The sequence below is a fragment of the Phoxinus phoxinus genome (genome assembly GCF_949152265.1).
Source record: "Phoxinus phoxinus genome assembly, chromosome: 20".
Lineage (NCBI taxonomy): Eukaryota > Metazoa > Chordata > Actinopteri > Cypriniformes > Leuciscidae > Phoxinus > Phoxinus phoxinus.
The window spans coordinates 13,250,065-13,498,036 of NC_136895.1; the positions used below are offsets into that span (position 1 = coordinate 13,250,065).

Below are 247,972 nucleotides of genomic sequence, written 5' to 3' on the forward strand. Positions count from 1 at the left end.
GAGAGGCACAGAACCCACATTGCTTGAAGTCCAGTGTAAAGTTTTTACAGTCAGTGATGGTTTGGGGTGCCATGTCATCTGCTGGTGTTGGTCCACTGTGTTTTCTGAGGTCCAAGGTCAACGCGGCCGTCTACCAGGAAGTTTTAGAGCACTTCATGCTTCCTGCTGCTGACCAACTTTATGGAGATGCAGATGTCATTTTCCAACAGGACTTGTCACCTGCACACAGTGCCAAAGCTACCAGTACCTGGTTTAAGGACCATGGTATCCCTGCTCTTAATTGGCCAGCAAACTCGCCTGACCTTAACCCTATAGAAAATCAATGGGGTATTGTGAAGAGGAAGATCTAAGGAGAGAGAAGATCTAAGAAGATGGCAAGAGCCAGACCCAACAATTCAGAAGAGCTGAAGGCCACTATCAGAGCACCTGGGCTCTCATAACACCTGAGCAGTGCCACAGACTGACCAACTCCATGCCACGCCGCATTGCTGCTGTAATTCAGGCTAAAGGAGCCGCAACTAAGTATTGAGTGCTGTACATGCTCATACTTTTCATGTTCATACTTTCATACCTTTTTTTTGTATTGGTCTTGAGTAATATTCTAATTTTCTGAGGTACTGAATTTGGGATTTTCATTAGTTTTCAGTTATTATCATCAAAATTAAAAGAAATACACATTTGAAATATATCAGTCTGTGTGTAATGAATGAATATAATATACAGGTTTCACTTTTTGAATGGAATTACTGAATTAAATCAACTTTTTCATGATATTCTAATTATATGACCAGCACCTGTACTGTATATATATATATATATATATATATATATATATATATATATATATATATATATATAAACATTTCAAATGTCATAAGTGGACTTAAAATGTATGTGACCCCTTTAAAGCTAACTCGCTTGTTATGTACTCACTGAGTGGCTCGCCAACATCCAGAAACGGCTCACAGTCACGGAGATTGCCTTTTGTCTGTTAGCTTGTGAAATTATACCTCTGTGATCATCACACCAGGGAAAGGAACATCTAAGACAATGCATCATCCTATTTTAGGCCCTCAAAACAAACACCAATAAAGCGTAGATCCTAGGAGGACTACTGGGTAGGATTTCAAAGCAATATATGCACCTCCTGCTTTTTAAATATTTGCTTAGTGCATTGTACACACACACACCCACACACGCACGCACGCGCGCACACACACACACACACACACACACACACACACTGGAAGATAGTTATCTCAGTCACACATAGTCACACATATCTCAGTAAATAATGATTTGAAGTCCAGTTACAGAAATGTGTTTATACAGAAACATGGGTTTTGCATATTGTGTTCTAAACACACATAAATTATTATTATTTTTTTATTCCAAAGCCAATTAAATATATATAGTTTAGTTTATATCTTTAGTTTGACAACTTTTCAATTACACAAGTACTGGTTCCAGACATGTCTATAATTGCTCTCTGTTAAATTTACACCCTTTAATAAAGCTGTCAAAATGTGCTTTGCTACCTCATTCAATTGACCTTTTCCCACATCTGCGCCATTTACGTCAGACGCAACAAACGACCAACCACCACGTGCCCTTTCAGTCACCCCATTGGTGGTTTATAACCAGTTTTTTTTTTGTCTGGCAGTGAGAATAATAAACCGTTGATAAGTACTCTCTAGTTTCCCTCGGGACATTTGTTAATGCTCAGCGGTCGTGGATTTGAGGGATTCATTTGCTCCATCGTTCTGTCTTGTCTCTCCTCATTAGATGTGTCACCGTTGTTTAGCTTATGTGGATGTGTATGGGAGCGGAAAGCATTTTTTCCTGATATCAAATACAAACAAATTTTCCCATATCAATTACATACAACATCCTGTATATATTCCAGAGAGACCTGAAGGGCCTCAATGTGTGAGTAATAGTAAGTCTGTAAATATAATGGTTTTGTAATTCATTCTGAAAATAATAACAATTCATAAGGCTTACAATGTAATGATAGTCTTGCATATAAGGTCTGGTGCACAGTGCATCTTCTATTCTAGCAAAAACTGCCAGCTTTGACATGAATGTCCACCCGACTGACGCAGTTATTTAAGTGACTCACAGGTAGAGGCCTGTGACAGAACTGTCTGTGCTCATTAGGGACATTGTTTTTCAATTTATAACTTCTGCAATACAGAAATACTAATGCAAACAGCATGCTCCATTACGTTGTTCTGTCTCTACCATTATGTCATATTAAAATCTTAAAAACAACAATTCCCAAAATAAAACATCATGTTTTAAGTAAAATTAGTCTGTATGTTTTGTGCAAACATACTGCAAAGAGTTTTTCATTTCCTGGAAACGTACGACTCCCATTCATTCAACACAACATTCCGAGCCAATCAGACAAGCTTTAAATGTCATGTGACTAAATAAGACAATTTCATTCACACAAAAAGGAAAAGGGGGATTGTTTTGGACCCCATTGACGTCCATATGGACAAAATCAGTTCAAAATGCTCTTTTGTGATCTGCAGAAGAACGAAAGTCATACGGAGACTAAATACGAATTAGTCTCATAAAGACTATTTCCTGGTATTCACGTTTGTCGTGCACTTCCTTGCAACAGCCACCAGTGACACTATAAGGGCCCTTTCACACCTAGCTTGTTTGGTCTTGTTTCGATGAAAAGAGGTAGTTTCGGTCCGGATCAAACTGACCAAAGGTTTGGTTCGTTTCTAGTGTGAAAGCATTTTCTGTATGGTTCGAACTTTCAGACCATTTACAGGAAGTTCCGGTCGTTCCCGCGTAGCCGAAGAAGACAGATTGCAGTAAAAATGAGCCATAATAAGAAGTCAACGATATCCGAAGGCGACGATAAAATGTTTGCACGAGGACGTTCGTTTGGCGAATTTGAACTAGCCTCGCGTATAGTTAGTGCTGCGGGTAGTAATGCCATAATAATAACAAAACTTGCATCTGTTCATTCATTGTTGTCAAAGTTACCGGCCGAATTGACAACACGCCGACGTCAGATGCACGCCCGTTTACAAACCAATCAATGTCAAGATGCAGCCCACATACATGATGACGACAGGAAGCAAGTATATCATGTAAAGTTCTTTAGTGCGCTCGCATAATTGGCCGTTCGCAAAGACCCGCCCTCCTTAGTTACTGTCGCTATGTCCAACAAGCTACGCCGCTCTCACGCCACACCATGTTCTCATGCAGTGAAAAATACATCGCAGAGCAGAGGACACTGGCAAATTTTCCTTTTTGGTCACCTTTCAAATTTGGTCATTTTTTAAAAGAAATTGAAACAATAAATACCTTTTTGTGGCTCTTTAATGTGTCGTGACAGATAGCTGTAGAGCATCAGTTAAAGCTGCTTGTTAACCGATCATCTCTTTCTACTAGTTCATTTATAGCATCAAATAAACATGAATGGACATAAGAAGGAATGTTGTTTTAACCGCGGAAAGGCGTCACTCCGCTTCTCAAGATCAAATCCTCCCATGTTAATCTGCTAACTCTCCTGACTGCTTTGTCGGACAAAATGGCGGATGGCGAAGTATGATTGGTCAGATCACCTGTCAATCAAGCTCCCTGCGAAGGGTCAATTGCAATGTGAAACCAAACCAAAACTTACTGAATGTATAAAATGTATCAAAACAGGAACTTTGGTTCGGACCTTGGTGCAGACTTTCAGGTGTGAAAACGCTCTAAGGCATGATAATATTAATTGTCTGTAAAGCTGCTTTGAAACTATGCGTATTGTGAAAAGTGCTTGACTTGAAATTTGCTTGATACAGGTTTGGAATGGCATGAGGGTGGGTAAATGGCGACTTTAAAAATGAAAATGTTCATCCCGTTAATAGCTCACCAAAAATAAATCGGCTACTGGTAAATCATCTACTATATTAATATGAAATATTAGCGATATACAGTATATATTTTTTTTTATTCTGTCAGAAGCTCCACATTTTTTTAACAGCACAACTAGATAAACCAAATGGTGCAGTTGCAACATCTACCAGCAGGGGTAAACTGATGCATGCAACTAGTCATGCAAACACATGCTGAGCCGTCCACAGAATCCAGATATTTCAGTGAGGAGGAAGGGGTTTTGATGTAGCTGAGAGTAAACTAGAGCGAGAGGGAACGCTGGCCGAAGGCTTGTGAACACCTTGACAAAATTTAAGCTGGCAGTGGTGTGCGAGGGAGAAATTCGATGATACACAGTGTGCGTCACCGTCACTGTCATGCTAGACTCCAGGGATATTTATAGAGAACTGAAAAAAAAATGGTGTGAGACAGAAATTCACTGCACTTCAAGTGATTCGGTTCTGTTATGTTTGTGAGGAACTTCTCAAAGCCACAAACTGAATGGGACACACACACACACACACACACACACACACACACACACAATATATATATATATATATATATATATATATATATATATATATATATATATATATATATATATAATCCAACTAATCTGCAGCAACTGCCCGATGTTATCATGTCAATATGGACCAAAATGTCTGAGGAATGTTTCTAGCACCTAGTTGAATCTGTCACAAGTATTAAAGGGTTAGTTCACCCAAAAATTACAATTACCCCATGATTTACTCACCCTCGAGCCAGGTGTATATGGCTTTCTTCTTTCAGACGAATAAAATCGTTATATTTTATCGAGTTATAATAAAAAATGTCCTGGCTCTTCCAAGCTTTATAATGGCAGTGAATGGAGGATGAGATTTTGGAGCCCAAAAAAGGGCATCCATCCATGATAAAAGTAAATCCGTACGGCTAATCGAATTTTATTTGTCTGAAAGAAGAAAGCCATATACACCTTGGAAGGCTTGGGGGTAAGTAAATCATGGGGTAATTTTAATTTTTGGGTGAACTAAGGCAGTTCTACCAGAAAGACTCGGGAGAATTATTTCAACAATCGTACATTTATTGACAGCTCAGCAGGCTGATAATATACAAAGTCATTTGGCGTAGGCCCCGTCCGTAGTGCATAATCCGAGGGTATCGGATCTGCAATTCCTGCCTGAAGATGAAGGCAGGGGCGCAGCCGACCCCCTGCAAGGTGTGGGAAGGGACCATCCTGGTGGTGGTGGGGAGGATGGAGGTGAATGGAAGCATCAGCATCTGCGAACTCAAACATGTGTAAGTACTGAGCTTTTATACAGTGAGCATGAGAATATGATTGGATAGAAGTGAAGCAAAAGATGACGTAGTAATTGAGTCAGAACTTATGCTAAAGCTTTCATTTCTGAAGGCAAAAGGAGGTCCAACCCAGTATTAGCAAAGCGTACCTAATAAAGTGGCCTTTGAGTTTTTTGGGCTTCTGATTTTCAGATTTTCATCCACAGTGGTCTGCTTTTGCAGTGATCTATACTATAGATCTGTTCTGTTTGTTTTTGTTACGTTCACAACCACGATGCATACTTGAAACGATCTACTGGCCCAGAGTATGTAATAATTTATGACCATAAATTATGAAGCAATCATAGAGGCAGCACAGATCAAAATTCCTATACTAAGCAAAACCAACTAGCATTATGCTGCCAACATGTTGAAATTTTAAAGAGATGAGTGCACATGGACAACACTGCATATCGAAAAAACAACAACAACAGAGGGTGAATTCTTTTAAAAGCAATTTAATATTGTTCATTCAGTAATTTAGATTGAATTGTCAATGTTGGCTGTACAATTGATTTTGTATGTTTTAAACTGTTGTTGAAGAATAAAAACTTGCCATGAAGTACTCAATAGGGGGTGTTTACACAAAAAAAATACATTTTCAACTAAAAACCGAAACGTTTCGTTTACACAACAGCCTGAAAATGCAAACTCTTGAAACCAGAATTTAAACTGCAAGTTTTTGAAAACAATACTGTTATTGTCTCTGTGTAAACTATAAAAACTTGAATATCTGAAAACTGTTGACGTCATTCACATGCATACTACATGTTAGGCGTGTAGTGTTTATTTACAAAGTGACATCGCATCTACTGGCCTGGCAGCAGAATACAGCACTTTAAGTCGTTATCACGGATCTGTGTGAACCGGATCGTTTTGAAAAAGAAATAAACCCCCAAGGAAATAACTTTTCCGTTTTTAGATCATTGTTGTTTGAATGTACCCGTTGCAACTTCAAGGGGTGTTAGGGGCCAGTCACACAGAACGCGTTTTTCCATTCCAATGCGCTACTTTTCCATTGTTTTTCGATGTAATCACAAGATGGGAAATAAAATTAGATTTAAAAAAATTAAATTTTGTCTTTTTCCGCAAAAGTTATGTATTCATTGAGAAGTTTAGAGTTGGATCATTAAACCTTTCCTCCCATTTCATATTCCCCCCCATCACCGTTCCATAGATTTCAGTTATATATACCTAATTTTTATTTTTATTTTTTTACATTTTTGAATAAAACAGTGTAGACAATGTATGGATTACCATATTTTCTGGAATAAAAGTTTTTTATCAATCTGAAACGTCTCTACGCAAAACATGCAAACCGCAAACAAGTTAATTTGTATGCCGTTTATAATAAATTTAGTTTATCATTAATACCACTATAATGTATATTTGTTTCAGACTTTCTAATTTCTGTTCTGAATGCAATTACATGTAATGGATTTATTGTGGATTTAGGGGAACACAAATACTGATTATAGTTTTTATATAATGTATTTTATTGACCTTTATTAACATTATTTCTGAATGTAATAATAAAATTGGACTTATGTGTGTTTTTTTTTCCTCTCAACAATGAATTTTCCCCCCCTCAGGTGCGACTTATTTTCCAGAAAATACAGTACTGGAAACAAGAAAAAAAACATGGTCAAATTGTGTGGCCCTTCACAATAAATAAATAAATAAAGGACTGGAGATGTATGCAGTAACTTTCCCTGAATTTACCTACTCCTCTAACATGGTTTCCACCAGCAGTATATGCCAAATCAATACTCTTCCCCTTTGATGAACCGACCACTCATATACTTAGCCGTATTACGCTTCGATTGCATTCCCTCCATGAAGTCTTCAGACAGAGATGACTTTCATGTCGAAAACAAACGATTTTTTAAAAGAAATGTATACCCCGAGGCAATAATGAAAGGTTGTGCATCTGTGAACCATGTGTGAAGCCTCCAGCAGTCCAGCGCTGGCCGTCCACCTTGTCAACATTAACTTGAAGCGAGACGTGACGCTCTCTGTCATTCTGTATCTCCAAGCGCAGGACCCGTAGAGGAAGACCAGCCGTGAGGATCTGACAGTCTTGCGTCAGTGCTTCAGACACGGGAGTGTCGGGCTTCGATGCGATGCTATTCCTGGAGGACAGGCTGTCTCGCTTTCTTCGTTCAACTCTCTCACGGCAGGCTGCAGACTTGGAGAGATGAGTGGCGGGTGGGCATGGCCACGTTTTAGATGATTGGAGGAGGCCTGACCCCGTGGTCCACTCCCTGCTGTTGTTTTCGGAGATGAAGAGACAAGGAGAAGGAGTGCTGGAGGAGAGAATGCTTACTAACTTGTCAAAGCAAGTCGGGCTGCTGGGCTTGTGTGAACAAACCTCAACTATAGCTGTGCTGGACCTCCCAGTGATTGGCAGGAAGTGCTTCATAGGCAATTAGTGAATACACAGAAGTTCCCATCAAAACTTGACTGTTTAGATTTAATCTAGAGTTATAAGCAACTGAAAACTGGTTGATAAACATAATATTTAAGCTGAAATATTGACATGAATCATTGTACCTACAGCGTTTTTCGATATTTTCTCGACCACTTTGGTTTTGATGATGTTTTTTGTGTGTGCTACAGACTTATATGATTTCTAAAATCATGTTGCTTGTTAAAAAGCCCCTATTATGCTTTTTCGAATTACCTTTCATGCAGTGTGTACCATTACCATTTGTGGAAGTAAACAACACGTTCTCACTCCCAAGTCGTCACATGTTGACGCTTGGCCCCTTTGGTGTTTTTCGGCAATTGGCCAACAAGGAACAGAATATTTTTCTCACCAGCGAAGGGGTTAGATAGGGCTTTATTTAACATCTATATTAATGAATTGGCAGATCAGAGAGTCCAGGACGACAACTATTTGACACAGAAGTCTGTATGCACTGTATTATGCACTTTTTCTCCAGACAAACCTAGACATTTTAAATAATACTGCCATGACTGGACTTTAGAAGTCAACATCCAAAATAAACGTCTCTGTTACGTTTGGTAACCCTCGTTCCCCAAGGAGGAAACGGAGACGTGAGTCAGAAGTGATTCTGATGAATGGGAACTAAGATTATGATATTTCAGAAAAAAAAGAAAATAAATCTGGAACATAAACATTAATGTAAACATCACCACACTTCAATACCTTTTACATTATCTTGGTCTGGTTTTAACACCATTTGGAATTTTAAAAATTAAAAAAAATTTCATTGCCATATGAATTAAATTATTCTAAATAAACATTCTGTTTAGAATTTTGGACTAAGATTTTTGATTGTGTCATGCTGCCTATTGCCTTATATGGCAGTGAGGTCTGGGGCTCAGCGAGAAACTACAGCCATAATATTTGCCACAACCATCATTTAGCAGGACTACATGTAGAGTTCTGTAGAAACTTCATTCATGTCCACAGAAACTGCATATAGCACTGAACTAGGCCTGAACTAGTTCTGGGTTAACTTAAAATCTAGTTCTGAAGACACGCTTCAATTTAAAGCACAAACTCATCTTTGTGTGATGGTGTCCGAACTGACTAACAAAGTGTTCAGTATCACCGCGCCTGAAAAACGTAGCCTGGTTGACACCAGACCCTTCTCAGTTGTAACTGAAAGTGGGTCTGGGGAAGGGGAAGTTTCATTCACAGCACGTTTCCAAAGGGGCGTCCACCAACGGACGTCGCTCAAATGTCTCTGGGCGCAATTGGATAGACAAAACCAATCAGAGCGATTGTCATTGTGTAAAGCCCACCTCAACGTTTGTGATTGGTGCCTCGATTTGGAAAAATTGGAAATGGCTTTGAATGGGCTCTTGGCCAGACGGACTTGCAGAGCAAATCTCAAATTTGCCGGAAGTTCGTCAGGGTTTTCCCAGGCTATGAAAAACCTGCAAGAATTAAAGAAATGATGAATCAAGAGAAAGAGACACACATGCAGCATTGGAAAGAACAAACCAAAGAGCAAAGTCATCTCCAATGTTATCTGAGACTAAACGGAGAGTACAGTTCGGCTGACTATTTCATCTCAGTAAGGAATATAACATAGAGACATTTATTAACTAAGTACAGACTCAGTGACCACCAGCTGACCATAGAAAGAGGACGACATAAGAGGAGGTGGTTACCTAAAGAAGAGCGAATCTGTAATGCATATAGATCAGGAGCAGTTGAGATGGAGGCACACTTTCCTCGTCCACTGACAAATACACATCCTTAAGAGGCTCACTCGTCCCCATGGAATTATAAGGTTCTATCTGACATTTTTGTCAAAATTGAGTTATTCACATATTCTTATTCTGTGACAACTTATTTACATTATGTGATGTTGTTTTTTAAGTTGTGTACATTTTGGAACTTTTTATTTAGAAAATAAAAAGGTTCTTTCTACACAGTCGAATGGAATGCAAAAACTTTAAAGCTCAATATCTCAAAACCAGTCAGAATGCAGATAGAACCTTATAATTCCAAGGTGGCGCACTGTAAAGAAAAATAAAGCAGATTATTCCTTGTATCATATATAAATACACCAGAGTTCCAGTCACTCCATGAAAATGACAAATTTAAGATCTTGGTGAAGGACCTCCTTCCTCTTTAGTAGCACATCATATTTATAAATGCCAGAAACTAAGAGGTACTGAGGGAACACATCCACATTATATTATTATTAATATGTGCATATATAAATGCGTGAGTGAGTGAGTGAGTGAGTGAGTGAAAGGAACTCAATCTCTTCTTGATTTGGTTCCTTAGAAAACCGCAACTGCACAGCAACACCCTGGCAACCACCCACAATACCTTCGAATTTTGTCAAGTTTTACACTGTCGAACACCACTGACATTTTCAGAAGGATTAACTCATACATAATTTGTCACATTTGCTTAGTGTTGATCATGCCAGAAGACAAATCTGTGATGGGATTTCCATGGAGCTTACAGGTTCGTATGACATTAAGAATTCCCCTTCTCCAAAGGAATGGATATGTTTCTATAGAAGGCGTTACAGTGGCCACATTATAAGGCAGTTAGACTCGTTCATTATTACCCTTCCTCCTCCATCCTTTCACTGTCACGACCATGAATAACCAATTGTGCTTTCACAAATGTCAAACAGCATTATATGTAGAATCCTCCGGATGTGATTTCAGATGGGATCATCAGATCAATCCAAAGCCTCAGTCTTTTTCCTCAACTAGTGATACTAATCACAGAGTGCGCATTATGGGAGAATTAGAGCTTTCGAGGTTAAAAAATAATGTAAAATCACCATAAAAATATCCATAAAATCCATACAAATATCCATAAAATCCATAAAAATATCCATAAAATGCATAAAAATAAGTGGTCCATTAGAAATATTCTCTAATGGAAATGCACAATTGCATAGCTAGCATTTTATAAATAAATATAATAACGTTTTTACATTCTCCGCATAATTTGGCAGAATTAGAATTTTATTAAAACGATGCACTATACAATCTTCAGTTCACAAGTGACGTTTACCTTTATCGAATTTCTATTGTTTTCTTCATACATCACGTCTTGTTTATTCTCAAGCTCTTGACTGAAACCTTTGTCTCCTTGGTAAACAAGTATATTATTTTCAGTAAAAAAACAAAAAAATTAAGGGAAAATTGCTGCCCATAGGCCTACTGGAAATGACAAAAAAATCTGCAGAAAAACGATTTCAAGATTTGAAGTGATCTTCAGATAAAATAAAATAAAAACATTGACATAATAGGACTTTTAAGTTGTCGAAACGCTGAAAGAAATAAATGATCTCTTTTAGGTGGCCTTGTCAGTGCCTTTTCAAAAACACCTAATTACTTGGACATGATCCGCACTTGTACAAATACAGTTATCACTTTTGTTGACGCTTTATGACACTGTCATTAGCAGCTGCATTTGTCCCTGTTAGCTTTAATGAAACAAGGAAGAACATAATTTTTTGTGTTACTTTCAAGCAGCAGCTTCAGTGTTGCAGAGCCGCGGTGCATGCTGGGAACAGAATGGTGATCTATATTTTAATAATGTGCATCCAGTATTCAGTCTGGCATAAAAAATTAAACAGCATGTCCTAGGGGAGCCCAGTAATGATGCAAAATATCACCAACCTCTTACCGAGAGTTCACTATAAAAATAGCCTCGAAGCGCGATGTACACTAACCGATCACGGGTTCAAACAGCCGTGGTTGTAAGAATGCTCTCTATTATCATTCATATAATATCAACAACAGTTAATAATGTATGAATCACTGTTAGACTCCCACATGTGGTGGGAATCCATGTTTAGGAAGACTGCGGTTCAAATTAATGAGGATAACTGATTATTTTGTGCCATTTGCTGCTGAGAACGGGTGTGCATATGTAATCGGATTCAAAGGAAGAACATAATTCAGCCTGAAATATCATTGAATAATAATAAAAAAAGATAAAACAGGTGGGAGAATTGTGATATGCAGGAATAAAGAAACCAATCATTTACCCCCAAATTCCAAAATACCACATGAAAGTGTTTTTCTGCCGCTTTTATGCAAGGAAATATGTTCATGCATTCAAGGCCAGAAAATATTAAGTTATTCTTATGAATGCTATTATGTTGCCAGGTAAGGATCCTCCAAAGACAGACAATTTGGCCATTGTCCTGTTACATTTCTAAGATGACTGCTATGTGGGAAAACTTTCTTGGAATTTGCGCTTCCTGTTTGGCTGAATTCCAGGCTTTCAAAGTTGCACAAATGTTGGCTTAATGAATCATTATCATTTGATATTTCTGCAGTGTTTGCTTGCCAGAAATCAAAGCAACAGGCATGTGTAATCACAGATCGACATCTGCCAGCTCAGTGGAAAATGCCAAACAAAAGCTGAGCAACCGTGTGAGAAGACAATACTCCAGAGCTCTGGTAGCATCCATCCATCCATCTGTCCATCTATCAATCTATCCATCTGAATATCCTCTCTCTCTCTCTCTCTCTCTCTCTCTCTCTCTCTCTCTCTCTCTCTCTCTCTCTCTCTCTCTCTCTCTCTATCCATAGATCAATCCATCCATCCGTCCGTCCATCCGTCCGTCTGTCTGTCTATCTATTTGAACATCCATCCATCCATCCATCCATCCATCCATCCATCCATCCATCCATCCATCCATCCATCCATCCATCCATCCATCCATCCATCCATCCATCCGAATATCTACTGTATCTATCCATCCATCCATCCATCTGTCCATCTGTCTATCTATTTATCTGTCCATCCATCTGAATATCTATCCATCTACCCATCCATCTGAATATCCATCCATCCGTCCATCTGTCTATTTATCTATTTATCTATCTATCCATCTACCCATCCATCTGAATATCTATACATCCATCCGTCTATCTGTCTATCTATCTATTTATCTATCTATCCATCGATCTGAATATATATCCATCTATCCATCCATCCATCTGTACGTCTGTCTACAGTATCTATCTATTTATCTATCTATCCATCCATCTGAATATATATCCATCTATCCATCCATCTGTACGGCTGTCTATCTATCTATTTATCTATCTATCCATCCATCTGAATATCCATCCATCCATCCCTGTCTGTCTGTCCGTCCGTCCATCCGTCCGTCTATTTATCTTAATATCAATATATCCATCCTTCCATCTATCTGGCTGTCTATCTTTTTGAACACCCATCCATCTGAATATCCATCCATCCATCCATCCATCTGAATATCCACCCATCCATCTGAATATCCATCCATCCATCTGAATATCCACCCATCCATCTGAATATCCATCTATCTATCTATCTATCCATCTGATTATCCACCCATCCATCTGAATATCCATCCATCCATCAATGCATCTGAATATCCATCCATATATCCATCTATCTATCCATCTGAATATCCACCCATCCATCTGAATATCCATCTATCTATACATCTGAATATCCACCCATCCATCTGAATATCAATCTATCTATACATCTGAATATCCACCCATCCATCCATCCATCCATACATCCATCCATCCATCCATCTGAATATCCATCCATCCATCCATCCATCTGAATATCCATCCATCCATCCATCCATCCATCCATCCATCCATCCATCCATCCATCCATCTGAATATCCACCCATCCATCCATCTGAATATCCATCCATCCATCTGCCCATTCATCTGAATATCCATCCATCCATCCATCCATCTGAATATCCATCCATCCATCCATCCATCCATCCATCCATCCATCTGAATATCCACCCATCCATCCATCTGAATATCCATCCATCCATCCATCCATCCATCCATCCATCCATCCATCCATCCATCCATCCATCCATCCATCCATCCATCCATCCATCCATCCATCCATCCGTCTGTCTATCCACATATAATGGCAATGTAGTCATTTACATGTTCTTTTTATTTCATATTTGCAACAATGCTGCACCATTTTATATCAGGAAACGCAGCTATGTAGTTTCTGCAACATTTCCACAAAACTTTGTTCAGCTTCAGAGTTAAATCGGGGTTAATAATTTTCTCTAATAGCTCTGTTCACCCACATATCTCATGTCACTGAGTAAAAGCCTGTAATGAGTGGTTATAAGCACAATGCATACAGCATGTGCACATATGAGGCCTGTCACTGTGTGCTTTTGACATGGACTATTTTCATGGCCCTGGATTTGTTAGAATGGAATGAAGGGATTATATTTGATCTAGTATTAGAAGTATCGAATGTTACTTTTCAACCACTGAACTATTTTTTTTACAAAGATCACAACATATAGTACAATGCAACATTTTTACTTGTGTAAATTTAAAAAAAACTGTGGCACTAACCTCTCGAGTGGGTGGTCTTTACAGTTAAATGTTCTCATTGGCTAGTGAGTTTACGAGTGACAGCTCTCAACAAATAACAAAATGTTTCCACTTCAATATTTGTTTGGGTTCATTCATAACTCACTAAGTGAAAAGATACTCGATAGTCTATACTGTAAGGGAACAGGTAGGCGCGGTTATTCTCAGAACCGTGAAATTCAGAGCCATTCTCGTGCCCCGCACCCCACTCTCCAGGTTTATTGAGCTCCAGACCTCCTCTGATCTCAACATCTGTAATCTGTCTGGAAGTGATGAATGGCAGCAGGGCCAAAATGCTCACTCCACGGGGCAGATGGCTTATCCTGCAACCCCTCGTTTCCTAATAAATCAATCCTGAAGGGTTCCAGCCCACAAAAAGTTAGCGAGAGATGTCACCGTCAAAGAGAAAAACGGTTATTGATGCAAAGCTCAAAATGAACCCCGTATGATTTCCTTTCTGAATCAAAAAACTTACATTTAGCTGTAGCAACTGGAGAGGAAACAGTTTTCAGATATCAAATCTTGAGTATTAGCAGGACATTAAAGAAATGAGGTGACTTACAACTCTTTCACAAGCCAAATACACGTTTTATTTCAATATCATCCTATATATTGCTTCATCATAGGCCTCATCTCCGTGGAATCACTTGATGCAAACGCATGATATTTCCTCTGCATATTTCGACGTCATGACATGTCTGCCAGTAGTTAGACTTCAGGAGTTATTTTTAGAGGTTACCCTCATTATGCCACGGTCAAAGTGATGCTTTGAGTTTGCAAAATCATGGGGTATTAAATCCTGTCTTCACTGTTTTGAGAAATCTGTGTCTCTGTCTTGTGATGAATTATTCATGCTATGCTGAATAAGGCCTTTGAAAGAGTCTCCACTGACACGAGCCATGATTTTTTAATAGCAAGAGAGTGAGTCTTCTTGCTGCAGAAGTGAAATGTTTCTCCTGAAATGATTTTATGTGGGGTTTTTTTTTTGGGATGAATGCGCAACATTCTCACTTATCAGATATTTTGCATTTTGACTGTGTGATGACACTATAGCAAACAAGTGCTAAGTGAGATGAGAAAGGATTCAAGTGTGTCGCAGGCTTTTTCCCAAGATGCCAGGTGTCTCTTCACATTTGGAAACTGCCAAGTCTGCATGTCTAAATGACCGAATTAATAGGATTGCATAATTTCCTTCTGAAAATGTGTAATTTTTCACTTGCAATATAAAATTGTTAGATGAGAAATACTGTTATTCCAATTAATTGTGATCTTAATTTAAACGATCTCCTATCAATTCTAAAAAAATACTAAAAAGGTTAGAAAAAATACACTATGCCAGTATTTTCCTGCTTCTGGATATACAGCCTCATGCCAAAATAAGTCGAGTTTTATAGTTAGCTGTCCTAATTGAATGTTATTAGTTAAAAACGGTTAAATGACAAAAATAAATAAAAAATCTGTTGAGTTGTCCTCCCACATAATAACGTACAGTACATGTCAAGTCAAGTCACTTTTATATTTATATAGCGCGTTAATGTTTTAAAGCAGCTTTACAGCACTAAAACAAATTATATGATCAATAAGTTACGCCAACATATATTTTTACATTGCTTTAACTCATCAAAATAAGTTGATTATTATATCTGAAATCATTAATGAAATGCATATTTGGACCCGTTTGTTTAATCCTCTAAAGTTAGAAGGTTTCCTGCACAATGTGCTCTATTATAGCTGCAAATATTTTTGTTTAATTATATGTAAGCAAAATGGATATTATAACTGAAATATACCAAAAATGAATCAGAATCTAATCAAAAATAAACTGTACAAAAAAAAGTTGCTGCCAAGTAATCAACTTGGGTATTTCGGTAATATCAACTTAAATGACATTAAACTGACTTTAAAAAATGAGTGGAATCTTGAGTGGAAGTTCAACTTCTAAACTTATTTTGATGGGTTAAAGCGATGTAAAAACATGTTGTCATACGTGACTTATTGATCCAAATTTTTTACAGTGTAACTAAAATATGAATCTAACTGAAAAACCTATTGAGATTTTTCTTTCCTATATTGTATGATTTTCCACATTAGCCTCCGCTATACGACAAGCCAATCAAAAGGCACAAGCAAACATACAGTAGCACTACAGATGATCCATATCCAGAATATAGGCTGACTCGATTTTGCTGGGGTGCAGAACAAAGCTATACATCCATGCTCCCAATCTAGTGCCAGGGTGATTTATTGCGATGTCTATTTTTGAATAATGTCTTCTGACATCTGCTCCAGTCCTGCCATTTAAATGGAGGTATGGATCTGTCCCTCTCTGTGATTAATTATGAGAAAGCCATGGGTTAACACTGACAGGCAGCTCTGAGCCGAGCTTAATTCATACCGACAGGACATATCTACAGTGAGATACTAACCCCAACCCTCAAACCCGCACAGACACACTCGACATATATGCACAGAGCAATAGGGGTGAAACTATAGCTCATAGACATTTTAATTAGAGCTGCTTGCTGAGGCAAGCATCACTATTGCGATTGCTCATACTTAGAGCACTTGAATTAACCCCTATCGCTGAGCATTAAACTTAAGCGCATAACTCACCCCGCTTTGCCGGAGCTTCTGACATCTCAAATTGCCAACAATGTTCAGAAGTGTGCTACTACTTTTCTAAGTGTTTGTGATTTTTTTTGCCTGGCAGGGGGCGAAAAATGGAACAAATCACATAGGCTTACACTAAATGGGCATATCAGAATGTATAAGATCATAAATGAATTAAGCATCTTGTTTGTGAAGCTTCTGATTTTTAATTCATTAAATGGACATCCGAATGCTCTCTGTTTGTTAGCTTGGGAAGAATTCTCTGTAATGTTCTGGGAACATTAGTTAAGGGTTAAAGAAATAAACTCCGGTTTCTCAGACAAGGGTTAAAGGGTTCATTCTCCCAAAATGTTTTATTCTGTCGTCATTTACTCACCCTGTCGTTCCAAACCTGTAAGACCAGGTTCATCTTCAGGACACGAATGAAGATATTTTTGAAGAAATCTGGGAGCTTTCTCTCCCTCCATTGACAACTACTTTAAACTACTACTTTAACGCTTCAAAAAAGTTCATAAGGAGATCGTAAAAACGAATCCATGTGGGTTAGTCCAAATTTTCTGAAGAGACTCAATCGCTTTATATGATGAACAGATTGAATTTAGGCTTTTATTCAATCAAACATAAACAGAAGCTTTTTAAGATTATTTCCGGGCTAAAATATATGTGAGCTGTTTTAACTGAAAGCAACTTGCACTGACACATCTTATGTCAGGGCCATTGTTTTGTCTCAAGATGCAAACCATGCAGTAATGTTTTTTTTTTCTTTTCTTAAGGCACGTTAATAAAAGTAAAATCTGGCTTAATCTAAGCCCTGTCTGTGAAACCAGGCCTATCTCGCACTTTATATCTTGCAATTCGCACTTTATTTCTGACAATTTGCACTCTTTTCTCGCAATTCGGACTTTATATCTCCCAATTCTGACTTTACTTCTCACAATTGCAAGTTTATATCTCACAATTCTGGCTTTATTTCTCGCAATTGAAACTTTATTTCTTGCAATTTTGATTTTATAACCCACAATTCAGTTTTTTTTTTTTTGCAATTCTGACTTTTCACGCAAGTGCAAGTTTATATCTCGTAATTTTTACCTTTTTTCTTGCAATTATGCCTACATATCTCTTAATTATGACTTTATTTCTTGCAATTGCAAATGTAAATCATGCAATACTGAGAAAAAAAAGTCAGAATTGTGAGGTAAAAATACACACTTATCCATTAGTAAATGGTTTTATTCCGTGGCGGAAACAAGCTTCCATACTTGAAGTACCTTGAGTATCAAGACCCAAAATACAAATTAAGCTTTTTACCATTAAAAAACAAACCCTTGAATGGTCTCATAGCAACATATACATTTTCTTTTGTAAAAATCCAGACTGCCAGAAAATGTCCGTAGTTAAATAAAGCGTGACAGTATCTTTCATGTCTTCCATGCCGCATTTACAATAATGATCTGAAAAAAGTCTTTGAAGTAGCCACTTGATCTGAGCAACCTCCATTATTTAAAGGCTTGTTAAACTTAGCTTTCTCCGCAAACATGCCGACTGTAGCAGCGTAATCTGAATATAAAAAGCTCTGACGGACGTGTTTATCTATGAAAAAGGCATCGTTGGAAATGCGCTCTCAGATGACGACCTGTTTTGCGGTTATTTTAATGTAACGAGCTGGAATATGATAGAAACTGTCTTCAATATTTAGCCGTCTCACTCTCTCTGATCTGCTTATTAGAGCACAATTACCACAGACTCAGTGAACTCAGTTTATGAGTAATAATGCATGCTTGTTTTTATCCCTCTGACAGCGTGTGTAATCTCTTCAAAAGCTACACATCATTAGCTTCTTCTCCAGTGACAATGTGTATTTTGTACAATGTGTATCACTGAAACAACTGTTTCAAGCCCAAGGGACAGCTCTAACTTGGGGTTAATCCCCCTCCCCTCCCTTTTTGCAATCCATATATATTAAAAACAACACATAAAAACAAAAAATCATTTGTTATTCTCTTTACTTACAAACTTTATCCTCAGGCAACTTGGTGCAACACATGCTAAATTCAATACTAAATCACTGGCACATGACCTGCAACCATTCCTGGATGACTGCCATTGACTACATGCTGGAATGGAAGCGATAAAAGCATTGAATTGTGGGAAGTAGTACCTGAGCTAGCGAGCTCTGTTTTTTGCACACAGGAAGTTGTTGCGAATAGTATTCCATCAGATGAGAATAACCTTCATACAGACTATGCAAAAATTGCCATTTCAGTCATAGGCCCTTTGCCTTTGACATTCTATTATTACTCACTACTCGTAAAAATACAACAACTTATTGAGGTTGCTCAGATTATATATACATATAGGCCTATATATATTAAATAAATAAATAGATAAACAAAAATGTAAAAAATATTCTCATTAAGTAAAAAAACCTGTTAAAACACACAAAATAAATACATTAATAGATAAGATGATAGAAAATATAGAGATAAATATATATATATATATATATATATATATATATATATATATACTCAAATAGAAAAAAATATATATATATATATTCAAATAAAAAAATACATTTAAAATGAAAATGAAAATAAATAAATAAATAAATATTAGATTACTCCAAAGTGAAATGGATAAATATAATTCTAATTCTAAAGTAAAAATGAAAATAAAATGTAATGTAATAAAAAATTATTAGACAACTCCTGAAAGGTGAAATACATATATAGGTCTACACACACACACACACACGCACACGCACGCACGCACGCACGCACGCACGCACGCACGCACGCACGCACGCACGCACGCACGCACGCACACACACACACACTTTAAAATATGAATCATATTAATTAAATAAGAACTGTTAAAAACACAAAAAAATATTAAAACATAACCAGATGAATTAATAGATAGAAAATAGATAATAAAGTTGTATAAAATAATTTATTAAAAACATTTAAATAAAAATAAATTAAACATCGGAAAAAATTACATTAGAAATTAAAATTAAAAACTAAAATTAGATTAAAGATTAAAACGGACAAACAAACAAACAAACAAACAAGAAAACTAAGTATCTAACTAACTTATGTGTTTGTCATCTTTTGCTATTCTTGTAAGGATTTTTTATTTGCTTCCTACAAGGTTACAAAGCCAAAAAGTAACCTTCTAAAACTGTCACTACACAATAGATTCAGTCAATATAAAGGTCAGAGCAATTGATCGAAGAGAACCAAAGCTTAGGGAATGAGAAGAAATCACTTCTTGTGATAAATATAGAACGAAAGGCCCAATATATTCAATAATATAGTCATATAGTGACACTTTTACAGTATGTTCATGGGTTAGTCTAGCCTCAATTCATTCAGAATTTTCAGTTTTTGAAAACCTGATTCATAATTAAAACCAACCATACTTTGTTAAAAAAAAAAAAAAAAACAGGCTCATTTGCAAATCAAAAAATGTAATTACTTTCAAAGAGGCTTTGAATGGAACATTCCTTTCCCCGAGAAGACACTCTGTTTGGTCCTGATAGGAGCAGAGCTTAATTTGAAACTAAAACACTTTGATCACTGATGCATGCTCTGTCGGCATAAGCTTTAGTCCGTAAAATGGCTTAGTTTCTTTTTATGAAAGAAATTAGGTATTTTACAAATGACAACAATGATAACCAGTGATTAGTGTTGTTTAGGATTAATCTCAATAAATCCAGAGAGCAGTAAATACCAACCTTTAAGGAATAATTAACACATAGCGACAACTACCTTATATATTTTCCGAAGAATACCAGCAGCTTGATGTTTTCGAAAATAAAGTAACAAGCCGTTTTCCCCCCCTGTATATACAGTATGTTGTCATAACTTATTGATATTTTTACAGTGAAGTTTTTACTGCACATGCTCAGTCTGCAAAACTCAAACTTTTCAAAAGCAAACTTTAAAAAAAAAAAAAAAAAATTGTGTTTCTCTCATGGGGACCAAAAAATTTCCATTACCATTCTTGTGGGGACATCACAACAAAATATGAACCACACACACTTTAAAAAATGCCATATTGTTTCAAGCATGTTAAGGTCTAAAATGCATGCACCTCTTGATGGAAATAAGATCACAACATTTATGATTTCCATCAAAAGGTGCATGCATTTTTGGTCAAGATCTTGTATTGTCAATGCAAGAGTCCAGCACTCTGTGAAGTCTCCTCCAGCACATCCCAAACACGTTCAATGAGTTTAATATCTGGACTCAGAGTTGCCATTTCATGTGTGAAAAGGATTCTTCATGCTCCTCACAACCATTCTTTCACAATTTGAGCCTGATGAATCTTGACATTGTCATCCTGGTATGGCCATGATATTTCTTCCAACATAGTAAGAAATGAGAAGCTACACACTTAATCAATTAGGGTTAGAAGAACTGTTGCCAAACATGCTAGTAACATAATCACTGCAACAATGATCTAATCTCTTTAACACTTGCCTATTTAAATCCAAACAGCAACACTTTTAAAGCATAAAGCCCCTATAAAGCCACTATTTACCTCATTTTTTAAGGACAGAGTAAAGCAAAGCGACATCACCAGGTACAGTGCTCTTGAATTATTGCTTGCTTTATCCATTTTCTGTGATGTACTGAAGCACCCAAATAGTACAAAAGCTCTTACATGGATAAGTTAGAGAATAATTTGACTGGAACTAATTTATTTATTGAAATGACAGAATGATATAGCACCGCTCCAGTGGAAGGGGGATGAGGCAGGTACGGATCAGGCAACTGGAACGTTCAAGAATAAATGACGATGAGGAACAAGGGACGGGGAAAAACAGCCTCCACTCACACCCGCAAGTAAAAAAAAGAGTTATTAACAGGTTTGGTGAGTACTGGTGTGTTCACATCATGTCAGAATTACCATAATTATGAGCTTCATCCAGGCACGTCTTTGTCAAATTTGTGATTATATGGTGCAGACTCAAAATTGAATGGAGGTGTTGACTTCTCTAACTCTAACTGCAGCTGCTTCAACTGTTAAAAGAATACCTCTACAAATATCAATGTATGTTTTCCAGTAAAAATATGTACAGTAAATAGTCTTAAAACGGTTTAAATGTACCCGAGAAGACTTTAAATTTGTATCTTAAATATTAGTGCATTTTGTTTATACTCAAAATGAGTGAAACAAGTCTAAGAAATAAGACGAAATACACATTTTAAAGATACATTCTCTTTAAAAAAATTGTTTTATATCTTATGCAGAGTTGCTTCTCAAGTAAATTTATCTTGTTTGAAGAATTTTGCGACATTTTACCTGGGAAACTAGACAAATATACTCGCAAGATTGGATATTTTTTGCAGTGTTGTTATCATCAGCAATAAAGTCTCATTTGGATCCATTCACTGTAGTTTTAAGTGTGACAAAAATGTGTTTAATCTTTACAAATGAATGGTAATTTAACCCAGATAGTTTCAGCATATTGTTTTTAGGCCATACACTATATATAAATGATGGTTAAAGGGATAGTTCACCCAAAAATCAAACAGCTGACTGTCTCCATTGATTCCCATAGTAGGAAAAAAAAGTACTATGGAAGTCAATGGCAACCGTCAACTGTCTGGTTGCAGACATTCTTCAAAATATCTTCTTTTGTGTTCAGCAGAAGACAGAAACTCGTATAGGTTTGGAACAATATTCATTTTTGGGTGAACTATCCCTTTAAAATATTATGCGAAATGCATGTTACAAGAGACCACAGATTCAAATAAAAAGCCTAAAAAAATATGTTGCAGACCAAACTGGTCCGTTAAACTGTTCGAAATTGATTTTGTTAAGACTATTAAGGATTACTAGTATTATATATTCCCTAAGCATTCCAAGAAATGGTCAATGAACCCAATTTTGAGGGTCATTACATCCAGTTAAATAGATTATATGCAGTAGAAAATCGGCTGGGATGACAGTGAATCAGTGGAAAAGGATTATCCCACTTCATTCCATTAGTAAAATAACGTTTTCAAAAAGACATAATCCGAGGCGTCAAACTCATACCATGCAAATCATTGGTGTGAATGAGCAAGGATGGCAATACAAAGAAATTATTTTATTACACACTGTACTATATCAATAAACGCTCTTCTTGAGTGGCTGCAATACTTCGGCACTGCAGATCCAATACATGGCGCGCATCTTTAATGAGGCTGACCTTTAAAGACAGGGAAGGAAGAGCAGACTTCGACAGGGTGCATATAAATAGCTCTAGCACCTCTCTCTCTTTCTCTCTCGGCCCAATATTCCTCCATTTTAAAACATCCAACTGCTGTAAAAGACTTCTTGCAACACTGAACTGTGAGTCACCCATCTCCGACACATCTGTAATTTTTCTGACACAATGACAAGACACCATCGAGCTGCGCGGAGCACCCCGGGACGCCACCTCACAGGAGTTCATGGCCTGCTTTTAGCAGTCCCTGCGCAGGACAGCGCGATTTGACTGCCGTGGTGTCGCCTGATAATCTACAGCATGCAATTCTTTGCCCTAAAACGAGCAAGACAAAATAACATGTTTCCTGTATTTTTTATTTTTTTTTGTAAGCAGCCAGTGCAATCGGCCAATTGCGGCTAAGCGTCGGCTCACTCGGCTGTGATCTGGCAGCGGCTCACCAAAAAAAATTATCCAGCTCTGGCCCAGTAATGGTTGCCAGATTTGGCTAGACTTTGGATGTGTGGATTTGGCCGAATTCGCGCTGAGACACGGCGCATTTACCACATTCGCCCCAATTATGGGCCATAAGGGCTGGTCTGGTTTTGGGTGAGATATCCATATACAGACCTGGACCAGTCTAGGTTGAGCACTGGGGGTGGGTCTCCTTTGACAATGTGGTAAATTGTATGAAGCAGGGACCCTTAACCTTAAAGGGGTGGTAAAGTATGATTTCACTTTTCTAACTTTAGTTAGTGTGTAATGTTGCTGTTTGAGCATAAACAACATCTGCAAAGTTGCAACGCTAAAAGTTCAAAGCAAAGGAAAATATTTGCTTTTAAAAAAAAGGACTACAACAAACGGCTGGAAGGGACTACACGACATTCCTCCCGGGTTAGTGACATCACCAACCCTAAAATGTACATAAGCCCCGGGAACACGCAGTCCATGTTGAGAAGAGGAAAAGTTGTTGTATAAGAGTACATTTGTGAGTCAGCTCCAACTTTAGCATTCATCTTTTCACATGCAATAGAAAGTCACTCTGTGTGCATCTCACAACTGTTCCTAAATGAGCGATTTATAGATTACCATGACAGAATATGCTAAATGAAGATAGTTAACTCCACATCAGCAACATAAATTCATCAACTAACCTTTCAGAGACGTCCTGTTGCATTCTACATGTTGTCACTTCTTCTTGAGTCTCTCCATCTTTGTCTGACTCAGTTTTAACATTACAGGCTTTTTTTAATTTAACAGTTTCTGTCATTTTAGTGTGTGTCTGCGTGAGGTAATCGCAGCTGCTAACACACAAGCTCTTGAAACCCCGCCCTCTGCAGCAGCTCATTTGCATTTAAAGGGCCAGGCACAAAACGGTGCGTTTTTGCAAATCCTCAAAAAGTGACAACTTTAAAGCTACACTGTGTGATTTTTACCCCCATCTAGCGGTGAAAAGGTATATGACCATCCAGTGAATATTAGTTTCTGTTCCTCTCAATTCCGATTTCGTTTTAACTCCTACGGTGGCCAATGTAGTCCAAGATTAACATGGCTTCCAGTTCGACCTCGTCCATGAGTATTCCTTCAAGTGATGAGGTTACTTTAGAAAACTATTATAATTTGCAGTAATTTAATTTGTCAGTTAACATATAGGTTATGACATCTATGTAAAATGAATAATAGTTTTATGTTTTCGTTATTTTTTTACCATTTTATTGCTAACATCAGCTATCAGTCCCAGACGAATGCAAGCTAATCTTAGTAAAGTAACTTTTATCAGTGCTATCGTTATTCTGTATATTGTACGACATCACTAGCGTAAGGCAAAGTTTACATTGTAGGCTATATCATTTTCTCCGTGAGCAGAGATCAGCTGATGTGACGGAGGGAGAGGGAGAGGGAGAGGGAGAGGGAGAGGGAGAGGGAGAGGGAGAGGGAGAGGGAGAGGGAGAGGGAGAGAGAGAGAGAGAGAGAGAGAGGGAGAGGGAGAGGGAAAAATAAAATCAGGGCCGGTGCCAGTGAATTGCGGAGACGCGAAAGGCAAAGCTTGAATTAACGGGTATGTCCCTCTTTGGCTAATGTACTTTCAAGATGGAGGGGCAACATGGCGACCGACATTCGAACCCCTCACCCGTATGTATTTTCAATGGCATATTATACACTCACGAGAATACTTTATTACTTGAACGAAGTAAATATACATTAATGAACACATATATTTTTGAAAGAACTAAGTGTTTTTAGCTAAGAATAAACTAAAAAAGTTACACAGTGTAGCTTTAACATGCTATATAAAAATCTCTGTGGGGTATTTTGTGCTAAAACTTCACACACACACTCTGGGGACATCAGAGATTTAGTTTACATCTTGATCATTTTACCACCCCTTTAAAATATCCTTTCCCTCTCAACGTTATATTATTTATCAGTGTATCTTTTATTTTAATTCCTAGTAATATTTTTTCTTTTTTTCTTTTCTCAACTAACTAATACCAGGGACACACTTAAAGACTAGCTTAAAATTCTGCTAAAAGACCTGTCGTGTCTTACAATTCTACATTGTTACAATGTTGCAAAGACGTAGACAGCGACGTTGCCATAGCAGAAATGCAATGTGCCACAGACGTTGCCACAACGTAAATGTGTTTGCTGAGTTAACGGCTAGCTAAACATTCAAAGACCTAACTGAACACACTTACAGACGGTTTCCAACGACTGCAGGAGATTTTAAACACCGACTGTGAACACCGACTGAACACAACTCAGCGCGTTTGGGCATGATCAGTCGAAGTATCAAATTACATTCATAATCAGCCTTACAGTCGTTAAGTGTGTGTCCGGCTTAAGGGGCTGTTTGTGTTTACACGACACAGTTTTCAACAAAAAATGTAAAACTTTTTGTGCGTTCAAGCCGTTAGTTTACAAGACAACGGCTTATATGGGTGCCTGAAAATGCAAAGTTTTAAAAACGGGTTTCAAATTGCACGTTTTTGAAAACGGTCTCCATGTAAACAACAAAAACGCGAATCTCTGAAGACGATGACATCATGCGTATAATGTGTTCAGTCTATAGTGTTTCATCTCCATATAATAGCCTGGCAGCAGAATACAGGGTTTTTATTCGTTTTCACGGATCCGTTTTAAGCATATCGTTGTCATATAAAGCTACCCTAAATTTGTACATTAATGATTTAATTCATATAATGAAACAAGCTTAAAGTGGTTAAGGGAACTTATTTCTGCTATACGAGTTTCAAGACATGCGCACTAGCTGCGACATGACGACACCTGGATATTTTTATGCCAGAAGACCAGGGGGCTGTTCCATAAACCAAGATTAGAGTATAAGCCAGACTTATTTTGGTTAGTCAGACTTATTGTCGGTTTGATTCTGTTTCATAAAGCAAACTTAAAATAGTTCAAACTCAGTTACCCTGGCAACTTATGCTGGGAAACTAGCCTGGTCCAGGGCAGGCTAACTGTCAGGCTAAGCCTCAGTTGTTACACAGATCCTCTAACACTGACCAATAGGAACACAATTACTGACAATCTCTCATACCATTATTTGACTTTATTAACCACTATAAGTCCAAAAATAAATATACAGTGAAGAAAATCAACTTAAATAAGGCTACAATGATAAATTAGACAATATAGACCTAAAAACATAGGCTATATATGTCGGGGTTTATATATATATCTTACAGGTTTTATTTTCTTACTGGCTGAATGTTTTGTGATTTAATTAGATAGTTTTAAAAATATGAAACACAACATTTAAAAGAAATAATTACAAAAGCACAGTATACATTTAAACTGGTAAGATGAATCTGAGCTTAGTAATTGCTATATTAACCTACACTTGATTTACCCCATTACAATAGTCCCTTTACAGTTATTATCCTAAAAATACACTAAATTGTAGATTTAAAATTCTAAATAAGGCACATCTAATGTCCAACAACCAATATTTTAGCATATATATATTTTATGTACTTTATTATGTCTTTCAATTCAAATACATTTGACACAATTATACAAATGGACAGTTCCTTTAAAGACATAATATTTTCCCCCAATAAATCTTATTTTTCCTTCTACTTTTTTCTTTTGTGATAATACCCACCAACACATAAAAACAATTAGAACAACAACCATTAAGTACATAGTTAGACACTTTTACATATGAAAAAAAGGAAAAAATCAAACATTCACATATTTATATCAAACTCTTATAATGACACATAATTCATAATAAGTTATTAAAGTAATATTATTTAAATATCAAATATTAAATAAGTAAATAAATAAAATAACAAATAACTAGAATTAAGGGAGGGAAGGTTATTTAGTTATAGGCTAATATGTATTCCTTTATTTTATGGAATATTCTTTGATTTTAGAGTTGCACATGTCTTTTCAAAATGTATACTTTTGCTCTTAATTTCATGTTATCCTCTCCATAATGCACTGTATAAACTAAATCTAACCAAACCTTCTTGCTTTCTCCAAAAAAAAAAAAAAAGATTGCTTTAAAAGCTGTAATTCTCAGGATTCTAATTAAATAAGTATTAATTACTTATTACTTATTTCTTACTTTTTTAAAGTAGCTTAGGTCCTAAACCCAAAACTATATTTTGTATCTTTATTATATTATATTTGGTTTCTTAAAAAAAAATTCTTCCCTGAATTGGGCCTACTTTTGTTCAATTGTTTTATTATAAGTATAAAATATATGAGTTTAATGAGATATAAGTTCACTGCAACTGATCCAACATCCTAAAAATAAATTATTATAATTAGAAGATATTTCTGGTGTTATAAAATATCGCATAGCCTATTAATTTTCCAAGCAAAATGTATAGTCAGAATCAGGGCCGTTTGAAGGAATCAAACGCCCCCCCCCCCCCCCCCCCCCATCCCATTATTATATAATGTTTAATAATTATTAATAGTGCTGTAAATTAACAGTTTATTGTAACACACATTATGTCTATCATAAAATATATTGGGTACTGGGTAATGATTAAAAAATGTTTGTAAACCTTTAAGGAACCATTTTTTAAAACATCTATAAACATTACATAGATAGACGGACCAGATATTCCTAACACTTTGTTAAGGGTTACTAGTTGGTTTGTAAACTGTCTATAAACATTATCTGGAAGGTTATTATAAAGTTGCGACAGATGACTATAATACCTTGTTAAATAGTTAATAAACAGTACCAGTAAAACACGTGGGTTGTCCTGATACTGTACTTCAAAATGTAACAGTGTAAAAATTGCCACACAGAATAAAGTAACTGTTCCAGGTCCATTGGTAACTTATAAAAATAATGTCATATTTGCGTAAACTGTTACTACCGTATATCACACGACACTAGCACATTAAGAAATGAAAAAATAATGTTCCTCTGCCTCTTTCTGGTTAAATACTGTTTATAGATGGGTAAAAAGACTGTTTGCTAACTGTTAAATGACAATTAACTAAAGATTAAATAACTAACCATTTACCATCTATTAATGATGGTTATTATAAAGTGTTACCGAAAAGATATGTTAGCATTTCCATATTTTGATATTAGAAGGGAAGGGATGCAGCTGCTTTCACAACTAGCCTACCAATGCTTAAAATCATCCCAAGCTAATGTTTGATGCACAGAATGTATTGTGTGGTTTTCCTAACCCCCATAAATAGATTATCACGGTGGAACAGTTAGTAGGCTAGCATGCTATGCCACTTTCATCAAAACATATTACAAGCTATAGCAATGTCATGTCATTAAATACGATAAACAGTGATTCTGGAACAGATCTGCGTCTTCCTTATCCCGTTAAAAAAACATATTACAACAAAAGAAAAGTTGCACTAACTGTTCGTTACCAGCAGCGTTTCCCGTCAGGCAGGTACTAACATAAACATATTTTTGCTAGCCTACCTGCTGCAAAATTACACCATTTGTACAAGACAAGTAGAGCTATTTTATCCAGTGTAATTTATCACTTACCACTATCTTGTTTTTCTTTTTCTTTTCTGGCTTCCTTGAAGCATAATTCCGCTTCATTATGACTACCGAGGAGGTTTTGTATTTTGCCGGCCGCAGAGATCGCGTGGTTGGCTGGCTGCTGTCAGCGAGAGGGGCCCTCTTGAGGGGTATCCCGATAACAGTGTCATTGCACTTTACTGCATTGACTATCAAAGGGGTGCTCACGCAGTTTGTCGTTGCATTTTATTCTTAACCAGTCGTTGTCTTGGGGCCCCAGGCCAGCTCGGGGCCCCAAGCAATTGCTTGGTTTGCCTGCCTTGTCGCGACGGGCCTGGTCAGAATTATTGCGCTCCTATTTGGCGCGCATGCGCGCAGCAGCGCTCGTTCAATGTGAAGTTCACAGCAAAATTGAACTATTTGCACGACTTTCTAAGATTTTCAGATGGAGAATATTCCTGTGAAATGTAAGTTTTGCAAACACCACGTCTCAAACGCATAAAACAGCACAAAATATATGCAGTTTGATGGTGGATCGATTTGATCTATGATCGACCTCCGGGGCTGCTTAAGAAACGCGTGCACACGCAGTTATCTAGACTAGATAAACCTGGATCAAATTAGTGGGATTGCGTGAACTTGAATTACCTTTTATGAAACCGCTTTAGCCCCAACTTATTTGTTAGGTTTATTCAAGTCGGGTTTTGGACTTTAATCCCCGCTTTTCTAAGCGGCTTTTATGGAACAGCCCCCAGAAGAACTTCTTGCTAGCGTGGTGAGTAAACCTTTGGCAATCCAACATATAATATAATTTTAACAAACCATTCTATGCATATAATATCGAAGTAATGTTTATTTATAATGAAGCTATGATCGTGAGTTGGCTGACATAGTGCTAGAATTGAGCTGCAACCCTAATTAAACACACCTGAATCTGCTAATTAAAGTCTCAAGGATTACTAAAAACTTCCAGGCAGGTGTTCTGGAGCTACACTCTGCAGGACACCAGCTACTAAACTAACCAAAGTGAAGTCTTACATTTCTAAGAAATTTCATAAACTGTTATTGCTTCGTCTGTAGCCATAATATGACTTCTTTGATGTGAATATGACTTGTTTACACCACAGAAACATTTGATTAATCTACAATAATTATCACAGTATTTAACAATGAGTTTGTGATGATGTTGCAGCTTCACCCTCTAATTATTTTTCTTTATTTGCATTATGCATTTTTTTTGTGTAAATAGCCTACATGTAGGCTACAAGTAAATAACCATCAATGCCATGTCAGATACAACTTCTGTTCCACCTTTGCAGTGTAAAGATGTTTTTTTTGTTGATGTTGAAAGAAACTGGATTGGTAACAGTCTATAGCATTGCGATTGATTTATTAAAAAAAAATAAAAAATCCGTGCCAAGAAATGCAAGTAGGCTAGTCCCAACTGCCAGTGCATCAGATGGAGAGATTGAAAAGTTCATCAAACATTTACCAGAGTTATCATTCATATTATCAGTCTGTCTGATATTCCTGAGATCTGACTAAACATGTTCTCCTTTTCGTCTCTTTCTGTCAATAATTTGTCCCTCTTTTAGGGTATGCTTACTGGCTTAAAGGGATACTTCACCGCTGGAAAGATGATTGTGTATTTAAATTGTGTCATTTATGTAGTAGAAATGTGAAATTATTTTAGAAGTTGGTGCCTTCTAGACTGAGAAAAGCCAGAAAATTGATTTTTGGCTCATGTGGATGAAAGACATCAACTCCCAGAATGCACTTGCTTCGCTGCCCGAGGCCACTCCCAAGCCATGCCTACCGGTTACAGAGGGAAGAAATGATACAACTAGGCTATTGTTGAATCGAAACTGAAAAGATGGCGTTTTATCGTAAGTCTCCGTGGCGATTAGTCCGCCTCAGCTCGAGTCTGCCCGGGCTCTTCCTCCTGACCGCTGGGGGGGGTCTCGCTCCTCTGCTACAGCGGCTGCTCCGGGTCATGCATTCTGCTTCACACGGACCCTGACCGAGACGAAAACACAGCAATGCTAAAACGCACATCAACCAATCACTTGTTTAGCGTTCATGTAAACACTACACTAAGAATCATCAATCGGAATAAATTCAGTCCGATTGAAACAAAAGGTGTGCATGTAAACATAATGAATGGTGACTGTAGAAACCAAAAGCCGAATCCCGGACATTTTGGGCAATGTCAAAATCACGGCCGGACATGTCTGGGAAAAGAGGACGTATTGTCACCCCTACTACTCAGCTTTCTCCACAGAGTAAGAGCCTGTTAGCTTAGCTTAAAGGAAATAAGTTATTTTTGTCTTTTTTACAGACAAAAAATACATAAATCTCTCGTCTCAGGGGGACATGGGGGAGGGAAGGGCGGTCATTCGAAAACTTTACCGGGTTTCTACTGATACAAAGCTTAATGCTAATTGGTGAAGTATCCCTTTAATTCTAAATATTTTCATTTTTATTTGCTGAATCATGGCTTTAACAAACTGAAAAACAGTTTTGTATCGTTTGAATATGCAGAATGAAAAAATTAGATTTAGAAGGGAAGGTTGTGGGTTCAATTCCCAGAGAGCACATACACTGACCTTGAACACACTGTAGAAGACATGAAACATGCATGGCACATAATTGTATGGACTGTGAATCGTTTTTGTATGAAACAAATCTGTGTAAATATTTGGACGACAAAAATGACAGCATACAGATTTGGAATTACACGAGAGTGAATAAATAATGACAGATTTTTCTTTTTTAGTGCTTTTGGTCTTTCTCTCCTCGCTGTGTTTGTCGATGGCTACTCCGGCACTCCCTCGGGAAAAAGCTACTGCGTCAAACACGACTGCGTAATCTAAAGAAACAGTCCCACATGTTCAACACACCCTGACAGCTCTTACTTTTCTTCTTTATGGCTGATGAAAATGTGACATTAATGCTATAATATGAGCCTATTGTAGTTTGAATGAGCTGCAAATCTTATACAGGCCGAAACGAAGACATAATGTCTTTGTCTTTGATGCGTGTCGGACAGCAACGTGATTATTCTAGCGATTGTCCTTTCTTTGCATATTTGCACTTGGATTTTCTGTTTCTGTCATGTGGAAAGACCTGTATGCCATAGCCAATCAAACAGTGGTGGCAACAAAAAAATGCTAAATTCCCGAGATCCCCTACCTCAACTGTGCCCTTGAGCAAGACTGCCTAACCACAGGTCGCCCTGAGGGAACCCGACTCTTCGTCGCTCCCAATAAAAATCATCTCGCGCCTGTAACCCGAGCGACATACTGAGGTGATTAAATGCAAAGTGTGACAGGAAGGCAATTTTCAATCAGCTGCGCATGTTTCACTGCTCTGACAGGGTGTCATTTCTGAGAAAAGGCATCTGTCTTTATGATATCCTCAAGGAAGGGGTGATGATTGGCCGACCGGTAACTTCTAACTCCCGTACGAAGTCTGACTAATCCCCACCTCTCATCCCACAGAGTCGCGATCACAGCTGGGACAGATCTACCAACGAAATATCCAAAAGCTTAGCTCAGAGATCTGTCTGTGAAAGGCCTTCGCCCTACATCGTACATCGATCATTTAACACCTCTGTCTCGCATGCAGAGGCTAACCGAGAGGGGGAGGGGGGGTTCAGGCTAAACTTAGCAACGAGATTGACAGTTCGGGGAAATCAAAAATATAGAGTTGCCGGTTTACATCAGACATGTTACCTCTCAAAAGTCAACTTTTGAATTTGTGTTACATCCAACTTTAGAAACGTGCAAATCCTTTGAGGTTTGAGGAACATGTTATTGTATTTATAATGAATTAGATTACAAATGAACACCATCGAGCTATTTAACACATTTAGCGAATTGTTTTTATTATTATATGTATTTTTAATGGTGTGAAATTTGAACCGTCATGACAGCAGAGTCATACTTGTTGAGCTTTGATGATAATTACGTTCATGCAGCGAGTGCAAATGATTATCAAGCCATCTGGATTTCGTTTCTAAATAAAAGTCTTTTGCTGACAGTTTCTCCCATCATTTAACGGCAAACGAGAAACCTGAGACGAGATTCCAATGCTTCCAATGCCCCAGTTTTTTTCATCAGCATATTAGATTGATTTCTGAAGGATCATGTGACACTGAAGACTGGAGTAATGATGCTGAAAATTCAGCTTTGCCATAACAGGAATTAATTACATTTTACAATATATTCAAATACAAATACTTTTTGATAAAGTAAATGCAGTCTTGATGAGCATGAGAGTTTAGAAAAAATTATGCTTGTATGGATCGAACAATAATAAAATTACAAAATGTTCCCCAAAATGATAAACCCTTCAGATTACTGTTGTCCAGCAGTGTCAATGTCACCACTATCCTCATAATACTTGTCACAGCGCTTCTTGAGATAATAACAGTATTAGTACAATAAAGATAAAGCTAGTGGGACTCCTCTCATGTCCAATCCTCCGTTCGTTTCCATGGTACCTATGTCAAGAAGACCAGTGAAAGCGGGCATTCAGTAATTGAGCACATTTGCAGGAAAATCAATGTGCTGCAGTTTGAAGTCAGAACCCGGAGTCCAATCCGCACTCCCTCGTTAGGACTTTCATCCCAGCACCCATTTCATAGTTATTATCACTCTTCTACTCTTCCACTGGCGTGAAGAAAAAAAAAAGCCTTGTCTATTATTGAATCGAGTGTTTGGCATTTCGTGTTGAGAAGTAGTTTTATCTGCACAAAAAGCGGCAGGCTTGTTAAAACACACTTGCCATATGATGAATCTTTAGAGCTCGGTGATTTATATACTGCAATGCAGCTATACGTAACTGACAAATGTCTAGACCTGTTCAGTCCCAGACGTTTGGAATGATATAAAGTATACTTTACTTTGTTATTATTGATGGTGCAATAGTCAAGATATCATTTATCTGCTTTTTCTTTTGATTTATATATTTTAAATTAGTGCTGTTATTGTGTTTAAGCCGTTAACTGTGTTTTTGAACAAATTAGTAATGCTATACAGTAAGTTTGAATTCATTAACATTAGTTAATGCTTTTGGCTAATATAAACTGTAAAAAAGTTGCTGCTTTTGAATTTTTAAGTACAATCAACTTGGGTGTTTAAGTCATTTCAACTTAAATTACATTTAACTGACTTTTTTTTTTTAAATGCTTATTTTGAGGAGTTTAGGCAATGTAAAAACATATGTTGTCCTAACTTATTGCTCATATAATTTGGTACAGTGTATGGCAATGACGTTGCATTGATATGTATACGCCAAAAACAACCACAACATGGAGGCAGACTGAAACAGATTTCCAGAAATGAGAATTGAATTGGATTTTTAAACCACATATGACATTTTTTTGCCAGTCAAACTTGCTACTGTATATCTGATTCCAATTGGATATGCACAAAACTCGGATTTGGACTGATAGGCTGATTGAGGCTATGATGTACCTACACAATCCGATTCTAAATACAGTTAATGGGTTGAATAAATCCCCTCTACTAGCTCATTCCCAACACCTCTGAATCAAAGGAATACGTGGACAGCTATTTTCATAAACGGACATTTCATCCCTCTCCGTTTTAAAAAATAACATCGTGCACACCTGTCAATTTTCAGAAAAAGAGTTCGTTGCACAATCCCGTGTATACAACGTCAAGAGCATGCCAAATCTGTAGGTGGCAGTGTAATGAGAAGCTCAAGCCCACGTTAGCCAATCAGAATCCTGAAAATAGTCACATACTGTGATGTCAGCTGCCTAAAACTCAGTTTTTCCAAGTTTTCCAAAATCTCCACTCTGGCCGGAGTTTTAGAAAGAATCGTTTTCAGAGGCGAATTCTCCGTTTGTGTAACGGTCACCAGCTGGAGTGCTCTTGAGAGCCACCAGAGGGCACTCCACATAAGACTATCACTCACAAACTACATTTCCCATACTCACTCCCCGGACTCATCATCACTTATCATTGATCACATTCACCTGTACCTCATTCACTGATTGCATTCACCTGTCTCATCATCCTGTTAGTCTGTCTATTTATACCATGTTATTTCATTCACTCACCGCGAAGTCTTGTCTAGTGTTAAACTGCATTTCTGAGCGTTTTCCCTGGTTTCTTGTTTCTTGGTTTTCGGATATCTTGCCCTGTTCCCTGGATTACTCTCTTGCCTCTGGTCCCTGCCTGTTTTGTTACTTTGTTTGTTTGTTTGTTTGTTTGTTTGTTTGTTTGTTTGTTTGGACTGCTTGCCTGTGTTTTGACCTTTTTGCCTGTACACTGGATTACGCCTTTGGATTGCCCAATAAAAGCTGCGTTTGGATCTTAACTCTCGTCTCGGAGCAGTTCGTAACAGAAGACTTCGCCGACCATAGATCCAGCAGCCCAGTAAGCTACCACCAAAAAAATGAATCCAGCAGCGAGGATCGTGTGTCTCCGTCAAGAGAATCGGTCAATCGAAGACTACATTGAAGAATTTATTGAACTGGCACATCTCACCACAATGAGCACCGAATGCCTTATGATTTTCTTCAGAGGAGGACTATCTGAACCGCTCAGTTCATTTATGCCCTTACATGATCCTCACTGGACTTTAGAGCACTATATTGACCTGGCCCTTTTGTTGAGCGCCTCATCGTTGACCGTGGGCGTGGTGGAGGAGGAGCTTCGGGAGCCCGCAATATCCCCTCAGCCTGATCTTCACGTCACGGCAACCATAAAGCCTGCCACCGGATCGGTCTATGGGTGTCCAGGACTTATTTCCAGCGTGACAGATCCACCGCTGATGTCCGCACATACTGCCAAGAGGACCACCCGAACAGAGTCTCGTTCCGCCACGACCACCGTTCCAGGGCCATATCCCAAGATGGCCACCGTTCCTGAATATCTCCACGTCAGCCCTGCCGAGCCTACGCTCCACGTCAGCCCTGCCAAGCCTACGCTCCACATCACTTCTGCCGACCCAGAGACTGAGCTTCACGTCACTTCTGCCGACCCAGAGACTGAGCTTCACGTCACTTCTGCCGACCCAGAGACTGAGCTTCACGTCACTTCTGCCGACCCAGAGACTGAGCTTCACGTCACTTCTGCCGACCCAGAGACTGAGCTTCACGTCACTTCTGCCGACCCAGAGACTGAGCTTCACGTCACTTCTGCCGACCCAGAGACTGAGCTTCACGTCACTTCTGCCGACCCAGAGACTGAGCTTCACGTCACTTCTGCCGACCCAGAGACTGAGCTTCACGTCACTTCTGCAGATCCAGAGCCTGTCCACGTCACTTCTGCAGATCCAGAGCCTGTCCACGTCACGTCTGCCGATCCAGAGCCTGTCCACGTCACGTCTGCCGATCCAGAGCCTGTCCACGTCACGTCTGCAGATCCAGAGACTGTCCACGTCACTTCTGCAGATCCAGAGCCTGTCCACGTCACGTCTGCAGATCCAGAGCCTGTCCACGTCACGTCTGCAGATCCAGAGCCTGTCCACGTCACGTCTGCAGATCCAGAGCCTGTCCACGTCACGTCTGCCGATCCAGAGACTGTCCACGTCACGTCTGCAGATCCAGAGACTGTCCACGTCACTTCTGCAGATCCAGAGCCTGTCCACGTCACGTCTGCAGATCCAGAGCCTGTCCACGTCACGTCTGCCGATCCAGAGACTGTCCACGTCACGTCTGCCGATCCAGAGACTGTCCACGTCACGTCTGCAGATCCAGAGACTGTCCACGTCACGTCTGAGGCCCCCACCAAGCCAGTGTCTCCGGACAAGATGGCCGCCGCCGAGCCAGTGTCTCCGGACAAGATGGCCGCCGCCGAGCCAGTGTCTCCGGACAAGATGGCCGCCGCCGAGCCGGTGTCTCCGGACAAGATGGCCGCCGCCGAGCCGGTGTCTCCGGACAAGATGGCCGCCGCCGAGCCGGTGTCTTGGGACAAGATGGCCGCCGCCGAGCCAGAGCCAGAGCTTCACATCAGTCCTGCCGAGCCAGAGCCAGAGGCCGATCCAGAGTCTCGTCCCGCCGAGACTGAATCTGTGCTTGAGCCTGAACCTGAATCTGTTCCTCTTCCTCTTTCTGAGCCTGTGTCTTCGGACAAGATGGCCGACTCCACGCCTGTGTCTTCGGACAAGATGGCCGACTTCACGCCTGTGTCTTCGGACAAGATGGCCGACTCCACGCCTGTGTCTTCGGACAAGATGGCCGACTCCACGCCTGTGTCTTCGGACAAGATGGCCGACTCCACGCCTGTGTCTTCGGACAAGATGGCCACCGCATCCCCGGAGCCTGTTCCTGAGCCGGTGTCTGTCGCTGTTCCTGAGCCGGTGTCTGTCGCTGTTCCTGAGCCGGTGTCTGTCGCTGTTCCTGAGCCGGTGTCTGTCGCTGTTCCTGAGCCGGTGTCTGTCGCTGTTCCTGAGCCGGTGTCTGTCGCTGTTCCTGAGCCGGTGTCTGTCGCTGTTCCTGAGCCGGTGTCTGTCGCTGTTCCTGAGCCGGTGTCTGTCGCTGTTCCTGAGCCGGTGTCTGTCGCTGTTCCTGAGCCGGTGTCTGTCGCTGTTCCTGAGCCGGTGTCTGTCGCTGTTCCTGAGCCGGTGTCTGTCGCTGTTCCTGGTTCTGTTCCTTTGCCGTGGTCGTCTCCGCCATGGCCGCCCAAAGGACCTGCCCTGTCCCGGCCGCCCGAGGGGTCTTCACCGCCGTGGCCGCCCGAGGGGTCTTCACCGCCGTGGCCGCCCGAGGGGTCTTCACCGCCGTGGCCGCCCGAGGGGTCTTCACCGCCGTGGCCGCCCGAGGGGTCTTCACCGCCGTGGCCGCCCGAGGGGTCTTCACCGCCGTGGCCGCCCGAGGGGTCTTCACCGCCGTGGCCGCCCGAGGGGTCTTCACCGCCGTGGCCGCCCGAGGGGTCTTCACCGCCGTGGCCGCCCGAGGGGTCTTCACCGCCGTGGCCGCCCGAGGGGTCTTCACCGCCGTGGCCGCCCGAGGGTCCTGCTCCGCCCTGGCCTCTTGCACAGCCTGCTTCGCTCTGGCCGTCTGTCCAGTCTCAATCTCCAGGCCCTCTTCTGCTCCACGGGCCTGGCCCTCCATCCCGCCCCCGGGTCCGCCTCCGCTACACCACCCTCCTGGACAGTTTTTGGAGCGTCTGGAATCCGCTCCTTAAAGGGGGGGCTATGTAACGGTCACCAGCTGGAGTGCCCTTGAGAGCCACCAGAGGGCACTCCACATAAGACTATCACTCACAAACTACATTTCCCATACTCACTCCCCGGACTCATCATCACTTATCATTGATCACATTCACCTGTACCTCATTCACTGATTGCATTCACCTGTCTCATCATCCTGTTAGTCTGTCTATTTATACCATGTTATTTCATTCACTCACCGCGAAGTCTTGTCTAGTGTTAAACTGCATTTCTGAGCGTTTTCCCTGGTTTCTTGTTTCTTGGTTTTCGGATATCTTGCCCTGTTCCCTGGATTACTCTCTTGCCTCTGGTCCCTGCCTGTTTTGTTACTTTGTTTGTTTGTTTGTTTGTTTGTTTGGACTGCTTGCCTGTGTTTTGACCTTTTTGCCTGTACACTGGATTACGCCTTTGGATTGCCCAATAAAAGCTGCGTTTGGATCTTAACTCTCGTCTCGGAGCAGTTCGTAACAGTTTGCATGTAAACGAAGGGCAGAGACAAAGGGAAATGTCTCCGTTTTTCAAAATAACCATGTAAGCTACGTGTAAAACGGGGCCCTAGCCCTACGAATGTCCTTATAAAAAAAGCACATTCACTAAACAGTTGTTGCACTTTTTTAATATTTTGGAGAAATCATGCATAATTCACTAATTTTGACATTAAATGCACAATTTTCATATTTGTTTTGGAGCATGTTTAGTAGGTTACCTGTTTTGAAGTTCTGTTAGGTGAATAAATCGCAAACAGTGCATGCAAATAAATGCTACCAACAGCGCAATTCATTCTTAGTTAATTCACCCCTAATTTATTTCTGATAAAGAAACAGCAGGTGACTGGAATCTATGAAATCTTACTCAATAGTCTAACATTGTGTTACTACCCTCAAACTAGCCAAACATCTCATCAGATGTCGTAAATAAATTGACTTGGGAGGGGAAAAAAAAGTCCGAGGTGAACGTAGTCGTGATGTGTTTTTCGATGAAAGCTGTTTCTGAGGCCGAGGTAATTAGCATGAGGGTCTGCTTTGAGTGATTTTACACTGTTGGACTGGCTTTTAACATCCAATGTCATTAAAGTTGAGGCCTGGGAAACGATTACTCAGCGATAAACTTTTAATTGCTCGGCCGTCTCCAGGCAGAGACGGTCGCTGCAATTAGCGGATCCAGGGAATACACAAAGCGCCACACAGCCCCGTCATTTTTATCTCCTGGAGAAGTGTCACATACTGTGGAAAAGAAACTCAAATTGAATTCGGCTGTAGCGTCTCCTAATCACCACGATACAATGCGGGAGAGCTCTTTTGAATGGCGTCCATTCAAGTCGTATGTCCTTGATTACGGATGCATTGTTTCACATTACTGACAGACTTCAAAAATACCTCTAGAATCCTAATGGGCAAAAAAAAAAACAGCGAGGGAAAAACTAGCATTCATGTCATTCACGCTGCCTTCACCCTCTGTAGGACTCCAGCTGTAATTGTGAACCGCACTTTCATTACTACCATGGTTTCGGCTTATATTTAGTCATTTTTGAAATGCTTGCATAATGCATTTAAACCCATGAGGAATCATAACACAACATCTTAAATTGTGAATATTATGTTAAAAGAACTGAAATATAATGCTTTGCACAAAAGTTTGGTTGTATATTTAGCTCTTTCCTCCCAGCAAGATGGATAGAGTCCCTCTTTCCTCATCAAAAGCACCAGCCCCAAAAGTACATCTAAAGATGGCTACCCCAAGGCAACTTGGTTTTCTGTTCTAGAACACAGCAAAGCTGCAGGCTGGGCTGACGGATTATCTTTGGTCTTCGTAAAAAAGAAGAAGAAGATATGTATGCAGTGAAACGGTACACATAATTCAGTACCTACCTCGGTTTTGGGGTCACGGTTCGATACGAGTTCGGTACATTTATGCTTCATGATTGTGTTTCAGACATTGCCACCTTGTGGAATAAAGGTGAATTGCACTCATTCAGTCATCAAAGATTCCATTATTGTTGTGCAGAAAATACACTGTTACACACCTCGGTCGTTAGCGACCACATGCATTTTTTTACACAAAAATGAATGGGAAAATGGTAAAACAGGCATTCTTTCATAATTTATTGTGACCCTGGACCACATAACGAGTCACATGGGTCTTTTTATTTTTTATTTTGATTTGTAGATCATAGAAGCGGAATAAATAAACTTTCCATTGATGTGTGGTTTGTTAGGATTGGACAATATTTGGTAGAGATACAACTATTTGAAAATCTGAGGGTGCAAAAAAAATTCAACATTGAGAAAATCGCCTTTAAAGTTTTCCATTTATGTTCATGATTGTGCTGCATTCACTCACAAAAATAAATGTTTTATATATTTACAGTAGGAAATGTACAAAATATCTTCATGGAACATGATCTTTACTTACCGGTACTATCCTAATGATTTTTGGCATAAAAAATAATTTTGACCCATACAATGTATTGTTGGCTATTGCCACAAATATACCCGTGCGACTTATGACTGGTTTTGTGATCCAGGGTCACGTATTGTTTATAATTCATTGATTGAGAAATACTAAGAAGGTGGATGTCTAACTTTAAAAAAAATATATAATAATGAGAAAGGGGGTAGTGAATAATGTCCCGGGACACCAAAGCCCAGAGGTATTCTTTAAGGGTTAAGAAAGCATTGCGTGTGGTTTATTCCAGCGTGACTGATTGGTTGCACCAGCCGAGCAACTGCCATTGACATAAATGCACTGATACTAGACTTTAAGGGGATTAAAAAAAAATCTTAAAAGATTGTCTCTCCAACTATGGTAAATTGTTTGAATTTAATTCAATATGAGTCAGCGAAAGCAATTACAGCTGTTCTGAAAATGCGGTTTCTGCACACAGCAATTACCTGCTGTAGTAAGGCTGGCTTTCAAAGCCAAATGTGACTCAGTCTTTGGAGGGCTGCTTCACCACAAAATTGAAAGTTCTGTGCGACTGTCATTATAGGGGACGAGGTATACGAATGTCACCATCGTGTATACGAATTTCGGGGACTTCAGAATGGTGGCTTTAGTTTGCAGTTCCCAACTAGATGGCTGTAAGGTTTTGGAACAGAGCTCTGATGTTTACAGTAACTGTTTGACTGAATCAGAAAATACCATTTGTATATTGTTAGTAAAAAGATCCAGAACAAATAACAAAAATATGGTAACATTTGAAATGTAATAATGCATCAGCAGTGCTTGAAATATTGTAGGAGACAGGAAGGATTCTCCAAACATTGGCCTGTTTTCCTTCTTTCTTCAAATCAAATCAAACTTGTCTTACAGAAGACACAAATTCTCCACTATAAAATCTGCTCAGGGAAATTACTCGTGCATTCAGCAAGTTTTGTTTGTTTCACTGGCTTTTCTTCGTCCCTGTGGTCTCGGACATTGACAAATGTCACTATTTTATTTAATCTAGACTTTTTTTTTTTTTAATATCTCAAAATCACGATTCATTTATTTGTGTAAAACATCTTAAATTAACAAAAAGTACTGACATTAAAGGACTTTCCAATTAAGGGGATAGTTTCTGCACAGCCATTAGTAAGACTGTTTTTCAAAGCCGAATATAACTATAGTCTTTATTATATTTATCGTTATTAATTTAGTACTCTGCTTCTAGTAGCATTGACTGTATACAGAGACCAATCGTAGGAGATAATTTATGTATAATATACCATCTGCAGGTAAACATTAAAATGATCAACTATAATAAATGACTCTAAGGATTATAGACACTTGAGAAATTATGTAAAACAAGCTGCCAAAAGAAAATGATTCAATTATTTGCGTCAATTTACCTTGATCACAATAAAAGCGATTAAGACCCTTATATTCCAGTCTGTACAAATTAAACAAAGTGTCTTTTCTTCCTGGTAGATTTACTGCATAACATTAGTCACATTAATGAACTAAATTAAGATAATGAGGCAGAAAATAATATGTACTGTATGCTTTAACTGTAGTTAGAAACATCTGAACATATTTATGAATTCATTACATGACTCTCTTCATTTTGGCGATCAAATATTTAACAAGGCCTGCTGACCCGCACGTTTGACCGTCACCTCGGCAACCGGTCTCCAACACTGTCTGTTCTCTAGCACTAATGTCTTTTCTTCTCAAGTAATAATATAATTACAGCTCAAATCAATGTTCCATGGCCACCTTAATGAGTAAATAAAGGGACATGTAATAAGCAAGATAACTTACAATAATCTGGTCATCATCACAAAATAAACCCTTTCAGTATCAAATAAGTTCTGATCTATTACTTGTTCAACTGTACATCATTATTTCCTTTGTGAAAAGGGCACACTTTTAAAAAAGACTATTATTATGGAAATAATATACTTTAAAAGAACATATTTAGTCGCAAACTGAATGTTTTCGGACATCTAATTGCATGCTATTTGCAATTAGATTAAAATGCATTATGGTTGAAATTCATATTAAATGTTATTTTTACTTCTATTTTCTTTGAAATATGGTTAAAGTGTGCAGTTGTATGTACCAATAAGCATTTTTGGTGAACTACAATTTACTTGAATGTCATTTTTATTGAAACTGGTATGTTATAAATATATTCGGAAATAGACATTTGTAATGATGAAGTTGCAATTTAGGACATTTAAAATATATTAACCTTAAATGTAATATTGAATAGCACGCCACACGTGTATAGCTATTTCTTCACATGCTTTAGTCCTTAAAGGTGCATAGCGCACGATTCTGAGTTTTTGCAGAACTATGCCACCTCTGGCGGCAAGTGAAACTGCAGCCAGAGATGTGCACTCACTAGACAAAAGTTTTCTTTTTTTATCTTACGTGGAGTTTGCGTTGGTGTTTGAAATGAACTACAAGCAGGTCTCTTACAATCCATCTTCTACGGAGAATGCCGGCGAATACACAAACCTGCCAGCAGGCCCGGTTCTAGAACCAAATCACTGAGGGTGCTTCTGAAAATAGTGAGGGTGCTTACATAAACGTAGGGTTATCCACATTTTTTTAGCCTAGGGGGAGGGTCACCCAAATTTCATATTGTACCGTTTTTTTGTATTCATGAAAATAGAAAATTTTCAAAGTGGCTTGTTTGGTGCATATTTTTCCATGTGGCGCCATGTAGCCCTCTCAGTCTCGGCCCCCCAGCGCCAGCAGATGGTCTGACCCAACAAAAATCGTTTGATAGTGCGCGCGCGCGTACACGCTCAGAAAAAGAGCATCATGTCAGAACAGAACGCCAATGAAATGTTAACCCGGCAAAGCTTTAAAACATGAGCAAATAATGAACTTTTGTGATTGCGAATAAGTGCAGTGTCCTGTGAGTAACTCTACCGCTGTGAAGTAGGCTATAGTCACTGACAGCAAAGGTTTCACGGTGCCTGCCTAGCAACTAAATATTCTTTTAAAGCTTCAAACCAACAGCAGAAACGCTAGGCATTTTATTTAAAAAATGGTAACACTTTATAATAAGGTTTCATTTTGTTAGCGTAAACTAATTTCCTGAGCGGGACGCACACACGCAAACAAAGTGGGCAATTAAAGAGACCTCTTCACCTATGCGTATCACGATCGCGAAAGGACACAACACAACCAATCAAATGCATTAAACATGAAAGCATAAATAAATCATTTCTGATTTGAAAAATCGTGTTAATGGATTTATTTTGTGTATTAGCCTATATGTATGGGTGTGAATCCGTCTGTGTTTCTATTGTCGGCAAAATCTCGTTTACATGTGTGCTAATAATAATTTCATCTGAGGGTGCTTTCACTTTTGTTTGAGGGTGCTTAGCGGCTAACCGGGCCTGCCTGCCAGCCATAGTGAGCGTGCCGTTTCTATGTGAGCGTGCCGTGAACGCGCATGACGTCACGCCCAGTCTCAAATTCCGGCCCGAATCCCTCTTATTTATTTTACTTTACAGGATTATAGAGACAATCTCAGTGATCAGAGAAGGGCTCCTTCAGCCCATCAGGCAATTGTTTAAGCATGTATGGGTTAGAAAACGGGTATTTTTAACATGAAAAGTTGCTTAATGCACCTTTAAGTCATTAAACATATCAATAAACTTAATTCTCCCACAACAAACATTAGTTTGATCTGATTTTGAGTGTGCCTGACACAAATTATAACATTCCCAATCCCTGGGGAAAATTACTCAGGATTGATCTCCGTATAATTTAGTGACACATTTTCAGAGATAATGCTCACACTTCCCTCCATTGTTCATTGACATCTGAAAAAGATTAGCAAGTGTTCGCAATGTCCCTTTACAGGCCAGAAGCTTAAACTGACCTTGTGTTTGCTGCAGTCCTCTCTGGCACATGCAGAGAATCTGTTCAACGTGCATATTATATTTATATTTATATTCTCAGCATATGCCTTCCTACCAAAGTGACTTACAATAAAGTGCACAAGGCACGTTAAATGCCAAGTACCAGGGCAGGTAGCTGATCATGCACAACGCCTGCAAGCCTTAAAGAGATAGCATTTACTCACCTTCATGTTGTTCAAAGCCCATATGCTGTTATTTTTTTCCCTTAGAACACTAATGGTACATGTGGATTCGAGATGTGGGCCGGATCTGGGCCGACACTATGTTGGTGTCTGGGATATTTGATAAAGATGACAGCTAACAAATAACTAATCAGAATATGATTCCCTAAATAGTAGAACAAGGACAGGACATTTTGTACAACAGGTGTTAAACTTTCATGTCAGTTCAGTTGTCTAATGCAGGGCTTTCCGATGTCTTAAGGAGCATTCGAGCTGACAGCAATCAGCAGGGACGTGGCGTCCTGAAATCATTTATTTTGAATGAGAGTTGGTGACTCAGTCTCCTGTGAGATGCTGTAGTTGAGTGTGGGCAAGACAGAGAAGTTAATGCTACTGTGAGTGATTTCACTGTTCTAAAGGATTTGTCTCTGTCCACATAAAGCAATATAATAAAAAAATGATTTGTGGGGAAACTGTGTAAGAAACTGTCAGCATTCTTTGATTCGTGCATTGATAATCGTTCATCTTGTTCATGATGTGATGCATTGCACACTGCTGTAATTTATATACACATGCATTCCCTGTAGAATGTTAACTCTGGCGAGTAACTTTAAGGCAACACAAATAGTTATTATTATTATTAAGCTCTCTTTTAATACATTTTGGCATTTTATATATATATTTATATATTCAATATTGACTAATACAGACAAATTAAAAAGAATATCTACCGAGAGCCAATATGGTGCATCCCTAATTTTTTATGCAGGATTACTAATCAAACACAGAAGTAGAACACAAAACATAATGTAGTTATACACCGTTAAATATAATTTTTATGATTTGTTATCACAAATGTTTATCTTTTGTCAAATCAACTTAGATAATTAATGTTGTTCAGTTGTAGAGTTTCTGTTGATTAAACCAATCGCTTTAACTGACATTTTTAATTTCAATGAACTCAAAATTGTAAGGCAAACCGACAATTTTTTTTTTTTACAGTGAATTAAGCAAGTGTGGAGTACAAAGTGAACACTCCCTATAGACGTGCATATTTAAAGGCTGAAGATTCCCAGAAAGGAAACAAGATAGTTAATTCAGTCATTGATCTAGATATTGCTTTACCCTTAAGATATCTCAGAAACCAATTTATCAGTGGCTTTAGCAGGTTTGACATGCCTTAAGCCTCGCAGGCAGAAAATCACTGAGCCCAATTAGTGTTATCTGTAATTTTTCGGAGAGATGATGACTCAAATAATAAGAGCCTCTGAGATTAATATCCCAGAGAGTAATACTTAAAGGATTTTTGAGCTAGCGACAGGTAAAACTGCAGTTAAAGAGTACTCCTAATGATACAGCAACAGAACTTCCCACCTTTGTGCCATTTAACCAGTTCAATAGATCTTAAATTTAATTGGCTTTCCTGTTGCCGACACTGACAACAGAATTGTGCATAAATCCCATTGAATTACATCAACATTCATGCGGATAATGTTTTGACTTAGCTTCCAAAAAGCGTAAAAAGCATCTAGATGTTTCAAAGCTACTGATTGTGACTGTGTATCATTTGCACTGCTTCTGAGCTAGCGTGATAATTCTTTATTTAAATGGGTGTTTATGAAGTGCACAAAACCCCCACTCCCAGACTCAAAATGAATGCAACAGCGAAGATTATTACCGCCGAGCTGCAATGTAAATATGCAGGAGGCAGGGGCACGAGTGGGGTAGTGCTTCATTATCTATCTGTCTGGCCTACACGCGGCCCTTCTTCAATCATAAAATATAGCAATTGCTGTCTCATTTCTGACTATCAATCAACAGAGCCACAGTTTGCTCCGCTAATGGACTGCTCTGACTGATTTCTCTCAGTGCAGTCATCTGGGCATGGCAGCATTACGAGTCATGGCAAATTAAATTACTGCAAGCAAAACTTCTCGCACTCTCTCTTGGGGGAAAGTGACACTGTGGGCCCCGGAGAAATGGGGGCTGTGGGAATGTCGCTCGGATCATTCCGAGATATAAATTCATAATGTTCGCATGGCCGTAGTGCAGGGGAGTGTATCGAAGGGATACATTTGTCATGTGATTGTCAGAGGCAGATGGTGATGCATGTAGTGGGGGTGGGACGCGAGGTGCTTCAGGCAGGGGGTGTGCGCTGCGGTTCGCCGTCAGATAAGGAGAGAGGCCTCCCTAATTCCATCCGCTAGTCTAATGTGTTTTTAATGCAGCCTGTGACTTATGTTCCTGTCAGAGCGCACTGCAGCAGAGGGATTCCCAGACAGTAGTGGGCAGCAGGCGAAGACTTGGAAAGGTGGCAAAGATTAATCGACTAGTAGGGGCAAACGCAACTTGATCAAATGTGCATTGATGAGGAAAAAACACAGAGGGGGCAAAACCTATGGAGTGGAGATGAGACACAGGAGTCGTCTCAGCATTTTGCTAAATGGGTCCATTGTTCCACTGTGAATTGGTGCTACAATGCTGATTGACCTCAAATGGTTGCTTTGGGTCCCAACAGTGTTAAAATCCACAACCCAACCCACAGAGGAACTTGCTACCTCAATACACCATTGAGAAGGTACCTTGCTTTCCATATACGCAAAGCATTTTTTATTACAAATGTCTCTGTTACGTATTTAACCCTCTTTCCCTGAAGGTGGGAACGGAGACTTAAGTCGACGTATTGCGATCCAAATACATCGGTACGTCTATGTACGTAGAACGTGACCGACTGAAAGGGAACGTCTCGGTTACGTATGTAACCTTCAGGGAACGGATATGTACGTCGAACGTGAACGACTGAAAGGGAACACCATATCTGAACTTTCGAGACTCACTTTTACACCTTTTTTCAGCAAAATGTTGTTGGTTCTTTTATCATAGCAAGGGGAAGACTGGCGAAACCCCTCTAAGAACCGCTCTAATAAAATTAACAGGAGTTTCCCGTGTTGACTAGGAGCAAATTAGCATCAGTCTTGTCAGATAGTTGGTTTGAAACCTTACTTGGGAAGTACTATCCTGTGACGTTTGCGGTTCGTTGCTTAAGACCAGTAGGGGCCACAGAGGAACAAATATTTTAGGCCTAGTGGTACCAGTGGAAACGTGGAACTTTTAGTACCAGCACCCTGTCAGTGGAAAAAGGGAACAAGTTTGCTGTAAATGGCAACTCCACAATCTTGGTCCTCCACAAGGTAAAGTGTACCTGACATGTTTAAGAGGGACTTTGCTTACCTCTTTGATGTGCCTTCTTATCTCCCCGACCTGATAATACCTTCCCGCTAATCATTCAAGTAGGTGCAGGACTGTGCTTGGTTTCAAGCTGGGTTTTAAAATGCATGTATTCCTCTCTCGAAGGCCCCAGGGATCATCCTTCCCAGGAAGCCGAAAGTCCAATAAAACTACACACAGAGTAATGACATGCATTACTGCCGCCTGCATGCATGTGATAGATCAGCTCCTGAAGGTGAAAGCAAACCAGGAAAGCAGGAATAAAGACTCCGCCACTGCCCTACATCTTCAAGCCTGCAGCAGTAGCGTTCCAAAGGTGAAGGCTTCGTAGTCAGCTGTGGCTGGCCTCAGACTTGAGCCTGCTCATAAATTTGCACCCTTCTCACAGATGACTTCACACTAAGGTGTTGCCAAAGAAAGGTCACTCGCTGGCTGTGGTTTCATGATAGATAGATCCCAAATCTGATACGCGAGGGCCATTGTAGGTGAGCACTGTAAGCTACTCTACATTATCTTTAGTCTATTATCACACTGATGGCCGATTAGTCATGATTAGTCATAGACTGATGTATTAAGCCGATGGTAGAAACGATCAGACACACTTTTACAAAAAGGTTTAGAAAAATGTTTTACAAAAGCATTATAATTTAAGTTACTTACAATTGTTGCAGATCTACAAGTGCTGCAAAGTGCATTGCAAGTCACCAGCAGGACAACAGCAAAATTACATTAAACTTAAAACAATATCAATCATTACGCTTCACCTTCAACTTTAATATCAGAATTATTTTATTGATATGTATGTGGCCTTATGTAAATGAATGGAAAAAAAGATAAATTCTAAAAAAAGGAAATAAACATCATATCAGTCAAACAAAACACGTATTTGTCTTTCCGACAATAATAATTTAGCAAAACATTTGTGGTGTAATTGGCTGATCTAGATTCAAAATAGCATAATCATACAGAGTTACAATGAAACCACATATATGCGTATAATCGTAATATAAATCTAGCATAACAATATCAATTTACCCTTGTTTACTTCTGTGAAATCGACAAATTGCCTCTAATCGTACGGCCATCAGTGCCTGGCAATGGCTCCTTTAATGTTCCAAGGCCAAATACCAGTCGCCTCATTGGGGAGGGTAATTATGCTTCATTTCTGGGCCCAGTCAAATTCAGTCAAGAACCAACGCAACGCCACCCCTTTCACCCGCTCCCCGACTGGCTCATCTCTCCACTTATGGGGCATATGCTTCCAAAACCCATCTGAGGTTCAGACGCTGATGAGCCATGTGGAAAGACTAAGTACAGTCATTCATTTAAAAATGAAATTGCAGAAGCCCAGCGCCCACACTGCCTAGTTCTTGCATATTTTTTTTCTTATGGAGCCAAAATGTTCCTGAGCATTTCCATAATTGGATTATTCCCCCACATATTCACACCCATTTCCCCACTGTGATATTACATTTGATTAAATGGTCACTGCAGAACTGCAGGTTGCATATGGCGGATGGTAAAACAGACAAGCTCACTTTGATGAATTTGTGAACCGTAGACGCTTTTGAAGTGGGATTGCATGTGTGTCCGGGCAACAATGGTGCTGGGAAGGGCTAAAGGTTGCAAATTGGCCGCTTGTGTGTGTTTGTGTGACATAGCTGAAGGCATTTGATCCCAGTGCTGAAATACAAACACTTTTTTTTCTTTCATTGTTTTCCTGCTTTTATATCAGAACATGATATTTGTGTTTTATTGATGTATTTTTTTTCTCTGTATCACTCCTGCTGACCTCCTGGGACAGCACAATAAAACCTGCCTGCATAATTCAGAAATAGCAGCTCTATAAGAAAGGTTTGCTTAAGAGTAAGAGTGAATGTCTTTGAAAAGAAAAGTTGGTATCTTTAGCATAATTGCAGCCATGTGTGCACTTAATGACTGACAATTGAGAATGGTATACATTGAAATGACATCAAAATCCCATAGGCTTATACTGATGGAGGGATCTGAGCCATATCTAGAGACTTGTCACAGAGACTTGGCAGTCCCCCTTTTAGGCCCCTAGAGGCCAATTCACACTGCGCCGACAGACAGCGACCAACGGCAACAATCACCAGATTACAGCACGTCACTTCTCACACATTCCACGACCTGACAAACACCGATTCAACGTGTTCAATTGGTGAAAACAGGTGGACAGCATGTCACTTTGACACATTTTTGATGCAATATATCTTTAGAAAGGCCAACAAATGTGTCTGATTTCTCAACCTCCATGAGAGAAACCCCCAACAAACACGCAGATATGATGGGACAGGGTCGGATCTCAATTAGGTCAGTTCTTGAGAATGTTTTAGATAAGCATTGTGAAAATAAGCAAGTGGATATTCATATATTCTCTTTGATGTGCAACCTCGGGGGAGAATCAAACCCCATGATGGCATATTTTGAGTTCACTGACGGAATGTTGTGCATGTTTTGTGTAACCCTGGAAGTCTATTGCTAATGAGTCACAGGTGAGCTCAGCCCCAAGCCCCCTCGCCGTCGTCACGTTACCATGGATATTTCTGGAGGTCAGGGCACATGGACACGCACACAGTCATTTTTGAACACAATCACATACTCAAAACACACTATTGACGTATTTATAACGACACATCTCAGAGTGACTCACAGCTGTTTACAAATATTTCCCAGCTGTAGCCACCCCATCACCCAGAACAACATGTCCAATGATGTTTAATTACTCTAACATAACTGGACAGTCAAAGGTTCATGCATCATTACAAGGTGACTTTAGTGCCTTCAAAATATTGTTTCACATTTCAAAGCTGGCTAATTGATTTTGTTTAGGTGCAAAAGGAGACATCTCAGATGTCTTTCACAGAATTCTACCCAGAAATCCATATTTCAAGAGCCGTTGGAAAGCTGAAAACTTGCTGTATTGCTTTTCAAATCGACCTCCCTGCTTTGTAACTTTTTTACAAACCTAAAAGGGACTTTGTACAAACCTAATAGGGACTATGTGCATGTGGATAGTGTTGCCTTGCACTTGCAGATCTCACAGAGCAATTGCAGATTTCATGAAGGTCATGTCTGAAAAATAGTAGAGAAACCATTTTTTTTTAACATAGATATATGGAGAGAGAGACAGATGGACTGATGGACAGAAAGACGGACGGACGGATGGATGGATGATTGGATGGATGGACGGACGGACAGATGAGATAGACATACAGATGGATGGATAGAGGGATGGATATATAGACAGACAGACAGACAGACAGACAGACAGACAGACAGATGGACGGATGGATGAAATGGCATACCGATGGATGGATTAATAGATGGAGCGATGTATGAGATAGACATACGGATGGATGGATGGATGGATGGATGGATGGATGAGATAGATAGATAGATAGATAGATAGATAGATAGATAGATAGATAGATAGATAGATAGATAGATAGATAGATAGATAGATAGATAGATAGATAGATAGAAAGATAGAAAGACAGACAGACAGATGGACGGATGGATGGACGATTGGGCAGACGGACAGACGGACAGAAAGATGGATGGATTAATAGATGGATGAGATAGACATACAGATGGATGGATGGATGGATGGATGGATAGAGGCATGGATGGATGATATATACTATATAGATATACAGACAGACAGACAGACAGACAGACAGACAGACAGATGGATGGATGAATGGGAATACAGATGGATGGATAGAGGGATGAATGGATGAGATAAATAGATAGATAGACAGACGGACGGACAGAAAGATGGATGGATAGACATACAGATGGATGGATGGATGGATGGATGGATGGATGGATGGATGGATGGATGGATGGATGGATGGATGGATGGATGGATGGATGGATGGATGGATGGATGGATGAGATAGACAGACAGGCAGATAGATAGATAGATAGATAGATAGATAGATAGATAGATAGATAGATAGATAGATAGATAGATAGATAGATAGATAGATAGATAGATAGATAGATAGATAGATAGATAGATAGACAGACTGATATATAGCAGTACCACTGTAAATAATACAGAACAATTTGTGGTCTTACACAGCTTGTAATATACACATGTCGTCTGTTAGCATGCACGTGATGGTGTATTACAGGAAATGACCTATTAATGAAATTGAATGCTAATGAAGAACAACAAACAAAACATTGGTTTGCATCACTGAACTGTTTGTCCTGTGCTAATGCATTCAACTGCCTGAAGTTATGACTGATGGACCAGTCACCCTTTCTGCCACGAATGGCAATAATGCATTGATTATGCTGAATAATCTAATTATTCATTCAACAATCAACTGCTGTTGGCAGGCATATGCTTTTCCTGTACCACAAGAATCCTGCCTTGGGCAATATTGCATATTTTATGGACTAATCATAAGATTATGGCTCGCATGCATTCGACAACAATAAATAAATGCTTTTTCAAGATATTAAAGGCAAATAAGCTGACAATGCATTTCATATTAGATGTCATTTTCATTCGGCACTAGATGTATTAATCTACTACTTTTGAAAAAAAATTGAGATTTTCCTTATTTGCAAAATCTGTCTGTCATTTTAGCAAGTGATTCGCTTAAGGAATAATGCACATCGGGTAACACCGCAAACACCCCCCAAAATAACTACACACACTTTGCATGTAGCGCATCATATCATTGATATATATTTACTGTCGACACTCGAAAAAATACTCAAATACTCTTTTATATAAAGTTTTGTTTATTGCCTACTTTGTGATTTGTGATTTTCCAATAATCTAATTCATAAATCATAAAATACATAAATTATCTGTAATAATTTAGAAATGAATTCAATAATGCATGTCCAAGCGCTATACCAGCGGTGGTTGGTGTGACGCAACCGTTGCTCACGTTGTAAGCTAAATTTAATTTGCATTTCTCTTCAGTAGTCACTAGTCGTGTCTCCATTCAGTCCTAAGATAAGTCGAGAAATATTTAATTTCACGCCTTTTACGAGGCCAAGAATAGAGTCGAGGACATGTTTCATCATTTTACGGCTTCACGTCTCCGCTTTTGAATTTGTGTCTGAGTTCATTGTAGCATTTCTCAGTTGAGTGTTTGTTCATTTTGAATGCACTCACTTCAGGCAGACGTCTGGATGCTTGAACGGTGCCATCTGTTGAGTCAGCAGCACGGAAACATTCAAAATGCAGAGACTGCAGCACAACGACTCAACTGGAAAGCCGGGGGAGCTCAGCTTCGTTACATCAATATGATTGGTTTAGAATCATTTCCTTTGGTAAATGTGGGACACCCAGAATGATTTACCTTTCGGTTGCTCTATAATGAGAAAACAAGGTCTTCGCTCGCTAAATGACAATTTGAAGAAGACCTCACTGAATCCCTCAGCACCACACAACAATAAAAAAAAAAGATCCGCCTGAAGTGCAATAACTCTCTGAAAACACCCACACGATTAACAGTTAATAGTTCAATATTTTCACATCAATCGTCAGTTACTGATCTGATGATTAATTAGTCATTTCAGGCACAAAGGATTAAATCACAAGTGGAGAGTACATAAAAAACATCCGGATTTCTTGAAAACAAATCCTTCAAAATAGTATCTTATGTCGCATTCTCTTGAAACGGATATAATAATCCACTCTTTTTCTCCTCATCCACTCTCTTCTGCCTTAATCAATCCAACTCCAACAGGTGTCTTTGCACTTTTCTCTCAACAAGATGGCCACCAACTGTGCACAAGAGGACTATTGCACAAAATAAAGGCCATCTAGAGGAAAATAGGGTTACTGCATTTCTTCCCCATCTTTTACTAACTATGTCAAATTCAAAGGGCTTTTGCTTTGAAAACAATCATCAAGAGCACATCAACTGATTTTATGGTGCATGTATGATTAGGAGAATATAGAGAAAGACCAAAAACGTGTTTGCTGCTGTTGGTAAGCCATCTCTGCAATGTTTGACTGCAGGCTATTAATAATGCATTGAATGAGACAACTTTGTTCATTAATTCATATGTTGTTGTCATGGCATGTCTTGTGGGATCGAGATTGTTTTTTTCTTGTTTCCCCCCAAAGGTAGCTCCATACACCATGGACATGTGCAAGTTAAACTGTGATCATTTTAGACATTCAGTTAAATTATTTATATGAAAATCAAAAATGCGTTGCCTTGGAAACAAAATAGGTTGTTCTTATGTCGATTAGAAATACATTTAAATGGTTTTACTTCAAAATATTTAATGTTGTTTCAAGCTCTTGTTCTAAAGCAATTCAATCCATTCCTGCAGGTATATCTCTTAGATTTTAATTTCCCTGCTCCTTTCATTATGGTTTACTTTAAAAAGCAAGCATTAAATAAGTCTTACTGCAATTATTCTTAATTAAAGCATAATCAGACAATTGTTTATTTAAATGAAAATGTACAGAAAAAAAGCAAAAGTCTTCATATAGAGAATGGACCAAAAGGGTTTAAATGGTAAACTGTGCCAACTTTTGTGAATAAAGGACCATCTACTGTATATACTACATGCAAACATGCTGCACTTGTGTAGTGTATTTATTTATCACTGTGTCTCATTGATTTTCATTGATTTCAGTTTGACATTTAACACAACACACACTCGAGCAAAAAAAAAAAATTCCTGGACAAAGAGTCATTGTTCATATAGGACTTGTGCTCTACCATTCTTTGCAATGAGTCCCCCAGGGCTTTGTACTAAGTCCAGTGCTGTTCACCTTCTGACCATAGACTCAACATTAAAGCATAACATCATTAACCTTTTTTATTTCCAGAGGTATTGGACTCATCGCATAGAATGAGATGATCTCTGGTGCAAGAGCATCTTCTGCTATATTAATGACAACAACAACAAAATAAGAGATGATTGTAGAGTGCACTACTTCTGAATTTCAGCAGTATGGCAAAGGAAATGCACATAGTTTCAAAGACATGGAATAAAGAGAAAAACAGGAAGTCCATTTCAAACTTTTATATTCTACAAGAATATAATGACAAAAACAAAAAAGAATATGGATACTTTTTAATAGAGACGCTAAGTAACAGCAAAGGTAATTCCCAACAAACATCACCTATTGCTAAGACAATCACTTGCCCAGCCCCAAAACTAATGACATTGACAAAGCCAATAGGTGTGTTTGACTTCATGTGGTGCTGCTCAGAACGATGGACATCTGACATACTGAAGCAGGGCATGCTGGTTAGAAATTTTGTCTGACGCGCTGATGGCACGTCACTGACGCATGGCATCAAAGTACCGCGAGAGCGTAGACGGCGGACTCAGCCGGCACAGCTTCTCCACGGCTGCTCAAGCTCTGATGACGACACAGCTGTTCATGATTGGCCGGATTCACCGCATGACACTGATCACGTTTTTTTTTCGTGTTTATTTTTTCCGCTAATGCTCACAAATCTGTGTTTTTATAAATTTTCATGTAACCATAATGTTATATTGTGTCCTGTTTATCAAAATAACACTGATAAATAAAAAATATAGAGACCCACTTTGTTGGTATAGGAATAGTATAGGCTTATGTTGAACTTTCTTCATGTACAGATGGCGCTGTGTGAAGTAGTACATGCAAAGTGTTTCTGTTGCTTCATGAAAATGTCTGAAACGTTTGTGTATTTTACAAATATTGCATCTAATCCACTTCGTCCAAGTACGCAAACACAGCGTGAGTGCCATAAGGAAAGCAGAAAGTGTCTGACTTGACGGCTCCATTTTCAATTTCGCCCCCGACTCTAGCCGGCAAATCTCGGCGATTGGTCAGCGCAGTGCAGCATGAAGTTGACCACACCTACAGTGTTAGGTGTTTTCCTCTTAAAGCGACGCTACGCAAACCGATCGATCTATAACATCAATGTACCGAGATATCGATTCAAAAGCATACGAAGCAATCGCTCTAGCGGTACTTTGATGTCATACAAGGATTGGTCTGCGCAGCGCAGCTTCAAGTCGAACACATCTAATGTCACTGAGTTGGGTTGCAGAGCAATGATAGGGCTATGTGCTTAAATACAGCCTACAAATTGCTTACATACTGTTGACTGGATGTTGAATTGGGATACACAAAATTATTTTAAACTCGGAAATGACAGACTTCACACTTAAATGTTGGCATTTAGGGCATTTTGCTCTGGAGGTGGGTTCAACGCGTACCAGATGTGGAACGGATCTATGTTGCTTTCTGGGAATTCGGCAATGTATCATTTTAAAGCGGCAGCATTTTTTATTACAAAAAGGACATAAATGCAGTATCTGAATCAAATAATATAATATATTCCGTATAAATAATATATTGCACTAATTGTATCTTGGGAAATATCATGTTTTTCTTTTTTTGGAGAATTAATATGATTTTTTCACTGACCTTCATTCCTCGTTTCCCTTCGCATGACCTTTGATAATTAACAGCTACACGCAGCCCCCCAGAGACGTACAGATGTACGCAGTTGATTTCGCGTGCTTGTTTTTTGCTTGTTCTATTGGTAGTGTGGAACAGGCTGTAGGCAGCCGGCAAATTAGAAATCCTCTGTAAGCTCAATAATTAGCTGCACACCCTTGAACCTGAGGAAAACTCCTCAGTGACATGAATGAATTGAAGTTATTTCCAGAAATCTTACCCAGAGAGTGCGGTGCGCTGCGATATAGAACCAACAGATGCCAGTCAAAACTGAGCTCACTGAAACATTTCAAGGACATCTGGACACAGCGGTATGTGCTACAGCAGCTTAGAGATGCTATATGCAGTGCGTTGTTTTATTCAAAAGAATAAAAAAAACGGTTGAACAGAAAATTTAACCTGTAGTTGAAGCTTAGCAAAAGTGTTCGAAATGTTCCAATGTTTTACTCTTTCAGAAAGGTAAGGAGGGGATTTACAAAGCCTCTGGTACAATTTAACCAAAAATGTGAAATATAAAGATTACACTTAAGAAAACAACATGCTCTGAGTCGAAATTTAATATAATTCTGAACTGGATCCCAATATAGAATTACATGAGGGAATGTAATGAGGGTAGGCTACTGCAAGCTAATACGCTCAAATCAATATTTCATGTTTAATTTATTTGGTAGTTATCAGAGGGATAATTGATCAGATTGATATATATTTTTTTGTTAATTAATATGGTCAGCAACCCAGCTAAGGTGAATTTGGTGTATAATAATAATCATAATAAAATATATCCCACATATATAGCCTAATTTTAAAAACTCAATTTTCAATTTGATGTCATTTTTAAATAATTGAATTTTAGCCCATATTTTGCTACCCCAGTTGTACCATATAAGCTCCTATAAGGGAATATAAGTTCCCTTAAAGCTTCCTCGACTGTCCTGAGTTTGCGAAGGCCTTGGATGTTAACATACCCAGTGCATTATGGGTGTCGAAGTTTTCCTATACCTATTAGGCAAAAGGAAAGACAACAGCATTGTCTCCAGTCAGGTAGCACCGATAAAAAAAAAGAAGCCTTTCTACTGCATAGTCAGCAAAACCCATTTTGTCAGCGGTGGAATACCCCTTTAATATCTTGTTTAAAAATTCACTCTTATTAAAAAAGTATTGACTCAATTTTAAAGAACCCTTTATGCCAAAGGGTCCTAAATAAGGGGAAATGTCTTAAATGAATAATACTTTCATGTAACAGGTTATTTCAATTTGTTCTAGTGTTAAAGTATGTTAACATGCTGCTTAATTCATATAATGTCATTCAAATGAAAATTTAATCTAAAAATAATTACTTAATTATTAAGCAACCGACCGAAAACATATGAAAAGATTCCATGATGGGAATATATGAAGGTTCTATATGTAATGCATGTACATATACCCCCCCCCCCCCCCCCCCCCCAAGATGTATGCATATTGTACATAAAGATGTTTTGCATGCACTATTTGAAGTATCTGTTAAACTTGTCAAAATATGTTCTGCGGGTGCTTTTTTACTTTTTAAAAGTTTGCTTAAATTGCCCCTATAATGGCATTTGAAAGGTTCCTATTTTTGTTTTGGGAGTCCCCAACAACAGGTTTACATGCATGCAAGGACAAAAAAAACACTTTCATTGTCTCATAAATGCATTTATTTTTACTTTATTTGCTTAACTACTCCCAAAGGATTCGCTCAACGATTCGTTTTTCCATACCCCTCCTTTGCGTGATGCTAATCTGCTGTGATTGGTCAGATGACACAGTCAGTTGTGATTGGTTTTGTCTGAAACGGAACGCCCCTCACCATTATTGGATTACGGCTTGTCAAGTGTTGAACATTTTATACAGTGCATGAACAGACATGGCATCAATTTTGCCTTACCAATTCAAACCAGAGTCCGACAAGGAAACGAGTTGCTGATGAATCAGAAAGTCGATCGCAAACACACGTGGAGCAGGACCTTTCTCAAAGGTAAGTGTCAGTGTAGTTTATGGCACTATGGAACAAGCAGAATCGGAGTAAGAATGTCTGATAAAGTGACGTGCTGTAATCTGATTAATCTTGCTGTCTGTCACCATTTGTTAGTTCAGTGTAACACGTCACAGGCAAGTTAATTACCAAATTAATTTAGATGCACGTGTGGGAACTTTATCAAAATGCCAAGCAAGGCTGAAAATATTTGCCACAAGGAAGTAGACAGGGAGTGTATTGTTTTCTTCAATACTTGTGCTTTTGACACTTAGTACATGTAATGATCCATCCTTCAATAACAACCAGGCTTGTGAATCCACCGTTGAACGCATTTAGGTTGAAGAAGCAGTCGTCAGTAAAACGACGGGAACACAGCACAAGGTTCGGACTACACTGCAGTGGTATCGTTGTAAAGATGAACTTTAACCACTGATTCTCATCCACGGATCACATGCTCGTCCTTGGGCAGTGGGAAAAAATGGCTTTACCATCACATTGTAGAGCACAGCGTCTTCTCGACATGATGCTATCCAGTATCCACAGGAATCAGCTGCAGTGTTTGAGGGGGTTCAAGGTTTCCCTGGTGTCTGCGCGCGCAATAAGCTAATGTTTCGTCTTGACGTCACAACGAAAAGGCTTGAACGTTTGAAAAATTATTCATTTAATTGACTAAGAGTCGACTATTACTTTTGAGAAACAATATTTTTCTATACTGAGCACTTTCAGTAAGTATGTTTAATTCACCAGAGCTATGTTACACACTACATTTCTGTCAGGACCACTATCGTCAAATACGATTGACACTTAGCATATAGTTTGGATTGGCGGTATGGTTCCGTTCTGGTCGAGAACTCCCTGCGCATCCATGCAGCCTAGCATGGATAAGAGCAGGGAGAGCAGCAATAACCCCCCTTGGGGTAAACAGAACAGAACCAACATGAATGTATGCAAATATAACTAATTCAAGATTTTAAAGTACAACATAATTCAAGAATTTATTCTGATTCAAGGGGAGTCAGAATACCAAATCCTGACTGGAGAGGTGGAACTGGGGATGGAGGAGGGTAATTCGCTCCTGAGAAACGCGATAGCTGCTGATAATACTGAATGAGCTTATATATGTATACAGTGATAGGTGTCGTATTCCTATAGGTGGACGTGTATCAGATGAGAGTCAGCTGATGCGAGCTTGACTAACGTGACCTGCCAGAACTAGCGCTACGCTTGATGAAAGCTAATTTTCACAAATCCATAATAGGGGCACTTTAAGAACAATTATGTCAAATTGAAATGGAGTAATGTGTTTCTTAATATGCAAAAGACAAGTAAACTTAAGAATAATACTCTTTATGGGATGTAAAAAGCTGAACATCAGTTTTAGCTGAAGCACAAGAAACTCTTTGGATGATTCTCAAATGATGATGAATATGATCATCACATTTTATGCAAACTGTTCATGCAGCTCGAGTGCTGGTGTCATTAAATAAAAAAGGGGGGCAAAGCAAATACATTCTGAAATGCATGTAAAATTCTCAATTCAACAATATAATTAGCATGAAATCATTTGTATTAAATTAAAAAGGAATGCAAAGCAGCAGCTCTTTCACTTGACTTTTGGACCCCACTGTAAATAAAAACCCATCAATATGCTGAAAATATAAAAGACCCTGACCTCATGAATCTCTATTTTGCTGAGATAGAAGAGCAGCACGGCATCTGCGCCGGATGCTTTAGCTAAATTGCAGTGGCGATAGTGGGAGCGGATACAGTCATTTTCGAATGAACTTGCACTTATTGTTGATGGTTTCGTTTGCAAGGGAAGGAATGTTACGTCTCGCATTGTCATTCACCTCGCGTGTCAGTCTGGTGGGCTTTTGATCGCTCGGCTGTGGGCCAGGTCAGAGTGTGATTTAAGGTTTCTTTCATAGTTTAAGAACTCCCGGTACATTGGATTTTAGAGTGCCGAGAAGTACTGGAGGTCGTCTGTGTGAAGAACGTGCTGTGTGCTGATGTATTTATGCCAACTAACACGTCATTAGAAATGCAATCCACACGGATGAACTTTGATAGATGGTTTTAATAAGCAATAAGCCACTTGGAGCCATGCATTACAATGAATTTTACCACAGTTTGGGGCTGCTAAAACCCCTTAATCATGGTAAAAATCAATTTAACATATGGGTTCAAGTGCCTTATGGCTTTCATTAAACAGAAGCAATGGCAGCATGATAAAAGACATTGAGGTTCAATAAACCATTAAAAGAACTAATAATCCCAATAAACAATTGTTTTTCCAGATCGTTTCTTGGTGTAAGGCTGTTTTCAGTTGCCAAGCAATGTACATGTAGTAACTAACTTCACACATTAATAAACACATCAACTGATGTGCTCAGAGTTGTGTGTACTGAATGTAATAAAGATATACAGGTGAAACTCGAAAAATTAGAACATCATGAATTATTTCAGTAATTCAACATAAAAGGTGAAACTTTTATATTATAAAAGACTACACAAAGCATGCGTGAAAAGACACCACTTAAATAAGCCAGATCAAACAAGATAACAATCCACAGGTGTGATGAATGAAACCATGATGAGTACAAAGGATTGTGGGCAATGAAGTCCATGACTGAATGGCAATGATTAGGGGAGGATTGCCCTCTGGTGGTTGTCCTGGGCACACCAGCTGGTGACTGTGACAACAACATTGATTTGAACAGTATAATCTTGTTCCATATTGATATGCATTAAAGGGGTGGTTAAGTATGATTTCACTTTTCTAACTTTATTTAGTGTGAAATGTTGCTGTTTGAGCATAAACAACATCTGCAAAGTTGCAACGCTCAAAGATCAAAGCAAAGGAAGATATTTGCTTTTAAAGAAAAGGACTACACGACATTCCTCCCTGGTTAGGGACATCAGCAACCCTTAAATGTACATAAACCCCGACCCCCGGGAACACGCTGTCCATGTTGAGAAGAGGAAAAGTTGTTGTATAAGAGTACATTTGTGAGTCAGCTCCAACTTTAGCATTCATCTTTTCACATGCAATAGAAAGTCATTCTGTGTGCATCTCACAACAGTTCCTATACGAGCGATTTATAGATTACCATGACAGAATATGCTAATTGAAGATAGTTAACTCCACATCAGCAACATAAATTCATCAACTAACCATTCAGAGACGTCCTGTTGCTTCTACATCTTGTCACTTCTTCTTGAGTCTCTCCATCTTTGACTGACTCCGTTTTAACATTAGAGGCAGAACAGTTTCTGTCATTTTGGTGTGTCTGCGTGAGGTAATCGCAGCTGCTAACACACATGAGCTCTTGAAACCCCGCCCTCTGCAGCAGCTCATTTGCATTTAAAGGGCCAGGCACAAAACGGCGCCTTTTTGCAAACCCTCAAAAAGTGACAACTTTAACATGCTATATACAAATATCTGTGGGGTATTTTGTGCTAAAACTTCACACACACACACACACACACACTCACACTCTGGGGACATCAGAGATTTATTTTACATCTTGTGAGGGCATTTTACCACCCCTTTAAACATTAAACGGCATGTAGTTCATAAAATGTGGGAAAAGCTAATAATTAATGAAATCATAAAAAGTTGTCTTTATTAAATATTTTACTTGTTTATACTGTGTGGCCTCTGGCCTGTGTAGAACGTATCTTCATTTAAGTCCTTCTGGGAAATCATTAATAATATCATGTGTGATCACCATTTTTGAAAAATGAATACGTTGGGAAATGTTATCTTTATTTCAGGAAGCACAAAGGACACACATTAGACGTTGAACAGATGTTTTGTTTGTGTATTTTATCTTTACAGCCAGAATGACGGGAAGAGTAGTTTAGCTTTTCAGCTAAAATGACCAGCTAATTGATATATTCCAGCAACGTTTATGTCACAACAGTACTCAAACTGCATTCAAAATTAATGTTAATGTATTCAATTAATCAATTAAGATTCACGATTGCAACTTGGTGGCCCGTGTGCTCAATTCGTAAAAGATAATTCCTATGATCAAGGCAGCATGTGACCTGGAGAGATTCACACAATCGTATCAGGTAGAGCTGATAAGTGTGGGCAGACCTCCAAATGGCAAGTCCATGAGGAGAGGGTCCCTTTTAAGACAGCGATAAACAAAAATGTGAAGCAGTCGCTGACAGCTTTGAGTAGTTATATCTCAAGATGAAGTTTTTGTCAAGCTACAGACCATAAAGCTCCAGGGACGGGAAGCCCAATGAACGACTCAGCAGGCTAGTATCACGTTCAAAGAGCAGTTATCTCACTTATGCTCTGTAACATGCTCTAAGCAGACACATAGCTGTCATCTGGTCTGACAGTAATCCCTTATAAGAGCCACTATGTGCGTGTGTATCAGGAGCTATGTCAAATGGTAGAAACTCCCACTGTGTGTTTATGTTGCTGCAGCTCATGGACTCCATCCATGTTGGGAATTAAACCGACACTGCAAACTATTTTAATGACAGCCAAACTTGTACAAACAAAAATTGCGCATTTGAAACATAATCACACTATGTTTGTTCGTTGGCCAGAGGAGAACTGGTCGCCCGACTGAGCTTGGTTACTCCCATGTTTTCTACATTCTATCTCCTGATGGACTTTAGATGGACACTAAATATTCAACAATATTATTGATTTGACTGCACTGACACTGTTTGATAAGAACTGAACTGAGCTGGATGATGACATCCCTGTTTTCTGCAGAACTGTTTTATAGATGAAATGAACTAACTTAATATTTGATGATCTTTACAACAGAACTGAATCAACACAACTTACTTCAGCTGAAAAATGGCACCATTTTCTTTTAGAGCTGCTGCACAAAATGAACTCTGCTTGCATCATTGAATCATTGACTTGACACTTCCATTCGAATCACATTCGAATTCATACAAAATCGCCTCCTCCTACCAAATTAGTTATGTTTTCTCATGAGATTGGGTTTTCTTGGCAGCCATTTTCATATTGGACTGTTTCTGATTTTACTAAGATGTTCTTTGGCTTGTCAAAAAAATAAGAAGCAATGTTTCATTTAAAAGTCCTCTAAGTGCCAACATATCTCTGTGCATTGTTTATAGCATTTTTCACACCCGCTGCTTTTCCCTTGTTATTGGTGTTAAGTTCAGACGTGTTCAGCTGCAACTGGCATGTCATTTTTCCTGAACCTAGAATCAAAGGCTAAAACCATCCACAGAGGCCAATTCAACACAGCATGATGCAACAAGTGGATGTGGAGCGTCTTTTTCAGACTGCAGGTCTGTCAGATGGCCGTCTCTGAAATCTTTTTGAATAAGGCTGCTGGGAAAACAACAGTGGTGGTAATAGTTTTAGCAAAAAATATGCATAAATGATACTGCGAGACTGAAGGATATTTCTCTGCGTAAAGTTGCTGCTGTTCTTATGTTCCTGAATGTCACATCAACATGTAGGCCTGGTTTCACAAACAGGGCTTATATTAAAGGGTTAGTTCACCCAAAAATGAAGATATTGTCATTAATGACTCACCCTCATGTCGTTCTAAGCCCGTAAGACCTCCGTTCATCTTCGGAACACAGTTTAAGATATTTTAGATTTAGTCCGAGAGCTTTCTGTCCGTCCATTGAAACTGTATATACAGTATACTGTCCATGTCCATAAAGGTAATAAAAACATCATCAAAGTAGTCCATGTGACATCAGTGGGTTAGTTAGAAGTTTTTGAAGCATCGAAAATACTTTTTGGTCCAAAAATAACACAAAATAAGACTTTATTCAGCATTGTATTCTCTCCCGGGTCTGTTGTGAATCTGCGTTCACGACTCCGCAGTGACGCTGCTGACGGAAGACGCTGATGACGTGTTATCTGGTGCGCCCGAGCTTCGTTTACAGTCTGAGGGAGACGCACGCTATATTCAAGCTATTCTACATTGTTTGCGTGGATATAATTTTTTTAATGGTGCGTAAATGTGCATGTCGCGGATGAGACACTTTTACAGCGTGCGTTTCCCTCAGTCTATAAATGAAGCTCGGGCGCACCAGAAATACACGTCATCAGCGTCTTACGCCATCAGCGTAACTGTGAAGGATTGACAACAGACCCGGGAGAGAATACAATGCTGAATAAAGTCTTATTTTGTGTTATTTTTGGACCAAAAAGTATTTTCGATGCTTCAAAAACTTCTAACTAACCCACTGATGTCACATGGACTACTTTGATGATCTTTTTATTACCTTTATGGACATGGACAGTATACTGTATATACATTTTCAATGGACGGACAGAAAGCTCTCGGACTAAATCTAAAATATCTTAAACTGTGTTCCGAAGATAAATGGAGGTCTTACGGGCTTAGAACGACATGAGGGTGAGTTATTAATGACATTATTTTCATTTTTGGGTGAACTAACCCTTTAAGCCAGGATTAGGCCTTAGTCCTTTCAATTAGGACATTTAAGTAGCTTAAATGTAAGTAAGTAGCTTTTATTAAATTGTCTTAAAAAACATTACTGGTGTGCATCCTGAGAGAAAACAATGGCTCAGTTACTTGAAGTTAAAACAACTAAAAACATTTTAGTCCCTGTTTATAGCTGGTACTAAATGCGATTTGGTTGATCGGATCACGACTTTCGACCACTTCTGTCCTGATTTCTTTGAAGGCAGGGTCTATGGGCAGGTACAGTAGACGTATTTTTTTTCAGATCCTTTGATCTAATGGACAAAAAAAGCTTGTGTAATTTACATATGAATGCGACCGGAGATGACAGAAAAACATACAGAGAGCAGCAGCTTTCATTTCTGCTCTGACTAACACAGTCTCACCCCAAAACGTCACATACTGACGCGTCTTGACCATTCGGCAACATACGACGAAAAAGGTACCCTTTAACGTCCATATGTGACGATTCGGGAATGGTTGGGTTTAGGTATGCGGTAGGGTACCGCTAGAAGGCGCTGCTGGTGCGCTTATGTCTGCGTCTCATATGGACGTTAAAGGGTACCTTTTTCGTCGTATGTTGCCGAATGGTCAAGACGCGTCAGTATGTGACGTTTTGGGGTGAGACCGGGCTGCTCTGACAGCCGCTAGACCACGCCGAACACTGTGAGCGTGTGTTAGAAATCAGGAATGGTGAGAGAACATTGTACTTGGTGTGTTTTTCATCTTCAAACCAAACTTGGGTCTTCAGCCGACAAAGTTTAAATCTCGTCTGGCTATTGCACTTCCTATAATGTTTAACGTTAGGTCAGTAGGCGGCGAGAAGAAAGTATTTTGTGGCTTTTCGAACGCATTCGACCACATGAGCGTTTACACTAAAGCAATCCGGTCGAATGCGTTTTCAACTTCCTCTGGAAGTGGTCGAAAGTGGACCAGCTCAAAACGTTTTAGACCCTGTTGACACTTGTATTTAGTGTTGTCCACTTGTGATCCGATAGACCAAAACGCATCTTAATACCAAGTGTAAACAGGGTCTTAGGGGAAAAAGTGAAACCACCCTCCAGAGTGGAAATCTTAAAAACGCTCCACCATTGCGTTCCCGTCTAAAGAGTAAAAACGCAAAAGTCTGCTAGACAGTGAAGGCACCGATCTGCTCAAGGTGGCTCTCGTCGCGTACGGGTTTACGTCACAGGCATGCGCCAGAACAGGAAAATAACAAAACATTATCAAACTAAAATATAGCATTAATTTCATTGACAAAAACAATTATAATTCTGTGACATGCGAAGAGCACAGAGGGTTAAAGCAGCAACTTCACCGTATTAAACATGAAAAACAGTGTCAGCGTCTCTTTCACTTTCAGTGCTTCACATTGCCACCTAGCCGCCTGGAGTGCATACTACATCGAATTTCACACACTTTTGCGTCACCATATGCACGCAGATTCCCCCCCCATAACGCTCGTCTAAACGCAGAATAAAAAGTGATAACGCAACGCCACTTTTGCGTTTTCTCTTCAGATCGTTTCCGTGTAAACATAGCCTTAGTCTGGGATTAGGCTTAAGCCTTGTCTGTGAAACCGGGGGTTAATGTTTTAGATAAAGCCAAATACGTTTTCAATGCCCGTCAAACAACCAAACAAACTGGATCATTTTCACAATATTTCTCTTTTCTTTTAACTGTCAAGCACTTTTACCCCAGCGGTGAGAAGTGTGGAATGCAAATTTGCCCAATGGGACAGATTAAAACTTCAAATTGAACTGCTGTTTGGTTGGTTAGAGAAACTCTTTCGGTTGTGGCTAAAAAAGTATGTGTTCAAGCTTTAGATCCGCACCGCTGAGGGAAATGAGAATAGATCCTTTGAACAGCCGATATGTCGCTGACTGTTTATTGCTCCACATCCATGAGAACAATTTGATCACATCAAGCACAATAGGTTGGACTAAGGAATGCCCAAATGAATAAAATTTACATTTAATGTGACCTAATAATTGAGTTTAAAAGCACAGACAGGAAAAGCATATGAGATACTGTGAGGGGGAGAAAAGGAAAGAAAAAAAAACAGATTTTATTGTTACGCATCAGCAATCAAATGTGAATTTGAAAGGAGCCACACACGCAAGTTTGAAGCAATCTTTCATTTTGATTCCACTCTATTTTCAAGACATTTGTTGCATATTTAATGCATGTCCTCATTCTGAATGAGGGGAATGGCTAATCAGGATATGAATATTTAATTCCTTCAGTTTATTCACCTTGAATCCCAATTTACAGGGCATGGAAAGACACTGACATGTGTAATAATTTATATAATTCCTGATTTGTAAAAAGATAAAATAAAATAAAAAAGGGAGGGGGGAGGGGAATCTTTGTTCCACGTTTAGGTTGAGATAAAAAATAAAGAACAATAACAGAAAGCTATCAGAATATGTTTCTGCAAAACTGCCAGGTTACGAGCAGCTTTCCACATGCACCTGCTGTTTCCATGGTGATTGTGATTGGATAGGTAGTGGGTAGTTAGCGCTAGGCCCAATCAGGGTCTATTGGCGGGGAAGGGTGCTGTAAGACAGTTAGCCAACACACGGATGACACTTCGATAAATCAAACGCCGGGCAATCAGAAAACTATCTGGAACTAATTGCTCTTGGTGAGGAAGAGACATGGAGAATCGATGATTTCTAGCAGTGGATGCAAAACAGCCTTGTTAGATCTTAGTGAGGTTAGCTTAGCGTGATTCATATCATAGGACTTCATTATGCATTTTAGGTTAAGTTTATGAGGAAGAGCATGGCAACCATCATAGTTTAAGCAAATAATTAGAAATAAAAATAATACAATCTGCAGAACTAGTAGAAGTAAAAAAAAAAAAAGATATGTTTTCATTTAATTCACAACGCTGTTTCGAAGAAAATTAGGTAAATTATCCAACCCACGCCTTTGCCATTTAGATGACCGTGTTGAAATATCATGGCTGTGACAGACAAAAAAAAGCTAAATTACTCTAAATTTTTGTCCCCTTGTAATTTTTTATCAAAATAACTTCCCCTTCCTCTTGCAGCTCATCTCTTCTCTTCTCCGATGATGCGTTTACTGGCGTGAGGGCGGGGCAATCTGTCGCTCACATGATATCCACCAATAGCAAACCACAACCATCCAATCAAATCCGTTGCAGACATTGACTTCCATAGTTTTTTTTCTTCTTCATACTATGGAAGTCAATGGGGTCCATCAAATGTCTGGTAACTGATATTCTTCAAAATATCTTCCTTTGTGTTCATCAGAAGAAAGAAACTCATTTGGGTTTGAAACAACTCGATGGTGAGTAAATTATGACCGGTTTTTCATTTTTGGGTGAACTATCCCTTTAAACTTGCTTTTCCCATCTATCTCAAGAAAACATTAGCACAAAAAACATTATGTCTAAAGATCCCGCCTGACCATAATTCCGTAAATCCAATGGTAATTTTAGCCCTTTTTCTGTCGTGTCCTCTCTTTTTAATGCATATATTAATTGGCAGCCCCAAATAACTGATCTGTTTTTCTCCATTCTTATTAAACGCAAAACATTCTATTCAAAGTCTGAAAACAAAATGGTCATAAAAAAAACTGCCATGAAAAAGATGGGCTTATCCAATGTGCAAAATCAGATGGTAGAGAGGTGGCTCTCAGCACAGAGAGACCACTGACCCATAGTGGGCTCTGATATCACTTTAATGACAAGCTTCCATGTCAACAGCGCCGGAGAGCACTTGACTGTGAGGGTGACTAAGAGATGGCCTCGAGGCCTGCGCCAACACTCTGTTTCTCATTTATCTAAATGAACGGGGGATGCATCGCGCTCTCTGAATTTGCATTCCTGCCCCTCTCTACTGTTCATTAATGCCTGATGAATGCAGCTGTGTGCAAAAAAAAGAAAAGAAAAGAAAAGTGCGTTAAAGACCTTTAGCGCGGCTCGCTTTCATTTTCTCCCTCCTCCTCCTCTCGTGGCGGCGTCTAATGTAGGTCATCTGTCAACCACCCACCTATTATTCTCTGTTACCTTTGTGGCAGAGAGTAAAGCAGGAGTTTTCAGTTTGCCTCAAGCCAAAGGAAACCTTTAGACCGGGTCCTGACGTCGAGGGCCAAACTGTGCGCAAATACCTCCCATGTCTATACGGCTGTCTGGACGTTGATGGAGCCGATAATCTCGCCGTACATTTAGCATTTGGCCTGACCGTGCATAAGGACAGTGTTTTTAAGTGCAGAAATGTAAAGTCACACAGACAAATAAAATGAAATCTTGGATTTAACTAATTGCAACTCTGAGTAATATTGCATGAGAAAAACAATGTCAGCATGACTTCATTTGATCCATTAGAATTTAAAAGATTGATATTTTTGTAAAGTGCAATATTTGATGACATGCTACTTTCTGTGGCTCAGCTACTGCCAGTTGTTGTGACATCTGGACAGTTCCTGAGGAGTCGATTAAGGGTCTTGTCTGCCTTCTAGTGGCGGATATAAAGCACTACAACAGCAGAATTGTTCGAAGACACAATGTAGCATTCCTCATTGTTAATCAACAACTAATTACCATTTACATTTGGGGCTCTTTGTGCAACATGGAAAATAATAATAATAACGAGAAATAATAATAGGAGTGTGAGTGTGAGTGTGAGTGTGCGTGTGTGCGTGTGTGCGTGTGTGTGTGTGTGTGTGTGTGTGTGTGTGTGTGTGTGTGTGTGTGTCACATGAAACTGCTCCTTAAATTCATTCAAATAAAAATAAAAGTGTATAAATTATTCTTGTCGTGACCAAAGTAGTTTAAAGGGAGAAGGTTAACCTACATTAAAACATATATTCTAACATTAGACATTAACGTTTGATGTTAAATCTATCTACTATTGTTTTATATAGAATTATTCTATAGTGTAAGGGTATTTAATGCAATTACATGAAAAATAACTAATTAAATTACAGAAAAACATAAGAGTAGGCCTAATCCTGTACTTTACCGAGAGAAATGTTACAGAAGCAGACTCAAGAGATGGATAATGAAGTTAACAGGAGTTTATTGAAAACACTAAGCAGAGACCTATGCAGTAAGTGAAATGAACAATGATACTTTGGAGAGAGGTGTGCAGGCGATGAGTGGAATGGTTCTTCTTTACAGGTATGGAGACTGATCGTGAATGAGACGGATGGCTGGAACAAAGAATGTGTCGTTCGCGAACGAGATTCTTTGTTGCGAACGAGAAGAGCCGACTCCCTTCGGGGAGATCCAAATCTTTATTTGGGGCAGGACTTAATTTGGATGGGCACACCATGCGGCCAATCCAATGGCAGGACAGACTAGGATCATACCATTATGTGAAAGGAAGGGGGACACCGGACACATAAGGAAGGGGGAGCGAGTGTACTGGTGGCCTACAGCAGGCCAGGTAGGCTACACAGTGCGACAAAGAAAGGTGGGGGAGCAGGATTTAAATGCTAATGTTATTTGATTCATTTGCTATGGTTCTGTGTTCAATGGACTTTATGCACAGCTGCACTACTTCCTGAACTTTAGCCAGCTCCTTTGTTTCCTGTCTGCCATTATTGGACAAACTGATTAATCCAGGTGTGCCTGATTATTGTTGTTGGTCAGGCACACCTGGATTAACCAGTTTGTCCAATAATGGCAGACAGGAAACAAAGGAGCTGGCTAAAGTTCAGGAAGTGCAGCTGTGCATAAAGTTCATTAAAGTTTGACTAAAATGAAAACTAAAATGAAAACGCTTTTATGAAAACTCTGAATACATTTGCTTACCAACACATATTCACAATTGCTAAATTTGGCAAAAATAGAAAGCTCCGAGTGATACTAAATGGAGAGCCATTTGGGAGCCATAAGAGCCGGCTCTTCTAAGGGAGCCGAGCCAAAAGAGCCGGACTTCCCATCACTACAAAGAACACTGGAGACACTGGAGACGGAGACTGGTCATTTGGAGAATCAATGTTAGCGATAGCAGGGTAAGTAGTCCTCTTCATATGAACGAGACCAGACCATGAACAGAAGTGAAGAGTGAGTCTTTATAGAGGTGATGATGATGAGGTGTATGTGTGATCGGGAGGAATGACGTGCAGGTGGGAACAGAGGAGAGTGATCGGAAGTGTAGTGCAGGTCCTGCCAGACCTGTAACAGGAAAATTAACATAATTACAGTAATTAATTACTTACACCCAACACTGGTCATGTGACACTAAAGACTGGAGTGATGATGCTGAAAAACAATGACATTTGACAAAATCACATTAGATGGGTAGACAGTAGACGGACATTTTAGAATATAAAAAACTTTGTAATTATATTTCACAATATGACTATTTTTTATTATTACTTTATTTTAAAAATATATATAAATTCAGATGCCTTGTTAATGTAGTTCCATAAATGTCTTACTGAAGATTATTATGCTTATTTAAGCAAACCACAATCAAGTCTGACTGCATCTTTAAGCAAGGTGTCAATATTTGAAACCCCCTTATATTTATACTAGCGGGTGATGCAACAAGTTTAATGTTTATTTGGTGTGAGATAAGAAGAAGAAGAATATCTAGGGCATTTGTCAACACAGAATAGGCGAATTTAAGTCCACACCAGCGGACAATATAATTATTTTTATTAAAGCTGCAGTCCGTAACTTTTTGGGGTTAAAAATGATCCAAAATACATTTTTGAGCAAGTACATAACCACCCAGTGTTCAAAACTATCTGATTGCCTTAGCTTGATTCAAAACGGTAAGCTTGTAATCATTTTTTTTTTTTTTTAATTCCAGTGGTACTGGTGGCTACAGAAAAAAGAGACTGCAACCGGGCCCATGCGAAAACAAGGATAATATCGGAAGGGCATTAAATGTAGTCACGCAATGCTGATGTTGTTAACATTAACAATTTGAGAACAAAGTATAATTTGCACGGTTTTACGTGACATGATAAGCGATAGTTAGATTTAACTTGGTAAAGGCCACCCATGCAAGAGAAATTTGATTTTTGTCGTCTTTCTCCATCGATATAATGTAGGATCCAAGATACTTGAATTCGTCGACGATTTCAACGTCCTTTGCGTTGATTAGTAGGTGTTGTTCATTGTCACTGGAAGCATTCATTTGCACTTCGACAGTCTTCTCGTTTAATTCTAGTCCGACTGTGCCAGCTTTTTGTTGTAGTTGGGTGAGCTGTTGTGCCCTGGTGAGATCATTTTCCACGAGTGAAATATAGTCCGCAAATGCTAAATTGTTAAGCTCTAGATTCTAGATTCTCTCTAGGCTCTAGATTCTTTGGCTATTGCTGTACTGCGTTGCGGTCTCAATTTACTCCTAGGCGGAGGACCTTTATGTGATACCTTAAGGTATCTGAAGCTTCCAGCAGATAGACTGGAGACATAATCTATTAATATGATGAATAAGAACAGAGCTAGAACATCGCCTTGTAATACTCCAGTTGTAACATACAAGACTCGGATAGCATCAACGATCTTTTGTGGGATGCCGTAGTGTCGCAGGATTGCAAACATCATAGGTCTGTTTATCGAGTCAAATGCCTCCTTGAAATCGACGAACATGATATACAACGGTAGTAGTTGTGCTCTTGCTCCTTCGATGACTCTTCGCAGGATGTGGATCTGCTGTGCGCAGCTGCGCCTGCTCCTGAACCCGGCCTGGTTGTTTTTTCTAAGCAGCTTGTCGATTGGATTCTGGATGCGGTTGAGGAGAATGCGATTGTATGTTTTTGCTGCGATGGACGTCAAGCTGATTCCTCTGCAGTTGTTCATCAGCTGGTTGCCCTTCTTGGGCAGTGGGATGATCAAGCTCGACGTCCATTGTTTCGGTGCGCAGCAATGCTTAAAAACGAGCTCGCAGAGTTTGTGCAATTCATTTACTATGAATTCGCCGCCATCTTTAGGACTTCTGCCGTCATTGCATAATGGGGTCCGGGCGACTTGTTCCCCGGAGGAGGAGGAGGAGGAGGAGGAGGAGGAGGAGGAGGAGGAGGAGGAGGAGGAGGAGGAGGAGGAGGAGGAAGAGGAAGAGGAAGAGGAAGAGGAAGAGGAAGGGGAAGGGGAAGGGGAGGAGGACGAGGGCAAATAAGAGAAGGAAGGAGAGCCATCTCTGATGAGATTAGGGCAACACTTGTTGATCATGTCATCAACCACGGTTTGACCATGAGAGAGTCGATTAACTTGAGTCGATTTACAGTGGCGTCCATAATTCGAACCTTCAGAAATGAGAACAGGTATGCAACTATCTAATGACTATTTTAGCATTATAGTAATGTACTGTAAAATACGTATGACTGCATAGTTTTGCATAAACATTTGTAACTCTAAGCCATCCATTTACTGCACTGCATTGAATGAATGAGGTTGGTTATCATGCTGTACTACTTTTTTTTTTTTTTGTAAATGGTTTACAGTTCCTATGCTGAACACATACTGTGTTTGAATTCTGTACAGAGTGGAAAGGCAAAGACATCATGGAGGACAGGACGCTTGTTTACAGATGTACAAGAGACTGCAATTATACATATGGTTTTGGCCAACAATGCAATTAGGATTCGAGAGATAAGAGAGCATATCTTGAATAATGACACCATATTCAACAACATCAATGCTGTAAGCCTGTCGACCACACAACGCATCCTCCAACGGCACCAAGTGACGATGAAACAACTTTACAAGGTGCCATTTGAGAGAAACTCTGACAGAGTCAAGAATCTGCGACATGACTTTGTAGAGGTATGTATGCAACACTACTTCCAGTACTTCAGACATACCATATTTACTCATCTGTATATAATTTTGTCTGTTACAGAGAGTATTGGAGATGGATGCCCATGTAATTCGCCACAAATTTATTTATGTGGATGAGGTTGGCTTCAACCTCACCAAAACCAGGCGCAGTGGACGAAATGTAATAGGACAGAGGGCAATTACCAATGTCCCTGGACAGCGTGGGGGTAATATAACCATGTGTGCTGCCATCACTCAAAATGGGGTCCTCTATCACAATGCCACACTGGGTCCATACAACACCGGCCATATACTCACTTTTCAGGATGAAATTCACACAATGCTTGTCCCTGATCCAGATCAGGCGCCTGCTATAGATTTGTGGTTATATGGGACAATGTTAGTTTTCACCGGGCTGTTCTGGTCCAAAACTGGTTTTCCACCCATCCACAATTTGTAGTTTTCTACCTACCCCCATATTCACCTTTTCTAAATCCCATAGAGGAATTCTTCTCAGCCTGGCGCTGGAAAGTGTATGATCGCCAACCCTATGAGAAGTTGCCTCTGTCCAAGGTTGGATACGCCATGCTAGGAGATACTTCCCTCGATGTTTGGCAAGAGAAAACGTATCTTGTGATGTGGACGAAGTATTGTGGCCAGACCCAGCTCGGAGAAGAGATGAAGCTTAGCACTGGGGACTGCACCTCCTCTCCCCTCCCTGCCAATTCCTGGACTGGGACCCCACACACAATTTACTGTATTCTACTGTAAAGAATATACTTTTGGTTTACATGTTTATAGTTTTGTTGTATGCTAATGTATACAACAGTAATGTTTGGCCTAATAAATATTTTCTGTTTCTACATTGCATTGGCCTTTCCGGTGTACTTGTTACCCCTCTCAGAAGATTACTTTCACTGTAGAACATTGTATTGAAATGTATATAAGATTATGAAAGACCAAAGAGCTTTAGATTCAGAACAACAGTGTTTACATGGTATATCCAAAAATGTATTATTATGAAAGAAGTGTTTGCCATTTGATGCTAATCTTCCTGGGGTCCTCCTTAAAATATTCACAACATAAAATTACACAAAGCAATAACAACACAAATTACAATCAAGAGAATTTAAACATTGCAATTACATTAAAAAAATTACCAAGTGAAAGAACATAACAATTTCCAGCTTTCACGAGGTCATTTGCAGCAGTTCCTGGGTTACTGTCCTCCTAAATTTGTATTTGTTCTGAATTCTGCGTGATGAGACAGAGAGTCGATTCCAAATAGATATTGCTCTGTAAAGTGATGTGCGTTTCAGAAAATTTGTCCTGGGAAGCGGAAGTTTTATGTCACCACCTAGTGCCTGCCTGGTGGCATATAGGTGTCTACTTCCTACAAAAACAAGCTGCTCAGAGAGAAACTGTGGCTGTTTCATAAATACTGCATTCCACAATATTAAAGTTAATCGTAGTTTAATTTTGGCGTCAACTGTGAGCCAAGAAAGGCATTAAAGGAGAACTCCGGTGCAAAATGAACCTTTGGTCTAATTACACATTGTTACCTAGTCAACCGTTATCTGAGATTTGTTTTCATGATTATCGAATGTAAATAGTTTTATCTCTAAAAACAGTTTAGCCTATAACGCTAGTATAGCGCTAGTATATGGGGCATAGAGTAATGACAAATAAAAATCGCTTGTTAATACCACTAACAAGGCTCAAAATAGCCCCACACTAACACGGTAGAATAATGAGGGTCCCTACATGCAAACCGAAGCATTGAGGACTTTGACAGTGTCCAGACAGTTTAATAAGAAGATCTTTTATACATACAGTCAACTTCACGTATATAAGCAGAATTCATCTTTGAAAAACAGACTATCAATCGATCTACGAACCACCGATCCAAATGCGCTGGACCATATGAGATTCTACACAGTTCAGCGCATTTGGATCGGTGGTTCGTAGTTCGACTGATAGAGTCTGTTCTCTTTCATCATCTCGTGTTCGAGATCCACCTATGGGAAGGGCATCCGTACCTGACCTCTGCAGAAGCATCCAATTGCACCAAGTCTGGCTAGACAGACAGAAGCGCGCAGCCAATGCCAGGTAAGGCCCCGCCCCCTTACCTAGTGGCATATAATGCCTGCAAGCGCTGCTATTCTCCAGTTGACATTCGCTTCTCGCGATCTCTGCACTGACACAGTTCGGTTGGATTACGCTGCTCACTTTCGTGTCTTCAGGAGGACATATCGCCTGATCAGCCTCCGTCAGACGTGACAGTCGTCTTTTCAGCCTTCTGCTGTGTTCTGCATTCGGAGCCGCCCGCGCTCTCGCCGTTTTTCACCTGCTCCTCCTTCCACGGCTGCCCGCCACGGATTTTTCCGAGTTCTTCTCCGGAATGTCGCTGTCTAAACCTTCCGCTTCTCCGGGGAACAGCCTATCACGGGCCTGCCCGGCCGCGTGTGGTGCGCTCATCGCCGCTAAGGACCTTCACCCGTTCTGCGTGGTCTGCTTGGGCCTTAAACACGCTCAAGAAGCCTTGGAGAACCCGGAAAATTGCAGTCACTGCCTTATGCTGCCCAAGAAGCTTTTACGACGTCGTCTGAAAGTTGCAGCGACCCAGTGCTCCGAGCTCGGCCTCTCTGACTCGGATGGGGGACACGGTGACGACGACGCGCTACCGGGGGACTCCCGGGGCGCCGCCTCTCTCATTTGGGCTGACCAGCCCAATCCCGCATTCCCCGAAGAGGACATCTTCGCGGGCAACCTCACGCTCGTCGACGAACCGGCCGGTTCCGGCGATGAGGATGACGCGGCCCTTCTTGGGGTCTCAGAGGACGAGGAGGCCATCCCGCCCTCTGGCTTTCCCCAGGCTAGCGCCCACACGGCCTTGCCTCAGTCCATCCTCCTGGAAGTTTGTGAGCGAGCGGCCGCTCGCCTCAACATGGAATGGCCGGCTCCACAGAGCGCCACCGACCAGGAGAGGGATATTTACGACGGGAAAGTGCTGGGACCCCCTCCCGGTCCGAGAAAACAACTCTTCCCCGTCCTTCCAGCGTGCGCGAAGCACATGAGGCACAATTGGAGCGACCCCCTCGACTTCAAACACGGTCTCACGGGTCTTGAGGTGAAGGACATGGCAGCTCATGGTATGGGTGACCCCCCCGCTATCGAGCCTTCCATCGCCAGGCACCTTAACCCCGCTCAGGGAGGGCTGCTCGCTCCCCCGAAGCCGGTCTTGCCCAACAAGATGGACCGTTTTTCTGCCTCAGTTCACCAGGCCGCATACAAATCCTCGGCCTTGGCTGTCAGGGCCCTGAACGTCTCTTCACTCCTCTCCGCTTACCAGGCGGAGATTTTGGAAGAATTAGGGCAACAGCTGGAAAAGGGAACTCCTTCTCTAACCTTGTGGAAGGAGATCCTCACGGTGAACGACCTCGTCCTCCGTAACGCTCGGCAGGCCGTCCAAGCCTGCGGGCGCTCTATGGCGCTTTCTGTGGTGGGAGAGCGCGCGCTCTGGCTTAACCTGTCGGGCCTTCCTGACAGTGAGAAGCGGCGCATCGCGGGCGCGTCGGTGGAGCCCGGCCGGGCTCTCTTCGGCCCCGCCGTCGCATTGATGCAACAACGGTGTGACGACAAAAAGAAGGAGGATGAGGCCTTCAAGTTATGTCTTCCTAGGAAGGCGGCCCCACGCCAGGCACCCCCTGCGCGTTTGCCTAACCCACCTGCCATGGGACGACATTTCCACCAGGGCAAGGAAAGGCCCCGCAACAGACCCCCCGCCCCACGGCAGAATAACCCACCGCCTGCTAAGCACTGGGGAAAATCTACTCCCGCCGCGGCCGCGGCTGGAAGACCATCTAACCCTACCCCCACCGACTCGAAACGCAAGCGGCATGCCTGATGTTCGGCCGGTGGGGGCATCGAGTCCACTTTCACGGGCTACGAGCCCTTTGGACTCTCTTCATGTCCAAGAACCCCTGTCCAAAAGACGCAGGGTCTCTCGCGAGGCTGCCCAGCCCATGTGTTTGTTGAACGTGTGTTCCCCCCTCACGTTCGAGGGGTCTGTTGTGAGGAGAAGTCACAAAGCAGTGTCACCACACCGCACACACTCACTTCCCCTCACCAAATTATTAAAGGCTTCGGCCCCAGTGTTCCCCCAACACAAAACACACAAAAACACATTACAACAAACGAATCAAATGAATTCGTTACGGAGAGAGGATCTCTCTCCGCAGAGAGAATTCATCTCCCTGCAGAGAGAGAACATCTTTCTAAACCCCGGCATGTCGCCCCTAGTTCATCCACTAGATGGCGCCATTGCACCACAAATGAGTCAGCTGGGCTTACACAGCTCCGCTGCGGCTCGGGTGGGAACACTCGCGAGTCACGAACGGGCTTGGCAAGCGGTTTCGGCTCCCGAGTGGGTGATGCGTACTATAATGCAGGGCTACAGATTGCAGTTTGCAATGAAACCCCCGCATTTCAACGGCGTTCTCTCTTCACACACGGAAGAGAACGCTTCACACATTCTGAAAGAGGAAATATCCTCCCTCCTAAACAAGGAAGCTATTCAGGTGGTGCCCCCCAGTCTGATGAATCAGGGATTTTATTCTCGTTATTTCCTGGTCCCAAAGAAGGACGGCTCTCTCCGCCCTATCTTGGACCTTCGTGTGTTGAACAAACATTTGAGGAAATACAATTTCAGAATGCTAACTCATGGCTCGCTCGCCCGCGCCATAAAACAGAACGACTGGTTCACATCGGTAGACCTGAAAGATGCTTTCTTCCATATAAGCATTTATCCGCCACACAGGAAGTTTCTTCGTTTCGCCTACCAAGGCACATGTTACGAATTCACAGTTCTGCCATTTGGACTCAGTCTAAGTCCTCGCAGTTTCTGTCTGTGTGCGGAGGCGGGTTTAGCACCCATGAGAATGTCTGGTCTGAGGATTCTGACATACATAGACGATTGGCTCATAATAGCCGAATCGAAGGAGAAAGTGTTGCAGGACACCTGCCGTGTGCTCGCGCACATCACATCTCTCGGGTTCAGAGTGAATGTGAGCAAGAGCAATTTTACACCCAGTCAGAATGTCATTTTCCTGGGCTTGGAGTTGAACTCAGTCTCCATGCGAGCGCGTCTCTCTTAAGAGCGCGTTCTCTCTCTAATGAACTGTCTATCGCAGTTCAGAGAGGGGGCGAGAGTGCAATATCGCACATGCCTCAGGCTGCAGGGTCTTATGGCTTCATCCATCCAAGTTGTGCCACTGGGACTCCTGAGAATGAGAGCGTTCATGAAATGGGTTTTGTCACTACATTTCAGCCCGATTCGCGATCTTTGCCGCTCTGTAATAGTGACGCGCGCCTGCTCGGCAGCCGTGCGACACTGGAAGAACGCAGACTTTTACGCACAGGGAACCCCTCTGGGGACGGTTATGATGCGGAAAGTTGTGACGACAGATGCGTCCTTAACAGGCTGGGGTGCCACCCAGGAGGGCAGAACGGTGAACGGTCTGTGGCCGAGCAGACTACGTTCAGCGCACATAAATTATTTAGAGCTGTTGACCATTTGGAAAGCTCTGAATCATTTTCTGCCTCGCCTGCAGGGACATCATGTTCTCGTACGCTGCGACAATACCACGGCTGTGGCTTATATCAACCGTCAGGGCGGCGTGCGCTCGTCGAAACTTCACGCTCTAGCTTACAAGCTTTTGGTGTGGAGCAGACGGGTTTTCCTGTCGTTACGCGCGACTCATGTTCCGGGCATTCTGAACAGAGGCGCGGATCTTCTATCAAGGGGAAATCCAATCTACGGAGATTGGCGCCTTCACCCCCAGATAGTGGATATGTTATGGATGAGATTCGGACAGGCAACCGTAGATCTATTCGCCTCGCGCGAAAACTACCATTGTCCTATGTTCTTCTCGCTAAAGGACGTGGACGCACCCCTCGGGGTAGATGCACTGGCCCACCCATGGCCCAGAGTGCTGCTGTATGCTTTTCCTCCCCTGTGCTTGATAATTCCAACACTGGCCAGGGTGAGAGAGCAGAGCCTGTCTCTCATTCTGATTGCACCCAGGTGGCCCAAGGCACCGTGGCTGGCGGAGATAATCCCTCTGTTATATGCCGAGCCGTGGCGCCTCCCCCCACGCACGGACCTATTGTCCCAAGCGAACGGGGAGATTTACCACCCACACCCGGACAGGGTGGCTCTCTGGGCCTGGCCCGTGAGAGGACGAACCTAAGCGCACTGGGGCTTTCGCCGCGTGTGATTGCCACTATACAGAATGCCAGGGCCGTTTCTACACGGTCCTTATATGGCTGTAAGTGGCAAGTGTTCGAAGGGTGGTGCGATGGGCGTGGTCTCACATCTTATCAGTGCTCAGTTCCTGATATTTTGTGTTTCCTTCAAGACCTCATGGAAAAAGGGAGGTCTTTTTCCACCATTAAGGTCTACCTGGCTGCGATTTCGGCCTGTCATGTGGGCTTTGAGGGCTCAACAGTCGGGCAGCATCCTCTAATCCGCAGATTTATGAAGGGTGCCCGTCGCTCTTTGCCAGTCGTCAGGAGAACTGTTCCTGAGTGGGACCTCTCCATGGTGCTGGAGGCTCTGTCTCAACATCCTTTTGAGCCTCTGGGAAGTATTTCCCTTAAGCTGCTGTCTTTCAAGACAGTTTTGCTCTTGGCCTTGGCATCAGCTAAACGTGTCAGTGAGCTACATGCACTCTCGGTTCATCCCTCGTGCACTAAATTCTCTCTTAGTGGAGATAAGGTTTCCCTTAAGCCTAATCCGGCCTTCATGCCGAAGTGCTTCCCTGCGTTCACTTCGGAGGTGTTGGAGCTCTCCGCTTTTCACCCTCCACCGTTTTCCTCCCCGGAGGATCAGAGGCTAAATGCTCTGTGTCCTGTCCGTGCTTTACAGACATATATGACCAGGACCAGTGCGTTCCGGAAGAGCGACCAGCTCTTTATTTCATGGGCGCCCCCTCACAAAGGGAGTCCCATATCTAAGCAACGCCTCTCACATTGGCTTGTGAATGCTATAGCTGTGGCTTATGAATCAAAAGGAGTGCAGCCCCCAGGGGGCATCAGAGCTCATTCCACAAGGGGCTTAGCCGCCTCTTGGGCTTTGTTTAGGGGAGTGTCACTGCAGGACATCTGCTCCGCTGCCAGTTGGGCTTCTCCTCATACCTTTGTGCGTTACTACCGGCTGGATGTCACCAGAATTTCGGTAGCACATTCGGTTTTAGGGGTGGGGTCTTCTTAGCCCTTCCCTGTAACCCCGTTGGAAGTAACGAATAAGGAGTGAATGGGCCGGCTGGCCATGCACATTCCTGTCACCAAGCACGTATTTCCAATCCTTCCTGGGTGTATATATACACATTGGTGTTGCTGGGGTTATTACCACATACATGTTTCATGTCCTGCATGTGCACAGCAGTTATGTGTGTGCGTCAGGATTGCAGGTTCATGATTATGGGACGTGTCTGGCACCGCCCCCCTGGGGCGACCGTCCTTCTCTGGCTTTCAGAACCTCACTGTGAGTGTATTGGGCAATCGGGGAGCTGTCCATGTCTCTCCCATAGGTGGATCTCGAACACGAGATGATGAAAGAGAACAATAGGTTACTGTCGTAACCCCGGTTCTCTGAAACATCGAGTGGAGAGATCCACCAGCTTTGCCCCGCTTGCCGCACGAGAAGCGAATATACTTACTGGAGAATAGCAGCGCTTGCAGGCATTATATGCCACTTAGTAAGGGGGCGGGGCCTTACCTGGCATTGGCTGCGCGCTTCTGTCTGTCTAGCCAGACTTGGTGCAATTGGATGCTTCTGCAGAGGTCAGGTACGGATGCCCTTCCCATAGGTGGATCTCTCCACTCGATGTTTCAGAGAACCGGGGTTACGACAGTAACCTATTGTTTTTCAAAGATGGATTCTGCTTATATACGCGAAGTTGACTGTATGTATAAAATATCTTCTTATTAAACTGTCTGGACACTGTCAAAGTTCTCAATGCTTCGGTTTGAAGGTAGGGACCCTCATTATTCTACCGTGTTAGTGTGGGGCTATTTTGAGCCTTGTTAGTGGTATTAACAAGCGATTTTTATTTGTCATTACTCCATGCCCCATATACTAGCGTTATACTAGCGTTATAGGCTAAACTGTTTTTAGAGATAAAACTATTTACATTCGATAATCATGAAAACAAATCTCAGATAACGGTTGACTAGGTAACAATGTGTAATTAGACCAAAGGTTCATTTTGCGCTGGAGTTCTCCTTTAATGCATCAGGACCACGTTGTTGACATTCAGGACCACAGTAGCATACAACAAAACCATAAACATATGTAAGCCAAAAAAATATTCTTTAGAATACAGTAAAGAACACAATTGTTGTGTGTGTGTGTGTGTGTGTGTACCCCACCCCTTGGGGGGTCCAAGGAATCCATTGTTCAAAACAGGTAATCTGACCTTTGACCTATTTATAGGCCTATACTACAGTAAAGCAGTGATTGGTTAGTGTTCAGTTAAGCAATTAGTGTCTGGCTGTCTGCACATGTGAGGAGTGTGTGTGTGACTGGTAAATAAGTGTAGCATTTTGATTGGTTGTGTTTGGAAAAGGAAAGCAATTCACTTCCTGTTAGATTTTTGTGTTTTAGGTTGAGAATTGAGTGTAGTGTTTTGAAAAAAAGAGTCAAAGGCTGATAAATAGCTTATGGTTTTGGAGATTTTGGTGTGTAGTTTTGCACTTTGAGTGCTTTCACTTTGCACTTTCAAAAATCGTGTGACATGAAAATATTTTGTGTGTAAGCAGTTGGAAAAAAACTGTAATAACTCCTGATGTCAGTTCAGGGTGAGCCACTAGATGGAGGTGTTACTCTTCGGACGAGACCACAGAGACAAATCACACTAGAGATTTAAAGACTTTATCGTTGCCTGTTGGAAATGGAGCACCCATATGTTGTTTATGTATTTCACTGTGATCTCAAAGTATATTATAATGTGTCCCAAATCAGTATTTTCTCATGTTAAAGGAGAAGCTGTGTTTGTTTATTATTGTGGATATAAGAACAAAGATAAATTAATGAGCTAATTGTGTAAACATTTTTAAACTTAAAGTTTTAAATAATATTTTAATAAATGTAAATCTTTAAATGTTCCACACTTCTGAAATCTTTAAACTATATATAAAGTCTGTATTACCCCAGGAGGTGCTCGACATAATAAATGTAATAAAACATGGAGATACTCTTGAACCTCAGAGTGAGAAACTTTATTGATAAAGGCAAGCGAATACATGCAGCAAATATACACCAGTAGTAAAGTGAGATCTGTGTGTCTCTTCGTTTATTTTTTTCTATCTGAGAGAAATATAAACAATAAAGACTAACAAATATATATTTTTTTTTTTAAAAATCCCAAAATAATAACCTTTAAAGTTCAGCTTTTTGCTTTAGATTTTAATACTTCCTGAAAAAGATGAACACATCAAGGCACAGATATATCTGACATACATTAATATATGCAGAATCAGTTTGTGAGAAATGACATCATCAATCAAGTACCCGATGTGTGAATATGTGCTTGATCTCATTCAGCTCTTCTGGATCTGATGTCATAAACCAGAAGAATGACAGTAGCCAGAGCAGAGAGGACCAATCGGATCACAGCTTCAGCAGGACCACAACAGTGGACAGAGTCTGAGGAATAAAAACATCAAACTGAGATCAGATCAGTCAATAAACACTAATATGAGCGCTGACATCCAGTAATATTTCCGAAAACACAATCAACAATGTTATATTCGGTTCCAAGTGATCATATTTCCGAAAACACAGAAATATGATCAAATCTAATCAACAATATTATATTCGGTTCCCAGTGAGTTTTTATACGGTCTGTCGACTGTCGTCTCAAACTATAAATTATTCAATAATTCAATATGTAAATAGTAAATAAGAATATTTTGAAGGAGAAAAAATTATCTCTAGTCACCATAGACCGAAACTCTGAATGATTTTGATGAAAATAATTATCTTGAAAACTTCAGTAGTTGATAATCTCCTTCATGTTCAGTTGTGTTTGTGATGGTATGACATCCAGTTTGTTTGTCCAGTTTCAGTCTTTCTCTGAATCTCCCATCAAGAACATCATCATATACAGTGATTCGGTCGGCCCGTTTATTGATTTCAGCTATTAAAGTGTTTCCAAACCTCCACTGAATCTCATCATCCTTTATTTCAGTAAGATCAGAGTTTATAGTGACTGAATCTCCCTCCATCACTGACTTCATTTCATCTGTCAGACACACAGAACAAACAGAAACCGATTTAGACGGTCACTTGATGGTTTATAAAGGTAAATAATTTGACATTTAAATTTGAAATTAATATCATCATTAAACGCCAAAAGCAAAATGAGGTTTGAATTATTACTTGTATATTTGTCCAGATTAAAACATAAAACAGGGGAAACAAGTATTTAACTCACCAAAGACAAAAAGAAAGAAATTCTTGATCTCACTGTTGGTAGTTTATAATCTCCATCATGTTCAGTTCTGGTGTTTGTGATGGTCAGAGATCCAGTTTTATTGTCCAGCTTCAGTCTGTCTCTGAATCTCCCATCAAGAACATCATCATATACAGTGAATCTGTGAAACTGTTTGATTTCAGCTATTAAAGTGTTTTTAATCCAAAACCTCCACTGAATCACATCATCATCCTTCATTTCAGTAAGATCAGAGTTTAGAGAGACTGAATTTCCCTTTATCACAGACTCCACTGTAACACCAGACCCACCTGGAGAACAGTTTCACAGATTAAGCTTTAAAATCACTTGATGTTGGTTTGATGAAGCTTCACTAAAATTATTTTAATCATTTAAATGTGAAGTGAATAATATTCTGCAGCAGTATAAAGACAAAAGATGATGAATGAAAAGAGAAATAGATTTATATATGGAACAATAACTAAAAAAGACACTAGTGTAGCCTAATGTTTAATGTCACACTAAAACTAATGCTGTTGAGTCTGAGCTTCATATATTTATATTATTTTGTAATCGATCCATAATAACATAATACGTTTAGAGCTGAATTCAAACTTGATCTGACAGTAAAATTACAGATTCATTATGTCTGTATGAGAATAACAGTGAATGTTGATCCTCCCGAACTAATTTAACCAGTAATGTATCACATGGTACCGGAACTGAAACAACTGAAGTCATAAAAACACATTTAAAACTTGCCAACCAAACGCCAAAAACTATTTTCAAATAGATATAGAACCGAAGAGAAAAAAGAAAAGAGAGTGTTAGTATTAACTTAATGGACCAAAAGAGTAACAAGCTACACTTCCGCAGAAGTCACACTACCCTGTAACTACATGGAACAAGAGCATATATCACCAGTATTTAAAGGGCACCTATTATGGAATTTTGAAATTTACCTTTCATGTAGTTGTCACGGGGTGACAAATAATCCCCGGAACTGATACCACCAGAGAAGTGTTCCCGCCGGGGCACTTTCAGTGTAACACTGTCCCCGGGCCGGTGTGTGTGTCTGTTGTCATGACAACTAAACGGCAGATTGGCAACAGGTGTGGGGACTTCACTTTGAGTGTCTGATTGAGGCCACGCCAGCATTTTGAGAGGATAAAACACAAGGGGAAGAGAAGGTTGGTGTTGTTGTTTCTTCTCCGTTGATCTGGAGTGTTCTCTCTCCGCGTTGTGTGGTTGTTTCTTTGTCTTCCCCCGGCGATCTGGTGTGGTTCTCTCCCGTTGGGAAATGTTTGTGGAGCGTTGCAGCTGAAGGACCATCGTGAAAGAAGAGGAGTGTTGCTTGTGGGATCCGAGGGCAGTTGTGAAGAGTGGAATTCGTCGTCTGGACTGGGAAAGAGTGAGATGAGTGATTGACAAATTGAATCTCATAAACGCATGTTTTCTACACTAAATTGGATACTGGTTTGAAGTGCTTGGATCACGTTGTATACATCGCACTGAGTGAAATATACTGATTCCTTGTCGATCTCTAGCCTCCCCCTCGGCCATTGAAACCAGCGAAGTGAAGCCGCTTGTAGTGGTGAGGAAATTATTCACCGCATCTGTCCCAACTTTGACTATCATCGGCTCTTCAGATCGAGACCTCTGGGTGAGTGTTGGCCTTACTTTGCACTTGAAGAGTGGATTTGTAGTGCTGAAATTGACGTTTCCCATCACGTTGCATGTTTGGAATTGGACTGTCGTGTGTGTGTGGAAGATTTACCTTTTATCGCCGTGCACTCCCCATGTGTTATGCTGGTCTACCGTCCATCATAAGAGTCTAGCAAGATCGATTGCAGTCACCTGTTGGATGTCAGAAGGAAAAGCCCCCGTGCGCACACTACCCGTGAGAACTGTTTTCCTCTGCTTGAAGTTTATGCTGTCTGTCCCAGTGAGAACCCTGCTCAGCTTATGACTTTGTCTCCTGCCACCCATGTGAGAGCTGTTCACCTCTATTTGAAGTGTTGATTCCGTCTGTTCCAGCGAATGTCGCTCAGCTTGTGACTTTGTCCCCTGCCACACACGTGAGAACTGCTTACCTCTGTTTGAAGTTTGTGTGCTGTCTGCTACAGTGAAAGCCCTGCTCAGCTTATGACTCTGTCTCCTACCACCAACGTGAGAGCTGTTCACCTCTATTTGAAGTGTTGACTCCGTCTGTTCCAGCGAACGTCGCCCAGCTTGTGACTTTGTCCCCTGCAACACACGTGAGAACTGTTTACCTCTGCTTGAAGTTTGAATGCTGTCTGTCCCAGTGAAAGCCCTGTTCAGCTATTGACTCTGTCTCCTGCCACCCATGTGAGAGCTATTCACCTCTATTTGAAGCGTTGATTCTGTCTGGGCCAGCCAAAGCCCCGCTCCGCTTGCGACTTGAGTCTGCTGTAGCCCTGAAACCCACCTGTATGGTGCGAAGTGCCCGCCCTTTACAACTCCTGTGAGCCCTGATCCACCTACTCACCTGCGATACTCACCTGTGATACTCACCTGTTCAGTGAGTTGGCACCAGCGCCAGAAGGAAGTAAGCCTGACCCCCCACTCACCTGTGATACCCACCTGTTCAGTACCTACCACTGCGAGTTGGCACCAGCGCCAGAAGGAAGTGAGCCTGACCCCCCACTTGCCTTGGATTCCTGGGAAGAGGAAGGAAGAGGAATTTTAGATTAGGATTTTCAAATTGTTTTTATATTTAATAAAGCCTGTCATTCTTTTTATTCCTGTCTCCTGCCTCCTCCTTTGACACGCTCCTCAGGGTGATCCTGGTCTAGGGGTGGGTGCAGTCTGGCTTGGCCCACCCCGACCTGTGACATAGTGTGTAACATAGATCTAAGTGAACAAAAACATCCTGCAAAGTTTGAAATATGAAAGTGCACCGTATATAAAGTTATTGTCTTTCAAAAGTGAGAGTCGACTCTGAGTCATTTTTATGAATCGTTAGAAGACCGAAGCTTTTTCTTTGACTAGTTGACGTCAACTTGTCAAGTTATTTGAATATGATACGCCCACTTATTGCGCTCCAAGGTCAGGGAAAATATCATGGCGACGAGACGCTGTGTTCTGAACATACTGTCTATGGTTCTGAAGTGCAACTCAAAAGACAACTTTTTTCATCTGCCCAAGGCGGAGCATTTGAAGACTAAGTGGCTACAATTCACTATACCACAGAAGTATAGTCCGAGCCTTGTGCTTTGTTCGCGTCATTTTGAAGACGATTGCTTTTTTTAAATGCAATCAAACTTGGATTCGCTGATATTGAAGGAAGGTTCAGTTCCAAGTGTATTTGCATCAGCTTCCTCCTCCGTATCACAACCTGTAAGTGCTATTAATAATTTTTGCTTTTATATTTTATGTAGCATGCTTAATAATTATTTTGTTTGTTGTGTAAGCACCGTTTAGCTTCTAGGTCTTCAATGACAATTGTATTGAGATATGTGAAGTGTTTGTCGTTGTTTTCGGAGTTGTCTAAAGAATAAAATAATACCTCGTAGTAACGTAACTGCATTTTTTTTTAAAACGTTATGTTTATGCATCGGGCTAACGCAAACAAAGACTTGATTCTGCTTTTACAATATGAACTCTGGGCTATGCTCGCTAACATAACATTAAATTATTTATCTTATTTTTCGTTTTTTACTACAAACTATAAAGCAGTGGACTATAATCATTATTATAATACAATTTAATTGATAAAAGCATCATTGTACTCCGTTTTAAAAATAAGTATTATCTCTGTAAACACTGCTGGGTCATCTGACCAATTGCAGATTAGCGTCGCGCAAAGGAGGGGTTTGAAAAACGAGTCGTTGAACGATTCATTTGGGAGTCGGTGAGCAAATCAGGTAAAAATAAATGCATATTATACGAAAACAAAAGTGTTTTTTGTCATTGCATGCATGTAAAACTGTTGTTGGGGACTCCCTAAACAACATTAGGAACATTTTAAATGTCATAATAGGTGCCCTTTAAGCAAAAGTGCACTTTTGTTAAAAGAAAGTACTCTATAAATGCAATATGCACCCTATAATTGTTGTAAGCCTTTATACTATTACTACAAAAAGGTTTGCAGTGTATGTTCTCGCTAAATTGCTCCCAAATGTAAGATTGTTGTATCAAAATAGTAGAATAAATACCCCTTAGTTCTAAAATACCCGCAGTATAAATTATTTGTTAATTATTCTGGTTATTACCCCTTTATTCCTAAAACTTTACATGTAGGTACACTATAATAACCGAAAGTTACACTGCTGTTAAATTCTTTTTAAATACGCAGTACTTTGCTTGCTGTAATATAAAGCGTTACCAAGCAAACTCCAGCAGCTCGAACTCTAACTAGAACCAGGAAGTGTGATCATATTCGCCCGGTGTCAACACTGCATTGACTCCCTATCAAACATCGCATACATTTCAAAATCCTGATGATTACTATAACACACTATTACTAAGATCAATGTTTAGAGTGACTGAAAAAAATAAAATATCATAAAACAATGAAAAGAAGAAATGGTAATGTAATTTTGTCTTTAAAAACATGAAACCAATAGGCTATTTAACCCTTTCACACGTGATTCTAACTGGGGAGTTTTTTCAAGGCGATATTTATTTTAGAACGTTTCCCCCTTATTGTTTCTATGGCGAACCGTCATGCTTGTCATGATCTTGATTTAATATGTGAGATGGGCGCCGCCATGTTTGTTTTGCACCGCAGTTCAAATTGTCTGAACAGTTTGAATCTGACAGTTATGTGACGTCACTGAACATTGCAAATCCCAGTATTTACAATCCCAGTGGGACCGTTTCACTCAAAAGGTTTACTCACCGTGGACAGTGGAGACATGGAGATCAAATCTCTTGATCACACTGTTGATCTGTAGTTTATAAACTCCAGTATGATCAGATCTGATGTATGGGATTTTCAGAGATCCAGTTTGTTTGTTCAGCTTCAGTATTTTTCTGAATCTCCCATCAAGAACATCATCATATACAGTGATTCTGTCGGCCATTACATTGACTTCAGCTATTAATGTGTTTTCAGTTTCAAACCACCACTGAATCACATCATCATCCTTTACTTCAGTAAGACCAGAGTTTAGAGTCACTGATTTGGTGATTGGTATTGCTTTACTAAAATACTTTTAATCATGTGAATGTGAAAAACACAGTTAAAACTCACCATCCAGACGCCACAAACACAAACAGAGCAAAACTAATTTGAGAAACATTTTCTTCATCGGTTCACTGAAAAGCCCACGATAGTAACTCTTAATGTCTGAAACACTCAGATTGATCTGAAAGATAACTGAACTGTGATATTTATCTGGTTGTGTGTGAATCCCCCAACCTCAGTTAGTTTCCGCTCACACATCCGTCTCCTTTAACATCACACAAATCAACAAGCTTTTGCTGATCTTACATTTTCAAATGAATTCTGGACCTGAATGAAAACTAACAGCAGAAGAGTGAAATATTGGATTAGATATCTGTATACTGTTGTGTTATTTAGTGCTGTGAGCTGCCAATCATATCTGACCTCTGACTCTTATTTGACTGTTGATGGAGTCACTTTATTTCAGTGTAAAGATGTGTTGTGTGGAGTGGAAGATTGTGAGCTTCTTATAAGCAGGAGAGAAAATAAAGAAACGTTTCAGCCACAAACTACTGACACACACAAGCAAGTCAAGACATGTCACCTTTATTTATATAGCGCTTTTTACAATACCGATTTTAAGCAGCTTCATAGTGATAACATGAAAATAATACAACAAAGTTTGTTTCTAGAAGAGAAACAAACTTTTTGCGCCATCGTCCACCTTAAGTAAGGCAGATCAATAATATTGTTGAATATTAAATGTCTCCAACTAAGCAAGCCAAAAGCCAAGGCGACAGTGGCAAGGAACCAAAACTCCATCAGTGACAGAATGGAGAAAAAAACCTTGGGAGAAATCAGGCCCAGTCGGGGGGGCCAGTTCTCCTCTGGCCTACGAACGCACAATGTATGATTATGATTCGGGCAGCATTACAGGTCAGAAGTCAGATTGGATCAGAACATTCAGAGTATTTATCCATTTCCGTCTGGTTGGAAGTCGGAGTCATCACGCCGGTATGGAGATGAGCTTGTTGAGGATCAGTGCAGATGGCTGTCGTGTCGATGAGGCCTTCAAGGGCTGATGAGGCTGGCACTTCAGGATGCGTTGGGATGGGTCCAGGCGCCACCATAGGAGAGAGACTAGTTGACACTTCAGGATTGCGTTGTCGCAATTGAATTATAAAAGTCTATAATGTGTTATGTGTATGCTAGGCCAAAGAGATGTGTTTTAGTCTAGATTTGAACTGACAGAGTGTGTCTGCTTCCCGGACAATGTTAGGAAGATTATTCCAAAGTTTTGGTGCTAAATAGGAAAAGGATCTACTACCAGCAGTCGATTTTGATATTCTAGGTATTATTAACTGGCCGGAATTTTGAGATAGCTGAGATCGAGATTGAGATGTGTTAAGAGCTCGCTCAAGTACTGGGGAGCTAAACCATTTAGTGCTTTGTAAGTAATCAGCAATATTTTAAAATTTATACTGTACAATATTTAATAGGGAGCCAATGCAGTGTCGACAGAACTGGGCTAATATGGTCATACTTCCTGGTTCTGGTAAGAACTCTAGATCAGGGGCGGACTGGCCATCGGGAGCACCGGGACATTTCCCGGTGGCCTGACGGTCGTTCTGGCCTGCCTGCTGCCAAAAAAAAAAAAAAAAAAAAGGTGCAGACGATCAGCCTGGCATGTGATAGGCTGGTGTGCAACTACGAATTAATTGACGGATCTCTCAATCGACGAATCATAATGGCGGAGTGAAAATGACAATCCCACCCAACGTCACGAAGCACTGCCTAATATCTGACTAAATAGTTCAAAAAATGGAGCGTAAACGCAAAGGAGGAGCAGAGAGGGAGCGTTTAAAAAGGAAAAAAGCCCTGGCCACAGACGCAGCAAGCTGCTGCAAAATCTCAGCCATGTTCGCCAGTAAGGGAACAGGTCGGTCAAGATTACATTTACATTATATTTGTAATAATTTGGCAGACGAACGCTTTCATCCAAATAGTGTTAATTTCGTCAGACGAGACGAGACTAAAAATGTTCGTCAACGACCTTTTTTTCCATGACTAAGACGAGACGATGACGAGACTGCACCAATGTCCAAAAACGCTGACTAAGACTAAATTAACATGCATTATTGTTGACGAAAAAAGACGAGAATGTTTTGCATAAAATAAAAACTAAGATAAAATCTCTCTTCATTTTCGTCTCCAATCGTCTCTACTTGCCATCATCAGGAGATAGAATATTCATCTGTTATGAACAGATTAATGTTAAAAACTAGTTGCATTAAAAAAATCTATTACATTTTTTTCAGGTAATTATGACATTTAACCAATATTTGAGATGTGTGAAACACTATTTGACTGAAATGGTTATCAGAAATAATCTCAGAAATCATTTGTTATTTAAAAAAAAAGACTAAAATGTTTTAACTAAAACTTAGAAATATTGAGTTTCTTTTGACTAAAATTAGACGACTAATTAAAACTAGACTAAAATGACGAGACTTTTAGTCGACTAAAACTAAGACTAACTAAGACTAAATTAAAAATAGGTGACAAAATTAACACTACATACAAATCACTTAGATAATCACAATAGATAAAATTAAACCAACAAACGAGCAACAATATGTAAGTGGTGCTGTGTCAAGTCTCGTTTCGTCTACATGTAGCATATTTTTTATATAATAAATAAAAATGTATAAAAAGTAGACAGAATAGTGTTAGTGGGTCAAATTGTTTAAATAATAAATAAATCAAGTAGATGGTATGGAAAAGAATACAGTGTTAGTTATTTAGATTTTTCATTTCTAGTCTACAATATGTAGCCTACAATGTTTGTTTGTTTATTTATTTATTTTGAAAAGGTGACGAAGGAAGCAACAGTAGCACTAGAGCTGCAAATGCTCCTGCTGTTGAGCTAGAGGTGGTGGACAGTGAGTTTTTAAGGGTTATTTTTTTATTCATTTATATTGCATCTGGTAGTCTACCTGTTACATTAATAGGGTTAGCCTACAAGTTTATCAGTCCAGTAGATTACATGAATAGGGTGGTGGTGACTGCAGCAGCAGAGGTGGCCTGGCAGTGGAGTCAAATTCCCGGCCTGAATTATTGTCCCAGTCCGCCACTGCTCTAGATGCTGCGTTTTGGACCAGCTGTAGTTTGTTTATTAAGCGTGCAGGGCAACCACCCATAAGAGCATTACAATAATATAGCCTTGATGTCATGAGCGGATGAACTAATTGTTCTGTTTTTTCATTGAGAGCATATGACATCATTTAGATATATTTTTAAGATGAAAAAATGCAGTTTTACAGATACTAGACACGTGACTTTCAAATGAAAAATTGGTATCAAAGAGCACACCCAGGTTCATAACCGATGACGAGGACTTGACAGAGTTGCCATCAAGTGTTAAACAGTATTCTAGGTTATTACGTGAGGTTTATTTTTTTTGTCCAATAATTAGAATCTCAGTTTTTTCAGAATTAAGCAGTTTTTTATATCAGTTATGCATTCCGTTAATTTTGTGAATTGGTAAGTTTCGTCATGGCGTCAAGAAATATAGAGCGGAGTATCATCAGCATAACAATGAAAACTAATGCCATGCTTCCTAATGATATCTCCTAAGGGTAGCATGTACAGAGTGAACAGCAACGGTCCTAGTACTAAGCCTTGTGGTACACCATACTGAACTTTTGATCGATAAGAGATCTCTTAATTTACTGCTACAAACTGATAATGGTCAGATAATTATGATTTAAACCAAGCTAGTGCAACTCTACTAATATAATTTTCAAGTCTATTTAAAAGAATGTTGTGGTCGAGAGTGTCAAATGCAGCACTAAGATCGAGTAACAATAATAGAGAGATACAACCACAATCGGATGATACGAACAAATCATTTGTGACTGTGGTCTAAATCCTGATTTAAAATCCTCGCAGATATAATTTCTTGCTAAAAAGGAACATATTTGTGAAGATACTGCCTTTTATCTTTGACAGAAAAGGTAGATTAGAGATCAGCCTGTAATTGACTAATTCTGTAGGATCAAGTTGCGTTTTTTGCAACAAACGGTTTAATCAAAAGGTAAATAGAAGTGTGCAGGTGGGAGAAGCGTTGTGTGTGTGAAGAGTGATGATCGGAGTTGCTCACAAATGAAGAAGAAATGGTTTGTAACGTAACTATGGAGAATATAGAAGATTTTGAACACATGGAAGAGGCTTTTGAGTTTGATGGTCGTCCTTATTTATTCGAACCCGAGTATACAGACGAAGAACTAGCCTCACACTCTTCACACAGACAACGCTCCTCCCACCTGCACACTTCTATTTACCTTTTTCCGGCTACAACAGGAGTTCCCACGGGACTTCAGCGTGAGACTACAAGCTCCTCGCTTGTTCTTATCACTGACTTTTGAGTTGGCGTCAAAAATGCGTCATGAAGAGGAATAAAAGTCGCACTGGACTATAAGTCGCATTTATTTAGAAATTAATTTCACAAAATCCAAGACCAAGAACAGACATTTAATCTGGAAAGGCAAGCTATTCATCTACACAATAGCACACAGAACAACAGGCTGAATAGGTGTCTGGTATGTGAACGTAACACATTAACAGTTCTTCAGCTACACAATAGCATAAAGAACATATACCTGGGAGGCTGAATAGGCTAAATTAACATTAGCCAGTGAGTCCAACAAGCAACTTACCGGTAAGCAAGTTCACCAAGCTCCCGCGATCTCATTCCACAACACTGAATCCATTGAATTCTTCCTCGGTGTCGCTTCTGAACAACTCCGCCAACTAGAGCGCCCTATCGTGGATGTAGACAGTAATGTTTTCTCTTGGTTCATCTCAGTCAGTATGATAATTAATTTTGATAAGTCGCACCTGACTATAAGTCGCAGGACCAGTCAAACAATGAAAAAAAATACAGTATTTATTGTTATCTTTATAGTTCTACCAGAAAGACTCGGGAGATAAATTGATATAACAGTGTATATTTATTAACAGCCCAGCAAGCATGAATTTATAAAGTTCTTTGGCGTAGGCCCCGTCCTTAGAGAGCAATGCGAGGGTAGCGGAATCTGCATATCCTGCCTGAAGACGAAGGCAGGGGCGCAGCCGACCCCCCCTGGAGGTTAAGGAAGGGACCATCCTGGTGGTGGTGGGGAGGATGAAGGGGAAGGTACCATCTTGGTGGTGGTTGGGGAGGATGGAGGTACTTGGCAGCGTCAGCATCTGCGAACTCAGACGAATGTAAGTACCGATCTTTTATACTGTGAGTGTTAGCACATGATTGGTTAGAAGAGAAGTAATACGTGGCACGCTGATTGAGTCTTCCTGGCAGAACCTACGCTAAAGCTGTCATTTATCGTCTTTAAACCGGACATTACAATACTTTGTATTGCCTTTAGTGTCAAAATCAATGATAATGTGAAAAAAAGAGAGGAGAGAAGACAGCAATTACTTTGTAACTTGCCCTTTGTTTTCGTCTGTTGTTGTGTGATATGAAAATGTGAATCAAAAAGTTTGATTTCTCTTTAGGAGTCTTTTGGTATGTGTAATGTATATATATATATATATATATATATATATATATATATATATATATATATATATATATAATTTTTTTTTTTTTTAAATCAAAATATATAGCTTTTGCATGGCCATGGAGTGTTCTGGTAGAATATTTATAACAAAGTCCTCATTTTGACCAAGTTAATGATTAACTTTTTTGATTCTCCAGCATACAAAAAGAGACCAAAATCAGAAAACAAAAAGCTACAGTCATTTGTGAGATGAAAATGAGAGTTCCTGTAAAAATCATCTGCTTTTCCTGTTTCCTATTTTCTGTTACCATTGTGCAAGGCCAAGGTGAGTTTATAATTTTTACCATGTAGAATGTTTATGCATGTTATGTATATTTCAACACTTTTAAATGATCTTAAGTGGTTTTAAGTGTTGACTAGTAGTACAGATTTGTGTAATGTTTGTTTGTACTTCTCAGAATGTATTCGAGAGGATATTACATATGAAAACATAGAACCAGTTTCAAAACCTTCATATGACGATGATGAAACAGTGAAAGTGAACTGTGTGACAGGTTATATCGGCCTTTATAGATTAAAGTGTAAAAATGGACAATGGCTGACGTTCATTGCACAAAGCTGCTCAAGTAAGAAAATTACCAATATGGTGACCACATCATTTTTTTCTCATTTAATTCAAATGTTCACTTTCAGAGGAAAACTTGTTTGATTTCTGCAGAGAAAAAATGTGGTCACCCAGGGGAAACAACAAATGGTGATTTTAAACTTATAGAGGGGAGAGATTATACTTATGGAGCAACAGTGGAGTATACTTGCAAGAAAGGGTAAATGTGAAAAAGCGTTTTCTTTGTTCCCCTCTATTCTCTTAACTAATCTATAAAGTTCAAATATGTTTGATTGGAAACTACTTGCACTTAAAAAGTTTAATACTTTGAGTTCATAGGTACGAAATGGCAACCAGAATCAATCGACGTCACTGTAGAATGAAAGGGTGGGATAATTCTATCCCTGTCTGTGATGGTAGGTTATCTTGAAAATCTGTTTACATTATTGTCTTTTGATTCAGAAAGGTGCTGTAAGCGATTGTTATGGTAAGGTACATAGAGAACGAATCTACTCTGAAAGATATCACTGAAATAACTATCCTGAAAAATCACGTGATGACACTGTTTACTATTTTGTAAACATTAACATAAAAGAGTCTGCAAGCTTGATTAGCTATTGCCTAACTTGACAGGTAAATACTTTCGCAAAAAACGCAAGAGTGTAAAAATAGGGGCATGTCTACATCGATGACGAAAGTTCTCGAACTGCTAACATCGCTTACAGCACCACAAGGGCTGCCAGGTTTCCCAAAGCACAATGTAGAACATTAGTGACACGCTGGTTGCATTTAATCCCCGTTGCAGTTTTCTCAGAATCAATGCCATCGAAGTTGCACGCAAAAATGTTCTCTCATAAAAGTGTAGAGCATCGGGCCACTCAAAAGTAGATTAGGCTACAATTTCAACTGATCTTTCAACTTCAAATTTGAAAAGACACAAAACAAATGAAACTGGTTCATTGTTTCAAAGTCAATATGTGACCACAAAACCAGTCACATGGGTCAATTTTTTGAAATTTAGATTTATACACCATTCGTAAGCTGAATAAACAAGTTCCCTTTCAAAAGCTACAATCGATGCTGCGCTGCTTAGCGCATTGGGAACGTCTTTAATCGTGACCTGCTGTGAATATAGTGTGTAAACACGTCGATGGAATCGACCGGAAGTAATATAGCCTCGGTCGGTGACGTCATCGGCGCGCACCCGCGACGCGAGGCTATAATTAGATGAGCCGTAGGTGCATCGTCTGGTCTTTTGTCTTCAGAGACCTCTCTGTGTTTGGTGTGCAAGCATTTATCTCCTCTCTATCTACTACAGATCTTTGTTAGGAGTTATTTAGTTTATCACTGACAGTGTGCAGATTTTCTCTTTCTCATTTCTCTACGATCTAAAAAGGAGTTTAGAAAAAGTAAAGGAGAAAGAGAAATGTGTCAACGGAGTAAGCACTGTGTCCCTCCATGTTCTCGTCCTATTAAGAACTGGATACACACGCTTACTGCTTTGTTTGTTTGGGAAAGAGCATGCTGCCCTTGCGTTTGAGCATGGTGAATTCGAGCACAGTGGAATGTTCACAGTTAAAGTGCTTCGCGTTCGCTTTGCTTATTTCAAAGGGGTGGCACCTACAATGCGATTGTGGGGCTCGCGTGTCGATCTGGCTGAGAAGCGAGAGACGGGTGCGTCCTTTTCGCTTGCTCTCTCTCCAGATCGCGATTTCCCTTTGCCTGACTACCGAAGCGTGCCTCGGCGCTTCTTCGGCTCGGGCAGAGGACATGTTACTCTCGTGAGTTTGCCGCCTACGAGCGTTCCTCCCGTGATAATAAAAGGAGAACTGCTCGGGGCGATCGTTCGTGCAGTGGCCAGACTACACTGATCACAACAAAAAGACACTCAAAGATTATAAATAAAGATGTAAATATAATATATATATTTATACATGACGTGTCTTTGTGCCCTCGACGTCGACCAATTCGACTATCGCGGGTGCAAAGGCACGCGATTATATGATGCTGTCTCAGATTGGAGAGACGCGCGCGAGCTTTCTCTCCCCTGGGATCGTATTATCACATGCATTTTATCAAATGCTTGTAATAATTTACTGTCTCCTGTTCTTTGGCCACATTTAATTCTGAGGGATTAAATATTGAAAAAGCCATCTAAAAAAAATTAATAAAAATTATGATGGACTTTGAGAGTACCGACTCCGAGCACTTCTCCCGTTATGATAAAGCGTGTGAGAGGTTACTCGAGGTGGTGACTCGTGCAGTGGCCAGATTACAGCTAGACTGTCCTCCTTGAGGATCTCCATGACGTTAACTCGTGCATGGGGAAAACCTTATTCTTTGTGCCCTTGACGTCAATTTATTAGACTATCATGGGGCATGTGCATACGATGATGCGCCAGTCCGAAGAGACGCTCGCTGGCTATCTCTTCTCTGTGGCTCATCGTCATTTAAGGAGTCAGCACTCCCCACCAAGCCGTGTATAATGACATGCACGCTGGTGGGGGTCAGACTGGTGCTGCTCTGCACAATATGGCAGTGTTGCAGGCTTACCAGGCTGATCTGATTTTAAAAAAGAGGGCTCAAAAGCAGAGTGTGGCGAGTTGCGTTCCCCCTCGTAATGACTGGGGACCGGTTTGTCGCGCTCAGCAGCCTCATAATATACCAGAGACAGAAATCCTGAGTTTTTTGTCCCAGGTCTGTGGGGGTGTGCCCCTTCGGGATAGGGCATGTAAAATACATCAATCAGCTCCTACCTGACACCCTCACGAAACCACTGTTACATCCCTGCCACCTTTGGTGATTCAGGGGGTAACGGTTTCCAGCGAAATGTTGAAGGTTCTGTTGTTTCCTGTTATCGCCTAGGACACAGAACATTTAACATTCCCCCAATTCGAAGTATTAAATTTGGTACCCTTTAAAGAGACTTTGGCAGTGTGAAAGCTACTGCCGAGTATCTCTTTTTGTGTCCTAAAGACAGTAAAAGGAATATGTTGCCCTCCTCGTTTTAACGGTGTGTTCCCACTACCACAAAACAGAAGTAGGCGCATCTGCTGTCACAAGAAAGAACTGGGGGACTGCGTCCGTTTTTAGATCTTTGAGGCTTGAACCGTTCCGTCAGAACGCTCAAGTTCAAGATGCTAACTATCATCGTGTTGCAAATTCAACATCACGATTGGAACTTCACGGTCGATCTTAAAGACGCATATTTTCACATAGAAATATTGCCACAACACAGGAAGTTCCCGAGGTTTGCTTTTGGGGGCGAAGCCTACCAATATCGGGTTCTTCCATTCGACCTAGCCGTGTTACATAGACGATTGACTGATACTGGCACAGTCTCAGGAGCTTGCGCTTTCGACATCAATATCGATCCACGCTTCTCTCTATGGGGTTGAGTTGCAACGCTAAGAAGAGCGTTCACTCTCCAACGTGCTTGGGGTTTAAATGGGACTCTGTCACCATCGGGGGCACAACTGTCCCCCGCGTGTCAAGACCATTTTTAAACACCCTAAAGCAACATCTGGCTAGGTCAGGATAGGTCTCATGGCAGCTGCGTCCACAGGGATCCCTCTGGGCCTTTTGCACATGAGACCACTTCAGTTGTGGCTCAAATTCACCAAGGGCAAATAGAGGCAAGAGCATGCGTTGGGTGCTTTGTGTCCTTTCTAAAAATCCATGTTTATGGTAAGTCACGCGCTGAACGCTTCGTGTACTTTCTAAAATCCATGTTTATGGTAAGGGTTACGCGCTGTAGCTTCGTTCCCTTTCTACGTGGTTCAGACCCCGGTTCCTCACCTTGGGTCCCACTCTTGGTGCGTCTTCTCGTCGCATAATGCTAACGACAGACGCCTGCCTGTCGGGCTGGGTAGCGGTCTTAAGTGATCGTCCAGCCCAAGGGTTTGGGGAGGCATCATCTTGACTAGCAAATCAATTGCCTCAAGTTGATGGAATATGTATTTCTGGCCCTGAAATACTTTCTCCCTCAGTTGAGAGGCTGTCATGTCCTAGGCTGTCATGTCCTAGTGCTAGAGCGGCAGCCTCTTACTTAAATCACCAGGGAGGTCTACGCTCACGCAATCTGTACAGAATAGTGAGGCAGATTTTCTCTGGGCCCCGGAAAAGTTCCTGTCACTCAGGGCAGTGTACATTTCCAGGGCATCTGAATGTGGGAGAAAATTTACTGTCCGGACAGAAATTACCAATGGGGGAGTGGAAATTCCACCCAGATGTAGTAAAACAGATCTGGACCAGATTTTATGAAGCGGAGGTGGACCTCTTCGCCGCCCAGCGGACAGCGCAATGTCTACTCTTCTCTCTGAGTCACCCAGCCCCCTGGGTCTGGATGTGATTGCGCACACATGGCCCAAAATGCGCCTGTATGCGGTTCCTCCAGTGGCTCTGCTCCCAGGAGTTCTAGCCAGAGTTCGCCAGCAAGGGTCTTGCCTCTTACTGATAGCGGTGCGTTGGCAGAACAGAGTATGGTTCTCGGAGATATTTATCTCCTCAACGGCTCGCCATGGGCGATTCCGGAGAGGAGGGACCTTCTCAGGCGGAGGGTACGATATTCCATCCCAGGCCCAACCTGTGGAATCTTCATGTTTGGCCCCTGATGGGTACCAACTGAGGGACACTGGGCTTTCGCCTGCCGTTATTAAGACCATTCTAAGTGTTAGGACTCCCTCCACTAGAAATAGTTATGCCAACAAATGGGGTGTCTTTGAAAGGTGGTGTGTTGTACATAATGCAGATCCGGTCAACTGCCAGATTGCTTCAGTTCTGGATTTCCTGCAGGAAAAATGATCAACAGGTACATGCCCCGCCACTCTCAAGGTTTATGTGGTCGTTCTTTGGCTTGCCACGCCTTGGTTGACGGGGTGCCACTCGGGAGACATCCTCTGCTCGCTCGCTTCAATATTGGGGCCAGATGACGGAGGCCTCCCGTAAGAACCAAAGATCCCTTCGTGGGACTTAGCAATAGTCCTAGAGGGTCTGGTTGAGACCCCCCTTTTTAACCTCTAGAGTCAGCGTCTGATAAACTTCTGACCATAAATATGTTTTTTTCTTATGGCTATAACCTCTCTAAAAAGAATCGGGCACATGCAGGCTCTGTCAATATCGCCACCCTGCTTAGACTTTGCCCCAGGAATGGTGAAAGTGATTTTGCATCCTCATCCTGATTACCTGCCTAAGGTACCATTCTCGGCTGTACATCCGGTCACTCTAGAGGCCTTCTGCCCTCCACCGTTCATAACGCCGGAGCAGGAGAGATCTCACAGACTGTGTCCAGTCCGTGCTTTTCAGGCCTACGTCCACCGCACTAGCCAGTGACGTAAGTCAGAGCAACTATTCGTTTGTTATGGGGGCAGCAACAGGGGTGCTGCCGCCGCCACTAAACAGACCATGTCACATTGGGTCAGGGATGCTATTGCTCTTGCCTATGAGGCACGCGGCCAAGCTTCGCCAACGGGTCTAAGGGCTCACTCCACCAGAGGGGTCGCCTCCTCTGCTGCCTTGGCAAGAGGTGCCCCCTTGCAGTTTGTTTGTGATGCGGCAGGCTGGTCCTCTCCGCACACATTCATAAGATTTTATAGTTTGGATGTTCATACCACTCCGGGCTCTCACGTCCTTGAGTCGACATCGCAAGCTAATGTCTAGGGCTTTCCTGCGTTTCTTGTGAGCACACCTACACAGCCGTAGGGAGTCCAGACACCTTCAAGCACGGCGGCGTGGGTATTCTCGTTCCCAATGCGCTAAGCAGCGCAGCATCGATTGTAGCTTTTGAAAGGGAACATTCCGGGTTACTTGACTGTAACCCTGTTCCCTGAAAAAGCGGAACGAGATGCTGCGCTACTTTGCCGTGCTGATGATGTCCCAGGACTGCTCTTCAGACAAAATATCCTGACGATGCACCTGCGGCTCATCTAATTATAGCCTCGCGTCGCGGGTGCGCGCCGATGACGTCACCGACCGAGGCTATATTACTTCCCGTCGATTCCATCGACGTGTTTACACACTATATTCACAGCAGGTCACGATTAAAGACGTTCCCAATGCGCTAAGCAGCGCAGCATCTCGTTCCGCTTTTTCAGGGAACAGGGTTACAGTCAAGTAACCCGGAACGCTTTCCATTGATGTATGGTTTGTTAGGATAGGACAAGTTGCAAAAAAATGTTTTATATATTTACAGTAGAAAATTTATAAAATATCTTCATGGATCATGATCTTTACTTAATATCCTAATGATTTTTGGCATAAAAGAAAAATCGATAATTTTGACCCATACACTGTTTTGTTGGCTTTTGCCACAAATATACCAATGCGACTTGTGACTGGTTTTGTGATCCAGTGTCACATATACACTACTGTATATTCAAGATTTTTATTTATTTTTTATCTACTTAAAAACAATGTCTACTCCACATTTTGCACACAAAACTAATATGTCTGTATTGAAAGAAGGCTGCATGATAGAAACTATAACCCTTTTTACAGCTGGTATTAAGATGCGTTCTGTTCGATCGGATCACAAGTAGACGAGGGAGACACATTCCCGTCTCTTTTGTCCACTTTCGACCACTTCTGTCCTGAAAGTCTCCAGCCGACAAAGTTTAAATCCCGTCTGACTTGTGGGCATCCATTATGTGTTTACTCATTAGGTCAGTATGGCTTTGAGAAGACGGACGTTTGTGGCTGTTCGAACACATTCCGGAAAGCAATCCGAAAGTGGACAAGCTCAAGCTCCCGTCCCCCTTATGTCGTCCACTTGTGATCCGATCGACCAAAACAAATCTTAGTGTAAACAGGGCCTAAGATATGTAGTCCAGCTTTAATATGCAACTAAATGCAGTCAAAGTGTGATGATTAGGTTTAGAAATAATTTAAATTGTTACATATATGTAAATGTATTAATAAATGGTCTGTGCTTGTTTTTGCGGCCTGAACATGTTGAATCGGCTTTTGTCGGGTTGTGCAATGTCTGGGAAATGACATACTGTAATCTTGTGATTGTCCACGTTTGGTCAGCGTCTGTCGGTGCAGTGTGAATTGGTCTTTACACGTAGCATGGCAGTCACATATTGCATATTGCATAGTAGAAGTCAAAAGTAGCAAAGTTTCAGTGCTTAGACCTCCATGTAACAGTGACATATACATGGAGTCTGTCGATGCAATGAGGAAGAGCTACATTTTTGAGTTGGAGAGATAAAATCACAGAGAAATGTAGTGGACCTGACATCTCCTGTTACTGATGCACTTGAGTTGTAGGTAATGGTTATCGGTCTACATGCTGGTTTGGGAAACAGGCATTGCTCCAATGTTAAAATAACATTTGACGTAAAGCGATTTATCAGGGAACTCAGCCTGAATCCGATTATTTGTTTCCCTAGAGGTGAGATGCCCCGTGATTCGCACAGATGGGAATGTGACTGCATCAGGGAACACACGGGAAGGAACTTATGGCGATGTTATACACTTTGAGTGTGTATCTTCTGAGAAAAAGCTAGATGGAAGTAGTGTCATTCATTGCATGGAGAATGGTGTTTGGAGCAGACCTGTTCCACAGTGCATAGGTTAATTCCACAGTCTCTGGCTTTATGCAAGATCACTGCTTGATGTACTAATAACTAATAACTATGCTACTAGAATTCCAAAATCATTTTCATCCGTAGACATTGGTGCAGATCATTTTGATATGCTAGTAGATATTATAACCCCTAATAGACTATTTTTTTGCTGTACAAAGCTGGTGGTAGCCTATGTTTTTTTTTTCTTCTGTAAACAAAACAAAAACAAATGTCACTCTAGATTCTATGCCTGAATATGAAATAGCAAACTAGCACACAACTCTTAATATGCTTGCACATGCTTTTTTCCTAATTAATTTTTTTTGGAAGCCAAATAAGCATTTGAAGATGAACATACTTTTCGACCATTAATAAAGTAGGATCAAGTAGTATGCTTGTGTGCAGTATGAATACAATCCGAACATTCACTAAGCAGTATGTCAGATATTAATATGTCTGAATATGCAGTATTCATAAAACAGTAGGTAAAATCAAATTAGAGTTTGCCAACCATTTTTGACATACTTGACCTTTTGCTTAACTCAGTTTGGCATTATGATGTCTTTACAGTAACTTGTCAGCTTGATGTGACTGAATCTGGAGCAGTAAGAACCATACCAGAGGGAAAAACCACTTTCAAAGCTGGAGAAACAGTGGGAATTATCTGCTCTGTGAAAAAACAGTTATTTTACAACCAGGAAAAATTTACATGCACAAATAATGGGAAGTGGGATTACAAGCCAACTTGTGAGGGTGAGAATGTAAAGAAACACTCCTGGATTTGGTGCTGAATTCATTGTCTATTTTTAAAAGCATGTGAATCTTGTTTCAGAGAAAAAATGTCCGGTTCCACACAACCAGCATGTGTATCTACCAACATTTTACTTCCGTGGAGATCTGAATTTGAATGTGAAAAAAAGCTACAGTTGTGAGTTTGGATATCGTAAAATGGCAGAAGAGGCCACATGCGCACGAGACGGATGGACACCGAAACCACTGTGTGCTGGTATGTCCTGCTGTAGAGTATAAAATCTTCACTACTCATAAAATCACATAATAGTCTATGAATATATTGTGGATGTTTGTTTTTTAGAAATTATGTGTGACCCACCAAAAATCCCAAATGCAGAGATTGTGGGAGTTCAGAAACAAAAGTACAAAATCTCTTCAAGAATAGAATATAAATGTCGTCCTGGATCTGAACAAGAGGAACTTGTACAAATCACTTGTGATTCCGAGGGCCAATGGACAGGCATGCAGACCTGCACTGGAAAGTTACAGCTTGATGTTGTTTTGTTGTTTGCTTTGCTTTGATTTTATTGTACCATAAATGCATACTTTTAATGAAAGCTTTTAAGATGATTGGATGAATAATTTCCAAGCCATGAATAAATAACTGATATGTGTCTTATATTAAGTCTTATATAAAAAAAATATATATTCTAATTTAAAAAAAGTAAGGCAGACACTACTTACACTATACTGTTAATATATTGTTGAGTATTAAAAATAGGTTATCTTTTTATATACAGATGGTACCTGTCAGGAGCAAGAACTCAAAAATGTAGAAATTCTATTTGGATATCCAGGCATCACCTCACCTTATAATGCTGGGCATATCTTAGTTTTTCGATGCACTAATGTCAACATGAGATTTTACGGCCAACGTGCAATTGAATGCCAGCCAGATGGGAGGTGGAATTACCCATATCCACAATGTGGAGGTACAAATTAATTCATTTGTGTTTATATTTAGAAACATTTCTATTATTCAGAATCAAATTAATCAAATGTGTTAATTTACTACCATCTGAACATGACCATCTATATTTGAAAACTGATTAATAGAATTTTGCATATAATATTTTGCATTACATTTTTCCTCTAGGAACAATTGAGTGTTCCCAACCAACAAGGAACTTGCGATTTGTGAAACTGTCAGATGAGAAAACTGTGTTCAGCAACTTTGAGATACTGATATATACGTGCAAAACACCGTACGATGAAATTTCAGGAGCTTTGATGTGTCAAAATGGAAAATGGAACGGAACATTTGTCTGCAAAAGTGAGTCCCCACAAAATCTTGCATTCACATGTATTTACCCAGCAGAAAACCCAACTATCTATGATGATCCAATCCCAAAAGTGGATTATGGATGCATCAAAAAAATGGATACATGATACAATATATATATATATATATATATATATATATATATATATATATATATATATATATAATATACATACTGTACAATGATACAGCTGTCACATTAATGTCTTGTGTAGTTCATAGTTCAACTTTTTATTCGTTTTGGCTGTTCATGTACACGACAACTGGCACTCTTTTGAAAACGGGTTTTAATGTGCAAGTTTTTGAAAATTATATTGTTATTGTCTTGGTGTAAACTACAAAAATGCAAATTTGTGAAAGCGGTGATGTCATGTGCATGCGTATTACGTGTTCAGTCTATAGGCACGCAGCAGTTTTCCTTTACAAAGTAACATCGCCAACTAGTGGCCTGGCGGCAGAATACAGTTATTTTAGTACATTTCGTTTTTAGTACATCGTTGTCCTGTAAGCATACCCTTAGGGTATGTTTACATGACAACAATGTACTAAAAATGGAAACGTTTTTCCTTCGCATTTTCGCGTGCAGAAGACAACATTTTCAAAACGATCCCCATTCACACTGATCCTGATTGACGATGTCAGCTTGTAAAGAAAAACTACTTGCCTATAGACTGAACATCTAATAGGCATGTGCAATTGCGCATGACATCACCGTTTTCACAAATGCACATTTTTGTAGCTTACACTGAGACGATAACCATATAATTTTCTAAAACTTGCACATTGAAACCGGTTTTCAAAAGTTTGCATTTCCAGTCCTTAAAAACGTCATTGTTGTGTAAATGGACCCATTTGGCCTAGTCCATAGCATTCCAAACCAACAGGTGGCGATATAACCCGGTATAACCGTAAAGCCATGCTGGCCAATCAGAAGCCTGGAAAAAAGGTTATTACCGGTTCCGGATCAGACATCACAAGCCAAAATCAAAAGCAGCGTTAGCCAACTATGTTTGCAAATTCCGTTGTTATCAATATAGTTCAACGAGTTTGTGTTTTTCTGAAACCATCTTTCCAACGAACATTCACAAAACAGCATCGTAAAGTTGTGTGATTGAAATGACAGGTCTCGACCTGTGGTTAAAGCATAGTTTCTAGTTTGCATGACATGTGGACTTCATAAATCCTTATCTTGAGCACAATTATCAAGCTGACATTCAGCACAATCTATATATTTTATTTAAGATACATACAAATGTCAATTATGTTTTTTAGTTTTGTCAAGAGATTTAAAGAACCGGTTTTGAAGAGTTTGCATGTGCGTACGTGCTCTAGTGCGTAAGAATGAGCCTATCATTGAATCTGGAAATAAAGCAAAATAACTGAGAAAAATTTGAAATATTCCTTAGATGCAATGTCTGTAATTTATAGCAAAATATCTAGCATTAATTTGATCTCAAACAGATTCATTAAAAATAGTTATTATCCCACCAGCTGTGTGACATCATTAACCAATGTGGTTGAACGACCAATTTGCGACAATGCGCTTTCGGAAAACAGCCTCGACTGGCTAGTTGATTTCTAGGCTGCCCCAATAATTAAGTAAAATCGCGGGCACTAAATGCTGCTCATTAATATGAATGTATTTTTATTTTATTTTTTTTAGGTGGGATCTGTCCACCACCTCCATATCTTCAACATGGAGACTACAGCATCATCAGTACGGAAAAAGATGTGATTACAGAGGTATCTTACACTTGCCAGTCTTACTATGTGCTGGACAAGCAACAGGAATCGTATAAGTGTGTGGAGGGAAAATGGGAGACTCCTCCGAAATGCCTGGGTGAGTCATTCAATTACAAATTAATTCTCTCTTGCTTTATTTTTAAACAAATCTCTAATTGTTGTTGAATGATTCATCATTCACTGGATGATGTATCTGTCATAGGGCCTTGTGAAATTAATGACATAGTTGAGAAGTACAATCTACAGCTCCCTACAGAAAAGGTTTATGTAAAGCATGCGGACAAGTATAGACTTAACTGTAGAGCTGGATGGAATACTGGAAGTGAGATGGGAACGTATGTGGACGTGTCGTGTTCTAGAGGGAATCTTCAGATTGACAAAAGTTGTGAGTATCGTTTGTCGGTTTCAGAACCTGAATTAGTCATGTTGGTTTTCTGTACATTTATTTATTTATGTATTTATTTTTTTAGGTGATACACAAAATAACTGAACTGAGTGGTAGTTGAGGTAATGTAACCCAGTTAGATTTTAAGAATGACTTCTACTATTTACTTTCAGATGTTTTTTCGCACTAAATGTTGATATATATAAAATGACTACTGTCCAACCCAAACTGATGAATATTAAATATTTTCAGTGGCCTAATAATGTAAAAATGCAGCATGTAATTATGTTTATGAAGACGGAGAGACGCACTCAAGCTTGTATCTCATTCTCATTCAGCCACAAATATTACTTATGGAATTTTATATTATCTCTGTCACAACCACCATGATCTCCCTCAGAGGACACTCCTTCTCACCATGAACTACATTTCCCATAACCCATTGCTCGGACTAGTCATGTTTTTATTACTTCCACCTGTGTGTTATTATCTCATTTACTCTTGCCTATTTAAGCCATGTGTATTCACTCTTTTTATTTTATTTGCGAAGTCTTGTATGTTGTTACACTGCATTTCTGAGCATTAGAAGCTGGTTGGCGCCTTGCATGGCTGACACCGCTGTCGGTGTATGAATGGGTGAATGTGAGGCTAAATGTAAAGCGCTTTGGTGGCCATTGGGTCTGTGAAAGCGCTATATAAATGCAGTCCATTATATATATAAATGCAGTCCATTTACCATTATCCTGGTTTCCGGTGTCTTGGTGTTTAGATTCTCTTCCCGTATTCTTGATTACCCTTTTTGCCTGTGTTTTCTGCCCTTTTGTTTATTTGCAATGTTTGCCCCTTTGCCTGTTATGAATTATGATTCTGGAGTGTCCCAATAAAGCTGCATTTGGATCTTCAACCCAAGTCTCTGAGCCATTCGTAATAATCTCACAGAAATTGTATTTTTTTGTCTTTCAATATTCCTTTAATGACCCTTGTGATTAAAAACATGTTAAAAATTAGACTGACTTTGGTGTGGATTTTAGTTCAATGTATTTATTGCATTATATTTATGCATTTTATTTATGCAAACTCAGCAAAGAAAAGTCATATTTTCAGGATACTACTGTATTTTAAATATCATTTAGTAAAATCCAAATAAGCTGTACAGATCTTTATTGGAAAGGTTTTAAACAATGTTTTTGCTTGTTTACTGAACCTTTACAATTATTGCACATGCACCAGTGGAAAAGTCCTTAATACACAAACAATTTACAGAGAACTGAACAATTTATGAGAACTGACCAGAACTGAGCTGGACGATGACATAGTTCATTTAGTCAATAAAGCAGTTCTGAAGAAATTAACTTAATAGTTGATAATCTTTACAACATAACTGAATCAACACAGAACTAACTTGCATCATATTCCTGTTATCACTGTATCGCTGATTTAAAACAATCTGTATTGTATAAATCCTATATAAATGACTTGACTACAGGCGATAGACGATTAAGGTCACAGATACAAAAACTTGGGACACTAAAGAGACCATTCTACTGACTCTGAAAAACACCAGGAGAAAGATGACCAGGGTCCCTGAATACCTGTATGAACATCCCATAGTCCTGTTGCCATGGCCGCATTAACAACAGGGCTAGGCGGGGCTAAAGCCCCGGGGCCCGAGCAAGGAGGGGGCCCGTGATTGGCCGTGGAGCAGATTGACTATCCATCGGTAACGCTGATTGCCAAAGCCTCACCACGCCCCCCACAAATTAGCCCTGTTATTTAGTGATGCTTTACCATAAATTGCATGCATGATCATGGAATCATCACTATCAATTATTATTATTAAAGTAATTGACCATTCGCAAAGACCAGCCTCCTGTGTGTGATAAGCCAGGCTCTCGCTCTCACGAGTCACGCCACACATGTTCTCACGCAGTGAAAAATACATCGCGGGGCACAGACTAGGCTACGCGCTGACAGACGAGAGAGCAGCTTACTTTTGACATGAAACAAAGTCTCAACTTTCAAATATTGTAATTTAAGTAATTTAAACAATACCGTTTTTCAAGTTCAAGTCCAAAGACGTTAACTTTCTACTGACTGCTTTGCTGCCGGACTAAATTTCGGATTTGGCGTTATGATTGGTCAGATCGCCTGTCCATCAAACCCCCGTGGGCGGCAGGGTGAATTGAAACGTCACGTTTGAATTTGGTATATCAAATGCATTTATTCTAAAAGTGTATGATGGAAATTTGTGTTTTTTATGTGCTTTTTTATACTAAGAAGAATAACAATTTGGAATGTAAAGAACAACATATTAGGCTATAGTTATCTGTTATATTGGGAAAATACCATTTACATAAAAAGAAGTGGGCTCAAAGTAAACCAAATTTTCCACATTTTATAAATGACTTTACATTATATGTACATCTTTCGGAACAAACTAAAAACAAGAAAGAAATGAAAACATGTAATGCTTTGAAAGCACTGGATTTTATGTAAAATGTATTCTTTCTTTTTTTCCCACTGGAATCTAATGTTAATGTGACATTGTGAATTTGTAATACCGCTTGTTACAACATTCCTTGTGTTCATTCAAGCCCTTGTCTGTTCTAGAAAGGATGCCGCAAAGATATTTAATGCTAATGTATGAGACATAGGCCTACGCTGAGTTTCATTCATTTATGAGGTGCGCTCTCTAGTTAACAGTGAAAGTGAAAGTGAACGCGGCGCGCGGCTCCTCCATCTCACGGTTATTATATTGTCTGCTATATATTTACCTTGTATTTGTTAAATACATGCAAATGGTTGATGAAACATTTATTAAAATAAGATACAATTGAATTTATACAAAACGAAATTCACTTTAAAGAAAGGCTTTTAACAATGCAATGCAAGTGAACGTGGCGCGCTAGCGCCTCAATGCACGGTTATTATATTGTCTGCTATATTTGCTTTTTATTTATTAAATACATGCAATTGGTTGATTAAATATTTATTAAAATTAAGATACAATTTATACAAAACGAAATTCACTTTAAAGAAATGCTTTCTACATAGCAAAACTTAATGAAATGGTAAAAACATGTCGATTTACAAAAACAAAACTAATCTGCACTTTAATGTTAAAAGACGTAAATGTTAATAACTTGGTATACAGTCATGAGAGACTTTCATTTTAATTATTTTATTGCTGTATTCTATTTACATCTAATCGAATAGAGGATTTTTTAAAAAAAATGTGCATTTTATATGCTGGAATATGCAGAAATATAAGTTAACAGAAGAAGGACTTTGTGTATTTCGTTAAAATATGGTGGAATGTGCAGAAATTTGTTAAATGTTCAACAATTTTCTTCAAGTCTGAGACTGTTGCATTTAATACATTTTTTGGTTGATGCAATGTGCATAAAGTTAAAATATTGAAACTAATAAAACAAGTTTTAAAAAAGAGAATGTTTAATTTGATTAAATTTTAGGGGGCCTCCAATAGCTCATAGCCCCGGGGCCCAGTGAGCTCTTAATGCGGCCCTGCCTGTTGCAGAAGTCATTAGGACTGCAGATGTGAACAGATCGAAAAACGGCAATGTCGGTAATGTAAGATGCCTAAGACAGTGAGAGGCAGAAAGGAGCTGATCATCTTTGCAATGCCAAACCACGTGTAACTATACTCTGGGTACACTGGCGGAGTCGGAGCCCTCTCCTCGGACAGCATGCAAACATATTTAATTCTATACCTGAATATATGTAAGTGTGAACTTTGAGAACTTGACTTTTGGAAGAAGAGTGGAATAACATCTTACAACAAGAACTGGCCAATCTGGCATCAGTCCATGAGGATGAGACACAAGAAGATGGTGGCCACTCCAGATACTGACTGATATTGCCAGTCTGAGTACAACTTGAGAGACTGTTCATTTCTAATTATATACAATAATACCAATGTGTAGGCAGCATTAATGTGGCATCTTCCTCCATTGACAGACAAACAAAAGTAGCTGTGTATTTGTCATGATCCCAGTCTCTTGCTCTTGTGTTTCTCTTGTGGTCTGTCAGTCATTGTTTGCTGTAACATGCTCCTGTCCTGAGCTTCTTTGTTTGCCCTGGATTCCCTGTGGTTGTTTCGTTAATAAAAATTATTTTATAAAAAAAAAAAAAAAAAAAAAAAAAAATTCATGATCCCAGCCTGTTCCCCTGTCGTGTGTGAGGACTTTTGTGTTGTTTCCTGTCCTAGTGCCATGTTCGTAGTTCATTGTAGTTTTTCATGTTAATTAGTCTCCCCAGGAGTGTCTTGTTATGGCGCTTTTCCATTACCAGTACCAGCTCAACTCGACTCGACTCGCCTCGTCTCGCTTTTCACTCCGTTTTCCATTGCAGACGGTACCTCCACAATAGTACCTGGTCGTCATAGCGACGCGACACACACCCGCTACCCCCACACACAGGACAATGGAGGAAATCGAGTGTATGCTGTTTTACATAATATTAGTAATGGGTATGTCACGCAATATCTGGCAAAACTATTTAAAAATGTCGTGGTTATATTCAGGATACTCCGTCTGGCGCGTGCAATGATGACGCAGTGAATAGTGACGATTCTCTCTGACCAATCAGCAGTCTGCCGTGTGTCACGTCACATTTTAGTATCGCCTGCAGCTCGCTTAGAACCTCGCTGAAGGTGATACGAAAAAAAGTACCTGGAAGCAGGTACCGGTACAACTTTTACACAGTGGAAAACCAAACAAAGGCGAGTCGAGGCGAGGCGAGCTGGTACTGTGTAGTGGAAAAGCGCCATTAGTTCCCTTGGTTACCCTCGTGTGTTGCCATGACAATTTACCCCCTTGTTACCTTGTTAGCCTGTGTATAAATTGCCCTTGAGTTTCTCTTTGGTTGTTTGCTGTAACATGCTCCTGTCCTCAGCTTCTTTGTTTGCCCTGGATTCCCTGTGTTTGTTTTGTTGATAAAGTAGGGCTTGTATTTCTCTGCTTCATCCCTGCCTCAGCATTACAGAATTATAATTGAATCAGGGTGGGTTGCACCAACAAGAATTAATCTTCATTCTCGATCAAATCCAGGATTATCTAATAATTATGTTGTACCAATCTTAAACCTCGTTTAAAAATAAACAGGTTTACATTTAAACCATCATTTTGATCCTAGATTTAATTTATATTTAAGATAGATTAACTTTAATACTGTTGCACCATAACTTTAAACTCATATTTAAATCTCAATTAGAGATTAACTTTAAACCTGCAGGTGATGAGGTTTAAATAAAATAAAGTGCACTTACAATTAAAATATGTGGCTGTTTGAACAAAGACAGAAACAGTGGGTGTGTCATTGGGTCTCAGATAGGTGACTAATAAAATTACTTAATTATTACTAATAAAAGTGCATTGAGCCGGCAGAGTGGGATGGTCGTAGCGGCCTGTAAGCTTACGCCTGCTAACAAGTTCGGGATGCGGATCCGTCACTTATCTCGGTGCACCTCAGCCAAAGAAAAGAAGAGAGGAATATATTTAGCATCGATCACCAGACAGACTTTTTCAGAATTTTCACCTGCGACAGCTGATCATATTTTCATCAACACTTTACTCTCGCTTACTCTCCCTTAGAATAAAATCTACCAATATTTAAACTTTTCAATAAAAGAAAAACAACCAATATCTAAACCTCTTAATTTCCTTGAATGCTCTGATGTGCAGCATGACAATAAGACAAGTAAAATAGAATTTGCTTTCTCAATTTTTTTTGCAAATATAGCACTGATATCGTAATCTTCAGCCCTGTTAGCAAAATTATGATAAGCAAAAATTTTACAAAACTAAAAAAAAATCCCAGATCTTAGTATGTTTTTCGGTCATTACAACTTCTACTGTAGCACTGAGGCTTAATTGTACATTTACACCTCGGTTGCTTATTCTGTTTTGTTTTATCAAATTAATTTTGATAAATAAATAATGAAATAACACAAGTGAAAGTTTTTATTATTTGTCACAAATTTTGGAAACATCATTGCAAAAATGTTAAACCTCATTGAATAAACAGAACATAAAATGGATCATATAATATTTAGTTTGAAGTTTAGGTTAAATGTAAAAAAATAATAAAAAATTGTTGACCTTATTTATTGATTGTGCCAAAACTCATGACAACCATTTACTTATAAAGTTAAAGACCTTTGAGTTTAACATTTCAATGTTTACCAAAAGTCCACACTGTAAGATCCTGTAAATGACATCCAGCTTTTACGGTTAAAAAAAAAAAGACAAACATTTATTTATTTTTTTCAGTGTGAGATAAGGAGGATAATCTAGGTCATCCAGAGATAACAGTTGTTTTTCTTTTTTCTTTTTTAGTTTTAAGCACATTCTGATACTTTAAGGATCAAACTCTTCTTCTACCTCAATGTACAGTATGTTTGAGTATTATGAAACTCAGATTAATTAATCTAACAATGTTCTTCTTCAAATGTAAAGAACACTAGAAAGTGAAAAAAATAACAGCAGTGAACACACAAAATATTTTAGAACTTTTTTTTCACAGGAAAAAAAACATTTAAATGTCATGTTGGTGATCAAATTTGAGTTCAAAGGGATAAAATGTTTGACAATTTTGAAAAACTTATTGGTTATTGTTCTAATTATGTGTTTTGTATGTGTTGGTGGTGGGTATTATCACAAATGGGAAAAAGAATGGGGGAAAAGTAAGGAAATATAAGGAATAAGTATGGGGGGGATATTATGTCTTTAAAGGAATTATATAATTGTGTTAAATGGGTTTGAATCGAAAGACATAATAAAGTACAGACACACACACACACACACACACACACACACACACACATATATATATATATATATATATATATATATATATATATACAAATGTCAAAGTCAACATAAAAATTTCATATAAAATATAATTGAACACATTTGTAGGTCTATATTGTATCATTTATCATTGTAGCCTTAGTGAAGTTGATTTTCTGTGTACTGTTTATTTTTATTTTTGGACTGATAGTTGTTATAAAGTCAAATAATGGCATGCGAGAGAGTCAGTGTTAATATCATCGTGTTCCTGTAGTTTCCCAGCATAAATCCCAAACCATTCATTCAGTTCTAGAAACAAAGACACATTTCTCAAAACATTTAAATATTTCACTTGTTTTCACACGCATTCCATTTTTCTCAATGTTTTCTGCAAAACTCTACACAAAATACTTTTCATTTTGTCAGCATCCTGCCTCCTGTTGTTTGTCTCCGGACCTCTAGAGGTCCCATGTGTTCCCCTCTGCCTTAATTCTTCCCTATCTAGGGTCACCTGTGCCTTGTTTCGTATTTTATCTGTGTTTTCCCCTTGTTCCTCAATTGGTTTTTGAGTCTTGGCTATGCGTCTCCTGCTGTGTCCCACCGAGCCCTTCCAAGTAATCCCAAGTAAGGAGTTCTTAGTTATTTCATTTAGTTTTTTCTCCCCTCGTGGAGTTTTTTTATTTTTCTCCTGAGATTATTTGCCGTATCACTACTGTTAGTAATGCCTCTTTATGAGAAGAACTTTTGTTGGATTATTTTTTTACTTTAGAACGGCGATAAACTTACCTGAACAATAAACTGTTTGACATGTGGATTCGCCCAATCAGCATTGAGAATCCAGATGGTATAACTATAAACAAACTTGTGGCTTGCTCACGGAGTATGCATTTATTTGTCATTTTAACTGATGAAAAAAAAAGGGGTGTAAAAGTGGACTTCAAAGATTTCTTATCCTGTGGCCCCCTCTATAGGACAGCATTAGTATTACAGCCATTGTAAATCTGTGACATTATTTGGATGCTTTCTACACAACAGGAACAAGACAAACTGTAAGGCTGGTGCCAGTTCATCTGAGCGCCCCCTATATGAAACAAAAGACTTTCTTGGGAATTAACACTTTAACTGAATCTCGCATAATATGCAACAAGACACAGCTCACACCACACACACACACACACACACACACACACACACACACACACACACACACACACACGCACACACGCACACACACACACACACACACACACACACACACACACACACACCATCTCTCCCTTCATCCCCCACCTCCTCACCCGAAATACACTGAAAACCTATGCAATGTAATGTGTGTGCGAAAAAAGTAACTACATATGTTTGGTCTCATTTAAAGTGTCTCAGTGCGCCTGGTAAAATGGTCTCACTCTCCCAATCATAATGAAAAGCTAAAAGAAGTTCTAAAATATGAAGAATGTGATGTACTCCTTGAAGGTGTGCATCCCCCTGATCTTCCATTCAAACCCCCTCCTGTATGTAAATAAGTATTCTCTGCCACAGGCACCAAGAAGCCATTTGGTTGCACATTCTGATCTCACATTGGTGAACCCCTCAATAGGGGTCTGAAATCTAATTATAATGTCAGACACCACCATTTGGTGGATTTCTGGGTTTATAAGGAAAAGGAGCAGAAGGTTCTGGGAGTCTGTAGGTTGACTGCCCACACAAGCGATGTGTGTAATTTTGTTGACAGGTAATAATTTCTACAAATTCTGTGATTTCTGAATTATTGTTAGGATATGCTTAAACTGATGATTTTATCCTTTTGAATTGGACTTTGAACTATTATGTCATTATCTGGTCAATAAATCGACTGACCACTTGTGCCGCAGACCTGGGTAAGGAACTCGAAGCGATATAGTTTCCTGGTCTAAACGGGTAAAATATAAACAAGAGTTTAAGAGAATAATTAAACATTCGTTCATGTTTTAATGATGCCCAGATATCATTAAAACCCGTTCATTTATGGAGTCAGATGAAATAATGAGAAAATACATATGAGAATTGTGTTCCATTTAATCTTGTTTTGTTGCGTAAAAAGGAAAGACAGTAACGCGCAAAGACCTTCCCCGCTGATCGACTGCCCTCATTGGTTCGAATTCAGCCGGGCTTTACAAAATAATTGCGTTCTATTTTCTAAATTTTATTTTACAAACATCGCAGCACTGTAAAAAAAATAGAATTGCTTTTTCCTTTTGGTAACAATATTACACATTATATTTTTGAGTAGTTAAGGCTTGATTTCATTCATGGAATCTACCTGAATAAATCATGTAAAATCCCCTAAATTATTTAGTCTATGACTGAATGTAATATTTTTAATGAAATATGCTTTTTTATTTTAAGTTGATGCTCAAAAGTGTGTGAATTATAGTGAATGGATATAACTGATTTATATTGAATTTTTATTGTATAATTAAAGACTGTATGCTACTCAGCACAGAAACAAACTTGTTACTGCACTAGCATTATAGAAAAGTTATTGCTCAATGATCAAAGCAACATCTGAGTATTAATATGCCGTTATTCACAACATAACTATAAGCCCTAAATACTCTTCTGCACAAGTAACGATCAAAACGTCAACATAATAGACAAAAAACTCTTTCAAACCGGACATTAAACATTAACAGATGTTTCCCTTTGCTCAAAAACACATGAATTACTTCATTTATGTTTTATGTTTTGCTTATTGCTATAAAATAATCTATTCAATTCACCTTTGGCTAAGCCCCGCCCCCCTTAGTTACTGTTGCTACCTCCGACAACTTCATCTGGGCTCTGGTTTGGTATCAACATGGCTTATGCTGTGACAGCTCTTGCTGCTGAAATTTTATCAAACTTTTATAAAGCAGCAAATAAAGTGTCCGATAGAAGTAGGCAAAAGGGGCTGCAATATGCGTTCGAAGGCTATATTCAAGACAAACGGTGAAACGCAACAACAACAAGACATCCAAATAGAGGCAAAAGCATAACGGTCACAGTCAAACAATGAACCACAGCATATCCTAATCGAGACGGAGGCTGTGACTAACAATATCAGGAGAAACACTGTTCATGCAAAGCTGGGTAGGTCTCTATTCACTTCTATAATCGTTATTATTTACAAAGCAAACGGACTACGCGAGTATAAAGTTGTATTTATTAGCAGCGTGTGCTAGCGTATCAACAATTAGGGCAGAGAACCGAATCATAACCTAAACAGCATAAAACTGTCTAACTAGTGTAACTTCACAGTGAGGTTAAAAGCTAAATGTATCTTAGAGCACAAAAGTGTGCTTGTTGATCCTTGAGGGGTTTCGCTGACTGAGAGGACGTCCACACAGTTTAATCCAAAGACGACACTTGTCAGTATTTAACTTCGGTTTTGGGAAGGGGAAAAAACGGACACCCCCCTCCAACCTCTCTGGGAAACGCGTATCTGTGTTACAAATGCCCCAGGCACAACGTTTAACCATATTTTTTATAAAACGACGACGTAATAGCCTGCCGAGACCAAAAATATGAGCCTCCTGCGTTGAAGTCAATGGAGCGCCGTGAAAAAGTGTCGGAGCCTCTGTAGGAGCTCGTTCTTGGCTGCGCTGTAATTGGTCAATCTACATTCTAGGGCGTGGCTTAGCCAAAGGCGAATTGAAGAGACAGAAGCAAACGTGTATGCGTCGCACACAAGCGGCAACCTCCCTGTCTCTCTCTTGAAACCAACACGGAAGTGAATTAAACGGCAATTCATCGACTGGCCGCTTGAGGCTGGCTGCAGAAGGGAGTCAAATCTGTATCTCCCGCATGTTAAAATGCCCAACTTTACAGCAGAAAAAAACATGTTTACAGCCTGGTTCTCTCTGTGGCTTTGGTCTATACAGCTAATTTTTCCCTTCATAACAACTGTGAGGGGGGTGATTTTTTTTATAACTCACCCGTTTAGTTGATTAATATTTAAAGTTCTGCAAAATTAAGGGTGTGTCCACTTTTGAGTGACAGGTGGATTCCCGCTGATGTAAATGCTAGCCGGTTAGCCGTCACTTCACCTCAGCAAATTCCAGCTGCTGATCTTGCCATCTCTGCCGTGTTTGTGCTTTTTTTGGGGATTATTTCATATAATTTAATACACCCATTACTTCGCCCATGGCTTTGGATTCCGCCGTTGTCGTCGAGTATCGTTCGAGAGAACAACCAGCGCTGTATTCCAGTTGTTTTCATCTGTGAACATGCACTGATGGATGGATGTCTGACAATTTCGTTGCTTTTTGGAGTTTAGGCTACACTCGTTCTGCGGTGCCGTTGCTCTGGACAGATTATAACATGCTTATGTGCCGTCAGATGAAATCCTGCAGGTGTCTGTGTTTCTCCGTCCATGCAATAAATGCACATCCTTGAATGAGCGTGGATTTCTAGCGCATTTCATAGGTAATATATATCTGTTTTGACCCATTTGAGAATTGAGATGCGGCCAAAATCAGAATTTAAAATGGACTGAATAATAAAGTTCTCTACGAACTTGACGAGCGATGCCGCGCTGACGGACCATAACTTAGACTGTAATAAAAGAGTGACTGACATGTATAGACAATCACGGTCACACACACACACACTCTCGGAGTAATATTGTAAAGTTACTGCATAATACATTGTCAAGTAGCAGAATAGCTGTACAGAATCACGATACACAGTCTCACTTGTTGTAGCTATGTCTTTTAATTATTATAATATTTCAGACTTTTTAATTGGCATTCTGATTTTAATCATCAACTGTCCGTGTCACTTTAGCGCGAGCCGCTGTGCAGTCGCAGACTTGGTACTGTGAGTAGCACATAGCATTAGCTCCCAAGTCTGAGCTAACCATGGAGCTAACTACATAACGTTGCGCTAGGTGGGTGTGGTTTCAGATAGCCAGGCTCCTCAGCTCCGCCTCTTTGCCCATATTCTGTTATCCGGGAGTGACGAGCGGTGACGCGAGGCCAAGATGGCGACGGCCGGCTCCGCCCACTTTAGGCTTCAAAAATGCTCTTCAGAAACCTACGGGTGACGTCACGGACACTACGTCCATATTTGTTTACAGTCTATGGTCGCACATAATCTCCAGCAGCTGTGAGGGCGCCGGCGCAATACAGCTCCTCCTTCCCAGTCCTCAGTTCACTTTTTAAAATAAAAGTCCCGATCTCTCAGACCCAAATAATGGTCTATTAAAATGAGCAAATTTAAGAAAATAATTGATTTCACCCAGAACCACAAATTGACATATTTTAGGATGTCACAATGACAGTATCACGTCTGCCAAGAGAATATGTGAATGTCTAGGTTATAGCAGTTAACTCAGTAACTGTTATCACTAGAAAGATCACTGTGTTTATACAGAAAAACATGACAGTATTACGTCTGCAAAGATAATATTTTAATTTCTAGGTTATGTCTAACGTTAGGTTAGGCCTAACCCAGATAGCAGACCGATGTCGATTCAACGTTGATTTTTAGTTGTAAAGGTTAGTATCAATCATCAATCAAATTTCAACGTTGAATCAACTTCAGAACGTTATTACATCGAAAATAAAACATTGATTCAACATTGAAATGCGGTTGAATGGCGTGTCTGACGTTGATTCAACGTTAATTCGATGAGCAAAACGATGTTGTTTCAATGTCACGAGAAACGTCGTTTCCACATTGATTCGATGTCAGTTTGCTATCTGGTAACTGAGTATCACTAGAAAGAGCACCAACAGTGGTATCCGTAGCCTACCACAGTTTTTAAAGAACATTGATAGCATAGTATGTTAGCATATTGAATATAGCCTACTGTATTTAAAGTATCATATACATTTACTAACCGAAGACAGATGGACAGGCGCTCCGCAGCTGGGATAGATCGCCTGTAGTTGGTGTCCTGGAGGGTGATCCTCGCTCCGATGCGGGACAGCAGGTCATCAAACTGTGTGCGAGACAGGCGGAAGTACCGCTGAAAGCGGCCGTCATCCAGGCGCAGCTCCTGGAGCAAATGGTGAAACTCGCCAAACTGGGTCCGCCTCCGAAGGGTCTGGTGGATCCAAATACGGCGACGATGACCCCTACGCCGCTGTTCTGCTCTCCAGAGCAAGTACAGAGCGGTGACTCTCTCGATAAATGATCGATCAACATCACACATCTTGTAAAAAGACGGCCGTCAACGGGTTTCAAAACTTTTTAAACTTTCGCCTCGGACGCGCGTAAATTTCGCTTCAAATTTGTTTTTACGCGCGTTCATTTCGCTCTTGACGCGCGAATGGACAGAAAGTGATCAAGCGTCAAACTAGACGCGGCAGGCGCGAATTTGACGCGCTATTCGCGTCCGGTGTGAACGCAGCATTATATACCAAAAGATCAAGGCAAATTTGGTTTCTCATGTCATGACCCCTTTAACTTATAAACTAATTTATAATATTTAGTTTGATATTTATGTTCACAGTCAGCATTTCACATTCACGAGAACCCTTTTTTTTCAATATTTATTGGGGAAAAAATACATTTGTATTAATTTTCCGTGTCCTATTTTGAACATAATTAATTGTTTGCAGAGAATCACATGACAACTATTTGCAAACAAAGTTAAAGACCTTTGAGTTTAATAATTCAGTGTTTACATAAAAAGTCCAGTAAGTAAGATCCAGTAAATGACATCCAGCCTTTACATTTCCAAATCATCGTCATAAGAGACAACAACAATTTAATCAGTCAGTCGAACACTTTAAGGGTCAAACTCTTCTTTTGCATCTGTTTTTATTTTTTTCTTCAGTTCAATATATTCTTTGCCATGGCAGTTACAGATTCATTTTGCAATGACTGTACTTTTGCAATCTTTAAAAGTTCAAAAGTCTTGTGAATCTTCAATCTCACTCATTATGCTCTATGGGACAGATTCATCCACCACATAATTTATGATTTGATTCAAGAAGATTCAAGAATTTTGACTTCTCTAAAGTAACATTTCTTTTGGTGTGTTTAAATGACAAATAAGAATAGCTTCATCAGATAAGATTTTTTTTTTTTCCTTTACAGGAAATATTGCTTGTGCACAGAGTGGTCCGGTGTTAGAAAAACCCTCTTTTTGATTTTGATAAATGATTAACTTGTTGATCCACAAGCAGACAAGAGTATCAGAGACAGACCAGAAAAAGATACTTGCGAATTGAGATCAAAATGAGAGTTCCTGTAAAACTCCTCGGCTTCGTCTTTTGGGTGTTTTCCTTAAATTGTGCTCGATGTCAAGGCAAGTGATTTTTGTTGTGGTTATTTATTTGAATGTCTTTTTAATTTAGATTTGATTGAATATAAATGTTATATTATATGCACTTTCTGTAGCTTTAGAGAGTGTTGACTAGTTTTGCATGTGCTTCAGCATTTAATATACAGTTATGTCTTTGTGTTTGTTTGTGTTTCTCAGAATGTCGTTTTGTTTAATTTTTTTGTTTGTTTGTATCTTCACCAAATAATCACAGATTTCTGAGCTTTATTCAAAGCACCAATTTAACAATTCCTCTTTCCCTTGCTTTTCACACAGAGATAACATGCACAGCACCAGATATATCAAATGGTGAAGTTATTGAGAAAATGCCCGAATACCAGAAAGATGCCATATTAAAATACAGATGTTCGCCAGGGTTCAAGCCTAGAGAGGGAATCCCCAGATGTGCTAAATTTGGCTGGACTCTGAATCCAGAATGTGATGGTAATGCACCATTATTTTGACATAAACAAATCATATGGGAAATAATACTGACATCCTACTATCCATATCTTTCATTATGCAATAAACCTGGCAACATAACTTGGAAAACATACAATGAAAAAAATAGATTAACCCATTAACCTTACATTCAAAATTGAACATTTAAAAACAAAATAGCAAATTAAGCTAAGTTTACATATAAGTTAGTTAAATCTGGGTAATTTTAGTTTTTTAGTCCTCATTCATTAAATAAAATATTTGTTTGATCTTAGTTTGATTTTTTTTTTAAAGTTGAGAAAATGGAATGAGATTATTTACTTGTCTTCCTGTCATGCTGTAGAAAGTGTCCAATTGATGTAGTTTCCTCAAGGTAACTCGAGCTGCGTCGAGACGCGGTGGGAACGCCCTGCGTGATTGCGTCGTGAAGCACGTGTATAATCAGTCCAATGGAAAGACGAGACGACATAGGCGGCTGACGTCATCGACCAGGAAGCTATAAAGCTTGAGATCAGACCGCGCTAGCTTCTGTGCCTTCAGCAAGCAATCTGTGTCTGTCCTTGTCATATTGTTGTCTGTCAAGTTGCAATATATATATATATATATATATTATTGCGAAAGAGAGCAAGCTAGCATTGTATTGGTTTCTTGCCCACGTTATATCACGAGTGGGACACACACACACATCAGCTTGTGTTGCTTGTTTGGGAGTGGAGCATGCCAACAGTCAGTTACCGACATACCTGTCAAGTTTTGGATTTGAAAATAAGGGAAATTTTCCGGCGCCCACCGCGAGCAGTCCCACCACCCCAACCAAGCTCCAGTATAACCTATCCCTTACATTTTAAGACAGGTGTTATAGCCTAAAAAGGGCTATATATGAAGAGCATTTATTTAAAGGCTCATTTGCATATTTTCTGTTCATTTAACATTGCTTGTCTTTATGACAAATGGAAACATTTTATTTTCATTCCACACATTCTTTTCATTTCATATTGCTTTTCTTTTACAGTTTTTCTTTTCACATAACTTTTCTTTACTCTTAGTGAGTTATTGTACAAATTTGTTGCGGACTTTGCATTCTTTAAGACTGGAAGGAGTGTTTGTGGGCTGGACCAGAGTGGTTAATTTTACATGAGAGTAGAGCGCAAACAGTTCTGTTGTCTAACGTCATCCTATTCTCTGTAACAAAACTTACAAAACGCGTGACTGTCCCCCACCCTGCTCCTCTTCAGAAAATTAAATTCGCTGTCCCATTGATAATGTAAATCGTGTAAATACCGCTATTTACATGAGGGTTTTGTTTTTTTGGCAGGAGTGCCTTCCGCAGTGGCGGACTGGGACAATAATTCAGGCCGGGAATTTGACTCCACTGCCAGGCCACCTCTGCTGCTGCAGTCACCACCACCCTATTCATGTAATCTACTGGACTGATAAACTTGTAGGCTAACCCTATTAATGTAACAGGTAGACTACCAGATGCAATAATATATAAAAAAAATAACCCTTACAAACTCACTAGGAATACACCATTTATACTACCAAACCAATGACAAATAGAAAATTGCCTTAAATTGGTAAAATAAATAAATAAACAAACAAACAAACATTGTAGGCTACATATTGTAGACTAGAAATGAAAATCTAAATAACTAACACTGTATTCTTTTCCATACCATCTTGATTTATTTATTATTTAAACAATTTGACCCAATAACACTATTCTGTCTACTTTTTATACATTTTTATTTATTATATTAAAAATATGCTACATGTAGACGAAACGAGACTTGACACAGCACCACTTACATATTGTTGCTCGTTTGTTGGTTTAATTTTATCTATTGTGATTATCTAAGTGATTTGTATGTAGTGTTAATTTTGTCACCTATTTTTAATTTAGTCTTAGTCTTGTGCCAAGTGTCTTAGTTAGTCTTAGTTTTAGTCAACTAAAAGTCTCGTCATTTTAGTCTAGTTTTAGTCAAAAGAAACTCAAGGTATCTTAGTCAAGTTTTAGTCGACTAAAAGTCTCGTTATTTTAGTCAAATTTTAATTAGTCGTCTAATTTTAGTCAAAAGAAACTCAATATTTCTAAGTTTTAGTTAAAACATTTTAGTCTTTTTTTTAAATAACAAATTATTTCTGAGATTATTTCTGATAACCATTTCAGTCAAATAGTGTTTCACACATCTCAAATATTGGTTAAATGTCATAATTACCTGAAAAAAATGTAATAGATCTTTTTAATGCAACTATTTTTTAACATTAATCTGTTCATAACAGATGAATATTCTATCTCCTGATGATGGCAAGTAGAGACGATTGGAGACGAAAATGAAGAGAGATTTTATCTTAGTTTTTATTTTATGCAAAACATTCTCGTCTTTTTTCGTCAACAATAATGCATGTTAATTTAGTCTTAGTCAGCGTTTTTGGACATTGGTGCAGTCTCGTCATGGAAAAAAAGGTCGTTGACGAACATTTTTAGTCTCGTCTCGTCTGACGAAATTAACACTATTTGGATGAAAGCGTTTATCTGCCAAATTATTACAAATATAATGTAAATGTAATCTTGACCGACCTGTTCCCTTACTGGCAAACATGGCTGAGATTTTGCAGCAGCTTGCCGAGTCTGTGGTCAGGGCTTTTTTCCTTTTTAAACGCTCCCTCTCTGCTCCTCCTTTGCGTTTACGCTCCATTTTTTGAACTATTTAGTCAGATATTAGGCAGTGCTTCGTGACGTTGGGTGGGATTGTCATTTTCACTCCGCCATTATGATTCGTCGATTGAGAGATCCGTCAATTAATTCGTAGTTGCACACCAGCCTATCCAACGCATTCTCATCCTAGGGCGTCATATACTGACACTTTTGACAAATATCTGCGTCTCATATTGACGCTAAAGGGTGCCATGTGCGTTGGATGTAAACGATTTGTCAAAGCGTCAGTATATGACGCCTTGGGATGAGATCGGGCTGATCGTCTGCCGGCAGGCCTTTTTTTTTTTTTTTTTTTTTTTTGCAGCCGGCAGGCCAGAACGACCGTCAGGCCACCGGGAAATGTCCCGGTGCTCCCGATGGCCAGTCCGCCCCTGGCCTTCCGTGTCTGTCGTAGCGTCCATCATCCGTCTCAGTTTTTTTCCCGCGTTGTCACTCATCATCCTACCTCACACACTAGCCTCGCGACAACTGCCACCTACAGTACCTGTAGTAGGCTACTGCAGGTGACAGTTATTACGAGGCTAGTGACAGAGCTCAGATTGGGAATGTTTTGTGTTTTGTTTTTACTCCGCTCCGTTTTTTTTTTTTTTTTTTTTTTTATAACGAGGGTTAAAATACGGGAGATTTACGGGAAAATACTAATACGGGAGGACGGCGGGAAAGAAGGGTAAAATACGGGACTTTCCCGGCCAAAACGGGATACTTGACAGGTATGGTTACCGACTGTGAGCATTGTGAGAAGCTGTCCGTGATGACGCTCCGCTCCCGCCGGTCGTTCTTCGAGGAGGACGCTTCGGTTCGCATTCCCCGAGGCGCGGGTCCCGCTGTTGCCGAGGCGCGGCGGTGACTCGCATCGTGGGGTTCGTAAACGGATCTGACAACGGGGGTTGAGACGGGCGCCGCCCTATCTCAGCTTTTCATCTGCCAGATCCAGTTCCTTATCTCGGGGAGAAGCATGCTCTGCGTTTCTCCTCCCCGCGATGAGGCACTCATGCATTGGTATCGTTAGTATTTTGTAAAAATACATTTATGTACATATTTATAATCTTAATGAATAAGGCAGGAATAAACATTATGATTTGGTAACTACAGAATGAGCCAATAACTACAATGATTAGCCTACCAATTTAACTGATTATTTCGAAATAGTGAGAATGTTATATCATTTGGATTGTCCAGAAGGTAAAGCACTTGAGGGGTAATACAGACATTTGAAACTAGATACTTTTCATGCTAGCCTGATTTTCAGATAATAGTTTAGCAAATATTTATAAAGGTTCTTAAAATAGAAAATGTGCTTCCAATACAACACTCTATTCATGGAAACCTAGAATTAAATTTTTCCATTATAGGATTTTTTTTTTATTCAGAATTGTCTCCTGCAAAAGACACAGCAAGCAAATCCACCGATCCACGGATCATTTGTTGCTTTATCTCTTAATTATGTTTTGTACAGAAGTGACTTGTGAGCTTAAGTCAACCACATTCAGAGTAAAAAAGATCCAGCCAGAGGGAAAAACTATTTTCAGAGCTGGAGAAAGAGTGGAGATCACCTGCGCAGAAACATACTGGATTTTGTTTACAAAAGAAAACATCAAATCATTTACATGTGGAGAGAATGGGCAGTGGGATTATCAGCCTGTCTGTGCGGGTAAGATATAATCACTTCTGCATTTATTGCTGACCTTACTGCATGTTCTTAAAATAATGTAAATCTTGTTTCAGAAATTAAATGTGAAGTTCTACGTGACCAGCATGTGTATGACCCGTACTATTACTTCAGGGGAGATCTGAAATTGGGAGCAAGAAGATCTTACTCTTGCATATCTGGATATGATCAAATGTCAGCAGTGGCCACATGCACACGAGACGGATGGACACCAAACCCACTGTGTGCTGGTATGTGCTCATATTAATGTTACAGTTTGTGCAAATGAATCATTATCATATAATATGAATTGTAATTAATTTGATGGATATTTGTTTACAGTAATGTGTGCAGCACCAAACATCCCAAATGCAGAGATTGTGGGAGATCAGAGAACAAAATACATCATCAATTCAAGAATACAATATAAATGTAATCCTGGGTTTGAACCAGAGCAGCCTGTACACATCACCTGCATTTCCCAGAAAGAATGGACAGACATACAGCAATGCACTGGTATGTTACAGTAACATATATTACAGATACTATAACTTTTTCAATATTCAAATCATTATCTTCACAATGATAACTCAAAAACATATGAGATCAGAGTTTTTACGTTTTTTAACTGTTTCCTCGCAGCAAAGCAGAAATCGTGCCGTGATCTATCCGTGGAAAAGGAGTTGATATACAGCCACCCCTCCAATAAGATAGAAGTCTTTTACTCCTGCGACACGGGTTATAAACCCTTCACTGGGAACTGGTGGGATTCAGTGACATGCAGCAAAGGCTCTTGGTCAGAAGAACCTCGGTGCATCCGTGAGTTTTATTATTATCAGTCTCAGGTGTTAGACGAATGATAGTTCACTGAAATGTGCTTCCTGTTTTCTGTCTTTACAGGAGAGGAAGATTGTGGTGCTTTCCCCAGTGTTCCCCATGGAAAACTAAAGCAAACCAAAAACACCTTTCGTGATGGAGACACAACAGCACTTGAATGTGATCCAGGGTTCATACCAACTCAACGCTTCATATCATGTGTCAAAGGTGCATGGGAGAAACCAGTTTGTGAGGGTGAGCTTCTCAAACTCTTATTGCATGTTTGTGAGGAGCAGCGACAGCATATGAACAATATAATCTATTGACAATGTTAACCTCAGTTCATGAATATCCATAAAATTCTTTTTTTTTTTCTTTAGTGGGTGTGCATTGTAAAATTCCTCTAAAAGTGGAAAATGCACTCATAGCATCTAAACCTGAAGAATTGTATGTAGATGGATCTAGTGTAACATACGCATGTCGAAGATCATTCTCAATGAATGGGACGAGTACAGTTTCCTGCCGCAATGGAATTTGGGAAGAAACACCAACATGTGAAGGTAAGATTGTGATTGGTGATGATTTATAAGTTCTTACAGATTAGAAAACAAAACACTCTTGTAGGTGAAAATCAAGAAAGATACTTGGATATTTGAAAATCATGAGGAATAACATCAAGTCCACATAAAATGTTGTGGTAGTCATGACAACTATTAAATCTATTTGCTTTGAAGACTTTGTTGAATTCCGAAATTGAGTTTTGCCACATTTGCTCTAGATTTATATGATAATATTATAATGTTAAACTTCATCAGTTTTAAATTATTTTAAAATTGACTTGTTTTTCTCTTCTGGAAAAAATATTGATGACTCATCCAATGCAACAGTTTTTTGTCCAAATGTTTTCTAGAATCGAAATCAAATGAGTGTTTTAGTGCCATTGAGCTACAGGTCCTTCCCATAAAGCAGTCTTCTCATCTGCTTGAAGACAATAGAGAAAGAGGGTTGAGTGGCTTCAAAAATGGTCACGTTAATCTTCAGTGAATTTGCTAAATAAAAAAGACTAAAGCAACTTATTAAGTAAAGTATATAATGCGCAAACCTGAATTTATCCAAAGCTATTGAGTAAAATTGAAAAGAATGATTCTGACTCAACTCAGCCTCTCTTTGCATATTTTCTTAAGAAATGAAGCCTAAATGAACATATCACAGTTAAATCTGGCTAATTTGGGATACAATTTTGTTTTGTAGATATTGAACAATTCGCATTTCTGATGGTTCATCTCTTCTTACCCTTATTTCTGCATGATTATGTTTTGTACAGAAGTGACTTGTGATCTTAAGTCAAACACATTTGGAGTAAAAAAGATCAAGCCGGAGGGGAAAACTGTTTTCAGAGCTGGAGAAAGAGTGGAGATCACCTGCACTAAAAAACACTGGTTCTTACAAACAAAAGAAAACATCAAATCATTTACATGTGGAGAGAATGGACAGTGGGATTATCAGCCTGTTTGTGAAGGTAAGATTATTAATATTTTTTTATAGGAGCATTTTTTCAAGATTAACACATTTCAATTTATAGTAAAATTACATCACATTGAATTGAATAATCTTTATATAATATATATATATATATATATATATATATATATATATATATATATATATATATATATATATATATATATATATATATATATATTCATATTTTGAATTAAGAAATTTAAATTAGTTTAAAAAAAAACTAGAGCTTAATAAAACATTTTGTATACATCTTAATGGAACAATGAAATGGACCATTTAGTTTATGATTTGTATTTATTAATTTAAAAAAGAAATATACAAAATGTTTAATTAAGCTCTAGTTTTTTTTAATCATTTAAAATTCTTAATTTATTTAATTAATAATATGTAAGTATTATTCAATTCAATTTGATGGAATTTTACTATACATTTAAATGCGTAAATCTTAAACAAAAGGCTTAAAACGGTGTAAGATTATGGAGTCTAAATGAGTAGAAAAAATCTTAAAACATTTTCTATAAATATTAATGGAATGAGGAAATGGATCCTTTAGTTTATGTGATTCTCATTCATAAAACAAAATTAAAATGTTTACATTTAAGATTTATACAAAATATTTTATTAAGCTCAGGTTTTTTAATCATTTAAAATTCTTAATTCATAATATGAATAATATGTAAGGATTATTCAATAGAATTTAATGGAATTTTACTATTAATTGAAATCCCTAAATCTTGAAAAATGGCTTAAAAATGTTTTGAGTGTAAGATTATAGAGAAACACTTCAGAATTGCGTGCTGAACTTATTGCATGTTATTACAGTTTTTCTGAATTGCTAAAACACATTTCTTGAAACCATCACTCACTTTCTCAAAATCTTAAACACAAAATCACATTTTCAAACCACGTTCAGAGAACCTCTGACTCTTCTGGCAAAATCCAACAATTGCCTCAAAACCATTTTATCTGTGCTCAAAATCAAACAATGCTCTCAGATCATATCTAACAAGTCAATATTATAAACACGACAGATCATTCGTTAGACACTACATCAAAAATTGGAGAACACAGAATCCAAAGCATGCAGTTACAGAAAAATAGTATTTTGTAACAAAGTAAACAAATTTTGCAATTACGTAAAACTATAGTAATGACAACTTACAGTAGTAAGGTGAATAAAATGTATACCCACTGCAAGTATAGTATTGTATTGAATGTCTGTATATTCAGCACTTGCACACTGTGAAAATACAGTGACCCAACTGCAAAAGCCAAAAAAATACTCTTCCTCCTCTCCCTCTTATATTGTTTCCATCCATTGTTGGTATCAACATTCAGTGCAACATTTTGAGTCAGTCATGGGACTCTGAACTGACCTTGTATTATGTACAGTTGGTTTGGTCACATCATTAGAAATAAGTGTGAACAATTTTGAGTCGTTGTGTGTAAACGATGACAAGTGTTGGATTTTTTTTTTTTTTTACTTTTGCCTGCCTGTGTTTAGCGTTTTGAAACTTGTGCATCACAGTGCGAAATGTGTTTTAGTGAGTGAGAATGTGTTTAGAGTTTTGAAAAAAAGAGTGCACGAGATTTGCAAACAGTGTTTTAACTCCCTGAACTTGTTTCATGTTTTACAGAAAGAGTGATTTATTCGACAAATTGTTTTATATTATTGAGAATTTGGTTCATAGAATGGGGTTTAGTGTTTTAGCAATTCAGAAAAACTGTAATAAATTTAAAGGCATGTGGCTGATGAGATTTATTACAGTATTTTTGAATTGCTAAAACAGTAAAATCCATTCTCTGAACCCAATGCTCGGTGGCCTAACCCCATTTGTCGAATCAGTCACTTTGTAGGCTAAACCTTAAACAAGTTCAGGTAGTTAAGACACTGTTTGTCATCCACTCTTTTTGCAAAACTCTAAACACATTCTTACTCACTAAAACACATTTTGCACTGTGTTGCAAAATGGTAAATACATGTGGCAAAAGTTAAACACAACTACAACACAGTTGTCATCGTTTACACACAACAACTCAAAATTGTTCACACTTGTTTCTAATGATGTGATCAAATCAGTTGTCTAGAATATAAGCCAGTACAGGTGGCCCAGGTACATTGAGTGTTGATACCACAATGGATGGAAACAATGTGAGAGGAAGAGGAGGAAGATGAGGAAGAGGAGGAAGAGGAGGAAGATGTGGAAGATGAGGAAGAGGAGGAAGATGTGGAAGATGAGGAAGAGGAGGAAGAGGAGGAAGAGTTCGAGTAAGAGGTGGTGGACGAGGAGGAAGAGTACAAGGACAATGAAGAGCAAGACCAAGAAAAGTAATTTCAGATCAAATTCGGGCAACTGTGATAGACCATGTTCTTGTTCATGGAATGACAATGAGGGAAGCAGGACAAAGAGTACAACCCGAAAAGAGTTTTTCTCTGCGTGGCGATGGAAGGTCTATGACCGTAACCCATATACAAGGGTAAATCTTTTACAGGCAATGGATTTGGCCTGTGATGGCATAGGTGTGGAGTGTTGTCAAGGCTGGATCCGGCACACGAGAGGGTTCTTCCCACGTTGCCTTGGAAGCGACAACATTGCATGTGATGTGGACGAAGTCCTCTGGTCGGACCCAGCACGAAGACGGGATGCTGAGGCAGAATGAGTCTCTCATTGACTTTGATTTTGCAATTGCTCAATATTTTGTGTAATACGCTTTTCATTTAGAGTTGTCTTTGTTGAAAATATGAAAAATACAGAAATTCAATACTGTATTACTTGCAGTACTTACAGTATGCAATATATTTGCTGTACTGAGTTGTGAATTATTTACTTTTATTTATGGCAAAATTATTTTCTATATGCAATAAAAAAAATATATCTGTAACTACATGCCCTGGACGCTGTGTTGTCAATTTTTTTGATGTAGTGTCTAATGAATGCCGATGAGTGTTTATATATTGACTGGCTGTGTTTATGTTTTGAAAGCATTGTTTGATTTTGAGCACAGATCAAATGGTTTTGATGCAAGTGTTTGATTTTGCCAGAAGAGTCAGGGGTTTTGTGAATGTAGTTTAAATACTGCGTTTTGTGTTTAAAGTTTTGAGAATATGGGTGAAGGTTTCAAGAAATGTGTTTTAGCAATTGTGAAATACTGTAATAACACATTTTCTTGTTCATCTTAAAATAGTCTAAAAATAACTTTGCTTTGCCTTCAGGGAAATGTGAGCGACCACCACAAGTGGACTCTGCAGATACAAAAGAAATGACAAAAACTGAATACAGTTCAAGGGAGAGAGTTGAATACCTCTGCTTTAGTAAATACACACTGGATATGAGTCCCCCCTACTCCAAATACTTGACCTGTGAACAAGGAGAATGGAGAGGGAATATTAAGTGTTTAAGTAAGTATGAACACTAAACCATACATCAAAAACACGTTAGGCTTTTTTTAACTGTATTTTATTTTGTAAGTTTTATGTAATCTTGTAGTTGTTGTTCTGGTCTTCTGATGAATCAATGAATGTATATTGTAACAGTGACAGTGAGATGATGTGTTTGTTTCAGAGCCTTGTTCAGTGACGGTGGAGGAAATGGATAAAAGAGGTATACAGCTGTATTGGGGTGGACGGCAAAAGATATTCTCACCACATCAGGACAGAATCACCTTTGCATGTCAGAGGGGCAAATCTTTAATAAGCAGTAATAACCTCCTAATACAATACTGTAATGATGGAGTGATGAATTTGCCTGAGTGTGTGTGACAAGGAGAATAAAACATCACTGATGTATCAGTTGTACTGCTAATAAAAAACAAATGGAGCAAATCAAAATAAACCCTTTTTCCCAAGTCAGTTTCTCTGTTTTGGAATTCTTGCAATTAAAACAAAATAAATTATAAAATCAACATTCAAAATTAAAATTTTAATAATCCAAATAAAATGTGCATGTATGAAAACGACATTAACTTATCTAATGCCAGCTAAGAGCATTTGTATGAAAAAAGCTTTTCAAAAAAAGATTGCCTGTAAAAATAAAAATAAAAAGACCAAAGAGAAAATTGCAAATAATCATGTATTTTTACTATCATGCAAATGTGGGGGGGAAGAAATACAGTACATGAGTTATTAAACTTTCTTTTTGCTAGGTTTCTGGCTGATTACAAATGTGATTTCTGACATGTCTATATGTATTATGATCACGATTTATAGGAGATAAAATTATTTATTAAGCAATAATAAATAAATAATTAACCCTTTAAATTTGTTTATTTTATTTTTTACAATTGATTGGACACATTTCTCAGTACTTAGGTCATTTATTAAAATCTCTTCACACAGTTCTCCCAACCAAATTTCTACTTGGCACAGTAGTTAATTTCACATTCAAAATGAACTAAAACTACAAAACACTTAATACATGTCTCAAATCAAGCCATTTGTTCCATAACACTAGCAACGGTTGTCATTTAACTAACATACTGTACTTTGTCACTCATACAGTTTTTTTCAATCGCTATCAAGCGCTTACCCATACTTCAGATACTTTTTCTAAACTCTTAACACAGACTCACACCTACAAAACACAATTGGCCAAATGGATAATTTTCTTCTCAAAAACACATTTTGTTAAATATATACTAACTCTTCATTACAAAATAGAACACATCTTTCTCTGCACTCACTAACTTTACCAAAACACTGGAAATCTGACTCAAAATGAAATTATTCTGTCAAAGAATAACACTTGTTTTCACTTCAGGTACATGCAGTCAATCAAAGTACACCAGGTTTCAGAATACTGGCTATTCTTGACATTACAAAAACTGCATAGACTTTTATGTTTCTTGGTTGGGAACTGTATGTCCACATGTAGTAATGTTCACATTCAAAAGCATTCCAGTAAAAGCAAATCCTTTGTTTACTACAGGAGGTACAGTAGAAACACAGTATGATAGAACAGAAAAAGTTTTACAACAAGTGAACAAAATATCCGTGAGACACACAAGAGCATTCTGAATACAATAAAAAAAGCCCAGATAAAAAAATACTTTTTTTTGTACTTTTTTTTTTTTTGTACTAAAAAAGCACAAGATTACTGTATCTAATCTCTGCGATCTTCAGGGTTAGGCCACATGTTTTCATCAACATCACATCTGATATTATCCAAGACGATGCAATCAAGAACTGTGATGTCCCTGCACCAGCATCCATGGCTTCAAGGAGGGACATCTGGTCATGTGACTGATGGTCATAAACCTTCCACCTCCATGCAAAAAAGAACTCCACCATGGGGTTGAGGAAAGGTGAATAGGGTGGAAGGAAGAGACTTACCAGTCTTGGGTGGACTTCAAACCATGTTGTTATTGCTTGAGAATGATGGAAAGCCACATTGTCCCAGGTAATTACAAAGGTTCTCATGTTTTCATGAGAACCAGGCGCTGCTCTGGAACCAGGCGCTGGTGGAGATCATTGAGAAAGGCAAGGATGGGCCTCACTGGGCCTGCTCTTCTCCCTTCTCCTCCTTTTACTGTATAAGTGTGTAATAGAAAAAAATAGCCCCTGCCACTCTAAGCCAGTCTAAGCCAGACTGGAATCAGCTGTGGTTGGCCCAATTTACCCAACATAAATCAGCTCTGTGTCAATTATTCAATTGTTTGTTTGTTATCAGCTGAGATATATTGTTTTTGAACTGATCAATGCAGATGCAGAGGTTTTTATACTGTATCTAAGGTTTGGAATATTGTTTTTGCTATTGTGGGATGTTGTGTGTTAACATTCGTAAATACTACAAAAACAATCCATAATTTTGTTGGGAGGTATAGCTTGTCTGTTAAGAAAATGTAAGCATTATGGAAATGTGTTCACTGACTGCATATTGTTTGAAAACGACATGAAATGTGTGAATGGTATGGCCACAAAAGACCGATGCTGTGCTAATTGTGTTTAGAGTTTTGAAAATGTGACAACTGGCTGGACAAACGCTTGTTAGCGACTGAAAAAAACTGTAAAACAAAGACCTAAAAGCACTAACAACAGGCAGCATTACACAGTGTTTCCTTTTATAAAACTTCTTTATAAAACAAAATGACACTCCCTACTCATTAAAATTCACTGCAGAATATAACATGGTCTATGTTCACCTTACAGTAAAAAAATATTCCTAAGTGTTCCCCTTTTGTATAGATGTTAATGAAATTTAAAGACTAACACCTGTAGCTGTTCAGCTATACATCTTATTATTTTGATAGTATTTCGTTTTTAAGATTCTGAATATATTTCAATATGGTGGTAATACTAGAAAATAGTAAATTATCTTGTCAATTTTTGTATTATGTTAGGTTTTGAACTTAAGTTTAAAAGTTTTGAAATGAGTATGTAAAAATGTACACACTGGCCAGTATGTATAGAGTTTTTGAAATTTGTAACTATGCTCTTTCGGAATACAAATATTTTTTGCACAGACAATGCAAACGATCATGTGTACAGAGTGGTTTTAAGTGTCATGTGCACAGATAGCTTTTGGATAGTACTTTGTGCACCACTGAGTTTATTGAGACACAGACAAAGAGAAGTGTTATAAACAAAGTATTACTATTGTTTTACTTCTGTTGATGCGCTGAGCAGCCATTTTGGATTCTGAAGTTGGGGTTTCAGAGTCGAAAAATGTACATTATTGACTTGATGTACATTATCTAAATGAATCTCATTTATAAATACTAATACACGTGGCATCGCAAAGTGCATGTACATAATATATATATATATATTAACCAAGGGTTCAGAGTTTGGTTGCTTAATAATTGTGTGTTCTGATCAAATTGCGGACAATCTTTTTGTCTGTCACGGTCAATACACCAGAAATGCATGGTGTATATTTTAAGATAATAAATACAATCATAAATTTAAACTTCACACAGGGACCACTTGGTGGTGCAATTGATCAAATAATTCCCATTACCCATTATTGGGGGGGGGGGGGGAATAAAACAATTAAATTGTGTTTGTAATGATATAGACCACAGAGAGAGAAAGATATGAACTCAAGGTGCACAAGTTTATCACACAAAGAACCAAACAGGTATGTGCTTTGAGTGATTCATCACAGGATTACAGTTTTTTCCAACTGCTTACACACGGTTTCAAAACTATGTCACCTTTTTTCAGAACTCTACACACAATTCCCAAAACTGCACACACAAAAAAATGCCTCACATCTCCTTCAAAATGTAACACTGCATTCAAAATGCCATAAACACATGTCAGAATGAAGCATTTGCATCAAATGGCAAACACTTCTTTCATAATAGTACATTTTTGGATATACCATGCAAACACTGTTGTTCTAAATCTAAAGCTCTTTGGTCTTTCATAGTCTTATATCTACATTTCAATGTAATGTTCTACAGTGAAGGTAATCTTCTGAGAGGGGTAACAAGTACACTGTAAACACCAATGCAATGTAACAGAAAATATTTGTCAGGCCAAACATTACTGTTGTATACAGTAGCATACAACAAAACCATAAACATATGTAAACCAAAAGTATATTCTTTAGAATACAGTAAAGAGCACAATTCTGTGTGTGGGGTCTCATTGTTGGCATCCATTGTTCAAAACAGATAATCTGACCTTTGACCTATTTATAGGCCTATACTACAGTAAAGCAGTGATTGGTTAGTGTTCAGTTAAGCCATTAGTGTTTGCACATGTGAGGAGTGTGTGTGTGACTGGTAAATAAGTGTAGCATTTTAATTGGTTGTGTTTTGAAAAGGAAAGCAAGTCACTTCCTGTTCGGTTTTTGTGTTTTAGGTTGAGAATTGTGTGTAGTGTTTTGACAAAAGTGTTTTATGCAATTGAAAACTGAGTCAAAGGCTGAGAAATAGCTCATGGTTTTGGAGATTCGGTGTGTAGTTTTACACTTTGAGTGCGAGGTTTCAAAAATCGTGTGACATGAAAAGATTTTGTGTGTAAGCAGGCAATAAAATCACAGACTTACCCCTGTAAATGTTTAAAATACCGTACGAGCCCATGAGAAACAATTAGCGTCCGAATAGGACTTAACTGACAGTATGCTTTCACCGGCCTTTGAAAGCTCTCTGCAGACGGCGCCATCTTTTAGAACAACTATTCCCTGTATCGTTGCCTTAGTCTGAGCAAACTCCCCTCCACAATCATGCAGCACTGGCTACCTGTCAAATTTAGTATTGATTTCAAAATGTTATTATTTGTTTACAAAGCCCTCAACAAATTGGCCCCTCTCAGTACCTGACCGATCTGCTCTGTCCATACACTCCTTCTAGAATATACTCTACTCATGTGCCTAGAACTAGACTTAAAAAGACGAGGCGATCGTGCTTTTGCGACTGCAGGCCCAAAACATTGGAACAGTCTACTTCTCTACATTAGATTAGCTCCCTCTGTTAATGTGATGTGAGATTTGTCAATATGAAAGTATTACCGGTACCTGCATCTACAGGTTTCTTCAAGCACCATATAGCTGCTTACCATTTCCTTTTGGTGTGAAATTCCCTAACGGGTGTGGAAAAACTCGGGCTGTGTGCGTTAGCTAGTCTGTTTAATAATAAAAAAAATCAGCACATGGCCAATATAATCCTCACACAGGATATACACACGATTATAGCTGGAAAGATGCAAGCTTTGATTCTGAATGCCCAAAGTAAAGACATCCAGGCATCTTTTGTCAATTGAATAACCTTTGTGAACACAAACCAATCTTTTCATGGTGAAAACATCCGAACTGCAATATTTAACAAATAACAACCTCAAAGCATCCAATGTGTACAAATTTGATTTACACACTAAATTCAAAAGAAACTCCAATAAACAGATTCTGAGACACACATGACAGATGTCACTACCTGCATTTCATAGCGATTTGTATTTTTTGCTTGATTTTTGCAGTAAGTTGAGCATTTGGGTTCTGGCCAAATTCCGAGCTCAGAGCCCTCCCCTCAGACAGCATGCCAAATACGCATAACCTCAACTCTATTTAATTATAAGCATGAATTGGTGAATTCACGGCATGAGCATGAAGCTCAACTCCCATAGGAATGAACTGAAAATGCCCACTCAGCTTCACTCGTGCCAGTGAACGCACGGTTCTCAAACTTGTTTACTGCGTTCAAGTCTTCCACGTTGACTTTTTATTTAAAGAATAAACAATTAAAGGATTTAAAGGAATAAATGAAAGAAGGATGGTAAAATAACACATTCATTCACATTCATCATTGCCTCTTTTACCACTAAAACGGAAGTGTTGCTCTAGAATTCATGTTCGTCTTCTGTGAACATTAAGTCTGCCTTTGATTTGATTGGCCATCTCAGTCATTTTGATTGATTAGTGGTGTTAGACATTGAGGCAGACCAGCCTAAAATGTAACTTTTAAAACGTTTTGCCTTTATTGAGATAAGATAGAGTAGAGAACTGACAGGAAACGATGGGTGTGCAAGATCGGGAAAAGTATGAGCCAGGACTCGAACTCAGGTCACCCAAACTGCAACCATGCTATGGAGCACTGCCTACGAGAATCGGCTCCAAGTCATGTCTGGCAACTTGACAAAAATGTTTCACATATCACTGGGATATGTAAAAATAAAGATAAATTGGAGTGATGACAATGAAGGAATAGATACAAGGCCTGGACTTTATGTTGTTGTTCATGTTGACACTTTTATGTTTATAAGTGGCAGTCGTCCATGAGGGAGCTGCTGCTTTACTTTAATTTTTTTGTTTATGTTTCACGAGTTCACACTTACATCAAATTAAACAGAGTAAAGATGCGTATTTAGCGTGCTGTCCAGGGGAGGTCTCTGGGCTCGGAATTTTGGCCCGAACCCAGAGAAAAGCCAGGTAAAAAAAAAAAGGATTCTATGGTGGATATTTTACGGAGAAATACAGAGATATAATTTTGATTCTAGTCTGTAAGGTTATGGATATATAAGCAAAAATGTAAAAGTACTTATTATAGCACCACCTACTGTATGGTCCAATTGGGGTGTGAGTATTGGGGGCATTTGGGACCATCTTGCCAAATTTAGTTTTTCTAGGACGTACTGTTTTGGCTGGCCAAACACTTTTAGGGCAGAAGAAGAAGAAAATCCGTACGAATGCACGGGTTCTGGTACCTTCAGTGCTTGGACCCATAATTACTGAAATGTTCTTGCAGTGTCCGTCATGTTGCAAGGTTGGTTGTTTTGCACATTGTAATGGACTTGTATTTTCTTAGCGGACGCTTTAGGATAATTTCCAGGCAAGTTAATAAAAAACAATATTTGGGATATTTGACTACAAAATCATATAATATGGCTTTCACATCTAAATGATCTCTCATTTACAAATGCTTGGTTAATAGCTACATATGACATTACAAGATGCATGTGACGGTGTGGAAAAACAGAGAATGCATGACTACTGCTCACTTCTATTCATAACCTTTTTACATATTAACAAATTGTTCAGAGTTGGGCTGGTTATTGGCCTTTAAAAGCATAGTGACAACAGTTTAAATGATGTATTTATCATTTAATCTACTGTCCAATCAATAGTAAGCATATATTTACAATCATAAATTCAAACTTCACACATGGACAATATGATATTTGTAGAATAAGGTCACAATTTTTTTTTTAATTCCCCTTAAAGAATGGGTAACTATATTCTTTAAGAACTCTGTTACTCAAGTTATTTTAAGAAATAAATAATCAAACAAAATAATCAAATTAAAATAAGTTCATGAACCTCATGAATTTTGTCTGTTTAATTTTGATGTTTATGTAATGCTTATTGTTATAAAATAATCTAATCAAATTAGGGGTTTTAAGACATCAAGTTTGGTATTGCTATTCTTTTGCAAGAATATATATAAAAAATTAAAAAATAAAACTCTGTATAGTATTTAGTTTGACATTTATCTTTACAGTCAGTATTTTCTGCAAGTCACTCTTTTTTCACTTACTCTTTTTTTTTAATGCATTTCTTAAAGAGTTCCAGTCCCTGTTTTGAACATATTCATTGAATGTGCCCAGAATCTGTTATCACATGACAGCCATTTGCAAATAAAGTTAAAGACCTTTGAGTTTAACAATTCAGCGTTTACAAAAAGTCAACACTGTAAGATCCAGTAAATGACATCCAGCTTTTCCAACTATTTTTTTTTTCAGTGTTTTCTAAGAGACAACAACATTTTAACTACAGGCAAACGCTTTAAGGGTCAAACTCTTCTTCTGCCTCTCTTTTTTATCAGTTCAAGAGATTGCTCAATTCTAATGGACACATTTTGCAATGGCAGTTACAGATTCATTTTGCAATGACTGTACTTTTGCAATGTTCAAAAGTTCAAAAGTGTTGTGAATCTTCTTCAATCTCACTCATTATGCTCTATGGGACAGATTCATTCACCACATAATGTACTTTATGATTTGATTCAAGAAGAACATGAGCCAATAAAAAAAAACATTAACAGGAATAAGCTACAGAGTTCAGATTCAAAAATGGCAATAATTTACGATCCTGCCCTTTGCTTCCTGTTCATATGTTGCATAAAGATGGCTCAAGAAGTCTGACTTCTCTAAAGTAAATAGTCTTTTGGTGCGTCTAAATGACAAATACGAAATGCTGCATCAGATTAGGTTTGTTTTGTTTTGTTTTTTTTGTTTTTTTTTACAGTGGTCTGGTGTAAGAAAACCTTCTTTTTGATTTTGGTAAATGATTAACTTGTTGATCCACAAGCAGACAAGAGTATCAGAGACAGACCAAAAAAAGATACTTGCGAATTGAGATCAAAATGAGAGTTCCTGTAAAACTCCTCGGCTTCGTCTTTTGGTTGTTTGGTTTTTCCTTTAATTGTGGCCAATGTCAAGGCAAGTGCTTTTTGTTATTTATTTGAAAGTCTTTTTCATTTTGATTTTATTGACTTCAACATAAATGTTATATTATATGCACTTCCCAAAACATTTAAATGTAGAGTGTTTTATACATGTAATACAGTTATACAGATTATATTGTACTTGGGGGAAAAAAGTGTAAAAACATTGTGTTCACAGTTTTTAAATGAAAAGCAAATGCAAAAAATCAAAGCTCATGGATAGGATAATAATTTCCCTTTCTGTGAGGGTACGCTTTCTTGGAAGTTTTCTTTTTTGCCTTTTTGTCTTTTCCCATACTGAGAGATATTGATAATTTGCCTTTATCTTGAACAAAATCAAATCGTTTTTTTCTCACAGCAAAGCCGAAACCGTGCTGTGATCTATCCGTGGAAAACGGGTTCACATACAGCCACCCCTCCAATGATGAAGAAATCTTTTACTCCTGCGACACGGGTTATAAACCCTTCACTGGGAACTGGTGGGATTCAGTGACATGCAGCAGCGGCTCTTGGTCTGAAGAACCTCGGTGCATCCGTGAGTTTTATTATTATCAGTCTCAGGTGTTAGACGAATGATAGTTTACTGAAATGTGCTTCCTATTTTCTGTCTTTACAGGGGAGGAAGAATGTGGTGCTTTTCCCAGTGTTCCCCATGGAAAACTAAAGCAAACCAAAAAGACCTTTCGTGATGGAGACACAACAGCACTTGAATGTGATCCAGGGTTCAAATCAACTCAACGCTTCATAACATGTGTCAATGGTGCATGGGAGAAACCAGTTTGTGAGGGTGAGCTTCTCAAACTCTTATTGCATGTGTGTGAGGAGCAGTGACAGCATATAGTGGACAATATAATCTACTGACGATGTTAATCTCAGTCTGATTGGAGTTCATGAATTTATATTAATATCTTTTTTCAGTGGGTGTGCATTGTGGCATTCCTCCAAAGGTGGAACATGCATACATAACATCTAAACCTGAAGAATTGTATGCAGATAGATCTAGTGTAACATACGAATGTCGAAGATCATTCTTAATGAATGGGACGAGTACAGTTTTCTGCCGCAATGGAATTTGGGAAGAAACACCAACATGTGAAGGTAAGGTTTTGATTGGTGATGATAACTGACTTTTAAAACTTCTTACTGATTAGTAAAAAATAATAATAATAAAAAAAAAAATATATATATATATATATATATATATATATATATATATATATATATATATATATATATTGTATGTGAAAATGAAGAGAGACTGTTTGACAATCAAGAGGAATAACATTAAATCCACAGATAATTTGTGGTGGGGACAACAATAATTACAAATTCAGTTTGCTTTGATGACCCAGCAAAATCATAATTTGAGTTGAGTCCATGTGCACTAGATTAATATGTTATTGTAATAATAAACATTATCAGTTTTCGCTGGTATATGCTGGATGACTTGTCCTCCGCTACACAGTTTAACGTCCAATCAAATGCTCTATCAAATTCGTTTTTTTATATGAAAGGAGTATTGTGATATACTCCTTTCTTATAAAAAAGTTTTCTAACCTGAGAAAAAGGATTGTGTGATTTAAAAATGGTCACATTCATCCTCGGTGAAATCGCGAAATCAAATGATGATAGCAACTATTTAAATAAAGTAGTCTCCAGCCACATATATATTTTTCTTAAGAAAAAATATTTTGGGCAGATGAGAAAGATGTGAACGAAAAAAATAAAGAACTTCTGAGATACAAATGCATTGAGCTAAGGACAATGAATCTGTGAATATAGAGTGAAAAGTTCTGCACAAGAGAGTCACTTTTAAATTGAATGAATCAAAAATCACATTTACTTACATAATGGTAAAAATTGACTAGATACATGACAAAAATCAGCTGGGACTGATGGTGAATTAAGTAAAAAAAAAAAAACTTGTTTTTATTTATTTTTTTGTATCACAAATCTAGACCTTAGTCAGGATATGCATCATATTTGAATTTTTCATAAGGTTGTTATGGATAGATGTATACTCCATTTTTAGCTCAAGTTTTCTTGGCTGTAACGCTGCTTGTGCAATATCATATGACAAATATGTAATTGTTATGAACCACTACTCATTGCAAAGTAGCATAGTTACTCTTGAACACTGAGCCACAGAGTATAAAAGCTTCTGTGTGGATAAATATGTGATCAAATGTCTGCTTTCTCTAGAGGCAACATGTCCTCTACACACATCAACGGAAGACTTAACAATGGAGCGATCCCCTGATATTAAGGGTCCCGTCAAACATGGACACAAGTTAATGTTTTCATGCAATGGACAAGGCCTGAAATTAAAAGGGCCGAGAGAAATCACCTGTCAATCAAATGGAGAATGGAGCAGCCCTTTCCCTAAATGTGAAGGTAAGGCCACAGACGGCATGAGCCTTGGATTGGACAAAGATAGACCAATGATAGATCTGTTGTTCACATGGAGGATGCTTGATTTATCAGATCTTTCTGTTCTTTAGAGGTAATGTGTGTCGCAAACCTGACAATAAACATGAGATCAGACGGACACCCGGGGCAGGTTTCAGTCAGACCTGGACGCACAATAACTATTTCATGTGTTGGGAAGGGATCGGAATTACAAGGACAGAGAAAAATCACCTGCTTGTCAACTGGAGAATGGGACGCTCCATTCCCTAAATGTGTAGGAGGTAAACCTTACGAAACATAAATATATGGGTATATAATGCACAATATAATGCGATATATTACATAATACATTATATGGGAAAGTAGTGCTTATATTTTTCAATATACTGCAATATATGCATTGACCATGTAAGGCTATATATTGATACATGTAAAATATTTAGAAAAGGCAAAAATAGCATTACATGTATTCATAAAGTTGTATCCTTTATTGTGTACATATATTGCACATACACGTGAATATAAATGTGAATGTATGTACACACATACACACACATTCACGGAATGAGTTGCAGCAGATTTCTAGTTCCCAGCATGCTTTGCTTCTGACTCATAAAGGAGGGTCCATTTTAAATTAAGTGTTATTTCATGTGTTTTGGTCAATATTAATATAGTGTTACTAGTGTTTAATGTTCTGCTATTTTGGAATTTAAAAGGTTTTCGGTTATGTGTTATTGGGGTTATTGTGCTGAAGAGTAGAGCCTGTGGTTAGCTTGATGATTGGCAAAACACCATTAAGACTATGGGCACCATCATACACTCAGCGCAAGGTAGCGCCAGGCGTGACGCAAGTGTTTTCTGCTAGTTTCAGCCTGACACAGTTATCATTTCCACGGCCTGCGCCACGTTGTTTAAATAGCAAATGCATTTGCGCCTATTTGTGCGCCCATGGCCGTGCTGGTCTGAATGGGAGATGAGACTCTGGTTTATTGGACGTAAAGCCCAAAACACACCCATTAGACCATGCAACGCATTTCAATTAGATTGAAAATATGAAACATTTATGTAAATAATTATAAAATATAAGAAATGTAGTACATGATATATTTCTCTATGTAGCATGTGTGTTTATACTGAGTAAATATATCTGCAATATATTTATACACCTGCGGTACCATATCTCACATCTTCATATTATGAAGTGTATAAAATTACACATTATGATATATTAATAAATATATTGTCACATCATTTTCAATATATGAAAAGCGGAAATACCTTATGTATTTTTCAATATATGGTGGTATATTATTTAGCACAATATATTATTCTGTTCATTTTCAAATATGTCGTTAAATCGTTTAATATATTGATCGTTGGATCATTTATACATAAGGAAATATATTTTCTTTGCTAAGGTTCACAGGTTTACTAGTTGAGTTTTATTAGCAGTGTTTGTAAACTTCAGGCACAAATTTAGATTTGGTTATAATATATTATATAGAAATATCCACAGATCTCTTCAATACAGAAAGGCATTTTTTGTAAACTGTCATAAACTGCTCGAGGACGCAGACAGTGGTGATCCAAATGCAGGCTTTAATTAGAGGAGAATCCAGAGACAGGTACAAGGAAACAGGCAGGGGTCAAAACCAGGTAAGCAGTCCAATATCAGAAGTACAATGCAGGGAGAAGGCAAACGGGAAAACCAGATACAGGCAAAGAATCCAGGAACCGTGAAACTAGAAAATACAAAGGAACTCGGAAAACGCTGGGTAATGCAGTAAGACACAAACAATACTGAGCACTGGTGCAACGGGCCACTCAGGCTTAAGACAGGTGCGCTAAACAAGATAATAAAACACAGGTGCATAAAATCAACATTAATCAGTCCAGAGTAAAACATAAAAATGAGTGAAACAGAGAAGGAGTGCCCCCCAGTGGCTCACGCGGGCACTCCAGCCGCTGATTGTCACATAACCCCCCCTCTAAGGAGCGGCTTCCAGACGCTCCAAAGAGCTCCGGGGGGAGGTCAACGGGGGATGGGATGGAGGGCCAGGCCCGTGCAGGGGAACGGGACCAGGACACAGGCAGACCGGGCCTGGGCCGTGGAGCGTGGGCGACCAGGGCGGAGCAGGGCGTGCCGACGGCCAGGGCGGAGCACACTCAGAAGGGAGACAGGGTGGAGCACACTTAACACAGGACCAGGGCAGAGTACACTTAACAGGGGACCAGGGCGGAGCACACTTAACACAGGACCAAGACGTAGGGAGCACAGGGCTGGACAGGACCAGTGACAAGAGCTCAGCCGAAGGTCGACGTGCAGAGGTCCATGTAGGCGCCGCCTCCATGGCCCTCACAGGGTACCTACGGCCCCCCCCCAAAAAATACTTGGGGAAGTCTAAGGCTAAAGCCTCCAGGCTGGAAACCACCACAGGAAGAGGCGCAGGTAACACGAGGCGAAGAGGCGGAGCCGGCGAGGCGAGGCGCAGAGGCGGGGCGAGGCGCAGAGGCGGGGCCGACAGGGCGAGGCGCAGAGGCGGGGCCGGCAGGGCGAGGCGCAGAGGCGGGGCCGGCAGGGCGAGGCGCAGAGGCGGGGCCGGCAGGGCGAGGCGCAGAGGCGGGGCCGGCAGGGCGAGGAGTCTGGGAACGCCCTCCGGAGCCTGGCGAGCCCAACGAGTCCTCCTTCTGCGACGGCGCTTCACTGGGCTTGATTCATTACAGGATGCACTTGACTCAGTTGACTCACAGGATGCACTTGACTCAGTTGACTCACAGGATGCACTTGACTCAGTTGACTCACAGGATGCACTTGACTCAGTTGACTCACAGGATGCACTTGACTCAGTTGACTCACAGGATGCACTTGACTCAGTTGACTCACAGGATGCACTTGACTCAGTTGACTCACAGGATGCACTTGACTCAGTTGACTCACAGGATGCACTTGACTCAGTTGACTCACAGGATGCACTTGACTCAGTTGACTCACAGGATGCACTTGACTCAGTTGACTCACAGGATGCACTTGACTCAGTTGACTCACAGGATGCACTTGACTCAGTTGACTCACAGGATGCACTTGACTCAGTTGACTCACAGGATGCACTTGACTCAGTTGACTCACAGGATGCACTTGACTCAGTTGACTCACAGGATGCACTTGACTCAGTTGACTCACAGGATGCACTTGACTCAGTTGACTCACAGGATGCACTTGACTCAGTTGACTCACAGGATGCACTTGACTCAGTTGACTCACAGGATGCACTTGACTCAGTTGACTCACAGGATGCACTTGACTCAGTTGACTCACAGGATGCACTTGACTCAGTTGACTCACAGGATGCACTTGACTCAGTTGACTCACAGGATGCACTTGACTCAGTTGACTCACAGGATGCACTTGACTCAGTTGACTCACAGGATGCACTTGACTCACTCGGCTCACTCGGCTCGCTCGGCTCACTCGATTCACTCGGCTCACTCGGTTCGTCGAGGCTGACGTGAAGCTCTGGTTCATCGAGCGCGGTCTCGGCTGGGCTGACGTGAAGCGTGGGTTCGGTTGGCACGCGCTCAGACTCAGTAGAAAACCCTTGAGGCAGGAATACAACTGAGCTCACGTGAAGTGTCCGAACGTCGGGATTCACATGTTGCGTGGATACGGCGGACCCCTTACGAAGCGCTGCTTCACCGGGAGACAATTGATGCGTGGATTCAGTGTACAATGGCGAATCGTCGGGCTTTCTGTGAAGCAAAAGTTCCAAAAAATCCACAGTAAAAAGCGAACCGCCCATGGAAAGGGCCAGGTCAATATATTGGGTTAGAGTCCAGCTTGAACTTGGAAACGGTATAGCAGAGCCGAGCGGTTCAGACAGTCCTCCCCGAAAGAACATCATTAAACAGAAATCATCTAAATAGGACTGACGAGAGAGCTTCAAAAAATCGGTCACAAAAACCTTGAGAGGACGTTCCCCTTGACGGAGGCTTACGATCTGCGCTGTGGGATCCATGACGAGGTCCGTGTCTCTCTCAGCCGCTGGATCAGTAGTGGCTCAGTATTCTGTCATAAACTGCTCGAGGACGCAGACAGTGGTGATCCAAATGCAGGCTTTAATTAGAGGAGAATCCAGAGACAGGTACAAGGAAACAGGCAGGGGTCAAAACCAGGTAAGCAGTCCAATATCAGAAGTACAATGCAGGGAGAAGGCAAACGGGAAAACCAGATACAGGCAAAGAATCCAGGAACCGTGAAACTAGAAAATACAAAGGAACTCGGAAAACGCTGGGTAATGCAGTAAGACACAAACAATACTGAGCACTGGTGCAACGGGCCACTCAGGCTTAAGACAGGTGCGCTAAACAAGATAATAAAACACAGGTGCATAAAATCAACATTAATCAGTCCAGAGTAAAACATAAAAATGAGTGAAACAGAGAAGGAGTGCCCCCCAGTGGCTCACGCGGGCACTCCAGCCGCTGATTGTCACATAAACATTTTAGAAGACCACAAATTCTCATTTTAATAATGTTTATTACATAAAAACATGTTCTATGGTTGAAGGCAATACAATGGCAAGTGGCTGATATTGAGATTTATTAATGCCATTAGCCAATTTTTGTGGTGATCTAAAAATTAAAAAATAACTTTGCTTTGCCCTCAGGGAAATGTGGGCCTCCACCACAAGTGGACTCTGCAGATACAAAAGAAATGACAAAAACTGAATATAATTCAGGGGAGAAAGTTGAATATCTCTGCTTTAGTAAATACACACTGGATCTGAGTCCCCCCAACTCCAAATACTTGACCTGTGAACAAGGAGAATGGAGAGGGAATATTAAGTGTTTAAGTAAGTATGAACACTAAACCATACATCAAAAACACGTTAGGCTTTTTAACTGTATTTTATTTTGTAAGTTTGATGTAATCTTAGTTGTTGTTCTGGTTCTGATGAATCAATGAATGTGTATTGTAACAGTGACAGTGAGATGATGTGTTTGTTTCAGAGCCTTGTTCAGTGCAGGTGGAGGAAATGGATAAAAGAGGTATAGAGCTGCGATGGGGTGAACAGCAAAAGATATTCTCACCACATAAGGACAGAATCACCTTTGCATGTCAGTGGGGCAAATCTTTAATAGGCAGTAACCTCCTAAAACAAACCTGTAATGATGGAGAGATGTATTTGCCTGAGTGTGTGTGACAAGGAGAATAAAACATCACTGATGCATCAGCTGTACTACTACTAAAAAAATTAACAAATCAAAATAAAACCTTTTTCCAAATTCAGTTTCTCTGGTTTGAATTCTTGCAATTAAGACTAAATGATAAAAGCAAAATGTGCATGGAAATTACATTAACTGATTTACAGTTTTTTTCAATTGCTAACATCCTTTTGTCCAATCTTTAGTCACATTGCTGACTTTTTTTCTTAGAATTGTGAGATATAGGCTAGGAATTGAGAGAGAAAAATAGTCAGAATTGTAACACTCGTATGCATTGTATACACATCGTATGCAATTTGTATCTCACAATTCTGGCTTTTTTTTCTCTCAGAGGGGGAAAAGTCAATATTGTGAGATAAATAGTCACAATTACCTTTTTCTGCATGGCAGAAATAAGCTTTCAGGTCCATACGTGAAAAAACATAGAGATACACAGTCCAGCACACATTCTTCCTCCTCCTATTCTTTTCCCTTGTCCTAATACATGTATTCCTCTCCTCCTTCATCTATTCCTCTCCCTCATCCAGACATTATTATTTTCTCACTTCTGGATTCACACAGAACAAAAACAATTCAAAAGTCCTATTTTTACTGTGTATGTCCATGTAATGGAAAGAACTTCAACACCTGACTATGCCTCCAACTGAGGTTGGATTAATATATTTCTCAACATTTCAGCAATCAGTTGTTTCAGTATTTGTTTTATATATATTATTTTCAATTTTTTTGAGCTGCTGTTGTTGCAGAACTATACTAAAGACTGGAACATTAGGTCTTCGTTTCTGGCATGCTGTGTTTAAGCATTTGTAAATAAGACCAGAAAGATTCATGATTCTAGGATGAGGTAAGCTTTTATGAAAATTTAATTTAAGAATTCATTCATGCTTCAGAGGCGCGACTCTGGGGGACGTTCCCCAAAGTGTCGTTACGACGCAGTGCGAGTTCCCTCGAAAGGGAACACAAGTGCACAATACAATTAACTCAAGTGTCACACTGTGAACTCAAATAGCACACATTTGTCCATGTGTAAACATAAAGTGGCAAAACTGATGACACACCAATCCGAATCTCAGGATAATATAAATAGGGCATGGGGGATTATATGTTTTGGAAAATGAATCCTAGTGGTGGGAGACAACGTGGAAGAGGAGAGGATGTTCCTGAGAAAATAATAGCAAGCACTATATTGACCATGTTCTTGTGCAGGAATGACCATGAGGGAAGTTGGTCTCCAAGGTCATCTACAGGTTTTTTTTATAATCCACTATTTAGACATACAGTATAATTGCAGTACTTTAGATGGGAGAACATACACTATTCTATGCACAGCTAATTATATAGCATTGTATCTTGTTATTATTATATATCTTGTAAACCCGCAAACTCGTAATTGTCAAACTGATTTGTAGACAAGTACTTCTTACATTTAGTGTTTTTGCAGAACTGAGAGACAGAAGACTGTTAAACCATTATAGTATGGCAAATATGGCATTATCAGTAATGCAATGCATTTAGCCAAGGATGCTGAATTTATTTATTTATTGTTTACTGTACTTGTAACAAGGTTGGATGTTATGCGAAGAAGGAGGCGGGAACCGGCGAACATTAAACATTTTAATGAATAAATAAACAAATATACAAATGAAAGTATAAGCCAGCAGCCCCTCGCGGACGACTGCTGGCGACACAAAACAGGAATAAAACAAAACCACATCGCGCAGGTGTCGCTCATCAGTAATCACGCCACCGGTCTCGCGCTGCTCTCACGTCCCTCGACCTCGTCCTGCTCGCCACAGTACTGTAATAGACAGTATACTGTATTGTATTGCAATTGCAAAAGTTTATGTTCAATTCTTTGGTTTGCAACTATTCAACTATTTCAAGATATCTTTACAGTAGTTTAATAAAAATAAACATTTCTTAAAGCGTATTGTTAAATTTAACTATCTGCACCGCTCTATTTATGTTGTATACTGTAATATACATTGAGCTGCATACCTGATTGCCAAAATGAGGTTTGTGTGTGTGTGTGTGTGTGTGTGTGTGTGTGTGTGTGTGTGTGTGTGTGTGTGTGTGTGTGTGTGTGTGTGTGTGTGTGTGTGTGTGTGTGTGTGTGTGTGTGTGTGTGTGTGTGTGTGTGTGTGTGTGTGTGTGTGTGTGTGTCCAGTCTGAGGGAAAAGTTTGGTTTTTCAGCAAGAGTGAATGGTTTTGAGTGGAGAGCTTCATTTTGACCTGAAAATAGGAATTATGGGGAATTGGGTGAGAAGTTATGGATTTGTGTTTAGAGTTTTGAGGAAAAAGAGGTATAGTTTCAAAAAATGTGTTCAAGCAATCGAGAAAAACTGTAGGCCTAATGTCACAACAGATGAATGTTGTGCCAATTGTGATTAGAGTTTTGAAAATTTGACTACAGATTGGACAAAAGGAAGTTAGCAATTGTAAAAAACTGTAATCCATTATCTGCCCCTGTAATCATAATTTAGTGTGAAAACGATTAAAAGTGCTTGCTGTTTTACTGCCTCCAGTGTTCATTTCTGTTGGGAACTGCAGTGATATGTATGTATTGGTAGGTATTTCACGTTTTGCACAAAAAAAAAAGCGCTGACAGTGCTACTGAACGTTTCTATGGAGCATGCATTTGTTTGCTGTTTTAACTGATGGAAAAGGGGCGTAAAAGTAGACTTCAAATATTTATTGTCCTGTGGCCCCCTCTATAGGAGAGCATTAGTATTACAGCCAATGAAAATCTATGGGATTTTTTGGAGTTTGATCACAATTTATGAGAAAACTGCAAGTCTGATCAGTTAGAAAAAATATAGCACATTAAGTCTGAACAGTCTGAAGGCCTTCTGCAAGTGCCATTAGTGTGAAAAACACATGACTACTGATCCCTTCTATTCATAACTTTTTACATATTAACCCAGGGTTGAGAGTTTGGTGTGTTCTGATGAAATTGTTGACAAAATGTTTCTGTCGCAGTCGATACACTTGAAAAACTTGGTGTATATTTTAAAATAATAAATACAACCATAAATTGTAACTTTACACAGGGACCACTTGGTGGTGCAGTTGATCAAGAGATTCTGAAAGTAGATATTTAGTAGTTACCCATTATTTTGAGGGGAGAAAAAAGGTTAAAATTGCGACATTATTTGGATGCTTTCTACATCACAACAGGAACAAGACAATCACATTCCATTTTCTCCATTTTATTTTACAAACATAGTGTTGACTGCATTCAGTAAGCTAAACCTTCAACTCTGTTAATCAAGTTATTTTAAAGGGGTGGTAAAGTAGGATTTGACTTTTCTAACTTTAGTTAGTGTGTAATGTTGCTGTTTGAGCATAAACAACATCTGCAAAGTTACAACGCTCAAAGTTCAAAGCAAAGGAAGATATTTGCTTTTAAAGAAAAGGACTACCGGTACAACAAACGGCTGGTAGGGACTACACGACATTCCTCTGGGTTTAGTGACATCAGCAAGTCTAAAATGTACATAAACCCAGCCCCCGGGAACACGCAGTCCATGTTGAGAAGAGGAAAAGTTGTTGTATAAGAGTACATTTGTGAGTCAGCTCAAACTTTAGCATCCATCTTTTCACATGCAATAGAAAGTCGCTCTGTGTGCATCTCACAACAGTTCCTATATGAGCGATTTATAGATTACCATGACATAATATGCTAAATGAAGATAGTTAACTCCACATCAGCAACATAAATTCATCAACTAACCTTTCAGAGACGTCCTGCTGCATTCTACATGTTGTCATTTCCTCTTGAGTCTCTCCATCTTTGTCTGACTCAGTTTTAACATTAAAGGCAGAACAGTTTCAGTCATTTTAGTGTGTCTGCGTGAGGTTATCGCAGCTGCTAACACAATCAAGCTATTGAAACCCCGAGAGGGCTCAAGATGGCGCTGTGAACGGCATGTGATTTTGCAAGCTGAGAAACAATATCGGGTATTTCCCCACAAATGAAGATACAGTTTTCGTAAAGTTGCTAACTAATATTTTTACTGGTTGCTGCATTTGATTAAATTTAGAATTTAGAGCGGTGCGAACAGTTCAATTACCAAAGCAGCTGTTTGCTACACAGTTCGAAAAAATGACAGAGGATGCTAATCTTGGCGCAGAGATGGAGGTAGAGATTGTAAAAGAGAAGAGAAACTTCAGCGATACCCACTCGTATGCCTGTAACGTTAAAGTAAAAAACGGAGGAAGTTGTGATTCGTGTCCTAACACACCGAGCAAAAATCAGCCTTCCAAAAAGCATAAGAATGTTGTGGCCTCCTCTGCCAAAGAAAGCGAACTCTCTTTAAGTGACGTGCAAGAGAATATCATCCGAATTCTCTCTGAGAAGATTAACGAGAGATCCGACCAGATTGAAAGAATGGTGAAGGAGAATTCTTCCAACATTGAAGCTTTGAGCAAATCTCTTACCTCAGTTCATGATGATGTAATGGAGCTGCAGAAAGAAAACAAAATCCTAAAAAATGCAAATGCTCTCCTAGGAAAACAAGTCAAGGAAATGAACACGAAAATTCACGACCAGGAACTTTACAGCCGCAGATGGTGCCTGCGTTTACACGGACTGTCCGAGCAATCCAATGAAAACGTGAAAATGAGAATTATGGAAATATGCAAAGAAGTGTCCGCTGACACAGCGGACAGGCGTATGGTAGCGGATGCTCTGGATGTGGCTCATCATCGTCTTGGTAGACTTAAAACCTCGGATGATGGCAGAAGAGTTCAACCAAGACCGGTGATCATGAGATTAATTTCCCGCACAGCCAGAGATTTCATCTGGAAAAATTCAAAAAACAACGAATATCTGACCACCAAGGGGCTGCGATTTAAGGAGGACTTGACTGCTTTTGACATTGAAGCACGGAGTCGTCTGTGGCCGGCTGTGGAGAGAGCGAGGAAGGAGGGCAAAAGCGCATACTTCAGCGGAGCGAGGGCTTTCGTTGATGGTAAAGAGATTCATCTCGAGGAGGGCAACGGAACTTCGTAGACTTGTAGGAGTCTGCAGTTGGCGGTATACTGCAAGTCAAGGTTAATCTTCTCTATTAGAGACAAGATGTGGTTGTTTCTAAATTCTTAATCAGATAGTTAAATAACGGATGCAGTTTAAGGTTTATTGAAATGTTTGCAACTGTTATCATTTTTGAAGATTGTTTGTGGGAATCCCATTATGTTCAAGTTAAAGTTTAGGCTATTTACTTACTCTTGTGGTTTATTTTTTTGGTCACTTTTGACACTTTATGTCTCTTTCTTTATTTTCTATCAATGCCAGAGGTATTCGTGATATCCTAAAGAGAAAAGCTTTATTTTTGTATTGCAAAGGGAAATGTGTAGATTTATGTTTAATTCAGGAAACACATGCATGTTCTTCAGATGCAATGTTCTGGAAAAATCAGTGGGGAAAAGAAATTTGGTTGTCATTTGGCAGTGTCACAGTGTCGGGTTTGTGTATGTCCACTAGAGGTCCTCTTCCCCCACAGGTGTCAGTCACTGTTGGACTACAATCCCCATCACTCTTGTTGGACTCATTAGTCATCATCACACTCAGCTGTTCCCACTCACCTTGTTAGTGTCTGTCTATTTATACCCTGTCTGTTTGATCACTTGGTGTGGAATCCTTGTATGTTGTCACCCGCTTCCCTGAGTCTGTCTTGTGTTTATTTTCTTGTTTTTGGACTGCCTTTCATGGACCTTGACCTTTGCCTGTTCCTGGTTGTGAGTACGGATTACTAGTGATGGGCAGATCGAGGCTTCGTGAAGCAATGAAACAGTTGAACCAAATGGTTCATATTGTTTCGAGGCTTCGAATCAATCCGACACCCGTCTCCACGGTGACACCTAGTGGTCACTTGCAGGTGTTGATCTGAAACAACCTTGACGAGCCATTAAAAAAATGTGTTTTTTTTTTATTATTGTATTTTTCTAATATGTGACGCTTGTAACCTAGGCTCCTCACTGTGCATAATGTTATTGTGGTCCTGCAAAATGAATATTAATAAAAGAAATCAAGCCACAATGTATCACTTTTTTAGATATTTTTATTCAAAAATATTAATTTCTCTGCTGTGGAAGGACTTTAGCCTACTTCTTTTTTTACAGATAATTTCTCCAGCCTTTGAAAAAATCCTCTCACAAGGGACACTTGTTGCTGGCATGCAAAGATATTTTTTAGCCAGGACATACAAATGAGGAAAGAGTATTGCTCTCTCTTTCCAGTAAGTTAGTGGATCATGAGTTCTGGGCAAATACGCATCATTGATGTATTTTTTCACTTCAACTGTGGCATCAGCTGTAGCATTGTGTCTGGGTTTGATGGATATACGAGTATCAAAAAGTTCCCATAAACTGTCCTGTGTTTCTACTGGTGTTGATGGTGATGGTGATGGGTCTGATCATGTTGACATTTCTGGCTCTGAATAAAAATGAAAACAGCAATTAGTAACAAATGCTAAACTGACGGCACATATGAAGTATATATTACATGAATCAGATTACATAACATAACACAGACTGAAACTGCTCACCAGGATTTGTGTTTGAACGCATCAGCGAAGCACACTCCAGTGTCATGTGGTTTTCAGCGTCCTGGGCTTTGGTAGCATTTCCAAATGCCATATTTTTGAACCTTGGGTCCAGCAGTGTAGCCAGTGCCAAGGCTCTAAAACTCTCATAACCTCCACATCTGGCCTGCAGACCTTCTTGCAGATGTGAGCCTATGAGCCAAAACAGGAGGAAAAAAAAATATAATAATGACAATAATATGACAGTTATGGCCAATTACATGTGTAGTATGGTCATTGTGGCCTACCTAATTGAACAGTTGATTCCTGCGTTGCATTTCTTTTTTTCTGTGCAAGCTTGTGCTGCAACATCCTGTACAGTGGTATTAGCTTTGAAGCAGACACTCTCTTTTCCTCTGACATCTCTGTTGTTGCGAGTTTGAATGGTTGCAGTAGTGACAATGATTGTTGAATAATGTCATACTCAATCTATCTATGTAATTAGATATATGTTTCTATGATCTATGTATCTATAATCTATCTATGTATTTATATATGTAGCCTATCTTTAATCTATCTATATATGTATCTATCTATCTATTAATCTAGCTGTCTATATATATTTATATCTATGTATCTATTAATGTGTCACTATATGTATACTCTGTGTCTCTAGCCTATCAGTCAATGTGTTGTGTAAATTTAAATGTAAGCCTAAATATAGCCTAACTAAACAAATCGCACTATAAATGTCACTATATCACCAAAAAAACGCTATCTTAAAATCAAACTCCTCTCACAAAAACCCACGAGGCCAATATGCGTTGATTTCACTTTTATACAGATGTGCGATTGTGTGGTCTGTTTCCGACCGTGTCAATCAAACGCTGATTCGGCGGATCACACCTGATGAAACACTTGTGAAACACTTCGAGGCTTCGTTTGGCCATAGTCACGTGACATGGGTGTTTTGAATCACGCTTCGGATCAGTGTTTCGAATCATCTGCGCTTCGGGATCTCGCAAAGCTTCGGAACGACTGTTTCGCGGCAGCCATCCCTACGGATTACCCATTATTAAACTGCACTTGGACTATCACCCTTTTGTGTGTGTGTGTCGTGACAGAAGGATTCCACCATGTATAGATCCAGCAGTACGGGTTTTCGTATCCTTCCCCCCACCACGGAAAAGGAGAGGAGGGGAAGACTCAAGAATTTAATGTCCCTACGTCAGCAGGGTCAGTCGGTGGGTTGTCTGTCTCAGACCTTTTGGACTCTCTCTAGGGGCATGGGCTATAATGAGGCGGCATTGAAAGATTTTTTTAATGACTGCCTTGATGAGCCTTTGCCTCGGTGGGAGATGAAGGGGCTGGAGATATTGGACTTTTGGGGGTTCACCCTATATCTACAGCATCGTAGCAAGTGGAATACACCAGCTACGCCTGTGGTCCCAGACAAGATGGCCGCCATGCCTTTTCCTGAGATCGCAGAGCCCCCAGAGGCGGTAAGCTCGATCCTACCGTCTTGCCATCATAAACGGAGGAGGAGGAGAAAGCAGGCGTTCACCGTTCGGCAAGAACTGGAGACCGTCCCCTCCGAGCAGCCCGCTGTCGTCCCGGAGGCCGTCCCCTCCGAGCAGCCCGCTGTCGTCCCGGAGGCCGTCCCCTCCGAGCAGCCCGCTGTCGTCCCGGAGGCCGTCCCCTCCGAGCAGCCCGCTGTCGTCCCGGAGGCCGTCCCCTCCGAGCAGCCCGCTGTCGTCCCGGAGGCCGTCCCCTCCGACCAGCCCGCTGTCGTCCCGGAGGCCGTCCCCTCCGACCAGCCCGCTGTCGTCCCGAAAGCCGTCCCAGAGCTGCTCGCCCTGCAGGCCCCGCCCCAGCTGCTCGCCCTGCCGGCACCGCCCCAGCGCCTCGCCCTGCCGGCACCGCCCCAGCGTCTCGCCCTCCCGGCGCCACCCCAGTGCCCCAGCGGGTCTGCCGATCCAGAGACGGTTCGCAGCGCGTCTGCCGATCCAGGGTCTTTGGAGAAGATGGCCGCCTTGTCTGTTGCAGTTCCTGAGCCGGCGGTGTCTGTTGCAGTTCCTGAGCCGGCGGTGTCTGTTGCAGTTCCTGAGCCGGCGGTGTCTATTGCAGTTCCTGAGCCGGCGGTGTCTATTGCAGTTCCTGAGCCGGCGGTGTCTGTTGCAGTTCCTGAGCCGGCGGTGTCTGTTGCAGTTCCTGAGCCGGCGGTGTCTGTTGCAGTTCCTGAGCCGGCGGTGTCTGTTGCAGTTCCTGAGCCGGCGGTGTCTGTTGCAGTTCCTGAGCCGGCGGTGTCTGTTGCAGTTCCTGAGCCGGCGGTGTCTGTTGCAGTTCCTGAGCCGCTGGTGTCTGTGACTGTTCCTGAGCCAGGGTCTGTCCCTGTCCCGCCTTGGTCGTCTCCGCCGTGGCCGCCCAAGTGGTCGTCTTCACCCTGGTCGTCTCCGCCGTGGCCGCCCGAGTGGTCGTCTTCACCCTGGTCGTCTCCGCCGTGGCCGCCCGAGTGGTCGTCTTCACCCTGGTCGTCTCCGCCGTGGCCGCCCGAGTGGTCGTCTTCACCCTGGTCGTCTCCGCCATGGCCGCCCGAGTGGTCGTCTTCACCCTGGTCGTCTCCGCCGTGGCCGCCCGAGTGGTCGTCTTCACCCTGGTCGTCTCCGCCGTGGCCGCCTGAGTGGTCGTTGCCCGAGGGGTCTTCACCGCCGTGGCCGCCCGAGGGATCTTCACCGCCGTGGCCGCCCGAGGGGTCTTCACCGCCGTGGCCGCCCGAGGGGTCTTCACCGCCGTGGCCGCCCGAGGGGTCTTCACCGCCGTGGCCGCCCGAGGGGTCTTCACCGCCGTGGCCGCCCGAGGGGTCTTCACCGCCGTGGCCGCCCGAGGGGTCTTCACCGCCGTGGCCGCCCGAGGGGTCTTCACCGCCGTGGCCGCCCGAGGGGTCTTCACCGCCGTGGCCGCCCGAGGGGTCTTCACCGCCGTGGCCGCCCGAGGGGTCTTCACCGCCTGTTTTGCCCTGGCCGCCGCTTAAGCCGTTCCCCCTTGCTCCTGTTCCCCTCCATGGACCTGGCCCCCCATCCCACCCCCTGATCCTCCACCTTTCCACCTCCCGCCTGAACTCTTGTTTTTTTTTTTTTTTGTGGGTCTTGGAGCGTCTGGTAGCCGCTCCGTAGAAGGGGGGTTATGTCACAGTGTCGGGTTTGTGTATGTCCACTAGAGGTCCTCTTCCCCCACAGGTGTCAGTCACTGTTGGACTACAATCCCCATCACTCTTGTTGGACTCATTAGTCATCATCACACTCAGCTGTTTTCACTCACCTTGTTAGTGTCTGTCTATTTATACCCTGTCAGTTTGATCACTTGGTGTGGAATCCTTGTATGTTGTCACCCGCTTCCCTGAGTCTGTCTTGTGTTTATTTTCTTGTTTTTGGACTGCCTTTCATGGACCTTGACCTTTGCCTGTTCCTGGTTGTGAGTACGGATTACCCATTATTAAACTGCACTTGGACTATCACCCTTTTGTGTGTGTGTGTCGTGACAGGCAGTAATCGATCAGCGGGGGTCGCTATTTTGCAAGATAAATTTACAGGGCGGATACTAAAATTAAAAGGATGATTGTGGTAGATAAGGATACCGAACAATTTGTATTAGTCAATTGCTATGCCACCAATAACAACATGAACAATGACATACTCTTTTTGCATATTGAATCTAGAATTCAGCATTTTATTTTTTTTATATCCTTTAGCTAAAGTTATTTGGGGAGGAGATTTCAATACGGTGTTTGATGCAACCATTGATGGCCTCCTAAAAGTAGGCCTGGCCCTTCGAGTGAACTAGTTAATGTATGTTTAAGATTGGGCCTCACTGATAAGAATCCAGGCAGGGAGGAATATACGTGGAGTAATAAGGACTCATCTCTTCATTCTCGTATTGACTATTGGTTAGTGTCTAATGATTTAAGTAATAGTGTGGCCTCTGTACTTATAGAACCTTGCATAATGACAGATCATAAAGGAATAATCCTAAGAATAAATATGGGGCACAATAAATCAGTTAGAAAATGAATAGTTACTGGAAATTAAACAATAAATTGCTTGAAAATGAATGCCTAAAGAAAAAAATCCAACATATTATTGAAAAATATAGGACAATTGCAGCTATAGAAAATACGTATGGAAAGTATTGGGAATTAATGAAGTTTGATATCAGAACGGCATCTATTAACCAAGGAAAATTGGAAGCAAAACATAAAAAAAGGAAGGAAAATTCAATTATTGAGGAAATATTACATTTGAATAAAAAGAGGAAAGAAACCTTGAATGATTTGGAGTTAAAACAACTAAATTTATTACATACTGAACTAGATAATATCTATGAGGATAAAGCAAAAGGAGCATTTATTCGATCTAGACTTAAATGGTTAGAAAAAGGGGAAAAAAATACAAAATATTTGTTTGGCCTCGAAAAAAGAAAAATTAATGATTAACAACAAAATAGTAGATAATTCTTTAGATATTTCAAAATATGTTGCTCAGTTTTTTAGTAATTTGTATTCTTCCACAATGGATACTTCCAACATTGATATTTTTTTAAATAGCTTTATGAATGATACCAAAAAAATAGATCAGAACATCCAAAATGTGTGTGATAAAGAAATAGATATTGAGGAGTTGAGAGAGTGCATAAACTTGCTTAAGAATAACAAATCTCCAGGCAATGATGGACTAACAGGAGAGTTTTACAAGACATTTTCAAAAGAACTTTCACCCTTTTTATTATTAGTATTTGTAGAAGCTATAAAGGTGAATTGCCTGCTTCATTAAAACAAGGGGTTATAACACTGATCCCCAAACCTAACAAGGACAAGTTAATCATAGAAAATTGGAGGCCTATTAGTTTGCTCAATAATGACAGTAAGTTGTTTGCAATGATTTTTGCTAGGAGAATGAAACAAGGTTTAGATAAAATAATTGATATGGAGCAGTCTGGGTTTATGCAAGGCCGTTATATTAGGAATAATATTAGACTAGTTTTAGACATGATAGATTATAATCAATTTATTGATGATGATAGTTTTATGTTATTTATTGATTTTTATAAAGCATTTGATACGGTGAATCATGATTTTATTTTCAAAGTTATTAAATTGTTAGGTTTTGGAGATGTTTTTTTGAAAGCAGTTAAAACATTGTACAATGGATGTAATAGTTCTGTCAAACTTGCTCATGGTACTTCACAAAGGTTTGATATTCATCGTGGCATCAGGCAAGGATGCCATCTCTCTCCTTCCTTATTTTTTTTAGTCACCCAGGTTTTGGCAATGCATGTCAAAAGAAATCAGTATAATGGTATCACAGCTTTAGGTGTAGAATTTAAACTTAGCCAGTTTGCTGATGACACTGCAATTTTTTTTTTAAACAAATTTGAGATACCTAATAAATAATAAATAACTAATAATAAATAAATTGAGATAACTAATAAATAATTAGTTGTATTGAGGTATTCACTGCTGTATCAGGCCTTAAAATGAATTGTGATAAATCTGTATTGTTTCCCCTCAAAGATTGCTCCTATACAGAAATAGAAAACATCCCAGTTAAACACCAATTAACATATTTAGGTGTAGTAATTTGTAAAAATGAAAAACAGAGTCGTCAGCTAAATTTTTAACCAATCATTGAGAATACAAAAAAGAAATTTAATTTGTGGTTAATGAGGGATATATCAATATTCGGGAGGGTATTATTATCAAAGGCGGAAGGTATATCTAGATCAGTATATACATCTTTATCATTAGATGTGCCTCCTAAGGTGATTAAGGATTTAGATAAGATACTTTATGACTTCATATGGAGAAAAAAGCCACATTATTTAAAAAAGGAGATAATATGTAACACCAAAGAGCAAGGAGGACTTGAGGTCTTAGATTATAGTACACTTAATGACACTTTCAAAATTAAATGGTTGATAGAGTTTTTGAAGAATAGAGAAAGTCTTTGGAACGTATTTCCTAATTATATATTTAATACTCTTGGAGGCATAGATTTTTTTATTGAAATGTAACTTTTCTGCTGACAAAATTCCTGTAAAATTGGCCAGTTTTCACAGACAAGCCCTGCTAGCATGGAAATTGGTATATAAGCACAATTTTTCACCACACAACTATTTCATATGGAATAACAAAGACATACTATTCAAAAACAAATCACTATTCTTGTCACATGTCTGTCCTGTCTGGTGATGCACATGGGTGTTTTGTTATTTTGGGGCCATGTGCTCTTGTCATTGTCTGGTCCCTCCCCCTTGTTATCTGATTATTGGTTTAGTTGTCCCACCTGTCCTGCTCGTTACCCTCCTTGTTTGCCTCCCTATTTAGTCTTCCTGTGTTTGCTGTCCTGTGCTGGTTCGTTGTACATGTTACGTGTTTTCGTGTATACCCTCCCATTTGTTCCCAGTGTTGGAGTTTGTACCTTGCCCGTTTTGTCTTCCTAATAAATTCACTCTGCGTTTGAATCCACGCCTCTCGTCTCCCTACCGTGACAGAACGAACCAGCCGCATGTGGATTCAGCGGAGCGAACTTTGTCCGGCGGAGAGGGAGAATGGGATCTCCCTATTCAAATATTTTGCTATGTGCGCCCAAAGGAATTTGGAGACTAATTCACCGTCACTGGATCCGTCCAGCGTTGGGACGTCATCGGTGGTTTTGGCCAGCCTCGAGTCTTCAGGCGTCCGTCGGGGAGGACGGAGGAGGAGGAGGAGATCTGCACCGGCCCAGTCAGAGACCGTGCACGTTCCGTCTGCCCAGTCAGAGACCGTTCACGTCCCGTCTGCCCAGTCAGAGGCCATGCACGTTCCGCCTGCCCAGTCAGAGACCGTTCACGTCCCGTCTGCCCAGTCAGAGACCGTTCACGTCCCGTCTGCCCAGTCAGAGACCGTGCACGTTCCGTCTGCCCAGTGTGAGACAGATCTAGAGATGACCATTTGTGGGGCCGCCCAGGCAATGATGGACTATTTGGAGCGTCTGGCTCGGATCCTAGACATGCCAGTGTCTGCTGTTCCTGAGTCGGAGCCAGTGTCTGCTGTTCCTGAGTCGGAGCCAGTGTCTGCTGTTCCTGAGTCGGAGCCAGTGTCTACTGTTCCTGAGTCGGAGCCAGTGTCTGCTGTTCCTGAGTCGGAGCCAGTGTCTGCTGTTCCTGAGTCGGAGCCAGTGTCTGCTGTTCCTGAGTCGGAGCCAGTGTCTGCTGTTCCTGAGTCGGAGCCAGTGTCTGCTGTTCCGATTTCGGTGGTCCGGAGACGGAGGAGGAGAAGGAGAGGAGCCTCTTCATCGGGTCGTCTGGTGGGTTCTAACCCAGAGACCAGCCCGGAGGTAACTGCCATCCCTGCCGCGCCGCCCGAGCTGCTCGCCCTGCCGGCCCCGCCTGAGCTGCTCGCCCTGCCGGCCCCGCCTGAGCTGCTCGCCCTGCCGGGACCGTCCCAGTTACTCGCCCTGGTTCCTGAGCCGGTGTCTGAGCCGCTGTCTGTTGCTGTTCCTGAGCCGGTGTCTGTTGCTGTTCCTGAGCCGGTGGTGTCTGTTGCAGTTCCTGAGCCGGTGGTGTCTGTTGCAGTTCCTGAGCCGGTGGTGTCTTTTGCAGTTCCTGAGCCGGTGGTGTCTGTTGCAGTTCCTGAGCCGGTGGTGTCTGTTGCATTTCCTGAGCCGGTGGTGTCTGTTGCAGTTCCTGAGCCGGTGGTGTCTGTTGCAGTTCCTGAGCCGGTGGTGTCTGTTGCAGTTCCTGAGCCGGTGGTGTCTGTTGCAGTTCCTGAGCCGGTGGTGTCGGTTGCAGTTCCTGAGCCGGTGGTGTCTGTTGCAGTTCCTGAGCCGGTGGTGTCTGTTGCTGTTCCTGAGCCGGTGGTGTCTGTTGCTGTTCCTGAGCCGGTGGTGTCTGTTGCTGTTGCAGTTCCTGAGCCGGTGGTGTCTGTTGCTGTTGCAGTTCCTGAGCCGGTGGTGTCTGTGACTGTTCCTGAGCAAGGGTCTGTTCCTGTTCCGCTTTGGTCTTCACCGCCATGGCTGCCCGAGTGGTCGTCTTCACCCTGTTCGTCTCCGCCCTGGCCGCCAGATGGACTGTCGTCTCCGCCCTGGCCGCCAGATGGACTGTCGTCTTCGCCCTGGCCGCCTGAGGGGTCTTCACCGCCCTGGCCGCCCGAGGGGTCTTCACTGCCCTGGCTGCCCGAGGGGTCTTCACCGCCCGGGCCGCCCGAGGGGTCTTCACCGCCCTGGCCGCCCGAGGGGTCTTCACCGCCCTGGCCGCCCGAGGGGTCTTCACCGCCCTGGCCGCCCGAGGGGTCTTCACCGCCCTGGCCGCCCGAGGGGTCTTCACCGCCCTGGCCGCCCGAGGGGTCTTCACCGCCCTGGCCGCCCGAGGGGTCTTCACCGCCCTGGCCGCCTGATAAACTCTCCGCTTCGCCCTGGCCGCCTGATGAACTGTCCGCTTCGCCTGTCCCTCCCGTCCCGCCCTGGTCTGTCCCTCCCGTCCCTCCCGTCCCGCCCTGGTCTGTCCCTCCCGTCCCGCCCTGGTCTGTCCCTCCCGTCCCGCCCTGGTCTGTCCCTCCCGTCCCGCCCTGGTCTGTCCCTCCCGTCCCGCCCTGGTCTTATGGAGCGTCTGGTAGCCGCTCCGTAGGGAGGGGGTAATGTCACATGTCTGTCCTGTCTGGTGATGCACATGGGTGTTTTGTTATTTTGGGGCCATGTGCTCTTGTCATTGTCTGGTCCCTCCCCCTTGTTATCTGATTATTGGTTTAGTTGTCCCACCTGTCCTGCTCGTTACCCTCCTTGTTTGCCTCCCTATTTAGTCTTCCTGTGTTTGCTGTCCTGTGCTGGTTCGTTGTACATGTTACGTGTTTTCGTGTATACCCTCCCATTTGTTCCCAGTGTTGGAGTTTGTACCTTGCCCGTTTTGTCTTCCTAATAAATTCACTCTGCGTTTGAATCCACGCCTCTCGTCTCCCTACCGTGACAATTCTATCATACTTGGTTCAATGAAGGGATTATACTCGTAAGACAATTGATTAATTCAAATGGATATTTGTTATCATATACTGAATTTCTACTAAAATTTAAATTACCAGTTAAACCAAGAGAATTTGCTGAGTCAGTGGAAATCAACAGGGATAATCTTTGTAGGAAGATTTTCATCGATAATGTTAATGTTTTAAAACAAAAATGTAGCAATAAGATTATAAGGAATGCTCTTGGTTCTGTGTCTTTTCCTGCAGCAAGATTCGTTTGGTCTTCTTTATTTGGATATATCTCTTGGGTTAAAGCATGGAAATTGAGATATAGAGTATCTAGATATATATTATGGAGAATCAAGAATTCAAAACGTGTGTTGTTCCCTACCCTCGTTTTATCTCGGGTGGGGACGCGCATCAGCTTTGCGTTGCTTGTTTGGGAGTAGAGCATAGGCTACCCAGTCAGTTCTCGAGGGGGCTGACTGAGCACTGCAAGAGGTTGTCTGTTAAAAAATAAATCACCTCGCTCCCGCCGGGCGTTCTTCGAGGAGGACGGTTTGGTGCGCGCATCTTAGGGATCGCAAATGGATTTGAGCGAGGTTTGAGACGGGCGCGCCCTATCTCTGCTTTCACCTGTTAGATCCAGTGCCTTATCTCAGGGAGAAGCACGCGCTGCGGTTTCTTCTCCCCGCGATGAGACACACGTGTTGCGATCTCCAGTTCCGAGGAATTGGTGATCGTTAGTGTTTAAAAAAAACGTTTACTGTGTTGAAAAATTTACTGTGTCAAAAAAAAGGGAAGGATAGCTATATATATGAATAAAGCAGATGTTTGTGAGTTTTTCAATGAATAAATAAATAAGTCAGCTCATGACTCTGTTGTATAAAGAGGAGCTTATAAAAGGAGGTTTTGTTTTGTGCTGATTGTCAAGTTAAATGTTTTCTGGCCAGCTGAACATTATGAGAGTGAGAATATAAGTAAATCGTACTCGGTTACTAACGTAACCTCGGTTCTGTCTAGAGAGAGGAACGAGTACTGCGTTGTCGTAGCAACGCATTGGGGAAAATCCTTTTCCACGAGAATACTGAAGCAAAAAATTATCCTTAATTTTGTATCTATGTAAAACGCTTTGCCACAGCATACAGACCTAGGCGAGACAGCTCGCGCGCCTATTGGCTGCTGTGCGGCAAAAGCTTAAGCCAATCGAGCGAGCCCTTGAGTGACGTCACACCCAATGAGGGCGCTTCGCGCCCTCCCGCGTCACGTCCCGCCAAAACGGGCGAGGCTTAGGGCTATATATTTCGCTCACAGGCTTATGAACTCTGATTTTTAACAGCGAAACAACCAGAGCGCATACACGGCAGGAAACGCAGTACTCGTTCCTCTCTCTAGAGAGAACCGAGGTTACGTTAGTAACCGAGTACGTTCTCTTACGAGAGATACTCTCGTACTGCGTTGTCGTAGCAACGCATTGGGGAACACCCTGTAAGACGCCGTGTGTGCAGTGATCCGACACCATAGACCCAGAGCACTGAGCTGGGGTTCATATAGTACATAATCACCTGTAGGACTCACAGAGAATCCTGAAAGAGGTGGGCTCTAACCACCATCTCTCACAAAAATGACTGCCTTAGCAGATCAGTATAGAATTGACTGCGCTTAGCAGATCAGTACAGAATACACTGCGCATAGCAGATCAGTACGGAATTAACTGCGCTTAGCAGTTTCAGCATAAAAATGCCATAATAGACGACTGAAATGTCAGTCTAACAAATACGGTTATTTAAACCGATAATATCTTGGCCTGTAAGGCGGGTACCTCGAGGTTATAAAACCTGATAAATGTAGACGGTGAGGCCCAGCCTGCCGCCATACAAATATCCTGTAAGGCAATCCCACTCGACCAAGCCCACGAAGAAGCCATACTTCTCGTGGAGTGCGCCCTAACACCCAAAGGGCACTGAATGCCTTTGGATGCGTACGCTAGAGCTATAGCGTCCACTATCCATCTGGATAGGCTCTGTTTCGAAGTGGCCAGTCCCTTGAGACGCCCACTAAACAAAACGAAAAGCTGCTCTGTCTGCCTGAAAGCAGACGAGCGCGACACGTAAGCTCTCAATGCCCTCACCGGGCAGATTAAGTTTTCGTCCATATTATCCCCGATGACCGGAAGGGCAGACAGGGTAATAACCTGCGCCCTAAAGGGTGTGTTCAGGGATTTTGGAACATAACCATGCTTAGGTTTGAGCACGACTCTGGAGTCATTAAGCCCAAATTCCATGCACGACGCGCTCACTGAGAGCGCGTGTAAGTCCCCAACGCGCTTCACTGAAGCGAGAGCCAGGAGAAACACCGTCTTGAGCGACAAGTGTTTCATATCGATCTCCTGAAGAGGCTCGAAAGGAGGACCCTTCATGGCGTCCAGCACCGTGGAAAGGTCCCAAATGGGAACTGTGGGAGGTCTGGGTGGATTAAGTCTCCTAGCTCCTTTAAGGAACCGAATGACTAAATCGTTCCTTCCTATGGACTGGCCGTGTGCGGTTTCAGAAAAAGCCGCTATAGCCGCCACATATACCTTGAGTGTGGAAGGGGATCTCCCGCTATCCAACATCTCTTGTAAGAAGGACAAAACCTCTGTCACTCCGCAGTCTGGGGGTGACACGCGTGCACCAGGGGGTGAGACGTGCACCAGCCAGAAAAAACAGACCATTTAGACGCATAGAGCCGTCGTGTAGACGGAGCTCTAGCTTGTGTGATCGTGTTTAACACTCCCTGAGGGAGGTCAGCGGATACCCGTTGATGGCCCACACATGAAGGGACCATAGCTCCGGGCGAGGATGCCAAATCGAGCCACTCGCTTGAGAGAGTAGATCTCTCCTCAGAGGCACTGGCCACGGGGCGGTGCTGGCTAACTGCATCACAGCTGGGAACCAGGGTTGATTCGACCAGAGCGGCGCTACTAGCAGCACTGAGCATCCTTCCTCCCTGATCCTCTCCACCACCTGGGTCAGGAGGGAGACAGGGGGAAAAGCATATAGGGGGCGGCGTGGCCACTGATGAGCCAGCGCGTCCTTGCTTTTCGAGAAAAATTCTAGACAGTGAGCGTTCTCTGGGGACGCAAAGAGGTCCACTTCTGCTCTGCCGAATTTCCTCCACAACAGTTGTACTGTGTGTGGGTGTAATGACCACTCTCCTGCCGGAACGCGGTTCCTGGACAGTATGTCTGGTCCAACGTTCAGGTGCCCCGGCACGTGCGCCGCCCTTAGTGAAAGGAGGTTGCAGCGCGCCCATATCAGGAGGCGTTTGGTCAGCCTGTATAATGACAGGGACCTGAGGCCGCCCTGGCGATTTATGTATGACACCACTGACATGTTGTCTGAACGTATCAGTACATGGCAGCCCATAATCAGGGGACGAAAGCGAGTGAGCGCATTGCACACTGCTAACATCTCGAGGCAGTTTATGTGGAAGAGCTTCTCTCGCTCTGACCAAAGGCCAAACAGCGGTCTGCCCTCGAGCAGCGCTCCCCATCCTGCGTTGGATGCGTCCGTAGACACCACCCTCAGACTCGAGGAAGTCCCTAGGCTTACACCTGACAGGTACCAGTCTTCTGACCTCCATGGTTTCAAAGCTGCAACGCAAGCTTGATTGACCTTGAGGCGAAGCCGACCGGAGGCCCATGCTTTGCATGGCACCCTCCCTTTGAGCCATATCTGCAGCGGGCGCATGCGCAGCAGACCCAGCTGCAGTACCGCAGATGCTGAGGCCATCAGACCTAGCATTTTCTGAAAGCTCTTCAGAGGGAGAACAGCGCCGCAGCGAAATGAGCTGACTGTGCGCTGGATGCGCAGCGCGCGCTGTTGTGACAGCTGCGCTGTCATCGACAGCGAGTTCAGTTCCAGTCCCAGAAAAGAAATATTTTGACTGGGGGACAGCGAACTCTTTTCCCAGTTTACTGTGAGACCGAGACTCTCGAGGTGACTCAGCAGCAGGGCCCTGTGCGCCACTATCTCTGAATGAGATTGGGCTAGAACGAGCCAATCGTCCAAATAGTTCAGCACTCGAACACCCTGCAGTTTGAGGGGAGCGAGTGCTGCGTCCATGCACTTCGTAAATGTACGGGGTGCTAGAGACAAGCCGAACGGCAGGACTTTGTACTGGTATGCCTGGCCCTCGAAGGCGAATCTCAAAAATCGCCTGTGACGTGACGCAATCTGTATTTGAAAATACGCGTCTTTTAGATCTACTGACACGAACCAGTCTCCTTGGCGAACGTGCGCGAGGATTTTTCTGGTCGTTAGCATTCTGAACTGGCGTTTCACAAGCGCTCTGTTCAGTTGCCTCAGATCTAGTATGGGTCTGAGACCCCCGTCTTTCTTGGGTACCAGGAAGTATCTGCTGTAAAGCCCCCCTTCGCTCTGAGCCTGAGATAAAGGTTCGATAGCCCTTTTCCTCATAAGTTTCTGAATTTCGGCTCGAAGTAGATGTGCTACATTCGAATCTACCGAAGTCTCGACGCGCGCCGCGTGGCGGCGAGGGCGTCTGCGAAACTGTAGCGAATAGCCTTCTTTTATGATGTTTATCACCCATTTTGAAACCCCGGGAAGCTTTTCCCATGCATCTGCACGTGTAGCTAGGGGCTGAGTGAAAAGCGCGCTCTGATACAGCGGCTTTCGTGAGCTGCGACATTTGTAATGTCTCGCTCGCAACATCTGAGGCCGGGGCCGCGCTTATGAAAGCGGGCAGAATGTCCGCGCTCGACCCCTCGACAGCCTTCAGGCGGGAGAGGGAGGGCTGGACGGGCTCCGTAGGAACCGTGATGCTTGTGTGGGAACGCGGGCACTGGGGACCGGGCACGTTTGCCACCTTTATAGCATCGCTCGCCGGAGCGGAGCGCCTGCACGCAGGTTTCGTTTTTACAGAAACCGTGCGATGAGCAGGAGGTAGCATTAGTGGGCACTGGGTAGTGGGCACGTGTGCTACTTTTAACGCGCAATCGAACTGAGTCGATTTTATGTGCGCGGGCCCTGTGTGTGGGGCCGTGTTTGTGTGTAGGGATGTGCACATTACAGCGGGCAGATTTACTACACAAGAAACACCGTCGGCCGTGGCCGGGACACCAGAAAATGCACTCTTTAATGGATTTATCTGGGTAGCCGTGAAAACGGCTGTTGTGTGCAGGCAAGAGGCCAGTGAGACACGCCTGTTGGCTGCAATGATCGCAGGTACAGTCGCTTCGCTTGGGACTGCACGAGCGGTGAGCTTCGGTGAGGGTCCGGCCGCAGCGGGACTTGAACACCGACGCTTCCCTAGCAGTGCTAGGATGTCTTCGGGGGCTCTGGCTTCAACGCTACCTTCTGTCGCGGGCCACGCGGCGCGGGGCGGCGACCGGCAGAGCGAGAGCGCGGTCTCGAGCTCTGGTTCTGGCGGCGTTGAGATGAGGAGCTGGGCGGCGGTCTCGGCTGTGAGCTCTGAGCGGGCGGTTTCGCACGGCCTGCTGCAGAGCTGGAGCGCTTCGGCAGGAAGTGCTTCATAGCCTGGGTCGCCTTCTGCACCTCCGCATACCTGTCGGTGAAGTCCTTCACCGAAGTCCCGAAGAGGCCAGCAGGGGAGAGCGGGGCGTCGAGGAACGCGGTCCGCTCTGCTTCTGGCATGTCTGAGAGCGTTAACCAGAGGTGCCTCTCAGACACGGTGATCGCCGCCATACTGCGTCCGATGGCTTGGGCTGCAGACTTCGAAGCGCGAAGAGCCAGGTCTGTAGCGCTTCTCAGGTCCGCCACGCAGATCGCCTCGGGTCCGTTCTCGTCCAGCTTGCGGAGGAGATCGGCCTGGAAGATCTGCAGCGTCGCCATGGAGTGCAGCGCTGACGCGGCCTGTCCGTTGGCGGCATAAGCGCGACGGAGCAGGGATGACGTCGTGCGGCAAGCCTTTGAAGGCAGCGCCATCTTAGCCCGCCGTCCAGCGGAGGGTGGGCATAAGTGGGCCGCGATAGGCTCTTCGACCGGCGGGAGGGAAAGGTAACCTCTGTTCTTAGCGTCGTCGACCTCGGAGAACGCTAGAGAAACAGATGACCTCGTCCTCGTAGAATACGGGGAAGTCCAAGCTCTCGCGACCTCCTCGTGAAGCTCAGGAAGGAAGGGGGCGGGCTTTGAGACAGGCGTCGACTTCTCCCCGGGCAGAAAATAGCCATCCAGCCGGTTTTTAGCGGGCTGCTCGGGCGAAACCCACTCAAGGCCAAGGCTCGCCGTGGCTTGAGTGAGAACGCGCATGAGCTCCGCCTCGATGCTCGCTCTCTTTCCTTTTGGCGTGGGGGCAGGGGGCGCGAGATCCGCAGAGCTCGCCCAATCCTCGCTGCCGGAAGCCAAAACCGAGCACGAGTCCTCGTCCCTCAGCATGGCGTCGATGTCGATGTCATCGATGTCGTCGACGGAAGCGGCGGCAATCTGCGGTCGCTGTCCGTCGGGTATCGACGCTGAGGAAGCCGGAGACACAGTTCGCGGGCGCGCCGGCGAACTTGGGTGGCTTGCCAGAGGTTCCGGGTTCCGCTGTGCACGGCGCTTTTTACGGCGCGGCACAACAGCGGAGAACACGGGCTCCTGGAACGACGCCAGGCGAGTCCGCAGAGTCGCCAGAGGCAGAAGTTCACAGTGATGGCAGCCGCCATCCGCAAGAGCGATAGCCGCGTGTTCCTCGCCCAGGCAGGAAGCGCAAATCACGTGGCGGTCCCCGTCGCTGAGCGTGGTCCGTTTGCACGAACCGCAAAGAGGCATCTTGAGAAAGACGCCGCTTGAGATACAACAGAGTAAAACAAGTGTGAGTCGCGTTGGCGACCTCACACACACTCAATACGTGAAAGGATATATAGGCGCCGGAACGCGCAGCTTGAAGGCGACGAAGGCGGCGGTGCCAGCAGCTTGTCGTGACTTCTCCCGCTGAGGTGCTCTCTCGACGGCGCAGCTTCTTCACTCGGATCAGCGATGAGTTGTCCTCGCTGAAGGATAAAAAATCAGAGTTCATAAGCCTGTGAGCGAAATATATAGCCCTAAGCCACGCCCGTTTCGGCGGGACGTGACGCGGGAGGGCGCGAAGCGCCCTCATTGGGTGTGACGTCACTCAAGGGCTCGCTCGATTGGCTTAAGCTTTTGCCGCACAGCAGCCAATAGGCGCGCGAGCTGTCTCGCCTAGGTCTGTATGCTGTGGCAAAGCGTTTTACATAGATACAAAATTAAGGATAATTTTTTGCTTCAGTATTCTCGTGGAAAAGGATTTTCCCCAATGCGTTGCTACGACAACGCAGTACGAGAGTATCTCTCGTAAGAGAACTCTATATCTCAGCTTTTTTCCTATCTCCACACTGAGGAGTTGAGATCGTGGAATAAACCGGTTTCTATTTTATGTTATCCCCAAAACTTCTACTAAAGTAATGTTTTGGGTATTACATATCATAGTATGACAGTGCCTCGGGTTAAAGAGACGCTTACTGCTATCTCTCTCCCGAGTAAGCGTCATCATTACCCCGACGTTATCCACCAGCCATCATAAATAATAGATAAATATTATTAGGCAGCATTGGTGGGTAAACTATTTAAGGACATGGATGAATGTGAGGATGTCAGCACTGACGCTATTCGAGAATTGCGTCGCGCAACAGATAAACTATATGGGGGAGGGACGGTTTCGAGAAATCGTTTCTCCTCGGCGTCCTCTGGGGGGGGGGGACTCACTGAGGAGGGTCGCAGCGCTGCCAGTTCGGTTGTTTTCCTGCTGGTGGCCACGGAGTGATATATACGTTTTTCTGATGTAAAGAAAAATAAAGATAAAAATATGTCTGTTCTCTGAACGCTTCCCTTTCAACAAAATGAAGATATAAACTATCCAGCAGCATTCCAGAGGTGTCTTCCTCACCGATCTACTGTCCCTGAGACTGCTGGGCGGGAGCTGTCTCAGCCTACTAAAGCTCCTCGCAGCATAAAGTGCTGCAAAATAGAGCGTCGCCATTCTGAGGACTGTTTTATCTCTAAAAAAGCTAAAAGAAAGAAAAGAAGAAGCCTGACGCCGAGGCTTCTGAGGGTGGTCCCCTCCGGGGTAGGGACGGTTTTGAGAAATCGTTTCTCCTCGGCACCCTCTGGGGTAAGGACATGGATGCTCTGAGGATGTCACAATGTCTGGGTGATGTCCCCTGGGTAGCCACTAGAGGTCCTCTTCCCCCACAGGTGTCAGTCACTATTGGACTACAATCCCCATCACCCTTGTCGGACTCATTATTCATTATCACACTCAGCTGTTCCCACTCACCTTTTTGGACTGCTTATATGGTTTTTGACCCTTGCCTGGATTGGTTTTGTGAGTACGGATTACCCTAATAAATAAACTGCACTTGGATTTCACCTTCTCGTGTGCGTGTCGTGACAGAAGGATTCCAGCAATATGAAGAAATCCAGCAGCACAGGTATTCGTACCACTCGTCCTTACACCTGGAAGGAGAGGGAGAGAAGAGGGGAATTATTGTCTCTACGCCAGCAGGGTCGGACGGCCGAGGAATTGAGCGTGATTTTTTGCACTCTGTCCAGTGGGTTGGCATATAATGATGCGGCAATTAAAGACATCTTTAATCGTTGCTATGATGATCCCTTGCCAGCCTGGGAGATGAGGGGACTGGAAATCCTGGACTTTGAAAGATTTGTCCAATACCTTAATGTCCGCAGCATGTGGAGTATATCAGTTGGGCCTACGTCCCCAGACAAGATGGCTGACTCTACGCCGATGTCTCCGGCCAAGAGGGCTGTCGTCCCGGAGGTCGTCCCCGAGCAGCCCGCTGTCGTCCCGGAGGTCGTCCCCGAGCAACCCGCTGTCTTCCCGGAGGTCGTGCGCGTGCAGCCCGCTGTCGTCCCGGAGGTCATTCCCGTGCAGCCCGCTGTCGTCTCGGAACTGCCCACCATCAGTCCAACCACAGCCAAGAGGAGGTGTTCCTCTTTTATGCAGTGGTGATACTGCATGCGTGGAGGAGGCACAGGACGTCGGCCGGTCCAGAAACCGTTCAGATCACGTCTGCCGAGCCTGAGCTTCACGTCACTGACGTCTGCCGAGCCTGAGCTTCACGTCACGTCTGCCGAGCCTGAGCTTCACGTCACGTCTGCCGAGCCTGAGCTTCACGTCACGTCTGCCGAGGCTGAGCTTCACGTCACGTCTGCGGAGCCTGAGCTTCACGTCACGTCTGCCGAGCCTGAGCCTGAGCCGGTGTCTGTTCCAGTTCCTGAGACGGTGGTGTCTGTTCCAGTTCCTGAGACGGTGGTGTCTGTTCCAGTTCCTGAGCCGGTGGTGTCTGTTCCAGTTCCTGAGCTGGTGGTGTCTCTTCCTGTTCCTGAGCCGGTGTCTGTTGCTGTTGCTGTTCCTGAGCCGGTGTCTGTTGCTGTTCCTGAGCCGGGTTCTGTTCCTGTGCCGTGGTCGTCTTCGCCCTGGTCGTCTCCACCATTGGCCGCCCGAAGGACCTGCCCCGTCCCGGCCGCCTGCACAGCCGTATCCGCCCTGGCCACCTGAGGGAAGGTCTCCGCCGTGGCCGCTTGAGTGGTCGTCTCCGCCGTGGCTGCCCGAGTGGTCGTCTTCGCCCTGGTCGTCTCCGCCGTGGCCGCCCGAAGGGTCTTCACCACCGTGGACGCCCGAGGGGTCTTCACCGCCGTGGCCGCCCGAGGGGTCGTCTCCACCCTGGTCGCCCGAGGGGTCGCCTGCTTTGCCCTGGCCGCCCGATGGACGGTCGTCTCCACCTTTGGCCGCACGATGAGTCGTCTGTTTTGCCCTGCCTGTCGGTTAAGCCGTCAACTCCTGTTTCTGTTCCCTTCCATGGACCTGGCCCCCCATCCCTCCCCCTGATCCTCCTTTCCACCTCCCTCCTGGAATCTTGTTTTGTTTGTTTTTTGTGGGTCTTGGAGCGTCTGGTAGCCGCTCCGTAGAGGGGAGGTTATGTCACAATGTCTGGGTGATGTCCCCTGGGTAGCCACTAGAGGTCCTCTTCCCCCACAGGTGTCAGTCACTATTGGACTACAATTCCCATCACCCTTGTCGGACTCATTATTCATTATCACACTCAGCTGTTCCCACTCACCTTGTTACTGTCTGTCTATTTATACCCTGTCTGTTTAATCACCCGCTTCCCAGAATCTGTCTTGATTTGTCTTAGTGTTTGTTTCTTGTTTTTGGACTGCTTATATGGTTTTTGACCCTTGCCTGGACTGGTTTTGTGAGTACGGATTACCCTAATAAATAAACTGCACTTGGATTTCACCTTCTTGTGTGCGTGTCGTGACAGAGGAGGGTCGCAACGCTCCCAGTTCGGTTTTTCTGCCGGTTCGCCGTTCAGGACACCGAGGTGTCAGCGTCCCCAAACGATCCTCCGAGGAGGGTCGTAAAGCAGTCAGTTCGGTTTCCCTGCCGTTTTGCCGTTTCAGGGCGCTGAGGTGCCTGCTTTTTCCAACGATCCTCTGAGTAGGGTCGTAGGAACTAAGCTAGTTAGAGGTAGGCAAGATCTGAGGACTGTCGTTATCTCTAATAAAACTTAGACAAGAAGTCCTGACGCTGAGGCTATCAGGCTTCTGAAGGTTCCTCCGGGGCAGGGACGGTTTTGAGAAATCGTTTCTCCACGGCGACCTTTGGGGTGCGACTCTTTAAAGAGGGTCGCAGCGCTGCCAGTTCGGTTGTTCCCCGCCAGTTCGCCGCTTCAGGACACTGAAGTGACTGTTCAACCAAATCCAGAGGCCAGTCTCGAGAGAGAGTGCAAACTACTGCCACATATTTCTCAGTGGGTCCTGCACACTATAGAAAAGGGTTTCAGAATTCAGTTCGGTTCTCGTCCGCCCAGATTTCTAGGAGTCCTCCCTACAGTGGTGGACCCCAAGCAGGCTCTGGTTATGGAGCAGGAAGTACTGACACTTCTGCAAAAAGGAGCTATAGAAGGGGTTCCTCTTCCCAGCAGACAGTCTGGGTTTTTACAGCCGCTACTTCATTGTTTCAAAAGAGGATGAGGGGTTGCGTCCTATTCTAGACCTGTGTCAATTAAACAGAAGGTTTCAGAATCTCATGTTCATAGTATGCTTACGCTAATATGATTGTGTCACAGATTCAGCCCGAGGACTGGTCTTTCACAATAGACTTGAAGGACGCTTATCTATCCATCCTCATCACAGGAGGTTCCAGAGGTTTGCTTTCGGGGGCGAAGCATACCAGTATCGGGTTCTTCTATTCGGCCTAGGTTTATCCCCCCACTTTTTTCCATTGGACTGATTTTACACGTGCTTCACGACGCAATCACGCAAGGCGTTACCAATGCGTCTCGACGCAGCGTTTCGTTCCCTCTCAGGGAACCAGGGTTACATACGTAACCTGAGACGTTTTTAGTACATAGACATGTCTCAATTTCTGGTAACAGGGTTGCAAAAATCACAAACCTCAGGAAATAAACAACTTCTTATATTTAGTTTGATATTTATGTTCATAGTCAGCTATTTCTGAAGGTTTAAGAACTTTTTTTTCCAATATTTCTTTAAAAAAAAAATCTATTTTGAACATATTCATTCTTTGCCAAGAATCTGTTATCACATGACAGCCATTTGCAAATAAAGACCTTTGAGTTTTAACAATTCTGTGTTTACCAAAAGTCTAGTAGTAAGTTCCAGTAAATGACATCCAGGTTTTTTTTTTTTTTTATTATTTTTTTTTTTTATGTGAGATGAGGAGGTTCATCTCTAGGCCATAAGAGAAAACAAAAACAGACTGTCAAATACTTTGTGTCATACTTTTCTGCCTCTTCTCTATTTTTCCAGTTCAATAGATTGCTCAATTGTAATGAACACATTTGGCAATGGCAGTTACATATTCATTTTGCAATAACTGTGCTATTGCAAAGTTTAAAAGTTTGAATTGAAAGTGTTGTGAATCTTCCTCACTCTTTTCCATTGTTCTATTGGACAGATCATTCATTACAATGTAGGCTACTTATGATTTGATTCAAGCATGATCCTGAAAACTTTTACAGGATGAGTTCAGATTCAAACATTGCGATTATTTTGGAACCTGCCCTTTGCTTCCTGTTCATATGTTGCATCAATTTGATGCAAGAAGTCTGACTTCTCTAAACTAACTTTTCTTTTGGTGCGTCTAAATGACAAATACGAAATGCAACATCAGATAAGATTTTTTTTTTTTTTTTTTTTTTTTTTTTCATTTAGAGGAACTATTGCTTGTGCACAGAGTGGTCCAGACCGGTGTAAGAAAAACCCTCTCTTTGACTTTGATAAATGATTAACTTGTTGATCCACAAGCAGACAAGAGTATCAGAGACAGACCAAAAAAAGATACTTGTGAATTGAGCTCAAAATGAGAGTTCCTGTAAAACTCCTCGGCCTCGTCTTTTGGTTGTTTTCCTTAAATTGTGCTCGATGTCAAGGCAAGTGATTTTTTTATTGTTGTTGTTGTTATTCATTTGAATGTCATTTTAATTTAGATTTTATTGACTTGAATATAAATGTTATATTTTATGCACTTCCCAAACGGTAGCTTTAGAGAGTGTTTTTACGTGTTGTGCATTTATTTCAGCATTTAATACATGACAGTTACGTCTTTGTGTAACATTTGTTTGTGTTTCTCAGTATGTAGTCGAGCAAGTATTCCACATACAAACACAGAACCGGTTGCGAACGAGTCATACAATGATGGTGACACAGTGAGGCTGAGCTGCACGACAGGTTTTACTGGAATGTATAGATTAAAGTGTGAAAAAGGAGAATGGAAGACATCCATTGCGCGACCATGTGCAAGTGAGAAAATTGTCAATTCCACATCACCAATGACCACATCATTTGTGATTATTAAATCAATGTCATAATGCAGAGTAAAACTTGTTTGATTTCTGCAGAGAAAAAATGCAGTCACCCAGGGGACACAGCAAATGGTGATTTTAAACTTAAAGATGGGTCTGAGTTTGTTTTTGGAGCAACAGTGGAGTATACTTGCAACAAAGGGTAAATGTGCTTTATGCTTTTTATTATTTTTTCTATTGTAGGACATGCACACTATCCTTTTCAGTTTAACACTCCTTGTACTTGTAAAAAGTGTGTACTTGTGTTCACAGGTTTGAAATGACAAGCAGAATCAATCAGCGTACCTGCAGATCTCAAGGATGGGACAACACTCTCCCGATCTGTGAAGGTACGCTTTCTTCAGGAACTATTTTTCTTTTTTGTCTTTTGATGTTTTTGATTTCTCTTGATTTTCTCTCAATCATAAACTTCAGAACTATGTTGAATTATAACTAAAATAATTTGTTGAGTGATTGTTGGTTATTTTAATTTTAATTTATTGTTATATTTTATTGCCTAGCTGTGACATGTGCACCCATTCGCACAGATGGGGATATGACTGCATCGGGCAACACAGAGGAGGGAAGTTATGGTGATGTTATTCACTTTGAGTGTGTATCTAATGACAAAAAGATAGACGGAAGTAGTGACATTCACTGCACAGAGACGGGCGACTGGAGTCACTCCGTTCCAAAGTGCAAAGGTTCATTACATTGTTTATTTTTTGTTTGTTTGTATCTTCTCCCAATGATCACAGATTTCTGAGCTTTATTCAAAGCATAGATTTAACCATTCTTCTTTCCCTTGCTTTTCACACAGAGATAACATGCACAGCACCAAATATATCAAATGGTGAAGTTATTGAGAAAATGCAAGAATACCAGAAAGATGCCATATTTAAATACAGATGTTCACCAGGGTTCAAGCCTAGAGAGGGAATCCCCAGATGTGCTAAATTTGGCTGGACTCTGAACCCAGAATGTGATGGTAATACACCATTATTTTTACATTATAAACAAACAATATCAATAAAATCCTTCTACCCATATACCTTTCATTACACAAAAAAAATCTTTGTCACACTGAAATATTCTAAATTAGATTTAATTAGCCATTAACCTTAAATTCAGAAAAATTCAAAACAAAATTGCAAGTATGTAGTTATTGAAAAATTTATATTTTCCATACATTCAATAAAATATTAGTTTGATCTTATTTTGATTTTTCTTTTTTTATATAGTGTGGGTTTGATGAATGCAGTCAACACCAATATTTGTAAAATGTGAGAAAACTGTCATGCTGTAGAAAGGATCCAACCGGTGTTGATTTCTATGTTTTAATTGTAAGGGAGGGGGGTGTTGAGGCAGCTAAACATTAAACTACTACAATGATTATCAATTTAACTGATTATTTCGAAATGGTGAGAATGTTTTATAATTTGGATTGTCGAGAAGAACTTGAGGGGTAATACAGACATTTGAAACTAGATACTTTTCATGCTAGCTTGATTTTCAGATAATAGTTTAGCAAATATTTAGAAAGGTTCTTAAAATAGAAAATGTGCTTCCAATACAACACTCTATTCATGGAAACCTAGAAATACATTTTTCCATTATAGGATTTTTTTGTTTTTTTGTCAAAATTGTCTCCTGCAAAAGACACAGCATGCAAATCCACCGATCCACGGATCATTTGTTGCTTTATCTCTTAATTATGTTTTGTACAGAAGTGACTTGTGAGCTTAAGTCAACCACATTCGGAGTAAAAAAGATCAAGCCGGACGGAAAAACTATTTTCAGAGCTAGAGAAAGAGTGGAGATCACCTGCGCTGAAACATACTGGGTTTTGTTTACAAAAGAAAACATCAAATCATTTACATGTGGAGAGAATGGGCAGTGGGATTACCAGCCTGTTTGTGAAGGTAAGATATAATCACTTCTGCATTTATTGCTAAACTTACTGCATGTTCTTAAAATGTAAATCTTGTTTCAGAAATTAGATGTGAAGTTCCACGTGACCCGCTTGTGTATAACCCGTACTCTTACTTCAGGGGAGATCTGAAATTGGGAGCGAGAAAATCTTACTCTTGCATATCTGGATATGATCAAATGTCAGCAGAGGCCACATGCACACGAGACGGATGGACACCAAACCCACTGTGTGCTGGTATGTGCTCATATTAATGTTACAGTTTGTGCAAATGAATCATATAATATGAATTGTAATTAATTTGATGGATATTTCTTTACAGTAAAGTGTGCAGCACCAAACATCCCAAATGCAGAGATTGAGGGAGATCAGAGAACAAAATACATCGTCAATTCAAGAATACAATATAAATGTAATCCTGGGTTTGAACCAGAGCAGCCTGTACACATCACCTGTAATTCCCAGAAAGAATGGACAGGCATACAGCAATGCACTGGTATGTTGCAGTAATGTATATTACAGATACTATGACATTTTCAATATTCAAATCATTATCTTCACAATGATAACTCAAAAACATATGAGATTAACATTTTTAAGTTTTTAAACTGTTTCCTCGCAGCAAAGCAGAAATCGTGCCGTGATCTATCCGTGGAAAAGGAGTTGATATACAGCCACCCCTCCAAAAAGAAAGAAGTCTTTTACTCCTGCAACACGGGTTATAAACCCTTCACTGGGAACTGGTGGGATTCAGTGACATGCAGCAGCGGCTCTTGGTCTGAAGAACCTCGGTGCATCCGTGAGTTTTATTATTATCAGTGTCAGGTGTTAGACGAATGATAGTTCACTGAAATGTGCTTCCTGTTTTCTGTCTTTACAGGAGAGGAAGAATGTGGTGCTTTTCCCAGTGTTCCCCATGGAAAACTAAAGCAAACCAAAAGAGACACAACAGCACTTGAATGTGATCCAGGGTTCATATCAACTCAACCCTTCATATCATGTGTCAATGGTGCATGGGAGAAACCAGTTTGTGAGGGTGAGCTTCTCAAACTCTTATTGCATGTGTGTGAGGAGCAGCGACAGCATATAGTGGACAATATAATCTATTGACAATGTTAACCTCAGTTCATGAATTTTCATACATTTCTTTAGTGGGTGTGCATTGTAAAATTCCTCTAAAAGTGGAAAATGCACTCATAGCATCTAAACCTGAAGAATTGTATGTAGATGGATCTAGTGTAACATACGCATGTCGAAGATCATTCTCAATGAATGGGACGAGTACAGTTTCCTGCCGCAATGGAACTTGGGAAGAAACACCAACATGTGAAGGTAAGGTTGTGATTGGTGATGATTTAAAGATTCTTACAGATTAGAAAACAAAACATTCTTGTAGGTGAAAATCAAGAAAGATACTTGGATATTTGAAAATCATGAGGAATAACATGTTAAATGTTGTAACATAAAATGTTGTGGTAGTCATGACAACTAGTATAAATCTATTTGCTTTGAAGACTTTGTTGAAATCCGAAATTGAGTTTTGCCACATTTGCTCTAAGCAACTCAATAAGTAAAGTACATAATGTGCAAACCTGAATTTATCCAAAGCTATTGAGTAAAATTTAAAAGAATGATTCTGACTCAAAACTCAGCCTCTCTTTGCATATTTTCATAAGAAATGAAGCCTAAATGAACATATCACAGTTAAATCTGGCTAATTTGGGGTACAATTTTGTTTTGTAGATATTGAACAATTAGCATTTTTGATGGTTCATCTCATCTTACCCTTATTTATGCATGATTATGTTTTGTACAGAAGTGACTTGTGAGCTTAATTCAACCACATTCGGAGTAAAAAAGATCATGCCGAAGGGAAAAACTATTTTCAGAGCTGGAGAAAGTGTGGAGATCACCTGCACTAAAAAACGCTGGTTCTTTGGTACAAAAGAAAACATCAAATCATTTACATGTGGAGAGAATGGGCAGTGGGATTATCAGCCTGTTTGTGAAGGTAAGATTATTATTTTTATATATAGAAGCATTTTTTTAAGATTACACATTTCAATTAATAGGAAAATTCCATCACATTATATATTTTTGTTTTGTAGATTTATACAAAACTGTTTTGTAGAATTTTGTTTTGTAGATATTGAACAATTAGCATTTTTGATGCTTCATCTCTTCTTACCCTTATTTCTACATGATTATGTTTTGTACAGAAGTGACTTGTGAGCTTAAGTCAACCACATTCGGAGTAAAAAAGATCAAGCCGGAGGGAAAAACTATTTTCAGAGCTGGAGAAAGAGTGGAGATCACCTGCGCTGAAACATACTGGATCTTACAAACAAAAGAAAACTTCAAATCATTTACATGTGGAGAGAATGGACAGTGGGATTATCAGCCTGTTTGTGAAGGTAAGATTATTATTTATATATATATATATAAGCATTTTTTTCAAGATTACACATTTCAATTAATAGAAAAATTCCATCACATTATATTATTCATATTTTGAATTAAGCATTTTAAATGAGTTTAAAAAAACTAGAGCTTAATAAAACATTTTGTATAAATCTTAATGGAACAATGAAATTGACCATTTAGTTTATGATTTGTATTCATTAATTTAAAAAAGAAATATACAAAATGTTTTATTGAGCTCTATTTTTTTTTCCAATCATTTAAAATTCTTAATTTATAAAATGAATAATATGCAAGTATTATTCAATTCAATTTGATGGAATTTTACTATAAATTGAAAAATATGCGTAAATCTTGAGAGGAAAAAAAGGCTTAAAACAGTGTAAGATTATAGAGAAATTCTGCATTTGTACTGAACTTATTGCATGTTATTAAAAATAATGTAAATCTAGTTTCAGAAATTAGATGTGAAGTTCCACGTGACCAGCGTGTGTATGACCCGTACTCTTACTTCAGTGGAGATCTGAAATTGGGAGAAAAAAGAGATTACTATTGCATATCTGGATATGATCACATACCAGGAGTGGCCACATGCACACCAGACGGATGGACACCAAACCCACTGTGTGGTATGTGCTCATATTAATGTTACAGTTTGTGCAAATTATTTAACATATATGAATTCTAATTAGTGAATTCTGAATTTGAAACTGTTTCCTCAAAGCAAAGCAAAAATCGTTTCGTGATCTGTCTTTGAAATCTTCGGCACATTTTACAGACAGCCAATAATGTTTTGTATATTACACTATTACTGTGTTTGTGTATTTTCATTGTTAATTATTTGAGGTCATCAGGTTTGACTGCAGCTGATCTAAACTCATCTTTATCATCCTGATAATAATTCATCTGATATTATACACATCTTTTGTTGAGTTTCATGTCAGTTACCGACAGCTAAACTGAATATAAAGTTTATTTAAATGATTGAACTTAATAATTTATATTGAACATATTATTCATATTATGAATTGAGAATTTTAAATGTGTAGAAGAAAATATAGCGCACAGTTTTTTACAATTACTAACATCCTGTGGCCCAATCTGTAGTCACATTTTCAAAACTCTAAACACAATCAGCACAACATCTGTAGTTTGTGAACATATACCATTAACACAATTCATGTTGTTTTCACACAATATGCAGTCAGTTATCACATTTCAAAATGCTCAAATCTTCTTTTCACACAAGCAATACCAAAATCATGGATAATTCTGATCTTATTTACAATTGCTTAAACAGCTTCAGCTCAGTTTGCACACACTTCCCCAGGTGAAAACTCTAAGAGTAAAAATTGAACACACATCAATCAGATCCTTCAATAGATAGATAAAAGGGCCCAAATCAGTTTATTGAGTTTTGGAACAATGGATCCAGAAAGACATGAAGAAAGAGGTCGAGGAGGGAGAGGAGGAGGAGGAGGAAGGGCAAGGACAAGGGGAAGACGACAAGCAGTCTCAGATGAAATTCAAGCCACTTTAGTTGACCATGTCCTTGTCCGTATGACTAGGGAGGCTGGGCAACGAGTACAGACAAATTTCAGTCGCTTCACCGTCGCCTCCATCATCAGAAGCTTCAGGGAGGTGTGCTGGCAAACAAAATTATATCACTGAATGAAAGACAAACATTTCCCATTGTCTTTGATGAGGTTTATTTTCTTGCAAGAAAAGGCCAGCAGTCGTACAGTTACACAGAGCGGCTGCAGAGTGTGACAGTGAAGGGAGATCCTTCCTCCTTTATAGTCTTGACTCCCAGAATGTTATCTTTCTAGAGTAGACCAATGATGGTATTTCAACATTCTTAGACTTATTCATCATATTGTATCCTTGAGTGGAGGCCCTCCTGTCACGTACAACACTCTTTACCATTACAATACAATTCCATATTAGAATAAGGTTTGTGTGTGATCTTTTACTGTCATATGATGCTCACACACATCTTACGTAAGTAAAAAATTTTTTTTAATTAGCGGAGAGAGTAAAAAAAAGTGTTTTTTTTTGGGGGGGGGGGTACTCTGTAGTACATGAATGAATACAAATGTGCCAATGTATCCATTGGTTGTGTCTTTTGTGTTCATCATGTGAAGGTTTGTGAGGGGGGGGGGGGGGGGGGGGGTATGACCACAAGCAACATATCTTACCAGTTTTGTAAATGTTGTTTTGAATTTATTACACCAGTGTGTAAGACTATGTTGTGTGTGTGATTTTGATGGCTTGTGTGTCCAGTCTGAGGGCAAAGTTTGGTTTTTCAGCAAGAGTGAATGGTTTTGAGTGGAGAGCTTCATTTTGACCTGAAAATAGGATGTTTGGGGAATTGGGTGAGACGTTATGGATTTGTGTTTACTGTTCTGAGGATACGAGGCATAGTTTCAAGAAATGTTTTTAAGCAATTGAGAAAAACTGAAATGTTACAGTTTGTGCAAATTATTTCAATTAGTGTTCGAATTACGGGGGAGCTAAGGGGAGCTCGGCTCCCCTGAAAAGGACCTGGGCTCCCCTGAAAGCCTACTTTGAGACATTTAGGGGGAGCTCTAAAACACTGTCCATTTTTTTGTTATGTGAGTTGTTCTGTTTTTATCATGATTTGCATTAGGGCTGAACGATATTCTGTTTTAACATCGACATCGCGATGTGCGATGCGCTTCATGAGGCGCGCGCGCGGTCTCTTGCTCTCTCTCCCTCTCTGCCGTGCACACGCTGCGCGGTTTGGAGCACAGTCTCGGTCTCGCGGGCGCGCTCGCTCTAGATTCCGGAGATTTTAACTAATTCGCGGGCATCAGTGAGCCGCTATCAATATGCGGGAGACTCCCGGAACTTCCGGGAGACTTGGGATGTCTGCATTTCTATACTGAAATAATATTGGCATTATAATTATTGATTTTTCATTAGGCAATTTTTTTGGTGCCCCCTCAGCTCTTGATGCGCGTGGTGGGAGCGGTGGTGCTGACAGGCGGTATGGTGTAAAGCTGCTGTTTAAATGTGTTCGGCTTTTCTGCTTACAGAAACATGTTCTCTAATCTGTTTAGAAGATTTAATAATTAAATCTATTTAATAATAATTTAAGATAAAAATATATTAAAGTTTTATTTCATTTTGTTTATTTCATATGATTATGATGACCAACACTGTTTTACTTTGGCACTTTGGCTAAGAAAAGTTGACTTAAAAGATTGTGAACTAAAATGCTTATAAGTTGTTTTTATAAAAAATATTTTTTTTTTAAGTTATATTATTGTAAACCAATCAGGGGGTTGGTGTAAAGCTGCTGTTTTATTTAAAAATGTGTTCTGCTTTTGTGTTTACAGAAATGTTCTAATTTTGGAATAAAATATTAAGTGACATTTTTGTCACTTGTAATGAAGCTTGCTTATTAGTGAAATTATTAATATCATGGAATGGTAATTATTGACTTTAGCCTGGAGTTATGGCTCTCAATATCGCAATATATATCGTTGGGGAAAAAAATGTAATTGTAATTTTTTGCACAAACAATGTAATTTTTTTCCAATATCGTGCAGCCCTAATTTGCATGATGTAGGCCTAAGCGCGGTTGATTCAGAACCGTGGACAGAGCTGTTTGCCCTAACACTGACAACACTGACTGACGCTTGCGTTTTGAAGTAAACGGTTTACTAAGTAAACAATAGGTTTACTGTGAACCTATTGTTTTAAATGCCCGAACATGCACCAAAAGCGTCAAAGTCAGTCAGGGTCAGGGAGGATCGGAAAATAGGGCTCCCCCGAAAGCCACTTTGTAATTCGATATTATACCATTATATGATATAATATTCACCATATTATATCATATAATATGGTGAATTCTAATTAGTAAATTCTAATGAACGAATTCTGAAAGGTTTTGAAACAGTTTCCTCACAGCAAAGCAAAAGTCGTGGAATCGGTGGAATTTTAAAAATATTTTAAATGCATAAATCTTGAAAAAGAGCTTAACAAATTGTTAAAGATTATAGAGAAACACTTCTGCATGTATTGCTGAACTAACTGTATGTTATTAAAATAATGTAAATCTTGTTTCAGAAATGAGATGTGAAGTTCCTCGTGACCCGCTTGTGTATGACCCGTACTCTTACTTCAGGGGAGATCTGAAATTGGGAGCGAGAAAATCTTACTCTTGCATATCTGGATATGATCAAATGTCAGCAGAGGCCACATGCACACGAGACGGATGGACACCAAAACCACTGTGTGCTGGTATGTGCTCATATTAATGTTCAGGTTTGTGCAAATGAATCATTATCATATAATATGAATTGTAATTAATTTGATGGATATTTGTTTACAGTAAAGTGTGCAGCACCAAACATCCCAAATGCAGAGATTGTGGAAGATCAGGGAACAAAATACATCATCAATTCAAGAATACAATATAAATGTAATCCTGGGTTTGAACCAGAGCAGCCTGTAAACATCACCTGTATTTCCCAGACTGAATGGACAGGCATACAGCAATGCACTGGTGTGTTACAGTAACGTATATTACAGATACTATAACTTTTTCAATATTCAAATCATTATATATCTTAAATGATAACTCAATTTATGTATGCGCTCATATTAATGTTACAGTTTGTGAAAATTATTTAACTTAATAATTGATATTGAACATATTATTCATATGAGCTTAATAAAACATTTTGTATAAATATTAATGGAATAATCATTTAGTTTATGTGATTCCTATTCATAAATTAATATATATATATATGTTTAAATTTAAGTTTAAGATTTATACAAAATGTTTTATTAAGCTCAGGTTTTTTAATCATTTAAAATTCTTAATTCATAATAAGAATAACATGTAAGGATTACTCAATTTAATTTTTAATTTGATGGAATTTTACTATTAATTGAAATGTGTTAATCTTGAAAAATTGTTTTGAGTGTAAGATTATACACTGTAAAAAATAAAACATAGATTTTATTTATATTTAATTAATTAAAATGAGGCAACAGATTACAAGCAATATTATTAATTAAATTTAACAAATTAGAATTGAGTAATAATTAATCAAATTAATTCCTTAAATGTTAACCATTTAAAATGAGTAAAATTTACAAAATATATGTTATTGCCAACATTGAAGACACCTGATGTTAACAAGCAGAATCACTGAAGGAGAAAACCATAATTAAAGTCACCATTATGGAGTTAGTTGGGCTCTTCACCCTTAAAATAATTAACTTTAAGTTTTTGTTTGGCTGCTGTACATGAGTTATAACAGCCAGATGAACAAACTGTGATCTTCATGGTGTTGGTTGTGTTTTAACATAATCATTATTTCACAATCATTTGACCTGAATCACTGAACTCAAATGGAATCTAGTTTATGAGTTAAGTTAACTTTATTAACTATAGAAGTACTGGCACTGTACACGGTAATATTTATAACTTTTACAATGTAATCCAAATAATTTCTAAAAAGTTTCTCTTGTAAGAAAAACAAAAAAAACACAGACATCATGAATCAGCCTGTGAATCTCAACAATGGTGACATGTATAAAGCATGTTGCAGTGCATTCTGGGTTGTACCAATCAAAACTTATTCATGGCTCCCATCATGCATTGCTGCATGAATAAATAATGAGCTTATGATCAGAGGTTGTCACCATTGCTGAGATTCATACGCTAAATCTTGATGTCTGTGTGCGCCTAAAAAAAAAACACATATATATATTTTTATTATTGATTTGATCATTTGGATTTCATTGAAAAGGCTAATCATATTATGCAGCTAGAATTAATAAAATAAATCTAACTCATAAATTGGACTCTACATGAGATCAGTGATTCAAGTCAATGATTGTGAAATTGTGAAACACAACCAACACCATCAGATCAACATTTCTATTTGTTCATCCAGCTGTTATAACTCATGTACAGCAGCCAAACAAAACTTAAAGTTAATAATTTAAGGGTGAAGAGCCCAACTAAAACACACACTCATCTCCATAATGGAGACTTTAATTATGGTTTTCTCCTTCAGTGATTCTGCTTGTTAACATCAGGTGTCTTCAATGTTGGCAATAACATATATTTTGTAATTTTTACTCATTTTAAATGGTTAACATTTAAGGAATTAATTTGATTAATTATTACTCAATTCTAAATTAACAGTGTAGAGACACACTTCAGAATTTGGTACTAAATTTACTGCATGTTAAAATAATGTAAATCTAGTTTCAGAAATTAGATGTGAAGTTCCACGTGACCCGCGTGTGTTTAGGCCAGAACTTTACTTCAGTGGAGATCTGAAATTGGGTGTAAAAATATCTTACTCTTGCAAGCCTGGATATGATCAAGTGGCCACATGCACACCAGACGGATGGACACCAAAACCATGTGCTGGTATGTGCTCATATTAATGTTACAGTTTGTGCAAATTATTTAACATAATACAATTTGCAAATGAATTCTAATCAATGAATTCTGGAAGGTTTTGAAACTGTTTCCTCAAAGCAAAGCAAAAACCGTGTCGTGATCTGTCTCTGAAATTTTGGGCACATTTTACAGACAGCCAATAATGTTTTGTATATTACACTATTACTGTGTTTGTGTATTTTCATTGTTAATTATTTGAGGTCATCAGGTTTGCCTGCAGCTGATCTAAACTCATCTTTATCATCCTGATAATAATTAATCTGATATTATACACCTCTTTTGTTGAGTTTATTAAAAATTAGAAATCTCTTTACTGTTACTTTTAATCAATTTAATGCATTCTTACAGAATTTAAAAAGGAAAACATTTAGTTAATATATCCTTGATGAAATTGAACCCTTTAATTGATACTACTGAACATATTATTCATATTATGAATTAAGAAATGACTAATAAAAATAGAGCTTAGAGAATAGAGAAATATTTTGTATAAATCTTAATGGAATAAGAAAATGGATGTGATTCGTATTCATAAATTAAAAAAAAAAATAACATTTTAGTTTAAGATTTATACAAAATATTGTATTAATCTCTAGGTTTTTTTGAATAATTTAAAATTCTTAATTCATAGTAATGATAATTAAATTCAATTTGATGGAATTTGAAAAATATTTGAATTGCATAAATCTTGAAAAAGGGCTTGAAAAAATAGTTTAAGATTATGGAGAAACACTTTGGTGCTGAACTTATTGCATGTTATTTAAAAAATATAAATGTAATGTTTTCGTACCCTTAGAAATCTCTTTATGACACTTGTGGTCAATTTAATGCATCCTTACTGAATTTGAAAGTAATTAAACCCTTTATTATTGATATTATTGAAAATGAAATGTTTGTTTTTCTTCTTTTCTTCAGGTCAGTAAGACATCAATTGAAATAAAGTTGGAGTAAAACACTGAGGTAAAAACTATTAAACATTTTGATAATGTACCACATTTGATTTACAACCCTTTATTTTCTGTTTTCAGAGTTTATTTTGCAGTGCAATATTAGAATGGGATAAAGATCCTGCAATGAAGAGTAAACTTAAAAACAACAGTAATGTCCACAAGTAACTGCATTTATTACAGTTTTCTTTATTAAGATCTGATTATCCCACAGATCTGAATGAAGATGGACAGACACGCTGTTGCAGAGCAACACATACACACACACACACACACACACACACGATTGATGCTTCAATTTACTTGCTCATGTTACAGTAATATGACAGATGTTATAGATTATTTTTTAATTCCTTGCACACTAAAAGTGGCATTTAAAGCCCACTCAGTGAAATCATTCACTCATACCGAATCTTCAAGTCTGCAAAACTGCAAGCACACTATATGCTTTACACTCAGCTTGCATTTGTAAAACAAACTTTTTGAAAAACTCTAAACAGTTCTCCACATTACACACATCACAATGATCATGTGTGAAAACACTTTTACATAAATTGATCACATATGCATGCAAGCCAGTCAGAAAATCAACTTTATTTCTAAAGCGCTTTATACACTAGAGATTGTTTCACAGCATCACAATAGTAATAAATTCAAATTCTGCGGTAAAGCAGCTCTAACAAGCAAATAGAGTCATTATTCAACTCAAGTCAGTTCAGTATATGTATATATACACACGACTGATGAATTTTACAGTGTATTTGTGCACATGCATGTACATGTGACAAACTCCCCACTGAACAAGCAGAAGACACAAGAGTATTGTTTGACACTTTTCACATATTTGTGTAGTTGTGTATGTGGCCAATCATTTTATGTTTGTGTGTAGAGTTACTACAAAAAAAGACATAGAAGAGTTAAAATAGTTTTGAATGAAGTGTTTGCTTTTGCAAGAGATCTGTGACGTTTTGCATCTTGTGTGTGTTATGTGGTTTTGTGTGTAGAGTTGTGAAAAAATGGTTAGCATAGTTCAAAAACTGTAACTGCTTCAGAATAAAGCTTAACAATCAAACTATTACTCTGCTGTCTGTTGAAATTCAATTATGTCCTCCTATTTTATTTAAATATTTATTTAACTAGTGTAAAAGAGTTTGAGCTTAATATAATTTTGCCTGATAAAATCACAAGAATTGAAAAGGTTAGTTAAAAAAAATACAAACTTAGTAAATATGTATATATTAAATATAAATTTATTACAGATAATAGTTTAAATTATTTTGGGTTCAGCACAGTGACAATATAAAGTTAATTATTTAATTGGGGCTTTTTCAGTTCAGGGCAAGGCATCAGATGAATCTAGAGCCATTCTTTAATAATGTATATTATAATAACAATAGTTAAAACCATTTACAATATTTTTTATTTTCATTACGTAAACCTTTCAATGTTGCTAGAGATACAAATTAAGTTCACAGTGGTTTTTTTATTTTTTAAACTCAGGTTTTCAAAAGGCCCACTTGCATCCCATCTGCACATTTCATTTTTGATGCAGCTCTTGTCAACAAATATTTGCAGCTATATATATATATATATAAATAAATATTTGAGTCTTCAGCTTTATTTAGTTTGACAATTAATTAATCTTGTTTTAATCCAATTTTATTAATTAATTAAACAGCTCGTAAACCAACTTTATCTCTAGAACATTTTTAAATAACCTAAACATGAATGTATTATGCATTTTTACATAATCTTTTTGGAATAAAGGGTTCTTTCAAATTGAGTCAGAATCCCTATTATTTATAGAATCATTTCTTCTAAGTGGTCTTCCCTCCCACAAAAAGTCTTCTCACCTCGAAAGAGGGTTATAAAGGATTTAAAAAATGGCCATGGTAATCCTCTGTGAATTTGCCAAATAAAAGAGATGATAGCAACTTTTTAAATAAAGCAGAGACACTAAGTATAATGTACAAGCCTGAATTTATCCAAAGCTGTTAATGAGTCAAATTTAAAAGAATGAATCTGACTCAACTCAGCCTCTCTGCACATATCATTTATTAAGAAATGTTGGACACATTTTACAGTCAATCAATACATTGTAACCTATTGTATATGGCACTATTTCTATATTTGTAGATTTTGCATTTGTTCCATTACCAAAATGTCACAAACCACACTAGAATTTTATGACACGCAAATGAGAAAGATGTGAATCGACAGTGAAGAAATTCTGAGATACAAGTGCATTGAGCTATATGATGAAATTCAAGAAGGACGATGGATCTGTGAAAATGGAGTGGAACATTTGTCTGCACATGTTAGAATGTTATGAGTCTAAAATCACATTTACTTGCCATGTATGGTGTAATCATCTTAAAATAAAGTCTTACCAACATCTTTTGTACCATTAGAAATGTTACGTCACTTTTGATACATTTAATGCATGCATCCTTACTGAATTAAGAAAAAATCTTACTGACCTCAAACTTGTAAATGCACTGTTTGAATAATTCTGTTGAATTATACATGTGTAAAAGAAGCTCTTTGGTTAAGGAAAGTGAAATTTTCTTTATTAAGATCTGATGATCCCACGGATGTGAATGAAGATGGACAGAGACGCTGCTACGGGAGCAACACACACACACAACTTTTCATTTTCTGTCGGTCTTAGAACACAATGTAACTACAGAAGACTCAAGTTTTAAATAGGAAAAATATTGAAACTCTTTGGTAATTTTTTTTAGAGAAATGCTAACGGTCTAATAATCAGATTCAATGATCTATGCTAAGCTATGCTAAAAGTGCTACCGCCAGACCCGGAGATCGGCTGAATGGATTCGAAACCGGTAAAACTCAACTGTTTAACTCTAGGGTTAGATGGGAAATGAGCCTACTTCCAAAAAAAAAGTGGAGTGTTCCTTATTATTTGTACTAGGTGGAAATCAACCATAATGAACCATTCACAAGAATTTTAAGATGTGACCACATATACCACATATTTGCACTTTACCCCGGTGAAGACGTCTTGCTATCCTTCACTGTGGTAAACGAGAGGTTATGGTTCTCTAAGCCCTTCAGTTCTTCCCCTCCTGTCACTGCTCTGGCTGTCTCATGACTAAAGACACATGACCACCACACTCGCCCCATACAACAGCACTTTGTGTGTGTCCCTGAGATGCAGGCTGTGTGTCTTGAGTGCTGGTCGAAGGTTCTTCTCTCTCTCTCTCTCTCTCTCTCTCTCTCTCTCTCTCTCTCTCTCTCTCTATCTCTCTCTAACATACTGACCTAGTTTTGAGCATTTTTATTATTATTATTTTTAGCTTCTGGGTTTCAACAATGCGTCTTAGATTGTGGCTTATACTGTATTTATTTATTTATTACATACAACTATTTTCTCCCAAATGTATTTACATATAGAAGCTATCTTAGTCATATAAAGCTGTCATTATAATTTGATAAATGACAGCTTTATAAAAAATATGCCTATTACACGCCAAACAAAGACTGCTGTGCGGACAAAAAGTAAGACTGTTAAGTTAGCACTTTTAAACATCTGCTCGCTTAAAAATAAATCACTTCTAGTCAATGACTTAATAACCACATACAACCTGGATTTTATGTTTCTAAATGAAACTTGGCTAGAAGACAACTGCAGTGCAACTGTCATCCCCTCCTAACTTCACTTTTATGAGTGTCTGCAGAGCGGGTAGGAGAGGTGGGGGAGTAGCTGCTCTTTTTAAAGATGTCTATCAATGTAAGCAAATATCATTTGGTAATTATCCGTCTTTCGAATATCTGGGTATTGTGTTTAAAGGTGCTCCACGCATTTTACTTATCATTGTTTACAGGCCTCCAAAATACTCTTCAGCCTTTGCTGAGGACTTTACAGAACTGCTATCAACCATCTCCTCAGAGTTTGACTGTTTTGCTATTGCTGGAGATTTTAACATTTACATAGATAATGCAGAAAACAATATGGCAAAATAAATCAAAACTGTTTTAAAAACTTTTGATCTGACCGACACACAATCGTGGACACACTCTAGATTTACTTATCAGTAAGGGTCTAAACATTTCATCGATTGTTATTAAGGATGTAGCACTGTCTGATCATTTCTGTATTTTCTTTGATATATTGATCTCTCCTGCCATTAAAGCTAGATCTGTGTCTGTCAAGAAGAGATGCTTAAATGAGAACACTAGTGTACTATTTATGAAGGCTATATCTTTAACACCAAGCATATCTGCTGACTCTGTTGATTTTATCCTTGATTCTTTTAACTCAAAAGTTAAAAGTGTAATTGATGATATTGCTCCTGTGAAGGTCAGGAAGAGTGGTAGACAAAAGGCACCTTGGAGAAACTCAACAGCAGTGCAAAATATGAAAAGACAATGCAGGAAAGCAGAGCGCATGTGGCGGAAGACAAAACTTGTAGTCCATTAACATCTACAAAGACACCATCCATGCTTTCAATATGGAACTAGGCAAAGCTAGACAGACTTTCTTCTCAAATATTATAAACAGCAACTTAAACAACACACGCACTCTTTTTGCTACTGTAGAGAGACTGACAGACCCCCCGAGCCAGATTCCCAGTGAAATGCTCTCAGACAGCAAGTGCAGTGAGTTTGCTTTCTTTCTTCTAGCTTTCCTGTAGCTCAGTGGTAAGAGCATTGTGTTAACAACGCAAGGTTGTGGGTTTGATCCCAGGGGATTGCACATATCTATGTATAAAGGTATAGGATAATGCAATGTAAGTCGCTTTGGATAAAAGCGTCTGCCAAATGCATACATGTAAATGTTCTTCTCTGAGAAAATCAATAGGACAGCGCGGGGCTAAATGTAACACGGACCTTTCACATAGTTTCTCAGGGTCACGCGGGTTGTGTGTACGCTCTTTTTCTCTCGCTGCCAGAAGTCGGTCTCCCGTGGATTTGTGAAAAGTTTTGGTAATATTTTGTGAAGATACGGGACAAAGAGTGTTTTGACACCATCTAAGTATTTTTTTTCATCATATGTACACTGTAAAAATGAAAACATAGATTTTATTTATATTTAATTAATTAAAATGAGGCAACAGATTACAAGCAATATCATTAATTAAATTTAACAAATTAGAATTGAGTAATAATTCATCAAATTAATTCCTTAAATGTTAACCATTTAAAATGAGTAAAAATTACCAAATATATGTTATTGCCAACATTGAAGACACCTGATGTTAACAAGCAGAATCACTGAAGGAGAAAACAACAATTAAAGTCACCATTATGGAGATGAGTGTGTGTTTTAGTTGGGCTCTTCACCCTTAAATTATTAACTTTAAGTTTTGTTTGGCTACTGTACATGAGTTATAACAGCCAGAAGAACAAATAGAAATGTTGATCTGATGGTGTTGGTTGTGTTTCACAATTTCACAATCATTGACTTGAATCACTGATCTCATGTAGAGTCCAATTTATGAATTAGATTTATTTTATTAATTCTAGCTGCATAATATGATTAGCCTTTTCAATGAAATCCAAATGATGAAATCAATAATAATAAAATATATATATGTTTTTTTTTTTGTTTTTTTAGGCGCACACAGACATCAAGATTTAGCATATGTATCTCAGCAATGGTGACAACCTCTGATCATAAGCTCATTATTTATTCATGCAGCAATGCATGATGGGAGCCATGAATGAGTTTTGATTGGTGCAACCCAGAATGCACTGCAACATGCTTTATAAACGTCACCATTGTTGAGATTCACAGGCTGATTCATGATGTCTGTTTTTTTTGTTGTTTTTTTTGTATAAGAGAAACTTTTTAGAAATTATTTGGATTACATTTTAAAAGTTATAAATATTACCGTGTACAGTGCCAGTACTTCTATAGTTAATAAAGTTAACTTAACTCATAAACTGGACTCCATTTGTGTTCAGTGATTCAGGTCAAATGGTTGTGAAATAATGATTATGTTAAAACACAACCAACACCATGAAGATCACCGTTTGTTCTTCTTGGCTGATATAACTCATGTACAACAGCCAAACAAAACTTAAAGTTAATTATTTAAGGGTGAAGAGCCCAACTAAAACACACACTCATCTCCATAATGGTGACTTTAATTATGGTTTTCTCCTTCAGTGATTCTGCTTGTTAACATCAGGTGTCTTCAATGTTGGCAATAACATATTTTTTGTAAATTTTACTCATTTTAAAAGGTTAACATTTAAGGAATTAATTTGATTAATTATTACTCAATTCTAATTTGTTAAATTTAATTAATAATATTGCTTGTAATCTGTTGCCTCATTTTAATTAATTAAATATAAATAAAATCTATGTTTTATTTTTTCAGTGTATTTTTCTGTTTCTGAGTTGTGTGTGTACGTCACCAAATCTAACTTTATATTGCCTTAATCACTGTGTGATTAAAATGTGATTTTAAGCTTGTTTTTATTATTATTACTGTTACTATTAATAATAATAATAATAATTTTGCATGCAAAACTGTTCAGCCCTTTCCTATATCTCTATCCATGATATTTATCTATAATAGAAGGATGATTGGATGAGGGATGGATGTATGGATATCTATCTATACAGATGTACAAACAATATCAAACTATACAGATAAAATACTGAATTATGTGTGTTACACACAAGTGTTACAACTAACCCCTCTGTCTGTTACAACTAACCCCGCATATGGGGTAAGTTGTAACATTTGCACTTCTGTCACTTTTAGTGCAACTGTACGAAAATGGAAGGTCCTAGAAAAAAACTTTAAGTGTTCATTTGTAGCAGAGATGTGTATGTTTCTTGTGATTAATCTAACCTAATTATTTTTAAAATAATTGAGCCAAAACCAAAATGCATTAGGTTGTGCCCCGCTCTCCCCTAATATCAGAAAGGTGATCAGCACATCCTTGAGTTGCACTGGGGTCAGACAGATCAGACCACAACCTGAGAAAGTAGTTACTATGTCTGATTTCAAAGAAATTGATGGCAAAATTTTAGAAGAAACCGTACAGCACCTTAAAACATCAACCTGCGCCCTTGACGCTCTTCCCACATCTTTCTTCAAAAGTGTGTTAAACAGCTTAGAAGCAGATCTACTAGAAGTGGTAAATGCCTCACTTCTCTCTGGAAGTTTTCCAAACTCCCTGAAAACTGCAGTTGTCAAACCCCTCCTGAAAAAGAGCAATCTGGATAAGACTATATTAAGCAACTAGACCGATCTCAAATCTTCCTTTCATTGGCAAGATCATTGAAAAAGTTGTTTTCAATCAGCTGAACAAATTCTTAAGCTCAAACGGATACTTTGACAATTTTCAATCTGGTTTCCAGTCACATCACAGCACAGAGACAGCGCTCATAAAGATAATAAACGATATTCGCTTAAATACCGATAAAGGCAAATTATCAGTGCTGGTACTACTCGACCTCAGTGCTGTATTTGACACTCTTGATCACAACATACTTCTTGACAGGCTGGAAAACTGGGTGGGGCTTTCTCAGATAGTCCTAAAATGGTTCAGGTCATACTTAGAAGCGAGAGGTTATTATGTGAGTATAGGAGACCATAAGTCTGAGTGGACATCCATGACATGCGGAGTCCCTCAAGGCTCAATTCTTGCGCCACTCCTATTCAACCTGTACATGCTCCCAATGAGCCAAATAATGAGAAAGAACCAAATCTCTTACCACAGCTATGCAGACGACACACAGGTCTACTTAGCCCTGTCACCTAACGATTACAGCCCCATTGACTCCCTGTTCCAATGCATTGATGAAGTAAACAGTTGGATGTCCCAAAACTTTCTTCAGTTAAACAAAGACAAAACTGAAGTCATTCCGTCTCAAGGTGAATGCATACCTTCACTCTAGAGGTCAAACAACTAAAAATCAAGTCAGGAATCTTGGTGTGTCTAGAGTCAGACCTTAGCTTCAGTAGTCATGTCAAAGCAATAACTAAATCAGCATATTATCATCTGAAAAATATTGCAAGAATTAGATGCTTTGTTTCCAGTCAAGACTTAGAGAAACTTGTGCATGCTTTCATCACCAGCAGGGTGGATTATTGTAATGGACTCCTCACTGGCCTTCTCAAAAAGACCATAAGCCAGTTGCAGCTCGTACAGAACTCTGCCACCAGGATTCTGAGCAGAACCAGGAAATATGAACATATCACACCAGTCCTCAGGTCTTTACACTGGCTCCCAGTAACATTGAGGATTGATTTTAAAGTATTATTACTGGTATAATAATTGAATGGCCTAGGACCTCAATACATTGCAGATATGCTCACTGAATATAAACCCAACAGATCACTCAGATCATTAGGATCACATCAGCTAGAAATACCAAGGATTCACTCAAAGCAAGGAGAGTCCGCTTTTAGCTATTATGCCAGCCGCAGCTGGAACCAGCTTCCAGAAGAGATCAGGTGTGCTCCTACTGTAGTCACATTCAAATCCAGACTCAAAACACATCTGTTTAGCTTTGACACTGTGCGTCCGACTGTTTGCACTGTATTTTATTTTATTTTTTATTCTAAACTGTTTTAATTATTCTTATTTATTTTGATTATTTTAATTTCTTCTATGTAAAGCACTTTGAATTACCATTGTGTATGAAATGTGCTATATAAATAAACTTGCTTTGCCTTGCCTTGCCTTGCCTAATTTAGGAGTCCCTTCAAGGGCTTCTTTATGTTATGGTCTTTGGCATCAAAAAGCTTGAAAGCCTCTCATCTAAATACATGTTTAACCAATGCACAAGAATTATACAACAACCTGCTCTACATACATAACAACCCACTATCTGCTAGTAATGGTGAAGCAAACTGAGATGTTGGAAACTATGAGAATCACAGTGCAAAAAGAATTGAAGACAAATGGATATTAGTTTTCTTGCAGGATTAACATTTATATGCTCTTGAAAACTGAATGTCGCCAAAACTTTGGTCAAAGTGTGTCGGAATCCTGTCTGAATATAACAAAGGGGGAAACAAAACTAGACAGCTGTCTCAATATCCTCATGACTTGAGTAACAAGCTGACGTAATCAAGAAATCCAGATTTGCTTCTACCTAACAGAGAAGGTTCAGCTGAATTATACATATGATCAACCAATCATTTTTAAATTGGTCTGAGATCCTACGGCCGTGATTGAAAGATATTCAAAGACATTGTCTGGAGTCTGTCTGATTACTGGTGCGCGGCAGCCTAGACACTAGAGATCTTATTTCCATTCTTAAGTGATAGTGCTGAAGGTGAACACTAGAGACCTCATTCCCAACTGATAGTGTTCATAAGGGATGAGACATCATCTGACTCGAGCAAGTGTCGAAGTGGAGACGCCCAGTAGAGTATAAGTTTATAACTTTTCTTTACCTCAAAAGTTTGGGACACACTTTACTCAGGCGCATAGGGGAATTTCTACCACATCCTTTACTGGCTAATAAAGCTTCAATTGTACACAAGCTGATCCAATTCATCTGGCCTGTTAAAGTTGACCAATATCTGAAACTTGTAAAATGTAAAAAGCTAATTTTTGATGTTTTTTTTTATTTTATTTTTGCCATATATGTAACATGAAAAAGGGCAGCTCTGGTGACAGACAAACAGGAGAGAAAATGATTTTAAAAAATCAGCCTTGCATGGTTTGCTCAGAAGAGGTCAGATATCAATACATTGCAAAATTACAGAAGGTCCTACCGACTGATTTCATTTTGTCCAGGGCCTTGCTTCATACCTTCAAAAACATCAATTCCAGGATATTTGTATTTGATCTTCCCGTACAAAGAGCATATTTGCACGGAGTATTTGCTTTTCAGTGGTTCAATTTGATAAGTGTGTAAATTTTGTTATGACAGCCCCACAACAGTTCCAGGGGTCCTAAGCTCACATTTGTCAATGTGGAGAGAAACATTACACAACTCCCTCAAGAGTTTTTTTTTTACATTGTATTATAAATTCAAACTCTAATTTCTGAAAAATTAACTGAAATATTGAGAAAATTTGTTTGCAATGCTGTCATTAAATAATAATGAAAATGTGTTCTCTTCTCTTTTCTGTTTTTAATTCACCTTTTAATCTAATTGTTGATAATTGCTGATGATTTACCAACCAGATCACACTAAATGCGTCTCTATAACACGCAGTGTGTTTATCGTGCAAGTAATACACGAAAATTAGTTTTTACGTGCATAGGACACGCATGGGTTGGTTAGGGTAGGTTTAGTAGTGGTGTGGGGTGCGTGTGTATTACACGCAATGAAGTGCGTATCATATGCACGTAGAACTCAATTTAAAAATAAACTGAAAAATGTAAAATGGGACCATTATCACGAGTGCTCAGACTTTTAAATCTCATTCTATATAGGTTTCATTATTATTATTATTGTTGTTATTTGGACAAAACAGACACGACATCTTTTTCACATATAAATACCCCTATGTGATCCCAAATAAACATCATTCAGCACACAAAAGTCCTGCCCAGAACTGGCAAATATTAACTAAGTTAAAGACAGTGTAGTTTCTTCATCTCCTAGAGTGAACAAACTAACAGATTGGGGAAAATGAGATCAAGCTTTGCTATTTTATGTGTTTGGATATGCTTTAGTGTTGATGCATCGACACCGAATGGTAAGGCATTTCTCTTTTAAATGAATAACAAACAGAAATGATAGCAATGATGTAATCTTAATTGTCTGACAGGTTGCTTTAAGATCCCAGAGGTGGAGAATGCAGAAGTTTCTCAAAGCTCAAGGAAAGACAACTACTCTGATGGTGATCAACTTGACTACGACTGCAAACATGGCTATGCATCTCCACTAAAAATCACCTACATATGTAGTAATAATAACTGGACTAAATCACATGCTGAAAAATGTTCACGTAGGTATACAAGACACACACACGAACAAAGTTTAGAAATCAGTGGTCTGCACTAAAAATACTTTTACATTTAGTTGTATGCATTAAACGTTATTAGAGTAACTTATTATCACATAATTTCATTGGATTGGATTGCACGTGAGTGACAGTACTGAAAAAGTCACCTACACTTGAACATGAAGGGTCCAAAAGTTGTTTTTTACAGAAGAATCATTTTTGGTTCCCCAAAGAACCTTTCATTGACTAGTTCTTAAAAGAACCCTTTTTTTTCTTAGTGTGAAGATCATTTTACAATTTTGAAGAACCAAATTCCAATATAAAGAACCTTTTATTTTTAACTTTTTAACTGGCTGGACGGCCTGATATAAATGCTTTGGTGCTTATTTTATATGATATATTTTTGCTATGGATTTTTTCATTTTAATTAAAGTTGTGTAGGTAAAAATTGTCTAAAAAAACTTTTATTCAAATCTGTTTAAACTGTCTTTATATACCAATACATAATTAAAATGCAAGTACTCTGAAATAGAGAGTATACAAAACTGAGTGACTCTAGTGTATTTAATCTTCAATAAACACAGCTCATTAAAACCTAAAAACGGGTGCGCGCAGAGCCAGTAATAGCGGCGGTAGTCATGGCGACGGAGAGTGACAGTCGCGCAAGCCAATCACTTGTTTCGTCCCGGTAGGAATTAATGAGCTGTGTTTTTTGAAGATTAAATACACTATAGTCACTCAATTTTTATACTCTCTTTTTCAAAGTACTTACAGTTTAATTATGTATATTGGTATATAAAGACAGTTTAAGCCAATTTGGAAAAAAAGTTATTTAGAAAATTCTTACCTACACAACCTTTAATAGGTTGATATATATTCTCTTTTATAATATTATTTCATATTTTGGTGCATTTCTTACATTATTATATATTTTATTTTATAAAAATAATTTTGTATCTTAGGTAAAAAAAAAAAAAAGAAAAAAAAAAGTTCACAGATTCACATAAATTAATTCGATTTCCCAATGGTAGAGATGCTGTCTTTCATGTGTCATCATGATGATATTTGTCAAAACACTTTAATGTCAGCGAGGAGTTCCCTTTCAATTGATGCTGTGGGAAGACTCTGCATGATTGCATTGTAAAGCAGTGTGAAATAAGTCCAATGGTGTGACGAGATGTAAGAGGCGGGTGACGTCAAAAACCAAGAAACTATAAAGAATGGCCAAACAGTGCAACGCTAGCTTCCATCAGCATTCAGTAAGCGCTATATGTGAAATCTATATGTATGTCTTATTTGAAGTTGTCTGTCTACCTATTTATATACATCTGATCTATATATATATATATATATATATATATATATATATATATATATATATATATATATATGTATGGCGAGCAAACAGCAGTTTAGACTGTGTGTTCATCCCTGCCCACGCTACATCATGGGTGAGGATACACACAATCTTTATGTTGTTTGTTTGGGAGCGGAGCATGCAGTCAGCACTCGAGGCGGCTGGCTGTGTAAATTGTGAACAGCTTCCACAATGGACATCCTGCTCCCCCCTGGCACTCTTTGAGGAGGGTTCCCGTTCTCCTTGGAGGCACTACGGCGATCTAACATCATGGGGATCGCAGAAGGATCTAACAGAGGTGTTAGAGACGGGCCTGGCCTTATCTCTGTCCTCACCTGCTAGATCCAGTGCCTTCTCTTAGTGTTCAGAAGCACGCTTTGTTACTTCCGCACTGGGTGAGGCACCGGTGCTTCTAGTATCCAGCTCTGAGGATTTGGATGTTGAAAGCATCAGGGCAGGAGAGGTTGAGGACTCGCCACCTCACTCTCCAGCCTGTGAGGAGCTGGTGGAGGTTGTGAGAAGCTGGTGGAGGTTGTGAGGAGCTGGTGGAGGATGTGACTCGCGCTGTTGCCAAACTAAACATCGTTGCTGTCAACACAGAGGTTCCAGGAGGCCAGCAAACAGGGGAAGTGGTCAACACCTCATTATACGGTGCCCATTTCCCCATCAGGGCGCAGCGGTCTCTGGCGAGCCCATATATCAGTGACTGCCCGGATACGTAGCAGCTCTGGGATGCTCGTCCCCTCTGAGGAGGGTCTCAGAGCTACCACTTGGGTTGTCCCCTGCCAGTGCACCGCTTCAGTCTCGAGAGGCTGGTTCTCTTAGTAGATTTTCTGGCAGCGTGGAAACTACTATCAAATATGCCCCTGTCATGAGAGCAAAGGTCGCCACCCTACTGGCGAAGGGTGCAATCGAGACTGTGAGACTGTCCCTCCAGCAGAAGTGAAGTTCGGCCTCTACAGCCCCTACTTCATTGTTCCCAAAAAATCCGGTGGGTTACGACCAATCCTCGACCTGCGCGCCTTGAACTGGTCCCTTCTTAGGCTGCCGTTCAAGATGCTCACGGCCAAACGCATTTTCGAATGTGTGCGGCCACAGGATTGGTTTGCTAGCCTGACTACGTCAGACTTCCTACTTACGCTAATTTCATTTCGCTCCTGTAGTCAGTCTGAGATAGCAGCCTATCTTTCAGTTTTCCAGCGGCCTTCGGACGGCCGGACCAATCAACGAACAGAGGGCGGGCTGAGAGCCGTGACGTTGACGCTAAGCGCCGAGTTTTATATTGTAGGTCAGAGAAATCGAAAACCGAAACGACCGCGGAAATGGGAAACGAGACACGGGATGCAATTCGCTCTGTTATGGAGAACCAGTGCCGCCGCTCCCACCACGCGCATCACGTGCTGTGCTTAGGGCACCGGAAAAAATAGCGTTCCAGGAGTCTGCCGCATATTGATAGCGGCTCACTGATGCCCGCAAATTAGTTAAAATCTCCGGAATCTAGAGCGATCGCGCCCGCGAGACAGAGACTGTGCTCCAAACCGCGTAGCGCGTGCACGGCAGAGAGGGAGAAAGAGCAAGAGACCGCGCGCGTGCCTCATGAAGCTTCTCGGGGTAGAGGGCATCATAAAGGAATTATGCTTAGGGCACCAAAATGGCTAGCAGCGGCACTGGCTGTGTTTAAAAGATATAATCCAAAATTTGAGAGTTGGATACAAATATTTTCTTGTTTCACTCTGTCAAAAATAAGTTTAGAGGCCGTGATTGTACTCCTTGCGACAGCACCTCCCTGGCCAATTCCTCTGAGGAAGGACCTCCTTTGTCAGGGACGGGGCACCCTATGGCACCCTCGTCCCGATATTTGGAACTTCCACGTGTGGCTCCGGGACAGGATGAGGCAGGTTTGAGTACCCTACCACCAACGGTGGTGGCTACCATCACTTCCGATAGAGCATCGTCCTCAAGACATGCCTACGCGTTGAAGTGGAACATCTTCGTCAACTGGTGCTCTTCTCGCTGAGAAGACCTTCCTGCAAGAAGGGTTGGAGCGAAGGCTGTCTCCCTCCACCCTAAAAAAGTGTATGATGCCGCTATCGCCGCACATCACGACGCAGTCATAGGTAAGTCCGTGGGAAAGCACGACCTGATCATCAGGTTGCTGAGAGGAGCGAGGAGACTGAATCCTCCTTGCCCTCGTCTCGTTCCCTCTTGGGACCTCTCAGTGGTTCTAACTGCCCTGCAGAGTGCTCCCTTTGCAGAGTGCTCCCTTTGCCTCTGCAATCAGTGGAGCTTAAGTTCCTGCCAATGAAGACAGCACTCCAGGTTGCATTGGCCTCCATTAAGAGGGTAGGGGACCTGCAGGCACGCTTCCGTTGACGAAGCGTGCCTGGAATTCGGGCCGGCCTACTCTCACGTGATCCTGAGACCCCGGCCTGGGTATGTGCCCAAGGTCCCCACCACTCCCTTTCAAGACCAGGTCGTGAACCTGCAAGCGCTGCCCACCGAGGAGGCAGGCCCAGCTTTGGCACTGCTCTGTCCTGTACGCGCCCTCCTTGCTTAGGTAGACAGAACGCAGGGTTTCAGGACCTCAGACCAGCTCTTGTCTCCAAGGCTCTCTCCAAGCAAAGGTTGTCTCACTGGATAGTGGACGCAATTGCTTTGGCTTACCAGCAGCAAGGTCGACCGTGCCCCCTTGTTGTAAAGACCCACCCCACCCGTAGTGTGACTTCCTCTTGGGCTCTAGCGCATGGCGCCTGCAGAGCTGCAGGCTGGGCGACACCCAACACATTCACAAGATTCTATAATCTCCAAGTGGAGCCAGAAGAAAATGGCGTCATCTTCCACCTTAAGTAAGGCAGATCAATAATATTGTTGAAATTTAATGACCCTAACTAAGCAAGGCAAAAGCCAGTGACAGGAACCAAAACTCCATCAGTGACAGAATGGAGAAAAAAACCTTGTGAGAAACCAGGCTCAATCGGGGGCCAGTTCTCCTCTGGCCAACGAACGAACAGCGTACTTCCTGCGTGTCAGTCAAGGACTTACTTCAGCCTATTAGAAGCTAGCTTTGCACTGCTTGGGAATCCTTTGTAGTTTCCTGGTCTCTCGCCTCTGACATCACCCGCCTCTGACGTCTTGTCACACCATTGGACTGATTTCACACGGCTTTACGACGCAATCATGCAGAGTGTTCCAACAGCATCAATCAATGCAGCTTCTCGTTCCCTCTTTAGGGAACCAAGATTACAGTCGTAACCAAGGTGTTTTCAGAGCCATAGAGAATCTTTTTCTATGAACGGTCATTTAAAAGTATCCATATATTCATATATATTACTGCTTTTGCAAGCAACATTTACATATACTCCATCTTTAACTCAAAACCGTGTAACAAAAATTTAGTTGTTATGCTAAACCACTACTCAGTAGTACACAGTGAAAATCAGTAGTATAGTGAATCCAAAACACTGGGCCACATCAATTATCAATTATTCTTTGTGGATAAACATGTGATAAAATGTCTGCTTTCTCTAGAGGCAACGTGTCCTCTAAACACAACAGTGGAAGACTTAAAAATTGAGCAATTTCCTGATATTAAAGATCCCGTCGAACATGGAAAAACTTAAAATATTTTCATGCAATGGACAAGGGCTGATATTAAAAGGACAGAGAGAAATCACCAGTTAAACAAATGGAGAATGGAGCAGCCCTTTTCCCAAGTGTGTAGATAAGGCCACAGAATGTAAAAGCCTTGGATTGGACAAAGATAGACCAATGATAGATCTGTTGTTCACATGGAGGATGCTTGATTTATCAGATCTTTCTGTTCTTTAGAGGTAATGTGTGTCGCAAACCTGACAATAAACATGAGATCAGATGTCACTGAGGACGGACACCCGGGGCCTAAGGTTTCAGTCAGACCTGGACGCACAATAACTCTTTCATGTGTTGGGAAGGGAAAAAAGTTGCAAGGACAGAGAAAAATCACCTGCTTGTCAAATGGAAAATGGAAAGTCCCATTTCCTAAATGTGTAGGAGGTAAGGTTCACAGGTTTACTAGTCTAGGGGATTTTTTTAGCAGTGTCTGTAAGCCTCATATTGCTCATATTAAAGTGCAAGGTCGCCGATTTTCATCCCGTTTCGTATTGTTACTACTGTATGTCTGTAGTATATGTAAATGAAAAGGCTCAAACTTGCAACCATTTTGGTCGCATTTGTCCCGGAAATTAAATCTGTGCGACCTCAACATTTATTTGGCAGCATTTGTTCGAGTTCAAATAATTGTTGTGGTGCGACCTTTTTTCTAGATATGTTTCATTATTATTGTTGTTGTTATTTAGGCAAAACAGACACGACATCTTTTTCACATATAAATACCCCTATGTGATCCCAAATAAACATTATTCAGCACACAAAAGTCCTGCCCAGAACTGGCCAATATTAACTAAGTTAAAGACCTTGTTTGGTGAGTTTCTTCATCTCCTAGAGTGAACAAACTAACAGATTGGGGAAAATTATATATTTTTTTTTTGCTATGTTATGTGTTTGGATATGCTTTAGTGTTGATGCATCGACACCAAATGGTAAGGCATTTCTCTTTTAAATGAATAACAAACAGAAATGATAGCAATGATGTAATCTTAATTGTCTGACAGGTTGCTTTGAGATCCCAGAGGTGGAGAATGCAGAAGTTTCTCAAAGCTCAAGGAAAGACAACTACTCTGATGGTGATCAACTTGACTACAATTGCAAACATGGCTATGCATCTCCACAAAATATCACCTACATATGTAGTAATGATAAATGGACTAAATTGCGTGGTGCAAAATGTTCACGTAGGTATACAAGACACACACACACAATTTAGAAATCAGTGGACTGCTCTAAAAATACTTTGTCTAGTTGTATGCATTCAAAATAATCAGAGTAACTTATTATCATGTAATTTTGTTGGACTTCGAAAGCTGATTTCTCAGAACTCTGACTTGTATCTTTTGTTTCTGATTCACAATCAGTCAAACGCTGTGAGCTGCCTGAAGATATTCCAAATGGTCAATACACTATTGTGAATGGTAGCAACTTTGTTTTTAGAACAACCATCAAGTATATTTGCAGAGATGGGTGAGTATGTAAGTTTGTATCTAGACAGATCAGTTAAAAAAAAAAAAAAAAACATCTTATAGATATGTTTGTCAAGCTACCAGATGATGAGTCGATCTGACACCAGAACATGTCAGGATGGTGGATGGGACAATCAATTACCAGCCTGTGAAGGTACTGAAAAAGAGAAATACACTTCAAAATTAAAGGTCAAAAGTGGGTTTTCATGGAAGAACCATTTTTGGTTCCCCAAAATACTTTTCAGTTAACAGTTCTTATAAAGAACCATTTTTTTCTTAGTGTGAAGATCATACGGCTGATGATTCACACGGCTGAAGAAAGCCGTGTGAAGATTTCACACGGCTTTACGACGCAATTATGCAGAGTGTTCCAACAGCATCAATCAATGCAGCTTCTCGATCCCTCTTCAGGGAACAAATATTACAGTCGTAACCAAGGTGTTTTCAGAGCCATAGAGAATTTTTTCCTATTAACGGTCATTTAAAAGTATCCATATATTCATATATATTAATGCTTTTGCAAGCAACATTTAAAATGCAAATATGGCATTTCAAAACGAAATAACAGACCTTAGTCAGAAAAGACACCATTTTGGATTTTTCAGAAGGTTGTTAAGGATAGACATATACTCCATCTTTAACTCAAAACTGTGTAACAAAAATTTAGTTGTTATGCTAAACCACTACTCAGTAGTACACAGTGAAAATCAGTAGTATAGTGAATCCAAAACACTGGGCCACATAAATTATAAATTATTCTTTGTGGATAAATATGTGATGAAATGTCTGCTTTCTCTAGAGGCAACGTGTCCTCTAAACACAACAGTGGAAGACTTAAAAACTGAGCAATTTCCTGATATTAAAGATCCCGTCGAACATGGAAAAACGTAAAATATTTTCATGCAATGGACAAGGGCTGATATTAAAAGGACAGAGAGAAATCACCTGTTAATCAAATGGAGAATGGAGCAGCCCTTTTCCCAAGTGTGTAGATAAGGCCACAGAATGTAAAAGCCTTGGATTGGACAAAGATAGACCAATGATAGATCTGTTGTTCACATGGAGGATGCTTGATTTATCAAATCTTTCTGTTCTTTAGAGGTAATGTGTGTCGCAAACCTGACAATAAACATGAGATCAGACGTCACTGAGGACGGACACCTGGGGCCTGAGGTTTCAGTCAGACCTGGACGCACAATAACTCTTTCATGTGGGAAGGGATTGGAATTACAAGGACAGAGAAAAATCACCTGCTTGTCAACTGGAGAATGGGACGTCCCATTTCCTAAATGTGTAGGAGGTAAGGTTCACAGGTTTACTAGTCTAGTTTTTTTTTAACAGTGTCTGTAAGCCTCATATTGCTCATATTAAAGTGCAAGGTCGCCGATTTTCATCCCGTTTTGTATTGTTACTACTGTATGTCTGTAGTATATGTAAATGGACAAGGCTCAAACTGGCAACCATTTTGTTCGCATATGCCCCCGAAATTAAATCTGTGCGACCTCAACTTTTATTTGGCAGCATTTGTACGATTGCAAATAATTGTTGTGGTGCAACCTTTTTTCTAGATACGTTTCATTGTTATTGTTGTTATTTAGGCAAAACAGACACGACATCTTTTTCACATATAAATACCCCTATGTGATCCCAAATAAACATCATTCAGCACACAAAAGTCCTGCCCAGAACTGGCCAATATTAACTAAGTTAAAGACCTTGTTTGGTGAGTTTCTTTGTTGCTATGTTATGTGTTTTGGATATGCTTTAGTGTTGATGCATCGACACCGAATGGTAAGGCATTTCTCTTTTAAATGAATAACAAACAGAAATGATAGCAATGATGTCATCTTAATTGTCTGGCAGGTTGCTTTGAGATCCCAGAGGTGGAGAATGCAGAAGTTTCTCAAAGCTCAAGGAAAGACAACTACTCTAATGGTGATCAACTTGACTACGATTGCAAACATGGCTATGCATCTCCACAAAATATCACCTACATATGTAGTAATGATAAATGGACTAAATTGCGTGGTGCAAAATGTTCACGTAGGTATACAAGACACACACACACAATTTAGAAATCAGTGGACTGCTCTAAAAATACTTTGTCTAGTTGTATGCATTCAAAATAATCAGAGTAACTTATTATCATGTAATTTTGTTGGACTTCGAAAGCTGATTTCTCAGAACTCTGAATTGTATCTTTTGTTTCTGATTCACAATCAGTCAAACGCTGTGAGCTGCCTGAAGATATTCCAAATGGTAAATACACTATTGTGAATGGTAGCAACTTTGTTTTTGGAACAACCATCAAGTATATCTGCAGAGATGGGTGAGTATGTAAGTTTATATTTAGACAGATCTATAAAAAATAAAAAAAATAATAAAAAAATAAAAAAAATAAACATCTTATAGATATATTTGTCAAGCTACCAGATGATGAGTCGATTTGACACCAGAACATGTCGGGATGGTGGATGGGACAATCAATTACCAGCCTGTGAAGGTACTGAAAAAGTCAAATACACTTAAAAAATAAGGGTGAAAAGTGAGTTTTCATGGAAGAAACAATTTTGGTTCCCCAAAAGATCTTTCAGTGAACAGTTCTTATATGAATAGTTCACTTTGAAATTACATTTTGGTATGTTTTAGCTTACCTCAAGGGCATCCAAGATGTAGGTGTCTTTTTTCCGCAGTAGTTTCAATTTTGATATTTTTAGGTCAAACCGTTCTTGTCTGACAGTCATATCATGCAGGTCTACGGTCACTGTCTCAAAGAGCATGCACAGAGTCAGGGCTGCCAACTCTCACGCATTGAGCGTGAGACTCACACAATTCGCCTTTGGCTAAGCCACGCCCTAGAATGTAGATTGACCAATCACAGCGCAGCCCAGAACGAGCTCCCACAGAGGCTCCGACACTTTTTCACGGCGCTCCATTGACTTCAACGCAGGCGGCTCATATTTTTGGTCTCGGCAGGCTATTACGTCGTCGTTTAATAAAAAATATGGTTAAACGTTGTGCCTGGGGCATTTGTAACACAGATACGCGTTTCCCAGAGAGGTTGGAGGGGGGTGTCCGTTTTTTCCCCTTCCCAAAACCGAGGTTAAATACTGACAAGTGTCGTCTTTGGATTAAACTGTGTGGACGTCCTCTCAGTCAGCGAAACCCCTCAAGGATCAACAAGCACACTTTTGTGCTCTAAGATACATTTGGCTTTTAACCTCACTGTGAAGTTACACTAGTTAGACAGTTTTATGCTGGTTTAGGTTATGATTTCGGTTCTCTGCCCTAATTGTTGATACGCTAGCACACGCTGCTAATAAATACAACTTTACACTCGCGTAGTCCGTTTGCTTTGTAAATAATAACGATTATAGAAGTGAATAGAGACCTACTCAGCTTTGTATGAACAGTGTTTCTCCTGATATTGTTAGTCCCAGCCTCCGTCTCGATTAGGATATGCTGTGGTTCATTGTTTGACTGTGACCGTTATGCTTTTGCCTCTATTTGGATGCCTTGTTGTTGCTTGCGTTTCACCGTTTGTCTTGAATAAAGCCTTCAAACGCACACTGCAGACACTTTTGCCTACTTCTATCGGACACTTTATTTGCTGCTTTATAAAAGTTTGATAAAATTTCAGCAGGAAGAGCTGTCACAGCATAAGCCATGTTGATACCAAACCAGAGCCCAGTTGAAGTTGTCGGAGGTAGCAACAGTAACTAAGGGGGGCGGGGCTTAGCCAAAGGTGAATTGGCCCTTTTCACACGCTCTCACGCCACACATCCATTTTCTCATGCAGAAAAAAATCGCGGAGCAAAGAGGACACTGACAACGACAGACAAGACAGAGCAGGTTACTTTGATATAAAATAAATGATCAGCTCTCAGATTCTGTCAATTTTATTACGCAATTCAAACAATAATACCATTTTGGCACTTGTATGTGACGTGACAGATCTCTGTAGCGCCTCAGTTCAAGCGGCACGTGACCCGAACAACTCTAACTTTTCTTTACTATTAGTAAATAAACCCGAACTTACCGAAACGTATACCTCGGATCAATCAGTGTTTTTCAAAAGCTGGAAGAAGTCAATAAAACAGGTAAATGGTAAATGTAAATGGACTGCAAAACAGGTCGGCTAGAACAATGTCATAAGTTACAGTGCTCCCGTGCGCTATTCTGTCTATACTCTCTGTCGTGCCCTGGAGGATATGTCTGCTGCATTACTCCAAAACCAATCACTTAATGTATGGAGCTCAACCCAGCCATGCTATGCTATATGGGGAGGCTGCAGACCTGGAGCCGGTAGATATAGGACCCAAACAGTTCCTGATGCGTCCAGTAGGGGGATATACTGCGAAATAACATCATTAAATCGACGCTAACACATTAATAACCCGTCCATAGACTTGACAATTTTGTGTTTTTTGTTCATTTAAATATAAACGCTACAGTGTAGATCTGCACGGATTAAAATAGAAAAATAGATGCAGATATTCAGTCGGTGTTCACTCTCTTCACTCAGCCTACAGAAGACTTGTTTTTGTGAATTGAAAAATTAAAAATACACATAGTTGGATCAACTACGTGTTATGACAAGTAATGATATGACCTAGGCTACTGCAATTAGGCCTATTCACCGTAGGTTTTTATATGGAGACTAAGTGAAATATGTTGTTATGAATTTATATAAAGTTACATTTAGATGTTAACCATATTTAGACCATTAGACATACCGTGTAATCATATGGATCCTCGATTTAATATCTGCTGTACTATTCTCTATTGGTCGTCATACAGCTACAAAACAGTGTCCTACATACGTGGTAAGATAAGTTTAAGCCAGATCGTCCTGAACTTTTAGGTAAATTCTGGGCAAGTTTCATCTGCATAAAGACAGAACCATCCAATGGCAAAACCTTTAAACTCAAAGGTTTCTAAAACAAATAATATCCTCGAGTCTGTTGTAAAGAACCTTTAATTTTGTATTGACAATGTAATATTGTATTGATTTGTGTAGCCTAATTCAATCTCAAATGTCCGTATACCCCCTTGTTTTTTTTTTGTTTTTTTTGTTTTTTCCCTCTTCTCACTGTTAATGTCTGTATCCTTTCATTTGCAATACAAACTAAATTAATTAATTAATTTTAAAAAAGATTAAAACATACCTCAATTCGTGTCGCTGTACAGCCTCCCCCTATTGGACGCATCAGGAACAACAGGGGCGTAAAACTGCCAGGGCGTAAAACTATTTGGGTCCTATATCTACCGGCTCCAGGTCTGCAGCCCCCCCATACTCATGCTATGTGTCTCAATTGTTTGACGGGCGTAGTAACAATAACTAAGGGGCGTGGCTTTTGCGAACGGTCAATTAAGCCTAAATGAACATATCACAGTTAAATCTGGCTAATTTGGGATACAATTTTGTTTTGTAAATATTGAACAATTAGCATTTTTGATGCTTCATCTCTTCTTACCCTTATTTCTATGATTATGTTTTGTACAGAAGTGACTTGTAAGCTTAAGTCAACCACATTCGGAGTAAAAAAGATCCAGCCGAAGGGAAAAACTATTTTCAGAGCTGGAGAAAGTGTGGAGATCACCTGCACTGAAAAATACTGGTTTGTGTTTACAAAAGAAAACATCAAATCATTTACATGTGGAGAGAATGGGCAGTGGGATTATCAGCCTGTTTGTGCGGGTAAGATTATCATTTATATATATAGAAGCATTTTTTCAAAATTAACACATTTTAATCACAGTTTTTTTCAATCGCTATCAAGCACTTTCCCATACTTCAGATACTTTTTCTAAACTCTTAACACAGACTCACACCTACAAAACACAATTGGCCAAATGGATAATTTTCTTCTCAAAAACACATTTTGTTAAATATATACTAACTCTTCATTACAAAATAGAACATATATTTCTCTGCACACACTAACTTTACCAAAACACTGGAAATCTGACTCAAAATGAAATTATTCTGTCAAAGAATAACACTTGATTTCACTTCACAAGGTACATGCAGTCAATCAAAGTACACCAGGTTTCAATATACTGGCTATTGTTGACATTACAAAAACTGCATAGACTTTTATGTTTCAGTTTTACTGGTATTTGCATGTAAAACATGCAATCCACCGTTTTTACACAACATTTCTTGGTTGGGAACTGTATGTCCATGTACAGTAATGTTCACATTCAAAAGCATTCAAGTAAAAAGCAAATCAGTTTTTTTTCCTTTACTGTTTACTACAGGAGGTTCAGTAGAAACACGGTATGATAGAACAGAAAAAGTTTTACAGTATTGCTTGCAGTGAACAAAATATCCATGAAACACACAAGAGCATTCTGAACAAAGAAACAACAGCAAAAAGCCCAGATAAAAAAGGGTGAACTAAAAAAAACAAAAAATTACTGTATCTGCAATCTTCAGGATTAGGCCACATGTTTTCATCAACATCACATCTGATATTATCCAAGGCGATACACTTGATAAAACTGCTTGGTATGTCGGATCCACCCTTGGCAACCATGAACTGTGATGTCCCTGCAGCCAGCATCCATGGCTTCAAGCCAGAATCCATGTAACATCTGGTCATGTGACTGATGGTCATAAACCTTCCACCTCCATGCAGAAAATAACTCCACCATGGGGTTGAGGAAAGGTGAATAGGGTGGAAGGAAGAGACTTACCAGTCTTGGGTGGGCTTCAAACCATGTTGTTATTGCTTGCGAATGATGGAAAGCAACATTGTCCCAGGTAATACAAAGGTCCTCATGTTTTCACCCTCCTGATCCTGCTCTGGAACCAGGCGCTGGTGGAGATCATTGAGAAAGGCAAGGATACGTGGAAATCCATGTAAAATGCAATACTTACCTGTTTGTTTGTTGATAGATGCGTATAATGGATGCAACTGTTGACCGCCTCAAATTGGGCTGCACTCTTTCACCAGCCTCTCTTAGTGAAATACCGTTGATTACATGATCAATGACATTGGCACGAATTTCATCACTGACTACGGTTCTTGCAGCCCTTGGAATGCCACCACCACACAAATCTTACACCTCTACCTTGCCCTCTCCTTGGGCCTGCTCTTCTCCCTGGCCCTGCTCCTCTCACTGGGCCTGGTCTTCTCTCTGGGCCCCTTGCTCTTACTCTTCCTCGTCCAGACATTACAGTGTTTGTCTTTTTCTGTTTCCAAAAACATCACTCCTCAAAGTCCTCCTTTTACTGTATAAGTGTCAATGTAATAGAAAAAAAAACCTGCCACTGAGTCTAAGCCGGACTGGAATCAGTTGTGGTTGGCCCAATTTACCCAACATAAATCAGCTATGTGTCAATTATTCAATTGTTTGTTTATTATCAGCTGAGATATATTGTTTTTAAACTGATATTATTGCAGAAGCAGAGGTTTTTATACTGTATCTAAGGTTTGGAATATTGTTTTTACTATTGTGGGATGTTGTGTGTTAACATTCGTAAATACTACAAAAACAATCCATAGTTTTGTTGGGAGGTATAGCTTGTCTGTTAAGAAAATGTAAGCATTGTGGAAATGTGTTCACTGACTGCATATTGTGTGCATTTAACAATTTTCCTAAACTCTTAACGCACCAACACACCTAAAACACACAATTGGCAAAACAATTAATTTCATGCTCAAAATCAGACATTGTAAACTAAACTCCAAAACTAATTTTCAAAATACAATAATACACTAACACAATACACTATGTCTAACAAAACACTGCAAACATGTTTCAAAATCAAATAATTATTCAAAACACTAACACATGTTCTCTTCCAACAGGAACATTTAGTCAATCATAACACAATGACGGAAAAAACACTAACATCAGCTGAAATGACAGAAACTACATTATTTTATGTGTCAGGTCGGCCCTTACTTTCTTTCTTTCTTTCTTTCTTTCTTTCTTTCTTTCTTTCTTTCTTTCTTTCTTTCTTTCTTTCTTTCTTTCTTTCTTTCTTTCTTTCTTTCTTTCTTTCTTCGTGTTGCTCTATATTGTTCCTTTTCCACACAAGATCAGCCCAAAGAGTCCTCTTTTATAACATATGGTCATGCGATTGAAAGAAACTCAACACCTGAGTGTAATTCCTTGGATAGCAGCTGTAATTTATATATTTGCATAACTTCAATAAGCTGTTTCTCAGTAGCAATGGAATAAAAATACAGGAAATATATTTGTGTTTCAATTCACAATATGAACAGTATTGAACACTTTGACTTTAGCCTAACTTATGTTTAGAACATGATGTTATCTGTTCTGACATACAGTGTGAAAGCATTTGTAAATTTGGCAGTAAAATGACATTGTTTTGGTATTGGTTGAGCTTGTGTGTAAAAGAAGTTCAAGCATTTAAAATTTGTGTTAACTGTATGCATTTTGTGTCAAAGCAACAAGAAATGTGTTAATTGTATAGCCTACAAAGACGGATGTTGTGCTAACCATGTTAAGAGTTTAGGAAACTTGTTAAATGTATTGAAAAAACTGTCATAGCCATTGTAAAAAACTGTAAGAGTAAAATTCCATCACGTAATATATTATTCATATTTTGAATTAAGAATTTTAAAAGAATTTTAAAAACTAGAGCTTAATAAAACATTTTGTATAAATCTTAAAGGAACAATGATCTGGACCATTTAGTTTATGATTTGTATTCATTAATTAAAAAAAAAATATATACAAAACGTTTTATTGAGCTCTAGTTTTTTTTATCATTTAAAATTCTTAATTTATAAAATGAATAATATGTAAGGATTATTCAATTAAATTTGATGGAATTTTACTATAAATTGAAATGCGTAAATCTTGACAGAGAAAAGAAGGCTTAAAACAGTGTAAGATTATAGAGAAACACTTCTACATTTATACTGAACTTATTGCATGCTATTAAAAATAATGTAAATCTAGTTTCAGAAATTAGATGTGAAGTTCCACGTGACCCGCGTCTGTCTAGCCCAGAACATTACTTCAGTGGAGATATGAAGTTGGGAGCAAAGAAAGATTACTATTGCATATCTGGATATGATCAAATACCAGGAATGGCCACATGCACACCAGACGGATGGACACCAAACCCACTGTGTGGTATGTGCTCATATTAATGTTACAGTTTGTACAAATTATTTAACATATATGAATTCTAATTAGTGAATTCTGAAAGGTTTTGAAACTGTTTCCTCACAGCAAAGCAAAAACCGTGTCGTGATCTGTCTTTGAAATCTTCGGCACATTTTACAGACAGCCAATAATGTATTGTATATTACACTATTACTGTGTTTGTGTATTTTCATTGTTAAATAATTGAGGTCATCAGGTTTGACTGCAGCTGATCTAAACTCATCTTTATCATCCTGATAATAATTAATCTGATATTATACACATCTTTTGTTGAGTTTCATGTCAGTTACCGACAGCTAAACTGAATATAAAGTTTATTTAAATTATTTAACTTAATTATTTAAATTATTTATTTAAACTTAATAATTGATATTGAACATATTATTCATATTATGAATTGAGAATTTTAAATGTGTAGAAGAAAATATAGCGCACAGTTTTTTTTTTTTTTTACAATTGCTAACATCCTGTGGCCCAATCTGTAGTCACATGTTCTACACATCTGTAGTTTGTGAACATACCATTAACACAATTCATGTTGTTTTCACACAATATGCAGTCAGTTAACATTTCAAAATGCTCAAATCTTCTTTTCACACAACCCAATACCAAAATCATGGATAATTCTGGTCTTATTTACAATTGCTTAAACACAGCATGACAGAAATGAAGAGCCAATGTTCAAACCCTAAATATAGTATAAAGCCTTTACTTCTGCAACAACATCAGCTCAAAAGTACTGATATTACAGTTTTTCTCGATTGCTTACTGTAAACACTATAACCAGGCTTTTGAACTAAAATTTCAAAACCATAATGCCATTTATCAAAAAGCACACCCATTTCACTAAACTATAAACACTATTCCCTGGTTTGACACACAGATTTGTTGAACTGTCACAGTAAATCTCTACACACAAATCCCTTCATTTCTCATTGCCTACACCATGTTGTCATTTAGAAAGCACTAGCATTCAGTATTGTTCACTCAAGTCAGCACAGCTTCAGCTCAGTTTGCACACACTTCCCCAGGTGAAAACACTAAGAGTCAAAATTGAACACACATCAATCAGATCCTTCAATAGATAGATAAAAGGGCCCGAATCACTTTATTGAGTTTTGGAACAATGGATCCAGAAAGACATGAAGGAAGAGGTCGAGGAGGGAGAGGAGGAGGAGGGAGAGGAGGAGGAGGAGGAGGAGGATGGGTAAGCGTAAGGGGAAGAAGACCAGCAGTCTCAGATGAAATTCAAGCCACTTTAGTTGACCATGTCCTTGTCCATGTATGACTATGAGGGAGGCTGGGCAACGAGTACAGCCACAAGCAACATATCTTACCAGTTTTGTAAATGTTGTTTTGAATTTATTACACCAGTGTGTAAGACTATGTTGTAGTGTGTGTGATTTTGATGGCTTGTGTGTCCAGTCTGAGGGCAAAGTTTGGTTTTTCAGCAAGAGTGAATGGTTTTGAGTGGAGAGCTTCATTTTGACCTGAAAATAGGATGTTTGGGGAATTGGGTGAGAAGTTATGGATTTGTGTTTACTGTTCTGAGGATACGAGGCATAGTTTCAAGAAATGTTTTTAAGCAATTGAGAAAAACTGAAATGTTACAGTTTGTGCAAATTATTTCAAAGTAAACAATAGGTTTACTGTGAACCTATTGTTTTAAATGCCCGAACATGCACCAAAAGCGTTAAAGTCAGTCAGGGTCAGGGAGGATCGGAAAATAGGGCTCCCCCGAAAGCCACTTTGTAATTCGAACCCTGCATATAATATGGTGAATTCTAAATAGTGAATTCTAATGAACGAATTCTGAAAGGTTTTGAAACAGTTTCCTCACAGCAAAGCAAAAGTCGTGGAATCGGTGGAATTTTAAAAATATTTTAAATGCATAAATCTTGAAAAAGAGCTTAACAAATTGTTAAAGATTATAGAGAAACACTTCTGCATGTATTGCTGAACTAACTGTATGTTCTTAAAATAATGTAAATCTTGTTTCAGAAATTAAATGTGAAGTTCCACGTGACCCGCTTGTGTATGACCCGTACTCTTACTTCAGGGGAAATCTGAAATTGGGAGAAAAAAGATCTTACTCTTGCATATCTGGATATGATCAAATGTCAGCAGAGGCCACATGCACACGAGACGGATGGACACCAAACCCACTGTGTGCTGGTATGTGCTCATATTAATGTTCAGGTTTGTGCAAATGAATCATTATCATATAATATGAATTCTAATTAATTTGATGGATATTTCTTTACAGTAATGTGTGCAGCACCAAACATCCCAAATGCAGAGATTGTGGAAGATCAGGGAACAAAATACATCATCAATTCAAGAATACAATATAAATGTAATCCTGGGTTTAAACCAGAGCAGCCTGTACACATCACCTGTATTTCCCAGACTGAATGGACAGGCATACAGGAATGCACTGGTGTGTTACAGTAACGTCTCGGTTACGTATGTAACCCTTGTTCCCTGAGTACAGGGAACGGAGACGTGTCGTCGGGGGAGTTCCCTGACGAATTGGGATCACGCTAGGGAGACCAAATGCCTACGAGAGAATTAAAACGAGCTAATGAAAATTGGCATGCAGGAATGCATTCCGCAGCCCGCCTACCAGCGCGGGTATAAAAGGCGGAAGCAACACATGCATAGTGCTTTTCGCTGAGGAGCCGAACAGTGTCCAGTCCTCCGCGAAGGTACAGCAACATGGCGAAGGGACGACACGTCTCCGTTCCCTGTACTCAGAGAACGAGGGTTACATACGTAACCGAGACGTTCCCTTTCGTCCTGGGAACCCTAATAAAACGCCATGGTGCTGGCCCCTTCCAGCGCCCAGCTAAGCTACCCTGCAGCAGTTTCTAGAATAAGTTGCGGGAGCTAGCTAGGAATCACACTGCTGTTCCACAAGACCCGCTCAGTGGATATTAGATAACACGTACCTGGCCGAAGCGCAGGGTGGGGTAGCAAGCCGACACAACCTATTCCCTCGCACCACTGGCCGTAGCGAGCACTCGGGAGGAAACAGGTTCCACACGCAGACTATAAAACCTAGCGAATGTGTTAGGTGTCGCCCAGCCCGCAGCTCTACAGATGTCTGACAGCGAGGCGCCTTGAGCCAAAGCCCAGGAAGCGGCAACACCTCTAGTGGAGTGAGCACGCAACCTGGGAGGACAAGGCTCACCCAGAGACTCATACGCTCGGGTGATAGCATCCACTAACCAGTGAGCCAACCTCTGCTTGGAGACAGCCTTCCCCTTCTGCTGGCCTCCATAACAAACAAGAGCTGATCTGAGGTCCTAAGCTTTGCGTTCTGTCAACATAAACCCGCAGGGCGCGGACGGAACAGAGAAAAGCTAGGGCTGGGTCTGCCTCCTCCTGGGGCAGCGCTTGCAGGTTCACTACCTGATCCGCGAAGGGGGTGGTAGGAACCTTGGGCACATATCCAAGCCGGGGTCTCAATACAACGTGAGAAGGCCCGGCCCGAACTCTAGGCATGATTCGTCGACCGAAAAAGCTTGCAGATCCCCGACCCTCTTGAAAGAGGCCAATGCCAACAGGAGCGCTGTGTTATTGGACAGGATATTAAGCTCCACTGTTTACAAAGGCTCAAAAGGAGGGTACAGGGTGCAAAACGCGAGGTGGATTTAACCTCCTAGCACCCTTAAGGAATCTGACGATTAGGTCGTGCTTCCCCAAAGATTTACCCTCTACTGCATCGTGATCAGTGGCTATTGCAGCAACATACACTTTGAGGGTGGAGGGAGACAGCCTTCGCTCCAACCCATCTTGCAGGAAGGAAAGCACGACTCCGATCGGGCAAGTTCGGGGGTCCTCCTGACGGGAGGAACACCAAGCAACGAACAGGTTCCACTTCAACGCATAGAGGCGCCTCGTAGAGGGGGCTCTAGCGGAAGTGATGGTGTCTACCACTGCCTGTGGCAGACCACCTAAAACCTCCACGTCCCGTCCAGGGACCAGACATGGAGTTTCCAGAGGTCTGGACGCGGGTGCCAAGAGTGCCCCGTCTCCGAGAGAGGAAACGGCGAAGGGGGGGCTGTCGTGAGGAGCATGAGTTCCGTGAACCAAGTCCTGGTGGGCCAATACGGCACCACTAGAAGGACCTGCTCCTCGTCCTCCCTGACCTTGCACAGAGTCTGTGCAAGGCGGCTCACTGGGGGAAACGCATACTTGCGCCGGTCCCGGGGGCCAGCTGAGAGCCAGGGCGTCCGTGCCGAGGGTCCCCTCGGTCAGGGAGTAAAACCACTGGCAATGGGTCATGTCTGGAGAGGCAAACAGGTCTACCTGTGCGGCTCCGAAGACACTCCAAATCAGCTGGACCGCCTGGGAATGGAGTCGCCATTCTCCTGGCAGGGGAGGCTGCCGTGAAAGCTCGTCTGCCACACGGTAGAGCGCCCCTGGAACCTGGCACGAAGCGACCTCAGATGCTTCTGACTCCATAGGAGGAGGTGGGAGGCGAGTCGCAACATACGACGGGAGCGTAGACCACCGGGATGGTTGATGTACGCAACGGTCGCAGTGCTGTCCGTACGGACCAGTACGTGCTTGTGTCTGAGAAACCCCTTGAGGCGACACAAGGCTAGGCGTACTGCTTGCAACTCTAGGCAGTTGATGTGCCAATGCAGCTGGGGTCCCGTCCACAGACCCAAAACTGCATGCCCTTGTACGTGGCGTCCCACCCCATGGCAGAAGCATCTGTGAAAACCACAGCATGCCTGGACACCTGGACTAAGGGCACTCCGGCCCGAAGAAACGCAGGATCTAACCATGGGGAGAAGGTTTGGCGGCAGTGCGGGGTCACTTTGACCCGGAACGTGCCGCTCTGCCACGCCCACCGTCGGGACTCGATCGTAACGTCAGCGTTGAAGCGGTCTCATATGTAACAGGCCGAGCGGCGTTACTGTGGCTGCGGCTGCCATATGCCCAAGAAGCCTCTGAAATTGTTTTAGTGGAACCGCTGTCCTGCCTCGAAAGGACCCGAGGCAGGTGAGCACTGACTGGACGCGTTCCTCCGTGAGGCGCGCAGTCCGAGTGACCGAGTCCAGCTCCATACCGAGACAAGAGATCCTCTGCACGGGGCAGAGTTTGCTCTTGTCTCAGTTGACCTGAAGCCCCAACCGGCTGAGGTGCCGAAGCACCATGTCCCTGTGATCGCATAGCGAATGCCTAGTTCTCTCATGGGAACAATGGCCACCTCCGCGACTTTCGTGAAGACGCGGGGCGACAGGGCCAGCCCGAAGGGTAGGACCTTGTACTGACACGCTCGGCCCTCGAAAGCAAACCGTAGAACCGGTCTGTGTCGAGGAAGAATCGAGACATGAAAGTACGCATCCTTCAGGTCGATCGCTGCAAACCAATCCTGGGGACGGATGCATTCGAAAATGCGCTTCTGCGTGAGTATTTTGAACGGGAGTTTGTGCAGGGCCCGATTCAAAACTCGCAGGTCCAGGATTGGCCGTAACCCACCGCTTTTCTTAGGTACAATGAAGTAGGGGCTGTAAAACCCAGACCTCATCTCGGCAGGAGGGACCGGCTCGACCTCGTCCTTCGCCAGCAGGACGTCGATCTCTTTCCGCAAGACAGGGGCATCCACTGACTGCACACGGGTGAGTGGATGCCACTGAACTTGGGAGGCCGACGTGCAAACTGAATTGCATAGCCAAACCAGATGGTGCGGATGAGCCATCGGGAAGGACCTGGAAGCGCTAGCCAGGCTTCCTGCCAGACCGTCCCAACGTGCCTACCCGAACCACCGGCGTACCCGCGGAGGGGCAGCGAGGCGGAAGACAGGGACCCGGCTCTGGTGGCGTTGTAGCGACCAAGAACGGGGTCTGGGCGTCAAACTCGACACCAACCCGCTTCCACCGGGGGGCAGACGGCAGAGAAGGCCCGTGGGCGTTCTGCTGCGGGCTGCCCGGTGGCGAAGGGAGAGGGAGAGACGAGGAACGAGGCCCTGACTCCTCGTGTCCTGGTCTCTGCGCCTCCAGGCCCAGCTGCAGACCGGAGCGACGCAGCCAAGGCTGCGTCACTGCTATCCGCGAGCTGGGGAGAGGGGAGCGGGAGTGTCGCCGTTCGGGGCAGCGCACACTGCCATTCTGACCCTCTCGGACGGAGGAGACAGGTCTTATTTTACTGCCAGTCCCGACCGTGAGGGGAAACGAGGAGCGAGGCCCGGGGGCCTCGAGTCCTGGTTTCCGCCTCGTCGCCCAGCGAGAGACGAGAGTGACAAGGCCGTAGCCCTCACTGTCATCTAAGCGCTGGGGCCTTAGAAACGAAATTATCCACCCGGCCCTACCCCGGGGGAAGGAGTGGTGATAACACACACTCCCGAAGAGCAGATATCACAAACTCTGGGTCGCTCCTCTCAGGGTCGTTTCCCATCCTCTTGCTGAGGGGAAACAAACCCCGAGCGGGCTGGTTTAAAGGCGCTTCTGGACCACCAGTGTGGACATCGTCTGCCCGAGGGCCAGCACTGTGACTAATCACGGTCAGTCACAAGCGCAGCTCCACCCCGAGTCAGAACTACCCACGTGCACTGAATGTACAGGGGTAGTGAGAGAGGAAAAACTTCTGCAGATTTAGCCATGTTTGGCTTGCCATATTGGCACCAAAATGCTTCCATACTGCCAAAAAATTTCACACTCACCCAGACACTAGAATAGCCCAGGAAAGTGTAGCTGTCAAGTCTGAATCTTCAGCATGAGAACATACTATTATAGTAGGAACGCAGCATCATTTTCAGAGTATAACAGCCCTCTCTCCGATGTAGCGATCGACATCTGTCCTCCCCTGGAGCCCCGAATGAAATGCTTGGTCCCCCATGAGAAGGACCAGAATCCCATCCGAAAGCCTCGACGGCACACGGCACGCTGAGCGGCTCAAGCCTTTCACGTGAAAGGGGAGACGAACAACGTGCCGACGTTGTCATGCACTCATGAGAGAACATGAACCACCCACGAACGCAGTCTCAACACACTGATTAGGCGTGTGAAACAGTGATCGTGGCCGTCACCAGGCATGCAAGACAGTGAACGTGGCCATCATTTCGATGACACACGGCACGCTGGGCGCTCAAGCCTTCAGGCAAGGCGAACAACGTGCCGACGTGGTCATGCTCTCATAAGAAAGCATAAACCACCCACAGTCTCAGCATGTTTGCGATGCGCTAGAGGAGTGGGAAGCTCGTGAGGGTCTTTCACCTGACGAGACATACCGCACTGTAACCCCCTGTAATCACCAAATGCTCATTAGCCAAAGTAGTCCTCTCCTTTTTAGAAAAGGAACTAGATTGGGGAACAAGCAAAAGGGACTCAACCTCGTAGAGGTACACGAGTCTCGACCGCGCATCTAGAGCGCCGAATGACGCGCGCTGGGTTGCCGTGACAACCCGCGCTGTCAGCCGGCGCTCGACGGCACACGGCACACTGAGCGGCTCAAGCCTTTACGTGAAAGGGGAGACGAACAACGTGCCGACGTGGTCATGCACTCCTGAGAGGACATGAACCACCCACGAACGTAGTCTCACACACTGATTAGGCATGTGAAACAATGAACGTGGCCGTCAAATGAGGACAGGAAACGATCGCATCCAGAAACACACAAGTGAAACGTCATCCTGAAAAGGACGCGATCTTCACTCGTGTTGCTCTTTCAGGAAGAAAGTACTCTCTCTATTGTGCTGAAGCACACAGGAAACCAACGCGGCAGCACAGCGGGGAAAACTGCAAGCCCGCTGTGCGCACTCAACCGTTTACCAGCTGTGAGAACAGCTTTTGAAATAACAGCGTGTAAACGCAGCCGGCAGACAGGAACCGTGCGGTCGCTGAAACGCCGTCTCACCAACACAGAGAGATCCCATCCCGAAACAGCAGACTCGTTGAGCGTAAGATATAATCTTAAAGCTCATTCACTCAGAGAAGACACAACCGGTCGGCTCCGAAGCTAAAAGCACTATGCATGCGTTGCTTCCGCCTTTTATACCCGCGCTGGTAGGCGGAATGCATTCCTGCATGCCAATTTTCATTGGCTCGTTTTAATTCTCTCGTAGGCATTTGGTCTCCCTAGCGTGATCCCAATTCGTCAGGGAACTCCCCCGACGACACGTCGGAGTTCCCAGGACGAAAGGGAACATATATTACAGATATTATAACTTTTTCAATATTCAAATCATTATATATCTTCAATGATAACTAAATTTATGTATGCGCTTATATTAATGTTACAGTTTGTGAAAATTATTTAACTTAATAATTGATATTGAACATATTATTCATATTATGAATTAAGAATTTTAAATGAATAGAAAATAATAGAGCTTAATAAAACATTTTGTTTTTAAAACAAATGATTTTCAAATGATGAAAAGATTCCTATTCATAAAGTAAATATATATATATATATTTAAGTTTAAGATTTAAACAAAATGTTTTATTAAGCTCACTTTTTTTAATCATTTAAAATTCTTAATTCATAATATGAATAATATGTAAGGATTACTCAATTTAATTTGATGGAATTTTACTATTAATTGAAATGTTAATCTTGAAAAATGGCTTAAAATAGTTTTGAGTGTAAGATTATAGAGAAACACTTCAGAATTTGGTACTAAACTTATTGCATGTTATTAAAATAATGTAAATCTTGTTTCAGAAATTAGATGTGAAGTTCCACGTGACCCGCGTGTGTCTAGGCCAGAACTTTACTTCAGTGGAGATATGAAGTTGGGAGCAAAACGAGATTACTATTGCATATCTGGATATGATCAAATGTCAGCAGAGGCCACATGCACACGAGACGGATGGACACCAAACCCACTGTGTGCTGGTATGTGCTCATATTAATGTTACAGTTTGTGCAAATAATTTAACAGACAATTTGAAAATTAATTATAATCAATGAATTCTGGAAGGTTTTGAAACTGTTTCCTCACAGCAAAGCAAAAATCGTGTCGTGATCTGTCTCTGAAATTTTTGGGCACATTTTACAGACAGCCAATAATGTTTTGTATATTACACTATTACTGTGTTTGTGTATTTTTATTGTTAATTATTTGAGGTCATCAGGTTTGACTGCAGCTGATCTAAACTCATCTTTATCATCCTGATAATACAGTTTTTTACGATCGCTATGACAGTTTTTTCAATACATTTAACAATTTTCCTAAACTCTTAACGCACCAACACACCTAAAACACACAATTGGCAAAACAATTAATTTCATTCTCAAAATCAGACATTGTAAACTAAACTCCAAAACTAATTTTCAAAATACAATAATACACTAACACAATATGTCTAACAAAACACTGCAAACATGTTTCAAAATCAAATAATTATTAAAAACACTAACACATGTTCTCTTCCAACAGGAACATTTAGTCAATCATAACACAATGACGGAAAAAACACTAACATCAGCTGAAATGACAGAAACTACATTATTTTATGTGTCAGGTCGGCCCTTACTTTCTTTCTTTCTTTCTTTCTTTCTTTCTTTCTTTCTTTCTTTCTTTCTTTCTTTCTTTCTTTCTTTCTTTCTTTCTTTCTTTCTTTCTTTCTTTCTTTCTTTCTTTCTTTCTTTCTTTCTTTCTTCGTGTTGCTCTATATTGTTCCTTTTCCACACAAGATCAGCCCAAAGAGTCCTCTTTTATAACATATGGTCATGCGATTGAAAGAAACTCAACACCTGAGTGTAATTCCTTGGATAGCAGCTGTAATTTATATATTTGCATAACTTCAATAAGCTGTTTCTCAGTAGCAATGGAATAAAAATACAGGAAATATATTTGTGTTTCAATTCACAATATGAACAGTATTGAACACTTTGACTTTAGCCTAACTTATGTTTAGAACATGATGTTATCTGTTCTGACATACAGTGTGAAAGCATTTGTAAATTTGGCAGTAAAATGACATTGTTTTGGTATTGGTTGAGCTTGTGTGTAAAAGAAGTTCAAGCATTTAAAATTTGTGTTAACTGTATGCATTTTGTGTCAAAGCAACAAGAAATGTGTTAATTGTATAGCCTACAAAGACGGATGTTGTGCTAACCATGTTAAGAGTTTAGGAAACTTGTTAAATGTATTGAAAAAACTGTCATAGCCATTGTAAAAAACTGTAAGAGTAAAATTCCATCACGTAATATATTATTCATATTTTGAATTAAGAATTTTAAAAGAATTTAAAAAACTAGAGCTTAATAAAACATTTTGTATAAATCTTAAAGGAACAATGATCTGGACCATTTAGTTTATGATTTGTATTCATTAATTTAAAAAATAAATATACAAAACATTTTATTGAGCTCTAGTTTTTTTTTATCATTTAAAATTCTTAATTTATAAAATGAATAATATGTAAGGATTATTCAATTAAATTTGATGGAATTTTACTATAAATTGAAATGCGTAAATCTTGACAGAGAAAAGAAGGCTTAAAACAGTGTAAGATTATAGAGAAACACTTCTACATTTATACTGAACTTATTGCATGCTATTAAAAATAATGTAAATCTTGTTTCAGAAATTAGATGTGAAACTCCACGTGACCCGCGTCTGTCTAGCCCAGAACATTACTTCAGTGGAGATATGAAGTTGGGAGCAAAGAAAGATTACTATTGCATATCTGGATATGATCAAATACCAGGAATGGCCACATGCACACCAGACGGATGGACACCAAACCCACTGTGTGGTATGTGCTCATATTAATGTTACAGTTTGTACAAATTATTTAACATATATGAATTCTAATTAGTGAATTCTGAAAGGTTTTGAAACTGTTTCCTCACAGCAAAGCAAAAACCGTGTCGTGATCTGTCTTTGAAATCTTCGGCACATTTTACAGACAGCCAATAATGTTTTGTATATTACACTATTACTGTGTTTGTGTATTTTCATTGTTAAATATTTGAGGTCATCAGGTTTGACTGCAGCTGATCTAAACTCATCTTTATCATCCTGATAATAATTCATCTGATATTATACACATCTTTTGTTGAGTTTCATGTCAGTTACCGACAGCTAAACTGAATATAAAGTTTATTTAAATTATTTAACTTAATTATTTAAATTATTTATTTAAACTTAATAATTGATATTGAACATATTATTCATATTATGAATTGAGAATTTTAAATGTGTAGAAGAAAATATAGCGCACAGTTTTTTTTTTTTACAATTGCTAACATCCTGTGGCCCAATCTGTAGTCACATGTTCTACACATCTGTAGTTTGTGAACATACCATTAACACAATTCATGTTGTTTTCACACAATATGCAGTCAGTTAACATTTCAAAATGCTCAAATCTTCTTTTCACACAACCCAATACCAAAATCATGGATAATTCTGGTCTTATTTACAATTGCTTAAACACAGCATGACAGAAATGAAGAGCCAATGTTCAAACCCTAAATATAGTATAAAGCCTTTACTTCTGCAACAACATCAGCTCAAAAGTACTGATATTACAGTTTTTCTCGATTGCTTACTGTAAACACTATAACCAGGCTTTTGAACTAAAATTTCAAAACCATAATGCCATTTATCAAAAAGCACACCCATTTCACTAAACTATAAACACTATTCCATGGTTTGACACACAGATTTGTTGAACTGTCACAGTAAATCTCTACACACAAATCCCTTCATTTCTCATTGCCTACACCATGTTGTCATTTAGAAAGCACTAGTATTCAGTATTGTTCACTCAAGTCAGCACAGCTTCAGCTCAGTTTGCACACACTTCCCCAGGTGAAAACACTAAGAGTCAAAATTGAACACAGGAGGATGGGTAAGCGTAAGTGGAAGAAGACCAGCAGTCTCAGATGAAATTCAAGCCACTTTAGTTGACCATGTCCTTGTCCATGTATGACTATGAGGGAGGCTGGGCAACGAGTACAGACAAATTTCAGTCGCCTCCATCATCAGAAGCTTTATGGAGGTGTGCTGGCAAACAAAATTATATCACTGAATAAAAGAAAAACATTTCCAATTGTCTTTGATGAGGTTTATTTTCTTGCAAGAAAAGGCCAGCAGTCGTATAGTCACACAGAGCGGCTGCAGAGTGTGACAGTGAAGCATCCTCTCTCCTTTATAGTCTTGACTCCCAGAATGTTATCTTTCTAGGCCAATGAAGGTATTTCAACATTCTTAGACTTGTTCATCATATTGTATCATTGAGTGGAGGCCCTCCTGTCATGTACAACACTCTTTACCATTCCAATACAATTCCATATTACAGTTTTTACCAACTGCTTACACACAAAATCTTTTCATGTCACACGATTTTTGAAACCTCTCACTCAAAATGCAAAACTACACATCAAATCTCCAAAACCATAAGCTATTTCTCAGCCTTTGACTCAGTTTTCAATTACATAAAACACTTTTTTCAAAACACTACACACAATTCTCGACCTAAAACACAAAAATCGAATGGGAAATGACTTGCTTTCCTTTTCCAAACACAACCAATCAAAATGCTACACTTATTCACCAGGCCACACACACACTCCTCACATGTGCAAACACTACAGTAATTTCTGATCACACAATCACTGCTTTACTGTAGTATACATTAGGCCTATGAATACAGTAGGTCACAGGTCAGATTACCTGTTTTGAACAATGGATTCCTGGGACCCCCCAGGACCCCACACACACAACAATTGTGTTCTTTACTGTATTCTAGAATATTTTTTTGGTTTACATATGTTTATGGTTTTGTTGTATGCTACTGTAAACAACAGTAATGTTACAGTTTTTCTCAGTTGCTTTGGTGCATTTCTCATATCACTATTTACATTTGCACAACAGTTAATGCAGTTCTCAAAACAATTAGTACAAACTGCAAAACCTAGTTGATAACCTGCAAAAGCGTGTCACTTGCTCAAAATGGATCGCTCATTCCTCAAAAGCAAGTATTCATGTCAATGAAAGGGTCAGTGTCATCAAGATGAAAAGTCTTGACACCATTGCTTATGAACAAGATAGTCAAATGGCTTTGTCATGTTTTCATTATGACAGTTTACTCTGTAAATGTTTTCCAATGCAAAAAAGTCAAATATTGGTGACACTACCTGAAAATGCTCAAGACAGCAGTAAATACTATTTGCACAGCCATTTGAAAAATACAGTAAAGTTACACATTACTGTATTTAGGGAGGTAACTGAGTACAAGACACTGAATGTTTCACATTTTCACTGCATATGCTCTTTGCAATTCTAATTTGTTCACAGCATTGTGCAAAAGAAAAAATACACCCTTATTTACAACAAACATAAACTCTCTTTGGGTAGAGCTGTGCACAACTGTAAACAATATTGCAGTACATATTGGAACTGAACATACAACATACATAGTACTGTAATCATTCATGCACATCCAGACGTTCCTCTCTGTCTGGCCACATCATTTCATCTGCATCACAGCGAATATCATCTCTTGCAATGCAATCCAAAACAACAACATGCTTGCTCAGATGGTCTCCAGTTAGACCCCTCTCAGTCTCAGGGATTATGTCCCTGTAAAGAGTGTCTAACAAAGTCAGCAGATGTTGTGTGTTGTATGGAGCAAGACTGGGGATATGCCATTTATACACACCTGTTCTCCCGACGAAATGTTTGAATAATTGAATTTACAGTGGTTCTCCCAACATTTGGCTGCACCCTTCGACTGGCCTCAGCCGTTGTGAGGCCGTGATTGACAACATGATCCACAATTGTAGCCCTGAAGTGGCTTATCATTGGTTGCAACTAGTAATGCTTCACACACCCCTTCGCATCAGTGAAAGTTGAGATTCACCTAAGATAAGATGTTTTTTGTAAAATTTGCTTGACAGATTTTGACAACTAGTTCAACATTTTTGTATGTAATGACTCAAGCAATGAAAGGAGGACTATTAGTTTTATATGGAATGACTATTCAGCATTCACAAGTATAGTTAATTTTGACTGACATGACATAAGCAAATGAAAATGTTATAAAACAGCAGAGAGTTGTATGAAAGCAATTGATGCATGTCCAAAAGCATTTGCAATTTGTTCGAAGGAATGAGAAACTGCTACTATGATGTGCACAAATGACTAAATGTTGTGGAGGTTGAACTAACTGTTGTGCAAATGTAAATAGTGATGTGAGAAATGAGCCAAAGCGACTGAGAAAAACTGTAAATATTTTCTGTTTCTACATTGCATTGGTGTTTCCAGTGTAGATAATTCATAAGGTTTACAGTGTTGTCTCAGCAGATTACTGTCACTGTAGAACGTTACATTGAAATGTAGATATAAGCCTATGAAAGACCAAAGAGCTTTAGATTTAGAACAACAGTGTTTGCATGGTATATCCAAAAATGTACTATTATGAAAGAAGTGTTTTGTTGGGGAACCACAAGCAACAAATCTTACCAGTTTTGTAAATGTTGTTTTGAATTTATTACACCAGTGTGTAAGACTATGTTGTAGTGTGTGTGTGTTGTGGGGGCTTGTGTGTCCAGTCTGAGGGCAAAGTTTGTTTTTCAGCAAGAGTGAATGGTTTTGAGTGGAGAGCTTCATTTTGACCTGAAAATAGGATGTTTGGGGAACTGGGTGAGACGTTATGGATTTGTGTTTACTGTTCTGAGGATACGAGGCATAGTTTCAAGAAATGTTTTTAAGCAATTGAGAAAAACTGAAATGTTAGTTTGTGCAGATTATTTCAATTAGTGTTCGAATTACGGGGGAGCTAAGGGGAGCTCGGCTCCCCTGAAAAGGCTCCCCTGAAAGCCTACTTTGAGACATTTAGGGGGAGCTCTAAAACACTGTAAATTTTTTTGTTATGTGAGTTGTTCTGTTTTTATCATGATTTGCATTAGGGCTGAACGATATTCTGTTTTAACATCGACATCGCGATGTGCGATGCGCTTCATGAGGCGCGCGCGCGGTCTCTTGCTCTCTCTCTCCCTCTCTCCCTCTCTGCCGTGCACACGCTGCGCGTTTTGGAGCACAGTCTCGGTCTCGCGGGCGCGCTCGCTCTAGATTCCGGAGATTTTAACTAATACGCGGGCATCAGTGAGCCGCTATGCGGGAGACTCCCGGAACTTCCGGGAGACTTGGGATGTCTGCATTTCTATACTGAAATAATATTGGCATTATAATTATTGATTTTTTTGGTGCCCCCTCAGCTCTTGATGCGCGTGGTGGGAGCGGTGGCGCTGACAGGCGGTATGGTGTAGGCTAAAGCTGCTGTTTAAATGTGTTCGGCTTTTCTGCTTACAGAAACATGTTCTCTAATCTGTTTAGAAGATTTAATAATTAAATCTGTTTAATAATAATTTAAGATAAAAATATATTAAAGTTTTATTTCATTTTGTTTATTTCATATGATTATGATGACCAACACTGTTTTACTTCGGCACTTTGGCTAAGAAAAGTTGACTTAAAAGATTGTGAACTAAAATGCTTATAAGTTGTTTTTATAAAAAAATTATTTATTTTAAGTTATATTGTTGTAAACCAATCAGGGGGTTGGTGTAAATCTGCTGTTTTATTTAAAAATGTGTTCTGCTTTTGTGTTTACAGAAATGTTCTAATTTTGGAATAAAAGATTAAGTGACCTTTTTGTCACTTGTAATGAAGCTTGCTTATTAGTGAAATTATTAATATCATGGAATGGTAATTATTGACTTTAGCCTGGAGTTATGGCTCTCAATATCGCAATATATATCGTTGGGGAAAAAAATGTAATTGTAATTTTTTGCACAAACAATGTAATTTTTTTCCAATATCGTGCAGCCCTAATTTGCATGATGTAGGCCTAAGCGCTGTTGATTCAGAACCGTGGACAGAGCTGTTTGCCCTAACACTGACAACACTGACTGACGCTTGCGTTTTGAAGTAAACGGTTTACTAAGTAAACAATGGGTTTACTGTGAACCTATTGTTTTAAATGCCCGAACATGCACCAAAAGCGTTAAAGTCAGTCAGGGTCAGGGAGGATCGGAAAATAGGGCTCCCCCGAAAGCCACTTTGTAATTCGAACCCTGCATATAATATGGTGAATTCTAAATAGTGAATTCTAATGAACGAATTCTGAAAGGTTTTGAAACAGTTTCCTCACAGCAAAGCAAAAGTTGTGGAATCGGTGGAATTTTAAAAATATTTTAAATGCATAAATCTTGAAAAAGAGCTTAACAAATTGTTAAAGATTAGGCTATAGAGAAACACTTCTGCATGTATTGCTGAAGTAACTGTATGTTATTAAAATAATGTAAATCTTGTTTCAGAAATTAAATGTGAAGTTCCACGTGACCAGCATGTGTATCGGCCAGAATATTACTTCAGGGGAGATCTGAAATTGGGAGCAAGAAGATCTTACTCTTGCATATCTGGATATGATCAAATGTCAGCAGAGGCCACATGCACACGAGACGGATGGACACCAAACCCACTGTGTGCTGGTATGTGCTCATATTAATGTTCAGGTTTGTGCAAATTAATCATTATCATATAATATGAATTGTAATTAATTTGATGGATATTTCTTTACAGTAATGTGTGCAGCACCAAACATCCCAAATGCAGAGATTGTGGAAGATCAGGGAACAAAATACATCATCAATTCAAGAATACAATATAAATGTAATCCTGGGTTTGAACCAGAGCAGCCTGTACACATCACCTGTATTTCCCAGACTGAATGGACAGACATACAGCAATGCACTGGTGTGTTACAGTAACGTATATTACAGATACTATAACTTTTTCAATATTCAAATCATTATATATCTTCAATGATAACTCAATTTATGTATGCGCTCATATTAATGTTACAGTTTGTGAAAATTATTTAACTTAATTGATATTGAACATATTATTCATATTATGAGCTTAATAAAACATTTTGTATAAATATTAATGGAATAATAATTTAGTTTATGTGATTCCTATTCATAAATTAAAAAATATATATATATGTTTAAATTTAAGTTTAAGATTTTTACAAAATGTTTTATTAAGCTCAGGTTTTTTAATCATTTAAAATTCTTAATTCATAATATGAATAATATGTAAGGATCACTCAATTTAATTTTTAATTTGATGGAATTTTACTATTAATTGAAATGTGTTAATCTTGAAAAATAGTTTTGAGTGTAAGATTATAGAGAAACACTTCAGAATTTGGTACTAAACTTACTGCATGTTAAAATAATGTAAATCTTGTTTCAGAAATTAGATGTGAAGTTCCACGGGACCAGCGTGTGGTTAGGCCAGAACTTTACTTCACGGGAGATCTGAAATTGGGTGTAAAAATATCTTACTCTTGCAAGCCTGGATATGATCAAGTGGCCACATGCACACCAGACGGATGGACACCAAAACCATGTGCTGGTATGTGCTCATATTAATGTTACAGTTTGTGCAAATTATTTAACATAATACAATTTGCAAGTAAATTCTAATCAATGAATTCTGGAAGGTTTTGAAACTGTTTCCTCACAGCAAAGCAAAAATCGTGTCGTGATCTGTCTCTGAAATTTTGGGCACATTTTACAGACAGACAATAATGTATTGTATATTACACTATTACTGTGTTTGTGTATTTTCATTGTTAATTATTTGAGGTCATCAGGTTTGACTGCAGCTGATCTAAACTCATCTTTATCATCCTGATAATAATTCATCTGATATTATACACCTCTTTTGTTGAGTTTATTAAAAATTAGAAATCTCTTTACTGTTACTTTTAATCAATTTAATGCATTCTTACAGAATTTAAAAAGGAAAACATTTAGTTAATATATCCTTGATGAAATTTAACCCTTTAATTGATACTACTGAACATATTATTCATATTATGAATTAAGAAATGACTAATAAAAATAGAGCTTAGAGAATAGAGAAATATTTTGTATAAATCTTAATGGAATAAGAAAATGGATGTGATTCGTATTCATAAATTAAAAAAAAAAATTACATTTTAGTTTAAGATTTATACAAAATATTTTATTAATCTCTAGGTTTTTTTGAATAATTTAAAATTCTTAATTCATAGTAATGATAATTAAATTCAATTTGATGGAATTTGAAAAATATTTTAAATGCATAAATCTTGAAAAAGGGCTTGAAAAAATAGTTTAAGATTATGGAGAAACACTTTGGTGCTGAACTTATATTGCATGTTATTAAAAATATATAAATGTAATGTTTTGTACCCTTAGAAATCTCTTTATGTCACTTGTGGTCAATTTAATGCATCCTTACTGAATTTGAAAGAAATGAAACCCTTTATTATTGATATTATTGAAAATGAAATGTTTGTTTTTCTTCTTTTCTTCAGGTCAGTAAGACATCAATTGAAAGAAATTTGGAGTAAAACACTGAGGTAAAAACTTTTAAACATTTTGATAATGTACAACATTTGATTTACAACCCTTTATTTTCTGTTTTCAGAGTTTATTTTGCAGTGCAATATTAGAATGGGATAAAGATCCTGCAATGAAGAGTAAACTTAAAAACAACAGTAATGTCCACAAGTAACTGCATTTATTACAGTTTTTTTTATTAAGATCTGATTATCCCACAGATCTGAATGAAGATGGACAGACACGCTGCTGCAGAGCAACACATACACACACACACACACACACACACACACACACACACGATTGATGCTTCAATTTACTTGCTCATGTTACAGTAATATGACTGATGTTATAGATTATTTTTTAATTTCTTGCACACTAAAAGTGGCATTTAAAGCCCACTCAGTGAAATCATTCACTCATACCGAATCTTCAAGTCTGCAAAACTGCAAGCACACTAAAACAAACTTTTTGCAAAACTCTAAACAGTTCTCTACATTACACACATCACAATGATCATGTGTGAAAACACCTTTACATAAATTGATCACATATGCATTCAAGCCAGTCAGAAAATCAACTTTATTTCTAAAGCGCTTTATACACTAGAGATTGTTTCACAGCATCACAATAGTAATAAATTCAAATTCTGCTGTAAAGCAGCTCTAACAAGCAAATAGTCATTATTCAACTCAAGTCAGTTCAGTGTTGATTCAGATCAGGTCCAGAACTGTATATACAGTATATGTATATATACACACGACTGATGAATATTACAGTGTATTTGTGCACATACATGTACATGTGACAAACTCCCCACTGCACACTGAACAAGCAGAAGACACAAGAGTATTGTTTTACATTTTTCACATATTTGTGTAGTTTGATGTGTATGCCAATCATTTTATGTTTGTGTGTAGAGTTACTACAAAAAAAAAGACATAGAAGAGTTAAAATAGTTTTGAATGAAGTGTTTGCTTTTGCAAGAGATCTGTGACGTTTTGCATCTTTTGTGGTTTTGTGTGTAGAGTTTTGAGAAATGGTTAGCATAGTTCTTACTGCTTCAGAATAAAGCTTAACAATCAAACTATTACTCTGCTGTCTTTTTAAATTCAATTGTGTCCTCCTATTTTATTTAAATATTTATTTAACTAGCGTAAAAGAGTTTGAGCTTAATATAATTTTGCCTGATAAAATCACAAGAATTTAAAAGGTTAGTTAAAAAAAAATACAATACAAACTTAGTAAATATGTATATATTAAATATAAATTTATTACAGATAATAGTTTAAATTATTTTGGGTTCAGCACAGTGACAATATAAAGTTAATTATTTAATTGGGGCCATTCTTTAATAATGTATATTATAACAATAGTTAAAACCATTTACAATATGTTTTATTTTCATTACGTAAACCTTTCAATGTTGCTAGAGATACAAATTAAGTTCACAGTGTTTTTTTTGTTTTTTTTTACTCAGGTTTTCAAAAGACCCACTTGCATCCCATCTGCACGTGTCATTTTTGATGCAGCTCTTGTCATCAAATATTTGCAGCTATATATATATATATAAATAAATATTTGTGTCTTCAGCTTTATTTAGTTTGACAATTAATTAATCTTGTTTTAATCAAATTGTATTAATTAATTAAACAGCTCGTAAACCAACTTTATCTCTAGAACATTTTTAAATAACCTAAACATGAATGTATTATGCATTTTTACATAATCTTTTTGGTTCTTTAAAATTGAGTCAGAATCCCTATTATTTATAGAATCATTTCTTCTAAGTGGTCTTCCCTCCCACAAAAAGTCTTCTCACCTCGAAGCCAACAGAGAAAGAGGGTTATAAAGGATTTAAAAAATGGCCATGTTAATCCTCTGTGAATTTGCCAAATAAAAGAGATGATAGCAACTTTTTAAATAAAGCAGAGACACTAAGTATAATGTACAAGCCTGAATTTATCCAAAGCTGTTAATGAGTCAAATTTAAAAGAATGAATCTGACTCAACTCAGCCTCTCTGCACATATCATTTATTAAGAAATGTTGGACACATTTTACAGTCAATCATTGTAACCTATTGTATATGGCACTATTTCTATATTTGTAGATTTTGCATTTGTTCCATTACCAAAATGTCACAAACCACACTAGAATTTTATGACACGCAAATGAGAAAGATGTGAATCGACAGTGAAGAAATGCTGACATACAAGTGCATTGAGCTATATGATGAAATTCAAGAAGGACGATGGATCTGTGAAAATGGAGTGGAACATTTGTCTGCACATGTTAGAATGTTATGAGTCTAAAATCACATTTACTTGCCATGTATGGTGTAATCATCTTAAAATAAAGTCTTACCAACATCTTTTGTACCATTAGAAATGTTACGGCACTTTTGATACATTTAATGCATGCATCCTCACTGAATTAAGAAAAAATCTTACTGACCTCAAACTTGTAAATGCACTGTTTGAATAATTCTGTTGAATTATACATGTGTAAAAGAAGCTCTTTGGTTAAGGAAAGTGAAATTTTCTTTATTAACATCTGATGATCCCACGGATGTGAATGAAGATGGACAGAGACGCTGCTACGGGAGCAACACACACACACAACTTTTCATTTTCTGTCGGTACACAATGTAACTACAGAAGACTCAAGTTTTAAATAGGAAAAATATTGAAACTCTTTGGTAATTTTTTTGAGAGAGATGCTAACGGTCTAATCAGATTCAATGATCTATGCTAAGCTATGCTAAAAGTGCTACCGCCAGACCCGGAGATCGGCTGAATGGATTCGAAAACGGTAAAACTCAACTGTTTGCGGTCCGACGGGTCGTCATCGGTACGTCACACATTATTGCGCAATATCTTCGCGATATACAAAAACGAACAAATTAAAAGCTAAACATGTCTTATATATTTGGAAAGCTAAGACTCTTGTGATTCGAACGATGTAAACCATTTTAATATACACTAAACACAGCAGGTACAATCGGTGTTTTTGTCAGACCACCTACAGCAAAATAAAAAAATAAAAAATGGAAAAAACTCACATATGAAGCATCCTGTTAGTCCACTGAGCCATTACATTCCACCAAAATGGTTTAGTTGCGTTGTAAAGGGTCCATACAATCCAATTCGGCGAAGTATTTAGTCCAAAACACATTTGTATATCAATAAACATCCACGTAATGTATAGTAGCATTTCGAGTTTAGCACACAGAGCTAACACCACTTCGACAAATTCTTTGATGAAGCTACCTTGAACATGTTATTTTTACAGATATTTTTATGTCAAAATGGCCGCTGACCTCTGCACTTTAGATTGACAGGTCATTTGAGCCAATCCGTGAATTATAGAGGTGTCATGGGGTGTCAATAGAGCTGGTAAGTCCCGCCCCCTCCGCTAACCCCGCTGGACCTCAAAGTTGAAAAAGCGTCAATGCAAGTGAATGGGAAAAAATAATTATTTTCTGGTCCCGTTTGAATTGTGCCATGAATGTGAACATATGTTGTCAGTGAATTTTTTATATAATCTTTCGTGTGAAGAATGCTACAATTTAGCGGGTAGAAGTTTGATACGGGTAGACTTTGTGTAAGAGCACTTTGTGGACTACAACTCTTCGCTGCTTTCGGCGCGTTTGAAACGTCAACACCACTAGCTCACGGCTCTAGCTCACGGATCCCGCTAGACATGGCTGTCTTTGGTGCACTTCACCGCCTTCTTTCAGGGAGAGGACAAAATCGTTGAGGTTGGCGAAAACCACGGGTAAGTCAACTTTATGGGGTGACGTCACATAGGCGACATGTAGTCTTTCTCGTTATTTCTTTTCCACAACTGCTAGCCGACGAATCATACCATATACTGTCAAACTTGTAACATGAAAGATTATATAAAAAATTCACAGACAACATATGTTCACATTCATGGCACAATTCAAACGGGACCAGAAAATAATTATTTTCTCCCATTCACTTGCATTGACGCTTTTTCAACTTTGAGGTCCAGCGGGGTTTTACGGAGGGGGCGGGACTTACCAGCTCTATAGGCAAGGAGTGCCAATGATAGAGAACGTTGCCTCCCCCTCTTTGATTGACAGTAAATCTATCCAATCCCATGGATCCATAAAAATGACTGTATTTTCTGATAGCCAATGAATTTCTCTAAAAAATGACATGACGCTTTACTGGGACGGTTCTGTCTCGCGTGAAGTTCATGCGCAAAGTAACACAGTGACTCGTGCGCCCGTGCGCAAAAGACCATTGGAGTGAGCGAAAGCGTTTTTGGAGTGATAGTAACAGGTAACAGATGAAAATGGCAAAGAAAACCACCAAAACACACTTCTTACTAGAATAAGTGATAGAACAATGTACAAGGCGTGACTGATGAGTCGGAGGATGATGTCTCTGATGAAGAGAGCGATGGAGGATCCATTGACTCGGTGGCAGAGGAGATGTTTTTGGGACGTCACTCTCGACAAGTAAGTGTTTTTATTATATTATACAGCATATTTTACTGCATATACTGAGGTAACGTTATGTGTTTGTTTTGAAGTGTACTTGCCAGCTTGTGTCGTGTGTGTGTGTGTTCGTGTTCATGCACCGTGTAACGTTATGCGTGTGTTCATGTACAGGTGTGTGTGTGTGAGAGAGAGAGAGAGGGTGTGTGTGTGTGTGTGAGAGAGAGAGAGAGAGGGGGGGGGGGTGTTCTGTCGTGTGCGCTCGTGCAGGATTATCTTTTATGTGGCCTCAAGCACAGGTGTGTGTGTGTATGTGTGTGTGTGTGTGTGTGTGTGCGCGCGCGCGCTCATGAACTGGTTTATAAGCCTGGTTGTGTACATGTTTCTGCTTATATGCATGTGAATACGGAAACAGTGTAAATGTCTTGTAAATTACTTATTTATTTGTTTTTGTTTTATATCACAGACCATCATCTGAAAATGAATCCGATGAAGTTTGGGAGCCAGTCATTGAACAGGGACATGACAGTATCTCATCAGGAGAGGACCCTGGAATGTGCCCCTGGAAGATAAATATTTTTTTTTCCAGATAAATATAATATGTAAATAGTTGTGTGCATATATACATAAATATTTAAATATTTATAGAGTTTTTGAATATTAAAGTGTTTTAGTTCAATATAACGTGTTTTGTCTCTTTATTTGTAGAAAGTTTGGTTTCAAGAATTGGAAAAAAAAAAAACTGTTTATGCTTCAGTTACTATGTGTTAGCAATTATTGACAGTGAATATGGATCAGGAATATAATAGCTCTAAGTGTAACCTTTCATTAGATGCCAAAATTATGACTGTAGAGTAAAGCATTCATGAATAGCAGCATGTTATGGCTCTATGGCTAAAAAAGGGTCATTTGGAGTCTCCAAGTGGCTTTTTTTGGGGAGCGCCTAGGCATAACCTTAGATAAACATGTGTAAAACACTCATTTTCAAAGGTATTGTTATAAAATTTGAAATTGGGTTTGGTAAGGCTTCATGCTGTGATACCATTGTGTTTTCCAGCTTATACCTCCCAGCTATAGCTATCTGCAGGCATCTGTTTACAAAAATAAATGTAGGCAGAAATTTTCCCCCACTTTTTTAGTGTGTTCAAAGTTATATTACTCAATAGCAGTAAGACATACAGTGATTCTGACTGTTTAGGAACAAACCTCAAAGTGTCCCCTTCCAAAAGAGACCAAAAGCATGCATATACTCCAAAGGGTTCAAGAACAGCATGCAATTTAATTTGGGTAGGCCTTTTTTAGGCGTTTTTTTTTGCAAAATTGCAGGATGTCTAAAAGGTTAACTGTAGGGTTAGATGGAAAATGAGCCTACTTCCAAAAAAAAAAGTGGAGTGTTCCTTAATATTTGTACTAGGTGGAAATCAACCATAATGAATCATTGACAAGAATTTTAAGATGTGACCAAAAACTTTTTGAGAACCTTTTACCTCATATTTTCATTCCCAGTGGGAGGAAATCACTCGTTCAACCATTCACAAGAATGCTTTGCAAAGATGTGACAAGAACCTTCTGGAGAACCTTTGTTTCTCTTGTATTTTCTCTCTGCGCTTAAACGGCCCATAATGCATCATTCACAAGGGTTTTGATAAGATGTGGAAATCTTAGGCTACGGAGAATTTTCATTTACCACATATTTGCACTTTACCCCGGTGAAGACGTCTTGCTATCCTTCACTGTGGTAAACGAGAGGTTATGGTTCTCTAAGCCCTTCAGTTCTTCCCCTCCTGTCACTGCTCTGGCTGTCTCATGACTAAAGACACATGACCACCACACTCGCCCCATACAACAGCACTTTGTGTGTGTCCCTGAGATGCAGAGTGTGTGTCTTGAGTGCTGGTCGAAGGTTCCTCTCTCTCTCTCTCTCTCTCTCTCTCTCTCTCTCTCTCTCTCTCTCTCTCTCTCTCTCTCTCTCTCTCTCTCTCTCTCTCTCTCTCTCTCTCTCTCTAACATACTGACCTAGTTTTGAGCATTTTTATTATTATTATTTTTAGCTTCTGGGTTTCAACAATGCGTCTTTGATTGTGGCTTATACTGTATTTATTTATTTATTACATACAACTATTTTCTCCCAAATGTATTTACATATAGAAGCTATCTTAGTCATATAAAGCTGTCATTATAATTTGATAAATGACAGCTTTATAAAAAATATGCCTGCTTAAAAAAAGACTGCTGTGCGGACAAAAAGTAAGACTGTTAAGTTAGCACTTTTAAACATCTGCTCGCTTAAAAATAAATCACTTCTAGTCAATGACTTAATAACCACATACAACCTGGATTTTATGTTTCTAAATGAAACTTGGCTAGAAGACAACTGCAGTGCAACTGTCCTCAATGAAACATCCCCTCCTAACTTCACTTTTATGAGTGTCTGCAGAGCGGTTAGGAGAGGTGGGGGAGTAGCTGCTCTTTTTAAAGATGTCTATCAATGTAAGCAAATATCATTTGGTAATTATCCGTCTTTCGAATATCTGGGTATTGTGTTTAAAGGTGCTCCACGCATTTTACTTATCATTGTTTACAGGCCTCCAAAATACTCTTCAGCCTTTGCTGAGGACTTTACAGAACTGTTATCAACCATTTCCTCAGAGTTTGACTGTTTTGCTATTGCTGGAGATTTTAACATTTACATAGATAATGCAGAAAACAATATGGCAAAATAAATCAAAACTGTTTTAAAAACTTTTGATCTGACCGACACACAATCGTGGACACACTCTAGATTTACTTATCAGTAAGGGTCTAAACATTTCAGCGATTGTTATTAAGGATGTAGCACTGTCTAATCATTTCTGTATTTTCTTTGATATATTGATCTCTCCTGCCATTAAAGCTAGATCTGTGTCTGTCAAGAAGAGATGCTTAAATGAGAACACTAGTGTACTATTTATGAAGGCTATATCTTTAACACCAAGCATATCTGCTGACTCTGTTGATTTTATCCTTGATTCTTTTAACTCAAAAGTTAAAAGTGTAATTGATGATATTGTGAAAGTCAGGAAGAGTGGTAAACAAAAGGCACCTTGGAGAAACTCAACAGCAGTGCAAAATATGAAAAGACAATGCAGGAAAGCAGAGCGCATGTGGCGGAAGACAAAACTTGTAGTCCATTAACATCTACAAAGACACCATCCATGCTTTCAATATGGAACTAGGCAAAGCTAGACAGACTTTCTTCTCAAATATTATAAACAGCAACTTAAACAACACACGCACTCTTTTTGCTACTGTAGAGAGACTGACAGACCCCCCGAGCCAGATTCCCAGTGAAATGCTCTCAGACAGCAAGTGCAGTTTGCTTTCTTTCTTCTAGCTTTCCTGTAGCTCAGTGGTAAGAGCATTGTGTTAACAACGCAAGGTTGTGGGTTTGATCCCAGGGGATTGCACATATCTATGTATAAAGGTATAGGATAATGCAATGTAAGTCGCTTTGGATAAAAGCGTCTGCCAAATGCATACATGTAAATGTTCTTCTCTGAGAAAATCAATAGGGGAGCGCGGGGCACAACCTAACGCGGGGCTAAATGTAACACGGACCTTTCACATAGTTTCTCAGGGTCACGCGGGTTGTGTGTACGCTCTTTTTCTCTCGCTGCCAGAAGTCGGTCTCCCGTGGATTTGTGAAAAGTTTTGGTAATATTTTGTGAAGATACGGGACAAAGAGTGTTTTGACACCATCTAAGTATTTTTTTTCATCATATGTACACTGTAAAAATGAAAACATAGATTTTATTTATATTTAATTAATTAAAATGAGGCAACAGATTACAAGCAATATCATTAATTAAATTTAACAAATTAGAATTGAGTAATAATTCATCAAATTAATTCCTTAAATGTTAACCATTTAAAATGAGTAAAAATTACAAAATATATGTTATTGCCAACATTGAAGACACCTGGGGCCTGTTTCAGAAAGGAGGTTAAGTGAAAACTCTGAGTATGTTAACCCTGAAATGAGGGAAACTCTGGGTTTTCCGTTTCAGAATGGGAGGTATATCAAACCCGAGAAAGCAGAGTAAGTCAAGCCCGTTTCTGAAAGAGAGGTAACTTATACTCAGAGTCAGTTACCATGGCAACTTACTCTGTGAACCTAACCTGGTCGGGAGCAGGTTTTCTTCGGTAAACCCAGAGTTTCTTGCGGTCTCCTCCCCTTTTTTAAAGAGGAAGCGGTGTTTAAACACTTCATTCATTCTTTCTGTACATTTATTTATTGCTGTTTTTTCCGCTGTTTTAAAAAAGAAATTAATAAGATGAAGTATATTTAACGTTAACTCCTTAACTGGCAACTGAAAATACAGTACATTAGAGTTACATCATGCAGTTCTAAACAAATTCTACAGAATTAAACTGTGGCATTTTCTGAAAATCACTTGGGGGATAAGAATGTCCGTTTATACTTAGATATAAACTTCAATTCTATAGCGCCACATACAAATGTGAATGTGTAGATTGTCTGATGTGTAGACACATAATATTAACATTACCCTGTAGGCCTCTCTGTGGCGCAGAAACTGTTTCTTCATACCCATCATCCTGTGAAGATGAGCATTTGTACACTTTATAACACTATTTGTCATCATTTCTGGTGTATTGTGTAGGCAACTTACAACTGTCTGGGGTTCTGTTGGGACATGAGGCTCCAAAAGACAGATATTAGTCTCTAGATAGATATTAGTCCCAATAGATATCAGAATCTATTGGGAGTGGGACCAACGAAAAACCCAACCCAAAGTAAAATAAATGGAAATATCAAAAATACCCTATAAAACCCTAATAATGTAATATGTCAAATGTTTGTAAAGTCAGATAGCATACACCCATGATATGCTCAAGCCTTACCTGATTGAACTATGTTTTTATATATTTTTTATTTTCAGCTGCTGCCACATTCTTTTAATGCCTGCAGTCATGAAAATTAAAATTAGGTTGAATAACTGTTCTTCCAGTTTCACCTGATATTATAACAGTTACTCTAAAATAGTTATTAATTACTACCTACAAATGACATCTTCAACAGTGTAATTAGATTAATGTAATAATTACTATCTTTAGAAAGTATTGGTCTTATTATTAATTACTAAGTCCCATATCAACCTCAACCACTTGAACAATACAATGAGGAGAGACAAGAAACTGCACTTTTAATGCTTTCAAAATGAACAATATACAAATGCATGAATTATTCTTGAATTGACCAAAGTGTGTAGAGGGAGAAGGTTACATTCAAAATATACCTTTTAAAAATGTATGTTAAATCCACTGTTGTTTTATACAGAATTGTTCTATAGTCTATGCAGTAGCCTATTTAATGTAATTACATCATATTTTATTTTAAATTACAGAAGAATTAAGAGTAATCCCTTTAATTAAATTACAATATTTAGATTACATGGTAATTAATTACACCCAACACTGTATAACAGTAATTCCTCTTTGTGTCTGGCGCTGTTGCCATGGTGACTCATAATATCTGCGCTCCATTGATACTGGCTTTTTATAGTTGTGGTGCACACGCTCAACTCAGAGTCAGTCAACTTAGAGTTGATTGAACTAACTAATTTCAGCTGATCTGTAACCGAAAACTCAGAGTTTCCCATCTCAGGGTAAGTCAACTCAGAGTTCAAGTTTTAACTCAGAGTTGGTTGAACCTCCTTATTGAAACAGGCCCCTGATGTTAACAAGCAGAATCACTGAAGGAGAAAACAACAATTAATTATGGAGATAATCACCATTATGGAGATGAGTGTGTGTTTTAGTTGGGCTCTTCACCCTTAAATTATTAACTTTAAGTTTTGTTTGGCTACTGTACATGAGTTATAACAGCCAGAAGAACAAATAGAAATGTTGATCTAATGGTGTTGGTTGTGTTTCACAATTTCACAATCATTGACTTGAATCACTGATCTCATGTAGAGTCCAATTTATGAATTAGATTTATTTTATTAATTCTAGCTGCATAATATGATTAGCCTTTTCAATGAAATCCAAATGATCAAATCAATAATAATAAAAAATATATATGTTGTTTTTGTTTTTAGGCGCACACAGACATCAAGATTTAGCATATGTATCTCAGCAATGGTGACAACCTCTGATCATAAGCTCATTGTTTATTCATGCAGCAATGCATGATGGGAGCCATGAATGAGTTTTGATTGAATATAAACGTCACCATTGTTGAGATTCACAGGCTGATTCATGATGTCTGTGTTTTTTTTGTTGTTTTTTTTGTACAAGAGAAACTTTTTAGAAATTATTTGGATTACATTGTAAAAGTTATAAATATTACCGTGTACAGTGCCAGTACTTCTATAGTTAATAAAGTTAACTTAACTCATAAACTGGACACCATTTGAGTTCAGTGATTCAGGTCAAATGGTTGTGAAATAATGATTATGTTAAAACACAACCAACACCATGAAGATCACCGTTTGTTCTTCTGGCTGTTATAACTATACAGCAGCCAAACAAAACTTAAAGTTAATAACTTAAGGGTGAAGAGCCCAACTAAAACACACACTCATCTCCATAATGGTGACTTTAATTATGGTTTTCTCCTTCAGTGATTCTGCTTGTTAACATCAGGTGTCTTCAATGTTGGCAATAACATATTTTTTGTAAATTTTACTAATTTTAAATGGTTAACATTTAAGGAATTAATTTGATTAATTATTACTCAATTCTAATTTGTTAAATTTAATTAATAATATTGCTTGTAATCTGTTGCCTCATTTTAATTAATTAAATATAAATAAAATCTATGTTTAATTTTTTCAGTGTATTTTTCTGTTTCTGAGTTGTGTGTGTACGTCACCAAATCTAACTTTATATTGCCTTAATCACTGTGTGATTAAAATGTGATTTTAAGCTTGTTTTTATTATTATTACTGTTACTATTAATAATAATAATAATAATTTTGCATGCAAAACTGTTCAGCCCTTTCCTATATCTCTATCCATGATATTTATCTATAATAGAAGGATGATTGGATGAGGGATGGATGTATGGATATCTATCTATACAGATGTACAAACAATATCAAACTATACAGATAAAATAGTACTGAATTATGTGTGTTACACACAAGTGTTACAACTAACCCCTCTGTCTGTTACAACTAACCCCGCTTATGGGGTAAGTTGTAACATTTGCACTTCTGTCACTTTCAGTGCAACTGTTCATTTGTAGCAGAGATGTGTATGTTTCTTGTGATTAATCTAACCTAATTATTTTTTAAATAATTGAGCCAAAACCAAAATGCATTAGGTTGTGCCCCGCTCTCCCCTAATATCAGAAAGGTGATCAGCACATCCTTGAGTTGCACTGGGGTCAGACAGATCAGACCACAACCTGAGAAAGTAGTTACTATGTCTGATTTCAAAGAAATTGATGGCAAAATTTTAGAAGAAACCGTACAGCACCTTAAAACATCAACCTGCGCCCTTGACGCTCTTCCCACATCTTTCTTCAAAAGTGTGTTAAACAGCTTAGAAGCAGATCTCCTAGAAGTGGTAAATGCCTCACTTCTCTCTGGGAGTTTTCCAAAAAGTTGTTTTCAATCAGCTGAACAAATTCTTAAGCTCAAACGGATACTTTGACAATTTTCAATCTGGTTTCCAGTCACATCACAGCACAGAGACAGCGCTCATAAAGATAATAAACGATATTCGCTTAAATACCGATAAAGGCAAATTATCAGTGCTGGTACTACTCGACCTCAGTGCTGCATTTGACACTCTTGATCACAACATACTTCTTGACAGGCTGGAAAACTGGGTGGGTCTTTCTGGGATAGTCCTAAAATGGTTCAGGTCATACTTAGAAGCGAGAGGTTATTATGTGAGTATAGGAGACCATAAGTCTGAGTGGACATCCATGACATGCGGAGTCCCTCAAGGCTCAATTCTTGCGCCACTCCTATTCAACCTGTACATGCTCCCAATGAGCCAAATAATGAGAAAGAACCAAATCTCTTACCACAGCTATGCAGACGACACACAGGTCTACTTAGCCCTATCGCCTAACGATTACAGCCCCATTGACTCCCTGTGCCAATGCATTGATGAAGTAAACAGTTGGATGTGCCAAAACTTTCTTCAGTTAAACAAAGACAAAACTGAAGTCATTGCGTCTCAAGGTGAATGCATACCTTCACTCTAGAGGTCAAACAACTAAAAATCAAGTCAGGAATCTTGGTGTGTCTAGAGTCAGACCTTAGCTTCAGTAGTCATGTCAAAGCAATAACTAAATCAGCATATTATCATCTGAAAAATATTGCAAGAATTAGATGCTTTGTTTCCAGTCAAGACTTAGAGAAACTTGTGCATGCTTTCATCACCAGCAGGGTGGATTATTGTAATGGACTCCTCACTGGCCTTCTCAAAAAGACCATAAGACAGTTGCAGCTCGTACAGAACGCTGCCGCCAGGATTCTGAGCAGAACCAGGAAATATGAACATATCACACCAGTCCTCAGGTCTTTACACTGGCTCCCAGTAACATTGAGGATTGATTGAATATAAACCCAACAGATCACTCAGATCATTAGGATCACATCAGCTAGAAATACCAAGGATTCACTCAAAGCAAGGAGAGTCCGCTTTTAGCTACTATGCCAGCCACAGCTGGAACCAGCTTCCAGAAGAGATCAGGTGTGCTCCTACTGTAGTCACATTCAAATCCAGACTCAAAACACATCTGTTTAGCTTTGACACTGTGCGTCCGACTGTTTGCACTGTATTTTATTTTATTTTTTATTCTAAACTGTTTTAATTATTCTTATTTCTTTTGATTATTTTAATTTCTTCTATGTAAAGCACTTTGAATTACCATTGTGTATGAAATGTGCTATATAAATAAACTTGCTTTGCCTTGCCTTGCCTTGCCTAATTTAGGAACGGAGTCCCTTCAAGGGCTTCTTTATGTTATGGTCTTTGGCATCAAAAAGCTTGAAAGCCTCTCATCTAAATACATTTTTAACCAATGCACAAGAATTATACAACAACCTGCTCTACATACATAACAACCCACTATCTGCTAGTAATGGTGAAGCAAACTGAGATGTTGGAAACTATGAGAATCACAGTGCAAAAAGAATTGAAGACAAATGGATATTAGTTTTCTTGCAGGATTAACATTTATATGCTCTTGAAAACTGAATGTCGCCAAAACTTTGGTCAAAGTGTGTCGGAATCCTGTCTAAATATAACAAAGGGGGAAACAAAACTAGACAGCTGTCTCTGTCTCAATATCCTCATGACTTGAGTAACAAGCTGACGTAATCAAGAAATCCAGATTTGCTTCTACCTAACAGAGAAGGTTCAGCTGAATTATACATATGATCAACCAATCATTTTGAAATTGGTCTGAGATCCTACGGCCGTGATTGAAAGATATTCAAAGACATTGTCTGGAGTCTGTCTGATTACTGGTGCGCGGCAGCCTAGACACTAGAGATCTTATTTCCATTCTTAAGTGATAGTGCTGAAGGTGAACACTAGAGACCTCATTTCCATAGTGTTCATAAGGGACGAGACATCATCTGACTCGAGCAAGTGTCGAAGTGGAGACGCCCAGTAGAGTATAAGTTTATAACTTTTCTTTACCTCAAAAGTTTGTAAGTGTCTGGGACACACTTTACTCAGGCGCATAGGGGAATTTCTACCACATCCTGCACTGGCTAATAAAGCTTCAATTGTACACAAGCTGATCCAATTCATCTGGCCTGTTAAAGTTGACCAATATCTGAAACTTGTAAAATGTAAAAAGCTCATTTTTGATGTTTTTTTTTTATTTAATTTTTGCCATATATGTAACATGAAAAAGGGCAGCTCTGGTGACAGACAAACAGGAGAGAAAATTATTTAAAAAAATCAGCCTTGCATGGTTTGCTCAGAAGAGGTCAGATATCAATACATTGCAAAATTACAGAAGGTCCTACCGACTGATTTCATTTTGTCCAGGGCCTTGCTTCATACCTTCAAAAACATCAATTCCAGGATATTTGTATTTGATCTTCCCGTACAAAGAGCATATTTGCACGGAGTATTTGCTTTTCAGTGGTTTTTGATAAGGTTCAATTTGATAAGTGTGTAAATTTTGTTATGACAGCCCCACAACAGTTCCAGGGGTCCTAAGCTCACATTTGTCAATGTGGAGAGAAACATTACACAACTCCCTCAAGTGGTTATTGCGAATAAAGTATTTTTTGAGATCTCAGTCTTTGATTATTTTTTTTTTACATTGTATTATAAATTCAAACTCTAATTTCTGAAAAATTGACTGAAATATTGAGAAAAATTTTTTGCAATACTGTCATTAAATAATAATAAAAATGTGTTCTCTTCTCTTTTCTGTTTTTAATTCACCTTTTAATCTAATTGTTGATAATTGCTGATGATTTACCAACCAGATCACACTAAATGCGTCTCTATAACACGCAGTGTGTTTATCGTGCAAATTTATACACGAAAATTCGTTTTTACGTGCATAGGACACGCATGGGTTGGTTAGGGTAGGTTTAGTAGTGGTGTGGGGTGCGTGTGTATTACACGCAATGAAGTGCGTATCATATGCACGTAAAAC

The 247,972-nt window shown here is 39.8% G+C and overlaps 1 protein-coding gene across 1 annotated transcript; it reads left to right on the plus strand.

The window, feature by feature from the left end:
- Window positions 1-94,924: 94,924 nt before the first annotated feature.
- On the plus strand, window positions 94,925-232,874 carry LOC306988215 (complement factor H-like). The gene is made up of 41 exons (XM_079593018.1): window positions 94,925-95,039; window positions 95,173-95,340; window positions 95,433-95,538; window positions 95,658-95,734; window positions 102,707-102,889; window positions 103,454-103,636; window positions 103,716-103,889; window positions 103,977-104,152; window positions 104,415-104,607; window positions 104,772-104,948; window positions 106,621-106,797; window positions 106,903-107,085; window positions 121,366-121,629; window positions 125,802-125,996; window positions 126,071-126,244; window positions 126,336-126,509; window positions 126,636-126,812; window positions 126,894-127,064; window positions 127,190-127,369; window positions 128,134-128,328; window positions 131,548-131,733; window positions 131,897-132,083; window positions 140,084-140,211; window positions 140,575-140,751; window positions 140,833-141,003; window positions 141,135-141,314; window positions 177,936-178,130; window positions 178,202-178,375; window positions 178,461-178,634; window positions 178,761-178,937; window positions 179,019-179,174; window positions 179,291-179,470; window positions 179,955-180,149; window positions 180,358-180,552; window positions 181,012-181,188; window positions 184,655-184,828; window positions 216,749-216,922; window positions 223,162-223,335; window positions 231,041-231,214; window positions 231,719-231,880; window positions 232,830-232,874. Exons 1-41 carry the CDS (start codon window positions 94,964-94,966, stop codon window positions 232,835-232,837), a joined length of 6,921 nt encoding a protein of 2,306 aa, XP_079449144.1. The 5' UTR covers window positions 94,925-94,963; the 3' UTR covers window positions 232,838-232,874.
- The last annotated feature ends 15,098 nt before the right edge of the window (window positions 232,875-247,972 follow it).

Excerpts from the sequence above, each read along its gene's own strand:
- LOC306988215 (XM_079593018.1), top strand. The coding sequence starts at position 94,964 with ATGAAAATGAGAGTTCCTGTAAAAATCATCTGCTTTTCCTGTTTCCTA. Across the intron at positions 95,040-95,172 it reads TACCATTGTGCAAGGCCAAG|AATGTATTCGAGAGGATATT; the intron begins GTGAGTTTATAA and ends TGTACTTCTCAG. Across the intron at positions 180,553-181,011 it reads TTATCAGCCTGTTTGTGAAG|TTTCAGAAATTAGATGTGAA; the intron begins GTAAGATTATTA and ends ATGTAAATCTAG.